General features: G+C 42.2%; 3 protein-coding genes across 3 annotated transcripts; 2 read left to right on the forward strand and 1 right to left on the reverse strand.

Annotated features, from left to right (window-relative positions):
• Positions 1 to 8,086: 8,086 nt before the first annotated feature.
• Positions 8,087 to 53,353, reverse strand: WIF1 (WNT inhibitory factor 1; the record flags this gene model as incomplete). Its single annotated transcript, XM_082492715.1, has 10 exons — positions 8,087 to 8,704; positions 10,935 to 11,030; positions 11,649 to 11,744; positions 15,830 to 15,925; positions 17,349 to 17,444; positions 19,219 to 19,314; positions 23,192 to 23,332; positions 29,216 to 29,324; positions 52,939 to 53,078; positions 53,221 to 53,353. The coding sequence occupies 10 exons, from the start codon at positions 53,351 to 53,353 to the stop codon at positions 8,583 to 8,585; spliced, it is 1,125 nt and encodes a 374-aa protein (XP_082348841.1). The 3' UTR covers positions 8,087 to 8,582.
• Positions 53,354 to 73,962: 20,609 nt separating this feature from the next.
• Positions 73,963 to 127,681, forward strand: LEMD3 (LEM domain containing 3). Its single transcript, XM_082498503.1, has 13 exons — positions 73,963 to 75,518; positions 96,664 to 96,701; positions 99,111 to 99,177; positions 107,884 to 107,951; positions 109,775 to 109,854; positions 109,935 to 110,083; positions 111,847 to 111,948; positions 112,960 to 113,062; positions 113,294 to 113,472; positions 120,859 to 120,940; positions 125,366 to 125,471; positions 125,629 to 125,707; positions 125,948 to 127,681. The coding sequence occupies exons 1-13, from the start codon at positions 73,964 to 73,966 to the stop codon at positions 126,109 to 126,111; spliced, it is 2,772 nt and encodes a 923-aa protein (XP_082354629.1). The 5' UTR covers position 73,963; the 3' UTR covers positions 126,112 to 127,681.
• Positions 127,682 to 129,204: 1,523 nt separating this feature from the next.
• MSRB3 (methionine sulfoxide reductase B3) lies at positions 129,205 to 216,704 on the forward strand (the record flags this gene model as incomplete). Its single annotated transcript, XM_082498687.1, is given in 9 exon segments — positions 129,205 to 129,300; positions 129,302 to 129,349; positions 129,351 to 129,422; positions 149,058 to 149,184; positions 162,642 to 162,750; positions 164,521 to 164,598; positions 175,870 to 175,898; positions 208,841 to 208,938; positions 213,971 to 216,704. Coding segments are annotated over 9 exon segments (822 nt in total). The 3' UTR covers positions 214,136 to 216,704.
• Between the last annotated feature and the right edge of the window lie 71,654 nt (positions 216,705 to 288,358).

Consider the following 288,358-nt stretch of genomic DNA (forward strand, 5'->3'; position numbering starts at 1 on the left):
AAAGATGTCCCTGCCCTTGGCAGGGGGTTGGACTAGATGATCTTTAAAGGTTCCTTCCAACCCGAACCATTCTATGATTCTGTGATTCTACATTACTAAATCATACATTATGAAGACCTTCAGGAACATCTGTAGATCCCCACAGGGCTTATGGCAATCCCAGTTTCAGCTCCTTTGTGACAAGAATGACGCGTTTTCTTCCCAGAGGGTCAGTGCATCCACCTCACCTGGGGTTGCTGCCCTTACCCCAACATCAACTGGCTGGGCTTCTCTGGGCTTGGGGAAGCTTCTACACCACTACTCAAAGGTACACAGAAATGAATAAAACCCCCAAACCCACCTCTCCCAGGAAAACCCTCGCACCTCATTGTTGATGTGGATCGGTGTAACTTGTGACATCTGAAACGCTCAGGAGCTCTGGTAATTTTTGAGGTGGGAGGAAGTGTCAAACTAGGTCAGCATTTCAGCTGCATTTCAAACACAGTTGATTCCTTTCAAGAATAAGCCTTGGAGGTGGAACTACTGCCACTGAATCACTGTCTTATACGTGATAAATAAAGTGAAACAGTACAGTTTCTGGTTCAGAAAACACCTTCATTATTGTGGCTGTAACTGTAAAAGGGGAGAAATCTTTACTGCTTTACATAATAAAGTGGTTTAAAAATTGACTTGGATTGTGCTGAGCATTTGCTTAACTTTTTTAATAGTGGAACCATCTGGGAGATGTATAGGTGGGACAGTCATCCTCCAGATAGACCAGGGGAGAGGTGATACACGCAGCGGCCACCCTCTTGTTGAAGGGTGGAATTGTGCATTCTGAAAATAGCCAGGACTTTAGTTGAGAGCTCTGACTTCCAGCTGGATTAGCCTAATTTGAAGCAAGCCAGAGTCCAGCAAACAAGGAGTTCGCATAGTAGCCAAGTTTGTCTAACAAAGTCCGGTAATCAGTAGTATGAGGACTGGGGAAAATGCCAGGCCAGGGTCATGGCGGGCTTCATTTGGGCAAGGCTCCTGTGAGCTGGGTGAGATGGATAACACAGAAATGCTGAAACATGATGCATGAGGTATAAACAGTGTGGGATGGCCTTTCCAAATACTGCCTACTGGAGATTTGATGGAGCCCTGCTGGTCCTCGCCTACATGTGAGACTCGCCAAGGTCGCTGGGCCGGCAGGAAGCAGCACAACTGGAACGCGCTAGTTAAGGGGTGTATATGGCTCAGAAACAGTGGACCAGGCACTTCATATGTGATGAGCAAGTTTTGGACTTTTATTGGAACTGCTGGTAGGAAGAGTTGGCAAGTGTAATGGAATGGAAACTAGAAAATATGAAGTGAAAGGAAGAAACTGGGTGTGCTATCGCAACAATGAGAAATTCGTCACTCAGCAATGTCCTTAATTTTTTCCTAGACCCTTATCAGTTTAATGAGATGATTCTTATGAAACTGATGAGGAATATGGGAAGTGATAAAGAATATCTTTCCATTTGTCCTAGGGTGGTGGTGAACATGCCAGGGGAGCAGAGAGAAAATTGTGGGCACACACCGGGAAGCCTGGGGAACCTGCATGCAGAAGACCACGGAAAGACCTGAGGAGCTGGTCTGTCACCATGTGCAAGGGCAGAGGCTGGCAGCCTGCAGGGACACAGGGGTCCTCATGTAGTATGGACACCACTGGGGCATATACCTGCCTGCTGAGGGGAGCTGCATAGGGTTTACAGAGCCAGCTGGCTCTGACTGCTCTCAGTGTTTGACTTTACAACGCAAATTATGTTCTTTCAGTGCAAGGTTTTATGCATAATATAAGTGAGGAAATGCATAAATGCATGTAAAGTTGTAACACAGGGTACAGGACAATTAAATACGGGTAGAAGTACTGTGAAAGTGGGGGTTCTGCATGTGTAGAGTGGGCATAGCTAGAGGGAGCCCCGGGGAAGAGTGGTGCCTGGGTGCAGCGACTCTGGATATGTATCTTTAAACCTGCAGATGCAATGGTTGGGGTGTATTAGGAAACTCTCACTCGAGGACTGTGCTGCAGATGCTGCAGGGATCGTTTCTGGAAGCGCAGGCTGATAGGATGCCACACTGGGCAGAGCGGGAGGAGGCAAAGATGGGATTGAGACTCAAATCAAATATACCCTTTGCATAACCCAGCGGTACAAGAAACATTGACCTGTGGTTTGATTTTGCAGCCGTTTAGCCCTTCAGTACAGGTGGCCAGTGTGCTACTCCCCTGTCATGTCCATTACACGCAGATCTGCATAAGCAGGGACCCAGAAGGAAAGTATTTGAAATATCATCACTGTGCTGAGTGGGTTTACAGGGTGGTGTACTCACTGGAGCTGATGTTTGCGTGACACACTGATTTGTGTTCTGCTTTTCAGGCCCAGTGGGGCATGTTAAGCCAACAGACGGTGTGAATGGTGTCACTGCAAGTTCAAGCTAACATCTTGTTCACCCAATAAAATCTACTTGGATTTCAAATAGCCAAAACATATTTTGGAAGCACTGCTGGTCTTGAGCACAGACATTTTTTCTTCTTCTGGAACATTTAGGCTTTTGATTTGGGGATGTTGGTTGATGAGAAGCTCAACATGAGCTGGCAATGTGCGCTTGCAAACCAGAAAGCCAGCTGCATCCTGGGCTGCATCAAAAGAAGCGTGGCCAGCAGGTCAAGGGAGGTGATGCTGCTCCACTGCTCTGCTCTGGTGAGACCTCACCTGGAGTACTGTGTCCAGCTTTGGAGTCCCCAACATAAGAAGGACATGGACCTGTTGGAGCAGGTCCAGAGGAAGACCACGAAGATGATCAGAGGGCTGGAGCACGTCTCCTATGAGGACAGGCGAGAGAGTTGGAGTTGTTCAGCCTGGAGAAGAGAACACTCCTGGGACACCTGATAGCAGCCTTCCAGTACCTAAAGGGGTCCTACAGAAAAGGTGTGGAGAGACTCTTTATCAGGGATTGTAGTGAAAGGACAACGGATAACTATTTTAAACTGGAAGAAGGTAGATTTAGATTAGATATGAGGAAGACATTCTTTACTCTGAGGGTGGTGAGACACTGGAACAGGTTGCCCAGGGAAGTTGTGGATGCCCCGTCCCTGGAGGTGTTCAAGGCCAGGTTGGATGGGGCTTTGAGCAACCTGGTCTAGTGGGAGGTGTCCCTGCCCATGGCAGGGGGGGTTGGAACTAGATGACCTTTAAGGTCCCTTCCAACCTAAACCATTCTATGATTCTATGATTTAGACATCCTGACAAATATTTAAATGGTTCTAAAGAAAAGCAAGTTTTTAAAGAGGTGTTTCTCTTTGGTTTCTCTTTTTAGTTACTGCAGGGTCCTGTTCGCTGCTGGCTATGGACAGCCTCACCTCCTCCGCTGTCCAAGCTGTCCCAGCTAGCACCAGCAAGGCCAGGTACTGAAGCCAGTGCCACATTTCATAGTTTCTCTGTCATTTTTGGGCACATGTGCTGAGAAGCAGCTGGTCACCAAGTATGCCTGACATTTGAGCTTCTCCCTGTAGATCAGGTTGGAGGACAGAGGTCCCTTCCGCAAAATATGTGCTTAAAGCACAGGCTGACCTCTCCTCCCTCCCCATCCATCACATCCTCCACGGATACACCAGGAAAGAAAGCGTTAGAAAGGAGTTGTCAGGATGTCCCTTGTAAGCATCTGAACTGCTTATGAGCTTTGGCTTGGCCAGACAGGGTATGTGTGCTAAACCCCCTGAAAAATTCACATTTCCATGGAAAGATTTGTGCAACAAGAGTGTTCTGTCCTCTGACGGGTAATGTGGAAAGGGATTCAAATGTAATTTCTGTAACTATTATAAATAACAGAATGTGTTGTTCTAAGCCAGTCTGCCCCCGATGCAGTGCCATAGACACCGGAGAAACCCTGGCGTAACTTCAGGTCATTTCAGGCAGCTCCCAATCTGCCAGATCTCCACTTAGGATCTGCAAGTAGGAATTTTTTCCACAGTGGGCAAACTCAGTAGAACAGGTGATGTAGAGAAGTGAGCGGGAGGAAAAGGCATCAAATCTGGAACAAAGCTGCAGTGTTTGAACTCATAGCGCTAGCTCTGGCCAAAGCTTTGAGCCTGGCGTTTGGAGTTTGAACCTTACAGGCAGCGAGTCATCTGGAACAGCTTTGAATTTTTTTCTTTATCTTTTTTTTTTTACCTTAATACTCCTTGAAATTTGGCTGAAGCTGGAAGAAGAATAACTGGACCATGCATTCGCACCACATGGGGAACTGGTGCTGGGTCCTAGCAGCCAGTGCTGCCACCCGGTCAGAGACACCCTGTGAGCATCACCCGATGTGCACAGCAGTGCCGGTCCCTGCTACCCCAGCGGCACGGCTGCAGGGCTTGCTTTGCAGGCAGTAACGAAGTAATGCTGCTAATTCATCCATGGCGCAAACAAGAAAAGGCCCAAATTCTCTCCAGTTCCCAAAAAGTCATATGAAGAGGCATTAAAAGTGATATATTTTAAATCAAGCAGCATAGCTGGAGTTAAGGGGATACTAACCTAAATTGTAAATTACCAAAAAAAACAAAGCACGTGCATCGGTTTGCTAATGGCAGCAGCACAAAAAAAAAAGCAGTTTGCCCTCAGGGCTTCCATCTCTGCTTTCTTTCTGTGCCTTATGTATTTGTCCTTTGAACTGTTGTGCACACCTGGACTTAGCATGATGCTAATATTAAATATCCAAATTATCAAACACTATTAGAAGCACTTTATAAAGCTATAATTTTGTCAGTTGCTTAAATTGGGATTTTTGGGCAAGAGCTATAGTGATTTAACATTTTATATTCTTTTACCAGTTTTGATTATCTCGTAGATACTGCTCACAAATGCAATATTTGGCATCTCTCTCTGTCTAACCGCAAACTTTCCAAATGTTAAAAAGGCAGTTTCTGTCTGACCTATTGTAATAGATTGGTATTTTGACTTTTCTTGTTACTTTAACTGATTTTCATCTATGGCACACACATGCGCTTTTCCCATACATACGCCCTGCCTAGTAAGAGGGTGTGATAAATTCTGTAGTTTATTTTTTAATGGCAAAATTGCTTCCAACTTTCTACTGGACTTTTCCTGAGCAATTAATATCTTGTTTTAACATTGTCAGATTTCACAGACTTTGACTTAAAACTTCTCTGACATGGGGGACTGCGTCTACCCAGGAAAATTTGTGCTCACGCTGGCACTAAAGGCAAAGTGATGGAAAATTTGTACATAGGAAATTGATGTTATTTAAGAAAGAGTTGCGTTGCGGTGTGCACTTCGAGGAATACTTTTTTTCCTTTTATATCCCTTCCGACTATATTCTGCTCATGATTAATGATCTTTCCCAAAGTCAGTGGGGAAACTCAGAAAACAAAGCAGCAGCATTTAGTGTCTTTGGAACAAGTAGTAAAATAAATTACTCCATATAAAAGAATACACTTGTTATTTTTAAGGAAGCACTTTCTAAGTAATTGACAGGAGCAGAAAAAGTTCAGCCAAAATATCTGAGGAATTTTAAGTAAGAAACTTCTGTGCTTTTTACTGTGGCGTGTGACCAATAGCTTCAGCCAATCTTTGTTACAGAAAGAGCAGAAAGCTAGCAAATGTGACATCCATGTTTATAAACAGCTCCCGAGGCATCCCTAGAGATACAGAGCATTTAACCTCAGCCTAATATTAATCTCCTTCTTTCATCGCTTTTAAGGAAAATCTCAAAAAAATGCTTCCATCCTCAGCACCTCTCCTGGGTTTTCATCACCCAAGTGCCTTCTCCTGTGCCTCAGGCTCCCTGTTTTCCATCCTCTTTTGACTTGAAGAGGGTGCTTTTGGGAGTGCAGTGACAGGGCAAAGGCTGAGCTCCTTTCCTGCCCCATGGCCGCTTTTGCTGGCCCCGGTGGAGGGAAAAAGCCCAGCTCACACCAGCAGCTGGTATTTTGCCTTCTTGCCTGCAGATACAGCAGGTTATCCTTCTTAAAGAAAAGCTGATTTCACCACAATCAACAGCAGCCTTGGTGTGAGGGAGAGATCCACAGGCTGCCAGGACATAGGTAAGAGTATGGGCTGCGATGGGGACTGAAGTTTGCTCCAAAATCCTCCTGTAGCACAGTGATGCGGCACGCACAGGGGCACCTGCGGGTCACGTCCTGCCCTGCATTGCCACCCAAGGGCCCCGTGCCCCAGGCTCCCCCCAGTACCCTAAGAGGTTGGGGAGCTGCTGGGGGTCCCACGGGAGGTGTGAACCTGAGGGCTGGGGGACCACCACTTTGGAGCCTACCAGCCATAGCCATTACACGCATCCACGCTTAGAAAGCTCCTTCAGCAAACCTGAGCTGTTTTACTGCCATCCCGGGGAAGGATATCAGGCAAGTGGCCAAACTACCTTGTCTGGGCTGTTTCTCATTATGGCCTGGGGTGTAACGAGGGGCCGGCCTGGCCCTGCTCCTCCTTCCCCAGCCTGGTTTCTCCCTGCGCCAGACGTGGAGGGCTGCAGCCATGCATGGCGATGGGGGTTGCTCTCCTGTTGGATCAGACTTGCTGGGCAGCATCTACAGTCCCACCGCACAAAGAACAGCATAAAAAAGGATCCTTGGAGAGCTGTCCTGCCTCTCTCTGGCCGAAGCAAGTCTTTTTACTTGGCTTATGGGTCCATTGACTAAATAAGACCAGCAAGGTCAGGTTAATAAACTAAACTTCTTCCTTTGTAACTCAAAACCTCTCACTCATTATGATTAATTTTATGCCTAAAATTATGTGTTATTTATTTATCTTTTTATTTTTCACCCATATAATGAGGTTCCCAGAACTCCAACATGGCCAGGGTCTGTAATCGTTGGGTGAACTATTGTTCTTCAGTGTAGACAGAAACCATTTTCATTGCTTCCTAGCCACAACACATTACAAACTGTGTGGCCCTTGACTGTCACGAGAGGCAGCACCCAAACCTTGTACAGTCTGAACACAATATGACATGGGAGCATCACCCTTCAACAGGAAACATCACCAGGGCTGGGCTATCACCTGCTTGAACAGAGGCTCTGAGGAGAAGATCCTGGATACTGGAGGTACCAGGAACAGGACAGACCAGCTTGGCATGGCTGGCTGGCAGTGCAGGAAGGGATGGAGGACGTGGTGGAGGGCAAATATAGGGAGAGAAACACCTGCCCTCTGGTGCTATTCTCTCCTTTGCAAAGGCACAAGAAGAAGTTGCTCTTCTGAAATATTTTTAAGAGCTGTGGGACTAAAAGCAGAGACAAGGAAACCAATACTACAAGAAAGAAGAAAGAAACCCTCACTACAAGAAAGACATTGAGGTGCTGGAGTGTGTCCAAAGGAGGGCAACAAAGCTGGTGGGGGCTCTAGAGCACAAGTCTTATGAGGAGCGGCTGAAGGGAACTGGGGTTATTTAGCCTGGAGAAAAGGAGGCTGAGGGGAGACCGTATCACCCTCTACAACTACCTGAAAGGATGTTGTAGCGAGGTGGGGGTCGGTCTCTTCTCCCAAGTAACAAGCTATACGACAAGAGGAAAAGGCCTCAAGTTGTACCAAAGGAGGTTTAGATTGGTTATTCAGAAAAATTAGTTCCATGAAAGGGTTATCAAGCATTGGAACAGGCTGCCCAGGGAAGTGGTGGATTCCTCATCCCTGGAGGTATTTAAAAGACTTGTAGACGTGGTGCTTAGGGACATGGTTTAGTGGTGGTTTTGACAGTGTTAGGCTAATGGTTGTACTTGATGATCTTAAAGGTCACTTCCAACCTGGACGCTTCTATACAACTCTGCTACTCTTTTATGAGGGTGCTCTAGAGAAGCCATCATCCCGACCCAGCGCTGATAAGTCCAGAGCAGGCCACACAGAGCAGTACTCGAAAAACTAAAGCAGCTTCTTTATTTTGTACATAACTGTCAGTATAAAAAGTTTATTACAGAAGAGCTGTTTTGTTTACAATATATTATATTGCTTCAAGCGATGCAGAAAGTTCATACATTATAGTTCTACTTTGTTTACAATATATTATGTTGCTTAAATGGCACCACCGCAGTGTATTTTTAATACACAGTACTTTGCAAAAATGTAAGGCCAAAACCAACATTGACTTGAGCTATTCGGTTTTTAAATTAGGTAAGTTATTTACTTTATTTATTTTTCTTAGGGAAAAGTCTAAATGCACAATAGCAAAAATGTAAAAGGCACCTTTCTTTTGTCTCAGGCAAATTAAATATGTAGTCATTGAAATGATTCAGGTTAGTATCTATGAGGTTTTTCTGCTTGAATATTGTTACTTAACTTTTGGAAAAAAATTGCAGCTACATAATCAAAAAAGGAAGTTTAAACATAACTGAAGTATAGTACAAAACACCATCCAAAGCACTGAAAGAAGACGCTTATATAATCATGCTATAGAAGTATTTATAAAACTTAAAAGGAATAGTAAATATCAGCTCAGTGGTTTATAACGAAGCTAATAAAATTCCAGCCAGTAATTTTAACTGTAATGAACAGCGTTTTAACATTCAATCCATGAGAGGTTAATGAAGGCTATGAACTTTGTGTAACATGAACCGTTTCAGATGTCGGAGTTCACCAGATATAATTGGATTCGGGTGGAACATGCCTCTCCTCGGCCTTTTTTGGCGAAGGCGTGTGCTGCCTGTGCTTGCTGCCTGCTGGCCTCAGGGCGCTCAGACCGCTGGCTCCGTACCCTGGAAAATTATCCAGTTCAAGAGAAAAGAAACCACAGAAGCGGGCTTGAGATCCACTGCTAATATTTCAAGTGGAAACAGGATTTCCCCCCCCCCCCCAGTTTGAACAAAGAATTTTGCTATGCCTTACGCAAGTGCTTGCCCCTCTCTGTGCCCCCCGGGATGGACCGGGTGCTGCCAGAGGGAAAGATGCTCTTGCCTTGCCAGGGAGCCCAGGGGACCATCAGCGCGCCCAGGCTGTCACTCAGCCCTGGGTTCACACGTGCACAGCCCACACTGGTGGGTGAGGGTCACGCCGGTTGACGGGCTCTAAAGAGGGATGTAAGCATGCCCCCGAGGACAATCTGCGCTAGCTACCTGAGCTTGGCTTTGCTTTATGGCTGAATGCAAAGAGAAAGAACAGCACGGACAATAAACACCTGGGGCAGGGGGGAAAGCAGTCTGAAACAGGCTTAGCAGAGCTGCTCTGTTGAGGAAAATGAAAACGAACAATAAAAATGGAATTCAAAGTATTATGTTGCAATTATTTACAGTTTCGTTTACCCATCTCATTACTTAAAAGTTCATGCAAATGACTTTGAAAACCTGAGTCCCATGTTCAGTTTTTTTAACCGCTTCTTTTTAATCAAACAGCTTTACTGACGAGTGGTTCATTTGATGGAGTTTGGAGCAAGTCTCTCAAATTAACTATAAATCTCCTCTAAAGATCAGGAGTTGTACGGTTTTAGTTGAAAAGAGTGAATTGCAGTGCATGCAGACTTGTATGTGCAACTTAAGCCCTGTACGAGTACTTAAAATGGGGGCGAATTTTATCGAAATGGCCGATTCTCAGTTTCTTTGCTGAATACAAAAAGACTTTTGCAGTGTTAAACACAGCAGGACTGTACCCAAACATCAAGTAATTAAGGATGGAAAACCTGACATTAAGTGTGGCTATTGACTCCTCATAATATGTCCGTTATGAGATTTGGTTTTGTTGTACAGGTAGTTACTTCTTTGGGGATGTTCATCCATAGTACATATTGTTTTCACTTGCTATCTCAGTTCTTTATAAGAAGAGTATTGCAAGAAGATCCATTTTTTCTATCCATAACTTATATTAATGGTATTTATCCATCAGGAAATGACATAAATACCAAATACTTAAATACAGGTCCACTAGCCGACAGCAGAAAAGTGGACTCCCCAAGCCTGATTTTCACAGTGTAATCCATTTTAGTTATACAATATTAATTTTTTAATGAAACAACTATATTTATTCTAATACATGTTAATGTGATACAAATGACAGGTATCAACAGCATTTAATAAAAACAGTTATTCAGTTGATGCTGCAATGTAAGATTCATATTTCTTATGGTTAATTTCTGGATTTTATAGCTGCAAATATTTTTAACTTTTTTTTTATTATTGACACTTAAAACATTAAATGCGAATCCTTAACGGTGTTTAAGGTAACCATTAACACTTCATAGGAGAACGGACAGAGTATCTCTTGAAGGTCTGCTGTTACAGCAGTATTGCACATGAAATACAAAATTAAATCTGAAATTCTTACTGGATATAACCAATTGCCTTTCAAATAATTTTACAGTACTATTTTAAATCCAATTAAATGATCAGTTGCCTCACTAAGTGTCAAATGGGTCACAACAGAAATTCATTTTAAGGACTTGAACTTTGCTTTGGGACAATATCTTTTGTGGTCTGTGGAGGATGGGTGGGGAAGGGAAACGTTGAAGTAGGTGAGCATAGATCTTGCATAACTCTTCACGTTTTCCCCAAAGTTTCTAAAGGACATTTCATTTTTTTTCTAAGTTTTAATCAGCTTTAAAACCTGACAGAGTTTATTTCTAAAAATGCCTACCCAACAATTTAAAGCCAGCTGACATTACCAAGGAGCACTGAAGGGCTTTAGATTCCTCCCATATCATGGGTGGAAGACACATGGGGTCATCTAGGAATCTGGTTGATATCAGATTCTGGAAATTTTAATACAAGGGTGATCTTGGTAAAACACTTTTAAACGATTCTGAGGTTTTTTAAGTAGTTAAAATTACAGATTATTGAAAATTTCCATTTTATTGTTTGTATTAAAGATTAGAAAAAACGGATTGTGGATTGTGGCATCATTAATGATGCTGGAAAGGCTCTTGAAGAAGTCATTTCCGCATGGCATCAGATGCGTAAGACCCCCGATACAGGCTCTCAGGGTTTGTTTCTCACTTACTTTTATTGCAGTGTCTCCCGTGCCAGCCTTCTTTGCACTGGCACTTGTTGGGCTCAGCACAGGTGCCGTACGGGCCACAGCTGGGTTCGCAGACAGCTGTAAGAAAGCGAGAGCATGTACCTGACCTCTTGACATTTCATCCAGAGGCAGAGTTGCATATTTGCTTTCCCTACCGTAACTCAAGATGGGTTGGTCCTGGCACGGGCTGGGGCTCTCACAGTAAATCTGTGACTTTGCACTGAGTGTGTGCAAAGCCCCAAAACATTTCACCCCCCCAATTCCCCTGCAAGGTCTGGCTCAGTCTCTGGCAGAGAGAAGTGGATGGAACAGCAGAGCTGAGCCTACGCCGGAACCAGCAGGAGAAAGAGGGTAGCCCCCAGCATCCCTCTCACAAAGTGCTCCCGTTGGATTTTAATGTTTCAATGTATTGACATTTTATTAAGCATTTCTCTATTACTAAAGTGGTATTACTCAGTGAAACAGTGGTGCTGTTTCATAGAAATTCAGAGAACAGAAGAGGCTGTGGGGAGACTTTTGTGAAAAAACATTTCTGGTTTCATAATTCCCTTAAGTCCAGCACATGATGTATGTTGAGAAAGTAAATTAACCTGAAATACTTCAACAACAATTAGTGCTGACATTATGTAAAAAGATACTGTACAGCCAACTTGATGCTCTTTCAACAAGGACTGATGGAGTGGCTTTGGTACTTACGCTTGGAACACAGGTCTCCCTGGTAGCCTTTGGAGCACTTGCATTTATTCTTACCAGTACATTTGCCTCCATTTCGACAGGGTTGATGACATTTACCTAGAAATTGAAAACACGAAAACAATGGTCTCAGTCCCCTGCGCCTGCTGGAGGCAAGTGTCTGAGAAGCCTGCCTTGTGCCCAAAAACCTCATTGGATGCTGGTGTAAGAGTGTGCACTATGGATCCATCAAGAAGACTCTGCTGCAAGACTGCTTCCAGTTTATATGTGTTCTTCTGCTTTGAAAATATGACAATAATTTGGCATAGCCAAATCCCATGTGTCCATGCAGCTCTTGCCCAGATTTGTGCCACTCGGGGTCCACAGAGTCCCCTGTGCCACTGGCCTCCCGCTCTCCTCACCCTTCATGGGGGAGGTAGCAGCGTCCAGACTTCGTGTTTGCAAAGAGTGGCATTCATATCCAGCAGGCACAAGCAGAATAAAACCTGGTGGCATCTGAGAGAGATTTTAAGCAATAGGATGCTCAGGAACTGGCAGGTGCGGCGGCTACTGGTAGAGAATAAAGAGATCGGCTGGGCCTGTCAACTTGTGCCTGTGGAGCACCACGATGCTGTGGGTGGTGCAATGAGGGCTGTTCCACACCACAGCTCAGAAACCAAAGGCGCATTAAAAAAGCATGCCCTTCTTCCCTGTTAGCGAAGAACCGAGCATCTTTGGTAACTGTGATTAGAACTGGCAGACATTTTTCAAGGCTTTTGGTCCGGAAACTGCTTTCCCTGACATTCATGCTTTGCCAAAGGAAGAGGCTGGGTCTGACGGCGCTGTTTGGCTCTGGTTCGCCTGGGAGGGAGGAGGTCCACATTGGTGGAGGAGGTCCCACACTCAAGTTTCTGCTGGGCCTGACTCACACCGAGGGCCTTCCTCAAACTTGACGTCAAGCCTCCCACCACCAGACTGACAATCCCTTCTTAGAATCTGTCTGCATTATCGAACTAATTAAATCTTCACTTGTCTCTAGGAAGGGTGAGCACAGCACCCACAAACTGGGTCACCCCCAAGCCAAGGGATGCTCACTGCCACGTCCCTGGGCACTCTGGGGCCGTCTGGGACTAGACCGTCAGCCTGTTGCCTCCTCATTAGCCATATGTATCAGTGCATCTTTTCTCACAGCCATCCAAAACCTTTTTTCATCTTTTCTAATCCCACAACACTTTCTGTATTCTTCAGAAAAGAGAAAACCAAGCCCTTCCCAGATTTACCACTAATATTTACTTGAATCTGTGAGCAAACAAAAACTAGAACCTGGGGCAGCAAACTGCTTCCTTTCCTGTCCTTTTTTTTAAAAAAAACTATGTCAACTGAGGCCTGTACATGATAATTTAAACATCAACACTGGCTTGCTGTGCTGAAAACCTCAGCAATTGTACTCATCTCATGATCGCAGCCTGCTCCCTCGGGAGCTCAATACCCCACGTAGCGCTTGCTCAGCTCTCGCTGCTGGCAGACTTCTGTGATGCATGGGTGTATTGTCAATATAAAAGAAACATTTGTTCCTAATGCGCTTAATTATTTTAATAGCCCCGAAACAAGCTTCATAATCAGCTGATGCAACAAATATGCTAAGGAGAGTTTCCGCAAAAGCACAATTTCCCCACAGGAACCTCTGGAGAGGGAACCTTTAGGTATTCTAATTTGCAAGCATTTGGAACCCAAATAACTAATGACCCAAAGGAGCAATGCTAAGGAAATCCGAGAATTTTCCTAGTTCTTGAAGTAAATCTGGAGAATATGGGTCAAAGGGTGTGATACCAACTTCCACTGAGTTGCATTAGGCAAGCATTTGGCTCAGCACAGCTCAATTATCTTTGGACTAAGATATTTTCATAGAATGAAGGAAAGAGTAATAACTCTCTTTGGGGTTGACTAAGAAATGGAAAAAGCAACAAAACAGTTGGTGAAAAATGGGGGAGGAATCCAAAACAAAATAAAACTCTCCGGACTCAATCTGAAACACTAATTAGAGACAATGCGTAACTATAGCTAGAAAAAATCTGGAAGACTGAATGCTTGTTAGTATAGTAGACTGGGTCCAGTACATTTCCCAGAAGTCTTAGACAGTGATCCAACTATTAGACAAGCACTCAAAATCTTTAAGCAATATTAAAACCAAAACAAAACAAGAACTTTGCAGCTTTCAGAAGATGGCTTTCTGCCTGTCGAAAGGTCTTCTCCCCTTGTTATTTCAAGACCCCCATGACTGAATGTAGCTGGCCCTGGATCTAAGAAAAGAGACTGAGTTGTGTTTCTCCTCTGGTGTCTCTAAGCCTCACCTAGCATTTCTTGCAGTCTTCCACTGTTGTGCTGGTACTGGTGCACTGCCCAGAGGTGGTAGCAGCCATCAATCATGGTCTAACAATTGCTGTCCCAGCTTTAGAAAAGCCAAGGCAAGTGCATAGCTTTCCTCCTTCTCATCAACATGATCTCAGTTTAGCTCTTAGTATACTCTGATCCTGACTTTTTTTCCTTTCTTTTGTACAGAAACTAGTTTACTGCCTGTATTTTAATTAATTTAATTTGAGTTGCACAGGTAAGCCTGTGGAAGAAGCCAAAGTCAGTTGTACCCATCCCAAGTAGCAGTAGACAACAATAAACTTGAGAGCCCCTCAGACAGGCCAGTTAAGTGCACCACCCTTAATTATACGTGCTGTAATACCAGTTCTAAGAATTTTCCTCAAAAAAAACACCACTGACATAAAATACATGTTTCTCAAACTTTGAACCAAAGTGTCTCATCGGAGAAGTGTCAGCAGTTGACTTCTCGGGGACTGAAGAAAGAAATGAGATTCTGGCAGAGTGTCAAATCTGAACTATGTAAGCAAAGGTAAATTCAGTGGAAACCCACACTGTTCTCGCTGACATCTGATGTGAATTTATATCAAAGGGCAATCTCTATTAATTTAATAACAATAAATCTTTACTGCTTCTGTTTGGCTCCAGTTTTGATTAGGTAAAAAGGAGTTGCAAAATGCCTTGTAATGTATAGAGATATGGTGAAACATTTACATACATCTACTGTTTATCTGCACATAAATACTGAGCAAAACCCAGGTCTTACAGTATCTATGTTCTTCCTTTGCACAGTAATTCATTTATTATTCTGTACTGGCTGACACCACATTGGAGTTTATTTCCACGTGTTTCCAAAATATTTGATGATACAAATTTCAAAACTATGAGAAGAGCCTGTCTCTAGTGACGCATATTAAGAAATCAGCTCTTACATATTCCAGACTAAATTATGCTCTCCACGCTCCTGTGAAGGCACTGGGGAATGTCAGTGAGATTATTTACAACAGGGGAAGCTCCTCGCACAGCGCCCTGTTAGAAGCTTTAAGCCCAGAAAGAACGACCTGGGTGTACATTCTCAAAACTGGAATGCTCATACTCTGTTCAAGTGTGGGGAACTGTAGAATTAATCCCATTTAACACAGCTGTGAGAAAACTCTTCTTTTAGTGAGATCAAATACTTGACAGCTGACCTCCCAGGTCTGTTCCAGCCTGGCCGTATCTCCACCCCCAGCTTTACACAGCACACTTAGATCAACCTTGAGCTAAAATATTTTCAATTGCTTTGATGCTAAACTTCTGAAAATGGCAAGTCTTTTGATGTTTGCGACATGGATTTTCAAGTCGCCATGTGAATGCAACTTAATACACGAAGTGAAAGCTCTCAGCTCTTACAGTTCAGTCTTCCCTTTGCCCCAAACCCTTCCATTCCCAGCTTATAGTAGCCCTTTCAAAGATGCGGGCTCAAACCTAATCTGCTGCGCCCACGTGCGAATTGCCGTAACATTTGAAAATAGTTGCTCCACAAGAGCTTGGTACAGCAGCACATCTGTCTGCCACAGAGTACTGCTTGCATACTCATGGCTTGAGGGTTGCACTAAGTCCAGTTTCCAGAAAAAACAAAACTAGACAGGGGACAAGATGGTCTAGCAATGCGTCAAAGTTATGAATAAGAAATGCATATGGAGTAAATGAGGCATCTGACTCTGAGGGTCCCAACCTGCCGTGCGAGACCCTTGCTGTCAGCCCAGCAGAGGCAGGTAGCACTTCATCATTCAGACATTGACACGAGAACAAGTTGATGTAAGTGAAAGCAAGCACACAGAGATGCTACTCACTAATTTCACACTGGTCTCCTTCATAGCCCGAAGGACAAATGCATTTTCCCAGATAGAAACACGTTCCTCCATTGAAACAGGTTGTTGTGCAGTTTGCTGAAACAAATAAACCAGGAATGAACGAAGTGACTAATACGAACTCAGTCTGACTTGGCCTTAATGTTTTCTGCTGCTCATCACACATAAACATTGAGTAGGTTTAAAAAAGTTGCATTAACATCTTTTCGTCTGGTTAACAAAGGAAGACTGAAACATGTTTTTTTCCGACGGAATACTTTACACGGGCACGCACACAAGTCAATATAAAAAGAGACAAGTGAACAATACAGCAATGAGATCCCCAAGAACAGACTGTGTTACATCTTTATCAAACCTCACATGTAAAGCTCGTTGAAGGATCAGTGCGCTAATGCTATTGAAACTGCCGGTGTCTGGTAAACGGAGCTCAAGCTAGGACTGGGAGTGACTTCTACAAGCGGATACTTCACTACAGTTCTTAATTAATGCCTTGGGAGATTTGAGGTTTAACTAGAAAGAAACCTTTATAAATTTTTGCTGTGTGGTGACATAGATGCAAATGCCGTGTCTTTCACCTGCCAAATTACTCACATTGTATTAGACGGGACTTTTCACCAAACAGCTGGGATTCACATTAACCTTACAGTTCAATATCCTTCAAGACATGGAGCATTTCATGACACTGCACTTTGGAAACATTTTTTAAATACAGTAAAGGTCCCATCAATGACTAGATACAAATCAGAAGGACCTCGACTACAACAGTCTGTGCAGGCATCCCTACAGGCTGAGGAAGGTTCCCATTATTTTGCTGGAAAGTCTGCAAGGACCTTTTGCATTTAGCCATTACTTCACGCAGTTCTGTAACAATAAATGCAATGTGATGTCCTGTAATCTTCTCTGCCATGAGCAGGTCAGTGGTATTTCTGCAGGAAACTTGTTTTTTAATATGTGGTGGCTTGAACTGTTGCAAATTACTGTTCTAAACAACTGATTGTTCTTTTTTATCCTTCCTGAGCCACAATGCAGCAACACAAACGAATAGACCACTTATTTCTTCATGTGTCCAGATGCAGCAAATTAATGGACTAACTAATTAGTAAAATTAATTTTACTGCAGGAAACTAGAGTTCAAATAGCGATCTTTTTTTTTTTTTCCTAGGTCAGAAATATAAATGAATTTTGTGGAAGGTCCTACAGCTTTCAGTGGATCAACTAAAAAGATTATCTAAATTACCCTTCACTGAGCTAGTGTATATGGATGCTGGCACATCCAGCTGTGAAAGCACTTCCAGCAGCTCCCAGGTCGTGCTGAAACATTTATTTGAAGAATCACAAAATGACATCTTTTAAAACTTATGTAATTCATCACTTGCCTGACTTTCCAAAATCTACTCCTAGAGAGAAACTAACACAGGGGAATAAAGAGACGTTGATAGATATGGAGCCCTTGGGGGGTGGGGGGGCTGGAGGTGGGGGGTGGGTGTTAGATGGCAGTTACCTTTGTCGCAGTTGATGCCGTAGAACCCCGGGGGGCAGATGCAGAGGCCGGGTGTAATGCAGAGCCCACCGTTCATGCAGCGAGGAGCACACAGTGCTGAGGAGCAGGAAGAACAGAAAAAGCATCGCTGGTGTGATAACAACTGTCTATTTGAATACACAGCACATTGTCTCCTTAAGCTATTTTTCCTTCTGCTGAATGTAACAAGTCACCTTTGTAAAGCATCTTTTTAAGTGGGTTAAATCAATTACACCTCTTTTTTTTTTGTATCTGGCAATTTGTATACAGCGTTACTAAAAAAAGTGAAGATTAAATTATGTTCAGATCTGGTTCCGTATGTCCGCAGAAATTGCCTCTTGTACAGTTTAATTCCAAACTGGGGAGAGCAAAGTGCCCACCTACACCCTCTGGATATTTGTTGTCCCCTCCCTCTCTATAACCGGACTCTGGTGCTGCAGCTGGTGCCTCAGCTCTGCAGACCAGACTGTCTCTTTAGGGGCTGCGCTCAGAGGTGCCACCATTTCAGCGGGGTTCCCAGGCAGGCTTTACATTGAACGGCCCCTTCTCCCCCTGCATACCTGAGCGTAACCATGGATACCTAATTTAGGCTAGGGGAGCCTGTCACATGGCCTGGTTTGGCGGCCAAATTGTCCTGCATGCTCCCCATCAACATTCTCCAGGGCCCCTGTGCTCTCCCACACCTTCTCTGCAGTTGGGGCCATCCCATAAGGCTCTTCAGGTGTTAATGCTTCATTTCATGGTTGCTCACAATTGGTACATTGGAATGAGGCTGGGTCCATACTAGTGAGTTAAACAGCACCCAGGCATGGGGTCAAGTGGGGGCACAGGATCATGCATCCTGTGAAATAGTTGGTGCCATTCCTGGCATAGAATCATAGAATCATCATAGAATCATCATAGAATCATAGAATCATAGGGTTGGAAGGGACCTCTGGAGATCATCTAGTCCAACCCCCCTGCCAGAGCAGGGACACCTTAGAGCAGGTTGCACAGGAACACATGGCTTTGTCCCTGGCCAACTGGCACACCTTCACGGGCACAGCCCCAGGGTGAGCAGCGGCCATGGGCTCCACCCAGCAGGGAGTTTGGAGGGTGGGTTTTTTTGGAGGGTAAGAGAGTTTATTAAACATACGCATGCAAACTGCACCATCCCAGTTGGCCTGCAGGCCAGATAACTCATTCTTTGTACTTAATATTTTGGATGTAGACAGAGGGTCTGGGAGCTCAGTGAAGGATGCCATTGGAATAGGATGGCCATGCAGATGGTTTGCACCATCTCAAGTCACCCTGGGGAGGGTCTGCCACTGGGGGAGGTGAAGGAAGAGAGAAGAAGAAGAGCTCATTCCCTTGCCAAGTCACTCAATTTCTTGGTCCCTCACTCCTGGAAATGTCATTTGGGGCTATTAATCACTAATGGAAAGGAAAAGGACACTCTTTTCTTCATCTTCCCGTCTTCATTGTCAGTCTGCCTTCAAGTTAGATCTTATTTCCAAATTAGATATTATCTCCAATAAACAAATGCTGAACAACAAAAGTCCTGTGCTTTGTTTCCCAGCTAATCCTCATTAGCAGAAGAATTTTATGTAATCTTTTTGCCAGATGGATTCCCTGTCATTAAGGATCACAACTATTTTGCCAGTTTTTGTTAAAAACAACCTCTTAGAGAGAAAACTTCTTTCTTGTAAGCAATTAACGTTTCCGTTAGACCACGGATGATGATAGTAATTCTCTGACATGTGTGGACTTGAACTATAGGAAATCTTCAGAATAGGCCATTCTTTTAGGAGAGGCTACAGTGCAGTAGCTACAGTTTTGTTGAAATTATGGTAAAGACAACCGTTGAAATTACCTTTCTCACAGTGAGGCCCATAAAATCCATCTGGACATTCACAGACATGTCTTTCATTGCAAAATCCTCCGTTTCTGCATCCTCCTGGACACTCCGCTTCATAAAATATAACGACAATCTTAATTGGATATTACATACTTCAGCTGTCAGCCAACTTTTGGTAGGACCAATATATTTTTTTGACACAACGGTAAAAATATTTGCTGACAGACAGGCAAATGCTGACAGAAATGGAAGTTCAGCTAAGACCTCCTCAAGAGAAATTAGTTACTTTTTTGTTAGTCTACAAATAGAGGTTTCATCACACATTCAGACAAACGCACGATGTGCTTGTTGACAGACTGTGCATTTCCATTGCTCTGCTGTTCTGTAAGTGCATGAGCAATGTGGATGCTCTGCACAATCCAACACTTTCTCATCCGTGCAGAAATGAGCAGGCACCCAATGCCGGACTTGCATCGCTGGTTAGACCTGCCCTTAGAATGCAGGACCAGTTTCAATTTCTGCAGCCTCAATTAGACTGCACTGCAACTTGCATTGAATTAATTACTACAGCTGTTACTTCTGAGGTGACAAAGTGATGAAATCTGTATTCAAATGCCAGAGTCAGCTTCAAGGCTAGATGAAAGAAGGTCAGAAAGGAAGATGAAAGCACTCCTGCACAGTGGTCCTCTATCGTCATCCAACTCATTCACATCTCAACTATTGATCAAACACCGCTTAAAGCATTTGGCAACACTGGCTGCGTTATGCAAGGGTGGTACCTCTGGGCACCATCACCATCCTCAAAACACTGGAGTCCATCGAACAAGAGGCAAAACAAATTGAATCCTATGTATGGAACCCCGTGAAAACATGACTGCTGGGTAGAAAAACAATGGCTCAAGAATACCTTCCTAGATCCCTCACAGAGAAGGCAGCAGGCAGGAGAGGCTGCCTACTCCCATGAGAAAAAGTGAACATCACTTGTGATCAGTGGTACCAGGGCCACAGGGCATCTTTAGCAGAGTAGGCATCACCTTCTCATCTTGATGCTATGCTGGATGACACTCCAAGTGACAAGGTTCAAAAACTCTGAGGTAGACCGATATGTCCCAACCCAAACTCAAAGGCCATCTATTAGACAGCAATTGGCTGCAATGTTGGCCTCACGTCTTTATTCTTTTTTCCTTTAGTGTTACAGTGCTGTAAACATATGTGACTGACAACACCTGCCAACAGCATCCTTACCTCTTTTCCATTGCCTCATCAGAAAGTGCTGGCATCTACCATCCCTAGGCTGTAAAGATGTACCATGGATTCACACCGGTTCCCAACTGAATAATACCTGAGTTCAAACTGAAGCAGCTATAGCCTTTAAGGTGCACTCGTTTAAAGTGGTTGAGGAGTAGCAGGATGTCTATAAATTCAAGAGGGTCAGGTTGCCTGAGACGTTTTTGCTATCCACAGAGATTCTTTACTCTGACTCCTATTAATACAGAGGAAAACATAATCCTGGACTTAAAACAATCAAATGATTCTCTCTTCTTCTAACATTTGAGTCAAGTGATATATCTGTTAGACTCATACACAAATAAACTTTTTGGTTTTGAAAATTTATCTAATAGCTGATTAGAGCCACAGGAAATGATTGCTGCTATAAATACGAGCAGTATTCTGCTGCACTCATGTGATTGATAGCTCTCTATTCAGTGGGACACAAAGGGTAACTCCGAGACTAAACAAAAGGAAAGAAAATCTGATGTACTTGGTCAGGTGGCTGGATATTGTGTACAACTGCCAAACAAACAGGAAAGAGAGAGGAAGAAAGATCTAATTTTAAAATGCTCTTCTATCCAAGGCCATAGATACATGAAGCAAAAAGCGTTGCTTTGAAAGTAAAGCTGTTTGCAGCAGTAGTAATAGCAGTACAGGCTTTTTGGTGTTACTGTGTTCCAACGCTGTACTCTAGGACTCTTTCTGGAAATGTTTCTCTCTTTGTACACAAATGCAGAGCTGCTATTCATCACAGAAAATGCATGCTTAAATACATACTATTTCAAACAGAAAAATAGGAAAACATAATTTTTTGTGTGGCCACCTCTTAGCCACAAGAAAACCTCTCCTCTCCCACAAAATTGCTCCCTCTCTCCCTTCACTTCCTCTGGTGGGGGCCTTTCTGGATGGCCAAGAATGACTGGAAACAGTGACCAGGGCCCCAGCAGGAGGAATCAGAGCTCCTTGTCACAATGATGTCTTTCAGAGGAAGGAAACTCACCCTTACACTAATACCAGCTGGTAAGGACATTCTCATCCTTCTCAGCATCTGTCCCAAAACACTGAGGTGTCCACCTGACTGGGTAGAGGGCAGGAGTGGGAGTTAACCCAGTACGTGCTGGAAGAGACGAGGTGAGAAAACTGCTCCCCTGTCCACCTCTAGAGTTTGGGCAATTGTCCTTGCCTCTCTCAGCTGGGGCCGGGAGCAAAGGACTGGGACAATAATCACCCTCAGCTTTCCTGAGGCCATATGATGCGATACTGCTAAATTGTTAAATATTACATCTCATATCAAAATAGTAACAACAACAACAACTAAGAGTACAGAAACGATAACTTGGATGAGTGCTACTACTAAACTCAGTTTGGAGTTCTCTCTGTTTAAGCCACATTTTTCCACAATACAGACCTGTAACTCTGCTTTCTCTATTAGATTACCCCAACACTATTTCCAAAGTTTATTAAGTTCGGTAACTTTGAACTGAACTAAAAATACAAGGATAGCAAATGTTTTGTGTTGTATTTACATCAGACACCCAACTTTGTACATGAGCCGATTGATTTTACTTCCATTAAGCTCCCATGCTCCTTCCTGTTTCTCTGCCCACTTCTTCTCCCCCTCCTCCACTTTCTCTGGGCTAATTGGCAGCAGCAAGGTTTCAAAGGAGACAAGCAGCTTTGCTATTTAGGTGTAGCGAGGTTTCAAAGAATAAACAGCTCCTGCTCCTGCTGCTTGCTCTTTGAAGCCACACTACCGCCAATTAGCTCAGAGAAAAGAGCAGAGAGAAGAAAGTGCGGGACTGGGAATGGAGGTTTAATAGGAGAAGAATAAAAATCTTACTCTTTGTAACCCAGCCCTGTCATCGGTTAATTGATACAATTGCACACGACATGGGATAACTGCCTTATCTGAGATACTGATTTTTCAATTTCCACAGCCTCAGTTCAAAGTGATAATTATAGTTGTTGGTAGTGTATCAAATTAATCCAGAAAGTCTTATTACATAGTGTTTATGGTTCATAGACTGGTTGATTAAACAGGTTCCCTTCTTTCCAAGTAAACGTTGCGATAACTTCATGCTGCTCTTCTTTTACCAGCGCATCCTGTGTGTGTTTACTGCTTTATGACTGCAAGCATTGAGGTCCAGCTTCCACCACCTTACCTGTATCCAAAACCAAGAGGTTGCCGTCTGAGATCCAGAGAAGGTAAAATTTTATGCAAAAAATGTTCTGTTTTAGGATTTTTGCATTTGGTTTGGATGTGCAAGTTGAGATTTGAACTGTTGAACCAAGGCACCGAACAGTATTAATTGAAGCCAGCATCTCCCTTGAGGTTCATTTCTCCAAATTATGTGCCACTTCTGGAAATGTTAGCCTCGGCTTGTTTTCCCAGGACTATCTCTCCTCCAAGCACCTCAAATCATTTGCTAACAGGTGGTTCTCATACAATACATTTCTATTGGCATCCTTGACGTGATGAGCTATGAAAAGGAGGAGAAATGCCTCCAACCCAGTCTGCTAAGGGAGACAGAGCTGACAGTAAGTATAAGGTTAGTAAACATCTGGTAAATATACAGCAAATCCACAGACAGAGCCATAACAGCCTGGCATTCACCATCATGGCTACACATTTCCATCTTCTTTAGTCACTACACTGAATAAAACATCAGAAAGTTAGGTGACCGGTTATTTCAGCATGTCCTCTCTTTAGCATTACCTTGCTGACAGGTTTTAAAGAAGATGGCGTTCTGGGGGGTCTGGAGTATAATATTGCCTTCTGAATTCATTATGATCACATTCACCTCAAATGCAGCGACCCCATCTTGTTTCCCAAGGCAAGGAAATCCAACCTGAACAACTTAAAGGAGAATAATAACAATAATATTGATATTTACGTGCCTAGATATCTACACACATATAAAAGCATGCATTGAAATAAAAAAAAAAATGTAGATAATATTTATATTTAAGATTTAGAGTAATGCCATTGATGAAAACCTTTAACACAGAGATACACAGATCACCTTATTCATAGGCGGCTCCAGGACTGGAAGTACAGCAGCACAGGAGATGAGCCTGTGCTCATTTACTGACATAACCCCAAGAGCCTGCAGCACACACAGCGATCTTAACACAAGCATACTTTTGCTTATAGACGAGGCAATTATGTGGAGGTATCTAAGGATACACCAAAACAAGCTGGAAGCCTATATTTAATTTTCTAAGCTGATCTGATCACTTCTGAGCCTAAGTTATGCAGGCTCTCACATGACTTCTGCAAAAACATCTTACACATTTTGGAAAGAAAAGTTACTTTAGGTATGTTTGGCTGGTTTGGATATTGTAATTAATAGTTAAATAAGATACTGATTTAATCAAGACTTACTCCATAAAGTGCTGGCAAGATGGTACACTTGATAAATAAGATCATGGGTGCAAATATTTAAAAAGAAGACAGAGACGCATCACTCTGATAGAACTTGTGAAGTGTAGCAATATTTTGAGATTATTTTTCCAGGAAGAGTATTCAAACACTTTTGAACTACAAAGAGTTCAAGTAAATAATTAAGTCCAGCAAATCTGGAGTATTTCAATGAGGAAGCAAGCCTGATACCTCAGAGCTATGGAATGCTCCTCTGTGATTGTCACAAGTGATCTTAAATAATCTTCAGATTAAATGATTTTATCTCGTTTCTTCAAAATTGGCTCCTTCTAGCTGCTTTATAAGTTAGATCCAGCTAATAGAAATTGTTTATTCATTTCTTCTGAAGCTGGCCTGAGATTTCAGAATGAAATATTGAGCTAACAGCCCTACATTTGGTTTGTTTTAAATTGCTTGTTATGAAATATGCAAGTCATAATTGGGCCATTTTTGTTATTTGTTGCCTTGCTATAATACAGAATAATTTATTGCTGAAACACGTTCTGCTTCTCATAAGTCCCACAGACTGAAAGGTCTGTTGCAGCTTTCATTATAAAGCGATTTCATTGCTGAAGCACTTTTACACCAATCTTTTAAAAGACAGTTGCAAAAAGCATCTAACTGTGTGGTGAGAAGGAAACCCTTACAGCGGATTAAATACAGTTTAAATGCAGTTTAAACCTTCTTAGACCACAAGTGCAGGAAATCAGTGCTCGTATTCAGATGTGTGTCACTTTGCTGAGCAAACTGCTACAGGGAGGAAGACATGGCACATGTTTAACGATGGGACTGTAGTCATATCTAGACTTCGCTGAATCAGTAGCAAACCCCTCATCTCCCCTGAGATCTGTCTGTGGGTTTGAATGCCTAAGGCAAAGTAAAGGCATGCATCTCTTAGGGCTAAAATCCGAGGGGACAGGTCAGAAACCCCTTATTCCAGCACTCCCCACCCCAGAAGCATGTGAATTTTTGAACTTGCCACACGTCCGAACTTCTAGGCACACAGAAATGCAGTAAAGGACACTCCTACGAGCAATGAGCACCCGGATCCTGGCTGAGCTCTGTGGTGGTTCAGAGCTGAAATCAAGTCCCTAAACTCTGCCCAAATCCCTGCTTTTTTATGCCTGTTTGAATAACGCTAAGCACGCAGCGACAGCACTACAGTCAAAACAAAGCACAAAGCAAATGTCCTTTGCGTCCGGAACCATGGCTGTGAGCTCCCGTGGACCACAGAAGCGCTGAGCAGGGCTGCGGCAGGGCAAACCTCAGGTCTGGACCCTGCTTCCCAAATTCAGGATGCAGTTTACGTTTCCCCATCACTGGCTAAAAACAAGGAGAGGGAAGCACAGTTCAGGGCTTTATGCTTCTAGCCATCATCTCATCAGCCACAGAATTGCCTCTCTTGCATGTTTATACTGCTGCATCCTCTGGAGTGGCTGCACCGAGGGCTGCAGAGCAGAGGGCTCTAACTGGAGCGAGGAAAATTTAACTAGTATGAAAAAGAACCTAAGGAAACCTGACAATTTATATCTAATTTAATTTTAGCTGGCAATTGGAGCGTGTTCCTGGGATGTGGAGGATGCAGGTCTGATCCCTTTGGCCTGAGAGATAATGCCTTTTCCTTCTGCTCAGGAAAACAAGGTTCCCTGAATTGTCACCAGCCAAGGCAGGTTGAGAGCAGCTCCCGTGCATTTGTGTAGGTCTTCAAGTTTGCAGGCTATTGCTTTACCCACTCGGCTAACGTGCAAAAGCCACCCTCAAAAGCCACCTATGGTCTCAGGGGTGGGATTGCTTCAGGGACATCTCTGAATTACCAGTCCCAGTAGATGTGGCCATGCAAGGTCTGCAGAGGAGTGGAAGTCCAGGCACAGCCCTGCAGCCCACTGTCCCTCTCTGTCAGTGTGGCAGAGTGAGCGCGGATGCTGCTGCACATGGAGAAGGCGCCCGTTTCTCCCACTGAGCCTGAAGAGAGTTTCAGCACCTTTGGTTGCTCAGCATGTACGTTTTGATGTGTCAACACCAGAAGTGGGCAGGGAGAAGAGGTGTCCTGAGCCTGGCCAGTGGGCTGGGGGACTGCGTGACCCACATGAGGCAGCGCTGTGTTGACAGCCCAGGCATGCCAGCTTGCACCGGTGGCACCGGCGTGGCACTGCACTGGCTGGTGCAGGCAGGGACAGGAAGGGCCAGCTCAGGTCACTTATGGGGCCAGCTCCTTCTCAGTCACAGGCCACTGCATTTCTTCTGGGCACTGACCAATGGTTGGTTTTACTTTCCTCAATCTGGTATTCAAGACGTTAATCGCTGTCACTACCAACAATGCCCGACCTCGTTTTGCACTTGCTGACCTCAGTTTGAACCACCAGATCTCCATAGGCTTTCCCCTGTGAAATGAGCAGCCAGGCTCTTCCCATTGGACAGGTACCCACACTCCTCTGAAACATCTTCTTTTGGACAAGCTGAGTAGTCTTAGCTCTTTAAGGTCTCACTGAAAGGCGTCTTCTCCAGCCTTCTTAACATCTTACCATCTGTCTAGGTGTAACAATACCCGTGTTGCGAGCACTGAATCAGGTAGCAATCCTGGGATTTGGCGATGGGATTCTCAAATGAGTCTAATGAACCTAAGTGGTTTAAATCTAATTTAAATTCAAGGAGAATTTGATACCTCATCTCATTAAGATTTCTCATTAAGGTATTTCTCTAATCCATATACTGGATTAGAGAAAGTTGACAACAATGCTGCATCCAATGAGGACTAATTGAGTAGGTTGCGACTTTTCAACCTGGCAAAGACAAAAATTAGGAGAGACATAACAGACACCTATAAAATCATGACTGGCATGGATAGGACCAACAGCATGGACTGACTGCTGTCAAGGACTAGTACCCATCAGATGAAGCTCTCGCAGTCAGACTAGAAACAACAGGAGGGGTATCTTCATGCAATGGGAGGCAGTGAACTCCTTGCCAAAATGACTGGAGATACCAGAACATAATATGGACTCAAGGAGAGCCTGGATAAATACTGGAAAGAGATATTTGTAATCCATGTGGGGTTATAAAAAAGATAAATCTCCTAAAACTCAGAAAATCCTCCAAGATGAAGCTAGTGAGAGCTGAGAGGGTAAACAGAGGTATCACATATGGTTGCTCTCCTTTTGCTCATCCACAGGTCTTCTTATGGCCACCGTTGGCCATAAGACAAAATACAGTCCAGGCAAGCCCCAAAGCACTAAAGCCATCCTTAGGCTTTATTGGTCGTAGGCAAATATCCTCAAAGAAGTTTTAAAAGCCCACTGATTTTGACAAGACCACTGGGTTCAACTACCTTTGAGTAAGATATCTATCTGTTAATTCTCATTCTTGTTTCCCACTCTCATGTTTAATACAGCTGTCTTTCCTCCTTTATTCCTCCTTAATTGTCTTTAGTGTAATCTTTTGGGCTAAAATGCTTTCTCAAGAAATAATTTGCTAGTGTTGCTTTGTTACTAAATACAAGCTGGTGATTGAATTTCTTCTGACATGCCTATATGTAAAAAAAATGATTTGGCAATGCATCAGATCCAGGCAAACTAGACTAGATTTCTCAGAACAGTTTTGCGAACATGTAAATTATAGAAATAACTACAAAGTAGCAAACATACACTACTTTTATAGCATGTTTTTATAGCTACTTAGTTAATTTTGGCCAGCTAGCAGGCAGTGTAAAAAACCCGTCATACTAGTGGCTCACTGTTAAATAGTGTACATGCTTCAAATACTCTATGTGTACTCATTATCAATTGCTGTTAAACACCGGACTCACTATAATGCCAAACAGGACTCAAATACACCTCATATATACTAAGCGCGGTGGGGCACTGCAGATGATTCACGTAAGAAAACATCATGGACATGCCCGTATTAGTCCTGGAATTGAGGCACCAGTGCTGCCAACAGGGTAAGGCCTTTTTGGCTTTAATCAGACCTCCCATCATGATGGTTAACAGACCTTCTGCTGGAACAATGAGATCTCATCTCCAGCCTCCCCGCACTTGTAGATTATGTTTTCCTAGACAGAGTCTTTTTGGTCTAGCCTTTCTGGATAATTAAAAATTAAAGGAGAAACTAGTTATATTAAAGGATGCTGAATGCAGAGCTCCCCACGTCTCACCTGCTTTATATGGAAATGGAAATAATGCTTCACAAGAACTTTGCTTTTGTGACTTTTTTAGTTACTTTTAAATGTCTCTATCTGCCAATTTATCAGGCTTGCAACCAACTAAACTGGAGCAACTATGGCACTCTTCACCCAAATCCATTTTCAATACCATTCATTCAATCCACACTGAATGGAGAGACCGATCGTTCATGTTAAATTCCAGGTGTCACAGCAAAAAGCTGTGCTGCAACATTACTTCAACACCATTCTTCTACAAGCCGAAAATGGAAGATATCAAACACAAACTTTCAGAATTTGAAAAAGAGAAGAGAAAGAAAGACTGGTCATACATGTAAACCTGTGTATCAGTGCTCCACTTGGAGTCCCATCCTCCTGTTCCATTTCTCATTTCTTTCCCATTTTATCCCACGTGGTCTTAGGTTGGCGAAGGCTGATCATGAAACCATGACACCAAGACACTACTGTCACCCAGATGTACCTTTCTGCCTTTCTGCAAGAAACTACCACGTATTAGCTCTGGAACGGATCACGTGGGCTGTTATTCATCCACTTCAGAGCAAAGTGGATTCGACAGCCTCTCATGGAAAGCTTTTTTACTCCCGCCGGCGCACGGTGCACCGCGGTGCTTCTGGAGCACTCACATTGGCTTGGGCTCAGCCTCTGCGGCGGAGCTATTAGCTCCAGTGAAGGACTAGGAATGCACAACTAAGGGAAAAGTGGTAAATGATAATACCCTAAACCAGAACTTGTGTCTTTGAGCTGAATGCTTGATGACAACAGCTGACCCCAACTGGAAGTAGAACGTCCACAAACTGCAACCTCTGAGAAACAGAATAATTGGATAACTATTCCTTGCAGTGATTTTGTTTTCCAAAAGTTGCACACCTTAAGTAATTATATTCATGCACATGAATTTTATGCAAGAATTTTGCACAAGTTTCTGCTGATTTCTCTGCACGTAAAAGCTTTGTGTGACTTGGCTCAGACATATGCTGCTGGAATCAGGCAAGGCGCTCGCAAACTGTTTTGTGTCAAGTGCTGTGGCAAGCATTTCTTTAGCAATAAACTTCAGAACTGCAATTCATAATAAAATATTTAGACTTTACTGGCTGAGGAATATTTTTTAAATAAACACAATTTATAATATCAACAGCACAAACCTGATGCTTTATGAGGAACTGTTCCAAGCAGAGGGATATTTATAGTTGGATCAGCCATTATGCCTTTATCCAAAGAGCGCAATGATAGGAACTCGTAGAAATACTCAGCCTATGACAAAATAAATGAAAAAATGATATGTATTTATTTTAATTGCATTTACAGAAGCAAGCTATTTAGCATATAAACTACAGCAGAAAAATACGACACATTTCATTATGCCATTCACTAGATTTCTTTCTATTATTTCCCTGAGTGCTTCTTCACCTAAGCATAATTTTCAGATAATTTCCTCTTATTTCAGAGATTGCAAGTGACCATACAGTAACCAGGACGCAGCATAACGGCAAGGAAAATGATATGCATACAGTGAACAAATGTTACATAGAGAAGACATTTTTTACAACCCACACCTTTTATCTGGCAGACCACAAAAAAAAAATGTATGAACAGTAAGCTAATTCTTCAAGCTGTTTTTTGGGCAGAATCCTCCTGGAACTGGCTGGTGAGCCTGGATGACCTGCCTGCAACACGAGTGTAGCTTAAAGGACATACATGCATGATACCAACTGTGGCATGAGAATACCTGAGCTCGCTCTTGGTTGATCTGCACAGCACGGCACATTGCCTTGGGGAAACAGTGCCGGGCAATGAACACCCACGTTACTGGAGTGCCACGCTAGGACACACGTCTTGCTTACAGCTCTGATTCTGCCTTGTTCAACCTCGGCTCATTAAATGGTGGCAAGGGTGGAGCTGAGAGCTTTCCTACAGAGTTGGCTGCACGCCACTCATTATTAATCGCAGCATAAATGATTTGTTTCGGCAATCCCCAAAAGGTGTCGGCACGATTTAAAAACTACTTTCCACTACCTCCATCCTACTCCCAATACGCACCTGCATTGCAGCACAGATAGATTGTAGGCTTTGGTACTTTCTTCCATGGGACCCTGGCCTCTCTGTTAATACATCTGGTCAATATTTCTTCTTATTTGATGCAAAGTGACGTCACGCGTCTGTAGCATAGCTGTACACACCACGTACACCTGAGACGTGTGCATCTTAGCAAGTCACTGGAGACCTCCACTGCTGTCAATGGCACGGCTGCAGGCGTGCAGGGCAAGTGGAAATGAACCTTTTCCCTAAAGTCTGGCTTCTCATTTACCCTGAAGCATATGAGGGATCACAAGTAATTGTACCTGCTGCTCTCAGAAAAGCACATGAGACCTTAGCATGGGCACTGGCAAAAATGTGTCTTCATCCAGCAACTCGCTGATAGTAGACAGTATTGTTATGTCTCCTTTGTAGTTAAATAGTGAAACAAAGAGACATTAAAGCCAAAATTTTATGAGAACTTTGGGGTGAATAATGGTAGTTAATTTATGTCTACAAGATGGCAGTCAATGTCCTTAGCCAGCAGGCTGCCCCTTTTCTCCTGTAATATCCTGGCTCCCTAGTACAAGGAAGATGTGGACTTACTGGAGTGACCAGTGAAGGGCCACAAAGATGATCAAGTGACTACAGCGTCTGACATACAGGGAGAGGCTGAGAGAGCTGGGAGCATTCAGCCTGGAGAAGGCTGAGGGACTGTCTAATCGATGTGTATAAATAGCTGATAAAGGATGTAAAGAAGATGAAGCCAGGCTCTGGTTCGGCAGTGCCTGGTGACAGGCCAGGAGGCAATGGGCACAACACACAAAACTCTGTCTGAACCTGAGAAAACACCTTTTTACTGAGTGGGTGACTGAGCACTGGCACAGATTGCTCAGAGAGGTTGTGGAGCTTCCATCTGTGAAGATATTCAAAACCCAACTCAACACAGTCCCGGGCAAGCAGATTATCCTGCTTGAGCAGAGAGGTGGACTAGATCATCTCGAGATCAGACTGTCTGGTCTCAGATCAGCCTCAGCCCTTCTGTGATGCTGTGCTCTGCTAACTTGAGCAGAAGCCCCGGCAGTGTGTGAGAGACCATCTCCCTTCAGCTCCTGGTGACACCAGCAAAGCACTCATGAGCTGGGTAGAAAGGTCATTATGAAATTCCTCATCAGCCCTGGCAGCACATCCACTCGCTCTGGGGGGACAGCAAAGAGACCCCAAACAGTGTGCAGAGACTACACTCTGCACGGACAGTCTTCAGAGGGTGTCGTCTAGGTATGGAGACCTCAGAGAAGGACTCTCAAAACAATAGGGAAGGACGCGATGAAAGTTTTTAAGGGTGGGTTAAACACGCGGAGTATATGTGGGAGGGAGAGAGGACATGGAGAGAAGCAGTAAAACAGGAGATGAAAATTGAAGTCTGGGGTAATGTTCAGAAGGCTGCTTTTAATTAAAGACCTTTTTTTCCAATACAATATACCATGCCAAAATATGAAAACAAGCCATAAAGTCAGATTGTGAACATTTTTGTTTTCAAATAAAACTTTGGTTCAGAAAAATAATTATATGTCTCCACACATCTATAGAATAGTATAGTGAGTGAGTCAATGCTGTACTATCTGTTTCTCATTGGTTAGCTTTGATGTTTGGTTATATCTAAACCAGGTCATAATGGGTTGGGATATTAAAACATTATGTTCTTGCTCTTCTAGTAAACAACAACTGGTAACTAGACCAAATAGCTCCACTCCCATATTTCCATTCCAGCCACTCTGTTGTAGCAGGTCAGCTCGTGAGCCAGAGCCCTGATTTGTAGGAAAAGAACTGGAATCCCATTTTCTAGAGTCAAAACGATGCCTAAGGACAAAGACAAAAAGAAAGTTCAGTGTGGGAAAGGGGATCGATTGCTGCAGAAGCCACAATCCTCACCACCTTCCAAGGAAGGAATTCCTCTAACCAGAGTAGAGGCGTAGCAGTTGATTAGTGCCTGAGGCAGGAGGACATTCTGCTCACACGTTAAAAAGATGGGAAGAGACACTGCACACGCAACAGGCTGCTCAGGAGGAAAGGCACACATTGCACTGAGGGGAGATACCTGCTCTCACCATTTCTGTGCAAAGGTTTGTACATCCACTGAGTTGACAAAAACTGAGCTTCTTGAAATTATAGTGTCTAAGAAGACCTGAAGCAGCTGAAGTAGATCCAGCTAGGATGACTTTGAAGTTATGAAGCTATGTACCGCAAAGTATGTTTGAAAATCATGTGTGCTGGACTGAGTTGGTTAAATTTTGATATAAAAATTAGATAGAAAAATCACAGTCTAGGGAGGCTGCACAGTGGAGCAGAGTAGTTTAACTCCTCAAACCGGTGAATATGAAACAAGATTTGGCTGCCATAAATCCTATCTATTTGGAAAAAATCTGTCTTGACACAATCCCTACATCCAGTCTCCAGTATTGTCCTGCTGTAATTTGAGTTGATCGCCAATTATCTCGCATTAATCATCATGACGGAAAAGCAAACAACACGCTCTCAGCAAATATTTACCATGCTCCAGCCTAGCATGAAATTTAGTCATGACGCTTAATTGAAGAGATAGGTCTGTGCAATTAAAATATTGTCTAGTGACTACCGTAATTTGTGCTGTAAGTGGTCATTGTGAGTGACCTGGTGGTGAAAACAAAATTTCCATGGATATTGTTGAGAGATAAAGGGGAAAACGCCATAACTTTTAATCCCTTTTCCATTATAGAAACATTCTTGTGACTTTTTTTTTTTTTAAAGCCAGCCTATGAACTGTCTGGTATGTGAGCGGTGAAATTTGGTACTGAAGCTAAATCTTAGAGGCCCCGTGTTATCAGAGGTGATGGAGGAAACAGGGTTTGAGATAAATCATTGATTTTTCACAACTGCACACTCTGCACGCATGGAAGACTCTTCGATTTTGGCTTGACTTCAGGAAGCACCCAAGGAAGAATATGCCTTACTTTTGTGTAGAGACTGTGTTTGAGACCCTCAGAAACTGAGGCGGGGGCCCCTGCAGATCTTGTGTGAACAGTCTGGGGACTCAGTGCCTTCAGGCAGCAGGTAGCCCTGCGCAGCTGCCCTTTAACTGTTCCCCATGTGGGCAAAGCCCTCAGCAAAGGGAGGAAATTTCGTTTCAGGCAAATAATTCCATGGTTGGGATTAACTTTTATGGACTTTAAATGGCCTTTTTCTATAAATCAGAGGAATTTAAAAGGTTATAAAAGTAACGAAGCCCTCTAACAAGTATTGTAGCAAACATCTGTCGGCAGTTTGGTTTTAAATTATATACTCTTAAAATTCCTACAGAACTCCACTCCTCAGTACAAGATCTACTGAGTTACAGTTTTCTTATCACTCAGATGCCATGTTGTCCCTACCTCGGTTTTGTTTCATATGTAATCAAAGCATTCACAGGAATGGGCTTTATGTTTTCTTCATTTTACGTGAAAGACGTAGGATTAGAAGCAATGGTAGTACCTGAAGTGAAGCAGAGTAGCTTAAACTGTTGTATGTCACAGCTCAACGACCTAATGAAATCTGCAGCCTTTTTAACAAAGAAAAGAGAATGTGTGTTAGCTTTGCAAGTAGATGTAAGAAATAAACTGTATTTTCTTCTCAGTATTTTAAAGAGATCAGTGCTGAATGCTTTATTCTGTTATCAATTAAATGACAAATATACCCTAATGCCAATTTTCTACACTTAAAGAAAGAAACTAATGAAAAAAGTCCCTTTTTATCCCAGGTCCACGGATATTTCTGGCTATGCACACACTAGAAGATTCTAGCATGCATTACCCACAGCAGATGCTCACAGCTGCATATGTCACAAATAAAATCACAAAGCGAGGCAACGTATGTGTTTGTTAGGTGTTTACAGCATGGACCATTGCTTCTCCAAGATATTAACTGCATTAGGTCAGAGAAGTTGGTCCGTCTATGTTCCAAGATGAAGCATGAAGCAAAATGAGATGAATTTCAACAGAGGGGAGGCCGTAGCCATACTGCACGTACCGGGCTATTGAAGGAGTCTGGCCAGAGTAGGAGTCTGTATATCAGCAGCACGTTTTGTTACTGCGGTGCAGTCTAGACAGTGCTGTAATGAACAACATAATGACGCCTCCTTAGACAAGCAGATAATAAACCGTCTGCCTACAAAGTTTTCTTCTTCTTTTAGGGAAAGCAGCTTTGCCTTACCTGTTGATTGGTCCCGTCACAGAGTGGGTAAACCATTTTTTGCACCTCAGTGTGACGCTCGAAGAGACTTGCCATCAGCCTCACCGGGTAGTCCCAAAGTGGGAGGTGTGCTTAATGATGTGAAGTGATACAGAAACACACTCTGAGAAAACCAATGTACACAGAAGACAGGATAACCTGCCCGCTTTCCAGTACCGGCTGCTAAGGGTATGGGAATGAACCAAAGCAGCAGGATTAACAAAAGTAGAGATGCACACAAAAGGAGAGAGATTTTGGTGTTTCTAAAAATGGAGGACCGAAATTAGAATTTGGCAAAATGGGCCGTTTCAAAGAACAATGTATTAGGTGACAGTGTTAATCACACAATGCTGTGGTGAAACGCACACAACTCTGCAGAGCCCGTTTCATGCCTGCTTTCTCCATGTTAAGGAAACTGTGTCAGACTGAGCAAAACCCATGCACGAGGAGGAAGACTTTTTTAACAACGGCGTGAATCCCTGCATGCAACTTTCAATAATAACCACTCGTGGGTTTAATAGTTTTAGAAGAAGAATGCTACTGAAACTCTCTGATTTTGCCAATGGAAGATTACTAACTGGTGCTTAATGTTTCCTGTGGCATATGACTGGGGATGGCAGATCAGATCCTCCAACAGAATGATTTAGAAAGTTGGACAACAGAGATTTCTTGGTTGCTACCAAAAGGAGCCCCGGATTTTGACAGGTGACACCGCAGGCTTCCAAGAATGCTTTGCCTAGGAGAGATGGACAGAAATCTTTGCAGAACACATTAGCCTTTCCTCCAGGTAATAAGAAAAGAATTTCTGTAAAGAGAAGTAATCCAAAGAAATCAATGTCAAGAAGCTTGGTGAGGCGACAAAGTCATAGATTTAGATTACATTTAGCAACTGAGTTTCTGGCAGTTGTCTGCTCTTCGGGAGCCATGGGAAACAGGGCGGCTACTTGGTCATTTTGAGACCGTATTTTCTATCACTAGACTTCGAGCTCTGGAAGCGCTCTAGCATTTGAAGAGGCCATTTGAAACCAATTCAAGACTGGAAGCTGAAGGGCTTGGCAGAAAGAGTAGGGTCTGAGGGGGACACCAGTGAAAAAGAAAAATCCAAGTACACCAGCAGAGCGTTAACTTTGAAACCCATCCTCAGGCGCAGGAAAAGCAGGCTACCTGAAAGAGAGGGCCAAATAAATGCCTGTCGCACATTCCTGTGAAAATATGATTTTGGTTTAGATCAGAGCCAATCCCTCGATGCAGTAGGTATCTGCACGGTGGGGTCGTTCCACATAGCTAAAGCCTTGGAAAGCAGCGTAGGGGCAAACAGATCCACAGGAATTTCCAGGTAAGTACAAGTACACGGATACAAAGGCATGTGGCATGCAGGGTTTCTTTAAAACAGTCACAACAAATTTACAGCTCCTCGCTGAGGAAAGTCTTGGAGTTTCTTACTCCTTCTGTACCTTCCTTTACTTGGAAATAAAAGAGAAAGCAAGAAAGCACAACTCCCCGTGTTTAGACGCTTTCTTGTTTGACAGATTTTCCGTAAAGTATTTTATTACTGCTTCGCTATAGTTACTTTTGATAAAATTAAGCTAAAAAGAGACAAAATCATTAGGGTTTTGATAAATATGCACAGTTAATTACATCTTGAGAATCTCTAGCAAGGAATGATATTTCTCAGCGTGAACCAGGCTGGAATGTATACGTGGTGCACAGGTTTCCTTTAAGGTGTTTCCTCCTCTGTCTCACAGATGAAAATTATATAACTCCGCTTTGGGGAAGGGGAGAGAAGCAAGCAATACACCAAAAAGAGAAATAGCAGTAAGAGTTCAGATTAAAAAAAGTAAAAGATACACAAACCTTCATTATCTTCAAATATTTAATGAAACACATTGTTTTGGTACCCTGAGAACTGGTAAAAGGTCCTGCAAAGTTATTTCTGGTTTCAGCACAGCAAGGGCTAATTCATTCTTTTGTCACTCAGCAAAAGATCAGTGCTCTCTCCAGCGGAGATTTCATCATCAGGGATGTTCAAAATGCCAATTTCCTAATGCTAATAAAAAACGGGGGAAATTATTACTGCTCTTTGAAAAAAAACCTAAAAAACTGTCTCATCAGTTTAGTTCCTAACAAAACAATGCTGTACAGGTCTACTACCAGTACCTGCAACACATCTACACGGCTCTATCTACATTGAGAATAAACCACAAGGTTATTTTCTTCCCCCCACAGCTTGAAAAATAAGTTAAAACCTTGGCTGGCTGACCCTGGGCGTGCATCTTTACATAGATTACAGACTGCAGTTTCAGGCTCTGGGTAGATTTATTTACAACTAATAAATTAACCCGAAAATTCTTTTCAGAGAATGTCAAATAATTTCAATAAAACCTTTACAATTAGGGAAATGATTGCACTAACAAGCATTTAGACTAGTTATGATGGAGATGTGAGCAGACACTACATTTAATTAAGCAGAATACTTTTAAAAGCACAAATGTAAACCTTAGAGATAGTGGCTCATCTGACGTGACAAGAGAAAGTTCACAGCTGAAGAATAAGCTAATCCACCTCTTGCATGGTGGTAAACATGGATAATGCACACAGATTCATTTTGGCCGTGCTTCAAACTTCCAACCCTTTGTTCTTAAGCTTCACAGGACAGCTTTGAAGTTGAGGATAAAGCTCCTCTAGCACACCATTACCAAAGAACAACCTTCTGATTATGATCTCATGAAAGTGTAATCAATAACTTACACAAGTTAAAAGCGTGGCAAACAGCAAAGGTCACGTAATTGGGCCTTTATTGAGTCCATGTGTTTCACTCTTGGCTTTAACTGGCACTCCCGTATAATGAATATCTCTCCCCAAAACGTAAGCAATGAACTTTCTCAAAAGTTACGAAACCTCACAGCAGCTTCTGTCAGACTGGAGTCCTTCTAGGGTCTCAAAGGGGGATGCTTCCACTTTCGTAGAGCCAAGTGACAGAAAGTTTGCAGCACCTGTGAGTGAGAGGTTCTTTATTTGCTGCTCAGTAGATAACGGTCTTCAGCCTCGTATTCCAAGCAAATGAGTGTTTAAAAGTTATGTTGACAAGGTTTTGGAAAAAAAAAAAAAAATCATTTTTTTCCCGACTAGTTGTTAGAAAGACTTCCTGAACATTGCTCTCTTTTTAACATCTGCTGCATGGATTTTTAAAATGCCTTTTATTTGTGCATATCCAGAGTAATTTTGTTCTTGTTTTACAGGCTGCCATTGACCAAAGCAAATTCTAGATACTACCATGAAAGAAGAACTACTTTTGTTATTTAAATAGAATGTTTGATCAGTGCACCTGAAAAGGAACTTGTGTGTTTGTTGTCGTACCTGAAATCACACTGATTTGTCTACTGAGGCAAGACCCCGGTATGTGGCCAAATATTACTGTAATATTTCCATGTACCACATGTAGTTATCTCCTCTATAACTATACTTAAAATTCTTCAAAGCAAGATGGATTTATCTTCATGGTGAAGCATGGAAGTATTACTTCATCCCCAGTTTCTGATGAGAAACTGAGCAGTTTCTACAGGCAACTTTTCTGTCTTTCAGGCTGTTTCCACAGGCAGGGTCTGCACAGCTTCATCCCTGGGTTACAGTACCAGTATCACGGGGTCCAGAATGGTCCAATGTATTTCCCAGCATTTAAATGAAGCCAACTTATCCATGGTTTCCTGTACACTCAGAGGAGAGAGACCAGCACTTGCAGAAGAAAATTCAGCCCAGCCAGAGTCTGATTCACCTGCTGTCTTGAACTGCCTTTCTTTCTCTCCCTGGGCGCAGACGGAGTCTATGCGCAGCGTAGGCATCTTCACGTGGCCCGGACTCTGCTGACTTTCTCTGCGCTGGTTTGGTTTGCTAGCAAAGTCACACCCCAGGGACGCGGCGAGTCCTGAATTTCACTGCGGCACATGGGCTGCACTGCAGAACACAGAGAGTTCTCTGCACATGCTATCATTTCACTGAGTTTTAGCAACAGTTATTTGGAGAAAGCCTCTCATCAAAAACGTCTTCGTTCTGCCCCTCGCCACTGCTAGTGTAACAATCCCTTCCGCCTCTTCAAGGCTTGTCCTTTTTGCCTTCCCCTTTTTTTTCTCACAGTCCTTCTTTAGAGGGAATTCCGATGATGAACATGGTAAACAGCCATGCTGGTTTTCCTTTTTTTCCCCTTCTGCTATGGTCCCTTTCTTCAATGGGGTTAAGAAATGGTCCTGGCACTTTCTAGGTTAAAAGTTTTGTGCAGATGAACTCAGTGAAAGACAAAAGTAGTGTTCTGATACAGGCAGTGCTGCCATGACCAGGGCAATCCTCCATCTGAGGAAGATGAAAGAAATTAGGAAGAGTTATGACAGTCAGGGTCAGGTTGCGCTTCCAGATGAACCCTTTGCACACAGTTGTAGGAATAAGTCCTACTCAGAAAAGCATGAAGTTTATTTTGGGAAGGCTACATCCTTCTGGGTTTTTTTGTTTGGGTTATCTTTCCTCTGGATAATGTGACCTATCATCTGTCAGTATAAATCCTGACAGGGTGGGCCAGCAGCTGAAAGTTCCCCAGAAGAATGTTTTGCAGAGACCCTAATTTTTATTAAAGAAAATGCCAGTGGGACAGTTCAGCTTCAGACACGAATGCGTGGACCTCCCCAAGCCCAAACTTACCTCTGATGAAAAACCAGCAGGAGTCTGATGACAGCAGAAGTCTACACTCTGCTTTGAGATAACTGCCTCCTTTGGGATTAAAGAGTTATGTGAAGATCAGAGATGTAATTTATCCCTTGATGCACAGCTACGGTAAATCTCGTCTGCTCTTACAGACCGAGGCCAAATTGTCCTTTTTGTCACTCAATAGATCCCAGATGTGCTGAAAACCCCTAACCTGTGCTGGAGTCAAAGGCTGCTGGAGGTTCCCCAAATCCCCCAAACCAGCCTTTATTGACTAAATGGAGTAGCTCTGGGCTGAGTGCAGTCCACAGTACTTTCAGGAAGAAAGAAACACTGGAGCAGAACAATGTCCCGCACTGCAAACCTTGCTGAGCTGCCAGCTCTGCTCTCCGCATCACTACAGGGCGCAGAAACGCACTGCTCGGTGCAGCAGCCCGTGGGTCAAACCCTCCCTGCCACCTGCAGCGGGACTCGCTGTGATACCAGTCAGCTGAGTCAATTTTTTTTTCTTCTGCTTGAATTTCTGCCGGTTAGGAGATGCTTGGGGTTTGGGAGTCGTTTCTCTGTTTTGATTGGATTTGCCAGATTTTCTGTAGCTCTCAGTACTGGGACCGCACCAGGGCAGCTCAAGGCAGTCTGAGACTGTGCAATCGTGGTCCTACCCTCTTCAGACATGGCCATGTGATGAGCTAACCAAGACAGCAGATCAAGTTAAAAATTAATCACTTTTTTCTGCAGGGTTCATTTTCAGCCATAGCAGCTCCCTGAGCAGCTGCATCAGCACTGGCACAAGAAAGAGAATGGAAATGTGTGACCAGGGATGGGAAAGAAAATGGGACGGCGTCAGCTGCTGGCCTGGCTGAAGCTGTTGTGGAATGGCACTGGAAGCAAGGCATTGGCAGACGTCATATTTCATTATCCTGGTGTGGGGAAGCAGGTGAGCTGAGAATCATCATCGAGAAGATGGTTCCTCCAATGCACTGCTGAAACCAACAGAACCTGCACCCAGATAGGGCACACGCATTCCCAATGGCGCTGCCAGTGCCGTCATGTGAACACAAGCGAGGCTTTTTATCTCTGACAAAATGAAAAATCCAAACACATGATCCCACTCTTAGAAATATCTTGCTATTGTTCATTAAGGTTATACACGGGGAATAATTCAAGGACATCTGTTTTCAAATGTTTGTCTTGCCACATCTTAGGAAAATGTTGTACAGAGTCTTACCGAAGAGACCAGACAAGGATGCTGCGCCAGGAGGCTTTTGTGACCACACCAACCACGCACAGGGTTTGCCAGTGAGGAAATCCACTGGTCAGGGTACGACCTGTCTCAGCTAAGGACGATGCAGTCCTGGTGCAGAGGTGAGGCCCACGCTCTGCTGCTTTAGCGCATGAGGTGCTCAGGCAAACCAGAGTGGAACATGTGCACTCCCGAATCAAGTGAGCCTGACACGCCGCCAACAGCCTTTGCGGCTACGGTGGTGCACACAGCATATGGGCTCCCTCCTGTGGATCTCCTAAGAGGTACCAGAGAAGGACCATGCAAGTACAGCTCGGGAGCAAGCAGAGCTGAGGAAGATGCCACACAACCTGCTCTCTTCAGCTCTGCTCGGAAGAGGGACTGTCCCACACCCTGCCCAGTGTGCGGGGAAGGAGATCCCGTCTCTGCTCCGCTCAGCGTGAAGAGACACGCTGATGCCTAGACAATGGGACTGAGTATGCAACATGCAAACTATTTTCAAACTTTTAAATCTCCGAGGAACAAAGGGGTTTTTCCTAATCCTTTCTACCTTTCAATCTTTTTTTTTTTTTTTTCTTAAGGAAACAGAGGAAATGCTATACAAACCCCACTTGTGTTAACAAAAAAAAAGTTTCAAGAAGTCTCATGATATCCAGTTAAACAGTCAAAAATCAGGAAATACCAGTGAATAATGCTGTACGTACAGACTTCACTGTCTCTGTTTTTACAGGACATCATTAATACCTGGTGAAGAACATGAGCCCATACTAATTCTCATCTATGAGACGTAACATCATTCAGCTGTTTCTGTAACTGTGAATCTTACACAAGCAAAGAACTGGTGCTGAAGTCCTGCAGGTTTCCTCAGAGTCAATGGCTGTCACACATGCTGAGTAGCCTTTGAAAACCTGGCCCATTAAGTCAACTGGACACGTTAATACGCAAATGCACAGTAAACCTCACGGCTGCAAGCTGTGCAGTACGAGACATGCAGAGGTCTAGGGAAAATATGCTGGCACATGAAGGCCAACTACCTTAACGTAATAGTTTGTTGCTGTAACCTTTCAATTGTATTTAATAAACTGAGATGCGTATGAATTAGGGGTGGCAGAAACTGGAATGCCACAACTTGCCTGACCACAAGATTCATTAGAAATGTTTTTTTGGGGCAATGTACATGGAAAAAACTCTCAAGCCCAAACCGTGCTGGTCACATGCAAATATCCACATATGTTTTCAAATGCAAATTTTTTAAGTAGTAGAAATGTGTTTCAGAAAAATTATGATTTATCTGTCGGCTATTAACATACTCCTGAAGGACAACAGGTGAACAACGCAACTCATTTAGAAGCTTCATTTTCCATGATATACTGAAAGGTATGTTTAGTTTATGGTTGAGTTTTCAACATGCAGGTTGTACAAATTTTAATCCAAGGCTTTTTGCTTTTTCAAAGAAATATCTTCAAATATTTTCTATGCATTGAGAGTCGTCAGTAGCTCATCTTGCGCTTGCCAGAAATATAACTTAGACTTTACCACAGGAACTAAGTTCAGTGTACCATTAGTAAACCTGGGTTATGTGGAAGTCTATAATCAGAGATAAAAAGAACGCTTCACCTAAATATCTCTACTGCTCGATTATTGTCAGAGTAGGTGCCTATGCATTTAAAGTAAACTGTGCTGCGAATGTGGCTGGGGTAGCAAAACCAGATTTGTTGTTGAGGCGTAATAATAATGTGTGAAACGCCGTTGCAAACTCTCATAATTGAATATCAGTTCAAGAAATTCTGCTCAGGTTATAAGAAAAGCCCTCCTTTCTCTGTCTCACCACGCTTAGGGAAACCGCTGTGGACTGGCTGCTTCCTCCACCTTCCCCTCTCATGGGTGGAATATCCAGACACAGCCCAAGCAGGAGACTGGCACAGCTCTCCTCAGAGCAGAGAGGGGTAGTTTGGGGATCCTCTTCTGTTTTGATGGGGGGTGGTTATAAAGGGATCAGAGAGGGAAGAATCTCACAATACCACTTTCACAGAAGGGCAATGGACGTCCCTTTCTTTCCGTCTCTCACAAAACTGGCTTTCTGCTTCCCACTCCTCATAAGACCTCTGGCCTGGGGAAGGGAAGAAATCCTGAAGAACCTGCTCCATCACCTGCTCTACACCAAGGAGGGAGGAAAGACCTTACTGCAGTTACCTCAATCTTTGCAGACAGGGCCAAGGAACATATATTAACCTAGAAACAGAAGTTTCTGTTGGAGTTGCTGGGGTTGGGAAGAGGTGGAAAAACAGATTTCACAAGAACTTGCAGAGGATGCGATCTCTATACCTCCAGGTAACCATTCCTCCTGCCAGCAAACTTTCAGATTCCTCATCCTTTTAAATCTTTCCCCATTAATTTAATTGAATGAACTTACACTGTTTGATTGTGTTTTACAGGATGAGAAAACCTTATTTTTGGATGAATAAAGGTCTTACATAAATAAGTTAAATACGTAGGAATGTTTTAAATCTTGTAATTCTACTGTTAGGTTTCAATTAATTGCTGTCTGAACAAATCATAGTAACTGGCATCATGGCACCAACTGCATAAATTATGAAGTCTACTTGACTGCAAATGTTTGGCAGGGCAATTACAAAAGGTCCATTAACTAAACAGGATATTCACACTGATAGAATTCAAATGTGAACTCCATTAGTAGGCAGGATAAGGAACAGACTTTGTCCGCCCATCAAAGGAAAGCTACTGTCATGTCAAGTAAAAATGTGAAACCCAAGTGATGTGATGGAGGCCTCCAATTTCTGTCTGTAAGGGACAGCATAAGTTTCTCCACCCTCTGCCTAATACCAACATGTCATAGCTCTGACTGGAGGGGAGCAACACGTTGACTCATAAGCTTTCGGCTGCGCTCCTTTGCCAATACAGAAACTTGGTCATGCCTACGCAATCTGAACAGATGTTCATGTGCAAAACTGGAAGGAAGGAGATAATAAATAAATAAATAAATCAGCCAAGGTAATGGTCAACATGCCCTGCTAGCAAATTATTTCCCGACTCTTAATATGGCAACGCATTTCATCTGTTCCTTGTGATAGCAGACTTGGGCAACTGCATTTTGCCTCTGCTCCCTCTCTGGCAGATGCTGGTGTGCTCTGCCATGCAACCTGCCTGTTCTCCCTGAAGGACCCTGTGTGGAATACTGCAGGCACATAGCTGCTTGCCGCTATCCTTCACAAGTAAAAAATAAATTTGTTTTAACTTGGTCACTCAAATGGACTCTGTTTCAACAGTTCAATTTATTTCCCAGAACCTCTGCAAGAAAGAGAACTGGCTAAGGCCCAAATGTGGAAAAATGAAAGCAGTGTTTACTGCAGTTTAAAAGGAGCAGGCTGAAGTTGGTACTTGTACTCCTTACTGAAGGTGTTCAGTGGACTTGATTATTTGCCTATGGAGTTTTTAGTCTCAGATTCCCGTTGACTATATCAATATTCACCCATTTGCAAGTTGAGAGCAAGTAGAAAACATTGCAGGGAGTCCACCTTCTCCAGCTCATCAACAACTTGTGATCTCTCCATATCTTCCTTTTGTTCCCAGAAAAAAAAAAAAAAAAAAAGGTTCATAATTGTCATGCTGAAAGCTCTGAACTCATTCTCTGATGGTCAGGATGGTCCAAGAGCCTGCCCTCTCCTCCACTGGCCACCCATCGCTGCCAAGCCTGGCTCTGCTGCTCTTGCTATTGGTTTCTGTGCTTCAGTGCTCGGAGCTGGTGACAGGTCTTCTCATCAGTGGGCTGCTGTTTGGGGAGTTTGTTTTCCCTGGTGATGGGCCAAAACCTGAGGCTGGGAGATTGCCAGGTTTGATGTCAGGCATATTTATTTCCTTTAGGATCGGTTGGGTTTAGCTAGCTGTTTATCCAGGCTAAGGGGCAACTTCAGAGGATTTGTGGGACCAGCTCTGAAAGCGGTGTTTGGTCTCTAAGTTATTTATTGAAGTATTTGGCCGTGATGGCAGCAAGTGCTGAAGCAGCTGGATTCCACCAGTTGGTTGCAAAACAAAGCAAACTTTCATACTAGATGCAAAATATCCAGGGGTTTTCCTGTTGTGAGGCTGAAAAAAAAATCCACCCCAAATCTTTGTAAGCCTTTACTAAGGCATTTCTATTCTGCAAATGCCTCTTCTCCAAAACAGACAGACTTGTCAGGTAACTCCTCCTCAGCATTTTTGTGCAGCTAAGTGGTCTTCTGTGAATGGACTATGAATCCACATACTATGGTAGATTTCAGCTATCGTAGCCGGATAAAGTCTTCTCAGTGCCTCTGTACAACAGTATCACTGTCTTTGCTTTATTTATATTACTTTTTCTGAGGCAGATTTCAGTTTGCTGCTTGGCTGTGATTGTACAAGCCAGTCTCAGTTTTCTGTTCCTGCCTGGCCCATTTTGTGTTAATGGCTGGCTTGGGGGTGAGAGGAGAGCGGTGGACTTTGTTTACCTTGACTTCATTAAGGCTTTCAGCACTGTCTCCCATAACATCCCCACAGAAGTGAGGAAGTGGAATTCACATAAGTGAGGTGGACTGCCGCACTGCCAGGCTCAGTGGGTTATGAGCAGCAGCATGAAGTCCAGCTGCAGGCCAGTCACTAGTGGTGTACCTCAGGGGTTGGTATTAGGTCTCATCCTGTTTAACATCTTCATTAATGACCTAGATGTTGTGATAGAGTGCACCCTCAGCAAGTTGACAGATGACACAAGACTGGGAGGAGTGGCAGATATACCAGAAGGTCATGCTGCACTCCAGAGGGACCTCAACAGGGTAGAGGAATGGGGCTGACAGGAACTTCATGAAGTTCAATAAGGGGAATTGCAAAGTCCTGCACCTGGGGAGGAACAACCCCAGACACCAGTACATGTTGGGGGCCAAGCAGCTGCAAAACAGCTTAGCAGAAAAGTAGCTGAGGGTCCTGGTGGACACCAAGTTGACCACGAGGCAGCAATGTGCACCTGTGGCAAAGACGACCAACAGCCTCCTGGGCTACATCAGGCAGAGCACTGCCAACAGGTCAAGGGACGCGATCCTTCCCCTCTGCTCAGCCCTGGTGAGACACACCTGGAGTGCTGGGTCCAGTCCTGGGCTCCCCAGTGCAACACAGACACGGACATACTGGAGTGACTCCAGGGAAGTGAACTCACTCACTGGAGTGAGTCCAGGACACAAAGTGATGGGAACATTCCTCACAGAAGTTTGAGGATATGCCTGGTTTTCCCTATTTAGCTCTTTCTTCTGTGAAATAAGCGTAAGGAAAGAGATAAATCTTCTGCGGGTTCTTCTACAGGTCTCATTAGAGATTGGGAGGACCAGTGATGCAGGCAGAGGCCCTGTAGGACTGTCAGCTCACACGCATCATCTGCTAGAGTGCCACCCAAGGGGAAAACACATCTGACCTCGATGCATGCGTACTCATGGAGCAGGACTTCTGTTACTTCATACAATTAGCTCAGCTCAAAGTGTAACAGATAGCCCAGCTGCTTTTTGTACATGGTTTTTAACTTTATTTTATATAAGAAGAGCCAGTCTTTCATTACATTATTACTTACATGATTACATATATTTTATTACAATCACAGTTTATTACAACTAAGATTTCGAACCAAACAGAAGGGAAAAAATGCAAAGTTAACTGTGCATTCAACCACCTATCCAAAATGTGATTGATTTTGTGTTTCTTCCATTTACAATTTTAAAAAAAGCCATTTAGGTAACAGAAAATACCAATAAAGCCATCTTCTGCTTTTACTGAAACGTACACCTGCAGCACATCTACTACATTTTATACATATAATTCACCGCAAAGAACACTATGTCTTTTGTTATGGAAAGACTAAGTATTGCAATGCAACCGTCTGTTCTTTGCTGTGCATTTTGGGTGACTGCACTTTCCACCACGTCTGGGCTACAGTCTGATGCAGTGGAGAGTTTGGCCACAAATAAACAGCTAAAAAGCAAACAAACAAACAAACAAACAAACCCCAGCAAAACAAAAAAAAATCCAACACAGTTGAACAGCAGAATAAAAGAGACTAGTAGAAGTAAAATAGCATCTTTCAAAAGGTGGAATTTGTACACAAAAGGAAAAGAAAGAAGAACAAACCCTGGCAAGCCAAGTGTAAAGCCACAGGAAGGTGAAACAAAGGAGGTTTTGAGATGCATTTTCTTGAAAGCTTTAAAAATACTGATCAGGAACTCATTGCTCTGGGCTAAGGTATATAATACTTAAAATTCTATTCAACGTAATGCAAGTACCTAATACGGATCAGTTTTGAAAGCTCTGGGTCACACCATATTCCTTACACACGTGCATTCCCTGGGAAGAGTGTGGTTTCTTACATTTATATGTACATAATTCACCTGGTTAGAAACAAGTCATTAATACTTGTAGCTATCCAACAAAACCTCCTTGAAAAGTATGATACTGACAGAAGTAGTTAAATACATTAAAAATTCTTTCAGTGAGTTCTCCTTATGGTTAGTTCTTACTTTTTACTCCATGGCATTACTTGTAATGGCATTAACTTTAGACCACTAAGAAGATACTTGGGAAACTGCCTGTGGAAAAGAGGTGATGTTGACAGAAAACATTTTCACTTCCACAAAGAAGAGGAAAGCAACACAGCCTGGATTTTGTATTTCAGAAGTAACATGGGGAGAGAAATCTGTATGTTTTCATAAAATATAGTCGTGAAGCTTGGGGTGTCCTGTTAGTTCCAGTACTTTTCAGCAGTTATGTTGTACAACACAGCTACTACCGTAAGAGCAGTGAAAATATTTTATTACTTAAGCTTTTTTTTTTGCTCAAAATGGATTAGAATATTTATAGAAAGGACAAACAATGAAAATTTTGAAGAACCCTTTATTTAACGCAGCTTTACACTGCTGTGTAAAAAGAATAATTGTGTAGTTTACACATATACCATGTAAATTACTATGGAAACCAGATGTAGCTTACACTACAAGGTGCCTTGTAACTCATCTCTGCTGGGCAATAAATCCCCCCCTTTTCTTCTTGGCAAAACTTTGAGAAACTTTACTGCTGTTTTCTATCAGCAGATACAACAGATGGCTGGCACATGCCTGCTTTACTAAGAAAGTGGGATCTCTACAGCATTACTTTGATCCCTGGTGGCATGTCTACAACACTGAGACGCAAAATACCACAGCTGAGCAGAATCTAAATATTAAAGGTTTGGAGCTGTGCTCTCGATATGAGAACCTCTTGTCTAAAAATCATGCTCACAGTATGTAAACATCTCCACATTCCACGTGGAAATTTTGGTACAGAGGTCAGAAAACAAATTATTTCCTCTGTTTGGTGACATGAAACTGCAGTGAAGGTACTACTGTAAATCCCAAGAGTGTGAGTTTATGCGATTGCCTTGACCAAACTTCCAGAACAGCCATACTTTTATTGGGGAAAAAATTGAATCGTGCATATGAGACATTCTTCAAGCTGAAAAGCATCACTGTAATCACTAGGTATGAATAGGATATTTACAAAAAGTTCAGCAGTTTCTTTGAAGAAAAGTTTCATTTGAAGAATTACATGTTTTAAAACTCACTGGTTTTTGTTTTCTTTCAGTTTATCAGGGAAATAATGATGTTTGAGTGGAGCACCCCATTGCATCCACACTGCCTTAAAATTGGCAGTCTGTTAGCCTTCCTCTGATTAAAGAAACAAAACTTCTCCTGGCATAGCTGGACATTCCATTTTATCTTCACAGTCAGGCTATGTTTCAGCAATATAAGGTAATTTCAGAGAAGTCAATTGAGCTATTCAAGGTTGACGGTCACATTGCTGAGATGAGAATGAGCCTCCAGGAGCTGTAATCATATACTGTTCCTAAGCTCCACTTTACAATATAGAAATTATGCTAGAAAATGCACTGACGACATATAATGCCTGTTTTTAAGAGGTGGGCATCTTTTTGCTTTACTCCAAGTTTTCAATAACTCTTTGATCAGAAGTAACCCAGCCTTTCCAGTAGGGATGGGTCCAATTGCCTCTTTTAAGGGCCCCAAGGACTACATCCTGGGATGTAGTCTTGTCTCCTGACACTTGCGCTCCTGTGACCAGAAGCACTCCCAGACCAAAGCCCTTTCCCCAGCACCCGATCCCCTTGTGCACACACGTACATCTGTCATAGGGCAGGATCACCACTGCCATATCACATGGATCCAGCAGCACAAGGCTGGATATCTCTTTAGCACATAATATACATGCGATATCCATGCACCGTGAAATATATACATACATCCTCCAGTCACGTGGGTCAAATCCCACTCATGTACCAGCACAGGACCGAGTGTTCAGATGTCACATCATGGGCATGCATTCAACCGTGCAACAGGAGAGGCGCCATGGGGTACTCATGACAGCTGGAGTAGGAAGCAAGCTGCTACAATAATTCATCTCACCCCAAATACTTCCCCCACATGCGAAAGGAAGAAAGCAGCCTGGGCAGGTTGTGGCCCAGACTGATTATTTTTGTGGATCAAACCAGAGACTGCTCCGGAACAAAAATTCCAACTTGCTTTTTGGTTGCTTTTGTCATCTCCCATCTGCTAAATCAACCTGGCTGCTGCTCTGACAGTGAGCACTTGCTTCCTCTGCACTGGTCAACCATTTATTTTTTTTATATGGTCCTCTCCCACCAATACTCACTCACATGTGAACTTAATTTTATTGCTGTCAGAAGTCCCACTAAAAGTTAAGCATACATATATGGGTGCTTGTGGATTTGGAGCTTAAATACCTGTCATAAGTTCCTAAACGCTGTATGATGTTACCACTGCAATCTTTGGTACCCTCCGCTGGTGGACATAGTGAAACATGCTGCAGCATTAGTGAGCATAATAGGGTCTATTCCTCTCTCACTGGGAAGTCTTTCAGAAAAATCTTCCCCAGAGGACAAGACCTCCAAAAGTCATTATTTTTTCTTTTGAAAAAAAAACATAAAGAATAAGAGCAAGGAGCGCACCAGTGAGTTCTAATGGTTACACAGATGCCTATTGTATACTATATATTGCCACTGATTTTTGCTTTATTAAACCTTGCAAAGCAAGGAGCAATCTTTCTAACTAGCAGTTTACCCAGATTACCTTTTTTTCTAAAGAGAACATCTGTAATCTTATGTTTAAATTCATAGGTAAAAACATAAGGTGCACAAAAACATAACAATCCTGTTCTGCATTCCACCGGCCTTCTCGTAACCCCTGGCTCTTCTTGACTTCACCAGAAAAAGCAAGTATTCAGCACCCTCAGACCCTTAAATTTTGGGTTTCCTCTAATATTTCCTAATAATTAATTAGGACTAATGGACTAAGGGCTAAAAGTAACTAATGCTTTTATTTAGTTAATGTTTTCTAGTGAAAATGGCTTAAATTGTTTACTGTACACAATCTTTTCCACATAAAATGTATCCGGGGCACAAAGGCCACTGTATTAAAAACATAACATCTAAATGTAGTGGGCTTTTACCACTTCAGTTTACACAGAATACAGGTATAAGCTAGTCCTTAAAATGTTCCTTTCAACGGACATTCTTGAACTAGAATATGGACAGACGCAGCAGTGCAAGACTGAGAAGTATTGCCACTCCCTGGGTTGGATTATTTACTCACCAACTTGGATCACTATTTACCCCAGGAGCAGGTAGATGGAATCTACCCACAGAGTATTTATATTCACTTTCCACAGGTGTAAACACGGCAGGAGAGACTTAGCTCTACCCTGCCGGAGATCCCAGGTGTGGTGGGTTGACCTTGGCCGGCTGTCAGATGCCCACCCAGCTGCTCTCTCATTCCCCTATATTGTAGATATCAGAGCTAGGAACCATGTAACGACATAGACAGGATCTCCTGTATCTGCTCAGGAGAAGTTCTTCTATCTATAGACCCAAAAGGAGTCTAGCTACTGCTGAAGGCTGTGGCATGTACTACTGAGAGCCCCCCGAAACTGGAGCCTGAGAGAAACATCTTCAGCTCTCAGGTGGGATACAAGGATAAGAAGTCTATAAGGCACAAGATACAAGATGCACAGAGGAAAATATTTCCATTTTACCAAACAGGAGACAACTAGTTAACAGCTGTTTTACAGAAAGCAGTCTAGTACTTCAATATCTTGAATGCCTTTATTCTTTCAAAGAGTACTAGTGGGTTTTCCTTTTCCTTCTTCCTTTCTTGCCTCTCTTCTCCCCTTTCCTCGTCTCCCCATTTTTCCCCTTTCCCTTCCCCTTCTCCCCTTCCCCTTCTCACTTCTTCTTCCCTGACTCGGGAAATTCCCAGACAAAAGTATTCTGCCAGACTAAAGGTAGCAAGTATGTAGTACTTTCCTGGACTTGTCAGTGGAAACTTCTAAGAACCTGTATACTTAAAAACAAAACAGAACACTGAAAAAAAAAACACGTTAAAATTTACTCATTTCTTCCCCTCATGAAATATTGGAAATTCTGTGAAAAAGAAACTGCTCTTTTGCTGCAAATAACTTTTATCCTACTCTATTTGCAACACTATTGTGGGTATTGTTCAATTAAGATCAATATAAAGGTATTCTGATGATGTTGAAAGATTCCAATTCCAATATTCCAATACCAATTCCAAGAAAAAAGGTATTCCAATTATGTTGTTGCCCTACGGGCTACAGAAGAAATACTCATTTTTTTCCTGTCCCTTCTTATCAGAAGAAGGGCTGGGTGGCACAGGGACAGTAAGTGACCCGGTTTCCGCAGAGGATGACAAGAACTGTGGGTAACAGGCAGCTGTACTCCAACACCTCTAAGGGATACAAAAAACAAGAGGATTGTTTGTGCGACCAAAAAGTAGACATTTTGTCTAGGATGTTAAGTATGTCCATTTTTTCCCCCAAATCCTAAAACACCAGAGGGTTGAAACTCCTTCCTTAGCTCAGGCTGCTGGCAGAAATCCTGCTCTTCATCTGCAGACCTGTGTAAGTATTTAAATATCCACAGCCATAAGACTGGAGCACCAATGTTTATATTGACTGTACACACATGCGAACTTGTAAGGAGTAGCTAGATGGGATTATAAAATCTCCAAATGCAGAGTCTCTCATTTTTAACACTTGTTTGACCCCTAATGATCTGAAAATTAACACACTGTTCTAGGAATACAGTACGCAAGGGTGTTACTTTAAGCATTCGAGTTACTTACTAATTATGTTTTGTCTAACAGGAATTCAGCAATGAGGAGAAGGAATAATGGGTTAAGCAGCTTTGCCGCTGCTCAGAAGGGATTTTGTCCTGCAAGTTGCAAGGGGAACACTCGCCTGTGCTGTCTGTAAGCCTGCGACTCTTCTCGTTGAATTCGGTGCTACAATCACCTTTCCCTAATGAGCTACCTGTAGGCAGCAAAGGAGGGAGAAGACAGCACAAGCAAGAAGGACAAGAGAAGAGGGACAGGGTTCAGCCTAACATCTCATCCTCCTTTCCAAAAAGAGGACAGCAACTGAAGCTGGCAGAGAAATGGAGCAGGAAATATAGTCCCAAACCACACTAATTATTTCTAGGTATTTAAATGCCAAGTCTTGACGTACAAAGTTGTTTTCTCTGTAAAGCTGGACTGGAACACCAAAGACCTTGAGCAAGTCACTTAGCCTTTGTGAGTAAGTTTTGTCTCTCCATGTTCCCCTCCCTCTCTAAAAGAGGAGGTAAAGTGTTTCCTAAACTTAAAGGCTAAGTGAGGAAAGAAAAAATTACAAGGGCCTGAGACAACACCTCAAAGCCAAACGAGTCCTGTAGTTATAAAGAGTATTTTAAAACAACCAAAACCACAACCGAATTTGTGAAGCTGCAATTAGCTGAATTATACAACCAATTTTCACTGACTATTTGAAAGTAAATATTGTTTCATCTTTACCAAGCTCTTTATTGTACAAAGTCAATGTTCTGCATTGTAAAAATTGACTCATTTTATCCATCGGTTTTATGTTGTAGTGATTTGTTTCTATACCCCTGATAACGTATGCTAACGTGTTTCAGCTTTATGCAAATTCAACATATGTTGTCAGTGTGTCAAATCATACATATGTTTCTTCATGAAAATATGTCACGCATTCTTATCTTTTTGACAAAAGAATCCGAGCGATTCAATACACCGCAGATTTACGTGGGTTTGCAATCCAACTTGGTAAAATTAAGCCTAAAGAGGAGAATTATTATTTACCAGCACTGTGCATTAGGCGTACACGTTTAGTAAATAGAGATCGACGGATAACCTGTAGTATATGTCCATAAGCTGAAGAAAGTTGAAGGAAAATTGCGTAACTGCTGCCAGGTAAAATGTTATTAAAAGTAAAGGCAAACGGTGCCTTCCCGGTGATCTCTGGCTGGCTGCTCACGCCTCACCGGTGCCCGAGCCGCCCGGTTCCCCCACGTACTCCACAACCCCACCTTCAAGCACACTCTCCCGGCGATGCGGCCGCGCTTCTCGCTGCCCCCCGCCGCCCTCCCTCCCTCCCTCCTTCCCCGCCGCCCGCGCCCCGGGGCTCCGGCGAGCGGCACGACGGCAGGCGGCCCACACCCGCCGCGCCTCCGTGAGGCTTTCCTCAGCTATTTCAACACAAAACCACCTGCCCGGGGCTGAAGAGCCGCGGTCCCGTCTCGGCACCTACCCGTCCCGTCGCCTGCCAGGTGAAGTTCATGGCGTGGATGCTGACGGGGATGGCGGGCATCCTCTGCTGGGCTTTCCTGAAGTCGTGAGTGAACGGGGCCATCTTCCCTTCGGACACGATCAGAATGTCCTCCTCGAAGCCTGCGAAAGGCAAAGGAGTCGGGGGGGTGGGGAGGTGGGGGGGGTGATGAGCCGTAGCCCCGCCGGACCGGGCTCCGCTCGGCGCAGGGCGCCCGCCCGCCGCGGCGGCGGCAGCCGGCCGGGGGTAAGCGTCGGCGCTTACCGATGAGGACGCGGGCTTGCTGGGCGTCGATCCACATGTAGAGGGTGTCGGGCTGGCGCGGCGCGGCCCGCAGGCTGCAGAGGCTGAGGGCGCCGCAGAGCAGCGCGGCGCACAGCCGCCCCGCCGGGGCCATGCTCCCCCGCACCGCCCGCACCGGCTGCCGCTGCCGCTGCCGCTCCGGCCGCGCCTGCCCTCTGCCGCTGCGCCCCCGCAGGCGCGGGGCGGCCCCGACGGCGGCGGCGGGAGGGGGGCGCGGGGCGGGGCGGGCGGCTCACTGCTTCCCGCGGGTCCCGAGCAGTTCAGGGCTCGGCAGCCCCTCGGGCAGCGCTCCGTTCCGCCTCCAGCCCTCCGCACCCCCACCCCGGGGGAAGGGGGCCTCCATGTGGCCGCCCGCTCCCCGCAGAGGCGCAGCCGAGCGGCGCGACCCCGCTCCTCCGCTGTCAGCGGAGGGGTGACACGGGGGTGGCCGTGCCCGGCATGTGCTGCGCACAAGGTGACGCGTGTCCCCAGCCCCTCGCCCGGTGGTCACTCCGCATCCGCACTCCGGGGCCACCAAGATGCCACCGCCACAAAAGCATCATTGCAGAGATTCACATCTGCGTGAAGAAATGAAGTCTCTGCGTAGCGGTCGCCTGGTATAGGCGGCGTTTGGGTTAGGGGACCATCACCAAAATGGCATGTGGGTGCAGCTGGGCAGGGGCTGCTGGTGGCATCCAGAGGTTAGGGGTGGTTGGAAGGACTCCTTTACTTTGATGGTGGCAGAGCACTGGCACAGGCTGCCCAGAGAGGTGGTGGAGTCTCCCACTCTGGAGACATTCGAAACCCACCTGGACACCATCCTGTGCAACCTGCTGTAGGTGAACCTGCAGGGGCTTGGCAGGGGGGTTGGACTAGATGATCTCCAGAGATCCCTTCCAACCCTGAGCATTCTGTGATTCTGTGACTCTGTGACCATCACCAAAATGGCACGTGGGTGCAGCTGGGCAGGGGCTGCTGGTGGCATCCAGTGAAGCTGGGTAGGTCAGGCCGCAGAGCAAGCCATCAGCCGGAAGGTGCAGCAGGGATGGCTCTTCCCAGCCCCAGGGAACTGCAGGGTCAACGGGACAGCGCGCCAAAGAGAGACCAGGCTTTCACCTTGCGTTTGCCCGAAGGTCTCAAGAACAGTGGAGGCTGCGAAAAACACTGAAATGTTGCCATTTACACAGAAATTAGAACTGACTCAATATAGAAACTTAGTAAAGCTGAAAGAATTTTCTATTCAAAAAGTTATTTAAACAGAATCATGCCTTTTAAAGGAAAAAAGTAGTTTCTCAATTTGCTGGTTTCTTTCATAAGAAAAAACCAAACAAACAAAACTGACCAAACAAGCCTCTTTTTTTAAAAAAAAAAGCTAAAACTAGCCAGGATACAAAAAGTTTGAGTATAACCCCCAGGTTTCTGTCTGTAATGTTCTGGAAGGAGTGGGAGGGCGTTTTCTGCCTCTAGATGTTTCCCTGGATGCTGCTGTGCTCCGTTCCCTCCTGTTAGTGTGACAGCAAAAGTCACCTCTGGATTAACTGCCTGAGACTGAATTCTTCAGGTCATGGGAAACAACATGAAGTTGGTCTTACTTTTCCAGATGGATGTATTTGGGCAGAGTGTGCCATGTCAGCTCATACACCTGGAAAAGGTACCAAGCTGTGTCATTACTTTTCGTTTTCGTGTGGGAAGAGCAGAGCCAAATTGGTAAGAGTCACTCTTTTTAAGCAAAAAGTTTAGGGTTCAACAGATGAAATAACTTTGCCCTCCCACTGATGTGCTGTACTATGTGTTTTCCTGCGTCTCCTTCTGAGGAACCTTCTGCCCCCGTCAATGGATGGATCGCCTCACTAATCCTGTATAGCTGTTCCCATCCTGGAGCAGGTACCTCTCCCTCATTTCTGTCGTTCTGCCCGCTCAGGATTTTATTGTCAAATTTCCCAGAACAGCACATGTGCGTACCAGAGAGAAACACCCATGCTTACGTATTGTGTGTATGTGTATATATATGTATACATTCATAAACAACCTGTAATTATCAGGCAGAACATTACAACAACATCTCCAAATTTTCTGTGTATAGGCACTTGTGCATCTTCCAACACTTTCCAACACTTTTCCTCCCGGCTTCACTGCATTTTACAGGTGGGTGAGGAGCTGGGACACGAGGAGGGAGCGACTTGCGCAAATTTACCTGAGGAACACTTTTGTAGGCAAACGTAGGCTGGAACACAGTTCTCCTAATCCTCAGGTGGTTCCCTAGGAACTCGCCCAGCGGGAAAAATTTAGGCTCCAAAACTTGGAGTCAGCGTGTGCCCTCTAACAGAAATGCCCCACCTCTAGATGCTTATTAGATAAGGGTGATTATTTACTGGTTTTTATTACTTGTTATTATTTATTTTGTGTAAAATGCGGTTTATCATACACGCTCACCTCTGCTTACCCCTAACTGGCTACATACGGTTCGGAGGATAACCCAGGCTGAGGTTGACGCTTCCCGCCTGCTGAAAGCCCTTCGCCGATGCTTTCGCCTCGCCCTGCCGGCTCCGGGAAAGCGGCTCCCCGGGAAAAACTCCCCCGGGAAAGCGGCTCCCCCGGGAAAGCGACTCCCCCTGGAAAGGCTCCGCCGGGAAAGCGGCTCCCCCGGGAAATCGTGTCCCCGGGCAGGCGGCTGCCCGGCGGCGGGCGGGGGGGCCCCGGGAGACTGCCGGTGCGAGGGCGCCCTCTGCCGGCCGCAGCCGCCCCCCGCAAGCGCCGGGGGTCGCTGGGGGGGGGGACGGGGGGGGAGGAGGCTGTGCACTGCGCTGTCTGTAAAGGACCTTCCTGAATAATCTGACACCCAGGTAGAGAGGTTAGCTTTCAACACGGTGTTCAAAGAAAGCCCCAATGCCAAATAAAGTTACATGACGGGTAGATTTGAGTTTCTCTGTAAGAGAACAGCTATTAATTATTTCCGAAATTTACGACTGATGGATTTGATTTTAGAAAGTAGAAAAACATTTTGGTTCTAAGAATTAAATATGATTAATCTTTCTCAGCTTCAAAATATACGGGAAATTTTAAGTTTGCCACTAAAGAGAAATGGAGGGAGGAAAAATAATATCTGAACTATAAAGTTTTTAGAAAGAGGTTAAAATGGGACCTTAGTATAGGTAAGAATTTTGTATAGTCTAATACAACAATTTACATCATTATTTATCACTTAAAGGGATTTTCTTAATACCTAGCAAAGGAAGGGAACTTAGTAGCCAAGTAATAACCCTGGAACGTCGTTTTGAAACTGTGATGGTAAACACTCCTGACTAAAAAAGGCAGTAGCAATCAGCTTACTTTCTGCAGAAATTAAGTAGTAAGTAGCGACTGAAATACTGCTCAGTGGGTATGTATTTGTATGTGCAGACTACCGTAGCCCACATACATCTCTGTATGCGTTTGCACGCAGTGTGTCTCTTCTCCAGCTACATCTGCCGAGGCTTAGGTGAGCCCCGTGTCAGTGCTGCTCTCCCAGGTTTCTCTCTGCTGTAGTACTCTACCACGAGGAGAATCATTGAGGACAGGGTTTGCAAAGCTGCCTGCTTGCGCTGAACCTGAAGATGTAGGTAAAACTGTTATAATTCTTCTCAATCCCATATTTAAATGTCTCCTCCTAATTTACACGACATATTTCCTTGAATAATAGTCACTTTTTAACTGAGATGAAAGCACTCGGGAGGGTGAATCGGAATATACTTGGAAAAGCGAACATTTTGTGGTTCTTTGTTTAATGAAATGGAAAACATACATGAAAACAGATCTGCATTTTCAATGTGGCTTCAAGATCCACTGACTTTCATAGGAATGCATCTATAGTGGATTTGTGGCCTGCTCTGACATTCATTGCAACTGACAGCATCCCCCCGCTGACAGCCTTGGAACGAATGGATGAATGGATGGTTTGAATGATGATATATCTTAGGGAGGGATAGAGAAGTCAGTGCCTGGTGCCCTTTGATCATCAGTTATGAGTAATATAAGAAGATGGAGAAACAGGCATAAATCATAACAGCAGTGGGCATAAATCTGGCCTCAAGTGATAATTTTAAACCCAAAGGTTCTGCGTGCTGCTTCCTCCCAGTTGTACAGAAATAGTAAATATGTATTTTACTTATTTGTTTCTTTGTGGTGAACATTGGTGGATAATAACTAACACCTGCACAATTTAAAAAAGGAAAAAGATGCCAAATTGCAGCAGGATTTTCAGAAGTACTCAGTTGTCACCGGGTATACTGCACTAAAGTAAATCACAAAGTTGCTGCCAATTTCAGCAGAAACAAAGTTTATTTGGTGGGAATTAGATCCCCTTAGATTCTTGCTGGTTAGGCCCAAACAACTGGCATTAAGAGCTGGCAGGAAAAAAAAATATTATAGAACTATTCCTATTAGAAAAATCAAATTTGCTGGAATTGGAATACGTTGAAGTTTCTGAAATTTCAAATAGGAAATAAAGACTCCACCTCCAATTCTTCTGAATATAACATTCCAATTATTTATTTTAGAACATATTCTATATTGTAGTATTACAAACTACGTTAAAGCAACACTCTGAAGGTTGTAATGTCTTACACACGCTGGAGGCAGGAGAGGTCTCCTATTTTATATCGCTTATGATACAGTTCATTATCTGTTCTGTTTCTTTTCCTACGATATTGCCGGCTCATCCATTGGAGAGCATGGAATTAATCTGGCTTTGAACCAGGCTGGGTACTGAAGAAGGCAATCATTTTTAGAGCCGTTGCCTCATTTGTTGCTGAAGTTGAGAATTGTATAGCAAATGAGACAGAAGTTTGCAGAAGTAAAAATGATCACATCACGAAAGAAGTCAGAGAGGTGTCCTTGTCCGTGTTTCTGTCACATTCCTATGTGGCAATAGGCGAGCTACTTCATTCGTTTTCCCAGGTGGTCACCAACCTGTGTTCTTCTTTTCTGGGTGCCTGAGATCAGATCTTTAGTCTTGTTTGCAGAATCCCAGGATCCAGGGAGGTTATCCCAGAGGTGATGCAAAAATGTATAGTTCTGTCTTTAAAAAGGGCGGTATAGCAGAGAAGATCAAGGTCAGATGATGAAGAGTTTGGAGGAAATTAAGTATCAAGTAGGCATTATTTGGTTTTTGCAACTGTATTATTAGATACCACCTTATGTGGTAGAGTGTGTTACATGCACACTCTTAATTCTGGGAGTTTTAAAAGTTTTTGAATCACTGAATTTGCAATCTTTTACATGACGGGGGTGGGGGGCTTTATAACTTGTGTGCCATTTCTCAGCTTTTAAAAAAGCAGATCCAACCTTCTTTTAAACTGCAGTACCAAATCACACGGCTTTAACTCATTTTTATTGTAATTTTAATTATTTTAATAGGTTGTAGTAGATTTAGACTTTAATGATTTGATTTTCAAAAGAAACAGTGTACACTAATTATTTTATCAATTAATCCCAAAATCGATCATTGCTATTAGCCTGAAGGCATCCGTTCCCAGCTCTTTCTACTGGTGACGTGACTTTTAACTTTGCTTCAAATTGCGAGTTCCATTTCTGAAACCGATTTTGTGTTTGACTGAGAGATGTGAATACTCGTTTCCAAACTATCAGACCAAAGCAATTTTAAACAAATTAGACCTTTATTGTTATTGCATTTTTATAAATAATTTCCATGCAAGTATGTTTTATAGTGTTTCAGTTTTCTCAAATCTTGATTACCAAATTTTTCATTGAAAAAAAAATATATAATGACAATTCTATACCTTTAAAACAACTGAAAAACATACTAAACTAAATAATTAGGTTAGTATTAATATAATTCATTGTACCTTTACTATTTATAAGATTAGCAATTGGACTTAAAAATTAAATTAATTTATACCAGTTGCATTGAAGCATTTAGTTGTGAAACTACTGCATTTATGAAACTTTTGTAGTACTTTTTAGTGAATAAGGAGAACATTACCACTTCACCAAGGTATTTTGTCCTGTGCTGTTTGAGAGACGATGGAACATTGCCTAGAAATGGCAGCCTTAGCTTCGGCGGGTGGTCCAGGGTCTGGTGGCCCACACTGTTTCTTCTGCAGAAGAAGCAAAGATCCTGTTTAATTGAGTCATTCTGTTTACCAGGGTGGATTTCTGGGGTGACACAAAGGGCAGCTGTTTGCCCTGCTTTCATGGGAACAAAGCTCTCCCAGGGGATGATCGGGCTCAGGACTCGAGCTCAGCAGCCCACGGCCAGGCAGCACTGGGTGGAGTACCCCGACACGGACCCACAGCACCGACCGGGTCACCAAGAGGTCTCACCTTTGGGAAGCGCTGGAGGCTGCCAGGAGGCTGCCCGGCTGTTTCGGTCACTGGTTTTAGCCTGTTCTCAGGCACAATGAATTCCAGAGTCTAACCAGCTGTTCTGGGGGTGAATGGAAATCTCCCAGTTCTGAGTTGCCTTCTTTTTCATAAGCGTTCCCTTGTTTTGCAGACTAAGGAAAACAAACATCCCTTATCCTTCTGCTCTTCACAACTTAAGGCTCTAAATATTATCATGGCTCGAGTTGCACGTCCCTTCCCTACAGTGCGCACCCTTGTTTTCTCTTTATATCAGATCTCTTCCATGATCTTGGTCATTCTTTTTCCCCTGCGCTGGTTACTCGCTGCCTTTGCAATACTCCGTTCACAGACACACTGGCAAGTGCTGTTGGCGGGATTCCATTGATTTTTCTTGAGAGCGTTGTTTTATTTTTTAGCTTGGTTTCCTAATGGAAACAACATCTATGCGATTACAATGTCCGTGCACTTATTGGTTGATTTCTACCAATTTTGACAGGTAAGTATAGGTTTCAAAGCGTATTTAATATCTTATTGCAGTAGTTAGCAGTGGAGCAGAAAAAAGAGACATCCTCTAAATGTCCTGTCTGTGACAAGAGTGCAGTCTGTCCTTATGCGTTATTACATATAAAAGAATGACATTGAAAAGAGACCTTTTCCTCAGATGTTCCCAAATGCAGGGGAAACTTTAGTTGAAGATTACACCTTCTGACAGAGAAAATCAATCAGTCGCAAGATGCAAACTGCAGTAATCCAGTCTATGTAAGATTCAGGATCCTCTGAGATTGACGGTGTTGTTCATTAACCCATTTCTGCATAAACTAACTCCCTCTTAGCTCTTTTTCAACAGCCTCAGGTACTTGTGTCTGTTTGGGACAAATCTTCTTAGATCTTATGAAGAGGTACTGGGATTTATTTTGTCCATTATAGTGGACACTGTTTTACACTAAGCAATACTGAATTTAGTGCGGTTTTAGAAAGTAAGCTAGAATATCTTAGCAAAGTAAAAAAATAAAAGGGAAGAAGGAGAGAAGAGTGGATGCAATTAAGTTTCTACTTTAGAAACGACACAGAACATGAATAACAGCTGACAGAAATTCATCCTTTACAAAATTATTCTTGTATTGTACGAAGGGAAGGAATCTCTTATGAAAGTTATTTACCTGCAACATCAGCTTCAGAGGGTTTTACATCTATATCTATTGGAATAGATAACAGGCAGACTTGACAAATATTGCTCACTGAAAAGGAATGAAATGTATGACAGCTGTATGATTTGTTGCTGAATGTGGCTGCCCACAAAGCCTTTGATGAGTATGTCATACACAGGAGATTAAAAGCTTAAATTCTGCGACTATGGGATCATGCAAGCTTCTTTGATAACTGATCAAGTAGTCTGTGACTTGCCTAGCAAGAAAGCTTTAAGTGCTTACAGAATCAAAGTTAAAACTAAAGATATCATTACAGTTTCTGAGGGAAATAATCAAAAAGCAGAGAAAAATATTTTAGGAACATCCTTGGAAAACTAGACCCAACATCGGAAAAGACCATCAGAATGACGCACTGCCTTAGAAAGACAAAATGTATATTGTCCACCCTTTGGTAGGGAGGAATAGACATGGGAGGGATTATAGATGCCATAGCATGAAATAATGCCTCGCATATGGTAAAGAATATGTGAATTGTAAAGTGGAAAAAAAATCACTTTGGGCCATATGTTCCCCTCTGGCATCAAACTGCATGGGAGAACAAAATAATGCAAAAATCATGTGATTTTTGAAGCGCAGCCATTCAACTTTGTTCTCCTGCTGCCTTTGTATACTACACAGAGCGGGATCCAGACATGCTATATGCGAAGCTACACAACACTGTGAACAGCGCTAAAGAAAGGGGAGCGTGGCCCCATTCATCTCCTGCTTCAAACCTTCTCCGAGATGGAACTGGCAAGGGAAGAGAAGAGCAGGGGTGGGCAGGGCAGGGATCCCGACACTCAGCTCAGAGTTTCAGTACAATATGAGTCAGGCACACGGGATGCCACCCTAGCCTAAATAAAGGCAGCGACAAAACTGCCGTTGACCTAACAGGGCCAGAATTTTTCTGTCTCATTATATATCTTTGATGCCCCCCTCTTCTTGGAACGACTGCGCAGCTGCTGCTGAGGCATCGCCCCATCTCCCCCCTCCCTCCCCCCAGTGCCATCATCCCCCACAGCTCTCCTGACAGCATCTGGAGATTCGACAGGACATCGAGTGCTTCATCTTTGGAGCGGGACCGCCTGGACCCTGCATTTCACGTGTGTGGATTTTAGGTGGCGTCAGAAGTAGGATGCTGTGGGGAGCTACTCATTTGTCAGGTCTTTCCTTCCTGTCATGACTTTTTTTTTTTTTTAACGCAGTCCATTGGCCATGTTTTTACAGAAGAGGGAATACAGTTACTTTTCTCCTTGGAGCAAACCCCCTTGAATTCCTTAGTTTCGCTGCTCTCCTTACTTTGCAGCCAGAGGGATGGGAGCATACACATGCGAAAACTGGAAGGAGTGCTTTGTAGGAGCTCCATTCAAAATCCACGTGTTCACAGAAGATAGGACATGTGGCAGTTCTGCTCACATGGGGAGTAGGCAAAGGTATAACGACACATCCCAGTATGAGGGAAGGCATGTAACACAACATCATTTAGAAATATGTATATTGAACTATAAATAAAGCTAGATAGAGGAAAAAAATAACACACTTGAGGTGACCTGAAACAACAGAAGACTACACCATGAAAATAATGAACTTATAATTAGAGCCTCTTACATTCTCTAATTGTGGAATATTCCTTCCCCAGCAAATTATTTTCTACTGCAGAAGTTTTAATTTCTCTGTTCCCAGGACATTCACATTTCACTTTTTGTTTTCTAACTGATAATGTGTCTTTCACTTGGTAAGCTTAATTTCTTGCATATGAGGGAATAAAATCTTTGTCGAGTTTCAGCTGCCTCAGCTTGGGGCAGACTAAGAGGTTGGTTTTGTGTGGGAGTGAGTACCAAGAATCAAAACATCTGGACTGAGGGCAAAGGCTTTTCAGTCCCTTTGGCAATGAAGGCTAAAGGAGCTGAGGAACTGAACGCCAAAGGCTGTAATCCTCGACATGCAGGGAAGAAAGCTGAGAGAAGAAATGCAGTAACAGATGTAGAAGGGCAGGGTGATGGCATATTCAAAAACTATGAAAGGATCCAATCAGCAAGAGAATATGACATGCCTGTCATTAAACACAATAATTACAAACCTGTTAAATTGCATTAAAGTTCTTCCATATTTATTCAATGACATGTCTGAAAATTATCTAATTCAAATAGGGTATTCTGAGAAAATAGGAGACTTCTCAATCTCTGCAGAAGACTGGTGCTGCTTTTTTACTGAAAGCAGTAGGCATTCCAGAGGACTTCTGGGTTTGTGTCTATGGCAAGTAGTGACAGTGAGTGCCTGAGAGACGTGCAAAAGGACTATACTGCTTAGACAGCTCAACACAGGGATTTCTCTTCATCATATTAATTCCTGGAGATGGGTGTTTGATTAATAGCCAGGACCCAGAAATATTTTCACACAAGTGGCAGATTGTAGAGAACAAGCACCTTTTTGGTTCCAAACTAGACAGGCAGCACCTGAAGCAGGGTGAGAACAGCAACCTCGTAGCATGTTTGTTAATAGGTTAATGTTCTCCTTTACACACAGCATGTTCTTGAATCCCATCGTTCCTGTAGTACTGAGTACCTCACAGTGAGTACCAAACAGGCGAACCAGAGTGGGTATGCTGAGACAAATAAATCCAATACAGAAACCCACAGAAGGAAGAGATTCAGTGAAGGGAGTGACAGAGTATCTGGAATTTGTATGTATCCTCAGCGATCCATTCATTACATAAGTTGCAGTACTACAGCATTACCAGATGTCAAAAGGAGAAGAAATAATGTGAGATTGTGGAAAAGTTGGAAGTAAAACATGAGTTCTGAGAGCAACAGATGGATAATGAGAGTGTTAAAATGTATACATTATCTACAACGTGTATTTAGAGACTTTTGTCTGGCATGAGTTATTCTGAAAATCCTAATGACAACTGCAGATAGATTTAAAAGGGCCCAGACTTCCACAGTATAACAGAATGAATGAGGGAACTTGTACATCCTACACAATGTCAATATGAATGATGTAAAACGATGTAAAAAATGCTGAACTGTGCATAGTAACACGTTTCCTAGGGAAGGAGTAAGGAGTAATAGGTCCTAAAGCACGGCTTCAGTAAATGATAATTTAAATAGGAAATGCTCCAGAAAAGCAGTAAAAAAGCTAGGGAAAGCGAAGATATGTTATAAAAGAAAGCTAAAACCAAATTACAAGGCAGTGGTACAAAATAAATGTCCCAGCATTGTGCAAAATATATGGAAGCAATTGAAGCAACTACTGTTTTCATGGAATAATTCAGCTTCTTATATATATTTATATTCTTTCAGGCAATCAGAATAGGACCAGGTGTATCTAAGAATGGGCATGGAGTTGTCCTTGAGCTCAAGATCCATAAAGGAGCATGGAAAACTTGCCTGGGTAAAAGCAAAATGAAAATTATGCTTAAGACTTATTGGATGTTTTTCACAGAGACTGCACAATATTCTCAATGCCAGAGGGTTTAAAACATTTTAAATTTAAATTCAAACATAATTTCTAAATTATGTATGTTCGGGTGCATATGTAAAATATAGATTTCAGCATTAACTTGAAGGTACCATCTTGGTCAATATAAAATACAGCTGGCTGTTTGTAGATTTTCATATGGTTATAAAAAATAACAGGTGTACACTAGGTTGAAAATGTGCATGTATGATATTGAAAACTTTCATTCAAGTAATTAATAATGGCTCTTATAGGGTTTTTTAGCTGGAAAAGTTTCCCTCCTATATTTTTCTAGATGGTTTTCCAATTAATTTCATCTAGATTTGTGAATGATTAATATTTCCAAAAATTGGTCTTATGTACATCTGAACTTGGACACTTGGGAGATAAAGAAGACATTACAAAAGGCTCATTTGAAACCTTTGGTTTGCGTATCTTCCCCATTTCACTTCTTGAAGCTCGTAGCAGAGTTAATTCAGTTTCCCTGGGTACCAACCCACAAAGTAAGGCCCGTACTCCTTTTTGTCCCCTCATAGTGCCTTACCTCAACTGCTATATATTTTCTTGCTTCTGCTGTAAACAACATTGTTGACTTTAAAATTATAATCTTCCTTTTATGATCTGAAACATTCTCATTCAGTTCTATCTGTGCCTGTTTCAATACACCTCTAAGAGTCTAATAATATATGCCCAACCTATTTCTGCTTACTTTATGACAACTTTTTAAATTACTTAGTCACACACTGCTTTTTTTCTCCAGAGTGGGTAGCGAACTGGCATTTCATTTTTTGCCTGACTAACTCTGCAGCACAGATAATTCTCTTTTAGCACATCTTCTGGTTGTTTATAGCATATAGTAGAAGTCATCCAGCATTTAATTCATTAACATGCTCTTGCTATGTAATTTTCAGGTTTATTACCTCTAACAAAATGCCATTCACAGTAACAAAGACATCATTCTGCAAAAAATCCAGCAAAAAGAGGACAAAGGATGGGCTGGGGATAGCACTGGAATGGAATGCTTACTTTGCTGTTCTATAACATTTTCCATCTTCATTCTTAAAGGACTTTTACAAAGATGAATCATTATTTCCATTTGCCTATGGGAGAAACTGAGTCACCTGAAGAGGAAGTGATTTGCCACACAGCAAGTCAGTGGCAGAGCCAAGAGCAAAGAACTCAAAGGCTCTTCATTTCCTGCCTGGTGCCCTCATGACATTAACTCAAGTTTACAGCTCTGCCACAGCCTTCTTTATGACCTCAGGTTAGTCATTTGGGTTCTTTATTCTACTAACACTGAAGTGCATGTTTCATTTAAGCATTTTTTTTAAGATCACAACTGGCTGAAAACCCTCCACTAATACAGAGGCCATATACGTTCATTCTTCCTCACAAGTTCGTTGCAGTGGACAATTTTTTGTTCAGTGCACTGTTATAGTAGGTAATATTCTATTTTTCCTGCTATGTTTATTTTTTCCCAGAAAGTTTTCACAAGGACTAATTTTAGCCACGGGAAACCTGTGTCCACAGACACAGGTCCACTAACATAGTAAGTTAGAGGAGCCTCTGTTGCTTGGAGGGTAGGTAACCTGTGTGCTGTGGGCCCCCAATTCTTCAGCTTTGCAAATGCTATTTTCCTTTTCCATAGACATCTGGAGCACAACTGTCTGCACTCCAGATGAAGTCATGGTGTGGATGAGAGGAGAGTTCACTCCTCCATCTACTGCTCCCTACGCAGCATGGGTGAATAGCTGAAAAAAACACCTCCTTTCCCCTGCCCAACCTCATCCCATATGCCCATAAAGCTCTTCCAAACATTTCCTCTACCATTCCTTGTAAGAACACCTCTGCACTGTCCTACAGAGCCTCATGTGGGACAAAGCAGTCATTTCAGTATTTGCCTCTAAATTTGTTGTGTATTTTGCTATTACTACTTTCTGCCGTTCCTTTTGCTTTCTTCTATTCCTTTTACTTTCCTTACTTCTTTTTGATACTCTTTCTCCTGTTTCTACTGTGTCTTCTCCTTTTTTTTCATTTCTGTGTGGCTTTTTTTCCTTTTTATGCTTCTTTTCCACAAGAAAATTGAGGTGTTCCACTCTAGCCCAACCTGACTCATAGAGGCATGGACAGGTAAGCTGGAGAGCTGGCAGAAAGCATTGCTATGCCGAGAGAGGAGTAGGGTGTTGCTGCTGTGAGGATTTCCCAGAAGTGATATTGGAGCTGGTCCAACAGTTTACAGTAAAAGGACTGCAGTTCTAATGCACATTCAGCAAGGTGAAGGCCATTTTTTTTCAGGTCAGGTACAATAACCAAGAGTGGCTTGTCAGATGTATCTCTGGCCTGAGAAATTAAACATCATCTTTGGACAGGATGCTACATGGTACCTCCTGGACTTGAAGGATCCAGCTTTCATGTGAAGTCTGACATAGAAGAAGAGAGGCAGATCTCTGGTCTGTAATGAGCATGCAGAGTGAAGAACAAAGGCTCCATAACTGGAGGACATTACTATGGGGCAAAGGCATCAGCTTCTTGACATCCATAGCTCCCTTCTCCAACCAAGATGCTCATCAGTGTTGACAAAGGAGCCTGGCTCTGAAGAACACTTTGCTTGCATCTGGGTCAACCTAAGAGGAACAGCAGGGGGAGAATGTGTATTGGGGTTACAGACACCTTTTCCTGAGCAGAGGACAGACACCTTAGATGCCTTTCAAAGTGGTGAATCCTGGGCGTCTCTGCCATGCACTGCCCAAACAGTAGGAACAGCAGTTCCCCGCTGAATGATCAAGCATATTGAGTTCAGCACCTCTGAAGGATGAAAGCAGCCCACTGTTGGGCTTGCTGCCATGTCATGCCTCACAGAGTGGAAGCTGAAGCAGTGGGGCAGAAGCCATTAGCAGTTTGGGGAGGACATCTAGGCAGTGGTGAAGGAAAACTTTCAGTGCATCATTCTCACAGAGGAAACTGAGTACAACATGTTATCTACATGTGGCAGACAACTGGAGTGTGTGGCACAGGCTAGACACTTTCATGATCATAGAATCATAGAATCGTTTAGGTTGGAAAAGATCTTTAAGGTCTTAGAGTCCAAATGTAAACCTAGCACTGCCAAGTCCACCACTAAACCATGTCCCTAAGCACAACATCTACCCATCTTTTAAATACCTCTAGGGATGGGGACTCAACCACTTCCCTGGGCAGCCTGTTCCAATGCTTGAAAACCCTTTCAGGAAAGAAATATTTCCTAATATCCAATCTAAACCTCCCCCAGCACAGCTTGAGGCTCTTGTCCTATCACTTGTTACTTTGGAGAAGAGACTGACCCCCACCTCACTACAACCTCCTTTCAGGTAGTTGTAGAGAGCAATAAGGTCTCCCCTCAGCCTCCTTTTCTCCAGGCTAAACAACCCCAGTTCCCTCAGCTGCTCCTCCTAAGACTTGTGCTCTAGACCCTTCATCAGCTTCGTTGCCCTTCTCTGGACACGCTCCAGGCACCTCAGTGTGTTTCTTGTAGTGAGAGGCCCACAACTGAACACAGTATTCGAGGTGCAGCCTCACCAGTGCCAAGTACAAGGGGATGATGTGTGACATAGAAGCTTTGGTTTGGGTAGGACCAAGCTGCCCTTAGATGGAGACGTGGATAACTTATCTGTAGGCCAAAAATTAGTTATGAACACTCCCTAAATGTACTCAATTTTTACAAGGGAAAACAAAGTTCCAGAAATGCAGCATGTACTTTGAGTAGGAAATGGTAGTTTTCAGGGCCAGTGGGACTTTGTTCCCATTGTCTGCGAGTGGTTCTTATGGAAGTTCTTCCTTCCTCTATGGCAGAAATTTTCTATGTGAGTGGAGTTATTGACAGTGGAAATTGCACAGCTTAAGGAAATCTTTTAAATACACCAGGCCATACCACTGAGCACTCACAACAAAAGGATCGATGCAATACTCAATAAGAAGCTGAGAGCAGGAGAGACTGAGATGCTCGTGGCCGTCTGCACTGCTGAGATGTACACGTGCTTTCTGTGGGAACATGAGATTTTCTAAGGGCTTCAGGCTTCCTGCTTATGCATCTTGCCTGCAGTTCAGGTGGGAGGTAATGGAGGCGAGTGTGTACTCAAGAGACAGGGAACATCTTCTCTTGTGTTTGCACAGTGCCAGGTACCAGAGAGCAATGAAAATGGGTCAGGTCTCTAAGTGCTGAAGAAGCATAGATAGTAATACCAATAATTGTTTGGAACACACTGAATTTAGTGCTTTGAAGCAGCCAAATGACATAGATGGAACGCAGAACGGTGAGCCTGTTCTGAACTTCCGTGATTTGATTATTTTTGTCTATTGTATGTATTTATACTCTGCTTATTCATTGAGTAAACTGATATTAGAGTTTTGTGGCACAAGAAATGCATTACACAATTAGCCTTAAATGAAAGTGTAAAATGTAAACTTAATTTTTTCTGTTCCATGAATGATGGCTCGTCTGTTAAACATTATTAAATGAATGAAGTAAACTTAAGTTTTCAAGACATTATCCTTGGATCAAAGTCAGGGATGTAATTGCCAACAGTGAGCTCTTTGTGGCTACGTCTACACTGCTCTTCGTGTTACCGCCAAACACTATCAAGGTCCCAGGCTAGAGTGCTGTGCCTACACCCATATTAAAGGTCATTTAGGACATCACAGAAAATTCTCATCAGGTATATTTAACATGTCTGCATCCTGCATGGTGCTCACAGGTATTTCCTTAAATAAGAAAGGTACAGGAATGCAGAAAATCAGGCATCTCCAGGTTTTCAGGCTTCTGTTGATTTCAGACGGACAGGATCCCTTCCCAGTATTCTGCTGCAGTTAAGGATGCATCTCTAGTTTTTATCATTCCTTAGACCTTGAAAATATTTGCAAATAATATTTAATATTAGGTAAGTAGACACTCAAAAGCCAGAATAGTGTATTGACACAACTTTTGGCTACACCTGTGCTGGGAGGGCATTATATATACGTAGAAGTACCTCCACCAATTCAGGGTCGCAAATATTTGTTTTACCTAGCCAGAGTTTCTGTATGTTAATATTAGTGAACCAATATGAAAAATACCCTGCCTGGCCACCAAGCTCAGCTTCGCTTTTCCCTTTTCAAATTTAAACAAAATACTCTGGATGTAATCTACTGCAAGGCTTTAGAGAATGAATTACACAACTGATTTGTCACCCACTTAGAATTGTCTATTACAGCATGCATCGGTCTTTTAGCAACAATAACTCTATGACACAACAGGGCGAGAAGGTTTAAGGGACCAACAGCTGAGTGACATTCTGATACTGTCCTACTTATGAGATTTATCCATTCTTTCTGAATAACTTCAGGATGGGCCTCTCAACCATAATACACATCAGCTTTTAGCCACTATTACTATTTCTTTGTTTCATTCCTAAAGCCTTTGTCTCTATTGTTGCTTGTTTTTCTATTAGATTTTTTTCCTTATTATTTGTTGTCACACTTTGTCGTGAAATCTCTTGTCTTCCAATATCTGGAATTCTTCTTTAAGCTCAGTTGCTGGGGATTTGGACAGCTTGGGTTCAGGTTTTAAAATAAATATACCTAGGCATTCTGGTTCCTGGGAAAGAATTGAACACATAAAGCAAATTTTAGTGAAAGGCTCACGTGTAAACAAACTCTCCTTTTTAAATAAATACAGTTTTTTAAACCAGTCTTAAGGATTTTGAGTTCTGCTTTTCGGATTTTTTTTTTCAACACACAGAGTCATCAGTAATGTCTCCTGTAGTCCCATTAAAATGGCCAGTGCCCGGGAATAAGGACATAAAGTGAGTCAGGAATTATATGACCTGATCAGGGATGAACATCCAAACTGAGAACATGCTATTCTATAGATTGGTATAGGTTATTTAAAAGGCAAAGTATTAACTGCAGGAGGGGATTCTGTTGCCTTATGAAGTCTCAGACTTATGAACTAAGATTGTTCACTTTTAGTGACAAGAACTGCGCAGTCACAGCAGCTCATCACACACTTTGTGGGAGTGGAACCACTGTGGGACACTTAGGCAAGAACTGTAATCTGGAAACACATGGCCTTTTTGCGGGACCTAGGTTATCTAGCACGCTGTGCTCATGCTGTTGTAATATGCAAACAGTCCAGCAGCACGTGGGAAGTGCGAGCATTAGATGCTTTGCGGGTGCCCCCATCTTAGCCACAAATAAGCTGCAGTGCAAAGGCAAGAGGCGGCATAAGCCTTTTGAACATTAATAGGATGCCCTCAGGAAAGAAAAGCATATCAGCAAAAGATGTATCAGCAAAACACACAGGCTCACGTGCAGAATGGTAGGGTCAATACATAAACAAATGTTACATATTAGTACTGTTAGACCACTGTTAACTTTGACAAAGATGGATTCACTCTCATTACGAAAATTCACCCGGAAGTTGTAGGGAGGAGAAATAAGAACTTAAGAGAGGGACGTGCAAGTGAGTCTATTCACACAGAGCTAGCATGGTGGTAGCAACTGTAATATTTAAAAATTAGTTTTCTTTGTAAAAAGCCCATTCAGTTTTATAAACAGAAAGTTATTTCATGTTCATTGTGTAGTACTTGAAACAACTAGATAAACCAGACTAAATATGTTTAAAATTAGATTAATTCAATTTGTTTTCATAGTGAAGAGCAATTTCTTCCTAAGCATACTGTCTTAAGAGCAACTGTACTAGTTCCTGGAGTCCTGTGATTGTGTGATAATCTCCATTTTTATTAAAAAAGAAAGGATAAGCACATTCCTACTGTTCACTAACATTCACATTAACATCACATTCCTAAGAGAAGCTGAATGTGATTTGAGCATACCTTAAAGCTCAAAAATTAAAAGGTAAATAGAAAGATGCCGGCATTCGCAATATTGCGAATTTTACAAGAGGATCCTATTTCTTTTAGATGGGACTCATGATTTCTAAATGCTTCATTGAGTTGTATAGAGACTGGGTTGCATTAGTTGGTAGAGGAAGTTGCAGTAAGAGACGTGATAACCCTAGAAAGGCAACAGCTGTTCATAGATTCTAAGAACTTACAAAAATGCATAAACATCACACAACCTTGCAATCAGGAAAAGTAGGTAAAAGAGGTATTAAGGTACAATTTCAAATCCCAGTCCAATGAGGTCAACAGAGGTATGGTTGCTAACTTTCAGAAGAACACCTTTTCACTCAGTGGAAGAATTGACAGTTTCCTGAGAACATCAGTCTATAAGGATGAGAGGGAAAATATACATCAAAATGCCTTATTCAAAAAACAACCATCAGTTTTTTCCTGATGAAGAACAGTCTCCACACTCCCTGCAGTCAACATTTACCTTTTAAAAATTATTTACTTTCAGTAGCTACTTAAACATTTACTATGTGGATGATACTCATTAGGCATTGATATTATTGATACTAATGTGTACTATTAAAGAAATGTGGTGATTTTGGATTGGTAGTGGAAGTATCCTTACTTCAGTATCAACCAGAAGACATATTTTTGAAACATTTCAAAATATTTTGGCATACAGATTTTAAAGCATGACTTGGAATATGCAGACTTTTCAGTCAGCTGTTCTGTGTATCTACATGGTATAGTTTGGCAATTGTTAAGAATTTATAGTATTTACTGCCCTCCAGCTGCTAAGTAAACAGTTTTATAAAGTTACTCATGCCCTTGCTGTAATAGACAGAACATGAGTTTCATTGGTAAGATCAGAGGATCTTCAACTCTTGTAGGACAGCATACATTCTTCTCATACAAGGAAGGTGTCCAAGCGGGCATTAGCCAGAAGTGCGCTTGTCAGAATATCTGGTCTAGGACCGACTGCTCTTGGTTTGGCCAGTGCCACAGGCAGCCAGAGGTAAGGACTGAGCGTGGGGGAAGCATATTCAAAGACGTATCCCAGATAGCTGGTGGAAGGTGTGGGTTGCTTCTCACTGAGGAGGAGTGCAACGCCAGAAGCATTTCTCATGGCATTTGGGGTATCAATTAGCTACTGGAGATCAGGAGATAGGTCAGAGCAGGTGCATTTACATTAACAGTTTAACGTGTAACGGAGTTCATGCCAAGTGTAATCTTCCTTACAGCTGGAGTTCTGTGCACACACAATACCACTGTATGTGAAATGGCTCCTGTGCCAGGGAAACAAGGAACACCCTGTGCAAAGTTGTGCCATGTAGAGCACACTGGTAATACAGACCCTTGTCGAGTGCTTCTCAGCCTCAGAAGAGTTGTGTTAAAGGAGGCTCAGGTGAGCAATAGGACAGGTTCTGCGTTCCCAGTTGTGGCTGGTCAGAAATGGAGGGTGGGGTAGAGAAGTTAGTCATCACTATTCATCAGCATCATGAAAGATGGCTTCAAGCCACTTTTGTAGCTCTGTAGACTGGCTTCATCTTCAGCACATAGCTGCCTCACAGCTACCTTAAGTCCTGCTCTGCAAATGTTCCTCAATAACAAGATTAGCAACTTCAGTTTTGACATTAGCAGGGCACATCCACACTATCCTCACTGCAGAAGACTGTGAGAGGGAAAGGCACAACTGTTCCTGCAGTTGGATTTTGTTTCCAGACCACTTCTGCACATGGTGTGTTATAAGGCCAGTCAGAGTTATGTTAAAATGGAAACTCAGCATCCTGCTTTTGTGATGTGATAAGCAGCAGGTAAGCCCAGGGGTTTGTCATTTGGGGTGGATAGGTAGAGACACACAGGTCAGGAGACTTTGAAGCCTCCACGAGGTTCTGTGGCCAAAGGGCCAATCCAGAAGGGCCAGCACACACCTCACGCTCCGAGAAATGCCAGTATGACAGCTCTTTATATTTGCATAATCATTTTGACAAGTACACATTTCTGTAGGTAGTTAGGCAGATAGTTTGAACTGTAATGTATTTGAAAGACTGTGTTTTTCCTTAAGCAAAGAGCAAAATACATCCAATGGCAACCTCAGTGAGGGTGGTGCTCAGCCACGGACACTGAGGATGCAGCTTCCCAAAGCATTCATGCCCTGACACTTCATCCCTCTCCTCACAGCCGTGACGTCCCGATCCCAGACTTCTGGAAGGAAAAAGTTCACCCAGCGCACCGCTGGCTGCCACCTTGGGGAAGGGCCCCAAGAACGGTGCGCGCCGGGGGCTCTCTGGATGTTTCCAGCCACTCTTAGGCTACATTTTGTCACCTGGAAGTGGCGTTAAAAGGGCGCGTGGTGCTCGGTCCGATTTGCGGGGTGCCGCCCGCTCGACGGTGCCCTCCTCGCCTCCCATCACCGCCTCACCACCCCGGCGGCGGAGGGGGACCCACCAGCCGCCCCCCGAACGCCTCAGAACCCCCACCCCAAGCAAGGCAGCGGAGGCGGACCCGCCAGACCCCGCCGCAGCCGCCTCAGAACCCCAGCCCCAGACCCGCCGGGCTCCCCCACCACCGCCGCCCCAAGCCCCGCGCGGAGGACGGGCGGGGCCGCCGCCTCTGGCAGGGGCGGCTCGAGGCGCCGCACCCGCGCCGCCGCCAGCCCCCCGCGTGCCCCCCTCCGCGCGCGCCAGCCGTTACTGGGCGGCGGGGTGGGGGGAGGGGCCGGGCCTGGCCCCGGCGCCGGCGGGCGGCGCCCGCGGGGTGACAGGCAGGTCTAGGCCACAGCCGAGTGCGCACGCGTCAGTTCCGGCGGGGAGCGCGGCGCGGCGCGGCGCGTGGGTAGGAAACGTCCGCGGCGGCGGGGGGAAGCGGAAAATGGCGACGGCCGCGCAGCTCACGGATGAGGAGCTGTTCTCGGAGCTGAGGCGCCTCGGCTTCTCCCCGGGGCCGGTCACCGAGAGCACCCGGCCCGTCTACCTGAAGAAGCTGAAGAAGCTGCGCGAGGATGAGCGGGCTGGGGCCCGCAGCGGCGCCAACAAGACCCGGAACAGCAACAACAATAACACGGGAGCCGGAGCGGCGGCGCCGGGCGGAGGCGGCGGCGGCCCCGGGCGGGCGGCCCAGGGCGTGGGGGCGCGGCTGGTGGGCGCCGAGCCCCCTTACCTCCCCGGGGCTGCCGCTGGGAGCGGCCGGGGCCGCGCAGCACCCTCTGCCGGGGGCGGCAAAGTGCTGCTGGGCTTCAGCTCGGACGAGTCGGATGTGGAAACCAGTCCCCGGAGCCAGGCCGGCGCCGGCGGCGGCAGCAGGAGGGAGCGGGCTTCACCCCTCTTCCGCGGCCTGAGGCTCGCCGCTCCCCACGGCGCCTGCGGCGTGAGTAACAGTTCTCCCCCGGAGGAGGCGGTGGCGGCGGCTCGGCGGAAGCCCAGCGCCTGGTGGGGGGGGGCGGCGGCGGCCAGGAGACCGGCGGCGGCTCAGGGTGTGAGGGAGCCCGGGGACGGCGCCGAGGGAGGAGAGGAGGAGGACGACGAAGAGGAGGAGGAGGAGGAAGAGAGCGAGCAGCAGCGGTGGAAGAACCGGACCGTGAACGGTAACCGGCTCCTCTCCTACGGCGGCGGCAGGGACAAGTACTCTGACTCGGAGGAGGAGGAGGCGGGGGCGAGGGCCAAGCAGCAGGTACCGAAGGAGGAGTCTGCAGTTCGCCGGCCCAGACGGAGCCTCAGCAAGTCTCCTGCTCCATTCATAACAAGCAAATGCGCTGCAGCCGGCGCTGGCGTGATGGAGACGGGCCAAGAAAGGGCTGGCGGAGGCTGTGGTGCTGGTGTAGTCGTAACGAATGACAGGGCGGCGGCGGAGGCGGCTGCTGCCGGGAGTCTAGACAGGGGCAGAAATCAGGAGGAGGAGGAGGAGGCGGCGGCGGGGGGAGGAGGAGGATGTGAAAATGTGGACTCTAGTCCTCCCAGCCCCAGATACCGCCTTGGCCTACCTAAGAAATCCCCTACAGTATTGTTGCTGCCACCGCCGCTCGCGGACAGCAGTAAAATCACTGACCCTCCAGGCACCATTAGGAAAGCGACCAATAATCATGTTCTCAGCGGTGCTGCTGGTAGCTATAATGTTGAATCCAGGATCTATTCAGCTACTAATAGCCTTCCCCCAGGTGGAACCACCTCCTCCCTTAGACTCAACCACTCCAATCATACGGGTTCAAATCATACCTACCTGAAAAACACCTACAAGAAGAATCTCTCAGAGCCCGAGGAGGAGCTTCTCCAACAGTTCAAAAGAGAGGAGGTATCCACCACTGGAGGCTTCAGTGCACATTACCTGTCCATGTTCCTCTTAACTGCTGCATGCTTGTTCTTTCTGATACTGGGATTCACATACCTGAGAATGAGAGGTTCTGGAGTAGCTGAGGATGTGGGAGCCAACAGTAAGTATTAGGTCAAGGGTAAGAGCAGTTTCTTTCTGCAACTGGATATGCAACTGTTAATTCACCTTTGCATTCCCAGACGTCCCGTACTGAGCACTTCTGGGTTCTGCCTTCATATAATCTTTCTATATAGGTTGAAGCACAGAGAAACTGACTTTCCTTAAGTACATACCTCTCAAGCTGGTATAATAAGCTTGCAAAACATTTGAGGATAAACTCAAATCCTGTCGTTACCTGCTGTAACCTGTTGATACCTTGTTTTCTAGTGTGTTTTCTTCACAGCAATTTTATGTGTTTTGTTCAGTGTAGCAGATGTATGGTTAATAGAGAATTGAAGAGGTAAGGCTTTATGCGAATCTCACAGAAGTAATGATGCACATTTAGATTCCTGGGATTCCTGCAGGGCTAAGATTCGACTGTAGTTGTTCGATAATAAAGCAGGTTGTATTCATTTATGTGTACTGAGGCTTGAAAAGGATGCTAGGTTGAGGTGACGTTACACACTACGACAAACTGTGCAGTGAGTGCTGGATCTATCGTGTACTGTTTTTCTAATAAGTACTTTAGTGCTAAATCTAGTTGAGGGTATGTTTATACATGAAATACTGTTGTGCTTTAGTTTGAATTTCAGAACATTCTTTTTTTTTAATCCTGAATTACTTGAGAGTTTCTTTAATATGTAAAAGTAACTTATTGGAATGGGTTTAAAAACTACCATTTTCTATTCACAAAGCATATGAAAGTGGAAATGTACCACCTAAGGGTGGTGATTCATGCTAATTGAATTCTTGGCCGCTCTGAAGTGGACAGTGGAGATTCTAACATCAGAAAGAAAAATCATGCCATTGCTGTCTTAATTTCTCATTGGAAGCAGTGAAAAATTAAGTAAAAAGCTAGTTTTGGTATGTGAGAGCATTAGAAGGTGCTTGGGGACTTGCATTTTTCTTGAAATGATTGAGGAAGGCATGTGGGGTGTATGCATGTGCATATATTTCTTTGTATAGATAGCAGAGGATTTATATACTTGTGTAGGCATGTATACAGTGCCTTGTAAGGAGTGATCCCGCTGTTAGATTGGGATCTGCTAGTTGTTACAGGGCAGAAATAGCAGTGTGGGCTGGTTTTTTTCTTTTTTTTTTTTTTTTTCCCCCCTTCCTTTCAAACGCTATTCATTACATTATGGCAGCAGAATAGTTCTTAATTCTGTTTTGCGCTCTTTGGTGGGAGGAGTAAAGGATTTAGTGTTTAGGAAGGACAGTAGCAGCAAGGACTTAAGCATTTGCAATGGTTTCATTGCTGTCCACGTGGCTCTTAACTACTGTTCAGTCTTGTTTTTTGAGAAGGTGGTGAACATATGCAGGTGGGCTAAAATTAGATACAGTATAGTGTGACAGTTAGGACTGCTTATATTCTGTGGTTAACTTCTGGCCATAACTGCTAGAGACATACATAAATTTTCTTAGGCACACTGATAAGATGTGTAATTCTACTAACAGGTATTAGATTCTTTTTTTCTGCGTAGTCTTGAAATATGATGATTTTAATAGGGGAGAAGGTCTGTCAGCCTACTGGGGTAAACGTTCTGGCTGGTTGAGTTAAAAATCGCCTGCCATGGTGATTGATAAAGCTGAATGTCTCAGCTATGCAGTTAGCAATGACACTGTGAAAAGAAATCCCCTCTGAACTTTTTATCTTGGAAAAAAACTTTGTTTTGAGTGTGTGAACTTTCCTATAGAGCATGTGGGATCACTGTGTTGAGTATATTGCTCTTAAAAAAGTTAACACAGCTGGAACTGATCTACAGGGAAAATTGTGCTCTTCTGCCCTTTTGCTTAGGTTAGGCTGCCCAGCCAAAAGTCTGGTAGGCCAGTGTTGCTTGGTCGTTCAATTAAGCCAGTTCTTGGCCTGTTCCTATTTGTTCTTTTTTCAGTGAAACTCTTGAAAGTGGCTTTCCTGAAGAATTGTTCTGGCAGTGGCACTCACATTTCATCTGTTCTTCTTCCTCACAGCCCCAGGCTTTGCAACATAACAAATGGGAACAGGGCCCACTGGAAGAAGCAAACAGCAGGTTTTCTGGCTAGCTCCTTTGATAGGAAGAGGAGCACGCTGTTGCTTTTAAGTAATGTGGGAATGAGCAGGGAGTTACCTTGCCCATATGCTCAGCACGTGCTCACTAAATTCTTACTTCTCAAATGGGCATATGCAATGAAAATATGGTAGGTCTGTAGAACAGGCAAGAACAGACAAGACAGGCCAATAAAGACTGATTGCTACTGGGAAGGGAAAGAAACCTGTCATCTATTAGATGCTTCCCTAAGCGTAAACATCATCCGAGTGAGTCCTTTGGCTCTTACGCTTGTGTGGGTTTATTGTCTGTTTTCTGTATAGAAGCAGAACTGATTCATACATTTTTATTAAAAAATAATAGTGTATCTCAAGAAACAACCTCAGTTAAGTGATTGGATATTGAGTTTTTTCTCTCTTTTGGGTGGCTGTAGGTAAGGTTCTGTTGGCTGAGAGTGATTTGATTGTGCAAAACTCAGTTATTTTCATCTTCAAATTATTATCATAAAAGGTTTTAGGATTCAGTGAGGTTGCACTATACCCATGTCCAAAATTATCATAGTTACTGTGAGAAAACAAAAAAGGCAGTTATTTGTATCTTTGGGTGGCTTCTTCTTTTAACCTTGCAGGGGATGATGCACAATGAGCTTAATGCTGGTTTTCTTAATTGTTCATTACCTAAAATGAAATTCAATCAAAATCAAGTGATATTACGTGTGTGACATTGAAAAGTATTTATCACCAAGTACACTCAATATCAGCACTTACAATATTTGTCAGGCTGTAATCTGAGAACAGAAGAGGTGTGTGTAATGGAGGAGACTTAAAACTAGGTGTTGGGGTTGAATTTAGGCCAGGTAAAATAATATAGATGAGAAGTGTTAAGTAGAAAACTTCAGAAGAGGATTGTCACTTAGACTATGCATAATGTTCAAATGATTTCTTATTCAGACCTCTACAATAGCTATGAAGTGCTTTAGTTTTTCTGCACACGTGGCATAAAATGTTCAAAGACAAATCAGAATTGGGCTAATTCTTTATCTAACCTACATATAATCACTTGAGGTAAGGCTTTTATGCATTTAGCTGTCTAAAATGCAGATAAATATCTATGGGACTTTTCCTAAAGCATCTTAAACCATTGAAATTAAACTACTTTTTAAGTTTACGTAAAAGACAAACTAATGCATAAGTGCATATTGTGCTGGCTCTCTCTCTGACAGTGTTGGATGTGAAAAGAAAAGATCAGGTTTGGGCTTGGTGCTAGTAACCTCATTCATGTGGGTTTTGCTATAAAGCATGTTTTGCTTGCTCCTGCTTTCAAAATAGCATGGAATTGTATCAACTTCTTGTCAAGCTGGCATAGTATTTTGTCAGGAAAATGGCAGGTTCGACTTTTGTCTACTTCCTAGGGTTCTTCAGACCCTGAAGAGTTGGGTATCTCTTCCAACTTCTTTGCTTTTGTTTTGTGATGTTACTATGAGCATCTCAAGTGGCTTCTCCTGGGAGTTAGTTCTAAAGTTATTTTTCATGGAAAGTTGATAACTATATCAGATCAGTAGGTGTTGCTTTCAGGTCTGGTTTCCTTTCTGAAAGATGAGGGCACTAGTACAAGTGCTGTTTAAGGTTGTTATCTGAAATAGGTTGCATTTAAATTACTCTTACTGTTTCTGCTGCAGTACTTTGCCTGGGGAGTGGTTGATGTAGTAAAACAACAACAAAAAATTAATCTTGAAAACTTTCAGGTAGATCTTGTTTAATATCTGTGTTCTTACTAGGAGAGGCTTTTGAAAGTGACATCTCTTGCAAGAAATTTTGGTCTTTCTGTGATACTTGTTACAAAACAACTCCTAGGAGGATAATCCTTACTATATTTGCTACAACTTGTGGTTTTTTTAAATGTTAATTGAGGGAGACTTAGCCATAGCGTATATTGCAAGTGGAAGCTTATGCAAATCACAATTCCAGGAGTTTAATTCTATTCCATTGCTGTTCCTTTGTTCTTGACTTCTAAATCTCTTGGGCGTTAAAACTTCTGTGAAATTTTATGCAGGGAATTTAATTGTTAAGAAGTTAGACTTGCTGTATAAAAGACAAGATGACTGTTAAGCTCACAGGCCTGCAAATTACTATTAAAGTGCTGTGGTATTTCACAGATAACTGTTACAAATCTACTTGCCTTCTAAGATCACCTTCTCAGAAGAATCTGTCGTCTTCACAGTATTGGCTTCAATGGAAGAAAACGACTTTAGGATAAAAAATATTTGTAGAATAGTGGATAGTAAAGGGAGGAAGCAAAATAAAAAGATTTTGAGAGTTCCTGTGTTGTGTGGCTATTAACATTGCTTGTGCTTTGCAAGTGATACTCTGACTTGTATTTGACAATATAACAACTTCTTTTGTTGACATATTAGCATATACAGCTCTGTTTCACTTTTTTTATATTGCTTTAAACTCTAGTTAGCAAGTATTTCTCTTCTAGGTGATACAAAAGAAAATCCTGATGTGCATCTTAAAGACTAATCTTCCTTGTAGCTGATCTTCTGTGGTTTGTTGAGTTTTGGATCAAGATCAGTAGATCAAAAAAAACCTAGGCTGCCTTCATAACATAAAGCCAGGCAGAATAGGTAAGTTTCTTTAGGATTCTCTACACTTTTAAACTCTAGTCTTCCTTATGATATATTAGAAATAACTCTTAAAAATGAGGAACAAATTTGGCCAAGATTTGTACCCAGGAAAGTCCAGATAATTGCACATAGTGCAAAATAGTTCATCTTAGCTGACAACTTAAAATCCTTCCTAAAAGATAATAAAGAGTCTGTTTACCTTTGCAGCAGATCTATACTATAAATATGAAAATTCCTTATCAGTATTTGAAACAAAAATGATGCAATTTGAGAATGTCTTTTTTTTAAGGAGATAGCGGTGTTTGATACTGTATTCAAAATATTTAGTTCTAACTTGGCATTCATACCTTAAATGTGCTGCTGTTTGCAGATGCACACAAAACTTTCCATATGCCATGACTTCAGATATTCTTACAATGACATTTTTTCAACATTACTGTTGAAGGCTATGCTTTTCTGTGAAGTTAGTCATGAGAAATCGGAACTAAAATTACTTGGCTGGGGAGCAGAGATGCAGAAAAGCTCTGGCAGCATCTATTTTCACTAGCTTTCAAAAACTAATCAAAAGCTTGCACTCCATTCCATAGTGCATGATAGTTTTCTCAAAAGAAAATTTGGTTTCTGATCTGAGAAAATTAAGGGTTATCTAGGATATGAAAGCGGATCTGGTTGCAACTTTTCCATGTTTACAAGGCATTGTAGACTAGAAAGGAGTGGGAAAGCAAAAAGCAAACTTGTGTTTGTTCTGTTAAGAAGCTCTGCCAACTCTAATAGTGTTCTTCAAATGCAGTGCTGATTTCTTTTGGCTTAGGACAGATGCATACAGCGATAATTGATGCAGTGGAAATATTTTTAAGGAAGAGCCTGCAATGCTCAAGGACTTAAATGTAGCATTGTAGGAGCCCCACTTTGCACTGTTTCATAATCTTGTATCCCAGTACAAGAGGAGAATCAATCCTCTGCAGTCTTTCTAGTCCTGGGGACCAATTGTGTTTCCAAAAAATCATGTTAAATATTCCTGTTGAAATTTGTGTTTCATCTGGGAGTAGTAGGTTGCAAAACTTTGGCTTGATTGCTTACCCAGCTAAGCTGGCAGGAGTGCTAGTCATACCAAACTGGTCCCTGTCATGCTTCTAGACTTGTGCTTCAGAAATAGTATGAACATGTGAACAAGTCAGAGCTGTTGTTGAGGAAGTTGTTTAGTCACTTAACAAAAAAGCTTTGGCAAGTAAATTAAGCAGGTACATCAGTTTTTGTTGATGTAAGTACTCTTCCAGTGCTGTGGAGAAGCACAGAATCCGTTGTAATCATGAGGCGTATATTCTTTATACCTTTAAAGTTCTCGTGGGTATTTGTATTCTCTGGTAAAATTAGTTGTTTGTTGTGATTTGTGATAGGTTGAGGGGAGTAAGTTGACTGTTTAAGGGAATGTGAAATCAAGGTATATTAAGAAGAAAAAGCGATTTTTTTCAGGGGACTGGCATGTTTGCTAAGGACTTCAGTAGTAGTATCTTTGTCCTTACTCTTCCTTTCTTGGTTCCTACTGTTGCTGCTGGTAGGTCTAGAGTTGCGGGAGAAGGTGGCATGCTGTGATTATAATACATTACGGTGTAACTGCCACTGATCAAAGTAACCTTGATGGCTTTTGTTCACTGAGGAATTCTGATTTAGAAAAACTTGGAAAAGGGGCAGTGTTACTGATGGAAAGAAGCATGCTGATGGATATAAGGATAGATCAAAGAACCACTGCACGACTTAAAGCTGATCTCGCATAACCTATATGTAGAAGGTGTGCTGCAGTTTATAACATCTGATGTTGAGTTCTGTTGTAAATATATATAAAAAAACTCATTAGCTTTTTAAATTAAACTGATGTTACATAGGCTTTGCAGTTGATGTCAGTGTGCTGTCCCTAGAAAATGGGGAATACCAAAACAAACTTGGTGCTTTGGCTCCATGCAGATATGGCGTCTTTGTACAGCTGACTGGTCTGATAAGACACTGCTTGAATGTTGTCTCAATATTTCTACAATTTCTTGATCCAGGCAAATCAAGGCTTTGGGTTCACACATCTTTAGTCTGAGATATTGCTAGCATTCTCTCCTAGAAACTTTAGGGATTCTGTAGAAGTCTGTCCATTCAGTAAGCTTCTCACTCCAGCTAGAGGAGTTGAAGACAAATGTAGGTAATGGAGATGGAAGATTGAATCAAGTATATTTAGATTATTTGAGCACACCATGGCATGAAAAAGAAATCTGTCTTTACCAAGAAGTACTGTTTGTAATTATGAAAAATAGTATGGCCCCAAACTGCTGTACTTTGGTCTTGGTGGCTCCTTTTCTCCAGTATCCTTATCATTCTTGCCTTTTCCCTGCTACTGTGGTGTACTTCCCACAATGCTATTCAGTGCTGTTTCTCTGTTCTGCTGCGTGTTTACAGTCTATGGTGGAGGGTGAGAGGGTAAGGAGCAAGTGAGTGTGGATGCATGCTAGAAGTGAAACAGGCAAATATAGTGGGCCTGTTGGGCCTAGTTTGTTGGAGGAGTCGTGCTGTTATGTCTGGTGTTTGCACATATGAATACTGCTTTTTGCAGAGGGAAGGATCAAATTTTCTGCTTTCTGAGGGTCATATTGTAACACAGGTATCTTGAATAAAGCTGCCTTTTTAGAGTTAATTTCCTTTAGCTGCTTTAAATGAGCTCTGAGTGATAGACTAAATTGATATAGAAGACTTTAATGTGGGGAGGAGAAAAGGTAAGGACTTAAAAAGAGAGGTCTAACATTAAATTAAATGGCATTAAAAATTACTAAGTAGTCTACAAAATCCATTGAATTCTAGCGATGCTGTGCTAGATAAGTAAGAAACAGGTCTGTTCATAAATGAAGGATTGTAGACCAATTCCTGGGCCAGATTTTCCTCTGTCTTAGAGAAGGCTGTTAACTTAAAAATTGGAAGATGTATATATTTTTATATACATACTAAGACTTCCTTCATACTGCCTTTATTCACTTATGTCTTAATACAGGTTTTTTATACAGGTCACATCACCTTAATCTTTTCTTTATGGAAGAAGTACAAGAAACTTTTATACTTGGATTCATGGCATCTTGGGTAAATGCAGCATCAGCCTGTCCTGGCTAGGCAGTTGACTGAACACAGCTTTATCATGAGGACTGCTGGGATGAGTTGGATAAGTGTAGTGTTATTCCAGACTAGATTTTAAGGCCACATCTAGATCTCAATTTTCCATTTCCCCACAGAAAAGTATGTCTTTGAGGGTCAGTTAAATAGAATAGAATCATAGGGTTGGAAGGGACCTCTGGAGATCATCTAGTCCAACCCCCCTGCCAGAGCAGGGCCACCTTAGAGCAGGTTGCACAGGAACACGTCCAGGCGGGTTTTGAATGTCTCCAGAGATGGAGACTCCACCACCTCCCCGGGCAGCCTGTTCCAGTGCTCTGCCACCCTCAAGGTAAAGAAGTTCCTCCTCATGTTTAGGTTGAACTTCCTATAGTCAAGTTTGTGCCCGTTCCCTCTTGTCCTGTCACTGGGGACCACTGAAAAGAGCCTGGCCCCATCCTCCTGGTGCCCACCCTTTAAGTATTTATAAGCAGTGGTCAGGTCCCCCCTCAACTGTCTCTTTTCCAGACTAAAGAGACCCAATTCCCTCAGTCTTTCTTCATAAGAGAGGTGTTCCAGTCCCCTAATCATCTTGGTAGCCCTATGCTGCACCCTCTCCAGCAGTTCCCTGTCCTTCTTGAGTTGGGGAGCCCAGAACTGGACGCAGTACTCCAGGTGCTGCCTCACCAAGGCAGAGTAGAGGGGGAGGATGACCTCCCTCAACCTGCTGGCCACACTTTAAATCTCAGGATTGCTTATTGGAGAAGCCTCAGACTGTCCACTGACTTTGTAACTGCTGACGTTAGCTTTTGGATATTTTCAATAGACTGCCTATCAAAGCCACTCACATTAACCATCTGTCCCCTCAATACTCATTGTCTCACTATGTAGTTATATAATAAAACATTCCTCAGCACACTCATTCAGTAATACTTATCCCAGTGTCTGCTTAGTATCATCAAGCTGCATGACACAAGTCCCTCATGTCCAGTATTCCCATATCTCGCAGCACAACTTCATCAAACAAATTTTTATCTGACTGCGTAGATATTATTGGTCATAGAGGACAGAAGTCTAGCTAGAACTAATGTGAAACCTGTCAATAGATATTGAGCAATGGAGCATTTATTGTGAATGAGGGGTTTCAAATATCAGAAGGCAGAAGTGTGACTTCTGTTTTTCTTGTTAGTGTTGCCTGAAACAGCTCTTGGTTGTGGTGTGTAGGGGTTTGGTTTTGGTTTGGTTTTTTTTAATTCCCAGGATGTTTTCTGGGAAATGGTAAAACATTCATCATGACGTTTTCTGTTAATCTCTGGCATTTGATGTATATGTAAATGTTTAGTGGGCTATTTGTTCTTTTTCAGGTGTTATGCTTCAGACAACCTAAGAGGGTATTTGTTAATTTTGTTGAGTGACAGATTGGGTGGTGCGTTTGTGACAAACCCCTGAAAGGCCTCTTTCAGGCTATGGAAATCCACAGTCAAACCAAATTATTGGGGAAGGGCCAGTCTGGTTGTCTTGCTTGTGCCGTTTCTCATTCTTGCAAATTCCTTGGAAAGAGTTTACTGTTACTTTGTGAATAAGAGAAAATGATTTATGAAATTCCTTGATGGGATCTTGAGAAGAAGAGTATGATGTCAGGTTCATCCTAGTCTGTTTCTGTATTGTTTTGCACCTGATGCATGATCCAGGGAAGCTGCTGGAGGTGAGAGGCATAGTGTTTTCAAGGAAGAAGCTGAAAAGGCGCTCTCTTTTTTTTTTTTTTTTTTTTGTCAAAGGGACTTTATGCTGTCCTGAGGAGACTTTGCCTAGGTAAGAGAATGAGGTTAGAGATGGTGATTTCCTTCTGGAGAAGGAACTAGTCTCCCTACTTATTTTTGGGTTTTGTTTCTCTTATCTGTAAGCACATGAAGTACTGCTTATCCAAAAGCAGCTTTAGATAAAGATGTTCCTAAATCACTGTGGGAAATGGGGAATCTGAGCTGTATCTGAAGGATATGTTCATGTTTGGGTACTTTATATTTTGTATATAATAGCAAACACATGGTCATTTTAATATAAACTCAGAAAAAAATAAAATGGAGTGTTGAGAAACATCTGAAAGTGCCATAGTGTTCGTACTGTGTCTTTTGAGTGAGTAGTCTTTTGTTTCTCATTGAAAACCAGAAATACCAGCCTTTAAGTACTCCTGAGAGCTCACTCATTCAGAATGGGCAGGTGTATATACACAGTCTGACTTGGTCATCCTAGGTGTATTATGACCAGTGTCTGTTATGTTTGACTTCCATCGAAGGTGGTACTCCCTGTAGAAACATTGTAGGCTTTTTTTTTTTAGCTTATTTACATTGAGCATTAATGTGTCTGTACTTTGGAATTGGACAATACAGTGGCTAATGTGTTTGTTTATAACTTTAAATACTGTTTATTTTTCTCTTGACCTTCATCTAAAGGTGCTGCTTATGAACTAAAACCAAAAATGTGCAGATTGAGTACAAGTGCACATGAAGTAGGGGGGGGAAAAAAACAACAATGGGATGTTAAATCCAGACATGTTATTCTGCTGTATAGGATACGTAGTATTAAAGTCATTCCTTTGGAGGGAGAGCAAACTGTGAAGGGAAGTCACATGCAGTAGCAGCCCTGGGAAGGAGCTGTCATGGTGATTTGAGGACCAAAGGCCAAGGAGGATCTGCCTATCCCTTCTGCAAGGGTATGAATTAGCATGTTTTGTTCTCTGCCATTCAGGAGATGGGAATGTACTGAGCTTCTTACACAAACCTTGGCATCAGACTACTAGTTATATGGTGAGCTATGCTTCTTTAAGCACAAGAAATGGTTTGAGGAAGGAGAGTTAAGATCTTGTTTTGTAAGCTTTGTTTTATAGTTTAAGCACCTAGCTTTGTACTACTATGTAGTGACTTACATATTATGGAGTCCTTGTGTATCCACAAATAGCCAATGGTGTGGTAAAGTTTTACTGTCTGCAGTGTTTGAGTGTTTGTAAGAGTCACTTCTTCCTTTCCGTTTTCTTTTTTTTTTTTTTCTGTTTCTGTATGGCAGATGAGTTTCTTGCCAAGATAGGGTCTTTCTCCTCTCTAGATTCACCTGGCTCAGAAGTGCACACAGTACTGCTGGAAGATTCATCAGCTGAATCCACGAGCTGATGATGTAACGCTTTAATAGGCGTAACCTGTTTAATAAACTATTATGATAACAATATTGGAAGTCTTAGTTCAAGCAGACTCTTCAGCTGAGTATAGGAGCCAGTGACAAGGTATATATATAAGGATAATGGTGATGTATGGCTGAGTGGTAGTCCAGTTGTTCCTTCGGATAATTTTTATTTGAACCAGTGAGTTTATGCTAGCAAACAAGTGCAGGTGGTGTGGTAGACAGCCTGGAAGGTTAGCCAACTCTTTAGTGTCTTAGTCCAGCTGAGTAAAAATGGAAGTTACTGAATATTGCCTACTTTTATTAGTTTCTAGTCAAGTGGTGCTATGTCTTGAATTACTGCTGAACTCATCCTGGCTTTGAGCTCTGCAAACTTCTGCTAAACATGGTGGGCAGTTTTCCTTCTTCTGTTTAGCTAATATGGATACTTGGTAAGCTGGCTGCTGATTCTTCTATGAAGGTTCATCTTTGTCATGACAGAAGACCTGCTAGCAGCTACCTGTATATGTCCTGCATAGAGTAAGCTGTTTTTTCTCACTAGGATACACTAGTGCACCTATTTTAAGAATTTTACTGCTGTGTTCAGGCTTTGTATAGATCATTGTTCAGCAGTTCTGCTGCTTTTATTGCAGCAAGTAGTGATAGACCAATGTGTGCTGAATGATTAAGAAGGCAGAGGCACAACACAACCCCAGTTGTAAACATGAAAAATACCTATGTGATCTTTATCTTGGCTTTGTTAATGTCTTTGCTCCCATGATTGAGTGTCTTTTAATAGTTCTCCTGTCAGTGCTCTCCATTGGAATATTATCTTTGGATGCTGTAAACTGTTCATGCTATTATAGTATATTACTAGTACTTTGTAATTGGAGTCTATCTGGAAGAAGAGGTTATAACTGGGTATTTTTACATTGGAAACTCTTCAAGACAGGAATCCTTCCTGCTTGTACAAGATCACGGGAGTGTTTATATCCAGATTGGGCCCTTTGGCAGAGTTACAGTAGATTTAATATGTAACTGCAGATTCCAGTTGATTCTTAAATCTTCTGTGGTTTGATAACACTTGCTTTATAAGTTTGCTTTCCATGTTGAACTTTGGAGTTTGAGGAAAGCAGACTACTTCCTAATTTAGCACTGAGCCGCTTGTGCTGCCATGTTTTCAAGATGGAGTTTTCCCTGCTTCTGAATATCTTTTTTTTTTTTTTTAATTTGTGTTCATTTATTGAAGTCGTGGGTGTTTTTTGAGCCTATAAAGTATAAGGAGCTAAAACATTTGGGAGGGAGCATAGAAGAAGGGAGAAGAGTTATTACAGAAGCCTATTCCAATTCTCTTGCAAGTGAAGATATTCTCTACCTATTATAAAATGCTGGTGGGTTTCTGAAGTCTAATGTTTCCCTGGTAATGTTTGCAACTGCTGATAAAAGCAGTCTTAGTGTGTGTGTTTGTTTTTTGTTTTGTTTTGTTTTCCTACATATAAACACTAGCCTATAATGGAGACTATGTGGGTGCAAAGAATGTAGTATTACTTAATTTTTACAATGCATAGCAAATGCACTTCTCCTGAGCCCTTTTTTCCTAATAGAATAGACAGCTTTTTCTTCATTTGAAATACAGCTTGTTTTGTAATATAATGTAAGAGCGTGTGCAAATTCTGTTGCTATAACATGTCCTTGCACTAGTAGAAATAAAACTGGAGAAAAGGATAATTTATTGTAAGAATCATTTTTCATTTTCTGTATTTGAGGAAAGCTAAAATGATTTTGTAAATAACCTAGCAGCTTAATGTGCTCTTGCTTAAGTCTGCTCTGGTACTGAGTATGCTCCGTTCAGATTAACGTAGGCGTAGAGGAGATAGAATTTAGGGTGATAGACCAGTTTCTGGGTGGGTGTAGCAGCTGAAAGTATTGTCTGGAGTGTTTGGTGACTGGCACTTACACTTCTGATGACACACCACACACTCCCACAACCCTCCTGAGTTAGGGGTATGAAACAGCCCTGTCTTTTCTGCCCAAATTTCTCATCTGTCTTTGGTATTGGGGACTTCAAATACAGTATTATTTTCTTACTGATGGTGATGTTCTAAAGTTCTGTTTCTTGGTGTGGCTGCATTGATTCTTGTTTGGACTCGCTTGTTTTTTCATCTGTTGCATACAGTTATTTTCACAGGGTCTTCTAGAAAAAGTGAACTTTCATGCTTTCTTCCTACACACAGGCAGGTTGCACATTCTTCCTTTTGAAACAAGCAGTGTCTGTACTATGGCTCTGTAGGTTTTGTTTTTTCTTCCCTGAGTCTTGCTATGGTTGATGGTGATGTTTAAGAAACAGGAGACCAGAAAGAAGGAAAGGCAATCTCTTTGTTAGTATTTGCAGGTGTTAGTCTGAGGTATCAGGTCTGTTTGAAACGGGCATTTCAGTACAGTAGATTCTAGCTGGCAGCAGTTTTCATGGCATGAATGCGGCAATAGTATAGTTAAAACTTCCTCTGAAGTCAGCTCTGATGTCTTGGGAACTGTTTCAGTTCTGGATTTATTTTAAAAGGCTTTTTGGTTAAAAAAGGTGATGTTCTTAAACAGCCAACTGTTCTATTTGTTTTGCGGTTCTTGGATATCTTGGAGGCACTACAGAGGTTAAAATATTTTTCTTTAATCTTTTAAGCACAAAACTTATGATTTCTAGGTTTTCAAACATTAATACAAATACTAGAGTGAAACTGGTATTTTAATTCTGGTGAAACTGATTAATCTGAGAAGCTCTCCCAAAACACTCGTCTCTTCTTAAATATGGACTGAATTGACATGACTCTGAAGAGCATCTTTCAACATTCAGGTCTATTCTAACCAGTATTTAAATGGTTAGGAGTAGATTTGAGCATTTCTAGAAAGGGTGATGTGGCTAAAATATGGAGAGGATTTTTTTAAGAAGCAGTGAAGAACTCCAAAGAGGAATTTTGATATTTCCTACCCTTTTACCTAAAATAACGAAGACTGCTATTCATGGCTAATAGACATTTCAGTTCAAACACATTTTCTATCACAAATATGATAGTTTTAATTCTTCTAGAGGATGGTTTTGTAAAAAGAAAAACATGATTATGAAATAGTTTGGTTATATCATCAACCGTTGTATCACCTATGCACAAACAGAATGAATTCAAATGATATTGGAGGAAAACTGTCAAAAAAAAAAAAAAAAGCTCTCTAAACTGAGGCAGTTGAAAAACTGACTTGATGTTAAGGAAAAAATCAGCTGCTTTTAGAATTCTTTAATCTTTGTGGCAGATTTTGCTGCCGCTTAAAATTGGCATGGTGAAGGACTATTCAAACTGTAATGGTGTACTGATTTGGAAATACAAAAATTTTTTCCAAAGCACACAAAGATGATCTGTAGTGAAGGAATGGCACAGCCTGATATATGACTTGGTGTCTTAATACCAAAGCGGAGAGATTTAGCCTACTGATTCAAAGTGGTTTCTACTGGAATTAGTACAATCTGGAGATGCAGGTCATGCAAAACTGCTCATTTGTTTTGAGCATTGAGTAATTGCAGAAAGGAAAATAAAGGCAGGATTACTGTATTTAAGCTGTTTGAAAGATGGAGCTCTGGAATAACTTATTTCCTGTAATAACTTGTTTGTTTGTTTTTTCAGGGATTTTAAGGTTTAGGAGCTTTCAGAGACAATGTTTTAGAATTGTTGTTGACACATACACAGTATGCCACTGGGTGGAATCAGTACTTGACCCCAAATTTACCAAAAAAAAAGTCCCAGATCTGTTAGTTGATGTTGAAAGTACTTGGATTGTAAAATTATTTAGAACTTGTTTCAAAGGTCGTGTAGAAAAGGGCTGGGCTGAAGGCCCATTTTGGATAGCAGTGCTTCCAGTGTTGTTGCTTCCTCTGTTAACAATACATTATCCAGCTAATGCGTGTGTCTGGGTTGTTTTTTTTTTTTTTTTGTAATGATGAAATAACTCTAATGTAAAGCATTAGGTTATCCACTTACTGAACACACCTTTACAGAACAAATTTTTGAAAAAATACTGCTTCTCTTTTGGGATTAGTCTGCTTGTGACATGGTGGGTGGAGAGGAGCAAAGCACTTTTGTTTGTAGGGAGGAACATTCTTGCTTCTGCAGAAGTTGCTAGCTTGGAAATGTGTGTTGCAGTGTACAGTCTGAATCCTTGTGTGGATGGCATTTGGCAGCTTTGGTGTCATTACATCAAGAAATGAAGTACTTACAGGTTAATTGGGATCATTCTTGTTTCTGCAGCTGTGGCTTTACATCTCCTTAAAGTTGCATTGGAAAGTTGCTTTTTTGTTTATAAAATCAACTTTTCTGTATGTTCAGAAATAGATTATGGCATTACAGTGATTCTGTTAAAAATGTTAGCTTAATATTTGGTAGTGGTCAAGAAGAAAACATAATGATAGGATTTTCTGTTTTTTAGGAAGGTAATTTGGAACAAAGTATATTTGAGAGATTAGTGCCATGCTGATTCTCAAATATAATAACCCATGGTGTCCCTCTGGTTTTGAATAGTGTCCAACTCTGGTCCCTAACCTCAGAAAGGACAGAGCAGAGCTGCAAAAGAATTCAGAGAGCGGTATGATCAAAAGCATAGTATGGCTTTCATAGCAAGGAGGAATAGGACTCTTGAGTGTGAAAGAGCAAGGACTGAGGAATGAAGTAAAGGCATGAGTATTATGGAGAGGGTGAATAGGGTCTGATTACTCACTGTCTCCTTTAACACAAGGAGTTTCTCAAGTTAACAAGTGGTGAGTTCAGAGTAAGCAGGGAAACTGTTTTTTTCACACATGCACATTTAAGTTGTGGAACTTTTTGACCGTGTGTTGCTGAAGCTAAAAGCTTGCTTGGGGTTAATGTGGTACTAGACAAATTGGTAGGGAAAAATACATTGGAGTTGATAATTTAGAAAAAAAAAAAAAAATAGTCTGCTACTTCTGTCTGTCTCAGGAAGCTTCTGAGGTGCAAATTTTTTTGACTGGGAGAATATTCTGTTGAAATATCAGCATATACTTTATATTCTTATGCTCTGACACCCGCTTTTGCCACTGTTCTGTTGATTTCCCCCCTCCAGTTAAGGACATGTGTCTCTGAAAAGAATAAAATTTCTGCTACTGCTGGAGACTGGGTTCTGGGGTAGTTGAATACTTGGTTTGTCCCAGTGTGACAGTTACTTCATACTTCAGTTTTGACGTTGTATGTTGAAGTGTACTGTATACTGAAACTGCAGGAATGGTAACACTGTTCAGGGCAAGGTTCCACAGCATCTGGGAGATAGCTGTAGTGAAAGTACTTTTCGGCATCCTAATTTGGTTACCGGAAAGTAGCAGTATCCCTTATTTTGATACCGTGTTAGTGATATGGTTCTAACTTATGTCCTAAGCAAAGGTATTTTTATTTGTGCATGTCTTCTTTCTAGGTATGAATGCCCATGAAGCTGTGTCAGTCTTTGGAACTTGTCCCATTAAGACTCTATAAAAGCTGACGTGTGTTCACGAATGTCTGCAGTTAGGCTGCAACTTGATGTCTGTTAAAGTGTGCTTTGAAAAAGACGAGAAATCCCACTTTGTGCTCCCTGTTTGTTTTACTGAAGGAAACTAAACCCTTGTAAAGACTGCGTCTGTCTGCAATTGTTACCAATGTATTAGGGAGGAAAGTGGGTGGTGGTGGTGAGTGGTTTTATTGTTACTCTAGAGATGAAAGCTTCTGTATTCTAGCAAAAATTAACCTTGTATATTGACACTTACTGCACTTGTATTCCTAAAATTGAGCATCTCTGTGAGATGGCTTGGAATGTGCATTTGTGTTGACAGCTTTGGCTGGAATGCTTTGGAGCTGTGCTGTGACCCTTGGCTTTGTATTGGTGGCTTTTTGTTATTGAGACTGACCCGTTCTGCCATTCTGAGGAATTCTAGTAGCCTGTAAGTCATCATTTACAGCTTGTCCCAACAGTAACATGTGTAAATTAATTACTTCTAAGGGTCATTAGTAGTCTTTGCAGTTAACCAGAACAATACTCATATGCTGCTTTGATTTCTTTCATAGGCTTTTTGGTAATCTTATTGTTGTCTTCTTGATTAACTAGCATCTAGATAAGATCCTTTCTTAAAACTGGAATTTAAATAGCATGTCTCTTCCTGTTCTGAAATCAAGTTTCATGTGAGGATGATGTCCTGTAGTGTGTTTACTTTTTGTTTCCTTCTGTGTCTGGCCAAAGAATCCTGTTGTTACATCTTGCCAGAAATAAAGCTCTTCTCCCAATGTATCAAACTTTGAAGCAGAATGTTTAGCTATTACAGTGTTTTGGGGAGTTGGTATGGTTCCTTTGTCAAGTTTTTGAGGCTTCTATGAAAATACTCTTGCTTTTTTTTTAATCCTGCAGCTAGTATTCACATGTGGCCAGGTAAGACTGCCATGCTTTTCACAGTTTTGTTTCTGTCTGGGGAGTACTGATGGATGATGAGATTACTATGTCCAGGTAGTTTGTTGCATCTCTTCTTTTTTGAGAACAGTGGATGTGGTGGTTGTTTGGCTAACCTGGAGAGAAGGCCCCCTGGGACCACAGTCAGGAGATTCTTGTTTTAGAAAATTATCTGTATGGCTTTTAGCTTTGTAATATAAGTAAATGAGAAGTTGTTTTTTGAAGCTCATAAAAATGTGAGCTCGGTAGACTAATTTCAGGGCTGGTAATGGTTGCTGTGTGGTAGGTAGAGGTCTTGAACGCTTTTTGAGGAGGAGCCTTGTAAGTATAAGATGTTCGCATAAGAAACTCTTCTGTTAGTAATTAGTTAGTAAATTAATGCTTAGTTTGGTAGAACAAGAACTTGTTACTCTTAAAACCATACTTGCATATTTTAAGAATTGTCAAGAAACATTTTGAACCAATGTTGATGCAATACATTGAAATACCTTAGACATGTTGGAGTAGATTAAAACTTTGTCTGTGGCTGGAGCAAGTGGGAGGATTTGGTAAGAGCTTAGATCCTTGACAAAAGAAAGAAGGGTGGATTCAGAACAGAGGAATTACTGAAGTACTTAAGGAGTGGCCTTACTAACTCAAGTTAATCAAGGCTATGTGGTAAATAGATGCAGATTGATTAACAGTTGTTAATTGCATTGCAGCTGATAAATTGCAGCAGTTGCATTTTAGCATACTTGCCTCTTAAAGCATCAGGCATCCTAAACTATAATCTTACATAAAACATATCTCACTGGTTGACTTGCCATAAAATCACTAACTTCAGAGGGATTTCATGAAAATCCTATAGTGTGAGTTAAAATGTATTACAAGAATAATTTTATTTTTGTGATAGATAATTTGAGAGTCCTTTTTTTGTCACTTTAACAACTGTATTTGTGAAGGAGAGGCTAACATTGACGTCTCATCTGGATTGTGTCATAAATTCAATGTTTTAATTTATCCAAATATAAAGTTGCTCATATGTGAGATTGACTTTACACTGGGATTGTGATGCTGGGATAGTCTAACACCACCATTACTTTCACTTAATTGCTGTACTGTCCTAGTGTATGTAGAATTGCAGATGACAATTTTCAGTTTGCATCTTTGCAGGCACAGAAATATTGCATTTGTATTTGTTCCATGGCTTTCATCAGTGCTAAAATACATGTTTGTCAGGTATGCGGAAATCCATGCACTGCTGTGTCTCGTGCCCCGTCCCCCACCCCCTTCACTGCCTCCTCCAATCTAAAACCATATAATCAAAATCTCATGTATGCTCAATACGATTGACCTTGGGAAGAGACCATAATTACATAATTATCTTGTCTGGATAACTAACGATCAAACTGGGAGGTTGGCAGTCATCTTGAGCCTTGGCTGTGTTTCTCTAATCCTATTTTAGGCTATTTAGATTAAAAGTTTAATGTACTGGGAATGTTCTGCTGAGGTAATGAATGAAATACACAGAAGCTTTGTAAAGTTGGTAGCTTGATAATCTAGTAGGCAATGTCTGAGAACTTGCACCTATAGAATGAAATAATGAAGTGGAATAGGGTTTGGTTTACAAGAGCCCTTGAGCATCTGCTTCTATCAGTGGTAATTAATCTGGTATCTGAATCAAGTATTCAGATGTCTGTGAAAACCAGTCCCTGTGTTTGGGTGGTTTGGTTTGGGTGGTGGTGGGGCTTTTTGTTGTGGGTTTTTTTGTTTTTTATTTTCCACTTGCTGTGTCAGAAGAAGCTGAAGTGCTTATTGTTGTTAGGTAGTGAGCATGCTTAGTTTTCTTCTGAGTTCAGGCAAACCATTGTTTGCAAAATTTCAGAGAGTCAAGTTTTCTTCTTCACTCAGAAAGCCTTTTCATTGGCTCACTGTTTTATACATTATTTGTTGGCTGTAATTATAGAAATGTGTTCCTTACCATTGCTACATGTAGGAGCAATGAAATTGTAATCATTCCCACTTCAGACTTGCCTTTCAAAAATAAGGTAAAGTGAGTCAGTATCTCGCTGCTGCCCACAGTACTGTGGAAGTTTGTGCAGGTAATAAAAATTATTGTTTTACAAGTTGTCTATTGTTTTACAAATAATTATCTTTTTTTTTGTTACTTATTCAGATGCTATTACACTTGGCAAAGGTTAGGGGACCCCTGGCTTACAAGTTGGTCCTTAGTTTCTTTTGTATCCTCCATTTCTCCTAAATGAGAAATCTTGCCATGAATTTCATCTAGTGTGTCCACCTTTATTTCTCCTGGTTTTCTCATTTATAACTATATTAACTGAGCAGTTTGCTAATCATGGTTATGGTTCAGGAATCAAGGTATTGCCAATCAGCTGACTGTCAGGGAGGCAACTCTTCATGTTTTGCTAATATCTTTACTCATGGGAGTGCCTTATAAGAAGTCAAATTGGTTAGCTCTATCAGAGGCTGTTGCTGAGTTACCTTCAGATGCAAGCAGAAATGCTGTGTAAACAGCTGCAATATCTGGGGGTAGGTGTAATTGCACCATGTGTATGGAATTACTTATTTTGGACGTCATTTAAAACACCACTTGTCTTTTACTATGCCTTGGTATAGAAAGTTGAACTGCAGGATTTCAAAATGCACAAAATTCTTCCCAGACTGAGATTTCTTCGAGGTTCTCTTTGCAAATGCATCAGACCTAGAAGTAGTGGAAAGTACTCTTTTTCATTGGGAAGAACTCTACTTATGGTAGAACTGTATATGGAGCAGTGTGCCCCTTCAAATGCTGCCTGTTCTTAATATGCTTTCAACATCAATGCAATGACATTCACAACCTAGACCTTCAATTTTGTGTCAGGTTTTCCAGGATACCTTTTTTACTTTTGTGTTTGTGCTTGGTGAACTATGGTCAGTAGAAGCTTCATTTTCTGTATGAATAGCATGTAGAAGGGCTATTTTCTCTACAGGCTCAAACTGTGGGTGAAACGAGTTTGTGTCTTAGAAAGGCAAGACAATATGCTTTAATAGTGATTGCTTCCTGCCTTGGGAACTTTTTAGTTACCAGCTGGTTGGTCTTAATTGGAAACATAGTGCAAATTACTTATCTGACTTTAGCTTCTCTTCCTTGAAAAATACATTTTTTTAATTTTTTTTTTTTTTTTTTTTGCCAAGAGGAATATAGTAGATACACTTAACATTTTTAGGAGCTGTGGAAACTTCCATTTAGAAAGGAAGGAATGGTCATTTAGTAACATTGTACTTTTCACCTGAGCTCTGAATATGTCATCTCTTGTCAAAATAGAAAATGCTGATGAGTTGTACAACTTTGTGTTGTATGGATTATTGCTTAGTAAAAAAAAATAGTTTAATTTTTTTAAACTGGACACTAGAAAGTTCAAATTATGATTTCAATGCAATTGAGTCATTAAAGTAAGAATTTTGCAAATGGCAAGCACAGTTTTGTTTGCACGGAAAGAGCTGTGAAATTTGCAGGTATACAAGATTCTGGTTTAATGTAAATGCTAGTATAGTGCAGTACCAAATGCAGAGTTAAGTGAAAGGTTAATAGCTGCCTAATTGTTATTTGTCATATTAGGGAGTTGCTTGTTTTTATTTAAAGATTGCAGTGTTGTCCTAAAGCTACAGTGTTGGTATACATTTTAGTATTTTCAGACTCTAGAACGATTGATTATTTTTTTTTTCTCTCTTTTTGACAGTCAAGAATTCCTTCAGTGAAGAACTTAAAAAAATAACAGTAAGTAAAACCACTTAATATTTTTTTTTTAATCTGTCAAATGATTATATAAAAACAACATAGATCTGTGAAGAAGGATGCAGTTTCAGAATGTTTTGCTTGAGATGAATGCACTTCTTACAACTTTAATGTTTTAATTTCTTTGTTTTTATCTCTGGCAATATAACTAGGATTACAACATTTGGTGGGGGCATGCTGGTTGCTTTATATACTAAGAAAATGTTACATAATTTGTGTTGTAGAGCTCTGAGGAAAAAATATGTTGTTTTAAGTTTCAATGCTTAATTTATCAGTTTATCTCTTACTGTTGCCATTTGGCTTGTCAGCCTTGAAAGGACAGCTAGTAAGAGATGATTGACTTGAAACTCCAGCATCTTATTTAGTGCCGTAGAAGAGCAAGGGTTAGCCTCCTTCAGAAAATGGATTAAAAAGTTTCTTTTTCACCTTGATTCTATTCTGTTACTTGTTCCTATATTCACTCTTTCAACTGGAATATTGGGATTCCTTTAATGGTGATGTCTCAAAAATTGTTTTCTATATTATCTGTAGTTCTTCAGCATGTGTTTTGGTGGTTCTCTCTTCTGGCCTTCAGTCTTTCTGCCTGGACTGTAAACATAGTGATCTGCTTTTGCTAGGCATATATAAGCAAGTATTACCAGATAATTGTGTAGTGGGTTTTGTTGTGGTTTTTTTTTTCTCTTTTTTTTTGGTTGGTTGGTTTTTGTTTTGTTTGGGTTTTTTTTTGTCTAGGATTGAGCTCTGAAAAAGTGAATAACTGTATTTTAGGTAGGTGGCCTTGGCTAGTTACTTGGGAAGAAAATGTATCTTTTGAATAAATTGAATTTTGTGGAGTAAATTCTGAGGTTTCTTTCAGAATTACTTTAGTAGTGCAGAGAGAATGCATCTTGTGCTCTGAACTTGACAGCTTGAGAACCTGTTTATGTTACTTTCTCCTGTGTTTCTTCTGTATTGTTCCATAGTAATCCTACTCCATGCTTGATTGTCCATTAGCTATGAAGGTCATATTGTTCAGTTCCTTCCTTTATGTGGTCTGACCATTAATGTAAGAAAAAATAATTTTGACACAAAAATATTTCACATGTGTGTGTCTCAGTGTAGCTATTAGTGAAGTCATGTGTGTGCGTGTAGTAGAGGACTGATTTTCCTTTTCTGCCATGCCCAGTATTTTCCAGCCAGGAAATGAGTTAATAAGGTTGGTTAATTTCCTGAGAAGTATCAACTATATCAATTTAATCTCGATGATTTTTGTAGGACCAGAATAAGGAGAGGTGATGCTGGTTGATACCGTCTATGGGAATTGATTTGTCAAATGTTTGATCAATGAAAGTAGCGTTCTGTTATTTGGTAGTAGTTTTCTTATGGAAAAAAATTGGAGCATTTAGATTTTAAAATTGTCACACAATGCTGGTGCATCAGGGAATGAAACTTAAAATATGTTTAATCTTTTTCAATGTGAGTATAACCAGCAGATGCACAAACTGGAAAATTACTTTCCTTGCATATTTTCTGAATAAAGGCTCTAGTCTTATCTCAGCATTTGATTCTGCTCCAGGAGTCAGAGCCAACTTAAAAAACAAACAAAAACATGGTTTAGAATGGCCTTTAGTACTCATTGTATGTAATTGCAGGTTCCTTATCCTTGTATTTTGAATAATTCATTCTAATATAAAATGTTTCTGGATATATTTCAATGAAATTGCTCAATATCTTGGTAAAAAAGTTTTACTCCACTGTAAGTAATTATATGGCATTTCATATTCATGCTTGTTTTGGGAATTAGGCCTTTTTATACTAGTGGCATACGTAGGAACTATCAACAAGATTGTATTGTCTGCAGCTCTTTTTTTGTTGTTGCTGTTTTGTTTTTTAATTACGTTACTGTAGTTTGAAGACAGACAGCAAAAATCTTTGCTCTGAATTTTATGTGGGAATATGAGTAGCCGGTGCTTCAGTGTGGCTTGTCACTGCACATTTATTAAGAATAAAACTTTTATTTTCACATGGCAGATATATAAAAAAAAAAAAAACCACCCCCCCAAAACCAAACAAAAAAACCAACCAACCTACCAAACTTCTTTTGGGTCATTGCACTATTCTCTCAGTAGTATTAAAATAACCTTTTGAGTTGTCACTTTTAACTGGCAGATTCATCGGAGTCCAGGCTGCAATCTAGTTTAGTTTCAGTCAGGATCTGAAAAATCAATATTATGAACACTTTGATTCAAAATATACTACTTGCATCATTGTTGATGTGTGAAACACTACAGCTTTCCACCTGTATGTGTAAAACCTCCCCCCCCCCGATATATAAAGATTTTGGGGCTAAATGGAAGAAAATACATCTCTATGAATGTTTGTTTTAACATTAATGTGTTTTTCTAATTCTAGGAAGATGACATAAGTCTCATGATGAACAGCTTATATGCACTTCATGATAAATTGGCACAAGTAGCAGGTAACACTTTAAAAATATTGTGACTAAGTGTTATGGCAACAGCTACAAAGAAGTCTATGCTCAGATAGTGATTTGCAACAACGGATATATGCTGGGTCCCTGAGCCAGTTAAAGTTCCATTTTTGGGAAACTGGAAATCCCATTTCTAGTTCAATTACACTGCCTTTTTCACCAGTATAGCACCTTTTATTGCAGCATTTTTTAGTTAACGGGATAGGCTGTTGAATATTGTGATCCTGTATAGTTTTTGATCTAATGTCTTAACCCTTTATTAATCTGTTCTCATTAAAAGGTTTAAATATGCTATATGTGGAGAGGAATATGTATTTCTTTTAAAAGTGGTTATTTCACTATAGTGAAAAAATGTCTGAAGACCAAAATATTTCACAACAATCAGACAGTGCTTACTAATACAGTGAACAGTAGTGGTTGAACAAGATTGCCTTGTTAGACAACATAGTCCAACTTAACCATACTAATTATATAGTATTGAAAAGTACTGTACATAGTAATGTGTCAGAGTTGGTGTTTAGGATTAGTATTAATTATTGAATATTCACAGTAAAAATACAGTTCTGTTGCCTGGAGTCATAATTAACACAGCTTTAAACTGCAGAGATATATACACATCACAATCAGGAAATAATAGAGTTAAGACTGTTTATTATTTTGGCATCTGGTGAGTGTGAGTTACAGCAGAATCCATTTCATGACTATTAAGCCATTTGTTTATCACCCTTGCTTATTTAATCCATAATATGTTTAGGAGGCAGTGGTTCAGTTTTTGTTTTTTAAGCCTTACTGTTCTTTGTGCCAACTATTTGTTTCACAACAGCAAGGTTCACCAAGAAGTCTTTCCCACTATTATCAGATGCTATAGACACTTCTTAAACATTAAAAAAAAAAAAAAATGTGGAAACAACTCTGTGTCAGATATGAAGCTAACAATTTAGTATGTCAGGGCTATATAGAAAATCTGTGAGAAATTTGAGCAGCTCTGTAATACTTTTTAAATTGCATGAGTAACCTTAGAATCCTAGAATCATTTCGGTTGGAAGAGACCTTTAAGATCATCAAGTACAACCATCAGCCTAACACTGACAGAACCACCACTAAACCATGTCCCTAAGCACCATGTCTACATGTCTTTTGAATACCTTCAGGGATGAGGTATCCACCACTTCCCTGGGCAGCCTGTCCCAATGTTTGATAACCCTTTCAGGGAAGAAATATTTCCTAATATCCAACCTAAACCTCCCCTGGTGCAACTTGATGCCGTTTCTTCTTGTCCTGTCACTTGTTAGGTGGGAGAAGAGACCGACCCCTACCTCACTACAACCTCCTTTCAGGTAGTCATACAGAGCAATAAGGTCTTCCCTGAGCCTCCTTTTCTCCAGGCTAAACAACCCCAGTTCACTCAGCTGCTCCTCATAAGACTTGTGCTCTAGACCCCTCGCCAGCTTCATTGCCCTTCTGTGGACACACTCCAGCATCTCAGTGTCTTTCTTGTAGTGAGGGTCCAGAACTGAACACAGTATTCGAGGTGCGGCCTCACCAGTGCTGAGTACAGGGGGACAATCGCTTCCCCAGTCCTGCTGGCCATGCTCTTTCTCATACAGGCTAGGATGTTATTGCCTTCTTGGCCACCTGGGCACACTGCTGGCTCATATTCAGATGGCTGTTGACTACCACCCTTGGGTCCTTTTCTGATGACAGCTTTCCAGCCACTTGGCCTTGTTTAACATCATACTGTTGGCCTCCGCCCATCGATCCAGCCTGTCCAGATGCCTCTGTAGAGCCTTCCTACCTTCAAGCAGATCAATGTTCCTGCCCAACTTGGTGTTGTCTGCAAACTTACTGAGGGTGCACTCGATCCCCTAGTCCAGATTGTTGATAAAGATACTAAACAGAACTGGTCCCAGTATTGTGCCCTAGGGAACACAACTGGTGACTGGCCACCAACTGGCTATAACCCCATTCAGCACAACTCTTTGGGCCTGGCCATCCAGTCAGTTTTTTACCCAGTGAAGCATACACCCATCGAAACCATGAGCAGCCAGTTTTTCTAGGAGAATGCTGTGGCAAATAGTGTCAAAGGCTTTATTAAAATCCAGGTAAGTAACATCCACAGCCTTTCCTTTGCCCACTAAATGGGTTACCTTGTCGTAGAAGCAGATCAGGTTAGTCAAGCAGGACCTGCCTTTCATAAATGCATGGTGACTGGACCTGATCACCTGTTTGTCCTGTACGTGCCATGTGATAGCTCTTACGATGATCTGCTCCATAACCTTCCCTGGCACTGAGGTAAGACTGACAGGCTTGTAGTTCCCTGGGTCCTCATTCCAGCCCTTCTTGTAGATGGGTGTCACACTTGCTATCTTCTAGTCAACTGGGATGTCCCTGGTTAGCCAGGACTGCTGATAAATGATGGGAAGTGGCTTGGTGAGCGCTTCCGCCAGCTCCCTCGGTACCCTTGGGTGGATCCCATCCAGCCCCCTAGACTTGTGTGTGTCTAAGTGGTGTAGCAGGTCACTAACCATTTCGTCTTGGATCACATGGGCTTGATTCTGCTCCCTTTCCTAAAAGCTTTCTGCAGAAGCTTTTTGTTTCCAGAACATTTACAATATTTGCAGTGAATAAAATAGTTACTTGAACAGAACCCACAAATTTCTTCTTGTTTACTTTATTCTTTAACCCAAGAAATAATGAAAGAATGATGGTTAACCTGAGTGCATGCAAAATAGTAGTTGCTTTAGTCTTCGTTTTGTTTCTTTCTGACTGTGAATACCTTGCAGTGTTGCTCTTTCACACGTCAATTACATCTTGATACATTTTTGTTTCAAACTGTTTCATACTTAATAGATGGTAGTAGATAATTCTGTACTATAAATCATTTGGGCCAAAAGATTTTTTTTTTTCCCATGTGGGGTAGCCAACCTGTGGTGCATAGGAATGTCTTACAAGACCCACAGCTGTGTGCAGTAGAGCCTTGACTTGTGTGAAGAGGAAGTAATGGGTTATGCTACTTCCCTCCTTCTTTTGAAAAGAAAACGTAACAGCTTGCTGTTCTCAGTGTCATCTGGTCCTCCAGTGGCCATACAGTAAGCAGTGTACTTCCCCGGACAAAAAGGTTTGGCACCTCATTTCTATGTGAAAGAAAGGGAGTTTTCTTCATTAGCTGGGACTTACTTATGTGCATGTACAGTTACAAAAATGTTTACCTGTCTGCCTTATGAGAGGAATGTATATGCTTCAAGATGACTGCTTTCTTTCCCAGGTCTCAAAGGTGCTTTAATCTCTTAGTCTATTCCTGGCCAGGAGACTCTTCAGTACTTACTTTCAAAAAAAGTACAGCTATACTTTCTGGTTAGACGATCCCCAAAACTGAAGCTGTATCATGAGATTACCTGGTTGCTCAGCAGAGTAGCTTTCATACAGCCTGAAGAATGACCTAATTCAACTGTATTTAGACAGAAGTTATCCTCAATGCCAAGTTTCTTAAGGTATGCGAGGAAGAAGTCTGCCATCCACTTTTGAATACCATATTGATGTAGACCTGGCACAATATCTGGAAGCTGTTTAAAAGTTATAGAACAGGGGAAGCTGTTAAAGATGCACAGTTTAAAAGTGTTGATCTTGTACGCAGTGCATCACTTCAAAAGAGAGAAGTAAAGGAATATAGTTTTACTAAAAGTGATGCTTTTCAGGTCTCTCTGTCACATACTTGGAAAAGTTTCTCTCATTTCATACTTGGCTATGAATCATTTGTTCATGTTATAACTATTAATGTTAAAAAGGCAGGCTGGAAACTTGCAATAGTCTGTTCTGTTAAGCTTTATTCAACATCTTGACTACCATAAAGATGGTCAATGCAGAATTTGTTTTCGAGCCCACGTTGTTTTACTAGACATTTTCTACTTTTACTGAGATAATTTCTTGCCTTGTCAACTTCAATTGGGGAGCAAGTGATGGAGCTTTTATTTTTAGAAGGTAAAACTCTGAAAGTCAGGGTAACATTTCGTTAATTTTATGAGTTAATATACTATGTTCCAACTGTAGATGCCTATTCTGTACTGTGGTGCTCTGATATGATGTAAAATGATTTAATTATCCTATATAAAAATAGATTGCCTTTAATGCATCACTGTTCTCAGAATTACTAGTCTGCCAAACCTGTGGTGAGTAATGCCTACCTCACAAGAAACTAGAGGCAGAAGCAGTATCTACTCATCCTGTTTTGAGTTGAAGTTTGTGTTCCTGTCTAATGGTTCAGCCTTTCTTCAAAGCAGCAACTTTTTTATAGACATATATATTTCAGTGCCTAACATTTTATCCTAAACCAAAACATGTGCTTTATTTAAATTAGACTTCCTTCAGACATATGTTAATTACTGGATGTTTTGGTCTTTCATGGAGAGACTTCAATAGATCATGTCTATTTTCAGTCAGGCTTGCAAAATGAATAAACCTAACCCCTATATCCACAAGAAGTAGCCAGCTCCCCACAGGTATGACCCTACTTTCTTGTACAGATTTTTTTTTTTTCTAGTTAGATGTTTCTTTTGCTTGGCATTCTCCCCAGAGTGATGATCTATCAGATTTAGATGGTTTCCTTCTGAGCTAATGGACAACACGGGTCCTTGAGATGCGGGGGGGGGAGGGGATTAGACTTCCATATGTAATAAAGCTTACTGATTAATCCATGGCTGGAAGAAAATCCTGGCAAAACACTAGATATTACTTAATATTAATTTCAAATGCCAGCTATGGGCTCTCTGTTCTGTCATTCTCCTTAATCTTTAGTTCTTCAGGTAACTGATACTGTGCTGTTTCTGACCAGTGATTTAAAGACTATTTAGCAAGTTTTGGTTTTCAACAGTGTTACTAAACTGTTGAATTTGCCTTGGGGAGATTAGGCATTCTTACTTGCTCTCACAACACTTGTTCTGCGCTTGCTTTTCTTCAGCTACCCGCTTTAGTGTCCTGCTGCAAGTAACCTGTAAGCATGAGACCTGCTAAACAAATGTTTTATACACTGTTTGCTTTTTATATTGGTTGACTATGTCACATCACAATATAAGCTAGAGATCTGTGCTAAATCCATGTCTTCCTTAAAGTATTAGATTTCCAGTGGGTTTTGGTTCTGGTACTTTAAGAGAATGATGTACATTGTAAAGCAAATATTTTAAATTTTTGAATATTTCTGTTAAGTGTATATCCTGCAGCTCATAAATTAAACTAAATGCCCAAATGAAAGTCAGTTTCAAATATTCTAGCCTGCCTGGAAAAGCAGATCTGACTTATTTTCTGTATTGAAAGCAATTGTGAGAACATACTTAAATGTTTGGTTTTTTTTAAACTGAGGCTTTAGTTGCATTTTGTTAGTATTTCTAGAAGAACTCAACTTCTTATGTGGCTTGCCCAAGTACAATAACATAAAGGTAATTTTGTGATCCTTGCTGGGATGTGTTACCTATTGCCTCCCTACAAAGGCAAGTAGAATGGTTCTCTGATTGCACTTGAAATCCAAGTGATCTGTGCCCAAGAAAAGTTTGAGCACAAAGATCCATGCTTTCTGTAAGCTCGCAATAGACGTTTTAACAGAGGGGCAGTTTTTACCAAGAGCTTAGACTTATCTTGCAGCAGACCTGTGTAAAGTTTTTTTCCCTCTGCTTCAGTTTTATTCCTGGATATAGGGCCTCACATGGAACAGTTGGGAAACATTTTTGGCTCAGACTATGGAAAGTGGGTTTTCATGCCAAGTGGTTAATGATTGCACCAAAGTTATTCAAAGTAAGCCTTCATTTGCAGAACTATTAGCTAAAGCAGTGACTGAAATGGCATATAGGAATATCCTGCTGTTTGCAGTAAAACAGAAGGTTGTCTGACTTGTGAATTGCCTAACTTTCTGGAGGCTTTCAAATTCATGAGTTTCTCAGAAGAAAGCTGTTAAATGGTTCTTAGCAATAGATGGGTTAGAATGAGAAACTGCATCTCCAACAGCTTTTTGTACAGGACTGAAACTCTAACTCTGATTAGCTTACTCATTTAAAGAGTGGGAGGCAAGATGAAAGTGACTTTTTTTCTCCCCCCAGCATTGCATGAGGGTAATTTGAACTGATGGGGCTCAGACATTGTCAGAGCCTAGACAGCAAAGGCATTTTTAACTGTTAAACTTGTTCAGACAGAATATAGTCTGAAAAAGAAAAAATCAGAAGCAGGACTGCAAAGAAGCTGTCTACTGGTTTTTGAAGATGAGACCAGAAGCTGTGAAATCAGTGTGGTGGCTGCATGCTGCATACTGCATAAAAGTAATTCCTGGAAGAAGACAAAAAAGATTAGAATTTAAAACTACTAAAGTAATCCACTAGTCTCCCATCTAAGGGAGCTTTTTATTGTCTTATGAGAATACAATATTATCTCTTACAAGATTGAAAATCCAAAACGAATTCTGAAACTTATTTTTAAGAATTCATTTTTCACAGTCTGGTCTCCTGCTTGTGTGTTTTGTTTGTTTTCTTTTCTGTGTATTAACCTTGCCCGTTATATCCTTTCATATTTCATATATGAACTTTCCTGCTTACCTAGATAATTAAAAAACAAAAAACCCAAACAAAAGCTCCTAAGCAGAAGGGTCTCATCCCTCTGCTCTCACAAGCTGTTTTGTTCGGTCAAATTATGACTGGCTTGCTTTTTCTGTATTACAAGGACCCCAGGAAGACTTCAGGTCTTACCAAACAATGAAAAAAAGCTTAAATGGATGAATATTTATCAGATTTGCTCATGTCACACAACTTAATACCCAATTGAGACTGTACATATGTCTTCTACAGAGTTACATTTTGGGTTTGTTGTATTTATTCCATCAGTTCTAGATTTAAAACAATGTTTACACTAGAGATGGTATGAGTATGATATATAGTTATCCTAAGTCTGCTAATCTTGAAACACGAAATCACTGATGATTACACCTGTAAATTTACAGGTTGTAGAGTTTATGCTGCACAAAAAGAATGTCTGCCTAAATAACATACAGGAATAGGCCACAACTCTGGTTCTGGTGCTGACTTCTAAATTCAGACTGTTTTTGGGGAAGGGTGGTATCACTTTTCACCAGTGATCTTTGTAGTTTTGCTATTACAGTGGACTTGGGCACTTTGAAAGTCTAAGATGTTGCATGTTAATTATCAGGTCCCTGAATTTCTAAAGTTATATCTTTTTTGCTCAGTGCTTGATTGAAAATACATGCATGCACACAGGCTTAGTTCCAGCAGTGCTTCTAGACAGGATAGCATATGAGCACTCTTAAAAACAGTGTTCCTATTTCTCTATAACCCAACAGTAAGAGAAGAACGTCCCTGTTATGATGTGCTTGCAAGGCCAAATTCACTTAAATCTGTTGAAGTGCATTGAACAAAACTTTTCTTTAGCAGTCTGAGGAGGACTTTTGCTTCATAGAAACACTTCTTTGGAACTCCCTACTGTGAATGGGACATGAAGATGCTTCTCCATAACTTGCTAGTGTTTCCTGATTTTTTGCTCAGATTGCCTCAAATGTTCTTGTTTGTATAGGGAATTAATACTTGAAGTTGCTTCATATAAAGGATGTTTCAGTGTGGAGTAATTCCAACTTTAAATACTTTGTAAGAGTTATAAGGAAAGGTTTGTATTTTGTATATACATGAATATCTTAAACTTTTGTAGCCTTGCTGTGGCTTTGGGAATAATACAGCTTGGCATAAGTTCAGGAAGGTAAGACAGGCGTAACCCTCAGCCAGTGAAAGACTGGATTTGTTGTTTCTTATTTTATTGTTTTGGCACAGTAAAAGCATAGTTAGAGATACGAAGTTGTTTGTGGTGTTTTTTATTTTTTAAAGAAAGATTGGGGAAAAAGAGTTATTTGCTACTCCCTGACAGTTCTTCAGAAATGATGGCCTAGTGATAGATAAAACTGGTGTTAGACCATTTCCTTTTCTGTGTGACTTTGTGTTGGCATGACTGTCGCTACATCCTTTTGCATGAATTGGGTACCTTCAGTTTAGCAAAGAAAATCAGGAAGATAGTAGGACATGGCTGTGAGGACTGACTGTGCATATAACACCTTATTTCCTGACTACTTCTGCATACTTTCCAAAAGAATTAGGAGGATGGCAAAACCAGCAGTTTCAGGCAATATTGGGATTTTTGTGCATGTTCAGGAAGGTGATGAGTTATTGTGATAACTTTAACTAATCTGGAATGTAGTAACTTCATAGTGCCTGAAATAATATTATGGATATGTTGCAACTGGAACTAACTTGGTCTGTATAGAAGATAATACATGTTTCAGAGTAAATGGAAATTACTTGGAAGAGGTTGAGTCAGGGTACAGCAACTGTTTTATGGTAATGTCCTCTTTGATAGTTCTTCATACTACATTTTGTTCTACTTTCAGTGTAAATACCAAAATAAGCTTTCTGAGCAGTACATGAAGTTGTATTGATGTGATTTGTACATACTATTAGCTGTGACAATTGTCAGTGTTAACTTTTTTGGAGGAGAAATTTGTCCAGGGATTATTCCATACTCTTAGTGGAACTTGTGAGAATTGTTGAGCTACTGCTATTTGTGCAGATTGTGTTAACCATAACCTTGTGTTTAGGTGATTTTATTTTATATAATACAGTAATAAGCAGACCAAAATAAACAAAAGTTTAATTTTACCAGGGGAACATGAATGTGGCAGCTCTATTCAAAGAAATCTTACCGTCCAGGAGGCAGCTGCATATTTAAAAGTAAGCAAACGAGGTATTTTTCATTGGTTCTATATAAGATTTGTGTAACTTATAATTTGTAAGGCCTGGTTTCATATCTAGTGTATTGACTAAAATTTACTTTAGTATTGAATATTATTTGGAAATGTTTGGAATTGATGTCTTTAATGTATGCTGATTAATATTTTTATTTGGGCGTGTAGCGAGGTTTTAAGGGAGAGGAAAGGTGAAAGAAACTGGCTTAATTGCAATGACAGTGTAGATAGTAGTGCTTCAATGGCATGCGGGTTTTTTTCCCCTTTAGTTAAAACATGAGGGCATAATTTGAATTGATGGAGATTGTTGACCAACATGAAAATTGTAAATTTATAAAATTCAAATCTCTAGAAGCTTCTCCAGAAATCTGCGTACTATGTTTTGAGACATAGTAGAAAAGGATACTGTCTTACTTTCTTTGGGAGGAGAGGTTGATGTGTGGATCTGTGCAGCAGGCCTGACAGCAGCAGCTGTACAGAGACACCGTTCATTGATACTTTAAATAGTATAAATGGTCAAAAAAGGCCTTTTTGTTAATTTGATGGGTGTGCAGTATTATGAAATCCCACTCTCTGCTGTCATTCTCTTGCCTCGCTCCCCAAATAAAAGATGACTCTTGCCTTGTCTTGACAGCTGTAGGGTTTATTTTAGCCCATGTCGGTATACCCTTCAGTGGAAAACTACTTGAAGCTTTTAAAAGGCTGAGAGTATAAGATTTCTTTGATTGAACGGGGGCGGCAGTTAAGCTGATGTGACTTTTCATATACAATGTATAGAAATTTTACATTTTGGCAAATGTTTACGTACTAGACAAAGGGGCAATGTTAAGAGCATCCTGAAGAAGTTGCTAACACAGGTTTACGGTTTGGCTATGATATTCTATATCTCTTAAAACCAGTGAGTTGTGGGAATACACTGGAAAAAATTTAGTTGATGCCAAATAACTGATGGTCTTACCTCTCTGTTGTGCTGAAAGAATCACAGTTGTTATCATAAGGACTGTTTTAGCTCTGATAAGAAGCTCAAATTTCACATGAATATTGTGACTTTGTACAAAATCTCATTTCACCCTACAGTTCCTCATTTTGGGAGTATAATATCACTCCGTTGCAGAATTTGTATTCAGTTATAAAACTTTATATTTTACTTTCAAAGTGAAAATAAAACAGTTACTGTTTTTTCTTAAGTGCTTATCCTTTAATTCTAGGCCAGTTACAGTATGTGAAGTTCAAAAAAGATGGAGATAAATCTTTCTGGAAATTATAATTTCAAATACCATAGTAACTTCCATTTTTGCTTTTCTTTTTCTGCAGAAGAACATGCAAGGTGAACTATGGAGACAGCCTTAGCTCAGATAGCAGTGAATGTTCTCCTATGATAGCTGATATAAACTAATTTTTAAACAAAAAATCAACTTCTATATAGTAATATCAATTCTTGAACCACAAACACAGGACTATTTGCAAAACAGCAGTTAAAATTTATTTACTACTGAAGTAGATTTTCAACGGGCACCACCTAGTGGCTGAATAATTTTTTTCTTGCTGTAGGTTAGAATTGTTAATAAAACAGTGAATGTGGCTTGAATTTTCAAACAGTCCTTAACTTGAGGAGTGCTAGTAAGTCTGATAGCCGCTCATAGCTTGTATAGATTAACTTTGTGCAGTGGACATTTATGCAAAATTTGAAGAATCAAGAACAAAACCACATAGGTTTGGCTACTATTCTGTGCAGTATCTGAATTTTATTGTGGCAAGATAACTTTCTGTTTATTTACAAATTACTCATTAATATTTGTCTTTTGACAGAATTTAGATCCAGAATACGAAAGTGTACTTAACACAGCATTACAATGGATCTTGAATAGTGGGGAAGACGTTGGTATAAAGTAAGTGGCCTTTATTTCTTAACTTAATTTCTTCTAACAGAATGTGTCCTTTTTCATAAATACTGTATATTTTTGAATAGGTGTCTCGGCAATGACCCTAATGAGATGCATGTCAGTAATGTGACAGATGTGAAGTATCTGGAATCCACTAGTCCAAAGATGTCTTTCAGGTGTCGTTTTCGCCGTGCATTTATTAATGTAACTCACAGATTATCAATATTGTTTTTGGGTAAGTTAATTAAAAAAAAAAAATCTTTTTTTCTGTTATAACTTGTGTTTATGTAAGTGCACAGGGAAAAGTAAACAGCATGTTTAGAGAAAGTTTTTGTTCAACCATAAAACTTGGAGTTCCTATCAGTACCTTGGTTACAATGCAGTTTCCTTCCCACTTCTGTTGCACCACTGTATTTTCACATTGGTTGCTATCCACTGCTGCTGTAGTCAGCTGAACATATTAATTCTTTAGGAACTCTGTTTTTCTACCTGCCAAAGCAACACCTTCTAGCTTTCAAAAATTCCACATTGAACTAATTTGAAAAAGCAAAATGCTCAGTAAAAAGATGCAACAGCCTTAATTTTGGTGATATTTCACTGTTGTTCAGGGAACTTTGGAAACATAACTACAGAAAAGATGGTTTTCCCAGTTTTAGGAAAAGTTGGATACCCAACATGGTTGTCACCAAAAAAGTCTTACATTTTACAACATAGTCTTAGAGGTATCTAGTCCTTTTGTAAGACTAATTAATTTAGTCTTTGATAGTTCTCTAGTTAAATAAACTTGAAATAATTTGAAACTTAATTCTTAACCATACTGAAAACTATGCAGTATAAAAATATGGTACAGCTGAGTGCAGACACTTCACTCCTTTCCATGTGGCTGGCTAGAAATATTGAAGATGGCAGAGTTCATCTCATGCACCTATTGAGTATTTAACATCTAAGTATCCTAGTACCCCTTAAGTATCCCAAGCTTATGAGCAGAAGACTTGAGACCTCTTCAGCAGCTTTTTGACAAGCCAAAAGAATCAGAAGCAAACTGTCATCTTTCTGGTAATAGGAGGGTTGAATTGGGATGCGGAGATGAAACTCAGTATCCATGTCAACTGCTGGTCTTGTCCATCATGCTGAGCAAATTGCTCTGTGTCTCAACTTTCTCATCTGTAATTAAGGTTAATATGAAGCACCTTTTCAAAAATAAACCACTGTTAGATGTATTGTCATTAAGTGACACACATTTTGGTCTAAAATGGTGTCCCTCAGTCTCCTTGATGTATCGGTTAACATTTCCTTGCCATCACTGGTATGAGAAACAAACTATGTAGCTATAATTTGTGTATGTGCGGTTTGCTTTTTTTTTTCCTCTATTGTTATGTGATCATGGGTATAGTGGTGCCCTCAGCCCGAGATAGGAGAAGGAGTAAGATTTTTATTTTCTACTTATGCTGCTGGCCTTCCTAACTAGATGGTCCTTTTGGGGAATAATCTTTAAGTAATAGAAAAAGACAGTGCAGTACTTCTTTACAGAGATACAAATCTGTAGCTGAACTAAAGCAGTCCAAGTTAATTAGTTTTGACCAGTATATCTAAAGCATGTGACATGTCTGTGAATTAGTGAATATTGTGCATTTTTAAATCTTAGTATGTTCTGAATTGTCAGTTGATATGACTCAATATGACTTTGAATTTTTTCAAATAGAATTGTTTTACTGTTTTTCTTCACAAATGGTAAAATTACAAATTATGGTCATGGGATATGAGGCTATTGTTAAAACAATTAAATGTTTTTCTAAAGGTAACTGCTTTTCAAAGTGTTAAGTATGTGTTAGTAAAATGCAAAATATTGACAGTGAGTACAGTGTATTTCACTAGCCTTGAAGTTTGAAGTATTTAAAAATGTTAGCTAGATCAACCAATTTCTGAAGTATGTGCTGTAAATTTTAAGTAACAAATGTTCTAATACTGTTTAAAAGAGTATTATCCATGTTAATGCAGGTATAGCAATGGTTTGGGGAGTCTTGCACTACATGAAATACCGTTGGGCAAAAGAGGAAGAAGAAACGAAGCAGATGTATGATATGGTGGTAAAAATCATAGGTATGGCTTCTGGAGTCACATGTGATGTATCTGTATCAGCTCTGTATAAGCTTCCAAAGTACTGGCATTAATTCAGTTATGTTTTCTGCCTGCATAGTTGTCAGTCATCAGTCATGCTGTTAGAATTTTTGGTGAAATGTGTGGTTCATGTGTTTCAGTTTTGTTTTTTTTTTTTTAATCATCTTTTAAACCTAATCAAATCTTTTGGTATGAAGATTGTAATTTGTGAATTACATCAACATGGCTATAATAAATTCCCATTGACTTGGTGGTATTTTATCTTACTATTGAAAACAAATATAAATGTGATGCTTGACTAAAAGTATGGTGACGTGTTGCTTTCTGTATCTATTTTTTCAGCTATCTTTGGCTAAAATATCCACTCCTAAAATGTGTGTTAGCTCTCAATTGCATCCTTAATGGCTTTTCATAGAAAAAGAAGCTGTTTAATTAGCCATTTTGAGCAGAGATTGTTACTAAAATAGAATGCATAATTGAGTTCTGAAATTCTGCCTTTCTACTTGAAGCCACGTTTTCAGTAGTTTGTGTTTGTAGTTTTTAAGCTCTGATTTGGGCTGCATTTTTACTTAAATTGTCTTAGTACTTTCATCTATGGCAATCATCTTAAATACAGAGATGGTAGACAAATCAGACCTGTTTCCCTGTTTTTACCATCTTCTTACCTTTTTTGTTTGCAAATCAATTTTGTTGGGGTGGGGGAAGGCACTTTATTTTGAAAGGTGGCTGTCTTTGCTAACAGTTAAAAGTATCAAGCAAGAGTAACTGCAAGAACTATTTTCCTTTATTCCAAAGTTATTTGGGGTACTTAGGCACTGTGTGTGCTTAGTTTTCTTGATTTGCCTTCAGCATGGTTAGGAGGAAAAATGTTTCAAAATGTCAAAAACACCTGAAGTTGAACAACTGAAATTTAGAGGGGTCTTCAGAGTAGCTGTTTATTGCCAGAATTTGCATGAACTACATAGTTACCCATTTTTCTTATGGTATCCTCAGATGTTCTAAGAAGTCACAGTGAGGCGTGTTCTGAAAATAAAGACTTGCAGCCTTACATGCCTATTTTACATGTGCGTGATTCTCTAATACCACCTCAGGACAGGTATGTTCTCACTACAGGTACTGAATTTCCTTGTGTGTAAGTAAGAAAAAATAGTAAAAATAAATTGGTCAATTAACTAAGTTAATTGCAGTAGGTTGCGTAGTGTAATATTTTGGAGATTCTTACTGACACAGATTGGGGAAAAAAACGTTGGATTTCTCTTACATGCTGGATGTCAGCTATGCAGGTTGTTATAAAGCTAACTTTGTAATTCTTGCTTCAATTTTTAAGGAGGAAAATGAGGAAAGTCTGGAGTAGAGCAGTTGACTTTCTTGCAGCCAATGAATCTAGAGTTCGCACAGAGACACGAAGAATAGGTGGTGCCGAGTTCTTGGTTTGGAAATGGATGCAACCTTCTGCAGCATGTGACAAAATTTTAGTAATACCATCGAAAGTGTGGCAAGGCCAAGGTATTGAAGTTCAGTTATATTTTGCAAATGTAATTGTTCTAATTTCTGCATCTAACTTCTAAATGGTATTTTGTTGCTTGAACATGAAAGACTTGTTTTCTCTCACACCTTTCATAACGATACTTAATGGTCAGTGCTGTTTCTCTGTCATCTTGTTCAACATATGTACTTTTTCTGTGCATTTAGTGTCTGCCTTTTTTTCAAGCAAAATGAGCTTGTCTGTTATAGCTACTGTAGAAATACAGCAGAGGGCATGTAGCCAAAATGCGTTGCTAAATACTCTTCAGTTGGTCAAGATCTCACATGCCTTATACTTACTGGAAGTAATGTAAATTGGTTGTATCTGAGCAAAGGTAAATTGGATCTTGTTGACTTGAGTTTCCTACTGTTAAAATTTAAGTCGGGTACCTAAAGACAGAATTTGGAGGAAGAGATGTTTATTTTGAAAGGGAAATTGCTGGGACAAAAGACTCCTTAATCAGCAGAAGATAGGTTTTAAGCATCTTCCTTTCTGTCATAAACGTTTTTCTACACTGTGCATTTGTATTTCAAGCTCTGTGGTGCAGCAAAGCATTTGCTTTAATAGAGGAGGCTGTTGTCATGCATGGATTTTGCAGTGGTCTGTCACTTTTCAGCTTTATCATAGAGCCAAGTGGCAAGAATTCAGTGGGTTTGCAGTTGTCTGTCTGCAGTGGTCATCTTTTCCTAGTTCTTCTTGTTTCTGCCTATCTTCATGTTAAGCTTCAGTTTTTGGGGTGTTTTTTTTTTTATTTTTTGGTCAATGAAAAATTGAAGCTGTAAGACTTGAATTCTGAGCTACAATAAAAAACAATGGTGACTTCTGAGTGTGAAGGTGAATGTTTAAAGTGAAATCTTAATTGCCGGTTGTTTAAATGTTGTGACTCTCTTGAAGAGTCTGTCTTGTCTTATGTTCTGTAATGCTGTGTTCTCTCTCCACTGGGACTGAAATAAATGCTGTGCAGAATCCTAGTTTATAAACTCATTGGCTTATTTTGATGGTGAGGGAGGAGGGATTGGTTGCTTCTCCAGTTTTTAGCTCAACTTTTTATACTGGATGTTATCAAGGTGTATCATGCATGACTTCTATGGCATTGAACCAGAAGCTGAAAAAAGCCTAGTTAAAAACCAAACAGACTTTCTGCCCTTCCTAGTCCCACTTAGACAACAAAAAAATTCCCACTGGCAAGCAACTGCCCTCTCATCTATGTTCTTCTTGAATATGCTAATTTTGGTCTTAGTTTAACTAATGCAAGTAGTAATAGGCTTCCTTCTTTTGCTTTTTACTGGTATACATTTTTATTTGTAAGAAAAAATGTTTTTATTGTTTCTTATAAAAGAGGGTACAGTTTAAAGTAGCTCCTTCCAATATGATTATTTCCTTTCCAAAGACAGACAGAAAGAACTTCTTTGTGGCCTGGAACATTTATGCCGTAGCAAGCTTGGTTGCCTGAGTGAAAGTACTGCTAACATTCTGGTTTTGTCCCAGACCGTTTGCATGTTTTCATAAGTTCTATGTATGCCTTCAGCCCTCAGGTCTTAACTTTTGCTGTTCTCTAAGTTCAAAGCAAAACCGAACAATTCTTTGTCAACTTGAAAAGCCAAATATTTTGAGACATTTGCAGATACTTGGCATGTTATCTGATGAGGGTCTTAATAGTCTTGGGACCCATTTCTTGTTTGTCTATGCAAAATATAAAGTTGGGATATCATAGACTTCTCAAAGTTATGCTACAAGTTTTAGCATTGTTTCTCATTTTTAAATCATTCTTTGGAAATCAGGGCTACTTTTTTAAAATACCTTGTGACTACTACTGCAGGCTTGAGGTTATGCAGTCATTGTGTTGCAGTAGTAGCGACGTGGCATTCTGCTGTGACAACTGTATTACATGATTTCAGTTTCTCAAAATTTTAGATGTGAATAGTAACATTATTACAAGAGTTGCAGAGCCTTTTCTTTCTAGGACATTGTTCATTAGTGATGTGCAAGTGCTTTAGGTGCAGTGCAGAAATGGTGGGTTTCATCAACAGCTGTCTCTGTTCCATCTCTCTAATACTGTTATGATCGGTTTTCAAACGCCTGAATTGAACATAGCTTCCGGAAGCTATGTACATTGTAAAGCTGAATCTTGTATGTAGTTTATTGTTCAATACAGGCTGTGAAACAGTAAAGTCCGCTTCTCATTTACTACTCATTTGCTCTCAGTTCTTCTTGTCCTGTTTGATTGCAGTATAAATCACTCCACAATGTTCTGTCCTGCATTAGAAATTGGACTGGGTTTTTCTTCATCTGGAAGACTTCTCAGTGTGTGATCGTTCAGGTGCTGATTTGCTACATGGAATATACATTCAAGACTCTCAACAGAACAGTAGTTTCCAAAACTTCCTAGAAAGACAGCTACTGTAGTAGCTGCTGTTAGGTACCATCTGAATTTGAGCATCTGATACCTACTTTAGCATATTGTGAATGTGGACAAAATAATTTTATCTTTTAGCTGTATGTCACCTAGAGTATGTACTTAAGACTCTCTGCTTTCTATTGAATAGGATATATTAACAGCTATCCCGTTTCAGTTCTTTTAATAGTAGTTTTCTTGTTATGTTTGTAGTTCAGCAAAGATCTTTGAAGCACTGAAATTGCATACTTTGGCTCTAACAGAAGGGCATGGAAATAGGAGTGGCTGGAATGACATAGGTCGCTTGGGCTCTGTATATCTTGATAGTCAGCAGGCAAAGGCAATCTTGTGTTCCTCATTTTCATATGACTTGGAAATAGTTCCATTACAGAAGTCTCATACTTCTTGCACAGTTGTTTCTTTCCCAATGTTAGGAATTCTCTGTGTGTCACTTTCTTAATTTTTGGAAGTATAAGTCAACTGGAATTAAGTTAATCCTCCAGTTGTGGTGTTTGAATGTAGAAGTTCATAAACCTAAATACTCTTCAAGACTGCTAGGTTCTGAACAAAGTCAGTACATATAAAATCAGAATGAATTCTTGGGTTTGAATCTTGTGAATAGATTTCAAGATCACAGTTGTTTTAACCTTCTGAGATCTGTTAGTGCTGTGTAATAGAGCCCAATAGTATGTGCAATTGAAGAAGAAAGCCTCTTGACCTGTCAGTATGTACCAGGATGTTGGTGGATGATAGCATGCATTCTAAATACAGGACCTGTAGCATGCCTGAAGATCTAGGCTGTACTGGCATCTAGAGTTCAAAGCGTCACTGTGGTATTTTGTCCAGTCCTTCAGGATGCAGCCTGTGTTTTGACTGGCAGTTTAGGATTTTTTTTCTTTAACTGAACAAGGATAAAGTATGGTGTACTTTATTTGAAATATTATCTACAGTATCTAGTAGTTAAATCTGTCAAAAAAAAAAAGGTAGGTAAGCTCAGTGTAGGATGAAGGACAAACATAAGTGATGTTTCAAAAACAGTTGACGAGAATGGTCGATTGAAAAACAATCTTGATCATGCCAAAGTGTAATTTAATTAAATCAAGCCGTGGGGGGAGGGGAATATTTCTAGTGTGTTCGGTTTGCTGTTGAAAGAACAGATACTGTTGTCCTGTCATGCCTTTGATAACTGGAGCTCTAAAGAAAAATTGGTAGGCAGAGCTCCAGTGTAGCTAAGCTAACAGCAATAGCTACAGTGCCTTGACAGCTCTGGAGACAAGAGGTTCTCTGAAGTGCCACATCTAGGGTGATATTTCATCCTGCAGCATGGAAGATAACCTGTTACCTTGTGTGAATGACACCCGTCCTCCCCGGCTTGTGAGAATATAATCCTTTCTCCAAGTTAAAAAACCACAACCAAACAAACCCCCTTCTGTTCTTAAGTATTTCAAGAAAAGTGTGGATTTTATGCTTGTTGTAAAATGTTGTATCCATCCCATGCTGGTCTTCTATAGCTGAACTTAACTGTATTAAACCCCAAGTCAACCACACTCTCCTCTCTTAAAAGCATTCAGTAGTGTTTTGATTTCAGCATCTTTCCTGTTTACCGAAGAATGTCATGTTGTATGAAAGTGCATAACTTCAACATTTTCAACTAAATGTTTTATCTTTTTGTTCTTGCCTTTGATAAGAAGGATTAGTACTTACTAAATTACAGTGATTTGTGGCTGAACATGAATAAATCTCTTCTTCAGAAACATGGCTATCTGTATTTGACGTAAGAGTTCAACCTTATCAGGTGCATCAAATCCACATCTAAAGATCTGTTGGGCTGTCATATAATCCATGGTGGTGATGATACTGGGGAATCCCTTTAGCAATAATACAGTAGTAATTCAAGAGGTATAGAAAGCTGTATTATGATTTCTTAGATGTTCATTTTGAAGTCTGTACAATAGCCACTTCTTCCGTCATAGACATTTCCCAGTCACAGTGATAAAGAGGTGGTTGAAAGCACATGCTTTTAGCTGCTGCTGTTCTTTGAATCTGGAATGATAGTCATATTCAGTTTAAGGTAATAAAACAAAGTACACTGTGATTGAAATACAAAGTGGCTTCCTTTTCTTGAAGGTGCTCAAGGAGAATTTATGACAGCCCTAAAAATTTTCTTGTCAGTGACTTACTGCACAAAGTTGTGCTTCTGCTTTCCTATTTTATCTCCACCTTTTTACCCTCATCTTGTAAGTCTTAGTGTTGAGACCTATTTAGGAAAAGGAATGACACGTGAGGTGCTTAGTTAATTAGGTGTAGGTTGCTGTTGTCCTGCAAGAATTTCTGTTTATGCTCTTAATTGGGAGAATATTTTGTACGCACCACACCAGTGTAAATTTTCAAATAATCAGTACTGTAATCTGAATAGGTTTGTCACTTAAACTTATTCTTTTGGGGAGAGGGGGAAAATTAATTGTTATAGATGGGTAATAAATTTGGAGACATCTGTTAACTACGCTACTTTGAATTTTGCTGTGTAGATACAGCATTATTTTTAACTTGCCACTGTCTTCCCTAGCCTCCCCTTTTGGTCCTGTTTCTGGTGTACATTTTGATGGTTGTTACTGTGCTAGCCTTAATTTTGTACCTCACTGATTTCTGTGGCCATTTTTTTTCTTACACATAAACTCCATCTAAGTTGCAAAACTTTCTTTTAATTTACCATGGCTTTGAAACATCTTTGAGAAAAAGCAGAATTCATCTTTATTTTCATATGCTGCACTGTCCTGGGCACATTTGCCCTGCTAGTATGATGTTACATTAAGTTTTGTGCTGGTGGTGTGCTCTGGCTGAAGTAATCTCTGCAAGCACTGGAGATCTTTCAATCAAAAGGGCATCAAGATTACTAGAAATTGGAACAGGCAAAGCTTTTTTTTTTTTTCTATAGGTATCTACACTAAAGCATGAATTCCCTATTTAGCTAGTTTTGCATAGCTTAATGGTGTAGCGGCTGCCTTAAAGAACAATATTGGCTTTTTTTTTTAGTTCATAAACAGCTTTGCAGAAATGTTGATCATCTGGGCCTAGGGTCTCTGCAAATAACCTCACTATTCTTTATCCTTGGATTAAAACCATGTGCTGAATAAACCTAGCTATTAACAATCAGCACATAACTTCCTCAACCCCACACCTTTTCAGGTCCAGGTCCATGACTAGGCCACCCCAGATCACGTTCTCCAGTATGGTGTGGTGCCCCAGTGTACAATATGCTGGTGACATTTCACTCCCCCCTCCCCTTGATCTGCTGGAGCCAACCTACATGAGTAAGGTAAGTCCATTTATTTTTCAATGTTGCTTAGTTCTGTAAAGTTTTTCTTGTATACCCTATGTATAATTTTTAATCAAGGGCAAAAAACTTTACAAAACCATGTGCTATTGAAAAAGGACTTGTCCTTAAACTATAGGCAGCTCAGAGATAGATGCAGTGTCACCAGCATATTTAGAAATCTATTCCTGAGACAAAACAATGTTACAGGTGTTGGTGACTTGGACTTTGTGTGTGTATATATTCTAAAAAGAACACTTTTAGTTATTTGGGGAACTTGTGGTAGGTTCCATATTAGATTTGGAGGCCACCTTTTCTAATTTCTAGTAGGTAATTTATTTTTTCCCTCAAATTTATGTAAGGAACAAGTTTGTCTACGACTTATCTGCAGGCAGTGAATTTTCTCTTGGTTAGTGCTTGTATTTCACATGAATTGTCTGCCACATGTCGGAATTTCTTCTGCGTGACACGGGTTTTGTTTTGGTGGCATACAGAAGAGCAGCAGTGTTCATGTATTTTGGATATACTTGCAAGATTTTATTTTAAAAGGTCAGCAGTAAGGAGCACAGACCTATAGTGTCATCTGCCCAAAACTGAGACTTCTAACACTTGGAATGTAGCATCTTGAACCTGTCAAACTTTTTCAAAGTAGGGATTGCAAAAGGAGAATAATTAGCATCAGTTTGGAACACCATTTTGTCTTGTTGAGATTTTTAATCTTATGTTTAAACTCTTGAATCTACTCATCTCAAGTCTTCAAAGCAAAACTTACTTCAAGCCTTGGAAGTTGTTTTACCAGGTTATCCCCTTCCATTTCTGTTGCTGCTTTGTTGGCTCTTCTCAAGGCATGGAACTACCTTCTCTGAATCTTTATTCCTTTTCTTGTGGTGCAGTCTTCTGTTGCGACTCCCACAAGTAGAACTTCTGAACTTTAGAGAAGTTAATATTTATTTTAGAGCTTCAGAATTTATTTCATGGGATTGTTCAGTTTTGAAAGAGTTACTCCACTATTTTTAATTTCCATTTTTCTTCTTACATCTGTGTTATCCTCAGGTGTGTTTCGCTTCAGGTTTTTGCAAGCTTCTGGTCATGTGTGTAGAGCGTTTAGGGTTAAAAAAGCTCCATCCTTGTAGAGTGCTCCCTGACAGTTGTTAATGCAATACAGATGCAATACAACATGCATCTGTTTCCCAATTTCTTAGTCAGATGGGCAGTAAATTGCCACAAAAATGGAAGAAATTAAAATTCATCAGGCAGTTAAAATGGAATGGTTAACCTGCAGCTCCAAAAACTTGGTCCAGATGTTAAGAATATCTGTCTTTTCGTGGTGATGTAATGCAAATCCTTTATCTTCAACTATATGGTATTTTCTAAAATATCCTGAATTCCTCCCATGTACTGTGGTCTGGATGTAAGAGGGTGCATTATCTTTTTTAATGGAGATGTTGTAAATCTAAGAAATTCAGTTAAGTGTGGTACACTTTCTTCAGTGCAGTAGAAAACTGTGGGGAACCTAATTTCCTTGAATCTTTTTCATATATGAAGGAAAGTATTCTTTTGAGTAAAACCAGAGAGGCATTAATGTACAAAGTTGACCCTTGTTAACTAGATAGTATTTATTGACAAGCATAATACCATTAAATTTATTTTTCTTTGTAGCATTTCATCTAGACAGAAGAAATTCACCACCGAATAGCTTGACACCATGTCTAAAGATTCGCAATATGTTTGATCCAGTTATGTAAGTAAAACTACTTACCTGTCTCTTTCTTTTTTTTTTTTTTTTTTTTTTTTTTTTAAGGGTCCATTTCTTTCCTCTGACAGGGGTTTGGCAGAAATGAGTAAACATGAATACCTTAAAAGAAACAAATGGGTTTTACCAAAAAAAAAAAAAATCTTCCTCTTATCTTCCTCTTAACATCTATGAGAAGACATAAATAATCTTGCTGTCAGCCTTCTGTCCTTCATTGTCTTGCTTTGTATCTTTGGGTCATGTCTTGAAGAGTGTGGCATTTAGTTCAACTACTTGGAGCAATGACTGATCTTTCTCCATTCATTAATTTTGTAAATGTTCGATTATATCAGCTGACAGGGGAGACTCGTGACCTAACAACAGACTGTAAGTTTCTGAAGTATAGTTAAGTATTCTGGAGTATTTAGATTGTTCTAGAGCTTGCACAGTTTGCATTTAAAAGGCTGAATTTAAATAATTTATTACTTTGTGGCAGTGTGACAGCCTAGTTTTGAAGTAAATGGATTTTTGTAGTGGGAAGGTTTTAAACAAATCAGTGCAACGTACTGGCTTCTAATGCTCAAATATAATTCTAAAGTATGTACCGCGTATGAATAAGTAACAAGCCTTGTTTCACATGCCAAGAGTTAAGGAAGAATAATTAATTTTTTGGTAGTCTTTTAAAGCTTTATCCACTATCCTGTTAGTATCGCCACTGGCTGCGGACTAGATCATGTTAGGAGTTGGGGATTAACACATAGGTTATTGCCAGCTAATCCTTTCTAATTTTTGAAGCTGAGTTTCTCGAGTGCAGAGATACAGGAACTCCTATAACTCCTCTGAAGTAATTTATTCCTTGATGTGATTATATAAAGGAAAAATGGAGATGCTGTGCTGTCTTACAGAGTAAAAGTGGTATGCTGATTGGGACTGAAGAATACGAGAAGTTCAGTGGAAAATAAAAGCTATTGATTAGAATAGGGAATAGCAGGAAGTAGGAGGACACTGGAGCACTGACACAAGTGATTGCAAAGTTTGGATGTATTTCTTCAGCTCTTTCACTTCTGTTTCTAGCCACACTTAAATAATTTTAGTTCTTTGCCTTAATTCTAAAGCTGTTAGCTAATTTAGCTGAGAACAGTGTTACCCATAGCATAGAGAAGTACTCGTTTTTCTCAGTGGCTTTAAGATTTAATGACCATCATGGGCAGAGACCCCAACTATGGCTTCTTTCATAACTTCCAGGTTGTAGTAGGGTGAGCAAGACTGAAATTTTAGGCATTGTTCTTGAGGCGAATTGATCTTCCTGTAGGAGGTTGACATAAAAGATGAGATTTACTGAGAATTTTAGGCAAGATCATCCTTATTGTCATGTCCTTATTGTCTGTGCTACAAAGGAGACTTCATGAACTATATTGGTTAGTCTGAGTAGTACTGAAATAAATCCATTCCTGAAGCCTCACCGTAATATTTATTGGTATACTGTATTGGTTACTTTCTTGTTTCAAAATGTTAGCTGTTCAAAATGTCTGTTGTTAATGGAACCTAGTAACTGAGATGTTATCTCCCTCTAATAGGCTATATCTCTGCTGTAAACTTCAGTGTTTTTCAGTACTGACCCAGTCTGTGCCCAGCAAGTGCATTAAAAAAAAATAGTAAAATTTATAGACTAGGAGTTGTTCTCTTTAGGCACTTCTCTTTAGTGTCTATGTCCAGTCAGCTATTTGAACAGTACAACTTCCAGTACATTCGATTTTTTTTTTTTTTTTTTTTAGACCTTTTCTTTTGGAAGTTGCCCAAACTCCATTACTGGACTGCTGGATTATAGTCCTAGTGGGATACTTCATCCAGTTGTGTACTGCACACCCTGGCCCATTACTCTTCCATGAGCTGTCTTGCAGAGGACTGCTGCTTAAGGATGTACTTTTTATCACATATTTGGAGTAATCTTTAAAAAAAAAAAACAACCCCCAAACCTAAAACTCCAAAACCCTCAGTGCAAGACAAACTACTTTATTCAACTGCTTGTGTCAAAAGAGGAAGGATGTTTATGTTCTGAAAGGAATGAATGCTTTCACTGACCTCCTGAAACACAGACTACCAGTGTATGTGATCAGAGTGGCACATAATGTTTTGACATTTGCTTTGGGCGCAAGGTATATTTAACAAAATTAAATTTTAGCTGCTCTTTAAGTCAAACTATTGTACACTAACAAATGACTAAGTACTTTTCAATGATATGCCAGTAGCTGGTAAAAGCAGCCATCCGTAATAGAGGTCTTTTCTCTTGACCTGAGAATCATCTGGGGAATATACCACTTATTTCATAGTTATCAATGCTAACAGAGTAAATAATTTTCTTTCTACTGCCCAAAGTCAGAAAACTTACCTGGACATTGTGAACCCTCAGACCACGCAGTAGGCTTAAACTTGGGTGTATGTTCTAGGTGTTTACTATGCCATACACAAATCTGGTTTTTAAAATACCAGTCTAGGCATTATTTGGGTAAGCCTGTTTTAATGTTTCTGCATCTACCACAAAGTCAGTAAAAAGAATGGTTCACAAAGCACAGGTAGCGTTTCCTGCAGGACTCACATTGACAGCTAATGGAATATACATGTGCAGGATTAGGGATGGGCAAGTCATTCCTGCTGGGAGCCTGTTTCATTATGGGAAATCCAAGTTAGTTGATAACTCATGGTGTTTCATGTCCCAGGTCTGCAAAACATAAAAAGCAGACTAGACTGAGGACGCACTTCTCCTTGATTTGCAAACAGGAAATGAGCACTTGGGAGTAATGCAGTGACTTCAGTATTTGGGAAGAATACACAGCAGAAAAGATGGTTGCATTCTTTTAACAATAAGATCTCTTCTTATGGTAGCTGGCTTTCTGCTGATGATGCCGTGCTTCTCAAGAAGATCTGGACGTGAGTCCTGGGCTGGGAGGGAACACACCAAAGTCAAGATTTCATAGAATAGTTTGGGTTGGAGGGGACCTTTAAAGGTCCTGGCTTTTGCAACTTGGAATTAATTTATTTGCCTAATATTCTGAGCACAGCATTTTACTTGGAAAATACTGTTGTTTACACTGTTAGAGATGGGGAAGGAGACTTGTATATTCCCTTCATTTTGATCTATCTAGTAAAAAGAAAACACTTTTTCTTCCAACATGAATAGGGTCCATCTTCTAACTTTTGCAAGGTTTTAGATTTTAGGTGTTTTCCTGGAAAGTCTCTCTCTGTCCCAGTAGGACCTTCATTTGGATCTTCTTTGCACCCTTGTGTCCCTCTCCCACTTTTGTTTGCTTGTTTACATATGATCTGCCTGTGTAAGGGTCTTCAACTGGAAAGTGTGATCCTCTAACCAATCAAGGTCAACCGACAGAAGCAAGTCTGACATTCCATGTTGCCAGATGTCCCTCAAGTGCTGTATTAGTGTTAGATTAACTTCCCTATGTACAGTCCATCCCCCACTACATTTTTTTCCACGAGTAAGGAGGAAGGTAGATCAGATATTTCAAGAATTTTGGCCTTACGTAAAGAAAATTCTTTAAAACTACCCAAAGCTCTTGATAGTATTATTGAAAGAGTAAGTTCATTGTTTTTTGTGTAAAGACTATTCAGGCAGGCTTAAGGGTGTATTAAGGCTGTTGAAATTGTTTTCCCCTCTGCTTAGACTTATTTTATTAGGACCAGATAGTTCTTGCAGTACCTTCACAAAAATACATAGACTTCTGTCTTCTCTAATGATGTACCTAAAGATTGATTAATCTTTTCACAAAAAATATTTTATTGTAAAGCCCCAAAATGGGAATCTGTTTTTGTTAACTTCTGTTTCTGGATCTAGATTGGCATGTTCTATCAGTACCCTATGGGACGAATGCAATTTGATGCTTTGTTTGGGATAGTGAATAGCTATTTCAGTGATCAACAGTGTCTGAATAGCCAAAAAGCTCCTTCAGCCTGCTAAAGCCCTTCATGTAATGTTGCTTCTGTGACTGCTGGTAGAGGTGATACAGTAGAGGGGCAGAGGCCTTTATGCTGTTGTCTTCCCCTGGTCATCTTCCTCTGCAGTAGGAACAGCCTAGGAGCAGCCTTCTCCTTGGGACAGCAGCCGGGCCCCCCAAACAGGTGTGGGAAGATGAGTTTATGACTGCTTGCATTTTCAGACAAGAAGGCGATGGCAGGTTGCTGGGAGGACAAACTCCCCCCCGGAATACAGATTATGCCTTTTGGTTCTTAGGGTTGAATTTTCTAAAGTGGACTGTAGGACCCAATTTACTGAATATTCAATAGGTAAAGTAGTAAATCAGTCCTGAAGGCATTTAACAGAAAATGATGTCAAGTTACAGAGGAACCAAAGTCGGTGGGGAAGGATGAGATTGTTGTGAATGTTTAAAAAATGATGTGCTTAATTTTTCCTTGTTTGCATAGGGAAATAGGTGATCATTGGCATCTAGCAATTCAAGAAGCAATCTTGGAGAAATGCAGTGATAATGATGGTATTGTTCATATTGCTGTTGACAAAAATTCACGTGAGGTGAGTGCCTTTCCCATAACATCTTAACGCTTTGTTTATCTGTGTCTGTTAGACTTTAAAAAACAAAACAAAACAAAAAAAAACAACCAAAAAAAAAAACCCACCAAAAAAATCCCCAACAAACCACCAACCCAAACCGCTCTCTTTCCTAATGCAGGGTTGTGTATACGTCAAGTGTCTCTCTCCAGAGTATGCTGGAAAGGCTTTCAAGGCATTACATGGCTCTTGGTTTGATGGTAAGGAATGGGGCTTTACAACAAAGCATGGGTAGAAATGACAGAAGATGGGTGCAGTTGGAGTTCTTTTAAATGGTGAAATGTGTTGTAGAGCTGTAACAAAAACTGGATCTTTTTAGTTGTCATCACCTGGTAAACTAATTTCAGTGTAATATCATGTTTGCATGTATTACGTCCTGAAGCAAAAGGTAATAATACTGAACTAGAAGGTTTCTCTTCTCCTATTTCTTTGCCTTATAGGAAAGCTGGTAACAGTAAAATACCTGCGACTAGATCGGTATCATCATCGTTTTCCCCAGGCTCTTACTTGTAACACTCCACTGAAGCCATCAAACAAACACATGAACTCTATGTCACATCTGCGTCTTCGGACAGGCACAACTAATTCTCAGGGAAGTTCCTGAGAAGACTTTCTACAACTGCTAGGACTGTTACTTGCAACAGGAATTTTCCTGTTTGGCTGCCGTCTTCCTTTTTTAGTGCTTTTTGTATGTAATACTTTAATGAATTAAATAAAAGTTTGAACGTTCCAGAAATCTTGTTTCCAAAGGGACTTAGCAATGAGGCAGTAATACTGAGCTGACAAAAAAAAAGAAAGAAAATTGCTTCAGGAAGTTTTCCGGGGCTGTAGTAAACCAATGCATTTAAGTTTTGCATGAGAAATACACAATTCATTATACATTTGCAGATGTGGTGACTGTATTTTTGCACCAAGAAGTGTTTTTGGTAATACAAAAGCATGGAGAAAAGACGACTTCCTGTATTTCCATAGTTTCCTGTGAAATAATCTTGTGGGTATTTTGTAACAAACAACCTACAGTTCCTGATGGTGAATAAGTTAAAAAAAACAATCTTTTCAGTTAATATTAGGGTTTTTTGTTGCTGTATAAGAATCTTTTTCTGCAGCTAGGGTATGGGGAAAGTTAATCTGGCATTAGTGGTTTCATGTAAGTGTGAGGGGAAAACGAACAGAATGCGGATGTACTAGGTTTTGTATATAAATGTAAATGCTGGTGGTGGCAAAAATGATTGTGTTCTGTGAGGATGTCTGCATTGAAGCAGTGAATAAGCTTCCTATTTTATTCAAAACCTAATGTTTTATATGGTTTTGGCTGTTCCAGGACAAGAAGCCAAATACCTTAAAGTATTAGATACAGGTTAAATATCTTTTATAAGTTTTGTATTAAAATACCTGACTATGATTTTATGTGAAAGGTCTGATACCAATTGTAATGAATTCAAATTTGTGAGCAATAAAGAAGCAATTGGCAGATACTGGAAAAATATTTTGTGAAAAGCTGTATTTATTATTACAATTGCCAGGGCTGTGACAAAATACCATTGGGATTAAGGGACTTTCCCAATACATTATAACTTGTTTAATGAACCAGTTACCCATTAAAATTGTAAAAGGTACATACTTCCTTGCAACAATTTTGGCTGATGTGAACTAGAAGTGCAACGGACAGTAAATTTTGTGATTCCAAGCTTGTAAATTTACTAATCTTTACTTAGAAGTACAAAATTGTTGCTGAGAAGCTTAGTTGCAAATCTAAGATTATTGGCTTTACTAATCCCCACTCCTACAACAATTTTATCTAATTATCCAGCTAAATATCCTGTAGGAGGTGAGACTGGAAGCACACCAGTCCCGCAAATTTTACTCAAACTCACTTTACTTTGTAGATATGATGGATTTGCAGCATGAACTTGCACAAATAATGCACGTTTTTCTTATGGTTAAGTAAACATGATGCACACTATTCTGCAACAGAAAATCCTATTGTGCCTTACCTTTGTGCTTTTGTGGGCACCATGTTTATTATTGGAGAGTTTGTTAACGGAAAAATTTTAAATCCTCAGTTTTATGTCTCAGATGCTAATGAATGAGTATATATAATATATAATCAGCCATGCAGAATTCTACTTACCAAGGACAAGTACATATTTTTGATGGGTAAGTAGATTGTGCCAGGTCTGGTAGATTTTGATGAGTTTTACTATATACATATATGTATATGTATAATATACATGTATATGTATTATATATGTATATAAACTAATTTTGTTGTATTTGATGTGCATCATAGTGATTTGTTAACCTGACCTTAGTGACCCCATCTTGTGACCTGTTGCAAGAGTGAATGTAAAAATAGTTGTGGCATTTTAAAAGGTCGCCTCGATGCAAATGCATCTATCTTGCTTCTAAAATATATTTCTTGTAAACACTGTACATTCTATTATTGTAATATGTACTATTATGCAGCTTATTTTACCTTAAACTGTTAAGTTGACCAATATCCCTTCCTGCAAGACAGATGGGAATGTGTATAATACCTGAACATTTGAGAAAAATCAGATGTTTGTTGTAATTTGTCACTCTGTCCTGTAAAAAAACAAACAAAAAAAACCAAACCAAACTCGAATTAAAGGTTTATTAGGGGTTTTTATATGTGTCTCACCTTCTAGATCTTTGGATGTCTCTCTGACTTGAATACTCTTCATCTGGGGGGTAAGGGGGGAGATTAAAGGTTAGGTGACTATGATGAATTAATGTTTGTTGGGATTTGAAGCTGAACAGGTGCTGCTGTGAGCTGAATCACCTCAGTGTGTTTGTCAGCTTAAACTTTGTCCGCAATTTGTACACAGGGAGTGCAGAGGCATTACCTTCATTTCTGAGTCTGGGGCATCTGTTAAACGACGGAGGTGAAGAGCCTTAGCCTCATGTTTTAAGGTTATTTCTTGTATTTTGATAGGCTGACAGAAAACAGAAGCTTTTTTTTGGTTGTTACATTTTTATTATGCTATTTTATTTTATTCTAAAATTGTTTAGGTGACAGTTTGCAGGGAAGGGCTGTAGGTAGGAGGACCAAAAGCAGGCTCTGTGAGCCTGCTATTTACATGCATTTACCCGGCTCGATTTTAGCTCTTTCCTGTGGAAGAGGGAGAATTTCGCTCTAATTTCTAATTCCATTTCTCCCCCCACCCCTTCCCCCGTGTTTGGGTTGTTTGTTTTTTGTTTGGTGGTTTTGGTTTTTTTTTTTTTAAGATAATGCCCACCTTGCATAAGAGCTGTCTTAATTTCGCTGCTTGTGATCAAGTTCGGTCAGTGGCTGGGCTCCTGGCCGGCAGCGGGAGCCCTGGGCCGCAGCCACCGCGCTCCGCAGAGCGGCGGCTGCCGCCAGGTTCACCCCTCGCACCACCCCACCCCCCACCCCCGCCGGCGGGCGCCGCGCAGGTAGGTCAGGGCCGCTCGGGAGCGGCAGCCCCGGGGCTGCGCCCCCTCCTCTCTCCCCTTTCAAGAAAACTATTTTTTAAAAAGGCGAGAAAGCTGCTCCCTATAAATTAAAGGGCTGCGGGGAGGCGATGGGACGGGGGCCCGGCCCTCCCCCCGCCGCCAGCCTGGGCGCAGGCCGCCCGCCTGCAGCGGCGCCCGGGGACGGCCGCCTCCCCGCTCCGCTGTGCCGTGCCTGGCGGGCGGGTGTCTCCCCGGCCCTATGTTCATATTTGGCGTTGGCCGCCGGTGCCCAGGAATTTCCCGTCATGCTCCCGGGGCGGCGGGCCCGTCACTGCGATCCCGGGGGGCGGGCGGCGGGGGGGGGGGGGAAGCCGCGGCCGCCCGCTCGCTCCCTCGGGCCTTTCCTCATGCGCGCTGCGCCGCCGCCGCTCCTCTCCGCGCTCTGCCTGGCGCTGGCGGCCGCCGCAGGAGCCGCAGGTAGGAACCGCGCCGGGCAGCCGGTCCTCCGCCTCCACGCCGGCCCCCTGCCGCCGAGCTGCGGGGAGGGCGCGCCGGGGGCTGCGGCGGGGGCGAGGGGAGGAGCGGCGCCGGGGCGGGGGGGCTGTGGCGCACCTGCCGGGGCTGTGGCGGAGGGGAGCGAGGAGCCGGGCCCCCGCTGAGGGATGCCCCCCCATTCCCCCGGGCCCTGCCGGCGGCGGGGGGCTGGGGTGGGTGGTCGGGTTAATCGCCCTTTCAGGGAGCGAGCCCCTGACAGGGTTTTCCCGCCCTTCCTCCCTCCCTTCCTTCATGCCGGCCGCCGCAGCGCCTGAACCCCGCGGCCGCGCAGAGCCCGGGCTCCGGCATGTCCCTTCGCCGTCGCTGCCGCTTCTGACTCAGAAACGAGGTAAATAGTTTCTGGGATGTACCGCGAAAGAGTTGGTTTGGGCAGACAGCGCTCGGCCGCGCTGCTGCCGCCGTCGCCGGCTCGGGAAAGGGTGCTTCGTTGGTCAAAAAAGGAGCCCAAAACTTCACGTCCGCGTTGAGAATTCGGTCGCGTTTTTTTTTTTTTTTTCTGAGGGAGCTCAGGGTACGCGCTGGCGGCGTTTGCATTGCGCTGCCGACAAACACAGACGCAAAGGGTATAATTTATTTCTTACTGTCCCGTTTCCAGGTTAGTCTAGCTGTACCTGGTGCACCTTAATGATCCTGGAAATAGAAATGAGACTCAATTAAGCTTCCTGTAGCGTTTGACCAATTTGCTACAAATGTTGGCTTTTCTGCTTGAGCTGAAATTCCAGTCATCGTCCCCGTAGCGTAACGACTGTCCTGAAGGCGCAGTGATCTTAAATAGGGGCAACTGTGTATTAAAAATACCAAATCTAACGATGGATAGCTACAGATAAGGCTAAATGCCTCTGGTTATCCAGCGATAAACACCAGGTCTCTGTAAGAGTTCTAACCTTAAACACAGCTTTTAAGAAAGTATAGAGCCTTAGATTATGTATGTCATGCTTTTAGTTCTTTCTGTTTTGAGCTTCCTATTGTTACTATTAAAATGGTTCTGAAACCGTGCTCTCTTGAAAGGTAGATGTCAGAACGAGATACCTGCGATAGGCAGATACTTTGCCTTACCGATACGGCTTGTTTATGGCAAGCAGTCTGTAAATGGAAGAGTCAGCTCCACTCCCACTGTGGCACTGTGCCATCCATCTCAATCCAGCGTTTAATGCTCAGAATTTGTCCTGTTTGTGTTTTTGCCCTCGCTGAATTGACACAAGTGCTTGCCGTGTTATTTGCTGATGATTCCCAACTTTTTATTGCGCTGCTGCGTGCCTTTGCAGTTCGTCATGATTCCTTGTCTGCCAAATTTGGTTGGTAACAGTGCCCTTTAAGTCTGATTCTGGAAGTAGTTTCCATGTGGCTTGTCATCTTAATCAGACGTTTGCTCATAGTTTCTAAAAGAATTGCCTGCCTTGCTGTAGACGTGGCTTATTTTAGAACAGTATTTCTTAATTGTCTTTTAAAATTTATGTAGGGAATTAAACATGGTAAATAGCTTAACCAGAGTTAGTAAATAATCCTAGAATTATGGGATGAAAGAAGGTTTTTTTGTTTTTAAACAAAGTTCTGCATTGATTTCTCAAACCCACTAAAGTTAGTGGAGTTAAGCCATATATAGTTCAGTCCAGAATGTGGTTGGTTGGTCCTTTTCCTGTTTGAAGTTCCTTGGATCTTTGTAATACACATTTGAAAAGACCTTTAAGGAGGAAAAAAAGAATTCTGTTTCTCCCCCAAAAGCACAGTCTTTAAAAATAGTGCCTTCGTATATGGGGTAATGTTTCTATATTCGGTAGTAAAGCTATATAAAGCAGTTGATCCTCGACAAAAATAAAATCTTTTGACTCAATGACCTTGCTTATTTTTCCAAGTGGTGGTGGTTATATGCTCTCACAGGGATTTGGTTAATGCAGATTTTTATGTTTGTACATAATATAAGAATTACTTATAGCTGTTCAGTAAGGGAAACTTGCACACGAGGAAGAAAATTCGTCCTTTGCCCTGATATTTATGAAGGTAGGGAAGGATCTTGTTTACCTACTCACGTTTTGTCAGCTTTGTAAGATGATACTTGTTTCGATATCGTTGGAGGTCCAGCCTATTTATTACTTTAGAAGTGCGAGAAAATGAAGTTCTGCTTTTAGGTGGATTGTTAAAGGTCCTTTTGTTATTTCTTTTAAAAGATGGGGGAATAGGAGGGAGAAGGGGGAGAGAAGAGATCACTCTGTTAAGGATTTAATCTTCTCAGCCAGAAGGTTAAGAAGTGTGCTTGTCTGCATCTGACTGGCATCACTACAAGCCAGCGATGCAGTAAAGCCATCCAATTTTGAGATAGCTCTGTTGAGCTGCATAATTCAAGCGAGTGTGTCTTTGTTACAGAGCAACTCTTAAGATACATGCAACATTATATTAGTCATAGGTAGGGAATCTGACCCTCTTTTCCCCTTTCTATTATTTTTCTTTTTTTATTAAAAGCTGAAGTTTCGGCAGCACCCGGGCTATGAACTTAAGCTGTGGAGGCTTTAGCTGATGGGAAGGTGGGATAAACTATCAGCCTAATTATAGCTTGGTCTGACCCTGATTTGTTTAAAGGTTCCTTTAGCCAAAAGACCCCCACAAAAATGGATCCTAGAATTCCTGGTGTATTTATGATGGTGTGTTTAGGAATTACTGTAGAATAAAGTCAGGTAGGGATTTGTCTTTCCCTGAGTAACTCTAAAGTTGGTGTGCTTATTTTGGAACAGACTCCAAGGCTAGATGGAAATACGGTGTTTCTTGCTCTGGAATAATCGAGCCCATACATGGAGTTATTTAGAGGCCACTTTCTATACACAAACCAGAGGTCTTTAAAACATAGCGTAAAAAACCTGCCATCTTTTGGGACTTTTTTTTGTAGTGTCTCATAGAGTAAGAAGTGGCTACAGGTTAACTTTCCCGTCTCTCACTCGTGTCGCTTCTGTAGGATTGTATTATTATCATCTTTTCAGATACTTCATTTGCCTCAGAAGGATCTTAGGTTCTCAGTAAACTATTAATATGTACTAGCTAAAAAAAAAAAAAAAAAAAAGCACAAAACTAAAGATTTAAGTCCTTCTCTGTGGAAATTTGTGAATGTATAACCAACTAGCAGTGTTTTAAAAGTAATTTCCAACCAACCACTTAAGGAAAGGAAAGGAGCACTTATTGCATCATTACCTTCTAGCAGAAGATGAAGAATGTCATTCTGGGTTTTGACAGGGATTTTTGTGTCCTTAATCTGTGAAGATGGTGATCCTTATGTTTTGTCTGAAAATAGTGTAGAAGAACCCCATTTATGGTGAGGTAATTGGAAATTATAATTTATCTGCCTAGCTCCAGCCTTCTGGTTCTCATTTAGCAACCTCAATTCCAATAGCATTATCCGAAAACCACACAATCCAGCAACTGGTACTGGGAATAAAGAGGCTTTTTTCAGTAAGGACTTTAAGACCTAAGGAATTGAATGATACTAGTCCGAAACAGGCAAGAACAGTGCTTAAACTTATAAGGTGCTAACACGGTTTTGCGGTCTTCACAGACTTAAGTTATAGTTTAGCATTGTTTTGTAATATGATTAATAACATAAGTACTTCTTTATTTAGGCTGAGCAGTGGAAATGATCTTTCCAGTAAGTTTTGCATTTAAACACGATTCAGCTTTTGAGTGTGGCACAAAGTCTAAGGACAGGACTTCTGCAGAGCTCCCCAGTTTGCTCTTTCCTTTCAGTATCATCTGAATGTCGGGATTAATGATTTCTTTGAAATGTGAGCAGCAGTTTAGCAAAACGTACATAGTGTTCTAACACATTGTTTTGTTGGGAAGTGTTACCACATCCAAGAAATCTTAAGAGTAATGTCGTGCATGGCATTTGGAAGTATTTCCCCAGGGGTCTCTTTAACACCGTGTTTTTCCAAACAGGGACAACGCCTTTGCGTTTCACCTGATGGAAAACAAATCCCTACTACCAGGGAATAACAATAGGGCTGATGGAAAGTAGCTGCCAAATGCCACCACTTTCACTCCGACTGCACAATGAAAATGGGGGGGGGGGCGGAGGGGAAATCAACACAAGGAGCCTTAGCAACTTCCTGGGGAAGTGATCTGTGCCAGCCGTCGCCAAAAAGAAAACAGCGCAAAAAGTGTTCGGTCTGGCTGAGGGATTGCCCTGTTCTTGTTCCTCTCAGTTCCCCGGTGGGTGGTCACACACAGAGAGCGTAGGTGATTTTAATGACTTCGAGGACCTGTGCGGTGGGTTGGCTGGGGTGAGCGCCGCATGGATGTCCCTTTCAGTTCACACGCAGGTGTTTGGTAGTGTGGTGAGTCTGGCCTTGGGTTTCCTGCAGCTGGTTCAAGAGCAAGCATGGGTTTGATGTGAAGTTACTGTATGTGCTTGAATCAGCTAAGAAAAATAGTTAACTTTGTACAGCAGGCTTTGCTGCCTGGGTCAGATTGTCACCATCCTGGTGCTGGGAAGAAGCTTGATATTAAACATAAAACCAATGCAGATCCCTCCTTACATGTCCTGATGATGAGCAGCCACAGCTTATACCCAGTTCAAGTCGAATTTGTACTAGGGAGTGATCCGGCAGTGCACTGATCCAGTCTTACGATGCTGAAACCAAGGCTCGCAGATCAGATTGGTTAGGCTTCTGCTCCTTCATGCCAACGGCACTGTCAGTAGCCATAGCACTGGCTTGAGGGAGAGAAGGGAGTAGGACAGATGCGTAGGCTGACAGCTCGGGGACAGGCGGAAAGGTTGAGGTGGATCAGCCAACTATGTGAAGTTAAAGCCCTGAGATGAAAATTCAGAAACTTCATAAATAAATGATTTGGGTTTTCTATAGCTTTATCATCTGTGCTTTCAAACAACTACAGAAAATCATCCTTGTTGGTCAAAGCCTTAGTATTTAATGGCTTCCTGTGGGAACTGTACTTTTAGACCGTATCCTCATTTTTTCATTTTTTTTTTCAGGATTAAAATCAGTGTTTCATTAGGTCTTTTTTATATACAGTGGAAAAATACTCTGTGCTGACAGCACACCTTTTAACATCTCTTCTCATAAGAGAAACCAAGCTGTCTGTGTACACACTTGTACACTTGTTCTGTGTGCTCTTGCTTTTACTTAAAAGCAAGCACACTAAGGGGCAAGATCCCCACTGACTTGTGCAGCAAATTAGTGGCTCACTTGAGAAGGGACCCACTGGACGCTGCTGGTTTCTAATCTTCTACAGAACGCGGCGTCCCTCATCCAAAACCGCAAGGCAGCTTTGCTATTTGCCTCTGAACTTCAGAGAGGTGCTGGATTGTATCGTTGTATCGGTTGTTGAACCACGCTGGGGAGGAATACAACAGATACCTTGTAAGACCCTAAGACTGTGCTCATGAAGTGCTTTAAAATGTGAAATGCAGTAGCTGTCTGGCGGAAAAGGAGCCTTTTTTTGTTGCTCTGTTACATATGAACTACAGAGTAGTACATTTTTATCTAATGACAGTCAAGTAATAGCTATGACAGTAATATAGGCAAGTGTTTAATAGCTGAGTGATGTAATGCTGTTTAAGACAAGATGCAGGTTTTCAGAGCGTTATCCCATCTCCACAGTCACTTTTGTAGACTAAACAAACCAAGTTCTTAAAACATTTTTGCAAGGATTTTTTTTTCTGAACTACTCTTTTTATTTGTTCTCTGGACCTTCCTCAGTTGTCTCTGTCCTGTGCCCCAAACCAGCAGGGTATTCCAGCTGATACCTCACTGCTGCTGAGGAGTGCGGATTCCAGCCCCAGCTATTATGCATTATGCTTCTCTTTTTAATAAACTCCAGATTGTCATTTGTCTTTTTTTTTTTTTTTTTAATACTTTGACACTGTTGGCTAAATTTATTGTCACTGTAACCTTGACATCCTTTTCTGCAGTACTGCTGCTGGTCTGGTATTCTTCCATTTGGTTTTGTGCATTTGAGGATTTCTTTTACAGTCCAAATGTGGTTCTTTGTACTTGGCTATATTGAATTTCATCTTACTGTTTTATGACCATTTCTTCAATTTCTTAAGACCATCTTGACTTCTGCTCAGCTCTTTAGAGTGCTTCACACTCCTTGCAGGTTGGTGTCACTGCAGTTTGAGTAAGACTGCTTGCTGGGTTTTGACCCTAGTCAGTAGGAGAAGCGCTAAACAAGTGTGTTTTTTAAAGCAGCTCTGCACCCATGTTATCCTTGATCCAGAAGGAAGGTACTTTTCCAGTTTGCTCTGTCAAAAGGTATTTTATATTTGAGATCTATTGGATTTACTGCTTTCCTCCTGCCTGTAGAATAGAAGGAAAGTATGTTGGTTGATGGGGTTAGTTTTTTGTCAAGTCAATCTTGGTGGCTTATTGCTTTCTAATTTTCAGTTGCCTGTTTATGGATTTTTTAGTAATTTGTTTCAAAAGCTTTCTGGATGTTGAAGGTAGGCTTATGGCCATGTAGTTCACCAATTGCTCTTTTCTCCCTCTTTAAAAATGGACATTGTCAGCTTACTCCTGAGCTTTTGAAAAGGCAAAAGCCTTTCAAAAGTCCTCCAAGGTCCTCCAATCGCTCCTTTCTGAACGATTGCCCCAGCTTGTTTCCCAAACACTGTAGGATAAATTTCCTAATCTTTCAGAGGAGGAAGAGCAAGCAAGACAAAGGTTGCAGACACACAAGTTAGCTCCACCATCTGGGAATATAGTGATTCAACACCAGTGTCCCTAATTTCTGATAGTCAGTCTCATATTTATCCAGGTAAAGCACCTGAAGTGGGTTCCTAAGAGTGAGGAGAAAAGCTTGATAGATTTTGATAAAGCTCGCACTCAAAAAAAAAAAAAAAAAAAAGCCACTCCAGCAGCTTCATTGACAAGATATTTCATTACAGATCCAAGGGACTGTTGTGCTCCACCAACAATTTGGGTGCAGAGGAAGGTCTGTGCAACAGATTTCAAAGATTTGAAAGTAGTCACTGCAACTACCTCATATGATTATCTTTGTTGTTTCTTAAAAAAATCCCTCAAATATACTGCCATGGAAGGTCATCTGGGCAGTCAACTTATTTCCAACCTTATAATCTGTCGTGTGTGTTGCTTTATTAGTATGGGGCTACAAATAGCGAGATTTGCAGATGGCCTTAACTGATCATAGCTTATGGCTTATTAATTTTCTTATTAGTTTTGCCTAGCAACTACATAAAATTTCCAAACGTCTAGATAAGTTATGTCTTTGAATATCTAAGTACACATATAAATGTAAGAGAATGAGAATCTTTCTGTACAAATATACCAATGATATTAAATTAACATACTGAACAAATATATCAGAATTCTGACCAGTAAGTGTTCTTTCAAAAAACCTTAAGGTGGACGTAGAGCTGATACGTCCTTTGTCATTTTATTTTTGATAAGGGGTGCTGAAGGCTTGCATACTCAGCACTGAGATGTGGTGAAGTGAACCATGGGAGGGGAACGGGGCTGTGCTGGGGATGGAGGATGCCATGGGGGCATGGCTGAGTCGCTGAGGAACTACTAATGTGTCAGTGAGAGTAGTGTGAAATGTCAGGACCGAGAGGGTAAAGAAGGACTCCCAATGTTTTAAGTGAAGGATTTCCTTTTTTGGAGCGCGAGTCCAAGTAGGACAGAAACAAACTGTATTTTGGGGCAAGGCTTAATGAAGTTCCTGACAGCAGGCTTCAGCAGGAGGGGGCTGCCTGCGGGTGCTGTGCTCTGCCTCTGCTGAAGGAAGTGGAACAGATGTCACTTTTAAGAACAGATTATGCAAAGAAAATATCCAAATTTGTCTTAGAATATTGAACCAGATGGGAAGCTGAACTACGAAGCCTTGAGACTAACAAAAGGCTGAGGGAAGAGGAGAACAAACTTGGCAGCTGCGTTGATTCCCCCGTAACCCTCCAAACGAGAGGAGCTGAACTGAGCGGTGTGCCTACCCTGTGAGCCAGCTGTGTGGGCATGGGCAGCCCTGGCGTGTGCATTTGGGGGGGCTCTGGCAGGCCTGCAGGGCTGCTGCCAGCCCTGGCGTGTGCATTTGGGGGGGCTCCGGCAGGATTGCTGGGCTGCTGCCAGCCCTGGCGTGTGCATTTGGGGGGGCTCCGGCAGGATTGCTGGGCTGCTGCCAGCCCTGGCGTGTGCATTTTGGGGGACTCCGGCAGGATTGCCAGGCTGCTGCCAGCGCTGGTATATGCACATGGGGGGGCTTGGGCAGAACTGTGGGGCTGCTGCCAGCCCTGGAGTGGGCATGTGCATTTGTGGGGCTCCACACAGGACTGCAGGGCTGCTGCCAGCCCTGGCGTGCGCGTCTCGGGGGGCTCCACATACGACTGTGGGGATGTTGCCAGCACTAGCATCAGCAGGCAGGCGACATCGCCCCTGCCTGCAGGTGGTTGAGGGCTGAGGCAGTGGGAGCTCATCCTGGAGATAACTCCAAGATCACCCCTCACTCTAACAGAGCAGGAGAAAGTATTTATGTTTTTTTTTCCAAAGGTAAGTACTTCTTGCTGCACAGAAATGTTTTGCATGGTTACTGTTGGCTATAAGTCCAGCTGGCAGGTGTAGGATGAGTATTGTTGTCTTTTGAATGCATTCAGGGTTGGGAAATGGGAATTGAAAAGCTGTAAGACTTAATATTTTCAGGCAATTAAAAGAGGTGGAAGAGATACCTTCACATTCTGGACATTTGAGAGAGAATTCAAGAGAAGGGAAATAATCAAAGCAGGTTTTAAACTAATGTATTTAGCTAGAATTAATACTTCTTTTTTTCATTAATTGAAAAATAGCTTTTGGATGCCTAGAGGTGTGGATACTTGTGCCGCACATGCAATGTAAATATATTTAGCTAATTAAAAAAACCAAAGTGCTATATTTGTGCGTTTTTAAACTGCACTGGAATGAAAATCAGAATTCAGCTACACAGACTCCAAGTAACATTTTTCATTGAAAAAAGTTTGTCTTTGGACATTTTCTCTTGTAAGAAGGAAGAAGAGTCCTGAATAAATGTTTTTATCCCTGTACTTATCTAAACACAGGTAGATGCACATATAATCCTAGATGTACATATAATCCTAGTTATTAAATAGTGGCTGAAAATTTTCTGTAAAGTTATATATTTTTTGCTAATCAACATACTTAATGATAGCCTAACCAAGTGAAGATTTGTTTTAAGAAAATAGTGTTACAGAAATAAAAAAAAAAAAGCTAAATTAATCTACCTCGGGTAGTTGTTTAAAATCAATCTTTATATTTGAATGAAATTTATTGCTGTTAGGACAGAAATAGTTTTCTTTGCTCTCTCACTTTTCAGTCATTGACATTCAGTATTAACTCATCTGATCGTGCTGCAAGTTCAAAGAAGATTTAAAGATAAATACTCTTTCCTTATTTGCTTTAGTGTCTTCTCATGGCTATTCATAAAAATACATCTCTGACGAGGCAAGGCTTACGAGTTTCTGTTTTACTTGATGAAATTTTTTTTTGGTATGGATTAGATGTATTTTTTTTCAACTGCATAAAGGTTCTTTGGTTTTAGGATGGTTATTGTTACCAATACAGTGAGCCATTCTTTTATTATTTTTTTTTGTGCAGTATCAGAATTTCTTCATGCTGTATTTTTTTAAAACTATTTTTAGATAAAAGGCTGAGGTTTTCTTGTATATTCATAAGGCTGCTCTGCATACCATCATGACACAATCTGTGTGATCAAAGGTACATTTTTAAAGAGTGCGTTTATTCTGTTGACATTTGCATAGACTTTTGCGTGCTGAGGATGTTATTTGAAGGATGTTGCTTGAAGGATAACTCATGAGACTGTGTAATACCTAATTATATGAAAGGGAGATGGCTCCTCTCTGTGGTGATGAGCGGTATTGTTTTTTAGAGAAAGCCACGTAGAAAATTTCCATGTAAGGGAGACTGCTGGGGAGAGATTGGCAGCTATGATGTCTTTAACTTGAAATGCTTTTCTAGTAGCTGAGATGATAAAAAAAGAAACAACCAACCTGAATTGGTCTGAAATGCAGTCATGCTAGCTATCAGAGAGATCATAACTAAATTTTATAAATTCCATGCTTTACTTACAAGCTTTTTACAAAATATGAGATGATACTCAGGTCTCATTCACAGTCTGACCTAAAAAAATTATTTTCTCATGTAGAAAATTATAAAAACGCAGGGAGATAATTCAGCCTTTGAATGGTTTGTGCCGAAGAACTGAATGCTGAGTGAAATGACGCAGGCTGATGTCTGGGTAGGATGTGGGTCTGTATGTGTCTTTTGCACTAGAAGTTTATTTTTCTAGTAGTTTAGATGCGCATTATGTGTATATAAATGTAGATAGATATTAGCACCAACCACTTTTTCAATTAAAAGAATTTTAAATATCTTAAAAATCTGCTGGCCATAGACTTACTGATTATAGTGGGAGGTGTCCCTGCCCGTGGCAGCGGGGTTGGAACTAGGTGATCTTCAAGGTCCCTTCCAACCCAAACCATTCTATGATTTGTTGGTAATTTCCTATATACACTGTAATAACCCCATGGCGTGTGATCGTGCACTGAGGATACTTTAGTTTGCTGCTGTGGCAGGGATTGTTGTTTCTTTGGGTTTTTTTATTACCCGATACAGATTTTACTCTGAGAGCTCATTAAATCGGAGGCCAAAACCACAGCTGAAATCACAACTGTTTTTAGCTCTGATGTGTTCAGGGACCTTGTCTCTTTCAGTGGACTAGTAAGTGTTGTTTCTACATTTCCTTGCAGTGCCTCATAAAACAGGGTCATCAAATGTAAACTCATCTGCGATGTTTCAGAATTCAGCTTCTCTGTGCAGCAGAAGTGGCAGCTTCCTTCACACCTCCCGCACCGCAGCCTGTCTGTACTGTGGGGACAGGAGTGCATGCTCAGCGAACTGCTGCAGGGCTGCTTTTCAGTTGTCTCATTTTAGGAACCAGTGAGACAATGCTCTTTTCAAAAGAGTGTACTTTTTAAGTTTAAGGTTGGAAGTCCTGTTAAGTCACACCAGTTCTCAGCTGGAGGCTTTCTCTTTGCTTCATTTTTATGAGATATTCTACCTAAGAGAAATGGCTCGTATCACATATCTATTGTGTATCGTTACCCAGGCAAATAAGCTTTGTAAGCCGAGGAAGAAGTCCACTGAGTTGCAGAGCACTGTGTAACACAATTTAAAAGAACTCAAATTCCAAATGATGTATTTGTTTAGTCTTCAAAATTAGTCTTTTTTTCTTTGAGAAGTGAAAACTAGTACAAAGTTGTTTCAGAAAAGCAGAATAGAAATTCCTGTTGAAGGGCTTCTGTTCACTGCTAAAAAAGAAAGTTGTTTCCCCTTCTGATAAATGATGTATGAGATTTGTCCTGAATTAAAAATTAAGAGAAGAGAAAGCTTGCTAGCTCTTCTGTGTTGGTAAGCTTGACAAGGAAAATATTGGTGGAGAGGGAGAGCATACCTACTGAAATCAACCTGATGGTAAATACAGGTCTCATGTCTTCAGTGCTGGGTACCTCTTGGGTAGCTCCATCCACAGCAGTAACACAGAAGTTTTTAAACTTTGTTTTCTCTTTTAGTACTGAAAATGATTCCTTTATTGGTGAGCAGCGCAAAAAGCTTTTAGGCTTGCCAGTAGGAATTGTTAAATTAAAAGGTTATTTCCAGAACACTTGTATCTCATCATCTGAGCACCAGAAGCAATTAGATCTTTTCCACTGCACTGGAGAGGACTGCCTGGAATGGAAAAGATTAGATATTTTTCAAGATGTTGAAAGGATTGTGATTCTCAGAAAAGACCCATTTAAGAATAGTTTATGACTGTTGCAGTTATAAACTCACTGCCGTAAAAGGAATTGGCTGTATGTTGGCAGGCTACCAACTCGGGGAAAATGAAAGGGCAGCTCCGTGCTATTTTAGTGCATCAGATCTGGGAGGAGCAGGAATGGGCAGAGGGAAAATCCCAGTTGACCTATATTTACTCTCCTTTGGGAAGTATTGCCAGTCATAACTATTGGGAAACAATCTGCAAATGACACAGATGTGTGAGCGCCTGCAAGGCTCACAGACTCGCTGGTTTCTGCCCTTAGCCAAGGATCCTCTTTTGTCCCAGGCTTGGGGACTCCTGACTTGTCTAGTCTCTTCCTCTCCTTGTTGGTCTCTCCACTTTTTCTTGTCTCTCTGCAGTTCCACTTTTCCCATTTCATCCCTTGCCCAGAAGGCTTGTAGTGTCTCATCTGTACACTAATGAAATCTCCTTCCATTTTACACCCCTCCTTAAAGACCAAGCCAGGGTCCCTTGTGCGCAGACTCTCCTAACTTTTGTGTTACTAAAAAGGAGAATTAATTAACTCCCTCCTCCCCTTGTACTCAGTGTAGCGTGGATGTCCTCCTCATCCCCACTGTAGGAAGCCATGTCCTTTGGCTGTTCAGAGGGGGACAGTACCACTGCCCTGCTGTGTGCAAACGTTATGTAGTAAAATAAGGAGAATTCCGCCTCTCAGTTCTCTCCTTCATGGGAGCAGTTGGAGAACAGGGAGGCATTAATGCGCTTTTCCCTTCTTGCTTTTCAGGAGGGTACAGCCTTCAAAAACGCCTTTGTTTTCATTATCCTCTGGTGTCTCAGGCCTTTTTAATTTGGCCCCTGGACACACCTCTGGGCTTTAGTTACACCGGCACACCAGCCACTTTGTTGCCAAACTGGTTTTTCGCTAGCTGGAGAGGGGAGCAATGCACTGGCTGGTTCAGCGTACAAAAAGCGGTGTTCCTCTAAGGGATTGTGACCTTCCCATCTTTGGCAGCTGATGCCAGAGAGGATGTTAGCTCAATTCAGTAATTAAATGAAAATTAATTATAGCTCTTTGTTTTCTGCTCAGATGTAGTGTTTTTCTTTTATAAGTATAAATAATATTTTCTATTCTGGTTAACCATTCTAATATAAAGGCGAACTCACAGACATACGGAGCTCTACCTCCTTATATAGCATATTTTTTTCTCAACAATTGAAGTCAGTGAAATTATCCTGAATTGTGTGCAAAGGTTTCAGAATCTGGTTTATTTTCCAAGATTTTAATGGTTATTTTATTGGAAAGATAATCACTTTAGTCTGCACGATAATCTAAAATCTATTATCGGAATCTCATCTCTCTTAAATGGAGGAGCAAAGTCTGGGTAATAAAGCTCAGACTAGAGGTTGCACTCCTAAAAACATTTCTGATTCACCTCAGTGGGAAACTTACGTGCAACCTAAGGATGGAATATGGAGGGTGGTTTAGTCCCTAGGGCTTTGCTTTTCACTGTGTGTCATAGCGTGGGACTTCGGTGAAGAGTAAGTGTTCCCACAGTAGGGTGAGCAGTGCTTCCATGCTGTCTGATCCTTCCTCATCTTCTTTTTGTGCTTTCTTCTATTTCTTTATCTGATCTCAACCTTAACACTTTTCTTCTTCCTCCCCTACTCCAGCTGTTAAAGTGATGAATATAGAAGATACTGCTACTGAAGCTTCCCAGCTAGAATACGAAAAAGATACATCAATATCATTAATAGACTGGGCCATATTACCCCATTTCGTGTGATAAAGAGGGCTGGCCTCTGGGTACCCTGAGGAAGCTATGGGACCTGGGGAGGGCCTCCTGCGCCCCTCCAGCTTGAGCAGCTATGGTCCACGCTGTACTTGGTGTGCCTGGGGAGGTGTGCACTCACTGCAGCCCTGCTTGCTCTGCAACTGCAGGAACAACTGCTCTAGTTCATGTTGTGAGACAGTGAACGGACTCTGTTAAGCGCTTTTCTGTTTCCTCTGCAAATGATTGTTTCTGTAAGTAAGGGCCGTTAAAACATCTGTAGCTGGATGTGACAGTATCCTAAAGCATGTGTTAGCCAAACTGATATTTGAAAATCTCTTATGTGTTAGATTGTGTGTTGTGTATTGCAGAAAGGTGTATATTTTAGGTTTGAATTTCTAGGATAAATACACACAGTTGCTATGGGAAGGGTTTGAAAACAAAATCCAGCATAAGAGAGTATGTAAAATTCAAGAAAGCAAAAAGGTTGGAACTTCACTGTTTAGACTCCTTTCTAATGATAGTACTAACTTCAAGTTTAAAGCTTGACGTTTCCTGGTTTTCCACTTAAATATTATGAGGTATGGCAGTAATTACCTCTTTTATTAGGGCACAATGTAAACTTCCTAAAAGTAGACTGGATTGCCATTCAGTTTGCACATTCCAGCACAAACAGCTATGGAGAACATGCTTTAATTGAGAGTGTTAAAAGTGAAGTGGGAATTCAGGTCTAATACTTCTGATTTCTGTGGCTGTAACTGAGAAGCTAGTATTGTATAAGGGGGAGAAAAAAGAAAAAAAGTGTAAAAGTATATGCAGAGAAGCATGCAAGTTAAATACTACAGTTCTTTTGTGGACCTGTAAGGCTAACACAATTAGTTTTTATTAAAATGTTTTATGACTCTTTGATAAGCCTTTGAGAAGCTTATATTCATAATTATCTTTATGTTTTGCTGCATGTTGTCAACTGTTAATGACTAAAGTATTTTACTCTCATCAGATAGTGAGCTTTTGCAAGGTATTTTAATAGCGAATCATGAACTTGTGAAGACACCTTGTTTCCATTATCAGTGGATGTACAAGCACAGGAAAATCCAGAGCCTGAAATCTCTCTTTAAAGGTGAATTTCCAGAGGTTTTGTCAATTACCTTTACAATTTTGTGGCAAATGCTTCAAATACAGTACAATGCATTGAAGCATGCAGTTGTCTGTAAGAATAATTAGAAAGCACAAATGAGTATTCACAGGGTGTATGGTTTTTAAGGGCTAAAGGCTGCTGCCTCATTCTAGCAGGCTGTTGGGAGGCCAGGACAGAAGGGATGGTTACCCCAGGCATGCAGGTAAATGTGTTTGAGGAGAACGCTTTATGTGCTGCAATGGGTGCTAGTTTCAGGATCAGAGATATTCTTGAATTGGAATGGGCAACTGGAACTCTTCCCTTCTCCTTTCTCCAGTAAATAACTGGCAGTCCTCATCCCCTTGCTGAGAAGTTTTCCTGTGCTCCAATCTCCTTCCACAGCTGGCAGCTCAGCGATGGTTATTGGATCAGACCCCATTAAACATCTCCTTATATGTTAATAAACATTGCCTTTCCCCACCCCACCCCCTAGCACACACCATGACAAACCTAAGACATTTACCACAAACAGTAAAGTCCCTAAAAACTATCCAATGCAATGCAGGGAGCAGGAGAGACCCAGGGCTTTGGTATCAGCAGAGAATGTGTTAAGGGAAAATGACTAGTAAATAACAGTTTAGGCACAGAAATCCATGATATACTGAAATACTTGCTCGTGTGGTTCTCCCTAGGCTGCACTTTTTGTTCTGCAGTGCCCAGTCATTACTCTGTTCCATCTGCTGACTCTGGTTGGCCGCGACTTTAGGTGAGCAAAAGACAAATAGATTAAAAAAAAAAAAATCCCAATGCTAAGGCTGGAATAAATGTATACATTAAATATTCAACTAAACTTCATCAGTGAAACATTTGGTTATAGTTTGATTTATGTAAAAATAATTAAATAAATAAAACCTTTGCAAAACAACGGTTTGAGCTTATTGCTGGACTGGAGAAACTTAACAAAACAAATAGTAATTCAAATTAAACTGTTAATGTAACACTTGAGTATAGAAGACCCACAAGCCTTTACTGTCTTCTAACTTCTGGTTGTTTGGGTTTCTCCACTGTGGCAGTATTTTTGCTCTTTCGCTTTGTCCAGTGACATAGAAATTCCTGACATAAGAGCCTGGCTCTCTGGCTAGTGTGTACCTATCTCTAATTGTTTCCCCCCCTCAAAATGGGGGGAGGGAAATTGGGGAAAAAAAAGTAGAAGCTTCACACTATTAAGGTCTCATTATTGGGGCAAGAAAAAACCCGATTGTTCCCTTAAGAATTTGCGTTATTTTTAAATTTACTTGTAAAGGTCTGAAACTTCACGTTTTTCTTGCGAGAGCTGGGATTCTCTTGTAATTTTACGAATTCTGGACCTGAGTTGTCAGGAAAAACACTGAATATGGAAAAACTTAAACCAGTAGTGTTATCAGCTCCCAAGACCCTTGATGTTTGTTTTACGGCTCTTAAAATCAAGATGTGATAATATCAGAATTTAGTGTCCCAAGTTGTCCCCCCCCAAAGAAATTTCTCTAGTTGCAGGCAGAGGTTGAGAAAACATAATCTGAGAAGGTACAAAGTTCTTAATTTCCAAAGGACAAATTTGACAGACCCTCTACGTTACTTTTTAACAAATCGTGTTTATTTTGGGGATGAACTTGTGATTTCTGAACATTTGCAATTGACAATATAGAAGCTCTTAAAAGCTGGCAGTACTTTAACATACATCAACATGAGGATATCAACATCCTAAAAGGAAGGCTTTCCTGGAGTTACAATGTGTATCCTCCAAGCAAAAGGCTCCTGAAGGCCACCTAATGACATAGTTAGTGCTGTATTTATATGGTCTATATTTAGAAGAGTTACAAGTTACCTCTGAGCTTAGTGTCCATTTTATGAGACCCAGAGAGATGGGAGATCCACGCTGGCCCATGTTGTGCTAGACTAAAGAGTGAAGTGTGGTGAAGGGGCTCCAAGAGGTCTGGTGAAACCGGGGGACAACTGTGGAGGAGCCAGCAGTGTCCTGGGTGTTGAAAGCAGTGCAGCAAGAAGCATGTGTTTTAAAAAAAAACAAACAAACCAAAACAACCAACCCACCCAACAGCCAGTGATGTATAAAAGCAGCAATGATGTATAAAAGCAGCATTCCCTGGACTGTGAGTTTTACTCTGACCTCTTCTTGGAGCATCTGTCCCACCAGAAAAGTGTCACATTGTAGTGCTGTAATAAAGATGTGGGGGGTGACAAGTCTGAGTTGAAACCACCCGCAATGATATTTCCAGGATGGTGTTTTCTTCTCATGTTTCTTGTCGTGCTTTGGCTGTTCCCGTTTAATAAGTCTGAGATGCAGACCCAGTTCCTGAACCCGATGAAGGCTATGGCCGAGCTTGCGTCTGCTGCAGAAAGAGCAGAGGAAAGATCTTCACCTGTCACAAGAACGCTGGCGTTGTTCTCTGTCAGCCTGTTCTCTGTGCCCGTGCAATCGGCAGATGGGGGTGTGAAGCACCTCCAAACCGAATGCATTAATTGCAGGGAGATTGACGTCTCTTTACTGATTCTTTATAAGCAGTTCTTAACGCTGGTCTGTACAGTGCCCGCAGCAAGGCTGGTGTTTGGGTGCCTGCAGTACCTAGCACCAGGAGGTCCCCTCCCACTTCAAACTACTGGGCATTGCTGTAACCTACAGAGTAAATAAATAAAAATAGCGATAACCTACAGAGTAAATATAAATAGCAATCAAAACGTCAGCAATAGAAGAATAAAATGTTAACTGCAATAAAATACTTTCATGAACGCTCAGTTATATTTTATTGGGCTTTCAGGACTTATATATCCTCTGAGTCTTTATGAATACTTGAGACTAAATAACAACATTTTGGTGAATGCTGAAATACTTGACGTTTTCAAGAGGTCGGGATCTATTTTATAATCCTCGGGAATTTCAAATAATTTCCTTTAAACTGTTTACACTTGAGGGAGTTACAGTCCTGACAGAGGAGAGCGGGGACGCGGTGCTGGTGTGGGAGGTAACTCCGGGACCGCGGAGGACGTGTCTGTGGGCCGAGGGACGCACGAGGGGACAGTGACACTGTGCGGACCTCCAGAACGCTGTCGCGACACCCGGTCTGAAACAACCGCCCCGGAAAGCCATGCAGCTGAGAGTTTCGGCGGAGCCAGCCTCTCACGAAGCCCTGTGGGTGGGCACCCCCTATGGCCGGCCGCAGCGGGGGCCGAGCGGTGGCGGGCCGCGGCCGCCAGGCGGCGCCGCCGTGCGCGAGCCGGGGCCGGGCCGCCGGCGGAGAGCGCCCGGTGCCGCCACTGGCGGAGCGCGGCTTCGTGCTGCGGCCGGCGGGGCGCCGAGAGCGGCGGGCGGCTGCTCGCGGGGCATCGCCGCCCGCCCGCGGGGAAGGGGCACTTGTGGCGGGGCTACGTGCGAACCTCCGGTCGGTCTTTCATGAGCCGGTGCTCCGCTCGGGAAGGTTTTTTTGTTTTGTTTTGTTTTGTTGTTGTTGTTTTTGTTTTGTTTTGTTTTGTTTTATTAAGTAGCTCTGCAGTCACTTGTGACAATGACATGTTTATTTCTGAGAAATGGCTCTCTCGGGCTGTCCGCCGTCCAGCGCCCCCCCCCCGTCCCCGTTTGGCGCCGTTCAGCAGCACAGAGGTGTTTGGGTTTCGCAGCGAGTTTAGTTCGGGGAAGTCAGAGTTGAGGCGTGTTAACGCAAGCAGGTTTCCGTCAGATACGCTCCGGAGTGGTTTGGTAATACGCGTGGCTGGGCGCTATGTGCTTGTTCTTCAGGATGAGATCGTGGTCAGTTTCTCCCCGGTTGGGGGGGGAGTGTCTGGGACAGACCCCTGCTCCGGGCCCTGGCATCCTGCAGCTCTTCTGCTGTGACACTCAAAAAAGGAGGGCACCCGGGAGGAGGCTGGGAGCCCTGCCCTGCTGCTTATTAGCCACTTGGGGCCTAATCCTGCTTCCACCAGCGTCCATGAGAGCTTCATTATTGACTTTGGTGGGGGTTGGCTCTGGTCCCCGATGCCACATAATTTTCTGAAGCGAGCTGCAGCTATGAATGGCTGGGCTTTAAGGCAGCTGCGTTTCCTCTTTCCTATCGTGGGTAAATGAAACAATTAGTATTCATGCATTAAATCCTTCTAAAATAAAATCTTGTGACTGCCATCTCTCTGTTTGCTATATTTAAACTGGCCGGAAGATTGTTTAAATATATCTCATGGACAGTTTACAATGAGAATTATTTCCTGCCTTTAAAAAAAAAAGAAGTCGTGATTTTAAGATATCTGGCAAGTTTATTACAATGAAATGTCACGTTCCTCAAACAAGTCATCAAAAGAACAATTTTTAGCAATGACTGGTTTCCAGCATTCACCATTCAGAAATGTTGTGGAGTGTGATTTTGCTTTAAATAAAATAAATAGAAAAGACTGCACGCTTGATCTCTCTGGCATTCCTGAGTGTTCAAAGCAGGATTCCCGCTATCTAGCTGAGGTCCTGTGGTTTCTCCTGTAGAACCTCTGCACTTGTGACCATGTAGGTTGCTATCCTGAGTCGCTCCAAGTTAGCTATCTAAAGGAGCTGCTGTGAATGCTTCCTATAAAAATTACCTCTCCCTCTCACTTAGTAGCATAGAAAGTTGTTTCATTGAATACTATGTAATATATATCAAAATATTAGGAGCGTGTGTGTCAGAAATGGGCTAAACTTACTAAGAAAAGTGCATTTAGAATTGTACTTCCATGTGGTGGTCTCATAAAATTGTAAGCATTGTTTCTTCTGTGAATGTATCTTAACATTTTTGATGTTTTAATTTGTTCTCATCTTTTTTTTTTCTTTTTTTTTTTTTCTTTTTCTTCCCTACTCAGCTCTTGCCCCTGTTCTTTGCCTCTGGTTTTGTTGGTGAGGATATCACAGTGATGTCTGCATTCAACCTGCTGCATTTGGTGACAAAGAGCCAGCCAGTGGCCCTGCGAGCCTGTGGGCTTCCCTCAGGTTGAATGGGTGCTGCTTGTTGTGTCATGCGTAACGAAGGCCCTTTTAGGGATGGGTGTCTCTGCTGCAGGAAACAGCGTGCTATGGGTTGCTCTGGTTTGTTTAAGTTTTCCTTTGAACCAGAAGTTTGTTTTCTTTATTTTGGTAAAAGTCACTGGCTTGTGTGAGGGTTTTCATGTCCTATATTTGAGGATGCTTGGAAATGCTCTCCAATTTCCTTGTCCAACATATTTTCTCTCAAATTTGACATTATTTTCCTCATTCTTTGCACAATGGAATGAAATTGAAAATCAATTGTGTTCAATGATATTTATGATTTGTTTTAAAGATGCATAACAGAATTTAGCATATGAATTGCTGTGAAATCATAGGACTTAAAAATATTTTCCAAAATCTTTAGCAGTGTACTATAGTTACACTCCATGTGTTCCTTTTTACATTTTTATTATTAAAAAAATATGTTGCACCAAAAATGATGTACAAAATGTGCCCAGAATTTAAAATGTAATTCTTTCATTCCTCTGACAGCATATTCTTTAGTTACGTGACACTTCTCTAAAGAAATAAATGGAAACATGCAATTTAATGCCCAGATGCAGCTGCACATTTCATATAAAGTTCAGTTTCTGCCATTAGCTCTGTGAAGGGTGCCATAAGATGTCATCTCCATTAATTGGTTATATCATGAAAACCTTGAACCTAAGAAGTATTTTGTGCTTCACTTCAACAGCAACAATATGTGTAATGTCTGCATAGTAATGTCAGCGTGCATGGTTATGTAGGAGAAAATAAAAGCTGCACTGAGTTAATGGTGAACGTTACTAGGAATTTTCTCGACACCCAAATAAAAAAGATACAATCCTGGCTGAATCATCAAAAAAGAACCAGCGTGGGTGTTTGTACTGCACTCACAACTGGTTCATAAGGGTGCAAAATGTTACGAGTACTTTTTCCCAGAGCTGGACTTAACAAGCATATGGAGGTGATGTTTTAAAGATTTTTTTCAGTGATAAGACATCAGTTTTCAAGCTGATGGATTTTTCTAAAGCTGATTACACTTTATTTGAACTAAATCTGAGCCCAATTTTTGCAACATTTGTGTTCTGTTTCCCCCCACATATGCACAAAATTCCCATTAACCTGATAGGAGCCGCAAACACATATTGAGGAAGAGAGAGAATAGCCCACATTGTGTCAGCCTGACCTTGGTTTCCTGTTATATTTGCTGCTGAGCCAGAATTAAAATCCTAAAAATATAGGGTAAGCAAATTTCCTTAGCTCTCATTATGCACCTTTTGATGCATGCTCGTATGGCTGATGTCTACCGTAAAATGGGGGCACTCAATCTTCTGGCCATTTTGTTCCTGCTCTGAAAAGGAGATCTCAAATTTGGTCAGCTAGAAGCACAGCCCATGGGAGGTTTTTTCTATCACATACCTGTTTGCGAAGCATTAGGTTAGCTAGTGTGTCAAGTTGTTTTTCAGGCACAATCCAGTAGTCACATTTTGGAATAAAAACCTCATAACACTACTTTTTATTCCTGTCCCTTTGATCCATAACTGTGCAAAACATTAATAGATTGAGTTCCACTGACTGGCTACTTAAAATATATATACATATTTATATATAATAAACCCAAATTCATCTGCTAACAGTGGAATAATATACAATCACATATCTCACATATTTTAAGAGTAATCTAAATTCCCCAGATGCTTATAAATTAACGTAGGCTTGCTTTGCTTTTGGTTTCTTTTTTTTGTGTGGTGTATTGAGGGGGTTGCAAGTAAGTGGTATAGCATGTATCAAATTAAACATGGGAATGAGATCTAGAGGCAACATCTGCTTAAATGCCACAATGCACTGTGACTTTAACTTTTGAATATACAGAAAACGCCCTGAGTTCTCATGACTTTTTTATAACATAATGCTTTAAGTTAGTACTTTTCCCACCACCCAGCTCTATGTGAGTTGCAGCCCTGCAACCATACTGCCATGCTGTGTGCCCGCTGAGACTGGAATGGTGTGAAGTTTGGCCTTTTTCTGGTTGAAAGGCAAATTCCATATGGAAGGAAATTGTCTAATCTTCTGGTACCCCTTACCCGCTCAGCCTAAGGGAGCAAAGTGCTGGCAGAGCTGTAAATTGGGCTTTAAAACACAGTTTTAAACTCCGTGCAGTTAAATATTTGCAGGATAAGGACTTGAATTAAAGTATCATTTCAATTTCTGTGCTTGGAATGGTACCTCTGTCCTTCCTGTAAGAAACAAATTACTACAATGCAATATTTACTTTATATGTAATATAAAGTTATGGTTGTAGGTCAGAAATAAGTGATTTTTTTTTCTCCAAAAGTTCAATGAATGAAATAACGTTACGAGGTATCTTAGAACAGGGATGACCTGTCTGTTCTTTGAAACACTATTTTGTAAGCACATGCTAGTTACACTGGATCAGCTGTGCTAGTGAAGTGTTTTTACTTGCTCTTTTTCTATTTGTATATTAGTGCCTGGAGTGCGGATCTATTCTTCCAAATTGTATTTTAAAAAATATTTTTTTTTGTCTGAAGTTAGGACTAAACGTTTCAATGTGTGCAAACCTAGTGCACGGTTTGCCCGTAACAGTTTTTATAGCTGACATGGTTAAGTCAGAGTACGGACAGGCACTCCCAGTAGATGGCACTAAGCATACACTGTTTTGCACGCCTAGCACTATATGAAAAGCTTCCCATTTAGGAGTCATTCATACATAAAGTACAGCCTGAGACCTTATGAACAATTTACAAGTATTTTAAGAAAAGCATGAGCATTGAGAAAAATCATGTCAATCTGTGCTCGCACGCAAACTACCTTCACATTGGTTCAAGGTTTCTTCATTTCCAGTAATGGTTACAGCTCCGGTGTGTCTGTTGTGTGGTGTAGAAGTGTCACTCCTTTAGCCCACTTTTATTAAATTGAATGCTCTAAATTTCTTTGGAAATGTAGGATGCACTCAGCACCTGCCACGATTTTGTTCACAGAAATCAAATCTTTAAAAAAAAAAAACACCCAAAACCACAACACCACCTCCAAAAAATTTAATGCAAAAACTACTTCAGCTGCTTTAGTGCATACCAGCAAGTAACTGATACAAGTAATGATTATACAGATTCCATGTACATATGTTTTCTGTAGCAGACCACCAAGCTATAAAGTAAAAAGTTAGCTTACTTTGCTTTGCTGTGTCTTTTAATTATTATGGGTTCTCATTTCTTAAAAAAATCCTTTATTTCTTTAACACTTTGAATGTTGTGCTGCTTACATCACATTTTTTGCATGAGATAATTTGGCTTTTCCTCTCTGGTAGATCAAAGAAAATTATGGTGCTTGTAAAATTAAGTAAAAGTAATGATGAAGAAATTACAGGAGTAGACTTAGTATTTTTTTCTGTATGAAATAATAAAGTCCAAGACAATATTAAATTGTTGTGAAGTGTTTAATTACTAAAATAACTACTAGTAGAAAACCATACTTTTCTAGGATTAGATTAAATTACAATACATCTGTATGAAGATGGTGCTGGGCATATGGTGTAAGTCTTTATTAAGTAAATGTCTATAGTGTAGTTTCTCATAACTTGTTTTATTCTTTGTTAATTCCAAATTTCAGTGTAATGTCTTTCCATAAAATTGAAATAAATAGTGGACAAAATTACTGATGCTCAAAATTGGATTTTTAGTCGTAATCTCATAAAGGATTACTTTTGGGAGTGGATCTTGCAAACAGTTACATGAGTTGTTCATATGGATTTGTCCCTCTGAACTCTCAAACTGCGCATGTCAGAGAAATTATCTGTGTGCGTAGTGTTTGCCAGATCTGGCTTTAACAATGAAAAGTCTAGAAAAGACTCGTGTGTTCAAAGTATGGTAGGTACTGTCAAACTTTGTGTAACTTAAGGATGTCTAAATGTTTCATATTGTATGTTTATATGTTCATTTCCATAATGTATGTTACAACTTTCCCATAGCTTTCCATAATGTATATCACCGAAGATGTACTATTACAGATGTCTCTTCACATGGTCTGAAAGAAAATAAAAGTAAGACTGATATGTTGTATAGCAAAACCCACCGGTATGGCTGTGGTTAAATGCCTGTCAATGCTTTCATTATAAATCCCTATTTTCTGGGGTTTATATCTTGAATGTAAAAATTTGCTTTGGGTTTAAATATGTCATACAAGGTCTCAGCTGGATGTATGTGTTCCTCAGAACTGGTTGGGGAGCAAAAATTAAAACTCATTTCTATGAAGCTAAATTAAAAAAAGAAGCAAATACCAATTTGGAAAAAAAATAGATTTTAAAACTTAAAATATGGTCTTACAAATTACATAGTTTACTACCTCCCAGCAGTTATGAGGAATTGGATAAATGCTTGAAAAGAGTCTTGAAAACAAGTAGTATATGAGCACAATAGTAAATAGCATGTGAAGCTGTTCATGTGTCATTATTATATAAATGTCTGTGTGTACGTCTGCCTCCTAATAAATAGATGATAGTAAAATGCTGCATTATCATAATAGAGCATAACATTATAATATTTTTGGAATGGCTTGAAAATGGGTTTTAAAAATCACCTTTGTATAGTTGTCTTAACAGGAATACATTCAATGCTGCATTTACTTAAAAAATTATCCTGTATTGACAAATGTTTATTTTCTACAATAGTACTCAGTCTAGAATATCTTATTTAATACAGTTTAGTGTGAAATGTATTTGTAGATACCTTATTGGCAGTAACACTGTTATTGTGCCTGATGCTCGCAAAACTTGGGATCATAAAGAAAACCAGAAACCCTTGGTTAATGTACCCTTTTTGTTTGCACCCTAGAGTTTGTATCCTATTTTGTCCCCCTTTTTAACTCCTTGTTCTGGCAGAGTTTTGCACTCTTCCTCATCTGCTCCATAGACAGAAGGTGCTGGTCCCTGCCTTGCCTGGGTGGAGGCTCCGCAGTGGCACAGAGTATACCACAGGGGTGATGAGAAGTTTTCTTGTGCTCCCAGCACCATGCACAGAGCCAGTTACTTAATGTGTTCCCTGACAGATCTCTTAAGGTCATTTGCTTTCCCTTCCTACTCCCATAAAGGACCCACCACAAGCCATTTCTACCTTTCTTGCAGGAATGTTTTAATTCTGGGAGCTCATAAATTTCCTGCGTTCCATTCCTGTGCCCTCTGCTGCTCAGGCTTAACTGCATTTTCTGCTGATGTTGAGTATGGAAAAGATGAAGTTTCAGCACTAACTGTGTTTCTGTGTTTTAAGGGCTCCCATTAAAAGCTACTCTCTTATATTAGACTCTCTGTGTATAACAGGAGGTTTGAGAAGTCCTTTCAGGACTGCCTTCGCTTTTTTTCCTTCAATTAAAAGCACCCCCTGGCTTTGTCCTTAGTCTGATGGGTACATGATGAAGGTTGCAGAGAATAATGTGATATAATGGAGGGATGGCAGCACACAAAAAAGAAGATTTTTGAAAGATATTGCTAAGCTGACAGAGGGCAAGCAAGAAAAGGTGCAGGATGGAAATGTGAACCCTAAAGTCAAAGCATGTTTGGAAGTGATAGAGGAGATGATCCAGGGGGGTCACTTAGGGGATGTGCAAGTGTGGAATTTGATGGTACATTGAATAGGTCTAGAGAGTTTGGAATGGGAGTCAGTCACCAGAGACACGGACATTACCGTAATTTAGCTCTTAGGTTAACCACAGGTCGCTACAGCACAGATTGTGATTTGGGAAGAAACAAGGAGTGGAGAGAAATTGTGTCCCAGAGATGGCTAAGAAGCAGAAAATGTTTGTTCTTAGTTAGAAGCTAAACAGGTGTCTCATCTCGTGATTTCCTTCAAAATAAGTTGTGTTGGGAAAGGGCACCTGGCTGGGTGCCCCCTGCTCCAGCTGGAGGACAGGTTCTCGAAGGATGGTAGCTGCTGGCAGCCCAGGTCCTGCGCTGGCAGCTTTGTGCAACGCAGGTAAGAGCTCCCTGCTCAACTCCCTGGCCTGGGTCAAGGAGTCCCAAGGAAAGCAGAGCAGGGGAAGGGTTCAACTGAGTCCTCTTGAAGCTGTTTTATAGGGCTTGACCCCATCTTCCTGCCCCATAAAGCATGGCTGAATTTTACAGAAGCATGGGGAAGGATGGGAGGCCCACAAGGGAAAGAAGTTGGCAGCCACTAACCTTTTTGGCTGTTTCTCTACCTTTAGTCCTGAAGCAGGTTGAGGGATGCTACAGTGTTTTCCACGGTGGCCATAGCAGAGCAATAGCTGGACCACAGCATGTTCCAGCTTTTCCTGTCCTCATGCTGGGTACAATCCTTAGTGCTTGGAGATGTGGGATGAAAGGCCATAGAGCAGGCTGTGCCTGCTTGTGTCTTCGCTAAATGGGTTCCTGCACAGTTGGAGACAAACTGAGTTTTGCAGGGGGTTAGATCTGGGCTGATGTGGGGAATTGGAGAAGAGAGACCTCCCCCAACTCGGCTCCTTTCCTCCACCCCCATCCTGAGTATAGATTGCGGCACCTTGATTCTTGAAATGCAGTGCTCATTTCACAGGCCACACATCACTATTGTGGAGGAAGCAGCAGGAGGATTTAGCAACAGCCTGAATGCCACAATAAGCTACACACCACTGCGGTAACCGCTGGCAAATGCTGACTTTTTAATTGTTTCCGCTGCAGGGTTAAACCTTTATTAAAGCCGTGTGAATAAACTTATTTTGATGGCTTACTGAAATATTTTAAATGCAAAAGGTAGCATAAAACACTCTTATTATTCAGATTAATTCTGCTGTTATTGAAATGCCTTTCTATATGTTGTGCACCCTTTTATTGATTCTGACAGAAATCTACTGACCAGATACAGAGTGCTCAGTGTCTCTGCCTTTCTTGGGTTTGATTTAAACAAATGTAGTGCCTATGAAAGGTGCTAGGATCATATTGGCAAAACAAAAGTCTCTTTATCTGTTAGGGGAGAGAGGAAGAGAAATCCATCATTATAAATATTCCCTCCTCCGCTGCTGTACCAATAGATCTTGATCTTGTCTTGCCTGGTTTGCATCCAAGAGTAAGGCAAATAGGTCAGCTGCCCTGTGCACTCTGTCTGTGGCCATCTCAGCAGAAAGGCTAACAGAAGTGGCAGTTTATAATGTAATGAGCTTTTGCCTTACTTAATTGAAGGTGCTGCTATTCACCAACCTGTGCTGAGCAGACACATGCTCCCATCGCTATAGTACCGGTGAAGATGACAGCTTGAAAAGCCCCGGCCACTGCAGGGTGAAGTTGGAGTCCTCAGTGGTTATAATTTGGAAAGACCAAGATTGCGGCTGGTAGTGACATTCATTTCATTAATGTGAGATAAGGAAATAAAGTAGACATCCCCAGAGAGGACAAACAGAGCTGCTTTTCTTTCCCCCCTCCCCACTACACAAAACAGTTAAATCTTTTTGTTAAACGTTTTTTACATGTGCAGGGAGGAGAGACAGCTTCAGGTTTCTTTTCCAGGGAATGTCTCTTTGGCTTGCGTGGCTACCTTGGCCACGTAACCTGCCCACAAAGATGCTTGCGAACCTGAGGAAAAACAAGGCAGCTTCCGTTCCCACAGGTGCTGCCTGTTCTGGAACCACTGGGGTTCCAGTACCACTTTCTTTGGAAAGAAAATGAGTGCACAGAGGAGATGCATTAGCTGGGAGATGGGGGTGGGTTTTTTTTTTTAGTGCTTCAGAAGATTAAAAAAATAAATGTGACAGCTATGTTATTTGATTGTATGGGAAGCTTGCGTATTTGCAATGAAGGGGCTTGCCCTTCCCTTGCAGCCATGTGACCCTCCTAGGTGTTAAGTAAATAATTTTTTTTAAAGACAGTTAATTTTTGGGTGGCATTCTTTCAAGATAGAACCTGGCATTTGACCCAAAATTGTAACTGTTTTCCTGGTACCCAGCTTTTGGATTTTCAACGCACTATATAGTGGAAATGGTCTTCGCCCCATTACTCCTAATGCTTGCATGAAACTGCAAATGGTAGTTCAACAGCAGGTGGGAGTTAGCTACCTACAGCAAGAAAGCAAAGGAGCCATCCCTCAGAGAAGAAACACAGATCTATTTTTCAATGTGTAAAACATTTACAGGGTTTTTTTAATGATGAAGTTTGGATTTTATTTAAACTTGACCTCTCAGCTTTTCAGAGTTCTTTTGCAGCATCTGTCCTAGTCAGCAGCAAGCTTAGGCAATTTAAAATGGCTTGTGATGGGATTATAAAAAGATCTATCATGTCAAATACAGGTTTTGTAAAAGAGTGTTTTCCAACTTACAAGCCAATATAATTGTTTGCATCGATTTGCATTTTCAAGAATTGGGTTTTTTTAACTAGATGAGCAGTTCCTGGCTTGTTTGCAGGGAGAGGACGATGCAGCATTCTCCCAAGGCTGCAGACTAGAGGCTGCAGAGAACGGACTAAACAGAAGTGAAATAGAGAGTTGTGCGTTTGCCTTTTCCTAAGGACAGAGAGAGACATAACTGTAAACAAGAGGAATAAACTGTGTAAATGAAATTTGAAATAATAAAAATGAGAGATTCCACTTTTAGTAATACTGAATGTTAGCAATAGCGTATGTAAGGATATTTATTTAAAGAAAAGTATGCAAATATTTTTTAACCTTGCAGGATTCCTCTTAAGGTCAGTTTGAGATAATTTACCATCGATGACTAAGGTGTTACCCAGTTGTGAGGGGACAGGCTTTGAGGAGAGCTGCATACTTAGAGCCAGATCCTGTCATGTGATTTACATTTGTAGACCCTTATGTAGTTGTTGGAGCTATGTGTATTCTCAAGGGTCTGCCCACACAGGTCACATTGCAGGATTGGGGCTGGGGTGGTATATGAATAATAAAATGTGCTGGAAGGCCCCTAAAAAACTGCTTGGGTATATTAAAAGAAGTAGTACTGAAAACTAGAAGCCCAATTTATTATATGGCTGTGCTCTGCTGGAACATTTGATCTTGCTGTATTTAATTCAGGAAGTCTTAATGGTATGTGCTCAGTGCATGACTGTAATGTCCATTAATGCTAGTGGAACATACGCTTACGTAGAAGGGGGGAAATGTATGCTGTGTCTTCCATGCAGCTGAAATGTTGAGTTAATTTCAGTGATAGGAAGCAACAAAATATAAGAGAAAATAATTAGAACGGTTCAAAAGACTGAAGAAGGAAAGCCATCAGGCAAAATGCCACCATATTTCAGGGCATGTCAGACACTAATCGCCACCCTCCAGCGCGCTGGAGCAGGTAAAGGGCTGAGTGGTAAGGAGTAATGGTCTGCTAACTTGTGTCTGTCTGTCTGGACGTATCTTGTTGCTAGTTTTCTTGTGATTGCTTATAGGGAAGGAAATGGCACACGCCTGTGTTATGAACCACAGGTTTCAAAAGGTCAATTGAAATTGGAATTTATATGTGAGGTGAGATGCTTAATGTCTTCATTATCAGGTCAACACCCAGAAAATTCTTTCTGTTCACTTCATTTGTACAGAGGAGGACTCAAAGAGCCGAACTTTGAAATACCCGTAGTCTGTGTGTGAATAGTAAATGGCAGTGTGCTTTGCGTTGCTTTTCCGAAAAGCCATTCCTAAGCACAGGAACGCCATGAAGGCTCCGACAGGGTTTCTCTTGGTGTTTGTTTCACCCTCCTCAGCTTTTTTGTATGTTTATGCACTACAATTTGTGAGCCTGGCGCCTTTTCTTCACGAAGCCTTCCATCCTGCTCCAGGATCTTAACAGCTTTTGGGACTGCTATAACTGTTGGCAAAAGGCTGAAGGCAGGTGGCCTCAAGTGGAAATGCTGGTGCATGTTTGTGGAACAGTTGTGTGTGCACTGCTCTTCTAATGAGCGCTGACCCCAATGAAGGCACCGAGGTCTGCCGATCAGAGGGATTTAATTTGGCCTCTGATCCTGCAGTGGAATCTAAAGGGAATTTTGTCTTCCCTCTCCTAAGAGCAGTATCTAACTGGAGTTAGGAACATAGCTGTCTCAGGTTCTTCTAAAAGTCATTGCTGAGACCATCACCTGCAAAGAACAAGTGAGATCCAATCCAGAGTCCTAATATAGATCTAATGTATCCAGACTCCGTTATTCTCACAGTGTATTTAATTTACTCTCACCTTAAATGTAATCACAGTGATGTCATGCTATTTGTAAAACCGATGACCTTTTTTCTCTTCTGCCTTGAACTGTATAATTTGCAAATGAACTGTGAGCCTGCCTTAATGCCTGAGTTGCTGAAGAAGTTTTTTGCCTGTATGAGAACCCTTTCCACAGCCCATACCCGGTCCCTTTTATGGGGAACCAGGCTGAGGAAGGTGACCAGCCTGCACCTTTATTCTCTGCTTTAGTAACGAGTTGATAACAGCTGCATTACTAGTGGCAGTTTCTCTCATATTGGGTATATACTTGCATAGCTTTGTGTTGTCCCCTCCCACGATACAGACAGTTGGCTTGAATGTGGCAGACATCTCGTATGTGCTGTAAAGGAACAGTTGAAAAAACCAGAAGCATCCGCTCTTGTACTGCAAGTTGAGCACTTTTATCCCTCTTGCATGTTATTTTTTTTGTAACTGAAGGACTGTACTGCTAGAATCTCATCCCATAATTTTTAGGATTCATTGCATTTTATCAAGGCTGGTAGGCTAGCCCTGTTTCGGTTAACATATCCTTACATCCTCTGCAGTCAGGGGTGAGTCTTGCTTTACCTTCCTGGCTCTTTGGCAATATGGAAATAGTGCAATCAATTTATTGAGCTGTTTTTTTTGGTGCTAGCAGTTAAATAATAAGTGCAATTAATTGAATAGGGCTGTTCTTGAATGCTGAGGGCTGGACCAAGAGATTTCTTTTATGAATTATAGTGCAACTATAGTTTTTTGCTGATATATACTCCATTGAATTACAAACCCAGAGAGCCCTTTGTTGGGGTAGGTTGCAGTTTACCCCAGTGCAGCTTGGCAAAATTTCCCTGTAGACATAAATACTTGTCTGTATTGTAAAACACCCAGTTAATTACTAAAAACAATGGGGGAAAAAATCTTTTACAACGCACTCCCTACTTCTGATGTATATTGTGGATCAAGTGGCATATAGAAATTTTCTTGTGCATATAGTGAGACCATTGATTGAAAAAACTAAATTTCTAAAATAGATGAAAAAAAAAATTAGAGGGAATAGTGACCATTCTTTAAAACATTCAATATTTTCTCTGACTTTTTCCAAAGTGAAGTCATACTTAGTTTGCTTTTTTTTTGCAACATCTAAAGAACAAATAGAATTAAAAAAAATAATTGGAAGATATTTTTAAAAGTGAAGTGATGTTTGTTTGTAAGATTCTTTGCTGCTCTCTAGACTACTTTTTAGTACTGAAATATTAGGTGAAAGACTGTCTCTCAAACAGTTTCTTTCTGAGCTGCGTAATGCAACACAACAATAGCTATTTATATAATGCACATGCTTCCTTTCCCTGTTAGCTATACTTTGAAAGACTTATTAGTCCTTGAGCCCAGCACGTTCGGAGAATAAAAACCTCCAAAGTTTGACATCTTTAAATAAGCAACCAAATGTTATAAAGAACAAACCTCACTTACAGTTAGGAAACAATATTTACATTTAAGGTTGAAAAGCCAGGATGTAGGAAAATTTTGCTAATTTGGAAGGTGACCTTTAAGTGCACCAAAACCAAATAATTTGTAAGCTATGGCACAGGGCACATTCCTGCAAAATTTGTGTGAATACTGCTTTAGTGGTTCTTGAAAGACAAACAAAGAGACCTGGAATGAAATCTTTATCCCTCTCCCAAATAAGATTGAAGCTAACAAAGGCATACAGCGGCGCTCTTTCAAAGCTTGCCATTAAAACGAAGGCTCTGCAGCACAGCTAATGAGATGGCTCAGAGTGGAAAACAATCTGTTTTTAAGAATGTTTAGATCAAAAGTAATTTCTAATCTATGAAATAAAGTCGCTTTTCAATACCTTTCTTTCACTAGTAAAGCTTTTTATGTTTGCACTATTTACTTCAATCAGATGTTTTCAATTTTACTTTTTTCTTCCTGAAAATACTTCCTAGGGTTAGTTGGTAGTGACCAACAGCATTATTCTTTTTCTCTCTCCCCTATTCACCCACCCCCACACATTAAAAAAATGAAAAAAGAAGAGGGGGAGGAAGAAAGAAACATCTTTTCTTAAATGATTTGCAAGCATCTGTGCTTTAAGCTACTTTTTATGAACACTCCTTAGTAATGACTCAAGGTAAAAAAGCAGAAAAGCATCCAATGTTAGGAAATTGCAATCCAATACCATGTAATTTAAACCTGCCATTGCCTCTCCTGTACTAAATGACATACAGATGGGTAGGTCTGTTCCCTCTACGTTGGGAACACAATTGGTCTTTTTATGAGTGTATATACATTACTAGCAAAAAATATTTTTGTCAGGAGTGTTTATTTCTAATTGTACCATATTTTAATTACTGTCACAATTAGAGTGCTTTTTCCCTGCCGTATTTTGTCAGCTAATTTTTGCAAGCTATTATCAAAGTTATTTGAATATTTGGCAATTTCTGTTACTACATTAAAAAATGTAGTTTTCATTCTCAAAAGCAACCTTAGTGTTATTTTTTCTTTCCTGATGTGATGTGAATTTCTGCACTATGCAAATGTTTTTTTACAGTAATCCTTATGTACTCCTTGGATTTTCTGTGTGAACTAAGCAAAACATAAGACAAGATTTTTGAAGGAGGGTAATTTCAATAGCAACCCTAATTTTTATGACAAGTTTATTGTTGAATGTTTTACAGCTTTGTGCATAAAGAAATTACTTGCTCCTCAGGGCTGCTATTCTAGGGCTTCAACATGAAAAAATACAATGGTTAATGTTATAAAGTAAAAGGATGAGGATGTGACTAGAAGCTAAATCAACCTTATTGGAATTGTAAAGATTTAGAATTGTTTTTCGGCTACTTTAAAGGGTAATGAAATTGTTGGATGTTGTGGCTGAACATCATATGCCCATTACCGTAAGTCTCAAATATAGATGTCTTGTAAAGAATGTTTCAGCTGTAGTTGGGATTTTTTTGCAGATTTTTTTTTAACAGTTGGAAAAATGTTACTTTCTTGTGAATGATTGTGTGCGCGACAGTTTTAGTGTATAACACACCAAAGGGCTTTGGCTGTAGCACATTGTCACTGCTCCAGTGGAATCACCTGGCTCTCAAGCACAATTCTTTTTTAAACTTGGATTGGAAGAAATAATCAGCTGCAGTTCAGCTGAGCCATTCTTCGTGCATTAGGGACCAGTCTGGTCATTGACAAGTGAATGCAGAAGCTATGCTGTGGCCGTCTGCCAAAGCAATTATTCAGGATTTAAGCTAAAAAGGCTCCTTCTCCCATATCCTCTCCCTTCGCAGGGTCATGTAGGGATAAAAAGGACTGTAAGGTGGTCTTTTCCCAGGAGGAGCTGAGGAAGCGGCTGACGCCCTTGCAATACCATGTCACTCAGGAGAAGGGGACTGAAAGGTAAGGCAGGATGAAGGAAACGCAGTCCTCGACACACAGGCGTCTTTCTTTTCTCCCCCTCCTCTTACCGGTGCTTCCTCACCTTCCCCACAAAGTTGCTCCCCCCCCCCCAGGATTTCTGCACTTGTTTACTAACCCCTACAAATTAACACCACTGCAAAGACAAGCATCTGCAGCACGGGGCCGAGGCCAGGGGTCTTGTGCGACTTTTTCTTTTAATGAACACTGCATGTCTTATAAAGTCACCGGGCTCATGTTTAGAGTCTGTTTTTAGTTTACTACAAAATGTGTGGAAGTAATAGCGGTTTAGGTACACTTTTTTTGGAAGACATCACAGTAAGCAGAACCACGAGGAAAATGGCCCCGTGCCAGGAGGCTGGAGTTTTGAAGGTGGCCATTGTAAGTATAGACGTTTTGGCTGCAGAAAGAAGGTAGCATAATTTAGTTCTTTTCCACCCCACTCCAATTTCTTTTTGAAGCACATGTGGAGAAGGTATTTATTGGCTCATTTGTGGTTGGAATGTCAAAAATTTTCAATAACTGCCCTCACATGGCTTTAGTCGCTGGAAGCCAGCCCCGAGTCCTGGAGGAAAAAAAAAAAAAAAAAAAAGGACTCTCTTCCAAGACTGTTTTTAGTGAATAAAGTCTCTCTCTCAGCTGATTCCAGCATGAAGGTAACTTGCCAAAGCTGAGCCATTTTTTGTTGTCTAATTTATACCATTGAGCTTGGCATGAGGCCCTGGCTTTACCTCTGCTCCGAATGTCCTAATGATGTAACTGCGTGTTTTCATTCATGGCCTGAGCGGGCTCGCCACTGCACGTGGGGTCCTGGTTAATGGGCAGCACCCCTCCTGACAGTGCCTACCGGTGGCCCCGTTTGCCAGGGGTCCCCCTCTCCCTCCACCCTGGCCCCCTTCGTCCTCCTGCAGCCCCGGCAGGGCCGGGGGACGCTGGCCTCTGCCGGCAGGCCTACCTTCCCCCCCGGCCCTCCCTCCCTCTTGTGTACGGGACCAACAACGTGATTTAATGCACACAAACAATTGGAGATTAGGTCATTCTTAAAAATCCTGTTTATAAAAAAAAAATTGGACCTCATAAAAAGGGTGAAAGGATAATAAAAACAAGCTGCCGAGCACATAGGCTTTTTGTTGGGCGAGCGCAGCTGATTCGTATTAGATGAATGACCTCCTAGCCTTTTAGATTGTTAACTTAGAAAAATATTCCCTTAAAGCTGTAATATTGCTTTTCAGCTAAAAATATAAGGCGCACACAACTTGAAATCGTGGACCAATTATTTCATTTTCAGCTACTACGCCACTATCGCTCTGGCCGGCTGTGGCGGCCTGACCCAGCGCCACGGCGCTGGACGGCCGGTGCTGCACACCGCTGCCCCACCGCCTGCATGCTGCCAACCACAGGCCTCCAGAAGGGCCTCGGGTTGGGCTACGTATCAGGCGGTCCTTAGGTTTCACTTGCCAACTAGGGGAAGATTCCCGTTTTTCCCCTTTTTTGTTGTTGTTCTGTCCTTTGAACTGTGGGACAATTCGCTTCCCCTCGCATGATACGTAACACCTGAGGCACACTAAGAGGACGTCCCCCTTTTCCTGTGCCTGCCGTATCTGCTGCCTTTAATAAAAAACAACTACCAGCTTCTACATCATGGGGTTTTTCTGTAACATTTTTCTAAAGTCTTAGCTAATTTAATAATTTTTTAAAGAACCAACAAAATGCCTTTATTTATTTTAAAATGTAGTGTTGTTGTTTTCCCAGTGCCTTTGAGGGGGAGTACACACATCATAAAGCTCAAGGAATATACAAATGTGTTGTTTGTGGGACTCCTTTATTCAAGTGAGTATGCGAAATATAGTTTTGAGATTTTTCTTTTAGTTTATGTGCTGTGTTCCTGTGTAATCTTGTGTGTATTCCAGTACTTACATAATCGCATAAGATCATTTAAGTCATTCGAATCGATAAGGGATACAAGAGAAACAATGTAAATAATAATGCTATAGTAAAATTAGTCTTATAGTAAACATTAAAAAATCCAGTAAATAAATAAGATAATAAGACAACTTCAAGGTAAAATAGGTAATCTGACAGAAAAAAAGTAATTTTTTTTCCCCATATGCAGCCGCGCCAAGTAATTGTAACACAGTCTTTCACTGTGCCAATAGATACTGAGTTTTGGATGTTAGCATTACTCACAGGTAGCTTTAAGATTTGGATCCCAGGTAGCGATGCTGTGTCCATGTTACAGCTTTGTATCTTATAATGGAGAAAAAAGTAGATGCTTTTTTAGAATTCAAGCAGTTAAGAAAACAAAACCCAGGAAAATCACATTACTTATTGAGTTTTCATGCATCCCAATTAGCACACGTGGAGGCCTGGGTTAGGAACCAAAGCAAGAATTAAGAAAGAAATAATAACTTTCGTGTCTTGCATGAAAAATACTCTATAGAAGTACTGTGGGAATTACGGCCCTAAATTTGGTGCTAGAAGCAGCGCTGATTGAATTCTCTCAATCACTGCACTGTTCTGCATGGATTCAGTTGTTGCTTATGTGTTTTTTCTTATTTCTGGCTGCTTGTGTTTGTTCTGATGAAGAATTTCATTTTTTTGCTTGTTTTTTTCCCTCAGTTCACACTGACTCAGTCTCTCTCACTTGGAGAGGTACCTTTACAGCAGCATGAAGCAGGATAGTCAGGATAGCACTAATAATAGAGAAAATTGGGTCAGTAATAGGTTACAAAGGAAAATAAAATTGATGTAGCTCCGGAATCACCAGATGTGGCAGTGATAGTTGTTCTCAAGAGACTGTCTGTAAAGATGAAAGAAGCACTTCATCTCTGCTACATTTGATTCCTCTGTTAGGTGGATTACCTGCAGAAACTTCAGTAACAACGTGAATCTTTTGAGTTGGAAAACTGATCGTTACGAACTCAGCCAAGGCAATATTCTCATGTCATGTGTTACTGTGGTACTTGGCTTGGGAGTACAAAGTGGGATCTAAAGTCTCCATAACCTGGTTTTCTACTCTGCCATTTAGACATTCCCCTGCTTACTATAGCTAAGTCTTTATGGGGGAAATCCTGGCTCTGTTGAAGTCAATTCAGATTTGGCAAATGAATACAATGGAGCCAGGATTTCACCTTCTGCCTTCAAGACTGGCTTCCTTTCTGTTGTCTGCTGGAGAAAGAGTAGGGTTTTTTGTGGGGTGAGATTTGGAGAGCAGTAGTTCACATAAACGAACGTGAACTAGTTTCCAGTTGCTTTCACAATCCACTTAATATGGGAAAAAACTGCAATATGAGACTTGCCTATGATTATCTCAAGTGTGCAGTATGCTTTGGCGTAGTCTTGACTTTTTTGAGTTAACGAGTTGCATTTCTCTATGTGAAATGAGCTATATGGTAATGTCCCTGTTTTCAGATTCTCTTTGAGACTCCCCGTGGATTTTATGGGAGGAGAGAGAGGGAAAGAGGGAAGTTGGTTTTTATTTTTAATAAATCCCAGGCCACTGCACACCTGAAAAAAACCCCACCTTGCTGATGGTGTCCCAAGGCTGGGCTGGCCTTAGCCCAGTCTCCCCAAAGTCTTCGTGTTGCTTTGTGAGCTTTTGCCATCTCTGGTCTACATTAAATTCATCCAGTTGTTCTGAAGTGGCTGGCAAGGGTGGGAACAAATGGAGAGGGTGATAGAGGTCCATCTTCTTTTTTTACAGATCCCAAAATATCAGTATATAATGTCTTCATCAACTAGGGAAGATGCTTCAGCCCAGACAGCTAAAAAAGTGAGAAGGAAACATGGATAAGAGAATGCAAAATATATGCTATTTACTAAATTTTCCCCACAGTGTGTAAGTCACCAAAGTATTTTCTTAGGAGTAAGGTGGTAGTACAATACAAAGAAAGTCCATTACCCCATTTAAAATACATGCAAGTGGTTTTTGTGGTGTTCTGTTGTGGGTTTGTTTTTTTTTTTTTTATTTCTAGATAGTCATCTGAAACTTGCATTTCCATTTGTTTCTCATTGGGTGTCCATTAATTTTTTTTTCTTTGTGTGGCTGTAATCTGTAAATATATATATTTGGACTATGGATCTGTCAGTTTAACTGGGAAAGAGATTGGAGCTTCAGCAGTAATATTAACAAACTTCAACTTTTAACATTTCTGATTTACGTTGTTTCATTACCATGTGACACACGAGGTCAGGGAACACATGAATTTTACACTCCAGATGAAAGACCTGGTTTTTGGTACGTCTTTAAAACAGAACTCTGTCTCTATCACAGGAAAGATAAAAGAAACAATTAGGAATTTAACATCTCTTCATCTACCTACTTCTACTAGTGTTATGAGAAACCTCCCAAGCTTTATGGAGAACATGCTTTAACTTTTTCCACAATCAAAGGCGCCTCACACATAAAATCCATAATCATGCCGTTGAATCTAATTATTCCATCTCTGAACTTTCACACCAGACAGTCTCCTACATCCCAGTACAGCTGCCTAAGGAAAGCAATAAATGAGAGAGACAATAAACTAATCTCGAGGACCTTCTTTTTCTGCAAGCCAGCCCTTATGTGGTTTTGTGTTACATTTACTCCAATCTAGCTGCAGGCTTATGCTAAAGGAAGCAGCCCTGCTCGCCCCACCTTTCGCTAGGGTGTTTTTTCAGGGCTCCCCTTTGCTGGACCTCACCCGGTGTGGGTGGAGCATGCCTTGATGCACCACATTGATCCAACAGAAAAATAATCTACTAACAAAAAATATCTCATGCTTATCAACTATACTTGCTCGTGTTATTTTTTTGTGAGCCATGTTTATCATGGCTGGGCAACCTCAGCAGCAAGGTTGTGCATTTCTGTGTCAGTTCAGAGAGACCCACCTGCATGACTCAGATACTCAGTTTATTCTAAGGGCTAAGTGTATTTGCAAGATCGCACCTACCTTAATTTTTCAAGGCATTTTCTTATACGCTATGCAAAAATACCATTCTGTCCACAGCCATGGCAAAAGGAGGTTAGAATGGACCTGAGTGAAATCCATAACTCAGAGGAGCTATTCCATATTTAATAAACCATGGTCATGTCCTTTACCATATGCAGGACTGTGTGAGAAAGGTGTGGCATAGATTGGAACTGGGAAGCCTAGGAGAATGATTTCCTTTTAAAAAAAGAAATGTTATTGTTGTGTCAGTTTCCAATTTTTAGGGCCAAGGAATGAATTGCCAAGTCTTCATAAATCACCCACTGCTGCCTTTATTGCTTCCTGGAACGAATTCTTGGTAATGGTGTTGGCTCTTCTGAACATGCGCTAGGAGAAATAGCAACACCCTGATTCATGTCATGCTTTCATTTGATTTTTGTTGAACTGTGTCAGGTCTTCTCAACATCTCTCAGACATCCAAAAGCAAATAATGAGAAAAGCAAAGCGTGGCTGGGCAATATTGCAGTGCCATTGTACCACTCTTGTCTTCACAACACAAGGGAGGATTTCAGTCACCGGCCTAGATCTATACATGGAATTTCCTTGCCCTGGTGCTGAGTGCTTAATTAATGGTCTTTAAGCTTTCTTAATAATCTTTATATCCTTTGAGCAGGCCAAATGACAAATCAGCACTAGCTGTCTGGCTAGGAGAGCCCATATGAAGTAACTGCTGTCACGTCTCTAGTAAGATCTAATAGAACTACTTGAACAACTTAATCTACCCTGACTGACTCTTCGTTTCTTCACAAAACTTTGTCAAAACCAGCAACTTCTGTTTAATAACATTTGTTTGGAGTAAGCTGGCTCTAACCAGTGTAGGAATTGGTCAGCAGGCAGTATTACCAAACAGTTCTCATCCAAACACAGGTTTTTTACTAGGTCTTGTGTAGCTCCAAGAAACTTGAGGATCTTAAAACTTGCAAGAGTTTCTGCAATTTTTTGTGGCTGTTCTCTAGAAAAGGCTGATGGATTTAAAAATGAGTAAAGTTGTTATCATCAAACATTGGTTTCTTCTTGCTTCATCATATTTTGGTTGAAACCAGCCATTGTTTTGAGTCTGCTGGATGACAAATTGTTACGCAGTCCTAATCACAGAATCGTAGAATCACAGAATCATATACTCACAGAATCGTCTAGGTTGGAAGGCACCTTTAAGATCATCAAGTCCAACCATAAATTTAACACTGCCAAACCCACCACTAAACCATGTCCCAAAGTACCACGTCTATCCATCTTTTAAATACCTCTAGAGGTGGCGATTCCACCACTTCCCTGGGCAGCCTGTCCCAATGTTTGATAACCCTTTCAGGGAAGAAATTTTCCTGATATCCATCCTAAACCTCCCCTGGCGCAACTTGAGGCTGTTTCCTCTTGTCCTATCACTTGTTACTTGGGAGAAGAGACCAATTGTCTCACCAAAAATCAAGACAGCTGAGTGCTCATCTTCCTCAGAGACATTTAGAATCTGGAGGTTTAATCCACCTCTGAGGATGACCATCAATACAAATGTTGCGTTTACTGCAGTCCCTGCAGTAAAGTTGCTTTGTGAATACAGCCCATGGCATCTTCCACGTCTGAATGCACCTGAATGCTGAATCCACATCTAATCCTACCTGAGTGCTGAAAATGTCCCAAGCTGTGTACAGCTTATCACAGCTGCAGCACAGGGCTGTTGCTGAAGCTTGATGTGGCGTTTACTAATTTCTGTCGTGGTTTGGAACAGGACTTCTTCCTCCTGGCCCTCAAGACCCCCCTGGAGCAAGAACGATACAATTCTGCCCTCGGGTGTAGCTGCTGGGCGACTCTCAGGGAAAGGCTTCTTTCACTTGGCAAGTGTGGCGTATAGAAGCTGTGATCATTATAGCAAATGATTCTGCACTCCTAATCAGCTCATGGGTAGTTTTTAATATCCTCTAACTGGCAGCTTCTTGGCTGGTGCCAAATGTTCATTTCGCTAACCTAATCTAAGCAATGAAGTCTGGAAAGATTTTTATGTTAAGGATTAGGAGAGGGAGAGCAAGTTTGGAAAACAAAAAACACTTCATCTCATTTTTTTTTTCCTTGATCCACAAGCCACCTGGTCTTGTTTTTTTCAGTAGATCAGCTCTATTGTACGGGGCTGGTTACTGCCCACAGATGTAGTAAGGCACTGTCTGAATTACTGCAGGCCAAGGTCACTGGCTGCGCAAGGAGCAGGTCGGGTGAGACTGCCAGCTACAAGCCAATACAACAGCAAACCTGAGATTCCCTTTTGCTTGTGTTCTCCGAGTAAGACTATCTCCAGCAGTGAAAACAAGCACAGGAATATGGGTAATCTCACAGTTTGCTAGGCAGAGCACACTTCAGCAAGTATCCTTTCCAAAAGGCAAAAGATTGATGTAGGTTTCCTAGGAGATATGCATTAGAATTCAAAAAAGAAGGAAAAGGGGACTTGAAATGTAACATTTTAAATATTTCAAGGTCTCATTGAGACAAGCCTGTGAAATTGTTTTGATTTACTTATTGCTGAGCATTGCTGAACTGCAAATCCTTGTTGAATGTACTTAGAAATAAGAGGAAATAAATGCAAAGATTTCCATGATCCTAGAGATATGTACAGACAACTTCCACCGATTTTACTAAGAATTTCAACGATATTTAATGTATTCTTTGTAAACTCTTAGGTCTGATATGTAATATCCCCTTTCTGAAATTCACACTGATTTGTATTGACTATTCATCCGTCACTCTGATTGGAAAAGCTAATTTTCAGCTAGTCTTAATATACCTTATGCTTTACTATGTGTATGTATGTGTCTGAAGTAAATTATCAGGTAGGGTGGATTGTGGATCTACAGAAACTGTATATTGCTATATTTATCTCTTTATAACTCTTACATTAAAAAAACCCTGGACAGAACTCACACAGAGACTGCTCATCAATTAACATGATGTCAAAACACTCGTTTTGAATTTGGCTTTTCATCAATATGCAGAATAGAAATTCTCACAGCATCCATCAACAGTGAATCAATCTGTTTTCTGTAGTCTAGGAAAGTAAGATTAAAAATGCATCTTTGACCAGGCTTCCTAAGGAAGTAAGTTCATGATTGTGCTGTCTGTGTGTAAATCCTTTCCTAATAATAAAACTATCATGTAATCTACTTGCCAATTTCAGCCAAATTTGACAGGGGAGTAGCTATTAAACCTCAAAGATATTAAGTTTTTAAAACTTTAATGAAATCAGGAGAGAGATCACATTCAAGCCCTCTCTGAGGAGAGACCTGAACAAGAGTTCAACTATATTATTAGATTATACCAGATAATATTATTGTAAATAATATATATATATTAATGTATTATAACAGAGAATCCACATGAGGGTGTAAGAGAGAGAGAGGCGTTATGAAAGTCCAGCTCTGGGAAGTACCTATGAGAAGTTTCACCTTATTAGCACAGGGTCTTTCCCCTGGCCACAACGCAGCAGCAAGCCCAGCTTTGCTCCTTCTGCTGCCCGAGGAACTACTTGGTTCTTAATGCTCGGGGGCTTCTCAAATTCCCTGATGGTGGGGGTCTCGTAAATTCCTATATAGTCACATCAGGTATTAATTTTTACATTGGAATACTTCTGCATTTTTCTTTCTGGAAGCTTGCCTTGTTATTTGGAGCTTGGGCTCATGAGTAAGATCAGTCACCATTTCCAATTAATGGTTTGCATTTTCAGAAAAGAAGAGCTATGTCCATACTTGTAAGTAACATGGACAAAACACCTCTTCTCTGGCCTTAAAGGCAAGTGACAAGACATGGCGTATGTATGTTAGTCTAAATTCCTCTCCTCCAAAGAAGTGGCCTGGTTCATCCTGCTTGTGAGGAGTGGTCCCTGGCTTGAGCCTCCCCTGCACCTTGCCTAGGTCCTGTCCAGGAGAGTGTTAGTTTGTATGGGTATGACATGGGCCAACTCAGTGTCCAGGGACACGTTTACAACTGAGCGTTTCTGTCCTGGCCTTCTTTAGCTTGCTAGCAATGCTGTAGCCAAGAACGCTGACACTCCAACTTGGTATTTTCTGTACTACTAGGGGCAAACAGGAAAGAAAGAGAAATGATTTTATTCTGCTCAGTCACCTGGGCCAGGACACTGGTTGGCTTGGATTGCATCAGGAGCCTGCTAAATCCTTGTCTTTTCAGCAAACTGCCCATGCCAGTATGGAATGAAGTTCTTTGAAATGAGGATGTACCAAAGCTGTACCTATCATCTTTACAAATGCAACAGATCTTAATTCAATCAAAGTCCTTTGCTTAGGGGAGTAGTATTTTGAATGTCTGCCCCTACCAATGTTGAGTTTAGCATCCTTGAAGCAAAACCTTGCCAAGGAAAAACCTGGTCTAAACTGCTTATGCAAGTTTAGCCAAGAGGAGCCAAGAGGAGTCAATGACTCCTTCAGTGTTAAAACAAAAGGATCAGAACTGCAGAGGTTTCATCAGGTGCTTTCTGAGAGAGCTGTGGGGCTTTCAAAGGCTGTTCCCAATGTTGAGGTTCAACAAAACCTGAATAAACCTCATAAAGACTTCATTAAGAAGGGTGAAAGAAAAAGGCCTTTGTAACGCAACAGTAGAGGTTCTGCAGTAAGTCCTCTTTGTCCTCTCCTTGCCAAAAGCCCACGTCACTGGCAAATAGCAGATCTGTGCTAGCTTCAGCTGTAGTGTGTCGGGTCATGCCGTAGTATGTGGCACTGAACAATGGCACTTCAGTCATGCTTTGGGTAGTTGAAAATTCACACTATAGGAACACATGGTCATTATCATTACTGCGTTTCTGTCTCTCAGTACTTGGCAGTCTGAGCATCTGGTTTACGGTGCCTTTTAAAAGGATCAGGTTGAAATCCTGTGCCTCTTTGCAGTACAGATAAAGTGACCATCATATATTTTATTGTTTGTGTTTGATTTAATTATTTCTGGGATCTTTAAAACTATTGTGGCACCTTGTCCTTAGCTAAACCTTTCTAGTAGCTCACTCCTTGCATACTATGTGTTGGTTGAGCTACCTGGCATTTGTATTGCCATGTGTTGTGGGTGTTTGAGTGATATTCCAGTTGGAAATGGAAAGCACTGTATAAATATCCTCTTGCTCTCTTTATTCATATAGATTCCTTTCCAAAGATATTTATGAATGATTCCCTGACTTTCAGAGTACTCCTATGGGGCAAAAGTAGAAAAAATATGCACAAAGCTGTTCTTTGTTTGCATGGGGTTTGCCCCCCTTTGGTGTAATAAATGATGAAGGACAGTTTGTAAAGTTAGTGCCTGGCTCTGTAAGGTGCATCTTGTCTGGTAGGATGCTTAGGTTGGATATCAGAGTGTGTACAGTGATAACAAACAATGTACAGAGAAGTTCTTCCTTCTAGTTAAAGTAGTTTTAAAAGTAAAAAGGAATCAGAGTGAATATTTTAGTGTGTAGCAGAACATGCTTTTCAGCATTTTATTTATTCTATTGGGCATTTTTTAGTTGCATATTTTTAACACCTATGTGCAACTAGTTTCTGATACCTTTATCTAGCATGCTGTCAAGAAAAAGATGAAAACACTGGAAGATCTAGGGGAGAAGTGCTTGTTCCATTGAAATTGCTGGAAGCTTTGTCATTCCTTCAGGTAGTCAAGACGACTTCGTGTTCTTGCAGAGTGCTCCTCTCTCTGCTAGTTTTTGCTTGTTTGCAATGCCAAAACCACTTCATTATTTTCCTCCCTTTTTTCTGTGCCTTGCTAAGATCTCTTAACAATTTCTGTAATACTATGTCCTAAATATTGCATTGTTTTCCCAAGGTGACATGGTGACCATAACATAGGTGACCCTTCTCCCCTCGATGGCTCCTTGTGCTACCTCCCATGTTGTGTTTTCTTTCATAGCTATTCTGCTGTTGCCAGACAAAGTTCTATTCATTTATCACCCCATATCGGTTTCCTGATTTGTTGTCCAGTAATTTATGACTGTTTGGAGCTTTGGTACTCATTACAGTGTCCAGTGACCCTTGTGACCCTCCTCCCCACGTACTCTATGCCGTCATGGCTCCTGGGCCAGTTTGTTGATGCCACAAGTTGCAGTGCATATGTCCATGCCAAGCCACACAAGCTGAGAACCAGGGTCTTTGACCAACTAATACCAAGTATCTAGAATTTAGGCAGCGAGAAGTTGATTATGCAGATAAGCAGATGCTGAGGGAAAGATTTGTATGTTGTCTCTGACTATGTAGGTCGATATGTTGCTGATACAGGGATAAGCAAGAGAAAACAGTCCAGACAGATGCACTGCAGCTAGAGGAGAATATTGTAAATAAAATACTGAGCAAGTGGCTTTACCTGGAACTCAGTGGAATTGCCCCCAGTTACCAGCACGCACTTTTTGCAAGGTGGGGACTTTATCCTGCTGGGGATCCAGCTGAAATACAGTGCCACGGCGGAGCATGGGCTGGTGGCCTGGCCAGTTATTGGTGGTGGTATTCATGAAGGCACGTCAGCATCATGCTTTCTTTGTTCAGTGCTTTTGGTGGTACTTTATAAGTACCAATTAGGAAGATAAGTTATGTTTTTGCCCTTCCATCTTTTCACCACCTGAGAGTTATATTTAAGACGTAAAAGACTGTGAGCACTGGGGGAAGGTGGAGAATGAGCAGGAAGGGAGAAGGGACTGTTCCCCTTCTGACAGCTTTAACTGTAACTAATAGTGTGAACTTGTTCATTTTTTAAATTATGATTGTTTTGATATTTGTTTGCTGTAACATAGTTCTTTGGTACAGGATTATAATGCCAATTATATAAAATATATAGAGTACGTGTAAAATATATCTACACGTACCTGCATTACCAGCTTATAAAATAGAAGAAGAAAATCTGCAATTAGTTCTTGAGCTTCGGTCATTAATTTTTGAAAAAAGAAGGACTGTAACTTCCCAAAATACATTCCCTCCTTGATGCAACGTAAAAGGATCCAACATTGTACTTCCTCCTTAGAATTTCTGGGGAAATGCATTTTGCTGCCAACGTAACATCCTTTAACAGGTCTCCTGCTGGTCAGATCTTGTGTCCTGCTGTGACAGCCATGACCATGTGTACAACTGATTGTTAGTGGGCAATATAAATCTGATTGGAACATGCCCGTTAATTGGTTTGAGAGCTCGATATAGACAATGCTGTCTTACAGCAGATTGTGTAGATAGGCCTAGTCATAGGGTTAATTCTGCTTGACAGCACATCAGCAGCATCTTGAGAGTAATTACCCAACTTAAGTTTTCCCACAGTTGAACTGAGATCTTCAAAGGCTTCTACATTTACAAGTATTATTAACCTATATCTGAAACATGATGTTCCCACAAGGGCTAATTTTTTCTTCCTTTTATTAAATATACAGGTTATAGGGTTCATTTGCTAAGTGCTAAGCCCTTAGAAGAAAACACTACTTGTTAGAGAGAGAAAAATCTGCAGTGCACGACCAAAGCTAATGGTGCATAATGCACACATCATTGTCTTTTTGCAAAGACTTTAAAACAAGTTAAAATTTGGGTCTGGCTCCCTTCCTCTCTGCCTCTCTCCCACCCCCCACTTTCCACTTTTAAGAAAATCAAACCATTTATTCCTATGTGCAGAGTGAGTAAATTGAAGACACACACAAACAAAACCCTCCTAGGATGTTGTACAATTAAGTACAGATCATTGGATACAATACATATGACATTAATGAAACGGTATCTGCTTCAAAAATAGATTGGAAACATTCATGAATAAATTAAATCCTCTTAATGACTTTTCAAAAATGAAAATGAATGAAAGCAATATTTATTTCATAGGAACAACTGTGTGCCATGATTCACAGCATATAATTTAATCCTGTTTTAAATTTATATTCTATTTTCTGCATTCATTTTGTGATTTGTCTTTTAAAATATCTTCTTTGTAACTCTACATTGTAAAAAAAAACCCCAAATATTATGATAATAGTTATTATTTGGGTTCAAATGCCCTTGAATGCATTAAATATTAACATGCAGAGATAGATAGTCTTGTTGAAGACAATATATTTGCTGGGGGGTGATCAGTCTGACAAATGGCTTTTATGGCATAAAGCAGTTCTTGTAACTTATGTTCTTTTTATTTTCTTTTGCAGGTCAGAAACAAAGTTTGACTCCAATTCAGGTATGTTTAGATTTACAGTGTTTTGTTGAATGTACACTATTCAGGTTAATCTCAAAAGAGTAGTTTATCAGTTCAAGTTCAGTTTAGTTTTAAACAAACTGGGGTAGGTCAGTCTTAAAAAGGATCTTCATTTCTCACCCTCTGAAAACAGCATTATTACTGTGAAACATTTGCTTTCATTCCTTTCATTAGCTCCTTTCTCTTTACATTTTCCCAAAAGATGATCAGGAAGATGTATCTTGCGGCAGGCATTAATTGATCCAGAAAAATTATAGTACAAATAAATGATAATGCAAACTAAAGCAAATGGAGGATTGAAGTGAAGGTTGAGAATGATCACTGCTTTAAAGGAGAATGTTTTTCTTCCTGGTGGACAAAGACATTTCATGGGAATTTGAAGTCAGTGCAGCCTATCTGTCAGGAAACAGATGATTTGTCATCAAATTTTCGTGACAGATGCATGTACACAACGCATGCCAGACCAGTCTGTAGAGCTTGCTTTAGGAGGTTTACCAAAAGGCAGTCTCTCTCAAGTTGTCTTTTTAAAGAATTTTAATGTGTTGTAGGGATTGGGAGGGAAGTGAAGGTCAGTCTAACAGGTTAATGTGTATCTAACCAGACAAAAAACACAGGACAGCAAACAGGGGAACAGTTGGGGAAAAAACAGAGGTCCTAATACCAGACTGTTATTTATTCAGTTAACTATTCCTGGGTCTTCCTTAAAGCTAAACAATAGTAAATTAAGAATAGACTGTTGTCCTAAAACTAGCTGAAATGTCCATTGCCTGAAAAAGTAATTCAAAATACATTTTTTGTTAAGATGAAAAAGACTGTTTTAAGCAGAAAACCTGATATTACTATGACAACTTTGTGTTTAGGCCAATGTTATCTTCTATATGGTTTGCTTAATACAGTGGTTATAATTGCTTACAATGATATGAATTTTACAATATATGTTAAACAGAGTATTTATGAAATAGCATGTTTCCTTTTATCCCAGTTACAACATGATTTGGGTTTGAAATGTGAGGCATTACGTTGCTTTTTCTTTCCACATTAGATTTTATCTTTGGAACTGTATGGGAGTGAAATGTACAGCAGGAAGCATTTATATAGCCTATTCCTACATCTTGTATACTTAAGTCATCTTGCTTCTATTAGGATTTTAGTCTGTGAGTTTGAGGTTACTTGCTTTAAATATTGCTTGAATGAACTCTGTGCTAAGATTGCTTCTTGGATCTTGACAAAACAGTTTCACATGGAGGGACAGCTTCATACATTGTCTGCCATCAGCCCCTTTCTTTTAGTAAAGTCACCAAAACTATGGTGTGGAGCAAAATGTCAAATGTCTGACTTTTCTGTTGAGGGGAGAATGTTCTCTGCAGAACTTTGATTTGTTTGGTGGATTGGGCTACAAACAGTTTTCTGACCTTCTCTTTTGAAGCAGCTCTCCTGTTAGGTGTACCATTTTGTGTGCTGCTCCCCTTGACAGTGAAGGCGGGGGTGTGGTATTTCCTAGGGAGCACAGAGTATCCATAAAAGTTTGGCACCATTGCAGCTATGGCGAACGCCTGCTCAGGAGGTGTCATCAGGACTCTGTGATGGGACTCTGTAGGGTGAGCATGAGTTCTTAAATGTCTGCTCTTCATCTGTGCAGGATCCACAGTCTTGCTTTCCTTGAGCTTGGTTTCATGTTCTGGGCAGAGTTTGTCTCCCGTTTCTCACACAGGGGTGTTGGAAAGCCTGGTTGCCCAAAGACCAGAGGACTAGAGTTGCTCTCCCTGCCCTGCTCTTCTCAAGGCACTCCTTAGGCACTATTCTTAGAAGGCAAGAGCTCTGGCCTTGTGAATGCCTGATGTGGTTCTGTCTCCCCAAGAGCACAGAGCACTCAGAGGTTGCCAAAGGATTTGGAAGTAAAGACCATTTATAGGAGACCACACAAAAAATACATAAATGTAAATGAGCAGTAAAAGACCCAAGATCTTCTGCATCTCCACTTTCTTTTGCTGCACCTAAATATTCTTTGGATATGCACCAGAGTTCTCTGCAGCAGGTGATTAATGTTATTACGCTGAGTGTCAACAGCAGGTACCATGAACGTCGGAGTACTTTGTATACCATCAGGGATACAGTATGAGAATGTCTGGGGCTGAGGAATTTCATAGATTTATTCATTGTTTTTCTGCAGAGCCTTACTTTCATCTTCTGCTTGCGATCCCTTTCCTCTAAATCCCTGGGAAAGTCTTTGCTTGGAATAGTTTCAGGCTTTCCTGTCATGGGATCCTGGCCACCCCCAAGGTGTTGAATATTCCTCACCTGGTGTTCCATTGTGGATCACCAATGTGTGTGGCTGGCCAGGCCAGCGTGGACTTCTGGTCTCATTTTATTCTTTGCCCCAAATGCTGTGCTTGGAACTGAGAATTACTGAGGTTTAATGCCTCGGTCATGGCCATATCAGTGCTGCCTCTTTCAGCAAAGGTTTCAGGTAGCAACGAGGATAGATGTTAAAAGAAAGTAGAAAAAAACAGATTAAGCATACAATTTAAATGGCATTTTAAGAAAAAAGAAATCACTGAAACTCCATAACCTCAAACTGTGTTTCATGGCCAGCAACACCAAGGATGAAAAAAACCTTATTTTTGTGAAAAGTACAGGAGCCTTCCCTTTATAGGGACAGTACTCAGTTCTTCCACCAAGAAGCTTTTCTTGATAGTCAGATAGTGCAAACACTTAGAGTTTATCTTTTGTTCCCCATATGTGAGAGCAGAGGAGAAGTGGAGATACTGAGATCAAGTCAACATCTATCACCCAGATAAAACATTACTCTTTTTGTTTCCCCACCAAAGGGTTTGCTATCCCTTGCCAAAACCAGACAATAAGCCCAGACCTCCTGCTGCCTCTGAGTGAACAGGAGGGTATAGGTAGGGTGTGGAAGGATGTGTTGGTAATGCGTTGGAGGCATCTTTGTAAAAAATTCTTTCTCTGGTATTGGGGGTGGTGCAGTATCCTATGTAGCACCATGTTCTGCAGAACACAGGCCTTTGAAGTGTGTAAATGTAGCGTTGGTTTTAAAAGGGCTGCTGCCATTTGAAATGAATGACTCTATATTTATGCAACCTTGAGTTCCTTGGAGACACCTTAAGGTATTTTCATATCCCTCAATTCGTTTTGGATTCCCCAGACTGTGATTCCTGAGAAAACCAATGATCCTGCAAACTGGAACAAACATGTTTTGTTCTCGTTTATCTCATGTTACTCAAAACAGTCAAGTGTTGAACGTGAGAATTATGTAATTTTATTCTAGAATGAGTATTTTCTTCCAGGGAGTTGGTCTACAACCTATTGCATGCTCTAAATTAACCCTAATGTTAATTCCAGTTAACTTGCAAGTCTATATGTGCCCTTGTTAAGCATTTATCAATTCTTATTGTACTCGCATTTCCTAGAAATATGTGTGAAGTAATGAAGAATTAAAAGAAGTCTTTCTGAAGCAAGTACAAAGTCTGGAATACGGCTTTAAAAGTGCCCAGTAGGCTCACTGTAAATGTAACCCTGGAAATGTTGTTCAACACTGAAATATTAGGCAAACATTGTCAAAAGAAGATTAATTTGAAATCCAGCATTAACTTAAAAGAAGGCTGTAAAATTCCTATAGTGATGATCGGGATTTATCATATAAATAGCTATAACATCTGTAGGGGACACACATTCTTCATATCATGACTAACAGTTCCATCTGAGAAACTTCTTTTTCTCTGCTGATTCTTTTTAAGTCTATAGCTGGCAGAATTTCTGTCTCGGAGACCATGGGGTTAGCGTCATGCTGTTAGAAGATCTTACGAAATGAAACAATTTTGCTTTCCTGTCATAATATGATGAATTTCACTGGTGCTGAAAATAGATTTTTTCTAAAAAAGTACTTGAAAGCGAAAAAGGTTGTAGGAAAAATATTTTTTTTTTCTCAAAATTTGTTAGGGAACAAAGTAAACCACAAAAACCACAGCTGAAACAATTTTGTACTGATTATTAATATTTTTGTAGTGTCTAAGATGCTTGTTGTGTTATGTGCTTGGTTAGCAAATTTTAGAATTTAAGAATGCAAGAATTACATTAGAATAATAAGTTAATGAACGATTTTTTTTAATTTAGAGAAAAATAGATCTTCATGATGCTGTTCCATAACAGGAAGAATGTATAGGTCTCAAAAGCTGTCACTGAACACTGTTAATCCCATTTTAGTAATAGAAAAATAAGCATAGAAAATGCAGCATGCCCACTGGTCACCAGGGAATGGTAATGGTGAGTTTTCTACTGCAGACTGGGAGGGCTGGAGTTTTCTTGGGACATGTCCTCTAATATTTGGTGTATCCTGCATGTCACTGTGGAGGTGAGATGTGATATTCAAGTGATAGTCTTGGCAGTGAAGTTGTGAAGGGGAAGAAATTTAAGTTTTGTTCTGTGTTGAAAATAAAGGACAAATCCCTGTATAATACACTTGGCCTCTAGTGGAGTGCCTTTTATATATATGTCACTCAGATGGTGGAATGGAGGAAGTCAGATAGTGCAGGGTGCAATAAAGTGACAGTCATGGAAACACCATGCTGCAGAAACGCATCTGTGCACTGGCAAAATAGAGAGGAGTGCCCAAGGGCACACCGTGCTTTCAGCTGTGTTCTTCATCATTCAAGGTACTAGCTTTCCGCTTCTCTCAAAAAGAGAGACGTGTCTCCAAAACCTGTTCTTCTGTCTCCCTGCTTGAATGCACTGTGCATCTATACAGATTAAATTAAATGCAGAGATTACCTGTGTGATTTTATATTGCTGTTTGTGTCAATACCTTGGAAATATTCCAATTAGTATCAGGAATTAAGTTGTAATAGCTTCCTATGCAGCCAGAGGCTGTCCTGAGGGACAGCTTCATACAAGCTTTTGTTGGATTCCTTCTGCCCCAGCAGTCAAATACAAAGCAAGTCAAGGAGCCCCCAACAGTTCCTGGAATTTCCTTCACCTGCCTTGTCTGGACTTACAGTGTCAGCCAGTAACTCCACAGGTTGTTTCTCCTCTCTGCACATCACTTTTTCCACCAGAATGAGCGTATCCCCATGTCTTCAGCACCGCACAATGCTGCCACCCCTCTATCCCCATCAAAGTTCCCATCCTTTCCTTTCTCACCTCTTATATTTACTGCTATCGTTCCCTTAATGTGGCCCCTACGATGTACTAACTTGCTAGGCTACATGATTCAGCACAGGTGCTAGAGAACAGTCAAAGAAAATTATAAGGTTGGGGGTGGTCAGATGTTTTCCTCTCATAAATTCTTCTTGGCTACACTTCCAGATGTTCAGCAAAGTCCTCAGTATTAAGAGCACAAGGAACTCTTTGCCTGAGTAAGAAAGAAATGAAAACCAAAAGGCATCTTGTAAGTGAGCATCTCTTACTGACACTTGCTATTAGGGAAACCAAAAAGAAATTTCACTTGCCTGAAAACTTAGGTCCCTGAAGCAGCAGGGCACTTAGTAATATCATCCATCAATCAATTGGATCATAGATCTAAGTAGAGATTAACAAATAAATTCCTAAATTTTATTGGTGTCAGCTTCTTCACGCAGGTTTTGATACAGCGGTTCTTAATTTCTTCTTAGCAAGGCTGAGTAGTTTCAGGAACAAGGAAAAGACATTTGGTGTTCATAACAAAATCATATCGACAAGTTCATCAGCCACCCTACAAACAGAGTATTTGATTAAAAAACATAAAAAGATTACTTGCAGAGTCTGTAACAGGGAAAAGCAGCAAAATCAACTAAGATACTGAAGAACAGGGATGCTCCACAGGTTTCTGGGTGAGACAAATGACCTCTCCAGACTTTCTTTCAACTATGAGGAATTAATTCTTTCTCTCTGGCCACCACCAGCGCATGGATTCTTGAAAGAGTGCATGAGCTGGCACAGAGAGACAGTGGGAGACAGCAACTACATAAACACAACAGCAGCTCAGATTATCTTACTTGTCATTACTCATCAGTGCTATTTTGCTCTTGGCATTAACAACTCTACAAGCAGATTGTTTGGGATGCAGTGGCTGGAGAGCATGGTCTATTATATTTGTTCAGCAGTGAATTGAGCCTTTAGATCCAGATGCAAGATGAACCACGTGCTGAATGTTTTTGGGGCCATTCTGCTACATGATTTGGAATGTAGATGGCTGGGACATCTCACTGGGACATCCCAGTGAACTATGTGCTTGTAAGAACGCTAATCTATGGTAATTGATCATTGCCCTGCTCTTATATCTCTTGTAAAGAATGGCAAAAATTGGTCAAATTATTTCAACGTATGGAATAATGTTTTATTTGTGGAGGGCTAAATAAAAATGTTGTAAGCGTGCAGGCGAGCTTGCTCATCTAATATGTTTAAAGAAGGCGGTCAGGTGCCAGGACTCCAAATGTATAACTTTCCAAATTCTAATACTGGCTTTGCAGTTGCAGATGTCTTTGTCTGAGCTGGGCTATTCCTTGCTATTATTGGCATGATTCTTCTCAGTTGTCAAATTATTTCAATAGGAAGCCCGTTCAGTAGATCTGTGGATCTACCAATGGAGGCCAGCAGCCTTGATCAGACTCACAACAGCCCTAAATCATTCTGTATGAAAAATTTGTGTAATTTCTATTTTGTGGGGTTTTTTGGATAATATATTCCTCCCTCAAAAAAATACTGTTTGTGTTCGTGTTAATAGGGTAGCTACTTAAAGATGCTCTGCCTTTATGAGCTAGCACACATGCTCACTGTGCCACTCCTGCATGAGGCACTGCCTGTCGGCATGTGGTAAGAACTGTGCGTTAAAAAGCCTTGCTCGTGGAGCCAGGAATATAATATCAACAAAGACCATTTTCTATTTTTGTCTTGCATATACTTTAGTAATCATTGCTGCTTCTTTCTTGCCTTGCTCTGAGGATCTTGCTGAGAAGGATTTTGCAATGTGTTTAAATCGGTCCTGTAATGAAAATATTTAGATTTAGGTTTTCCATTTTATTATCATTAATGTAAGCAAGTTAATCAGATTTATTTAGGAGAAATTTTTACCCTTCTTTCTAAGTACTAAAGATAATCTTTTCTATTTTTTTAAAATTGTAAATAGCTAAAAAAGTCTGTCTTTAAGAAACAATTTGGGAAAAAGTAGTCTAAGAAGATGTGAACAATATATAAATCATGGTTTTATTACATGGAATTGGAAACTGGTACTCAGTTAAATTATAAACTATAAAGTAGACTGGCTGAGGATTTTTTATTCGTCCTAAGTATAGCCGCTTCTGATAGGTTTGATCTATCGGGGAGTTAGCCTATTGTTAGTCAGCAAATTGCTCTTTCAAGTAAGCAACATTCAGCAGCATAACATCTTTACTGTTCTGGAGGGCTGGATTTCTTAAATACAAAAATGTTGTGGTTCTTGCTTAGAACTGTTAATCATTGTGCAGTTTTTTACTGAACAAGGCTACCTAATTACTTTTCAAGAGCTACTTGCATTGCAGTCTTGATCAGTGGACAAAGTAGAAGATTTTTGGTGATACTCTTGAATTATCCTACACTTATAAACTTCATAAAGAGGTTTTCTGTTCCTTTTAAATGAAAATTCATTCAGTCAAATTAACCCTATTACAGACTAACTGTGATAATTAACTTTGCCATAGTCCCATTTAATTAGCAAAAAATGGAGTACGTGCAAGAGAAGCCACAAGAATGGACAAGCAGGGAGGTTTCTGGTCACAGCTGTGGCTCATTGAGATGGTTATATAGCTCAAATGCAACTTACCCACACCATGTACAGCTCAAGTCAGTTGTATTGTTTCATTGCTTTATTAGTGCTCTATTGATTTAAACCATGAAATGGGGGGAAAAAATTGCCTGTCTGCTTTGTAATTTGGAAGCTGAACTATATAGTTCATTTGTAAGTGGAGTGTTACGGCATTGTGCATCATGTACATCTGCAGAGGTTTGGAAGAATGGCAACACGGGATACTGTTTAGCTCACTGCGTGGTGCCCAGAAACAAGAATTCTGCAGGATCCAAGAACACTTCACATCTCTCCTATCTTCTGGTGCAGAAGCTATCATCATCCATCTGGGTGTATATAGGTAGCTGGGATGTGCAGGTTTGGACATAATTTGGATGGCTGCTTTTTATTTTTAATGTTTTATGGGCATCTGCTGATTCTGTACCCTGTTCCAGCATGTCTGACAGCTCTGTGACCTTGGGCAAAGTACTTTTTCCCTATGCCATTGCCTGTCTAGTTTGTTTACATTGCAAGGCTCTTCAGGGAAAGAGCTGTCTCTTGCCATTGAGCATGTCCAAGACCTAGTGCACTTTCTCAGTTGAGATCATCTCTTAGGTCCACCATAAATCAAATTATGGGTGGCCTTTACAGTGTGTCTCCATTTAGACTAAGCAAATGAAGTTCTGTTAGAAAGAGTCTCTGGAAAGCAATATAAAAGGCAGCATGGTAAATGTATTCAACTGAATTAGAGTTTTTCACTCTGCTTACACAATCACCTGTACCACAAAATTTGTGTCAAGGGGCTCTCAGTTCTGTGCAGAAGAAATACAATTCATTCAAATAGTCTTACCAGGTCCAGAATCTCTCACCTAATTGAACTGCAGCTGAATGCTCAACTGTGGCTATAGATAAAAGCCTGAATTTGTTTGTTAAAGTCTAATATGTAATAATAGTGGAGTTTAAACGACATGTAAATATGATCTGAGGGCTCCTATCAGTGATATGGGTATAAGAAAGCAGGTTTTTACCTGTTTATCATAGGATCATTCACCCATGCATTAATTTAAAAAAAAAACAAAACAAAACAAAACAAAACACAACACTTGTATTAGCAAATGTGAATGATACTTAATGTAGTGGGGCCTGGAGGATGTGAAATGTTCTGGTCAATGTCAGTTCATGGAATCAGCTTGAAACTTGCAAGATTCTGAGCAGTCTGATCTCTTCTGTGGGTCATGAGAACTGAAGATGCTCCACACCTCTCAGGGATCAGTTCTATGGTGTTTTCCATTATGGTGGAAATAATACCAATTTTGAAGGAAAAAGGAGGTGAAATGAGAAAGACAGTGCCTTGCAAATAGAGATCCTAATAAGATGTTTGTTAATATATACTGTATTGGGTACAATCTCATGCATTCTGAAGACAAATTGTTTTTCCCTCCTGAAAAAGTAGTCTCTTTTTAAGCTATATGTCACTCCCAATATGCCTGAATTTACTCTGAATCTGTAAATTCCTTGCTTATTCTAGAAGTCCACGTTGAGTCTCCACTGCAGGTCTCCACTCCACCCTTCAAGAAAGTTCACAGAAAGATCTTAAGTACTTCCATTCCCTTTTCATTCATTCCCACTCACCTGAAAATTCCTTTTGCTCTCTTTTCTGGTGACTAACAAAAATTTTCATCTTTTATTTGCTGGAGGCCAAGCAGCTGAGGAGTTTGGGTTGGGGCCCTTTCTTGATTTAGGCAGTGATTAAGGCTGTGCTGGGAAATCAAATGCTGACTCATTAGTTCCTAGACCCTTCTTTGGGTGGACCACTGCATCGATTGTCCTATGAAAAGGCATCCCTTGTTCCTCACAGTGCATTTTATTCTGCCTCTCAGACAAAGTCAAAGGAGAAGGGAGCAGAGTGCAAGGTGGCAAGATTAGTGGCCTCTGCAAGATACTGAAATCCAGTTCCTGGTTGGTTTCTTGTGGAGGAGGGAAGCTCATGTGATACCCTGCTAAATCAGAGGCAGATGATGCAAAATGTGGTTCCTCAGCTAAGGAGTGTTCCCACTTTTTCATCCACAGAGTCTAGCAGCTGCTTGATGTTGGCTTTCCAGTTTCACAGCAAAACCAAATCAAACCAAACTAAACCAAACCTAACCTAACCCAACTGCCTGTTTTTGGCTGAGGGAGAAAAACTGCTTAGGATGCTTTCCTTCAGACACCCTGGCTCTCCCTTCCCACTCTGGGAGGAGCCTGCAGCTTCAATAAGGTCAGCAACAACTCAAGACAGCAATAGCATCATTTCAGTTGTGACAGTCTGGAGGTGCTTGGCACTGCTGTGACCTGAACTGAGCCCAGAGGAAATCTAGAGCTGTGTGATTGGGACAAGCACCACGCCGCCAGCCTCATCAGCCTCTGGGACAGAGGAGAGGGCAAGACTCTGGCATTCAGTGGGTGCCCCACCTCATCCCCTGAGCACTACATGTCAGGTGGCTCCTTTGACCTCAATGGCTTATCTATGGGGCAGTCTGCAGCCAAACACCAGGCAAAGAGGACTGCTGAGGTGGTTTTTGCCTGTGTGCCTTGATGAATTTAACAGGACAGGATAGCTATGGTCAACGTGTCCACTCTTTTTTTCATTATTTTCTCACTAACATAAAATGCATTTTCCCGCAATTTTAGGCAATGTCTCATTAAGCATAGTGTCTTTTGTGGCTGAGTTCACATTGTCCAAAATTGCACATCTTCTGTTTTGATTAGCATGGTTTATGGAAATTTGAATAAGAAAGAGGTGCAAGGTGGTTTAGTTTCTTCCCTCTGGATTTGTCAAAGAGAAAAAAAAAAACCTTCACATCTTTTCTGCACAAGATGATGAGAATATCATACAGTATTAGTTGAAACTGGAGGAAAAATTACCTGTTTCATGTCATTAGACTGTACAAAGTAGCCAAGTGATAATTATTAATGACAGAAGATTCAATAAAGATGAAAATATTTCATGTAGTGCTGTAAATTTACGACCAGTAAGAAACCATACAAAAGATCTGTCAGCTTTTACTATTTCACATTTTAGTCTCTTATCAAAACTGATTTCAGGTTTTGTAGTACTAAAAGTATAAGGGAAAAAAGCAAGCTGCTTTTAATCAAACTGGAATGTTCAGTGATCACCATCAAAATCTTTACAGTGTTGATCTGAGTATGAAGCAAAGAACATTAATTTGTCTTTTGTTGACTTAATTTAGTGGCAACCACAGCCTTTAAGATGTAATGGTAGACAAGTTTGTGTCATACCACTGCAACTGCCATTGTACATGTGAACACCCATCTGCTTAGGATTAAGTCCTAAGTCAAAACACCAATGAGGTCTAATGCTGCCAGTTTAAGTCAGACACGATTTGCACTGAGTTTTATGTGGACAGCACGATCAGGTCTTAAGCCAGATGACAGTGAATTAAGTTACAAGGGCTGAAAGTATTTCAGCAAGGAAAGAATTGCATCCCTATGTGATCTGATCAGGAGTCTTAGCAACCTTGTTTTCCATCAGGGCTGAATTACCATTCTCTGTTTTTTGGTATACCATTGTCATGCCCGCCTGTTGTTTTTACAGAGTAAGTGGTCCCAGCCTTTTCATCAGCCATGGTCCAGGTGTCTGAACAATCTTAGATCTGTATGTCCTTCTCCAAACACCATGCCTATCAAAATCACAAAGTCCATATTCTCAGTGTTTAGTTGTTCTGAATAAACCCTGGAGCATCTAATTTAGCACTAGTATTTGCTCTTCTTTACTAGCTGTAGCAAAGGAGGTGCTTTGATTATTTGCATAATATCCTTTTCAGGTTATCTCTGTGTCTAGCTTTCACACAATCCCTGTGTGTCTGTGGAGAAACGATAGCATTTCATTTGGAGGGATATTTTATACAAGCTATTACTATATCAGGGGTGTGGGATCATCTTATCTAACTGTAGCTATCTACCTTAACATTGCCCTCTGAGCTTCATCCAGAGTCAGTTGGAAGAGATAAACATCCTCAGAGGTGTTCATCCCTCTGGATGAAGAAGTTGCTGGAGAAGTCTGGCACTGAAAAACCCTTTTGAACGCCCATCGACTTCAGAGTTAAGTGTGTGACTTTGATTGTTAAAGTTAGGTGGGATTATCTCCATCTGGAATGGATGTGCAGAGAGCTGGGGATGAGTGGGTGTGATCCCCAAGTCACTTTCCACAGCCGCTGCTGTGGAGGCGTAGTGGAAAAAATTCATAAATTTAAGAGGAGAGCTACACAATTGCTCTCAAGTTCTGCTGAGTGTCAGTACACCTGTACACAGGGCTCGGATGCAGCGCATTTATGGGAAGGACAAGTTTACCTGCGATTATTTTCATTCCGTTTCTCCTTGTATGTGTTTTCATTTCCCTTTTCTTTTCTTTTCTTTTCTTTTCTTTTCTTTTCTTTTCTTTTCTTTTCTTTTCTTTTCTTTTCTTTTCTTTTCTTTTCTTTTCTTTTCTTTTCTTTTCTTTTCTTTTCTTTTCTTTTCTTTTCTTTTCTTTTCTTTTCTTTTCTTTTCTTTTCTTTTCTTTTCTTTTCTTTTCTTCTTTTCCTTTATTTCTTAAAAAACCCCAAACCTACTTATGTGCCTCCAGTTATCATTACCCCAGAGAATTGCAGCAATTTTTATTCCTTTCTCTTGAATTAGGAGTAAGAATTCTCAGATGTGAAAAAACTGACAAAATGTGTTTTGTAAATAGATCAGTCACCACTGTTCATCTGTTCACGGGCAGGAAGAGAAATATGTAACTGAAAGAGAGATGGCCTAAAGGTAATGAGAGTGAATCAAAAATGTTGTAAACATATTAAATTTAGCTTCAGTCAGGGCCCAAATATTAAGCTGGTCTTTGGCATGTTTCAGAAAGCATGTGAAATTTTCCAAAAGCTTAGTAGGCAGAGATTTTGCTGATTTTATGTCACTATTCTTAAGCTTTCAGAAAGTCAAAGTCTTTCAGTTTGTGTTAACCATTCTAACCAAGTTAAGGACACCTGCCACAATAAATACAGATGCAAAAACTGAAAGGTGTATTTTTAAAACATTAAAACTTAGAAACAGAAGGGTTCTGTTTCTGCCTCTTACTCTTCGAGGAGGTGGTCACGAGAACAGAATTCCCCTGTTTATATTCTCAGTTAAAAAGTGTTTACCCATAAAATTTATGTTTTTTTGAAAGTGCTCATATACTCACTTCCACCCTATTGTCTCCCATTGTGTCAGTGATTTTTTTTCCCCTGCCACACAGTCTATACTTAAAATATTTAAAAGGAGTCCCAGGAATATGGATTTGCAGAGTGATGGGATTAGGGTGGTCAATCATCAGCGCTGATAGAATATCTGGAAAATGATTAAGACATATTTAGGTTGAAGAGTGGTGGAAAAAATGTGCTTGCAAATAAAAACTAATCTGCATAAAATACTGTGTTGAGGGTATTAGGGCTCTGGAAACAAGTTTAAAAGGCAAGAGGGGAAGATACAGCATTTCACTGAAATTTCACCCCTCCCTGCTTTCAAGGATAGTAAGAAATCCCTGATTGAAAGATTATTGTCAGAGCTGGTCATGAGTTAGTATTAGTGTTAGACTGTGGCAAAATGAAGTTACGTTGACCATCACTTACCTGATTAACTGGCTTTGCTGGAGAAGAGAACTACAGCAGCTCTCTTTTTAATCATTCTATTTTCTTTACTATCTGCATGTCTGAGACTCTTCCCTTGCCCCACAGTGATGGCAGATCTCGGGCATACCTGGATCTGTGTCATTGTGACTGTATGATTAAACAGGGCTGCATTTTTGCTGTTGAAGAACAGCATGATGTTGAAACTTGTGCCAGCAGCTGCTTTCACTCCTTTGATTCCAGGCATCACAGTATAGATCCTATACAAAGTAAGTCCCACTCCTAAAAAAACAGAGAAATATACATAGCAGAACTCTAATTTTGACTTCCTTGCTCTAGTCTCTGTAAAAGTAATTTATTTAATGATATATTAACATAAGTTTTCATGTTCCCCTTTGCTTTCTCACACAAGGAAGGTCTGTGCCCAAAGGACCTACTCCGGGCCAGGACTTGTAACATACCAGTGAGACTCCCCAGTGGGACATGCCCCCTCCTGGGCTTCTGTTTCTGTGGAGGAGGGATTGAGTACCTGACCACCTCCCCATCTCCTGTGAAGACTATGCACAAATCCAAGTTTGAGACCCATGCTGTCACTCACCTAGGGTGCCTGCTAGTATGGCACCCAGAATGGCAAGGCAATTTGACTGTATCTGCGTGGCAGTGAGGACCTAGACCTTCATCCAAGGTCTTGTCCTTATGCCTTGACCTTAAGGTGATCTGATCTTCCTTCATCAGATCAAGAAAGGAGTGGACCATACAGACTCTGTCCACCTCCCCACCCCCCTCATTCCCACAGCGAAGGGGGTTATTGGGAAACTTCGGAAGCTGAAACTCATGAGATTTCCACTGGCACTTTGCCTCTGAGAATGTTTTTACTTATCCAGAAATGATTGAGCTTTAATGAGTTTCTCATCATTTGTACGAGCAGTAACAGTATATTTCTTCCGCTCCTCTGCCAATAGCTTTTGCATATTTTTTGAAATTTTCATAAACTGTATTGGCCAGTGCCAGGCTTAAACCTTGCACAGATGGGGTTGGACAATAACATTAAAATGCCTAAGTAATCAAATGTATTATAGCCTGCAGTTCTGCTTTAACATTTGGATAGGAGTGTGTTACTTCCTCTTTAAAAACATAAAGGTGGTTTGTTAAAGAAGCTGAAAGAATAAGGCAGAGTGTTCTTCGCATTCTTAAAGATTAATAAATGAAGGGCATTCAGTGTCATCTTCAGTGCAATGTAAAGAATAATATTATCTAAGTTATGCAGACAGTCTACCTTTAATTCAGGCTGTGTTTACAGGTACTTCCCACCCATATCCCATTAGTTCAACGTTATGGTTTATTTGTGCAAGTCTGTTTTAAAACTCATGAATGATGGGGAATTAGAGAGTTACAGCAGTGATAGCAGGTATTTAAAAAAAGATTCAAAGCAAGAGTGAAGAATGCCACGCTCTCAGGAAACAAACTGATACTTACTGAAGCCCATGCAAATATTTAAATGATCTAATAAAGGTCCATGAAGAAAAAAATAAGAAAAATAGTCTTGTGGGATGGGCATAGGAAAGTAGATTGTTAAACACAGGGACAACAGAAAGACACGCTAGTACAAAGCTGCAAATGAAATTATTGTTTGCCTTGCTTACCCAGTTTACATATTTGGACGAATGTATACAGACTTTGCTATACATCCTTACTGTAGAAAGAAGTAAAATGTTCAAATAGAGGAGGCTAAAGTTAGTCCTAGAGGCTGGGGTAGCCACAGCTAGAGGTGTGAGAACAATAGGATTTTTTATTTGGGGACCAAACCTGTATATGGAAACAAGGTTGGGGACTTGTGTGTCCAGGAAAGTTTGCTTTAAGTTGGCAAGCAGAAATAAAAGATTTTAGTTTTTTCAATGTATTAAACTGGGGCAGGGTGTATACCCCTCAGATTTTCCAACATAGATTGATATTGGAAAGTAAACATTTCAAACAAAGGCTTGAGCTGTATACTTTCAAAATGAAGAGTGGAAAACAGTTGAGCTCTTTGAATTTTATACAAATTCTCCAATCAAAAATTTTTACAAAGTTTGAGAATTTTTCAGAAAGTTTTCTAGACCCCTAAAGATTGTAGCTTAAGGCAATTTTATTATTTAGAAAGAAATTAAAAACAAATTCCCAGACCTGCCCTCAACTCAAAACTCAGGCCCCATTTAATTGGATGCTTAATTACTGGCACCCACAGGTTGGTTTCCTAGATTGCCCAATCAGCCAGCTGTGACGGCCTTTCTTTTCGGTGCTGCCCTGGTACAATGCAGCTGAAACCCCTCTGTGACCCCTGGGAATGCCAACAATAGAGATGATCAGTCATTGCACACACAGCTCTCCAAAGGATGATCACTTTGTTTCAGGTCTTTCTAGAAAACAAGTCATGGTTTTGCAAGTATTTTAGACTTAACATTTCTTAGGGTGTAGATTAAAAATGTGTTAGTTGGAGTAACTTTGAAACAAATATTACACCTGGTGACAGCAATGCTGGACACTGAAGTATCAAGAATTGATTTGAAAGTATTGAGAATTGATTGAAAGTTTTGCTACGGAGGCTGCTTTGAATACAACAGAGTAGGAATTCTTCCTCTTCCCCACTTCACCTCCCCCCTGAAAAATACACCAAATCAATGGGATGATGCCTTGTGCATCATCATGTTTCATGTCAAAATGTACAACCGTTTTAATCTGGTTGAAGGTGAGACCCTGAAGCTGATGTCAGTTATGGCTGTGACGCTGATGTCAGATATGGCCTGTACTGAAAATCTGCAGGTCATTAAGCCGCCTGCAAAGGAGGGAAGTATGTTTTTAAGGTCCATTTTGGAATGTGGGTCTGTGGTCCTCAGGTCCTCAAGTTTTTGCTCTAAAGCCAGAAGCTGCAAGGCTTGGTTGGGTTTTCTGTGAGATGCTTTATGGACTGTTGCTTGTGGCATAGGAACCAAGTCATTTTTCAGAAACTGATTGTGCTGTTGGCTCCGTGCTTTTCCTGCAGAGATTTGGACTGTATTTTACCTCTTTAGTGGTTTTATAGGAAGGAATCCTATTGAGAACACCTGGAGTGATACAATTACAACATGAGCATTTAAAACCATGGGTATGCCTCAGCTTCCAGGGGAGCTGGGAAGAAGTCAGGGAGCACATGAAGATTTTTTGGGCTGACTGCAAACTGTTCAGGGTACTAGATGCCCTTTGAAATTCAGTGGAGGTTTGAGCTTAGAACAGTCCCCTTTAGGCAACCAAAAGCAGACCTCTTCTGCTAAGGCTAAGATTGCTCTGCAATGTGTGTTGTTTTGGTTGCAAGCTGATGAACATGTGAAGGGTAGAGAGGGATAACCCAGCAACCTCCAGCATTCCAGTCCTTCCCTGTCCTCGCAACTTCCATTGTTGTGATGCTGTTAAATCCGCTTTGCCCGCTCAGAACTTAAGTAAACAGACATTGTACTTGTGGAGAGTTGTGTAGCATTTTAAAAAAGGTCTGAGCTTGTTGAATAGAGTTGGATCAGTACTGGGGTAGCTTGGTGTCAAAGGTTAGATTTTGTTATATCCAAGATAGGGTTGGGAACTGACATACTGTAGCTCTTCTTGAGTGATCTGGTATTTTTTAAGTGCTCACAGCATGCTTAGGGACTGAAAAGTACAGTATGTTTCTGTCCTCTTGCTGGAAAGTGCATCCTCTGCTACCTGCTCTCTGACAAAAAGATTTAATCTAGATAATAACCCAGGTAATTTATTTTAAGTTCTAAATGCGCATACTTTGCCTTTTGTAATGCTGAGACTGAGGAGACAGAGGAGATCTTTGGAACAGAGGGATTACAGGCTTATTTGAATTATAAAGGCACTGACCTCAAGCAGCCTTTTAGTCAAATCTGTCGTTCATGTGGTCATCTTATAATCATGTTTCTGTAATATTAGTGCAGAGTCATAGTGTCAACGCTGAGTTCAAAGGTTTACCTTATTCTAGCAGTTTCTATCAGTCAGGGATATCACAGTGAGTCATCCTTACAGCCCTTGCCTTGTATTCTCACCTTCTGCCTTTCATTGCCTCCAGTAGTTGTTTAACCTCTCAGTTAACTGGTTCAGCTTGCCAGCCCAGTAAAAAAAGCTGAATAATTTTCTGCTAGTGTAGTGAATTGAACTTTCTCCCCACAAATGGACAAGCACCAGAGCTGGTGAATGGTGAGGAAGCAGCAGGACCACAACAACTGAGAACGGGGGCAGGAGAAGGGCAGGAAGCTCGTGGATTGCTTCAGCCATCTTGTGACACCTTCCCCTAAGTCTGCCTTGCTAAAGCTTCTCCAATTTGCATACAAAATATTAGAAGTTGATTAGAACAGAAGCCTCCCATGCATCTCCCATGGGACCTCCTGACTAGCAGGTTACTGGCTGTTCTGGGTTGAGTGGGTCTTTGGTGAAATGAAGCCATCCCTATGAAAACGTTTGTTTCCAGCATGTCATGTTTCTTTTATTTAAAAACCTGTTTTTATAGAAGATTTCCTACTGAGCCCTTATCAGGATTTTGTATTTTGCCTTCTCTAGTGAAAGTCTCTGTAAGACTTTCCTTTTAAAATGAACTGCAAACTTGTCTTTCAAACCTAAACAAAACCTCTGTACAGCTCCTTCCCAAATCTAGTCTAACCAAGGCTACAGTTCCTTGACTTCACACTCTCAAGCACACACTGCCTGGGAGGAAGCTCAGACACCCAGTTTGCTGCCTTTTTGAGTGAAAAAGAAAAGAAAGACATATTTCCAGCAGTGTAAGAAAAAACTAATGAAAAGAAGAAAGAAATTGGAAAGGCTGAAAATGAGAGGTTGGGCACATAGGGTGTAAAAAGCATTAAACCAAATTAAAATCTCTACCTGCAGCTACTTTTCAACTTATCTGTTCTTGCTTACTGTTGTTTGATGTGGACTATGTTTCTGCTGGTTAACTTCTGTTTTGTTAACAATTCTTCTTCCAGTCAAGCCTGACCTACCTGTATCTCCTCACTTGCTTCATCCCAGGGCTCTCTTGGCAGAAGTTTTGTCAGTAAGAAACCAAATAAGCAATTGTGTGTATGGGGTGTGAATCAACTTTGCTTCAGTAAGTTCAGAATACCTTGCAAACCCGTTCAGCGCTATTCATGCAAGGTGTCAGCAGAGTTTACTTTTGAAGTAAATATTAAAGTGAAATGAGGTACAGCACTGTCTTTGAATGCATAGCGTTATTTTACACCTCGTTAGGTCTATTTTTCCTACTAATACAGCAGTGGCAATTGGACAAGTAAAAGACTGATGGGATAAACAAAAGCGGTGTTCCTTTCCTGAGTGTGCCAAATCCATTCTGAAAATGTGGCATTAAAAAAACAAAAGACACCAAACCGCATGGCAGAAGTCAGGCCTCCCGAGGAAAACCTGCACTACAGCAGTTTGCACAAGCTTGTGCATCTCTTTATTTTATGTTTCAGATCCTTCTCTCCCTTGACATTAGAAGGATCTGTGTGCAGCTAATTTGCTGTTTTACTTAGAAGATTTCCTCAAGGAAATATGCAAAATGGTATTACTGTGGTTGTATTTTTTTTCTGCTTTTGAAAATTTGAGGGTTTTAGAAATGTTGAAAAAAATTGGTCTTGTTACTTAGCAAGGCCTTTATTAATCTCTCTTAAGTAACAACACTTGCACTTGTTTTGGGCCCACTGGTCCCAGCACAAGCTTATGCTGCTGCAATTATCATGGCGGAACTGTCCCGAGCGTGTGTCTGAGATGCCCTGTAAGAATAAATTGTGTAGGGGAGGAAACTTATCCTTACTCACAACTCCACACAAGCTGCTGACCCCACGTCCAAAAGATTTAAGAGTATTACAATAACTGATAGTATCAAGGTTGCTCTTTTTAGGGTTATTGTACAGTGAATGGTTCAAGTGATATCTCCCATCAGTACCTGAATTATGTTTCTGGCATCAGCTAAGTGTGAGTGAACCAGCACAAGAAAGGAGCCACGGCGTATGAGCTGTTCCACACAAAAATGTGCACAGCTTTCAAGGATGCATCAATACTGTTGTGGATTTAGTGATGCTCTATTTTGACCTAATAATGATAATGCTATTGCTTTTGAATACCCCTTCTTCTTTTTTCCTGTAGAAGAAACTTTGCAGTGTTACCCTTTCATACTCTGTTTTTCTTGCCTGCAAGAGTAAGATTTAGCTGCTGATACAAGATTCTAAAAGGCTTGGGGGCAACTGAGTGAATTAAACATTCCTCTTCCAGCTGCTGCTGTTCACAACACTTTTGACAGTTATAATACATCACACATTCTCTTGTCTGTTTAATATAAACAATTAGTATTTTAAGTGGAGTCCAGAATCAACCCCAAATAGGAGGATTTCAGACAGGCAGTTCAGATAGGAAACTAAGCAGTGTCCTAAATTTATATAAAAGTAGTTTGCCGTCAGTTCAACCTATGTTGTCTACTGCAGCACAGTAGACTGTGGAGGCTGAGAGACGAGTGGCTTGTCTTGTGGGGATGCAGGCTTCATTTTTAATCTCAAAATTATTTTAGCACAACTTTTTATCTGAAATTTTTAGTATGAAATATAAAATGAAGGGGAAAAAAATCAAAATTAGAATAAAGTACTTTTGTTGTCATATAATGCTTTTTTTTTGTATAGTGAAACTTTTTAGTTAACCCAAGACTAGTTTTGAAGGAAAGCTTGTTTAAAGAGAATTCTCCCTTTTCTTTTTTCTGTTCTGGAATGAAGACATTTGAAATCACAAAACTCATTAAAACAAACAAAAAAATCTGGCTTCTCTATCGGTGTACTTCCTTTGACCTGAAGTAACAGAAGGGGTTTAATGCAAACTTAATTTTAGTATAGAAGCAACATTGTAAGAATAGTAGCAATCTTTGTAGTTTTAGGAATTCTAACATCTCTACAAAGAGCAATTTGCTAAAAATTATTTCTTAAATGAGAGAATTTTTAATAAAAAGGTTATAAACTGAAAAAGCTTCTCACTCTTTACGAAAGGCATCCAGGACAAGATACTATACATATGTAAACACGTTCTTTCTTGAGTCTAGACAATGCATGACTTCATAACAGAGAGGAGGTAACATTCTGTATAATATTGCTTCACACAAGTGGTCTTGAAATTATCTGTACTTAAAATCAAGGCCTATGTGGGCATGAGGATCTCTGGAAACCTGACAACTTTTCTATGTTGACAGCTAAGCACGCACCTCAATGTGAAGCTGGACCAGGACTAGCTATCATTTAGGATTGAACCTTCTAGCTACTATCATGGGTAAAATATCTAATAGGAAGCATTCAGTCTCACTTCTGCTTGCCAGGGAGGAAGCTAAATTTTAGCATATAAACTTTACATCATTGACTTTCCCTGCATTCCTTTGCAGTGGTTAGTGGCTTGATTGCACTGGGCCCTGTAGGGTCTACAATAGTGCAAATAATGAGTCATAAATAAACAACTTCCCAACTTTGTGAAAGGAAGCCAGGCAATTAATTTCTTTTAAATGGAGACTTCATCTAAAACGAAATAGTCCCCTCAGACCCCACAGCAGCTTCTGCAGCCATCAACTCAGTTTGCACCTTTAAAGAAAAAAAGGAGCAGGGCAGAAGGAGTAAAAATGAAAACAGCTTCAGGTTGTTCAATTTCCTGTTTGTTTAAATTTGTCCTTCCTGACATGCAGATTCATCACACTCCTTTCCTGGTGACTACTTCATTAGATTAGTTTAGTTAGGTATTCAGAGGGATTTTTATCTTCTGACTCATAAAATTCTTGTATTCCCCTAAGAATTTCCTGTGTCTGACTGGAATTTTATGTCTTTGTAGTTTTAGCTGGATTCCTTGAAGAAGTTGCTTTCTAAATGACTCTGCTTTTGAGGTCTCCAAATAGCATCTGAGGAGCCAGCTCAGAGCCTGATTCCTGCTTTTCAGGAAAACTGATCCGTGCCACCACTTCACCTCTTCAAATTTTAATCTGAAATTTTTATTTACCTCTTTAAACTCTTCCTTTCCCGACAGTATTTCCCCCTTGCTGCCCATGCCCTTTCCAGGTGTCCACTTCAGAATATTTTTGTCCAGTTCTGAAAATACACCCCGGTGGCTCAGAGTGCAGCCTGCAAGCTGCCCATCAGGTTTTCATCACTCACTTGCTATAAAGCAGAGAGCTAAGGTTACGAGTATATTGGACCATTTAGCAGCTGATGAGAAATGCCTTTGTGTATATCCCTTCCCTGTCTTTTTTTAGTCCTTTCCAAGGAGGGTGAGAGCCAGGTTAGGCTGGAGCCCTGGTGTGTGCTTCTTTGAAGGGTTCAGTGAATTGAAGGTGATGCTTTTTGACATGTGAGCTCCAGAAATGCTATCGAGTGACCGTAGTGCCAGCTCGCCTGCCTACGCGCAAGAGCTTCCCTGGCCTTGGCTCCCCTCCCTGCGCAGAGCGACGGCCTTTCAGCTGCCCTTGGTCATCAGAGCTCGGTGGGACCTTTGAATGTCTTTGAACAGGAGGAAATGAGATGGCAGAATGGCACCGCACTTGTTTTCCAAAAGTCTGGGTGAAAAAGCTGAAAAAATTCTGAAAAAAAAACCCTGGTGACCCATTCCAGTTTTAGCGTCGTTTCTCCCCTCCCAGGTCACGGTGTTTGGCTGTGGCTGGAGTCCGCCGACAGGCACCCCGAAACACAGCTTTAAAACAACCGGCATGTGTATTTATTCGTGAGGTTATTTTCCCCGAGTATATTTGCTTATGAAATCAGCAGGTGGAGACAAGAACAAGGCTATGCGCTGCCGCCGCTCCCGCCCGTCCCGCCGGGCCCTGCCGGCCTAACCCCCCCCCCGCCCTCAGGCGGCAGCCGGCGCTGAGGAACCCCCGGGCGGGCCGGGGAGGGCCGGGCTTCCCCCACCGGCCGGGCCGCTGCCTGCGGCCGGAGCTCCTTCCTCCACCCCCGCCCGGTGCCTTTCCTGACCCTCGGCCCAAACAGCCCTTCCCCAGGCGGTGGGGAAGGGGAGAACGTCCCTCAAACGCCATGGCCAGCGGGCACTTCACAGAATAGCAGGAGTTGGAAGGGACCTGGTCCAACCCCCCTGCCAAAGCAGGTTCACCTAGACAGGTTGGATGGGAATGCATCCAGGCAGGTTTTGAACACTTCCAGGGAAAAGGAGACTCTCCAACCTCTCTGGGCAGCCTGTTCCAGTGCTCTGTCACCGTCAAAGTAAAGAATTTTATCTTCATGTTCAGATGGAATTTTCTGTGTTCCAGTTTGTGCCCGTTGCCTCTTGTCCTGTTGCTGGGCACCCCTGAAAAGAGTCTGGCCCCATCATCTTAACACCCGCTCTGTAGATATTTATAAGCATTGATGAGATCCCCTCTTAGTCTTCTATTCTCCAGGATAAACAGAGCCAGGTCTCTCAGCCTTTCCTCATAAGAGAGATGCTCCAGTCCCTTGATCATCCTTGTAGCCCTCCGCTGTAGTCTCTCCAGTAGTTCCCTATCCTTCTTGAATTAGGAAGTCCAGAACTGGACACAGTACCCCAGATGTGGACTCACCAGGGCAGAGTAGAGGGGGAGGATAACCTTCCTTGCTCTTCTTCCTCTCCCTCCTCCCTCCAAGGTTTTCATTCGGGAGGTATACCCACTTTTGATGTTCAGAGGGTTCGAGCAGCCAGCATGCCCAGCCGCTGGCCTGCACGTCAGGCTTGCTGTGCAAAGGCAGCACCCAGGCTGCTGGGGCCATGCTGAGCACGGGCACTGCACCCTGGCTTGTGCCCCAGCAGTGGAGTCGGGATGCCTGTTCCACCTGGGCTGTGGGACAGCTGAATGGCCCAGAGGAGGAAGCTCAGGGAAACATGAATACAAAGCAGCCCTCTCTCAGTGTTAGAGGAGAGAGTATCCAAAGAGTGTCTGTATCTGATGATGTGAACTGCTGCTACGGTTGACCCAGTGCTGTGGGGGGCACTGTGTGATGGAGACAAACCCCCACGAGTAGGGAGAGTTTTCCTTGAGATGCCTGACAGCATCTATTAGAGGACTGCATGCCCACTCCTAGCATCTTCCCTCTCTCCAGTTCTGTCCTGCAGATTGGCCCATTTCCTTTTGCCAAGTCTCTCTAAATCTTCTCTTATTTCTCCTCTTTCTTATTGTATCAGGTTTCTTTTCCAAGCCAATTACTCCTTTTTATGTATTTCTATACCTAGAATAGCGTAAAAGAAAACAAGACCCTGAAGTGAGTTGGATGTTTATAAACCAATATTATTTGTCTGCGAAAACATGTAGTGAGTATAATTGACTTCCACTGTGACCATTCGTACTGTGCCTAATTGCAAATGCTCTTAGCTGAGGTTGAAAATGACTTCCATGTCTTGAGCAGTTTCTGTACGGTACATTTGTTTTGTTTAAATTATTTATTCAAGTAAAAAATATAATGGAAGGCTAATCCAGAAGAAAAAGACGAAATCAAAGACATGGTCATGTAAGGAATAGCACGGGCACTGGAACAAATAAAAGACCTGTGGGGAGCTGATGTGTACAGCAGCAATGTTAGTGCTTGGTCAGTCTTTGGGTGATTCCAGCGACAAGCTGGGCTTCCCCAGCAGAGCATTAAAGGAGAACAGCTTCTCATGAGATCATCTTTAAGTAATTGGTTATTTCTTTCCTTGGACTGTGTCACCGGCTACATAGCATGGCTGTGAAAAGTTTTCCTTTGAAATCTTTCTTAAAAAAAAATATGGGGTTTAGCAGAAAGGGCATGCTTTGCTTTAGAAACCGTAACAGAAAGCAAAACAGAAGGTGAACATTATAATCTGAAATATGAACTTTTCTATTTCAATAGTTTCAGTTTTCAGAAGTTTTCAAAGCACAGCTGAACAGAAATCTTAAAGGAAAAGGAGTGTGTGGGAGTGTGTGTGCACATGTATATTGTTTTTGTCAGGCTTTTCTGTGAAGAAAGGTCTTCTAGTCAGCATTATTACCTACCTCCTTTTGTTTGCATAAGAGGTTGTTAAAAAGATTTAACCCCCCCTCCCCCAACCAACACTAACTCCAAACAGTCTAACCCCGCAAATCATTCCTTTTTTCTTCTTTCAGGATTTTCTGCAGTGCCTATAGCTGTTGCATCCTTTTGTGCATGACGGCACAGTGTTCAACTGAGTGTTGTAGAGACAAAGTCTTAGGCAGAGGGCAATGTAAAGTTACTCTGGGTACCAGGTCCAGGGTGGCAGAAGTACCTCAAAAGTGTTCGCATGAAGCTTCAGTGATCAGCTTCTGCACTTCCCAGGTGAAGGAAGGCTTCGTGGCAAGGTTTCTGCAAGGGCTTGACGAGCCTCTAGCTCATGACAAGATGTTCCTACACCAGGATGAAAATCTTACTCTGGAAATGTATCTATTTTAAGGACTAGCTTAGTGGATAAGCTGTAATATTAGGCAAAAAGAGGAGGGGTTTGCTCTCCACTGCTTCATGGTGGCATCAGAAGGAGCCATCCCCCACCTTCCTGCAGAGTCTTGTCCTGTGGCCAAGAGGCCCTTACAGCAGACCTGGTGGTTTGTGGCTCTGTCTTCACCCTGCTGTTCAGTACTCTGTTCTGTCAACCTTTGGCAGACATTGCCATCTGCTAACTGCCCCTGTCTTGGCCCAAATCCTGACAAAAGCTTTCCTTGATGGGCAAGAATATGATGTCCCTTAGTTATTTGTGACCAAATTCCCTCACCAAGACATCTCATTCAATATCTAAAGTAAACAGAAGAGAAGGGGCCTTTGCCTTTTTTTGGTTTTAATCAGTGTAATAACTCTTTCCCTCATTTCAGAACTTTACAACTGCAAATGAGAGCCTGTTTGTCCAGCTGTAATGAGGAGGGTGCTTGTCTACTAGAGCACTCAGTGCTGGAGGCACTGTAGAAGGAGGCTCGGCCAAAGGAATATAACTGCAAAAGGAAGACAGGGCAGGCTACGCTTTTTTGAATTAAAAATAATTCTGTCAGAATTCAACGTCTGTAGTTTCAGTTTTAGCGTGTGTAACTGAGTTCTGGCTGCTCTTTACAAACTTTATTTCCAAGACATGCGTAACAATACTACAGGAAAATATTTCAACAAACAAATTGTGTATGTTCATTACTTGAAACACCCCATGACAAATTTTTCAAATATGTACTTCATCTGTGACTGCTGTTCATTTCAGTGCCAGATGCTGATTATTACAAGGTTGCATTTTTTTTTTTACTTTCTCTGTGAACACACTGCATTAGGATTCCAATTTTGTCAAATCACTTCCATTGTAAGCCCTGCCAGCTTTACTGCTCATCCTAATATGAAAGCTTTAGTTATTTTAGTGAAATGCACAGATAACTCATAGGTATACTGATTGCAAGATATTTTGCAATATAAAAATTTGGTTTACCAATACTGCTTTTGGAAGGAAAGCAAAAACATTTATTCGAAGTTGAATGCTTTGGACTGAGGTGACTAGGTCAACAGTAAATTCTAAAAACTATTTGAAACATTTCTTGATGGCATTTTAAAATTATAGCTTAAGGTTACACTGCTTCACACGATTCTGTTTGGTTCCTTTGATGCTGAAGATCTACAGCTGACTTATGTGTAAGATATATTTTTAAAAACATTAGCCATGATTTAAAGTAACAAGAGACACTGTTCAGAAGAGGGGAGAAACCCATCCTTTGGGAGGAAGTGAGTTAGGTTCAGTAGTTTTGTTGAACCTGAACCAAGAAAGAAACCATTAGTAACTCAATCTTTGTAAGAAGGCTTGAGGAAGATCTCACCTCCTGCCCACCTGTTGATTTTAGCAGCAGCCCAGACATTGGAGGTGTCAGGATTGTTATAGAGGAAAGCTCTAAAACAGCCAGCTTGTATTTAGCAGTATTTTAGAGCACAGCGAAAGGACTAAGGAAGCAGCTAGGGCAATAGCGGTATTGTGATTCAGTTATTAATTACTAAAGAGAGCAGACTCCATGCTTTCATTGCTCAAGAGACATCAGGGGCAGTCTTGTTCTGAAAAATTCAGATATCAAATGAAATTGTAGATGTGAAGTTTCAGATCTCCCTTTACAATCAATTTAAACAAATATAAACTTCTCTCACTAACAAAGAAATAAATCTGGATTGCATATGCTGTTTCACAGTAAGTTGTTTTGATGCTCAGAGTGCTGTCGTGAAAGAAAACAAATACCACCTTTATTTATGGCTTTCACTTTTTTATTTCCCAAGTGAGAAACATAAAGAAAAAAACAGATGACGGTTGTCTCATAAAAGCTGCTAATTAAGTTCAATTGTTTTGTAAAGTTCCCTTCCCACACTGTTCTGTCAGAGTGCTATTTGCCTGCTGCCGTAGCCCAACTTTGCTGGTAGTGTATTAGGGATAAGCCCTCTCTTTACTTTTCCTTCCAAAATTGTTTCATTTTGTCTTTGTCTCCCCCAACCTAGCTACCACTCCGACACTCTGCATGTTCTGCTGAAAAACACTACCATGTCGTCCTTCTTATATCTGGATGGTGCTGGACTCACTGTTTTCTTTCCAGTGGAATACATATCTAGTGTTAAGTCGTTTGCTGGTGAACACGAATGTTTCTGTGCCTGATTCTGTTTCTAGCTACATTTGGGTAAATTAGATGAACCTCCACGCAAAGTTGTGTTACCTGATGGTAAAATATTTTTGAGTAAGAATATTTATTGTGCATTCATCATCATGGAGATATTATGAAAAATATCCCAGGATGTTAGGCAAAAAAAGCCCTATATTTGCACAGGCATTCTACATAATAGCAGTATGTCACTTTGTAGTTCTACATTAAACTTGTATGTGAGAAGTTACAGCTGTGGATGCCTGTGTCTTTCAGATTCTGTTTCAATAAACCTGTGAGAAAGAAAAAAGTGAAGGCCCTTCAGCTTTACAGCAGTTTCAAAGCAGAAGCTTTATTACCTTTTTTTTTAATCCTATACGCTTTAGGTTTTTACACAGACATAGCTTCTCAGTGAAGATAAATGATGAGACTCTACCTTAAAAAGCCTTTGGGTTTTCATTAATCCACATTAGGTTAAAAGGGAATCAGAATTCTAAAAATACAGCAGATCAGAGAAACAAGGTATTTTTCAGGTCAAGGTCCTCTTTTCCATCTGGTGCCATTTGGTGGTTCTAACATCTTCCATCTCCCCCTACTTCTCCATCTGTAAATAACTCACTGAAGTAAATGCTTGGAATAATTACAGCAAAGAATGATAAAATGCAGGTTGAACTTAATCTCTTTGGGATCTAAAATGAAAAACATAACTACAGACATCACAGTTATTGAAAAACTGTGGAGGTCTTCAGTTGGCAGGTGTATGAAATGGGAATAATGTCAGAGCATTAGATGCTTTGGGATTGCAATTGTGCAGTTCAAAAAAATGTCAAAAGGAATATTAGTTCAGGATAGGGGAAAAAATAGCCTAGCAGGGCTGATTTTCAAAAGCAACCTACCATTTTGCCTCTGCAAATAATTATAGACTCATATTTTAACAGTTAGATGTCCAAGTGCTTGCATCCATTTATAAGGAAGTTGGAGATCTGTCTACCACAAAATGTGTGCAAACTTGCAAAACTGGAAGGAGGTTCGAGATGCTTCTAAAATTGATCAATCAATCAACAGCTGGGCTGCTTTCCAAAAGTTTATGGGAACAAAATGCCTTTCTTTTTTTGCATGAGGTCAGCATTGCCCCAAGAAAGAGTCCTGGAGTAGCCCATGAGATAAGGTGCTGTAGAAGTTCCTGGGTTAACGTGAAAGAAACAATCTACTTCTGTTGGGGTTTCCTATCTCTACCAGGAATGCATGAAGGGGCATAGACTGTAGGCATACTGTTTGCTGTTGCTGCCTCACTCAGACATTACAACTGCTTTGGCATCTCAACTTAAGAAGGATACAAACCGTTGAGTTTGCCAGCTGTCTGGGACTGCTGCATACTGGCTGCCTGTGTTGTTGTGATACCCACCTTGTGCCAGCTGCCGCGTAGGTGCCCACCTTAGGTGGCTTGTTAGTAATATGGACTTAATCAGAGACCTAGAATAGGAGGTCTGAAAGTGAGAAAGAAGAAGCCTCTTTTGAATGATTTGAAACCATGTGCCCAGGGCTGCAAAAGCAGCATCCAGCATAGGTTACCAAAGCCAACTTTGCCCTTCCTCCCTGTTCTTCACTGTTGCTGCCCAGGACAATACCAGGCTGTCTCTGCTCTCAAGAAAGCATTCTTTGATGAAGAGGCATGAACCGCTGCCTCCTCTTTGCCAAAATAAGGGACCATTAGGAAAAACAAAAGATTTGGTTTTGGTGAGGGGTGAATTTTAGAACTGCTGTGCAGCTTTTACAAAATATTTGGGGGATGTCCCAGAATCCCAGGGAGAATGGGACATGACTCAGTATGTGTGACACCCAGCAGCATGAGATCCTTTCTATTACTCATGCAGGTTGGAGCGGAAAAGATCTGTCAGTAATGTTCGGTTTACACATGGTTTTCACTTAAGTACTTGACAGAAGAAATTTTCATTCCTTTATTTAGTGTATTTTAGATCCAAGAAAGGATACTTGCTGTATATCTGAAAAACTATTCATCACCGTGACTGGCTTATTAACGTACCAGAAATGGGGTCTTAGGACATAGCAGCCTGACTCCCATGTACAGGGTCATCAGAGTGAGCACAAACACAACATACTCTTATTTTAACACCCTTTTATATTGCCAGTGTGATGCAAAGTGATTGTGAAAATAAGAATGAGCTCACTGTAAATGTCTATAACGTGATAAAAATTGCTGACCGTTTCTGTGTTTTACTGTCCCGCAAACTAAACTTTACATTCAAGGATAAAAGAATTCACAAATCTTAGCAGTTCTTCACACACACACATGCACAAAAAAGTGCAAATGTCATTTGAAGTTGTTCGCTCATCTGGGAGACTCCTCCCACCCCCATCTTGTCTCCTGCAATTACCCTTTGCCCCTTCCCTCCAGCAGCTGTGTCTTCCTAGCTGTTACGTGTTACCGTCCATCAAAGGACAGCAGCCCCACTCCTGCTGCCTATCAGACGTGGTGAGCTGGACGTGACAGAGCCATCACCTGGCGAGGGCTGAGTCTCGGCACCAGCATTTGCACAGGGTTTCCTCCAGCACTCAGTCTCTGCCACCCTAAAGGGTTACTGTTTCTCTCTCTCAGCTCAGCAGAAGCAGAAGAGACCCAAAATGGGCTTCTTCCCCACCATTCCTGCAGAAGCATGCCCTTCCCAAGTAGCCAGATAGGATTCAAAGGCAGGCTGAAGCTTTAATGCACAGCTAAGAGTATGCTAAAATGTGGAGGGAGTCAGCCATTTTGCAGCCTGACATCAGGAAAGAGGCAGGTGCCCTGGAGGGCAGGAGTGGAGGAGCCTGGGGACACCAGGAGAAGGAGCCTGGGGCTTGTAAAGTGGAGGCCGCTGCTGGGTCATTCACCACTTGTGAAGACAGAAGGATCATATGAAGAGTCCACAGGGGTCTGGTTGGCCGTCTGCATCACTGGGAGTTGCCTGATGTGCAGGCAAGCAGACTGCTTCTACAGCTTGTTCCTGGTGGTTTTTGAAGTAGAGAAAATGGCCAGAGGCGGCTTAGCAAATATCAAATGGGCTTTCCCCTTCAGCTCAAGAGAGGGGAAACGAGACAGCAGAGGGGGATTGAATGTCCTGGTGAGTTTGGCTCATCAACTCAATGAGCAGTTCACTTGTCTTCCTCTCAAGGTCAGCAGGATGACAGTGTGTCTCACTGTGCCCTTCAGGACCTTTTGTGTTGCAGGGTTTGCTCAGTTTTCAGTCACCCTCATGGAGTTACTGGTTCGTCACAGTAATGCTGGTGCCTGGCCTGTCATGTTACTCAAGAAAAGATGGCTTGACTGAGAGTTAAAAGTCCACAGTGTGGAGGCACAGTCTGTTTCCTAGTTCCTGTCTTAGGGACCATATGTGGCAGTGGTGGAGCCTTTGGAACATGTGTCACATGTAGCATGAACTGACAGCCTAAACTGAAGTCACTCCAGTTGGGTACAAAGGCTACTTTAGGAGGAGTTTGCCTATTTATATAGGTTTCAGATGCCTTCATTTTTCAAAAGTGCATGGAGTGCATCCAAAGCAAATAATTTTTCTGTGGTGAATGGGAAGACCAAAAGGAAAAGTCTGGAGAAAGGAGGATGGATGGTCTTTCTTTAATGTCAAAGCTGACATAAACACGTCTCCTCCAAACCCTTCTCACAAGATAATTTTCTCAGCAAGACACAGATTGCTTCAATCTCTGTGTAGCAGCCTTTGAAGCTTCCCCCTTATTGCTGTTTTGGAGGAATCAGGGTTGTCTTTGAGAATTTCTGCAACTCTGAAGTGTTCCTCCTCCAAAGGCTTTCACTCAATTAGATACTTGGTTGGTCCAAACAGATCCCTCTTTGGAACTGCTCTGCCATCACACAAGGGCAAACTGGTAAGTTGGTTTTGCAAAATTATTAAATTAAAAAAAAAAAAAAGCTTCATTAAAAATATTCTCACCAGCTCTATGTAAGGCCTCAATTTTCATTAGACAGAGGCCCTGCTAAGAAGATGACGAATGGTGTTGGAAAGGAGCCACCAATTAGGAGACATCAATTTTTCTGTCAACGGGATAACTCCTTTTGCAAAACTTGTCATATGTTTATTCCTTTTCTGTTTGTGAAGGTATTTGTTTGGCAGGGATATTTTGCATGAAAGGAAGAATTTATAAATTGTTTTTTTACGGTTGTCATTGATGCACTGTTTTGAGTTCCTGTCTTCTGGGATATTTTCCCTGTTCAGAGTTCTTGCTCCTCAGGCTGTCTCCTGTCTGTAACTATTCTATTTGCAATATTTCTGGGGGAAAAAAAAAATTACTCTACTTACTTCTGCAGTGAGTTCTGGGGTGGAAACATTTGTGATGGTAGTAGGCACCTTGGAAGCATAGGACTTGGGGCTTGCAATGCCTTCAGGTTCCAGGCTTAGGAATGCTACTATATGGCTGTTCCCAAAAAGAAGATAAATGTATTTCTTTCTTAAAAATGTATGCCTGTTGTGCTTGCATCCTAATAAGTGTTCTTCCATATTTAATGGTTTAAGATACAACTGAAGGCATACAGATATTTTTCCAGTTTATACACTTCCATTACACACATTCAGAAAACTCAATAGCTTCCACACCTCCTTTTATTGTATAGGAAATTTTACTCACTTTACTTATGGGAAGCTGTATACATCCTTTATTCATCTGCATGCAGTGATTCGCAGCTGCTGCTATGTTTCTTAATAGCTTATTGCATGTCATTTTATGAAATCATCGGTAGCAAATGCTTAACAGATATTAGAAGAAGAAACAGGGAAGGTCTATATACGTGGGCATGTGTGTAGTACACAGACAGCAAGAGCTGCCTGTGCATGTTATATTTGGCAAGAGACTGAATGAGGAGGACAGATAGCTGGTGGGATTTCAGATGGGCACTGGTAGATGTTGATGTGACCTTAAAGCCTATTGGGTTCTTATGTGGGAACCCAGCTTCAGGAAACGGAGCATATGATGACAGGTTTTTGAGGCGTGGCTGAAAAGTTACAGCTGTGTAGTGGGTATCTACTGGGACATTGAATAGACCTGCATTGTTTTTTTACCTGTGTTGTGGAGTGGGGGAGACTCAGCATGGAATAGTTAAAAGAGTGGAAAGTCATTATTTAGATAATAAGTGGCCATTACTGGTAGATCAGGTGTACACCTCATCATCATCTGGTGTCAGGTCATGCTGCTTAGTGCTCAGCTAGCAGCTGTGTTGAACATAGATGTTAATAAGTGCAATTGTTTTGTCCTGGTTGCAGACTGCATGCAGACCACTGACTAGTATCTAATATAGGCAAAGGTATGACTCCACCTGTCCATGGCTGACCTGAAGCAGTCATTACTCTTTTGAAATTAGACACAATAGTAGTCATCTCACTGCCTCTAATATGTGATGGGTCAGTGTCTAAGCACATCCTTCTGGGCGTGACCGTGCCTTGGTGAAGGCAAAGGTTAAGGCAGGTTTTAGGGCTCTAAACTGCAACGTACCAATTCTTTTTTAAAATACTTTTACACTGCAAAAGCAAAACCACTTGTGTTCCATAAAGTCTCGCTGTTTGTCTTCAGGGTGGAATTTATGTTTTTTTAAACTGATGGTGAGGCTGAATCTGGCTTACCTGAGCAACCACCTTTGTGCCTGAGCTAAACTGCTATGACTGACCACAGTGGAGTGCAGGAATCTCTGTTGAGATGGAAGATGGACAGCTATTGGCAGCTTAGTCCTTGCCTGTAAACAACTTCATATTTCGGGTGGAAATTTTCCAAAGTACCTAAGTGATTTAGGATCCAAAATCTCAATTTCAGTTGTTTCCAGGCTCTGGAGTGAAATAAAAAATTTTCAAAGTGTGATCCTGTCTTGCTTTTTTACATGCCATCTGCCACCAAGATGCCCTCCTTTCTTATTTATCTTGTTCCTCTTTTCCAGGTTGGCCTTCCTTCTATGATGTGATCAGTCCTGATGTAGTTACTTTCAATGATGATTTCTCCTATGGGATGCATCGGATTGAAATATCCTGCAGTCAGGTTAGTTTAGAGTGCACACAGACCATTCCGATGGCAAAGGCTGCAAAAATCATTACAGCGTCCTGTACTTTCCCTGAGATTTGCAAACCTTTCAGTTCCATTAAACAGTAATCATTGTGAGAGCGCACAATGGGTTGTAGGTATAACAGCTGGGTGGAACGAGCTGAAGGCACAAAGGGCTCATTGGAATGCACATTGTTGTCTCGTGTGAGATTTAACAGAGCAGATGTAAATGGTTGGACTCGGTGCTGAGTCTACAAAAATTATCTTCCTGAAGAGGGTCCCTTCAAAGGAGCTCCTGAGCCTGAGCCTTGCCGACTGGCTCCACACGTGAGCAGTTGAGAGGGAAGTCAAAAGCAGTGGAGCGACTGTCTGTGTGCTGATTCCATCACTGTGCATTACTGTGCAGCCATGCTAACTCATTCCCAACACTCATTCCCAGCACAGTTCTAATGGCTGCCTCAAACAATCCCATCTGCCGTAATAATGAAGTCAGTAGTCATTCAAAACGTGCCCAAATTTTCCGTTATCTGTCTTGTTCTACTTTCTCTCATCCTTTGTGCTGCCCTCCTCTCTGCAAAGGGAATGGCATAATCATTACCTAGCAAAGGGAGAAGCTGCTGCATTGGCGTTCGGCAGATGTACCCAGCAACTTGCAGTCCTCTAGCTCCACACTCTCAAATTCCTCCTGAGAGAAGCAGGAGCTTCATTTGGGCAGGGATAATTTGCTGTTCTCTTTCCAGACAGTATTGGTGGAGGAATAATTGATTTCATCCCTGACAATATCCATCCTTACTAGTCAGTCAGTCCTCATACATAAATACTCAGAGTGAGTTAAGAAACTTCTCAAAAGGAGGCAAGATTGTCTTTGTTGAGAATCCATTAACTTCAGTCTGGGTAGAGGGTTTGGCCCAACATGTTAATGGTCAAATCAGCATGTCTGCTAGTATGTCATGTGTATTACATAATTCTGTAGTTTTTATATTGATGATATGCTCTAGAAGATCCAATTAACACTTTTTGGGAACATCCATTTCTGTAAATTCCCTAGCAAGGTAGCAATGGGACTGCAGACTGGGAATCTCATGCTTCACCTTTGATTACTGGCATAATCAAAAATGCAGCCCACTCTTCAGCTCTGCTTAGTAGGCCTGAATATTGCTAAAATGAGCATACTGCCAACCTGCTGAGCCTGTATCTGCTGACATCCTTCAAGAGAGGGCCAGGACTCCTGATTTCACCTGAGAGAAGCCCAGTGCAGCCTGTGGTCAGGCCAAGGAATCTGGGAATGTCGTTTACCTGTTGCCAAACAAAATAGCGTTAGCAGACCTGAGAGCAGCAGTATTAGCAGCAGTCACACACAGACACTATTAAAGCAAAACCAAAAACTGAACTTAAAGCATTAAGAAAAAAATGCGACCAAGGTTGCTATATAATCCAATGGCAACTTCCTACCAGCTACTCCAACTTCCTAGGGCAATAACCCCACAGATGATCAAGTCACGCAGGAAAATAGCTTGAGGAGTGGTGAGCATCTTTGCAGCCACCGCTCAGCACAGTTAATACCGCCTCATTGTGTATCCATAACAAAACCATTTCCTCCTCTCCTCGGAGCCCTAGGAATGTGAATCACACATGCAGCTGCAAGAAAACGCAGTTTTACTGCAGCCTGGAAAGCAGTGGGATTGATATGGCAGGCCTTGGTAGAACTGGGAGGAAGTACCCTCTCCCACACCCAAAATCTTACTAACCTTTGCAGATGAAAAAGTAGTTGATTTTTCTTTAAAAGTCCTTCCACCTGTCTGAGAGAATAAAACCCCTCTCTTTTAAAGTTCTCTATTATAGAAAGCAAACACTGGGGGAAAATTGCTGTAATATTAATCAAAGTCATCTATGGGATTATCCTAGAAATAACTTTTACAGTTTTTTGGAAACACATTGCCCTGGATGTATTTAAAAGGCCAATGATTAGTGACAGGTAGAAGTTAATTACAAATGCATTTGAGGCATACTGTAGAACTGGCTGCATCTCTTTTTTCTCTTTCCTGCTCGAGAGTCCCTTCCCCAGAGGTCTCCCCAGCTATTATTTGTACCCGTTCAAATCAGTAAAGTTCTGTAGTCACAGAAGTACTGTTTGCACATTGGTAGCTCAGACTCGGCTACAGCAGCTGACTGCAAGCTGCTTTCCGTTCCTCCCAGCAGCGTATTAGAACCAGGAGGCTTGGGAGATCCAAGCATACTGACAGTTAGCAGTGACTCCCCCTTTCCTGCTCCCAAACACATATTTCAAATGCTTTACTCTAACCGTTTCACCATCCCAGTGCATTCTGCCCAATTTATTTATGTGCAAGGCCGCAACAGATGATCGTTTCTTTTTGGGAGGCTTTGCAGACATGTATATATGTCCTAGAAAAATGGTCAGCACCTATTATGTGTGGGGAGGACAGTAAAATCAATTCATCCTTTGTACTCTCAGCTGAGGGCCTGGTTTCTTATACTGTGAAACAAAGGATTGAATTACGTTTCTTTTCAGGGCAGATGAGTTATAGAGTCCTCTACAGAGAATCGCCACATAAATTTTTGGTGAGGGGTAATCTCAAAAGGTAACAAATTTTGCAGTAATCCAATCCTGGTGTGATTCTGCCGTCACAAGAAGGTGTAATGAGACTACCTTGGACTCTCACACAGCTTCTCAGGTTTTGTGAGGAAAACCTTTTTGACAGATTGTCTTTGTAGTCTGTATGTAAGTATATTACTCCTGCAGACCGTTTCTCTCTATGGTTTCTCTTGTTCTGTTTTTGTCCAGTGGAGAGGGAATGATTTATCTCTGGTTAAAACTTAATCTGGAAAAGACCTGTTTAACACTTCTAGCCAGGAGTTTTTGAAGCATTCTTAGTTGAGATGAGATGATTTAATTAGGATGCTGAGCATTTAGGAAAAGAGTCTCTCTGGGACACTTTAGGTTTTTTTTCCCCAAGGTATGGAAAAGCTTTTTAATCAGATGAAATGCCTCATTGTGAGAGACCCCACTCTGAGAACCAGCTCAGGTTTTCTGCCCAAACTGCCTTAAAAGGCCTTCAATCTAAAGGACAATGAAATAAAATAAGCAGTGGAGAATAGAGGAAAGGGTGGCAAGACAGCAATCTTTCAGGAGCAAGACTTGAAGCTTTGTCTTCTCTAGTTCCCATGCAAATTTTCTTTACCTTTTCTTTATTTGCCATGTTTTGTCTTCCTTCCTTACAAAGCTGAGCAGCTGCTGCTTAACCCAAAGTTATCCATGCCTTTTCCCATTGCCTCTGGGAGCTTGTCCTGCTGATACCATGGGCTAGAAGTGCCCTTGCTTGTTACTGGGGTCCTCGCTGGACTGCCATGGCTGTTTCAGCGACAATGGGAGCCTGCCTGGGATGTGGCTGCACAGGTGGGACCGATGTGCAGGAGCACTGAGGCTTCACACGCCTACCTGCCCTGCTCCTGGAGTCAGTGAGAAGTATTGTTTCAGCTGTCATTAAAAGAGAAGAGTTTCTGTCCCTCCTAGCTGGTGTGAGCACTTCCGCCAGCCTTTCAGTCTGTTGAGAGAGTTTAACCTGAAGCTGACGACTTTACCTGCTTCTACAGACACCCTTCCTTCTGCTTTGGTGAACTAAAGGCCGTAACAGCAGGAGAACATCAGCGACACATTAACTGCAGGGTAGAGATTTGCCATCACTAACTCATTCACAGTTCGGGATAATCAGTATTATCTCTATGTATTTGGGATACTATGAATTAATTACATGTTGAGAATCATTTGCAGTCTTTAATTTTTGCTGTCTGACTGTGAGCCCACGAGCAGCTCTGTGATCTCAGTTACATCATTCTGGCTCTCACTGAGATTAGCTATTGACTTGAAAGGCCAGGGCTCTTTGGTAAAGCAGCATGACTTTCCTGTTCAAGATAAATATTTCTCCAGTGCAAGGTTTTATTTTTTTATTTCTCGTGGCAGGCTGTAAAAATGAACTTGTGGAATTTAAGTGACTAATTACAAGAAGTTCTTATTATCCAGATAAGTTGTCAGTCATAATGTCCAGTGGTTCTAATTTTTGAATAAGGATCAACTGGCTCAGCTTCTTCAAAGTATTGTACTCTTGTGTAAAGCAAGGGACTGTTACCTTTCCTACAGAGAGCAGCAGTAGTGTTCACCCTGAATACCACTGTGAGTATTTGAGGCTGATTCATGCAGAACAGAAGTGTCAACAGACCATCTGTAGTTTCGTATTCCTTACAAAAAGAAAATTCAGCATCATTCCTGTTTATAATTGCTCCCAGCTAAAGCTTATTAATTCAGAAATATTTTACATATCTTCACTACAGATCTTTTTCAGTCACCTGTCCCTGTCTCCTATATAGTACAGAAAGAAGTATGAGATGAGTAATGGATTAGCTCCATCCCCTCCAGAGGCGGGGAGCAGAGGCATACCCAGAAGGACCCTGGTGCTCAGAAGAGTGCCAGGCTGTGGAACGAAAAAAAAAATTAGTATGAGGGCATACTCCAAAGAATATCTTCACTGCTTTAGGTCCTTGCTGGGATCACTAAGGGGTTTAGTGTTTTGTTACCGAGGGGTGTAGCAGATGGCTGCAGGCTGAGGAGAGCCCAGAGCTCAGGCTGCCCCTTTCTTACACAGCTGTCCTTACAGCAGTAGGTGAAACACGAGCAGTGCTGCCCTCACCACAGTGGTTTTATCTGAGCTCCTGCCATGAGGTCATTAGAGACACAGGTGGCTTCTCAGAAATAGCGGCCTAACCAAACATACAGTGGCACAATGGGAAACACCCAGCAAATTTGGGCTTGAAGTCTTAGGCGCCCATGGTATCTCAGAAGATCATCTTCCTGGATCAGTCTTGTAAATAAATGTAGGTTGTAAATCCCACTTGAAAGGATGATGTAGGCATTAATGTGCTTCCTTGGAAGCGGCTGCTAGTCATTGCTTAACACCACTGTGATGCCATCAAGCCGCACAGAGATGCAGTGATACGCTATTGTATTTTGTTTCAGTGTGGTGCTCACCTGGGGCATATTTTTGATGATGGACCTCGCCCAACTGGCAAACGGTACTGCACAAACTCTGCTTCGTTATCTTTCAAGCCAGCAGACAAGAACAACGCCGGAGAAGGCAGCAGTAACGCCAGTCCTGCCCAAACAGGCAAAGCTGAGCTGTAGGATGAAGCAAAGCCTGCAGAAAACTGCGCTGATCCCACACAGCTTACAAGGAATGTTTTCTAAGTTGCCTGCTCTCTTATACCCTAAGAATGTTTAAATGTATGAAAGCATTTTGCACCACCCTTCTTCCTCACATTTTCGGAACCGAGGCCTTGCCTGTCAGTGCATTTACTATATAATTGGATTGAAAAATGTGTTGACTGACTCCACAGGTTTTCTTTTCCTTTCTTTTCTTTGAGATTGCTTTGGGGAATCCTTAAATTGAGAGGCTTTGGCGTTAGTTTCTTTTTAGTGCTGTGTTTCTCTAGGTTTGAACACTATCCCTTTTTGTGTGGGAGATGGGACTTGTGTTTATCTCCAGTTTATAGGAAACTTCTGGGCATAAGAAAATCCTGAATTCCTAGCACATCTCTGCTTTGTTCTGACTTGCGAGGCATGCAGCCTTTGGTCGTATGTATTCAGCCATCTCCCAGCATCAGCCGCACCCTGCAAAAACTTGTGGTTATGGCTGTTCCTTCCCAACTGAGAGAGATGGATGAGATGTAAAGCCCATCCTTTGGCTAATTTACTGCCAGTATTTCAAGGGTGTGGTTGAAAGGACGTAGACATTGTCTCAGCATCTATTTTTCCCCTTTGTTTGGTATTTAAATCAAGGTTTTAAGAAGTAACACTCACTTTTATGGGCTACTAATGAGGCTTTGTCTTTTTGTGAGGCCTGTTCAACAACTGTGACTCAAATCTGAATTAAAGTTGAAATCTGCAGGGGGTAATTATATGGACAAGTGCAGAGATAAACTTGAGAAGTGAAGTAGATGAGGGATGACACCAGGCTCTTTATCTTGTCGGTTGCTACAAGAATTCAGAAACATCACAGGTTCTGCTAAAAGGGAGTTTAGGAATGAATGCATCAGAAAGAGAGAGATCCTCCTGAAGTCTCCAATTTTAAAGATTAGCTGGTCTGGATGCATACTGCCCTACAAGGCCACAGCCTTTAATTTGTGTAATTGCAGTGTAGGACATGAGTGAGAGGATTGGTTTAAGAAATTAATTTGAAAAAAGCGTGTCAGAGCTCCAGAAATTTTTATGTAGCAAAATTTGCTGTCCCATAATATGTTTTTCATAGCCGCTTTTAGCCTGTCTAGAATTGTGCATAATACTGTTCTTTAAGCTAACACCACTTTGCCGTTAAGCATTGAGAGACTTAATGAATATAGTGCTTACTTACTTTTATTAGCCAACTTTGTGACTAACATATTTGGATCTAATTTTATTTCTAGTAGGAGCAAAGCAACCACTGATTTTTATGGAAGCAGGATTGAGGTTTTTATGTCAGTGATAATAAACATATTATCTGAAGTACAAACATCCTTCAGTTAAAATATAGCTACCGTAAAAGCATACGGAATAGTCAGAATTGCCTTTTTTTAGCAAAATAAGAAAGACATGAAAAAAGCATACAATAAATTAACATCAAAGAGATGCAAATAAAGATGATAAATATTTAGAGCTAAAACACTTGGGCTCTGCTGTAACAAGCACCTACTTATGTGAATATTCTCCCAGATGTTATGCAAGGAATTGCTCTTTGGCTGCAGGAAAGGTTGTGCAGACTGACCTTTGGTGTTTCAAGGCAGTCGAGTTTCTTCTGGTCCCACTGTTTTTTAGCAATTTCGTCTAGAAGGACTGCTTTTATCCCTTGCTTTTATTTAAAGAAAAGTAGGTTTTCTCTACCATATTTTCTGACATAAACATAAAAAAGGCAGCATCTATAAAAATGTGGTACATAAATGTGGTTTAATTCCAGATTGCTGTTGGATTTAAGTGTTATCAAATTTCAGTATATTCCTGCCTTATGTTAAAGAAATATATTACTTAAACTTCAGTATGCAGTAATGTCTGCTGTCCTACAGGAGATTTATTTTTGCAGGATATGGAGTGCAATGAAATGAGTCAATATGGTGAGGTGTATGTGATCTCTGGGAGTTAGACTATTTAACATAGGAAATGCATTGTTCTCTCTTGTGCGCAAACTGTACCACAGCACAGTGCAAGGTAAGACGGATTTCCTTTCATTGCTCTTAGAAGATGCTAGTAAGGGCTAGTATTGAACCCTCCAAATTTGGTGGACTCTGGTTATGATCATGACAGAGGAAACTTGGGAGCTGAGCACAATGTATAGAATAATAGGAGAATATTTCTGTATGTTTAAATTTTGCACTGTCTAGATGCTTATGAAAACTGAATGCAAACTGTGTAGCAAACTATATTTTCTAATATCTCAATTGTTACTCAGATGTTTAAATAGCATACCTTAAAATATTATGTAAGTCACACATGTTATTTATATATACTATATATATATAAAACTGCACATGTTTTTTATATATATATATGTACACACGCATATATTATCCAAGTATAATTTTAGCCTTCAGTACCTTTTTAATAACTAAAACCTTTCCTTAAGAGGGTTCAATACTTTTAAGAAATCGAATATACATTTTTCAAATTAAATTTGTTTTCATATATTTGTTGTACACAAATATAAAATAAATTTCTTTATAAATAATTCTGCTCTCCTTCCTTATTTATCTGTTTTTATGTCAAGTTTTTGAGCCCCTAGCTGCAGCGTGCCGTAGGGAACTGCTTTTACTTTGCTTTCCCTTAACTTACTGTGAATATTACATATTCAGCACTTTATCTCCAGCAGGTTTCTGGCAGGGGCGCAGTGCTGCAGGGTACCAAGTGTCCTTACACTTACCTGCTTTTGAAAGAATATCACAAGCACCCAGGCCCAACAGAGAGGAGAAATGTTTAGAGAAAGGCTCAACTTTCACTTAGAAGAATGATGCGATGTGGGTTGTAGTGAATCGCAGGCGTGCCGTAGGAGCCCCGCAGTGCCCGGGCTCAGTCTGCAGTGGAGGAATTTGCCTAGAGAGTTGGTTTCTGTCAAGGTTTCATCTGCAAGGATGCAGGTTTGGAATGCCCCGTGGGCAGCAGGTTGAGGCCGCTCAGTAGATCAGCTCTGCAGTGGGTTTTTAAAGATAGGTGCAATGGAGGGGAAGGAGTTGCAGGCTGTTTTCAAACTAGCTTCCATGTTTGTGTTAGTGGGAACCAGAAAGTTACATCAAAATTAATTTACTTGCTAATTGTTCTCAAACATTGCAGAGCATCCTAGAACAGATGACACACTGAAGACTTGTTTTACAAGTGTAGTGTAATACCCGTTAGTCAAAAAATGAATCCCTTTTAGCCCTCTGCCTCCCACACGTCCACTGTAGTTCCCTCTCAGAACTGTAATAGTTTGATATTTCTGAAATGAGGGACTCACTGGTACACACTAAAATGAGATGCGAGGTGGTGGCTTTGCCCTGCGCTCCCAGTATAACCTGGCCAGCCCGACAGCACCCAGAGGTGCTCTGCTGCAGCAGATCTTCACAGGCGTGTGGTCCTCTTGCTGCTCCTGGCCTGGCAGCAGACGCGAGGGACAGCTCTGCGCTGCAGTCCAGCTGGAGGCAGGCTGTGTTTTGCAGTGCAGAGCCTGAAGTTGTGCCTGACGTGTACACCCCACTGCTTCAAAACCAGGGAAATTTCTAAGAGATGCTCTCCCTGCTGCTCCCTGGAGTGCCCTGGTTGCACGGTGGGAGAAGCAGTGGTGGCAGAATCAGCGACACGAGTCCAATTAACAAAATGCTTTGTGATTCTCTTATCATTGTAGCTATATGGCTTCCATATATGAAAGGCAACTTAACCATAAGCCTTTTTCACAAGCTATATTAGCTCTCATACACTAAAAAAAAATACAGTGCGTGTATGTGAACTGGTTGAAACTGAGGCCTTACCACAGTGGCTATAGCATGTATTCCCCCCATGGACATGGGCAGGCTGACATCCGGATGAGTGCAGCAAAGGCATCGCTCCAAGAAAGAGAGGGACCTTGTGCAGTAATGCATTGGCCTCTTACTTGTACTCACAGGTAAGTGGCATCTGAAGGTTCTGTCATCTCTCAGGGTAAAAGGCAAGATAAAAGTGAAGCACGCAGCCTGCCTCCAGTGGCCCAACACAAGGTAGTGACAATAATGACCCACTGGATAGGACCTGCCCGATGTACTAGTGTGAGGCATGAGACCATATTGCCCTTTCAACAGCCGACAAAAGTGGAAATTTCTATGGCACTAGCTAAACTCCATTGTATTTCCTCTTCTTCCGAACCCCAAAAATGGCTCAGTTAAATAACACAAGTCAGTGTTTCTGTTGGAGTGACACTGAAAAATGCATTATCACAAACATGATGCCAAGTGCGGATGTGTACGTTGGTCCCCTATTGATTGTACCGAAAGGTCTCAGTCTTAATTCACTTAGCCTTGTTTTGCAGTCCATTTACCCAACTGAATTTGGTATGCCATGAGGTTAGGCCTTCTCTAACAGAGTATGTGATTTTTCTTATTGTTCAGTATGTTACAACATGTCTGTGGTTAATGTCAGTGCATGGCCAGCAGTCCTCTGCTCCTTCACCCGTGGTCTGGGAGGGGATGTGGCTGATTTACTGGTTCCCACTCAGTTTCAAAATCGCACCCTCTCTCTTCCTATCCTTGAAGGAATTTAAGGATGAAAACAAAACAGATGTTCGCACTTTCAGAAATAAAATCAGTGTGCTCTGTACCTGCTTGTTTACAGAACAAATGGCAGAGTATTCAGTGACACTAAAAGCAAAGTCACTGGCTTCCAAATTCAGTAGAATAAGACAAAATGTTGCTTAGCTCGTTGGCAAACTGAACTAATAGTTCTTGGTTTATTGACTATTAAAATGAGGCCATCTACAGGTCCCACAATAAACCTGCAAAAATGTTTAATCCCGCTGATTTGAAGAGCTGCATTCCAGTCTGTCTTGCTCCCACTTTGTTATAAGGAGAAGTGATACACCACAGGGCCCGACTATGCTTTTCAGTTCAAAGCCATGACAGCGATCAGCAATTATATTATTTTCACTGTCACTTTTTTTAAAAAAAAAGTGAGATGATACTTCCAAACACACCCCAGTCAGTGAAATCACTGAAATAGTCAAACTCCGAGCAGTGTAGGCATGTGACGTTCTGAAATCCTTATACAGGCCACCGGTGTAATATTAAATGCACTAAGCAAAAAGGTCTCAGTTATGTCCACATGTTTTTGGGATCAGGATCCGCTCGAGCAGCCCAAATTAAGCAGGAATAGTACACTCGGAAACCTTCCCCAGAGACCTGCTGGGGCTTGTAGCCAGCCTTCTCAGACCTTTTGCTTAGCCAGCATAGGCCAGCAAAAAAAGAGAAGCGGTTCCAGAAAAGAAAAGAGAAAAGGCTTCCAGTTTCAAACTCCTGTTTTATTCACCTCTTGTTAGACAGCTTGCAAACACTGAAGACATTTCACTCTGCAAATGTCTTAGCCAGGGCATTCTCATTTTGTGCTCTTTATAGTTTCAGTACAGATGATACCTGCGGTCTAACTTCTTGTAGCCAGGAAATTTTACTGCCCTAATGCAACAGGTCTGTTTCCATCCCCTCCACTTTCAGTTGCTGCAAGGATTTTCTTCGATTTGTTTTTCAATAGCTGGCATTCCAGACAATGGTACTTTTTTTTTTTTTTTTCTTTCCACTGTAGCCTAAAAACTGTCTGAACTGGAGCTTCACCTTGTCTTAGACCCCATACTTCTCAATTCGTCTCTGCCCAGGTGGAAGGAAAATCTGTTCCCCAAAACACAAGCAGTCACCTATTGGCAATATAAGAACTGATACAAATCGTGTGTGCCCACTTGCTGGGAAAAGTAGCAGTTCTTTTGAAAAGCAAATAAAATAGGTCTTTATCATCCTATTAAAGTGGACAAGTTGATTTTGTGTGTGGGCTAGTTAATTTTCATGTTTTTCCAGGCCGCCCTAAAGCCCTTCTTCTTGCAGTCTGGGTATTGTCTCCACCGGTTTACAACTTTATTATTGTATGTTTCATACAAACGCGAACATCTGGAGAACATCCTCAGGTATAACTGCTGGGCAGCGCAGAAAATATCTGGCGTGATCTGAAACAGGTTTTTCTTCCCATGAAAGTACACCCCGGGGACTGGGAAACTTAGAAGGTCTGTAATGGCGTAGAGATCCTTTCACCTCCAGAACACCACTTCACATTTGGCCTGGGTCTGTAACAGCCAGCATCCCTGGTGATTTCTTAGCTGTTCACTGTTTTTTTGTGAAATTAGTTGGTGCTGGTACCAGTTCACGGAAATCACTGTGGCAGCATCCCCGAGAGCCTCGGTGATGCTCCAACTGGTGAGGAGATTGAATTCTTCGCTGTAAGAGCAGTCGGTTTCTGTCCAGAGAGCTGTCAGGAGGTGGAAGGGTGGGTGGAGGGTGGGGAAGGGGAAAGAGGAGTTTGCATTTTGCCCCTTGCTCTTTGCCTCTCCTGTTCATCTTAAATTACCTGGATTTCCACCATGGCACCGTGAGATCACACTTAGGACAATTAAAATAACATAGGCTTCTGAAACCCTGTAAAAATAGGTCCTAATTCTTAACTTCATTCCAGTATCTGTCTGACACCGCTGACTTCGGTGAAACAAAAGCTCCTATAAATCTGAGGGGATGGAAAGAGAAAGATTCCTCAACATACTTGAGATAAAATATTTTCAAGACTTGTTAAAATCTTTCGTAGGAATAGGATGCCTTTGGAAAAAACTACTCCTCCAAATAACTAGTAGAGAGAATAGGAATCCTAAAAAACATGGACCAAATTCTCAAAGGTCTGTACCAGCTGAAGCACAGCACTGCTGACCCCTCAGTGAGACAGTCCCCCGCTGCCTCTCTGCGTACATCGTTACTGCTCCGTTTTCACACCTTCCTTTATGTGCTGCAGAAGACACTTATAATCACAGTGTTTTCATACACCTTTGCTGCTTCAGCCCTGTTGTACAGGATTTTGAGAAAGGCTATCATTTTATCTTATTCCTAGTTTAAACAATTTCTAGGAAAAGAAAAATCCAAACAGGGTGTTTTGGTTTTTTTCCCGAAGCTGAGAAGATTCTAAGCAATCTCTAGAATTTGTGGTCTCCGTGTTGTCAACTTCAGCTTTGTGGGCTACCACCAGTCGCAGCGGTCACCAGCGGCCATGAATTCGGTATTCTCTGTTGATAAATTACAATTTTATCTTTGTTTGGCTAGGGCTTTTAGTAGCCTGCCAACTCAAAACCATTGCCTAATATATCATTAGAGGGCAAATATGTTCCCATGTATGTCTGTGGTGCGTAAGCAGCTCCTACCAAAGCCTGGGCATTCCAGTATCCTGCTGAGGAAGGAAAGCAGTGCCCCAAATCATTTAGACTGCAGATTTTTCTTTTCAAATAAAATATTTTGTGTGTTTCAAGGTCAGACGCTTGGGGCTGTTCAGGTCACAAGACGCCAGAGGCTGTTTATTTTGGAAAACAAGGACAGCCGTGGTGGGAGGTGCTTTTAGCAACACCCAAATCTGGCGTTTTAAACCAAACAGCAGTCTGGCCAAAGGGCAGCTTCGCTCATCCTTCCTGACACCACGACATAGAGGGAGAGCGTCCAAGAGCTGACTGACGTACATGCAACAGGAATAATATTTGGTATTCTCACTTACGAACTTAAATACCTCGAAGCATGTGGGAGATCCTCAGATGAGAGAAGTAAATATTTTGCATTGACTGCAGTCCATGTTTACAGTGGAAAGTGATTTCTTGAAAGGCTGAGACAGTGCCCAGTAGTGGGTTGCATCGAAAAGCGTTTTTAGTCATAGTGGAGCAGGCAGATGCCAGGTGGCATGGTAGGTTTTCCTCTTCTCTTTGGGTATTTTATTTCATCTTTCAGTTTGGTCAACTATTAAGGCTATGGAGATTTATCCAAGCCAGGTTTCCTTCGAGGTCATTAGTGGAAAGTCAGAAAAAATGAATCTTTGAGAAGTTGATACCGAGTGGCAAGAAAAAAAAGACACCAAACCAAAAACAGTGTGAAAGGTTCCTACGATTAGTACGAATGGAGGCACTTTTATATACCTTTTTGCTTCCTTTCTGAATTGCATTGCAGGGCTGAGGCTGATCGAGCAGGACGCACTGCTTTGCTTCTCCTTGCTAACTGGCCAAGCCCTCTCCTTCTAAGGGTACAGGACTTGTCGTAGCTGAGGACAGCTCGGCTGAAAAGGCACGGTCTCCCAGACCTTGTTGAATCCGCTCTGGAGAAACCGTGTGTCTCCAGCCTTTTCCATCCCTAGCTGGGTGGCCATGTGTGAGTTTATAACTCTGTTTAAAAATGTCCGTGACTTTCTGTGTGTGGATTTTTTTTTCATCCTAGCTTTTCCACCACAAACCAAAATTGCCATAGATAACTACTTTCCCTCTGTGAAGACATTTGTTTCCTGTTGACATTTAATTAGGAGATACCTTCTGTGTGTAAGGTTAGAGGGCAAAAAATAAAAGTCAATTTTAGATGATTCAGCCCATTCTTAACCAGCAAAATGTTAAACTGCAATAAAAATCCACATCTATGTGGACTCACCGAGCGTTTCACAACAGCAGTGAGGATAGGGCACAGAGCTTCCTATTTCAAATGTCTTCAAAACATCCCTTCAAAGAATCTCTATTAGGTGTTAGGAGTATAGAGCCTGTGGCATCCAGTTACACAGTTTTGACCATTTAAGAGAGGTGAATAAAATAGGGGTGGTTTCAGAAGTGTACTGTGAATGGATTACTGTTTTAGCCTTGAAAATACACATTTCTTCCAGCAGTGTAAAAGTGAGGGGAGCATTTATGCCACCAGTGTAGGAAACACACATCTCTTTTCTCCAGTGACTAAACTAGACTAATGAGAGCTATCAAACTTGCTAATGACCGAGGGAAAGCCTTTCAGTGCCTCACACTGGTAAAACCTAAGTGTTTGCTGTAGCGTTACTTCCGATTGACACCAATGTGAATAAGAGGCAAATAGGATGCCGCATCAATGTCATGCGATAGTCCAGGTGCTCTTAACGGCAGCGAGTGAATACGGAGAAGCAAGTCCAGCAACCCCAGGAGACAACCCCATAAATTGCCAAAGGCACGCTCCGTTACCTTGAGCCTGACCTAGCAGATACGTTTTTGAGTTAACTACATTTTAAACAACTGGTGCTCCAGAAAAAAAGGAATAGGAATTCTGCTGCTTTCTGTAAGGGAGGAAAAAAGGGCAAAATGACAGAGCTGAGCCACTGCTGCAGGGGACCATCCTCGAGCCGTGCCGGATCAGCAGGCAGGCACGAGGACAGACAGGCAGATCCCAAAGGTGAGTGGCCGACTTCTGCTTTCCAAATGCATGCGCCGCCCTGGGTAATCTCGATGTGTTTGCCATTATGCAAAGAAAAATCTGAACTCCATAACAGCTTGTCCTTATCAAGGTCCGTGGGCCGGGCAGTCAGCTGTAGGAGGCCTGTAAAAGAGTAACCCTGGGATTGTTTACAAGATGATACTTAGAGATGCCTTCGAATCAGCTGAGGCAACCACTGCTTTTAAAAGCCAGACGTTAGCTAAGAATATTGATATTTTGAGAGTAACAGGATGACTTGGGGCAAAATGCTCACCTCCAGCTCATGCCTGAGATTGTATTACAGTTCAGAAAATTCACGGCAAAGTCTCCAGGCTTGTTTGAAGACATGCATGAAGAATTATATGGTGAAACGTTTCATTCTGGCTGTGAAAAAAGTTAATTCAAAACAACTAAAACGTCAGCCATAAAGATGTACAACATTTTTCAGGAAGCCTTGTCCACCCTGAACAAATGTTTTCATAAAAAACAGCCTGCCCGTAATAATCACTGTTATTGAAAAGACATCCCAAGGTTGCTGTATGGAAATATGTTAAATACGTTCTGAAATTCAATCTAATATAATTTCAACATTAGAGCTCATTCATAATCCTGTATTAAAAGCCTATGCAATTTTCATGAAATATGTCTGTCTGTGTAATCATGAATGCTGAATATTGTCATGGCTTTCCAGGAATTTTCAACCTCAATGCAGAGGAAAGAAAACTCTTCCAACTGGACTTTTACACCACTGAGAAGAAATAACAATAACAGCTCTAAACTTAAAATAAACATTTCTGGAAAAATACTATCTTTTAAAAGAGGCTGTAGTCTGAATTTCACGCTACTAGTAATACGATGCAGAGGCTTCGAATGTGCCTATGGTTACAGCCCCATGCTCTGTGCAGTACTGGGGACAAACAGACCCAGTAGGAAGGAATCTGTTTACTCACGCCTAGGTTTAGAAAGCAATCCCTTCAGGTGGAGTTGGCCTAAACCCCATAAGTATTTCTGGTTTGAAACCCCAGATTTACAACTGGATGTAGCCGTTTCTCTGGTTATCAAGTCAAGTTTTGCCAATCCTTGCTAATTCTGTATTACAGCACAGCACCGCAAGTGCGCACAGCATCACGGGGGTGGAAGGGTAAAGAGAAAATCTTCAGCGTCGCCGTACATCTGATCTGCTTGTGTGAGTACACTAGCTGCTCATCATGAATTTCTTTGTGGTTGTAATTTTATAACAGAATCAAAGCCTATAAAGTAGTACTTGCAGACAGAAAAAGGTGAGGAGTGGGAAAATTCTGCTTCTCTCTCTAATGTTCCTATTCACTGATGGCTCTTTGATTTTTTTCATTTTTATGAGCAACCTTTTTTTATTAGTGGAATATTGCTGGTTCCGTGGCACGACTTTAAAATGATAGGAAAAATTATACAACTGGGATCTCAATTATTCAGCACAGCCATTTTAATCCTCCGTGTTATTTGATCCAGTACAAGGTAATATACGTCTTATTTCCAATTAGAATACAATTCTCACTATATTCATCATCTATCGATGTCTGCTTTTCCATTTGCCAGAGACATGAAAGTCTGTGATTCAAAGGGTGCCATTCAGACTACCCTACTTGTGGACAATTATATAGTGTCAGCAAGGCTGTGTGTAGGTTTGATGCCTGTAGCCCAGGGCAGCTGGGAGCTGCTGTGGACTTTTTCCTGCAGAGTTTCTCTCCAGCTGACAGCTCTCTGCAGAAATGGTTTCTCCGTGCCTCCGCAGCCCTGCGCCGTTGGTATGAGCAATGTTGCAGAGCACATTTGTTTGGGACTGCTCGGCTGCATGTGGCAAAAAGATCACTTCTCACGGCCGAAGGGCCTTATCCTGCAAACCCCCCCTTGCAGTGCTGTGTGGTCTGTGACCCTGTGTTTTCCTCTCCTTGCTGTCCTGGGGGTGAGGTGCATGATGCACCAGGGATGGCGAGGAGAGGAGAGGAGAGGAGAGGAGAGGAGAGGAGAGGAGAGGAGAGGAGAGGAGAGGAGAGGAGAGGAGAGGAGAGGAGAGGAGAGGAGAGGAGAGGAGAGGAGAGGAGAGGAGAGGAGAGGAGAGGAGGAATGGGAATGGGAATGGGAATGGGAATGGGAATGGGAATGGGAATGGGAATGGGAATGGGAATGGTGGGGGGTGAAACAAGAGCGTGGCTGTGGCCCATCACTGGCTGTCTTTTGCTGAGTGATGCTGGTCCTGTGCCCTTCCTTCTGCCCCCACCCTACCCTCCTTCCACTCGCTCCTGCTGGTGGTTTTATACTGCCATTGAGCTGGTTTCTCTTTCTGAAGCCACAGAAGACTAACCCAGCAAAATAAATGGTGCTTTCTAGGTTAGTGGGTTAACCTGAGTTAATTTGGACTGCTGTGGTGAACTGACTTACAGAGGGGTGAGATGAGCACTTGATCTGGTAGCCCGTTGCAGAGGAAAAAATGAGCAGGGACTGTGAGGACTGGAGGAGCAACGGTGGGAACAACATGTCACCCCCTAATGAGAGTGACAAGATGTTGTACTGTAGCATGTAACTTCACCTCTCTTGCTGCTCTTTCCCCATCTATATAAATAGCTAACAAACGCCTTCTAATGTTTGCAAAATATCTTGAAAGCCTCCAGTGAATGAAGAACTGAGGGTGACTGCAAAGCTGAGTGTCCCTTCCATGAGCTGGAGCAAGACACATGCACTCAAGACCTATCCCAGCTCTATAGTATCAGGTTAACATGATGTGAAAACTCTTCAATATTCTTCTCACTTCAGCCATTCATACCCAGATGGTGCTGCCTCGAGGGGGCCATGTCACAAAAGGACTCCCAAAAGCCATAACCAGGCAAAGATTTGCACTATCAACTCCCTGTTGTCTAGCCCACCCCTTGCATAGCCCATAGGTACTTATGAACCTGGGTAGGTGTCAGCATCCACCTTGTGAGCATTTGCCTCCATCCTGTGCTCACAGGAAAGACAGAGCCTGCTGTATACATGGGAAAACTCTTCAGAAATTTGTCCCTCTGAGTTAATAGATGTGTATCCAGCTTTCGTTAGCCAAGAAGCATGGAAGAGTCCTTTGCCCCATGAACTGTGACAACCAACTTGATGCACTTAGGAGATTTCAGGCAGACTATCTCTCAGATTTTAGGGTTTGAAAGTAGGTTTGTCCTTGGTCTTTTGGTAGTGTAAGTATGCTATGGAAAAAGATAAGAAAAGCCAAAGACTGGAACTCAGCAGCTGAGTACTCACAGCCACGTCCTGGGTTTGGAGAGGAGAGGCTCCATGCACAGAGCACCTGTGACCTTAGAGGTGAGGGCTGGAAGGCAGATGACTTCAGATGGTGGCAGGACTCCTGTGATGTCTCCCTGGAATTAGAAGTTGACACACTCTCATTCCTTTGTGTTTCTAATGTGCTGAACTCCAAGCACGATGCACGCAGATCTGAGCTGAGGGCAAAGCTCTAGTATTGAAATGGTGCTTTCTAGGTTAGTGGGTTAACCTGAGTTAAGGAAACTTCCCAAAAAGCTGCTCCAAAGCCCCTTAGACCTTGTGCAGTGGCGGCAAACAGTGGCCTTGGGGGGACCAGGCCTAAAATAAGAACTCGCACCCATGCCCACCTCTCTGTGTACAGCGGGCTTAGTTCTCACACTTCCAAATGAACATGCTGCTTCCTGCATATGTAGCTGGCAAAGTGAGATTTTAACTGTTTCCATCTCAAACCTTGCTTCTTTGCCTGTGTCCAAAGTGTCCTGGCAGATGACCAGGTTACTGTAAGATGATGTTGAGAAGATGGATACGGAACAGCGGTTCACTGTTTCTAATGGCACAAGAAGTAGAAGGGACTCAGTGAAATTTCCGGGGAGGAGGTTTTAGTGGAAGCAAGTGGCAGAACCTTTCTGTACAACACGGAGTTACTCTGGGACTCAGCGCTGCAGGATGTTATGGGATGCACAAACACATACGATTCCAAGGGATTAGGCAAAATTATGGATACACGGGTATATGCTATTTAAAACCAGTGATACAGGCACAAACATGAGCTCAGGGATATCCTAATCCATTTATTGCTGGAAGCTGGGAGTCTATAGCAGAAGTAGAATTATAACTTTCTTACAAATATTCTTTAAGAGGCCACCGCTAGCATTGATGGGAGAAAGGAGGCTAAGCGAGACAGCCCTGAGCAGCTGCTTGTCAAGCGCGAACACATGCAGCTCACCCAGACACCCCGTGTGTGTGTGCGCGTGTACACGTGCCAGCTCACCCTCGTTTGCCCTGCAGTAACTCTGCCTGTCCTAGACCCTCAATCTCACGTGTGTTTGCGAAGAGCCAGGGTGAGGGCATGGTTGCCGTGTCCGTTCCACTGCCTTTCACCCCAGGAGAGGAATGTAATTCTGCAAGATGCTGAGCACTGTTGGCTCAGGGCAAGCGCTCGTCAGGTCGGCGCAAGCCTTGCTTTTGTATTTTTATTCCAGGTGGTAGGTGTCTGAACTAACCCAAATGCGTGATGCTTTGCAAAGGTGTGGAAGGGCATAAGCCCACAGCTCTGAATTTCTGTAATGATTTTCCAGGGCCCTCTTCAAAAACTGTCCCCTTGCTAATCTCAATAGATAGTGAGCTCTGAGAGTCATGCTAACACTGGGAAAAAATTAATAGCTTTAGAGACACCTTCTTGCAGGGACTTTTACAAGTAGATCAAAAAGCAGTTCTATATATTTTCACATATATATTTGAAAAGCATTTTGGTGAAAATACTCTTTTTTTACTCTAGTGGTAGGGTAAAGGGCCTTAATAGCTGTGACATTACATAGCATTGGCATCCTGCACATGGTGATTACGGGACAGAGAAACTCCAGACTTTGTCACCATAGAGCTTTTCTGGGTGCAGCTCCACATTTACACAGAGAACACCTGAGGTTTAACTTACGGTTGTACTGACCAGGAACAAGAAAATCCCCTACAATGATGTAGCCAGGCTACCTGCAGCTTATTTACGGCTGCAGAAAGCAGACACATCTTTTCAAAGGTAAATGAACACAGCTCTTAAAATTGCAAATCCTCCCGAAAGCCTCTGCCCAGCAGAAGTTGAAGGCAGTGAGCTGCCACGTGCTGCTGTTTCTGCAGGACAAGTGATCGCTGCTGCTCAAGACATCCTTTGGGAAGACTGCCCAGGAACAGACATCCTGGGAAGGGGTACTAACAAGCACTGTATTTGTAAAGGTGTTCAACATTTTGCTTTTTGCAGAGAGTTGGGAGGCTGCTCCAAGGATAAGCATTTCGTAGCGAGGACTGAAGGGATTCCCTGGGTTAGATGGGCAACGGGAATGAGCAGCGGTTGTGAGAGGGCAGTGATCTCCTACAGCATTTGGTACTTAACTTATGGGTCTGGACCTGGTGCTCGGATCTCACACCTCTATGAGATACAGTGCATTGAGAAGCAGAAAGACTTCAAAACATGTTTCAAATTATTTCATCTCAAAACATTAGCAAATGTGGATGCTCTTGGGCATCGAGCTGAATCTGTAAGATTGGGGAGGAACACAGGGAGAAAAGAAGAAAATTAAAAACCATGGGAACAGATAGGCCCATACCGTTTATGTAGGAGGAAAGTGAGGCACAAAAGCAGTTATGAACCATCTGAGGTCAGTCAGACAGTAATGCTGAGAGCGGGGAATCTTTAACTCACCGTCCTTGCTTTGCTGCATGCAGGAGAGCCCCTCCGCTCCCGGCTGTGGACACTGGCCTTGCTTGCCCTCTACTCAAGGTTGAACAAGCGGGTGCAGCCTGAGCTTAGAGGAAGAGTGAAGAGGGAGATTGCAGGTGGGGCTGGAAGTGTGTGTCACCGGTGACAGCACTGGTGGGCAGTGGGGTGGCTTTGCGTTTTTAAGGTGAGTACATCTATGCTGGGCAGCAGAAGTTACTGGAGGGTAACTATTCCAGAGGGGACTGTCAAACTGCTGCCAACATGGGCTGTGACTTGATAGCAATAAGGGTTTTACTTCTCACCCAGTAGCCCCAAGTAGGCATCCAAGGGGTTGAAAAAGAGCAATATCTGGACTGCTCCGTGTGCTCCAATGCTTTCCACCTCTGCATTCGTGACCTTTCCCAGCCAGGCAGGCGTCCCTCTGCCTGTCGACTGCATTTGTGCTCGGACATTAGCAGGCTGTATTGGCTGGTCCGGGGTCACCAAGCTGCAAAGAAACACGCTGTGTCGGGTCCGGAGCTATGTGCTTGCTTTCATCACATGGATATGCGTCAATGTGTCACTTTAAAGTAGTTCAACTAAGAGAGATGGGGAAACAGATGAGGAGGAGGGAGGCAGGAAATATGTCATAAATCCACAGTGAGGGGGACTCTGAAGTAAGAGAATTAAAGACTCTGGAAAACACATAAAAATCTGCCATAGAAAGGGCACTGTCAATGCATCCTGTCAGTGCAGTTTGCTTTTTATTTCCTAGTGTGCAATATGATATAAAAAACGTTCACCTTTACTAGATGATCCATGAAAGCCCGTATTTCACATGAGATTTATTTTTCATATGAATAGACTTGGCGTTTCCAGACACTGGTGGATATCAGTTGCCATCCTATAAAATGAGGCCACCAGCACCTGTGGTCTCCCAGGAACTGTCTCTTCCAAGTGCTGTTCCTCACACAAGGGCTGCTTCGTTGTTTCTACTTTTTGTTTAAGTAGAGCCGAACAGAGGAATGTAGAGTTAAGTAAAAAATAATGGAGAAAGATCAAACTGAAATAATTTCCCCCCCAAAAAAATCCCACTCATGCAATCATCAGATATGTGAGGCTTTGCACTTTCTCATGTTGCTATTGTAAAAAGAGAGAGAAAATTTGAATCCACTCAAGTATTACAGAGAGCCTCAAACACTGCAAAGAGTTTCTGCAGACGTATGTCCCACTGCAGGGATCTGAAATTCCCTCAACACCCAGAATATTATGCAATCCGGGGCTTGTACTTTTAGATCAAGATTTGAGAGAAGGGAACATCCTGGCTTGCCTAAAAATGACTGGTGAAAGGAAAAATTGCCAACGTGGCAACCACCAGCCTCTCTGGCAGCCAACTGTATTCTCGTTCAGCCATCCCTGCCACTTTCATGGGACTTAACATGTTCAACGTGAGGAAAAGGTCTCCAGGGTCTGTCTGAAAGACTCAGTGATGCGACTGAACAACGTGGAAGAGGATTTACACTGTGCAACCAGCTTTAAGCACGATGAAAAATAATTTCTCTACAAAAGTGTATGAGCTGGAACATCCCAGCCTGAGAGGGGGAATTCCACCTGACAGCCAGCATCTGTCACTGCTCCTCCTCGTCTTACTCCTTGGCCACACTGCAAGGTAGCGAGGACACGTACCAGTAATTTTGGCGGCAGTTGATTGCGCTAGGGTTGAATCTTCATGGCTTTAATCCACTGCATCTGCAGGTTATTCTCACAGACCTAAGTGCTATGCCATGGGGACATAAAGAAGGAAGAGCCTGTCGCACTTGGGCTTCCCTGTGGGGACCCACCAAGCAGAGAAGCACACCGTTCCCCTCCCTCAGCCACCCATCTTACCTTACTCTTCTCCTCCTAGCACAGTTTGCGAGCTATTAGTGCTGAGACTGCAATTTCATTTCTTCGGTTTCATTGCTAGTCTACGCGTAACGTATTAGTGGTGTGAAATGGGGAGGAAGGAAATAGAGGGCAAGCACAAGGAGCAAAGTAAACATCTTCAGGGAGGTAGAGACCGCACAGAGAAATGCTCACTCACCCTTTTGAACCAGGAATTTAACATCCTTCTGCTTTGTATGACAGTCCCACATGCAGCACTGCCCTTTCGGGCTTTGCCAGGAGCCAAGGAAGTTGCAGAGCCCCGTGATCAGGCTCCCAGGCACCTGTCCTTCATTGCACCCGGCTGCTTTGGACCCACGTTCAGCTCTGAGGTATTTGAAAAGCACAGACACATTTCTCTCCAGATGAGCAGGCTGCTACGTATCGGGACCTCGGATGTGTTTTCCCCAGTGATGGGATGGCAGGAGGAGCTGTTTTCTGCATGCGATGGCTCCGATCCTGCCAGGAGTCAGAGTAGATGAGACAGCTTTGGCTTACGGCCTTCTGGGCACCCAGGTGATGTCCATCCCGCAAAATCCCACAAAAATGCTGGGAGAGCAGAGCAGGCATGATGTAACAGCCCCCGTTGTTATATGCCAGACCAGCGGAGTCACAGCGTCTGCATGTGCAGAAGGACCCACAGGGTCTCCAGCCACTGTCACAGCAAAGGGCAAGGTCCCAGCTGAAGTTTCGTTTGGGACAGCCGGCAGCCCCACAAGCCCCCAGCTTGGCTGAGATGGGGTGTACACCTCTGGGAGCACATGGCACAACTACACCACAGCTTTCGTGTCCCTGCCCCAGCGTCTTGTCTGCGGAGGGCTGCTCATGCAGCAAGCCTGTGGTCTTCTGCTGGGAGAGCCACTGAGGGCGCAGCTTGAGAGGATGTGGTTGTGTGTGAATGTGAAGAGGCCAGGGGTACCTAGTGCATGCCTTTGAGGTCCTCCCGGCTTCTTCTCACCCCATCCACCCACACCAGGCAACAGAAATCTTTCAGGACCGTTGCACAAACACAACCATGGCCAGTAAAAGGAGCTGAACAATAAAAAACCCCACAGGGCTCCACATCACCAACCAGAAACACAGCCCGACTGCTTTCTAGGTTGGATGGAACCCTGGGTCTCCAAATGTGAAAGAGCTGTGAGGAGCCCGAGGTGGCTCAGGGCTGAAAGTGCCTGGAGCCTAAAGTCAGCTCTGCTCCCCTGGGACTGGACCCAGATCTGCTGTAGGAACCACAGGGCCTAAGGCTGCACGGCTGCTGTGTGACAACTGATGTAGAAGAAAGAAGCCACGTGATATCATTTATTTGCCTGTTAATCAAGAAAGTGGGTAGCTTCAGTGACCATCAGCAGAGTAACCAGGTACAGTGTGGTTCACTGTTATTGGGGCTGCATGTCCATGGCTTTACCCAGGTTCATTCTGCTTTTCCTTCTCCTTTGTGTAGTTTCCTTTTCTCAACACAGAGCTGTGCTTGCAGGGACATGCCGGAGCCTGCAAGGGTACAGAACCATCACTGCCACTTTTGGTGGGGGCTTAAAGCTGCATACTCCTTTGCCAAAGCTGGAACTGTCCTAAAGGTGCTGTGCCGAACCCTCCTGCCTGCCGGCAATGCTCGGCAGGAGCGCCACGATGTTGAGAAGACCCCATTTTTGCTGCATCCCAGCTGGAGGCCAGACAAGCATCAGCAACACTTCTAAAAATCATCTTTGCCTTCAGCTGGAGGCATAGGCCATCATTTGCCTGCTTTCCGGTTCCTTTAACCTCTATTTTTGCAATGGCCAGAAGTGCATCTGCTTCAGTGTTTTCTGGGCAAGCTGTGCTCCCTCTACGGGAGAGAAACGGGAGATGTGGTGTGCAGCCAGCCTCTTTCCAGCATCTTAAAAGCTGCTTAGCCAAAATTTCTCCTGGATTTTGTTTCTTCAGCTTTGGCCATCTGATTGTCACAGTAGCAGTACGTTGCTGCTGCGCCTGTGCTTCAGAGAGGAGCACCCGCCAAGTCTAGTGTATGGAGGCCATGGGGCTGCGATGGGCACAAGCAGCACCACCAGTGACTTGACCTGGGCAGCCTCTGACCAGGGTAGCCTGGTGCTGCTGGCTGCGGTCCAGGAGGGCAGAAATCAGCCCCGGGCCCTGTGGCGCGAGCAGGCTGTGGGGCTGCGGATGCGGAGACGGGGGACAGATAGCGGGGGTGGAAAGCACAGCCTCTGAGGATGCACATGGCTGAAAGATGAGGGTGTCCGCCCAGCGAAACAGCCATGAGAGTCACACGCAGAAAGAGAGGATGGTCTGGTGCCGAGGCTGCAGTGCAGACCCTCTGGGGACACGGTGGCAGCGGCCACCCTGGGGCCCCCCCAGCTCAGTGGGCAGCCACAGCAAGTCCCTTGTGCTGCCGCTGGTCAGGGAGGTTGGTGGACATGAACCACATAGGAAGAAAAGGGTTTCTTGGAAACAAGTGCAGAAACATGTGCCTTCATCACTGGCCTCACCTCCTAGTCCAGCTACCCCAAGGCACCACGCAGTTTTTTGGTTATAATGTACACGAAACAACATATGTGGATGTCCTTACATATGCGGGCCTGGTCCATGGCTCCAGTGCAAGAGGGTCCGTGGGCAGAAAGGGAGGGGTTAAGCTGTGTAGCTCCAACCGTGCTGTGTCCTCAGGGACGGGCTGCCAGGGGGGCAGGAGGAGTTTGGGGGGGGGGGGGGGCTGTTCCCATGTGGGGCTGGAGCAGCTGTGGCCGAGGGTCCCGCCAAGGGTCCCGTAGGGCTGGGGGTGGTGGGGGGGGGTGTTTGCCGACTCCAGCCCCCAGCCCCTTGGCATGCAGCCCAGTTCCAAGAAATATAAACCAAAGAAGCATAAACAGATGATCACATGAAAAATATATCATGATTAGCCAGATAGATCCCAAATGTTTGTTCTGTAAACTGCAGCAGGCAGCACAAGTGTTCACTGCAGCTGTAGTTTCTCATCTTATTTGTGTAAGTGTGCCATTAAGCTTAGACATGGGCAAAATAATCTTTCCTCGATTCTCACTTAAGAAGCTGCTTTAAAGATATATTATACCAATGTTTGATTCGACCCTTTTGCAACTGGTATTATACCGTAAACTGATTCTCACTTAATAGAAAATCTTTGCGCATTTTTTCTCCTGGGTTACTTCCTTTTCCCGCTGAAGCCAGTAAAGTGGTTTGTTTTGTGAATGAAAGCTGGATGCCTTTAGCAAGATGGCATTAACACTGACCTCTGCTCATGCATTGAATTCCTGCCCAGCGGGAGGCGAGGTTGGAGGAAAGGGTTAGTTCATTGATGGTCAGAACCTGCTGAGCGAAGGGCTGTTAACCTGCCTGGAAAGGGAACCGCTCAGAGGGCTTTTCCCTTTCTTGGATTAGCCCAATGAAGCCATCCTTCTCTCCCTTCGTTTTTAACCATCTGCTGGAAAGATGGCTCTGATTCATCTCAGCTTGGTAGAGGCTTTTTTTAATATATAAAATGGCAATAAATTGGGGGGAGGGATACACTTTAATTTTCCTATTGCTACTGCCTGTATCAGAGAAGACTATCTGAATTTCACAGCATGAAACATTTAGCAAAGACAATGCAAAGAAATCAAAACCAAACTCCTCCAGCCATTTCCCAAGAAATTCAGTATGTTTTATGCTCTTTGGATCCTAAAACGCATCCTGGAAGAGGGATAATCTGGAAAAGAAAAATTTTGTGAAGCTGATTGCCAACAGCATCTTCCGACAGCTTGTGCACGAGAGCTGTTCTGAGGGAGATGGGTCTGTAATTTACAATGCTACTGGACTCTGAAAAGGTATTGTGTAAAAATAGCAACTTTTCATTTGATAGTTTTATCTGCTGAATATGGTGATAAAACTTGTGGTCTGCTTTTTTAGAGCTGGACAGGACCCAGAGTGCAAGTCAAACCCAGAAGGTTCACACAGCACGACTGGAAAACACACTGTAGGTTTCTCCCCTTTTTATCTTCTCAGTCCTTCAGAGCCAAGGCAGCATTTGAAAAATCAGCTGCGCCTGCACTCATTTTTACACCGTCGACAGATTCGTTAACTAATCCTCCTTCTCCTCCTCATTTTTCCCCAGCCACTTTGGCTACCAGGTTGCTTCAGCTGCAGGTGGAGACGCGACTGTACTGAAAGCAGAGCAAGATGTCCATAGTTGAAGCTGAGCTGTAGCCATAACAATTAGAAACACAGAAACTTATTTTAGGTCTCACATCAGTGTCAATCAAGAAGAAATCCATTGAAGTATCAAGAAGAAATCCATTAAAGTCAGTGGAACTGCACCAGCCCAAGGTTGGTTTCATTGAGCTTAGGCTCTAACTTTGGTGTCTGTTTTATTTGTAAATTGAGCAGATAGAAGCCACTGGGAGATCATTAAATCGGAAGTCAGCAATTTTCATTTCCAGTTGGTTTTTTGAGTAAAACCATGCTTTGTTATCCTTGCCAGAGTCTACAAGAACTAGTTTGAACTACTCTCACCAGCTAAGACAACACTTCTTCTCTACAAGGTGAGCGTGTTGAACAAAGCTTATCGATGTAGTTGTTTCTTTTTCTTTTAATTCACCTCCTGACCTTTTAAAATTACTTTACTCAACAAAGGACAATAGGGCCAATCCAACTCCCATTAAAGTCAGCAGGAGTCTTTTCATTGACTTCAGCTGAAGTTGGGCTGGGCCCAATAAGACTAACTTTAAGAGTTAAAAATAGCAACTCAAATAGAGCTTTTTCTTGCCCCCTGTGGCTTGATAACTGACCTCCCATCATGTTCACTGGGACAGGATCGGGCCCATTTACAAAAAAAAAAAGCCAAGTAAAACTATTACAGGCCCAATCCCTAACCAAAAGCTTATAAAGTATTTGCATTTCCTTTTTTTAATCACACAGGAATATTTGAGAAGTATTTGTGACTTTATGAACAACGAACTGCTTCCAGCTGAACAGATTGGATTAATCTTTGGGTTGCTTTGTGCCCCAGAGTTTTCCCTTTTTAAAACAGGAAGATGACAGGGGTAAGGGGCTCGAAGATGACAGGGGTAAGGGTCTCAAAGATGACCTCATACACCTCTTTCAATCTTCAGCTTTCTTGCTCCGTCTTCCCACACAAACACCATCCTGCTCCTTTGCCAGTACCTTGCCAGGTCACCTCAGCTCCCATCCTCTGCACCGTTTGCTCTCCCTGCTTGTCCTAAAGTGAGCAGGGCAGCATCTGGAGAGGTTCAGCTGGGGCAGGGTGGTGGTGTGGCTGCCTGTTGGTCTGATGGGAGGAGGAATACTGGATTTTGCTCTTTGTTACACTTTCGGCCCGAGACACTCAACTTGTGTTTTCTAAATAATGCTTAAAATACACCCTAACATGAGGAAAGTTCCACCAACTACACAAACTCTCAGTTTGTTTTATGATGTAGATTTTCCAATGGCTCTGGGTGTGACACAAAGCTGATGTTTTTCTCTTTATTGGTTTTTCATGATGCTCTTTTTCCCTTTCTTTCTAATTACCTTACAACAAATCTGCATGGAAGACTCCATCTCTAGCACACTGGACTGTTTCACCACCAAGAGAAGAAAGGTCATCTGGCAGCTCTTTGAATTGCTGTTAAAATTACCACCTACTGTAGGTACTTGTATGTTTTATTCCGGAGACCCTAGATCACAAATTTTCTTTAGGTTAAAAATAAATCCACTCACTGGCATCTGCAGAGAACATTTTCCAATGTCAGAAAACTACCCCGCCGTCAGAATAATTTGTAGCAGCCACCCAGGGAAAGGTGGGCTCGACGCCGCAGCCACGCTGCGAGACAGGACGCAGCGCCACTGCAAAGCGGCAGATGCTGTTCTTCGCTCACCCTGATGTCATGAACCCTTCTCCTTTTTCAGCAGAATCTAAATTTACCCAGGCCCTTAAATATATATATACAGTACATTAGAAAGGGCTCTCATATCCTCGGCATCTCCCTGCGCGAGGAGGAAGAGCCCCCCTGACTCCTGACACCGTCAGCCGTGGTATTCTCTGCGCTCACACAAATGCGCTGCAGCATCAACATCAGTCACTTCAAAGAGCTCTTTCATGTACCACATATTTTTTTATCCAGAAGGCCCAAGCGAAAGGCAGATCTGGCTGAAACTGGCTTTATTCAGCTTGCCACTTGTGTGGCCCCTTGGAAAAGGTCTCAGAAGAATGAACAAACTTTCTGTGTGCTTTCAGCGAGCAGGTGTAAGATATAAAGCTTTTACTGTCACCTGTTGTTAGCAGTGCAAGGTAATTAATGGCTTTGTGTTGCTCTCGGGTGTGTAGGTCCTACTGAGTGTAGGATTCCTTCCCCGCCTGCACTACAGGGAAGTCCTGTTCCTCGGGTGGGACAGTGTGTGGACATGGGCAGCTTCCGTTCCTCTCTGCCGAGGCTCCTGCTCGTGTCTCAGGAGGGAGCCTGCCGACCATATCAGAGTAGAGCATACCATGGTGGGATGGGAAACACGGCTGGCTTCACAGCTGCTCACCCTGGCCACTGCAGGCTGCCCCTCACGGTGCCCACCTCTCTTCAAGCCGCTGGGACTGTGCCCAGATTCATCATACGAGGGATGCTCTGAGGAGCTGCCTGTGGAGGGGTCAGCTCTCCTGGGAGCAACATTTTGATAAGGACAACCTGACCCCGTTTCAGGAGCCTGCATGGAGGGAAGCCTGGGGAGATATGCATACCTGTCCCATCGGCTCACCCCTGGCAGCCAGGCGGGTGCTTGTGCAGTGAGGGATGCCCCTGTCCATCCCTTCCAAGCCCCTATGCAATGGCAGGAGGAGCCAGCCCAGCGGTGCCCCTTTTTGGGAAAACCGATTCTGTGTGGCCCAGACACAAGTGATGGAGCAGGCTCACAGGAACCTGCCTACACTGCACAGCAAAATCCTCTGCTTGTGCTATCAGATCCTTACTGTTGCCACACATTCAACACTGTAGGTCTTTTCTGCCCAGCTCTTACTAACTTCAGGCAACACGCACCTAATTCAAGACCCTAATCACTGTAAGCTCCTTCTGTCATCTGCTAAGACAGAGGGAGTCCACTAGAAATAGGCATCTGATTTGGGCAGTTAAGTGCCTAAAGTCAGCTGGGATAAACCCAGGCTACATCCTCAAAAATCACTAATCGAACCTTTACCCAACTCCTTGGTCTCCTGAAAAGAGGAGATCTGGTTAAAAATAATAGCTCACTTTTTTGGGGAGTCTTCTGATAAAAGTCATGAGAGCTGATGACATTGCTTAGCATCTGAATGCCACCTAAAGCAACATTTGTTCTTAATGATTTATGTAGACGCAAATATTCTGGCAAATTCTGTGCTCTTGGATCTCTGCGGGGAGAGGCAAGCCAAATACTGCACTCTGCTGTTAACCAGAAGCCAGAAGAGAAGGGGAGGCACATACCAAATTTACTGCATATACCTTCGTTGGCCAAACAAGGCAGGCAGCCAACAGCCTGTTCCATGCAGCAACCATGGCTTCATCTTGCTTTTGCAGCCAAATCAGAATGGTGAGGCATATGGCAGGAGGATATATGTTGCACACTCGACTCCTGTTACGAGGCTCAAAGTTTTTTGTTTACATGCTCAAAAAGCAGAGGCCAAGTCTCTTCATGCTCATTATTGTGTGGGTACAACTAGCAAGAAAGTTTGTTTTTCTCATCTAGAAGGCATTTGTCTGTAGCCAGTCACTTATAAAAGACTTTTGAGATAGATTTTTTCCATTTCTCTGTTCTTTGAATATTAAGTGGCAAGTAGAAACTGATCCCCTAGAGGATACAATACTTTCTGCTGCCATGGACTGTCATGTACTTACCAAAAACATTGATTTCCTTTGGACCCAAAGATATTGCTGTTTTTCTGATTGATTGAATATGGCTGCATATTTCCAAAATACACGAAGGTGGGACAACCACAAATGTATAACTAATGAATTGTTCTGGCCGTATTTACTACAGAAGTTACCTGAGCCTTGGCTGGAAAACATATCCATTCTGGTCTGGGCCAAGTGCATGCCAACATGTAGTATATTTTCATTAAGTTACATGATATGAATGTTTTTAAGAATCACTTGTATTCTTCCAGTCTGCCTGCCAGAAGTGTTGCCCAAATCCATTCCCTATTTAATCGTGAAGGAATGCTGTTCAAAAGATTTGGGGTCAGAAGTGCTCAATAAATCAATCCAGATACACTCCTAATGAGCGGTGAATTAAACAGCATTTGTTTTAAGATCAGAGGTCCTCTTGGGAGATTATTTTTTATTGCAAGCAGAGTTGCTCACTTGCAGGTATCAAGAAGCTGGGAGTTCAGGCCTGTTAGGAAGGTCCACAAAAGAATCTGAATCTTCTTTACTGAAAGCATGTGATTATGTCCAGACAACAATGATAAATAGGTGAGACTCATGTCCTCCACTGCAATACCCAGTTTCCTGAAATAAGGAGAATGAAAAATTTTGTAGCTTCAGCTGGGATGAAGTTATTCTGCATTTATGTATCCAGATTCTTATCTGTACAGACCACAACACAGGGATTCAGAACGAGGAGTGTGGAGAATATAGCTGAGGTGGAAAGGAGACGTTTGGAGTCCACTCCGGCCAGTGGGAATGGGAGCTCACTGACCTCTGGGTCCCCGTGGAGGAGGTTGTCCTCTGCAGGGCCAGGTTCCTTCCTCTCCCGGGGAAGGAGGGCAGGAGATCCCAGGGCTTTTTGCCATCTTGAAGGACAACATGCAAAATTTCAGGCAAAATGTTTGAAAGGGAAAGGATTTTGCTTGCTTGCAATGTCTTGTTTATTTCTAGCCCTCTGTGTTTTTGAGAATTGGTGATTTTTCAGGGCATTAGAAAATAATAATTCCAGCTTTCTGGCCACTTTCTATCTTCCCACCGGCCACCCTTCTCCGAGCAGGCCAGCAGGCTTACTTGCGCATGGAGGTAGCAAGTGGATATAACATGTCTCTATGCAGCCCAGGTAGCATCGTGTGGCTGCTTTACACAGGAGCAAGTGAGAGCTCCTGAGCAAGCAGGAGAGGCTCAGGTCCCACACCGATAGCTAGGGAGCCACACTTCACGCTAGGTGAAATTAAGAAACCCATGCGTACAAAAGGACCTGACCATACATCGTCCTTCTATATTATCAGGAAAAGTGTAGCCAATTCCATCTGGTGTCCGGAGAAATACAGTTAGGTCCTTTCTGTTTTCACATTATTATGTTTTTGTCACACATTACTCATTACAATTTCATTTAATTACAGTTTAAACAGATAGGCTGACATTCCCTTTCCTGTCATAGTTCCACAGTTGGACAGAAATACCCCACAACACACAATCATGGGGCGACACACAGATGAGATGACTTCCAGGTGAAGGATGTGAGTGCAGAAATTTGAACTATCCTTATAAGCAACAAGGGCTTTGAAGCTACAGTTTCCACAGAGTATTTAGCTGTTGATGCTCTGGGGCTGAATTATTAAATCAAAAAAATATTTTTTTTAAAAAGTGACTTATGGCCCAGTGTGGGTCAAAACTTGGCATTTTCCTTCTGTGGGAAATCTTGACATTTCCAGACAGTTTTCATTCTGGATTGGAACAAAGCATAAAAAAGTTTTACCTTTCCTGTGGAAATGGAATTCTGAAAATGTTTTGTTCTGGGAAACTCAGAACATCATTGTTTTTCACTTTTTCTGAAACCAAGTGTAGCAGACATATGCTCACTGTAGGGGAGTTGTCTTCTCAGATGGCTACCGAGTCTGAAGTGTAGTGGTGTCAGAGGCGACCCCGCAGCATCCCCTGGACTGCTCCTGCGATGTGTGGTGCATAGAAAACCCCCAGTCCCACTCTTTTTTGGGCCTCCAGACCTTCCACATGCCCAGCTGTTCAGCAGAACCTGGGAGCTGTGGCTTTTGACCCAGAGCCATGCTGCCCGTCAGGTCCTGCCAGGGGACACCAAGGCTGCAAGACTTCCAAGAAAGCTTCAGTCTGAGGACAGCAAAAGTTTCCAAAATCAAAAATGTTTTCATTAAACATATTGGTTTTGACCTATCACCATTAATCAATTACCAATTCCTGCCTAGTTAGGAAACATGTTGGTTTGGTGGGCAGTGAAGCACGTTATGGGTCTTGGACACTTCTCATGCCAGTCACCAGTGGGAGAAGGGAGATATATCAAAGAGACCAACCTGTGCAGGAAGTAAGAATGAACTTCAAAATCTCTGAGGTAATCTGATGGATATATACGAGCCCAGGGAATGTCACTGATGGAAGTATGAATGTGCAGCTCATGTGGCACAGGAGAAGGGCTGAAGATCTAAAACATGGTCTGGGGCAGCCACATTAGTGTTTAGGTTATTTGTGTTGGTTAGGCACCGACATCTTTTCACTATTCTAGACCTCACCTCCTTTTGAAAATGGGATTTGGGCTCATAAGTTATCTGGGCACTTTTAATAGTTTTATTTCAAATTAGTCACTCTTCCAGGAGTAACTTCAGTATTTGCACATTCCCTGTTTTACAGTGGATATTATTTATCCCCACATATGTCAGTTCACAAGGACAGACCACTCAGAAAAAGACATGGCTTATTACATAGCAGTGATGGATGGTTTCTTTATAGAAACCACTTGCATGTGAGGGAACAACTGTTGTGTATTAAATACATTCCCTGTATTGTGCATAGAGTTCATACCTGTTGTTGAAGTAAAAATCCAAAGAGAGAGGGAAAGAGCAAGCAAGCTTATGAAATTACATGAGATATCCACATAAATACCAAGGAATACATAATGATTTTTGTTAGGACAATGAGCACCTATGGAAATCATGATGATGTGATGCTTGAGAAACTTGGCAAATGGGTTGGTGTGCCTGGGACATTTTGTTCCTGTACTGAAGAAGAAGGATGAAAACTCTGCATATTGAGGAGTTAGTTACTCATAAAGCATTAATAGCTGGAGAGGTGCCAAATCATTATTGTTTTTTCTGGAAAGGGTATTAGGTATTATTCAACAAGATAAGATTTTCTTTCCATGTGTCCATACCAGCTCAATATTGGAAGATGAAACACATACCTAGGGGATTACAGGCCCAGAAAACACCTTTTCCAGGAAAACGAGCTGAGTGAATCACTTCAGACAAAAATGTGTTGAAATGTTAAACAAGTGCTCTCTTGATTTAATGTTCTTGTTAATTATTAAAAAAGCTCTATGAAAATGGAGACAAGTTAAGACTTATATTGTTTTATAGAAATAGTATTTTTAAGGGAAGCAATGAAAGTGGGCACATGACGTCAAACTGTTCTGGAAAAGGGTTACAAAACATACTAGGAAAAAATTGGTCCTGTATTATTTTCCAGTGACTGAACATTCAGAATTGTCATAGCCTCGTGGTTTCTGCTACGGGCCAGCTAACAAAGATACAGCTTAGTAGACCTCCGGCTAGAAGAGTTGTTTTCAAACTTGGGGCCAGCCAGGGTTTCTTGGAGGTCTTGAACCTCAGACATGGCACAGCTTGGCCATACATTCAAAATGAGACTCATCCCAATGTGGAGATCCCTCAGAGACCCTCCATGGCACGGGAGCCTTTAGTTTACAATGCAAGTGACCGTAGACCATCACACAGGCTCTGTGCAGTGTCCCTCATTTAGCCTTTTAAGATTATTATTAGGGTCCTTCACACGATGATTCTGTTTCCTGAACTCAGTGCACCCATGAGGTAGGGGGGAGTGGGAGGAACACCTCCCTGGGGGTGTTCAAGGCCAGGCTGGACGTGGCCTTGGGCAACCTGGTCTAGTGGGAGGTGTCCCTGCCTATGGCAGGGGGGTTGGAACTCGATGATCTTGAAGGTCCTTTCCAACCTAAACCATTCCATGATTTCATGATTCTCCATTTCCTTCCCTTCTCCCAGGGGCTCCCTGCGTGCATACGTGTGTGTGTGTATGTGTGTGTGTATTTTCACATGCACATGCACGGAGTGGGGGGCTGGGAACCTTAAAAGGGCAAGAGCTCAACGCTGGTGGCTATTGACAGGACAGGGAGAAGAATAGCTGAGCCAGGAGAGCTCCAGACAGAGCCCTGCCAGTGCTGGAGGAGCACGAGGAGCCGACTGCACCAGCTGGAATTTCTTTGCCAGTTACACCCAAATCTGGGAATTTGTTTTGTAAAAAAAAAATCTTTGCATTTGAAAATTAAGAGAAATTGAGTGCTTTTGTACCAGAAGCTCCAGGAGCCAGCAGAGATAAGAAGAAAAGCAAGATTTGGGCTCAGTGAGTGTGAGGAAAAGGGGGAGAGTTTCTGGGAAGGAATATCTGACCATCCGGGTATGTGTCTAAGAGACATTGTCGTATTTCTGCTCCTTATTTAAAAGAACTGGAGTGCTTCGGGGCTTTTTTTGGACAATGAGGGAATGGTGGAGAAAAAGTAGTGGAGAAGAAGACGACTGATGGCAGCAAGTATCTGGCAAGATACTGTTAGGCTGAATCTAATAAAAGTCGCAGCATAGATGTCTCAGGCCTTTCTGCCAAGCCATAAGGGTGTGATTACTTTGCTTGGAATATGCTGTAATCTTCTCTGAATCCACACATATTTCAGGTGCAGGAGAGCAACTTTCTCCATAGTTTTCTCTGAGTCTGGGCAGATTCACCAGATTTTCCAAGCCGATGCTTTATTGTGTTTCCCTTCTCTGTTTCAGCTCTTCTTGTAAAACTCTTTTATTTAAGCCCTGGTAAATTCTGTTAAGTAGAGAGGTTAGTCCTTCCTGCTCCTTGACACAGGGCATTTAGTTTTCCGAGTGTCTGGATGGCAAGTTTAAGTTGGTGACACAAAATTTTGCCATCAGGAAATCAATCCCAGTCCATCAGACTGCCATTAAATAATTGCCGAAGGATTGCATGAATATTCAAGCATATATGGGCATCTTTAGCATGTAGTCCTTTAATCCAGGGAAATAAGCCAACACTACCACAAGTATACTACATAAAGGAGTATGTTTTGGTCTACATAGACTTATAGGGTATGTACAGGCATGTATTTAGAGAGGGAGAGAGACAGGGAGAGGGCAAGAGTAAACTCATCTGTGGAAAGCCAAATAAGGCAAGATAAGAAAAGCAAAAGTGCCATTACACAGGCTTGTGCTGGCTGGTGGCACAGCAATTACATCCCAGCTGAGGCTGCCGGGGGCTGGCAGGCAGCTTCAGCAGCGGGATCGACCTGTTGACTTTCTGTGAAAACTCACCCCCCCAAAAAGGCACAGGCACGTAATGAAATCATTGCGACCAGCAGAAAACACCCTTCCCGTGGCGGAGATGCAGGGCACTGCTGTGGCAAGGCACCTTCCCAAGTAGCCGCAGATGGTGGCCTGCCCTTTCCAGCCCTCCTTCCCTTGCTTCACCTCCCCTGGGGAACGCCTCTGCTGCCACTCGGCTGCAGGCAAACTCAGGCAGCCCAGACCTCAGCCGCTCGCTTGGCCCCACATGGCTCTGATTTCCAATTCTGCACAAGCAACAGCCACCAGCCCTGGAAGCCAATTAGAAAGTCTGTAAAATGCCGCCAGTTACAAGGCAGTTTTCTGCTGAGTGCACGGCCTGGTACTGATCACCATGGGCTCTAAGCCCAGGCTTTTCTTCTTTCGCTTCAATTATAGGGCCTTCAAAGCGTCTCGTGTTTTCAGTTGCGATTGTCATCACACTTCAATGCAGTATGTGCCATGGCACGTGCGCGAGCACAGCTGGGTTTCTATACAAAACCAAAGATATTTGCTTTACAGGCCTGTACATACAGTCCCCACAATCTGCCAACAGCCAAATGTGTTGGGCTACCAATTCTAGTGGAGGATCAAAGAGTATATTTAAATGCTTCTAATTCAACATCCGAGTAACTACAGACAGTCACAGGCAATGGGGGCGGCAAGGGAGTTGGCGAGAGGAAAGGAGGTATTAAAAGAGCATGTTTGCTGGGTGTACACGTGCAGATTTGGCTGGCTGTGGAAGCCTGCTGGGTGGGACATGTGCTTTTCTGGGTGCTGCGCCCAGGAGGATGTTCCCACTGCCCAGGCTAAACCCCTTTTCCTGCTGCAAGATGCCCCGTGCTGGGTGCAGGAGAGCCCATGCCACGTGGCTCCTGGGAAAGGGCAATTGAGCACACCGTCCCCAAAGCCCACTCGTGGTGCTCAGATGCATGCAGGCAGGGTGGGCAACCCCTGGACCTGCTGCACCTCCTCCTGCCCTGACACAGGCCAGGGCAGCTTTGTCCATGCGGTGAAAACCTGGCTTCCCATTCCTGCCCTACCTGGAGACTGGTTTGGGCCTTGGCAGTGAAAACGGAGGACACTCCTGGTCATCTGGCGGGAGTCACCTTTCCTTCTTGCGCCATGGTTCCTCTCCAGGCAATGAGAAAGGTTTGGCAGAAGCCAGGAATACCCAAGGCACTCAAACAAGCAGCTACTGAGGTGAGAGAGGCTGGAAGCTTTTGTCTACTCACCTTGCAGTCTTTCCTCTTTATGGCTTTGCGGCAGGAGAGGGAAAATCTGCTTCCCGCGCAGTAAACCACAACAAAACAAAGCACCTGACAATGATGACTGGAGCAGATAAAAAAAAAAGCGTTACTTGGAACCGCCTGGAAACAGCTCCATCTCCTCCCCTGCCCCAGCAACAAGGTCACACAGGGAGGTAATCATGCTGAAAATGACCTATTTGTTGCGTTCTTTTAGTGTCATCCTTTCACTTCTATAAAATAAAGCATGTGTAATGGCTTTCACCTTGACTGACTTGTTTTATTTTTTGTAATACAACAAATGGTGTATAAATATAAGTGCATATTATAGTGAAATCTACAGTATGTGTTTACTGGTATAATTTATCTAAAAGTTAAAAAATTAATCAAACTCCCCAAATTTTAGTGTATCAGAGTGGCATGTTTCAGCGGTCCTGATCCAGTGCTGGGAAAGCTGCACAGACCCCGGCTCCAGCTGCAGCTGTGTCCTCCAGGAGGGGACTCTGGTTCCTGAGTTATGGAGACATCTCGGTATGGGTGCTGAGCTGGCATCTTCATGGCACAAAACTGCTGCACGATGGGACCCACCACCGCAGCTGGGGCAGGTGATACAGTGATGGGACACCCGCAGCAGTGCCAGAGCTGGAGCTCTCTGAGCCATGGCTGGGGTTACCGCTGTTGGTTGCTATCAGCCCGTGGTGGATGTGACTGCTCCCCAGCAGAGCTATACAGAGCAGCTCAGCTCTGGTGTTCTTGAAAAGATTTAATGTGCTATCCCTGGTTTAGCTGAGCACACAGCACCTGCCTTAACTTTGATTTTTCTTGGTTTTACTTGGTTCATGCTATGCCTGTGATGTTCTTTAAAAAGTCTTTTTCTTTCTCGATGAATGTGTACAGTAGCAATTTACCAGATCAGAAGGGATTTACTTTCTTCTTTCTTTAATGTATTTTAAAAACAAAATGTATCTCTTTTCTTTTCTAGGGTTAACGTAAGAGACCCGATCTTGTAATAACCCTGTTTCCTGGTAATGATGCAGAACAATGGACAGAGGTATGGAATAATTCTTTCCATACAGGAGTTATAGGCTGATTTCATTGCTGGTAGAAAATACAGGACTGTAGCAATTATCATAGCTTTAACCACTTCTCCACGGTTTTTGGATTTTCCTCTGATCTAGGATACTGTACGCATAGCTGGCAAGTTGCAGCCAGCTACAGTACCTGTCAGTTTGAATTCCAACAAACAAGTAGTACCAGATTCATGGTGTCCTGATAAATGACTCCTTTTACAGAATATCTGTGTTCATAAAATAGGGTATAATATCAGTCAAAAGTCCAAATTCACCCTATTTGTCCAGGGAATAGGACTTATCCAGAAGCTAGAAAGAGAGTGAGAAGGTGGTCAGTCACCTAAATATTGGAGCTTTCTCTCTTTAGCATGCCATCAACTTACGGGATATCTTTTCATGTACTGTTCATTCTGACTCACTAAAAATTTGCATTAAATAGTCAGAAATACATCAAATTAACACCATAGAGTTGAGGGCTGTCTGCAAGTATCAGTGAGCAGCTGGCTGGTTTGAAAGTAGTGTATTTGTGACGGTGATACACCCTCCTTTCTCCGGGCTGTAGGTACACCCAGAGTCTCCAGCCAAGCCTGCGGTCCTGTGCTGCTTGCACAGGTGGAGGACATCCTGTCCCACAGTGCTACAACACAGAAAATCAGGAGAATATCTTCTAGCCAGGACAGGATGAACCAAAACTCCTTCGGATAGTTGGCTGCTTAACTGCACTGAAGCCAGCGTCAATTAAAATAGAACCAAAACATCTTTGGCGATCTGGGCTTGAGGATCTGGGCTCCTTCAGAAGTACCTTCATTCCTCTGCCCAGAGATGTCCAGGCTGTGTAGGCAGCCTCTCTTCCCTGCTGCAGATGGACATTTGGGATTGAAAGCATAAAATTTAATAAAAATGGTACCAGGTGGTGCCCTGCTGCACCCATGGGCTCAAAGGGCCATTGGTGAAGGTGATGCTGCCCCAGGCTGGATGCGGGGGTTCTCCTTCTGCTTTTGTTTCCCCACCCACTGGTGATGGGCAACTGCTCAACAATCAGTCTAGTTTCTTGATTTGTTCTGTTGTGACTGGTAAAGCGACAGTAAAATGAGCTAAAATTTTATCTTAGTGGCAGGGAGAGAGAAAGCTAGCCATGCTTCGTTAGCAAAGTTTGATTGATTAGGAGAAATTAATTAGTTTTCTGTGTCCTGCTGCACTGTTTCCTGACATGCCAAAGAGAAGACTTGCAGGAGACAAAGGTCCTTCATTCCACTGTCAGGTTTTTCTCCTGGTGCTGTTGAAGAAAGGCCTGAGAGCACACCAGGAAGGAGGTTGGGGACAGATGTGCAAGTGTGAGCATGTGACATGTGTGTGTGAGATGAGAGCATGCAAGGTGTGTGTGTGAGGGTGCAAGGTGTGTACACGTAAGAACAGGAGATGCACTTGCCTGCGGCGGGGGCAGCTGTGGGGCAGGCGGCCGCAGCCAGGGGCAGGGTGCAGGGCTGGGCTTGGGGGTGCGGGGTGGCTGAGCTGCCCCTTGGTGTGGAAGAAGTGTCTTCTGAGGCAGAGCACTGGCACTTATGCCCTCTTCTGCACCTCCCACGGCTCCTCACGGCTGATTTTCATCTCACATTGTGCAGCTGGACTCCTGGGAGTCACCTTTTTAGAGGCAAGTGATGAATCAGCTGTAAATTAAGCACCCTGTTAGGATATGATCGTAGGGATTAAACAAATGACTTCTCAGTCAGTCCTCTGCAAGTAAATTAGTTAGTTAACTTAGGATATTTTAAAACAAATCCTTATTGGTTAATAACCAGATTTGGTTTGCTCCAGTCATCACCAATTGCTGGAATAGAAAAAAAACCTTTAAAGATATGAGTCATGAGAAGAGCTGGGATATATCACTAACACATAGTTGACAATATTTCCTGCGTCGGTTCACAAACCGCCAGGATGTCCCTGGTGAACTATACACAGTCCATCGCGCTCTCGGGGGGAATACGTGTGCTGTCAGTCATTGGCAGCATAGCAGGGAAACCAACAATGAAATAAAAGCCTCGGCGCACCCAACGGAGGTTACGGGATGCTAGAAAACTCCATGAGCAGCTGAAATGTTGCCGCCGAGCAGATGATCCAGAAACTGAATAAGGCGCTGGGACGCAGAAGGCTGGCTTGTTTGTGTGAAATCCTGTGCTAGCCCCTGGAAACACCCCCTGCGCCCTAGGGAAGGGCACGTTTGCTAAGAGAAGAAACTGCGGGTTCATGTCAGCATTTGAGATTTATAAACAGAGATTTGGGAGAGAAACATTCAGACTCCGCTTAAATGCATTGAACTAGAACAGATTTCTGGAGAGAGAGAGAGAAAGAATAAGGGGGAAAGTTGAATTCTTTAATAGAGCTACAATAACTTTGTAGTGAACTTCTTGTCTCCACTTTTTTTAAAAACACTATTAGCAAGGATAAGTTTGTTTTCCTACAGTGACACACAGTGAACGTACAATATTTCAAAGGTTACCTACTGACTGATAAAAAGTGGAAGTTATGTGCCATTGGAAATTACATACTTTTACATTTTTTTAGGTTCTTTCAGCAGAACACAAAATGTGATGAGGAAAGTTTGACTCAATTTGTGACAAACCACTTACTAGTCTAATAACATTAGCCTTTATGTACCCCCGCTGCTTTGCAAGAGGTTTTATCCCTTGGTCTCCAGAATGAACCGTGGTTGGACTCCTTGGCCCAGCCACCTTCCAGGATGCCCTTGGATCCTGGGGCAATGAACGGCTGTGCCGCACCACTGGAGCTAACCCCACTAAGGAGACTAAGTACAAAGCAGATCCTTTTTTGTGGTACTCTTTCTGTTTGGAAAAGCAGGATGGCATCTCCCATGTAACACAAAGATATATTTGGTGGAAAGTTCCACGTTTTTTCTCCTAGCATATACAATAGATGAAATGAGTTAATAAGATTAAAAAATATTCATAAGTTATCCCACATGGTTTCTTCAAGTTCCTTCAGTACTGCACATTAATAACAAGACAGAACACAGGTTTGTTTTCTTATTTGGTATATATTGTGTAGTTCCTCTCCAAGACTCTCGTCCTTCTCTTCAGTAAGGTACCGACATGTCTTTGCTGATGGAGAGCTTAAAACACTTGATTCTCAACCTAAGCCTTTATAACCCAGAGAATGAACATCAGTACCAACTGTGCCCCACATGAAAGCCCACAATTGTTTGACTCCGTTGCAAACAAAATCTTATTCACAGGAATGTTCATGGGAAAGTGAACAGGAAGGTTCACTCAGCTCCACCTTTTAAATGAAGACTGACAGCAGATATGAAAATGGCTTTTGTTTTCAATTTCATTCCATATGGTTATGGAGTGGCTGCAGGATCAAGCTATTTGTATCTGAAAGGGAACATTCTTTCTCTAGATATGAAACATCCAACTATTTGCAAAACTTAAATTTTAAGAGAAGTGAATAATTCTGTTTTTACTACCTTTTCAGCTGTCCTGGAAATATAGACCATCCTGCACTAATGAGTTCCATTTCAGGAGTCTTTTTTGTTTTGAAAAGCAGATGCAGAAGTTCAAGCTATAGCCTTTCCAGATAAGAGAAGGAAGCATGCTTTTATGCACACAAATACAACATTCTGTCAATAATTTACATATGGATGCTTTGTGTGCATACTTACATACCTGTGTCATCACTGGTGTATTCTGATGTTGGATATTCAATACTTAGTTACCACCCAAGTGCATTTATCTTTGCACTGTATCATTATTTTCAAGCTAATCCTAATTGGAATCCTATAAATATGATTGTTAAAAAATGTATTTTATTAAACAAACTGCTGTAATCTAGAGGAAAATACAGTTGGCTCTGGGATAAGACACTTGGTTCTGCAGAGATAATGAAAAATGTCTTATCTAAATTCAATTGGATTAAGATACAGATATGTCAGTTAATTGAATGCAACATCCAAGAATGGATCTCTGACAAGAAAATTTATGCAATTTTATGAAGTTTGCTATTTAATGTAAAGGAAAAGCTATTTGCAATTTAGCATGAAGGGGGAAGAGCCCTTTACCTGAGTCACCCTCTGCCCAGACCATGCTCCCAACCTCCAGATACTCCCACCACTTCATCTTCTCCCCCTCCCCTGCCCACCTTTCCCTCTTCCCCCACTGTCTCTCCACCTGGGGGTCAGAGGGAGCTTCCAGACTCTCCTGTCGCCCCTGAAAGTTGGTCTTGAGGCTTTTTGTGATGGGGGCAGGAGAGGGAGAAATGTGGGTGGTGAAGGGTGATGGGGAGCTGTCAACCATGAGCATGATGCTGAGGGCCTTGGGCATCCCGGGGGCAGCAGGATGAGGAGGAGTGCACCCAGGGCTGCAAGATGCTGTGAAGCTGCTCCCTGTCCTTGGGGACACATAGAGAGGCTGTGTGGGCCTGCTGGAGGTGAGACATGGGGAGGGGAAGGCTGGGGTGTTCCTGGGTTATCCCCTGAATTGGTGCATCTCTTTCCGCACAGAGAAGCAAGGAAGAAGTGAGGAACATGCAAGATGATGACCGTCAACGTGATGAAAGGAGGGATGTTGGGAGGCATGCTACCGTGCCAGGACCCAGGATGAGTAGCCAGACTGGGAGTACATATCAGATAGTGACTTTCATGGCAGAAATGTCGGCTGTTAGGAACTGGCTGCAGCACAACATCGCACTGATAGAGCCAGCACTGAGTGGTGCAGAAGGGAGACCGAGGCAGTGCCGAGGTCGGTGCCAGCTCCAGAAGGACCTTTCTGTTCTCACCCTCAGGCAGTCAGGACTAACTACACCATGTGAAAACGTGGAAGAACGGTATCTGTTCATCTGTCATGCGGCCAGGATCCAGCCCAGACAGACTTCTGGGTGGCTGCAAGTGGCAGGCCGGCCAGGCAGATATCCCTGTCTGTTTCTGAGCCCAAATCCACGCCAGCCTCATTCCCCCAGCTCAGCGCAGACCTCCGAGGTATTCTGTGCAGCTTTCCCTGGAGAAGGTCTGTCAGCCGGTCCCAGCACTTGGCTGGAGCAGATAATGGTGTCTGGAAAGTCCGTCGTTATCTCTTGTGCCGTCTGGAGGCTGGGGCTCCCTTCCTGTCTGGACTCCCAACCACGCTCAGTACTGTCCGCTCACAGCCACTGACGCCACCAGCAGGGCCGGAGCTCATCTCCTGCCTTGCAAATCCCTCACTCAAAACTACCCCCATGTCTGCTTTCTTCGCTTTTTTCTCTTCCTTTAAAAAGCAAGATGACATAAATTCACTCTCGTAATATGCGTCAGGTGAAGACCATCTGCATTACTACTCAGTCCCTTTACGGGAGGGATGGAAATAGCTTTGACGAGGTAAAATGATACCCATGGGAGAGGGAGATCCGCGTCCCCCTCCTGGCTCCCTGCTCTTCCCACAAAAGCACTGGCAGGCTCCAGAGCTGAGGGCTGGCCCATGTGGACCCTGCATACTTGTGCTCTGAGGACAGCAAGAGGACATGTTTACTGGTGCGCAGGCACACATGTGCCATGTCCAAAAATAGCTTCCATAGGTGTGGTGCGTACAATCCTGAGTGAAGGGTCTGGCGGCCCAGGCCCTGCCTGCCTCTGTCCTTCCCTCCCAGTGAAGGTGGTACAGGGCCTTTCTCCTCTCTTGTTGCTGACACCGTATAGCCTTTTGAGAACATATGCCTTAGAGGTGTCTTGCAAGGGCTGATATCGTCTCCACCTGAGGAAAGTCTTGTCAGCTCTCAGTTTCTCAAATATTTGGTCTCCTGGCCTTTTTGCATTGCCTGAGGCAGGCTGCAACGCTGTCCCAGCTCCAGGTGGTATTCAGGCAGCCAGACCTCCTCTTCCAAGGGCTGCCGGAGCATGGCTCCCTTGACTGACTGCAGCCATGACACCTACACTGGGAGCCTCCAGCAAACAGCCTGAGCACAAAACCTCGGGGGATTTTTTTTTTTGTATAAAAGTAGGTGCCTGGCCAGCTCCAAGTCGCCCAAGCTCCCTGTACAAACACTGCTGAGAAAAAAAAGCAGTTGGAGAGGTGCACAGCAATCTGCAGACTCCTTTTGCTGCCTCTCACCCAGGACCTCAACAAGCTCCAGGCTATGATGTAATCCCGACTGTGACTGAAGTCAATAGGTTAGCAATGAGCTTCAGCGGGACCAGGATTCCACCAAAGCAGTGGATGTGGCTTCTCATGGTGCATATTGCTCATGGCACACGTGAGAAGAATGGCAAAGAATGTGCAGATTTGAGTCGTGCACGCTAAAATACTCACCACCGAATACAAGTGTCTGCTCAGAGGGTATTGTCATCTGCACAGTTTGCTAATGCTCACAGCCACTGTCAGCACCCCTTCCTTTCCGTTATTACTTACTATGTTGCTTTATTCTTGTAACGCTGCTCCATACAGAAATCTCCCTAATCCGTTTCAGGCAGGCAATGGGTACCAGCACCCTCTCTCATCGCTCGGTTGTGCTAGTTCCTGAGGATTACAAATGAGGGCCATCTGTAGTCCCTACTATTTGTGGAGATGAAAAGGAGCTTAACTTAATGTACTTTGGCAGAGTAATAGGGAAACATCAATCACAGGGTGACATGTTAGTTCATATGCACCAATAGGCTCATGTTTGTAGCTGGACACATTAAGTGGATCTGTTTCTTTAAAGACGAGTCCATCACTTACAGACAGGCATTCGGAGCTCCAGCATACAGGACACTTTTAAGAGATACTTGATAAAGAGCTTGAAAATGCGAGCAGTGACACGAAGCTAAACTCTGGCTCATTTTCTTCAGATTCCCTATTAATATGAGCCTCATAAAGTTGAAATTGGGGTCACTTGGACAGTTATTTTAGCTAAAACAGATGGAGTTGTGGTGGCTGCTCCTTAAGAAGCAACTTTTACCATAACTTACCACACACTGTCTCTGGGATAAATATATTTTCCTGTACGAACACTGATTTTTTAATGGAAATCATGCTAATAATTTCCATTAAAAAACTATTCTGAGATAGTTCACAGCAGCGAAGAAAAGAAAAAGTATTTTCCTTGCAAATTTCAGAATCAAAGAGTTTCTTAATTTATGACAGGAGCATAAAAACTGAGCATCCTCTGAATTACTATTTTCCGCATGTAACAAAATATTCTGCATGAAGAGGGATTATTAGACCCCCTGAACTTCCCTTGTAAGTAGAGCACAGCTGTGCGAACAATTCACAATGAATAATTTATTGGATGAAGTTCAGCACTTTTTTGACTTGTGAACTCTTCAGGAGTGGTTCAGGACTTCCTTGTTGTTGATTGTTATGCAAAAGTTTTTACAAATTTATTCAGTAATGCCATCATCATATGGTTCGTGAAAAATTCATTCCCATTACTTAAATTCGGAATTCATTTTGCATCATGTCATCAGCGCAACTCAGGTGAGGCAACTTCTGTTCCTTGAACTGGCGACACATAAAATTATAGATTAATTCCCATTTTCCGCTACTGGACATGCAATCTCTAAAGGAACAAAATACTTGACATATGCAGGAACTAATTAGCTGAGGAGAAAAATTGCTACTTGTTACCACTACTTTTAGTCACGTTTATTAGCTACGGAGCAACCAGGACTGGGGGCCCCCTCCAGCAGATGCAAAAAGGAGGCGGTGGGAAGTCCATTTCCCAAAGAGCTTATGGCTTCAACCAGGACCACAGGTGAGGAGGTGAGGAGGGAATGATAGCAGGAAACATCATGTTAAGCTATTAATGTTTTGAAAGTTGGTAACATAAGAGAGGGATAAGTTATAAAGAGAGAAAAACGAAGAGAAGAAAAGGTGTATAAGACGGAGAGGCATGGAGTAAGAGGACCAGATGTGGAGTGAAGATAAGGTAAAGAGGTCACGATGAAAAGGGAAGGATGATTTCTCTTCCCACCTAAGCATCAGCCATTACTTGCCAAAATCAAGCATGCAATGGGAACGGCCTCTTTAAAAGTTGTTTTCATCTGGGGATCAGGAAAGGGAAAACCCAACAGCTCCCAGCACTGCCAGGAACAGCCCAGGCAGGTGCTGCGGGAAGTGCCCCACAGCTTCGCTAATGCATCTCAGGCATGATTCAAAAAGCCCCGGCCTTCATTACTCTTGCAGTTCCTCAAGCAAGGCATGCTATTTGTACTGAATAGTGCCAAGTTCTGCAATGAGAAAAAGATGTACATTAGCCCAGAGAATTCAAGCTCGCTTTGGTTTAAAGCCGAAATGAAAGGAGCCACATTTGTGATTGAAACCCAGTCAGCTCTTGATCACCTGGGAGCAGCGCATCCAGGTTGTGGATTAGCTGTGCCCTGATAAAAATATTCCCAGTCATCTTCCTCCCGGCCCTGCGCACCCGCCCCTTGATGTTCATTCTTCATCATAACTTCATTTTTCAAAGCTAAATATACTAAATATGTTCTTACAGTCCAATTTACATATGTTCTGTATTAGTCTATTGAGAAAAAAAATTGAGAGTGGACTGGACATGGAAAAAAATGCAGATGACTTCGGTGGACAGTACCTGTGACTTTTTCTTCAGTGCATATGGAAGCAACGGCTAGATATAAACCGCAACTGATTTCTATTAGCTGGCTGAAAAGCAGTCCGAGCACTTGTTAGTCTTCCGCATGCCCAACTGTCAGCTAAGAAATCACTTTTCATTGAGGCAGGCTCACAACACTGTGAATTCCGAGCCCACCATAGGAGGATGACGGGATGCACTTACAGTTCATTTCTCTGTGGTTTTCTTCCAAAAGTCCTGTTGCGATGGGCGCATAGTACAAAGCAGGCAACCGCTAACCTGCATCTGGTAGACCCCAGGGAGGTGGTGGTGGTGCTCTTTGAAGCTACCAAAGGCAAATAACCACCGGGCGAACCTCGCCAGCTGGGTGAGTGACAGTGATAGCAGTCGTCACGTTGCTCTCACCACGATGCTGACTCAGGACAAAGGGAACAGCAGGAATCAAAAAGACATAACCAGGTCCCTGTCCTCACATCCACACTCATGTGGAGCTCTGGTAAGGGCTCAGGGTGGGTGGCGTGGGGTGGCCTACCATGGGCCAGCCTAGCAGTCAGCATCAGAAACCCAGCTAAAAAAAGCAGGCTGTGAAAGGAATTGGAAAAAGAGGCACATCTCTAACTGAAGGCCTGTTTTCAAGGCAAACCCAAACTGTTTCAAGTCAGCTGAATCACAATATTTAACAGAGAGTGAATGTAGATCTTAATAAGACACCAGATACGTAGCAAGGATACGTTTTCCAGGTGCAGTAATGTGAGGTCAATCAGAAATCTATCAAAAATGTCAAACCTGATAAAAGGAAGAAGCTGCTATAGGTCTCAGTAACACAGGCAGATGGTAAAATTGTAGCAATAGAACGTGTCTTTTAATGGCCCATCAAAACACCAGCAGTCCTAGCTTTTTAAAAGCAATGTTTTGCGGTTTCTGGAGAAGATCTGGAAGCCCTCTCTGAGTTGGGCTGAGATTTAATAACAGAGTTAGCGCTGCGTGTTTGGGCTGTCACAGGGCCGAAATGTCAGAAATGAAGTGAGTCTGCTCCTCTGTTGGGTTCCCTACGCTGCACTGGGCGTCCTTTGAGCACAGTCCAGCCACTGTGGTGAAAAGCTGCTGGTTATAAAAGGAGAAGGTCATCTGACTGCTACATGGAACCAGCACCATGCACAATGAACTTTCCAACTAGTTTATAAATATATGGAAAAAAAAATTGCCCTGTTCTGTCCCATCACCACCTGTCCTTCATTAGCATTACAGGAATTAATAATAAGATTAATATGATTTGGCCTCCCAAGTAATGCTATGAAGAAGCAATGAAGAAACCCACTTTCCGCTGCCCCCTCCCTCCTGCTCATCCTTGTGCGCTCAGGTCTCCGGCCAGGGCTGGTAAGGGATGATGCTGTGACCCACGGCAGCTGCCGTTCCCACTCCCCTGCTTTCCCTCTCCTCTGACTGTGAGAGCAAGTGATCAGTGCTGGGCTGACACCCTCACCCTTGTTGTTATGCCAGTCCCTGTACTGGCCCCAGGAGCTATGTTATAAGGTAGGAGTTCATTAATTCTGATCAGTACTGCAATGAAGAAACCCAGAAAATGGAGTAAGATTTACAGAAGCTGGGATATCTGCTGTATTTTGTTCCACACCAGGTCTAAGCAACACAACTGAATGACCACGCTTATGGTCCTAACATGTCTCAAATATTAGTCTTAATCCCTTCTGCTGAGTTTTGAAATGATATGATGTACCTGACATGTGCCACAAGCTAAGGTCAGTTACCTGCAGTTCAGCTGATGTATCCAATTCACGTCCCTCCTGATGTATCCAACCTCTCAGTTACCAAGTCTTTCAGCCCAGGGGAACAGATTTGGTGCCTGGTCCAGTGACATTTTTTCTCGACAATCTGTCATGGGCGAGATAAGACTTTGAGAAGGAGAGAACAGAAAAGAGAAAGGAAGGAGAATGGTAAAAGGTGAAAGATGGCATAAGAAGGAAAGGAAACATTACAGGAAACAAGTCAAAGGAAAATCAGAACAGCAGAGAGATGAAGTTCTGAATAGTCTTTTGTAGGAATAACAGGAGCAAATAACCTATCTTTTTTTTTACGAGGGAGTTGTTTTTTTAAGAGGCAGAGGGTTTTAAGAGGGAGTTTATGAAAGGGTTTTAGTGCAACTGCCTATGATACTGGGAGACTGGACTAGTGATACAGGAGTCCCTTTTCAGGAGTCTGATGCTTTATGAATGGTGCTTAATGGTAGGAAGGAAATGAGAGAAAGGGTCGTAAGTAAGTAGTGGATATTGTTCTCTCAAACAGAAAGAAACAACATTTGGGCCTATTGAGGGTTATTTTGTGTTTAAAACACAATGACTAAAACTGTTAAGGATCGATTTCTGTTCTCTTTTCAAATGTATATTTCTTTACCTGTGAAAGGTGCAGCCACCTTTGCTTTCGGGCAGTAAATTATGCGTTCCCAGTACAGCCTGTGTTAACAGTCTGGTTCAGAAATGAAGGGGATCCAGCAGTAATCTTCACTCTGGACAGAAACCTACAGATACAGGGATTTCTTATTGCTAATCCCAGATCAATCCCAGATTGTTTCAGAATGTGAATTTATCATGGGATGTGTTTATTGCCATGACTTTGAGCTGATCTTGTAATTCACAAGAGGCAGAAACTTCTTTGCTTCTTTGATGTTCTTTTATTTACTCTTTCCTACCAATGACAGTGGTGAAAACTTTTTTCTTTGGGCGTTTTGCTGCTTCACAAGACCAGGCGCAATGGCAGGTGCAAGTCCATCCCGCATGGTTATGCCTTTGTTCCTTTCGCCGGGGCAGCTCTCCCACTGCATTGGGGCCACCTCTGTCATAGAATCATAGAATGGTTTAGGTTGGAAAGGACCTTGAAGATCATCGAGTTCCAACCCCCCTGCCATAGGCAGGGACACCTGTCACTAGACGGGGTTGCCCAAGGCCATGTCCAGCCTGGCCTTGAACACCTTCAGGGATGGGGCATCAACAACCTCTCTGGGCAACATGTTCCAGTGCCTTACCACCCTCAAAGTGAAAAATTTCTTCCTAATATTTAATCTGAACCTGCCCTCTTCCAGTTTAAAGCCATTCCCCCTTGTCCTATCGTTACATGCCCTAGTAAAAAGTCTTTCTCCAGCTCTCCTCTAGGCCCACTTTAGGTACTGGAAGGCTGCAAGAAGATCTCCCCAGAGCCTTCTCTTCTCCAGGCTGAACAGCCCCAATTCTTTCAGCCTCTCCTCATAGGAGAGGAGCTCCAGCCCTCGGATCGTCCTCGTGGCTCTCCTCTGGACACGCTCCAGCAGTCCTTCTTATGTTGGGGACTCGAGAGCTGGATGCAGTACTCCAGGTGGGGTCTCACGAGAGTGGAGTAGAGGGGCAGAATCACCTCCTTTGACCTGCTGGCCACACTTCTGTTGCAGCCCAGGATACAGTTGGCCTTCTGGGCTGCGATCACACATGTTGACTCATGTTGAGTCCCTGGAGGACAGTGAGAATGAAGCTTGCCCCTGAAGAAAAGGGCGATTTGGAGAGATTTGGAGGGAGAAATGGAGAGATTACAGTGAAGTCCACCCACAAAAAAGGCCAAACCCAGACCTGAGAGTGGCAGGGTACGGTAAGCCTATGCCAGGCTCCCTGGGGCACTGCAGGTTAGGCTGGGCAGAGGAGGTCCTGATGTAGGGTGCTGCCTCCCACCTCACTGTGGTCGGTCTGCCCCTCACTGCTGGTTCCAGCTGCAGTCAGAGGTTACTGGCTATGGCCAGCAAATGTCCACCAAGAGCAAGGGATGGGCTACGGCACTTTCTGGCAAATAAATGTCATTGACACAGATGCAGTCACTCTCAAAGGTGTGTGGGGAGAAGCTTGTGCCACCATGAAGCCAGATCACGCACTACATCATATGTGGCTGGCAATGCTGATGCCAGCAGAGGGGCTAATCTCCCACAACCCCCCTCCCCTATGTACTCACGCCTGAAGTCAAAGCCTAGTTTGGGGGGCAGCCTGCAAAGCCTTGTAAGTACATAAACACACCAAAGACTTTACCACAAAGCATGTCACATCCCAACAACTGTTCCCCAGTGGGGTCCGCGGGGAAGCACCATAGGCTGGTACGGATTCTGGTGTTGCTTGCCTGCAGGAGGAACTGGACATGAGTTTAATCCATGCAAATCTCAGACTTCATCAGCAATGTTTGCTATTAATTGGTTCTTGGCTTTTGAAATATACAATCCAATTACACAAAGTTGTCGTCTGTAACGTTGTGCCTCTCCATTCTCACCCTCATCTTCTTAGTATGCATCTCCTCTCTTGACAGCAAAAGCTGTGCTTAAAAATCTGAGGGAATAAGTGTCTCTAGGTGGGAGGCTGCTGAAATTACTTGAAATTTATTTCTCATCATTTTTTCTTAAGGGAAAAAAGAAGACGGCTTCCCCAGACACTGGGAGAAATCAGACTTGTCAGTTTGACTTCACTGAAGGGGAAAGACTCCGAAACTCCTTTAAGGAATCAAATAGGGAACACTTGGAAAAGCAGAGCTTGATTAAAGACAGCTAACATCAATTCAGGGAAAGGAGATCATGCCTAACTAATTTGTTGGAATTCTTTGAGGAAATTACTGCCCTGGTAAGGAAGGGGAAAGGATATTATAGACTCCGTTTTTCAGAAAGCATTTGACAACATTCTCCGCTGTTGGTTAAAATGTCTAAGGTCTGAAGTCATGGAATAGAAGGACAATGAACATATTGGACTGAAAACTGGCAAAAGAGGAGGAAAGAAAGGGTAACTATGAATGGGAGCCTTTCATTTTAAAGAGGGGGTTGTAAGAAGGATCAGGGAAAAAAACACATTTTGAGTTTGAAAACAAGATTTCCCAAGGTTACTGAAGACACTCCTGAACCTTGGGAAATACAATTAATAATGAGGAGCCGTGCAGACAGATGGAGAAAGGAATGGTTTGTGTTACCATAGTGTCTTGGAGAGCAGATAGAAAGGGGAAGACTTTCTTGACTGCTCTGCTAAAACATATCTGTCACAGGTTGAGTGGTAATAATATGTGTTAAATTCCACAGACACAGGAAAAGACACAGAATTTCACACTGCAGAAACTAAAGGTGGCCCACCTTTCCCTTCTTCATGTTAGTGATTACTCCCATGCACTTAAGCTTTCTTTTTTTAAGAATGATCTTATCACATGCAATTGCACACAAATGTTATTACTTAGGGTCTTCTCGTAAGGCAACAATTTCACTTCAGGTTAGTCTTATCTCATTAAATTGCACAGGAAAAATAGTTCTGCTTTGAGTCTTTGCTTTGGGGGGAAAAAAGAAACCCTGCTGCTGTTTCGCACTGAGGGCTTGTCTATAATTCTGTGCACTGAAGCATGTGTTGAAACACATTTTAACCAGTAGATGCGATAACCCTGTCCCACATGGTGTAAGCTAAATCATAAAGAGCTGCTGTCATTCCTGAATTAGAGTACATGTCTATTCTGACCTTGAGGTACTGCACCAGGGAGCAGGCTTCAGCCTGGTGTGTTCACGTAGCTGCCTCTGGGCCATCAGCATCCACCAGCTCGCAGGCATCCACACTGGTTTTGCTCAGGCTGCCTACATACCCCATTTGCCCTTGTAGCCAGCAATGTCTCGGGGAGAGTCCTGCAGCCTTGAGACCGCTGCAAGACACTACCAGAAAGAGGTAGCCCTGCTTGGTGGATTACATGCCTGGCCCACAGCCGGCAGCCCTGTCTTTGTGCCTATGTACGGCGAACCACGGACACTAAGGCTTGCAGAGCAGCCTCCTTCACTAGGAGTTTATTCTAAAGTGGGCACACAGTCCCTGCTGCAGGTATGGTCTTCTTCAGGGGAGAGGGAAGGAAGCAGCACAAGAACTCCTACGTCTTAAGCCACTGTGCAGTTCACCAGGGGATGCCTGCCAGGTTCCTTAAACTCTCTATTCCTGCCTTTACAGCGCGGCTCACGCCATCTGATGCTCTGCCCGAAGAAAAAGCGAGCTGATACTTGTGTTTAGCTGTCAGGTATGGTCCCTTGAACACGTTTTCTGTAGGCCATTGGAAAGCCATTCTTTTGCTTAACACCACCTTTGCTGCTAGGATGTTATGGGCAGGAGCATTTCACTCTCCTGATTACACCATGCTTGGAGACGAAGCAATAAGTTAAGTGGTGTGATTACAAGACTGCTTCTGATGGGCTTCAATTTACATGGGAGAAGGTACCTTCTTCTATCACAGTGAGAGCGTTAAGCTAGTCATGCACGGAGAATTTATTTCAGTAATAGAGCCTTATAAGCCTCCATTCTTCTACACAAATTGATTTAGTGTGTGCCCTTGGAACCAGCATGTCTTTCTGTTTCCTTTCTTTCCACTTTGACGTACAAAAGACACTGGTGAATTTTGCTTTGTTTTGTTTGTTTTTACATACCTAACTGACCAGAAGGAAACAGGACAGGATATGCAGCAGTGGCATTATACCAGGAAAATGTGTATTTTCATCAGCGTGTCTTACTGCTTGTCTTCTTGGGTAGGTCTTCTTCCTTTTGTCTGCTGCTTTTTTTTGACTGTGTCTGTCTGGGGATATTTATATACCTCTAGGATGGAATTTGCCACCAAAAGAAGTATTTCCCTGCTCTTCCCCTCCCTCACTCACTCCATTTCTCACTTGTTTGAAGTACTGAACACCCTTGACTCCCAGTTCTCACTCTAGTGGCTGGTGGTGACTTCTAGTACATCTGTATTTTTTTCTCATTTACTCATTTTCATAAAAATTCCTTCCCTGCTCCCCTCTGATTTGAAGCATCATTAACTTCCACAAGCTTCAAGCTGGTCCTTCTGTCCTGCACACCAAAACAATTTTCGTCATCACTCAGAGCAGAAAGACATGACCCTTTTGGACACCAAAATACATCTTTCTTTGCAATACGGTGGACCTCTCATTGTCACTTTCCTTATAAGTCAAAAAATACATAATGTGGGAAATAAATTACTACATACAATTCAGTAATATCTGCAAGTAGAAATAGAAGATACATATTTTATTTTAACTCAGCACCTTTTGTTGCTAGGACAAAGGCTGGACTGGAGAAATTCTCAACGTTAAGCCTATAACCTTTGGAACACCATCTCGTCTCAGCCTTTCCTTTCAACACTCGTTTTCTTCCGGTGCTTTTTTGGCAGCCTTTGTAGTATTTTCCCCTGGACGATACTGCAATTTAAGCATCTTATGGGGAAACCTTTTCAAAGACAATGCTAATCCACTCTAAGCAGATCTCCCTAAACTATTCCTTATTAATTTCTGCTTTGTCAAAAGGTCTCTTCTCCATGCCCTTAGACTGATTATTAATAGACACGATAACAAATTTATAATCCCACTCTAATTATTTTTTCTGTTCAGGCAAGGGAAGGGGAGGGGGTTGTGTATTTTTGAACATTAACTGTTGTCCCTCCTCTTATCAGGTTAATTGGGCTGTGGTAATGTCTGACTGGATATCCTGCCCAGAGGTGATTTAAAAATGGCAAATGTCATGATTTTTTTTTTACTTAATGCTGGAATGTCAGCCTTCTCATATAAATTATGGCAGTTGCTCTTGTCTCAGTGACATAGGTATTTCTTTAACATGTATTCTTGGATAAATACCTACACAGCTATCAAGAACAAGGACTACGTGATTTCACAACAACAAAGAAAATAATCTTCTACCAGCCTTATCGCTCTGGCCCTGTAAAAACCCATTGGTAGCCGGCCAGGTTTAAAGATGTCACCATCATGCTTGCTACTTCCACTTAGCTCTGCAGAGCTCTGCCTGGCATCTTTTCAAAACAAATCTTGGAAAGCACACAGAAAAATGCTTTCTTGCTGGAGCCCTCTAGGTCCTCCTAACTACACAGTGGCTGCCAATTGCAGCTAACAGGGCTCTTCCTCTTTTTTCCCCCCGCTTTTCCCCCCCTGCTTTTTAAGTATCATTTGTGCCAGCCCAGAGGGCTTGCCTCTGCCCGTCCCAGCCCCAGCTGCAGGATGCAGCATGGGGAAGAGGTGGTTTTGGGATGGGGGCCAGCACAGGGTGGCAGCAAACGTGGTTCCCACGGCTCGGGGCGCTCTGCGAGGGTTAGCGCCTACGGTGTTGACAACCCGTAAAACTCAAAGTCCTTAAGCTGAACAAACTGATAAGCAGTGAACATGGCAAGACAAAATAAGAAAGAAGGAGTAGTGATTAAAGAGGTGGAGAGGCAGCTTTTGTAATGAAGGTGTCATGAGGAAGGAAAGAAGTTTCGGACTGGGAGAGGTCATTTCTCGGCCCTCTGGAGGGCAGATAGCAAAAGGACGGTCTGTTCTTTCAGGGCAGCAGCCTTGGAAGGGGTTCTGTACTGTGAGAACCCGACCGGCAGCGGGTAAGAGCAGGCACCTTCACAGACATTTAGGGGTGGCTGTTGGTCGAGCTCAGCAACGTGTCAGCTCTGCTGACACATGCTTTAGCATGATCTGGCGCTCACCGCATCTTGCAGCAGATGGACAGCTGACATGTAAACACTAATTGGGGTGGGAGTCTGAGCCACAGACCTCATTTTTCCTGTCAGAGGCCATTGCTAAATGATTTGACAGCTTTTAATTTCATAGCACCAAGAAGCATTTTGTACAATACTCAATTAAGTATCTTTCATGACACTTGAGTTTGTTTGTTTGCTGCTGACAAGTTACCTCTTCTTTGGCAAAGGAAGTCCATACTTCTTGTTTCAGGCTTGGCTATTTTGTCTATTTTGCATCAGAGGAGTTCAACCAGGAGAAAAATGTTGCAGTGACTTATAGGAGATCACACACGTAGATTTTGCTGGGAACGGAGAAGGTGGCTGCTTTGTGCTTGATTAAGCAGGACAGTTTTCAGCACTGCCAGAGTACCTTATGGTATCCCAGCTCTTGTGGATGTGGCCCTTTCACTATTTTGCCTGCCTTCAATAAACTTCTGTTAATATTGTCCAAATAAATTCAGGGAGCTTTGGATGCAACATAGTATTAGGTAGATATAGAGCATTCCCTTTTTCATCGGGGAATCTGAGAGCTCTTTGTTATGATTTCAGAGAATTAAAGCTTCACAGTATTTCCGAATTATACCTGGAGGAATTATTTCCCATAAGCTGAGGGAGCAGAAAGATGGATGTCCCTTCCTCATGCTAGGGTTGGGATAATGGATCCAGTGACTCGGCGGCTGGGGCTTCCACAAGAGTCTCCTTGTTCTCATGTCCACTGGCTCTCGGGTGGCGACCAGCTCTGGGTAGCAGCCACCTTCTGATGCGCCCTGAGACATGCCGAGTGTACTTGAGAACACCAGCCGAAGCCTGGAAAAGGGATCTGGAGAGAAATAGGGGAGACTTACAAAATGGTAGGAGCTGCTGTGTTTTGTGAGTTGTTTTAAATAAAGAATCCATTTTAATCCTACTGGCCTCTTGCCTGCTTGCTTCATTCAAAATAAAACACACTCTCCAGAAAATGGTTTTACATAGCCCAGCCAAGTTTCTGGTAGAGCGCAGACCCCAGACATCCATAATTCATGAGCAAGGAAGGGTGTGGATATTTTGTGGGAACTGGACCCTCCGTGAACAAGATCATTTTCATTTGCTGATTATGTCATGTAAACAATATGCTTTTAGGATTCAGAGGAACAGAACTGTGCATCTAGCAAAGTCAAACTGTTGATTCGTATGCTGGAAGGAAATTAAATTAACCTGAAGCCTTTGAGTCAACAATAAATATTAAAAGGAGGAGTACGTTGTCCTTCAAAGTTTACTTTACCAACTTTTAATTTCTGCTATATATCTTTTACCTGTTGAACAACCCAAATGCTGTTCAGCTTGCAAAATTTGCACTTTTCATTATTGTGGCTTAGATTTGCAATGCCGTGGCAAGGTTTGAGTGTTTGACAGAAAGTAAATTGAAACGTCTCGCCAATTTATGCTTGACAGAATGGTGTAGTGAAAAGGACACAGTGGACAGCCATTGTTTTTCCTCACGCTCATGTTTTTTGATTCCAGATGCTAAGACCTTATTCCTAAAATACATAAATGATACATAAAATCCATAGAATATGATAGATATTTTATTGTACATAGCTCATTCTCAACACCGTAACTAATTGCCAAGTATAGTTACCAAGTGTGCAGCGTTTGCACCTTCAAAGCTCTAGGTGTTGGATCCACAAAAGCGCTTGAATACGAAATTTTTAGCCTAACTCCAGTAGGCATTTAAATCTCAAACGGTCATTCCCAAAACTTATTTCTCAGCTGTCACCTAGACCTAAACATGGCAAGGTCTGTGACCACTGAAACTCTACCTTTCACTTTTTTCCTGATGTTCTGAGCAGATGCCTCTGACGCACATAACAGAAGGAGGGGATGTCTCCCTGCAACCTTTTTCCCGAGATGTGAGAAGCTGTATCCTGGCCACAGTGACTTGTCCTTGCAGAGCTCAGGTCTGGCCCCGGGCTACACAACCTGGAGGCTCAATCACCTCAGCAATACCAGTACCATGCAGATGACCCGGTGAACTTAGGTGCCTGTCGCTCCATGAATCAAAAGCTGACATAGCTGAGAGGCAGCAATCTCCTATGATGTTTCAGAGGCAGAATATTTGCACATCCTGTTTCCTTAATATCCATATCATGACCGATAAGAGATAACTATAGGAGCAGCTTCATTTTATACTTCAGGGTATCCTCTGTGCTTTTCCATATAGAGCCAGTTGGTTTTTTTTACAGTGACAATTGTATTAGGCATTGGGAAGACCCTTAGATCATTCTAGCTGTGTACCAAGTACATGGATTTACACTGATGCCTCACCTGAAAATGCCTTATTGAATGTGAATGTAAACCCCACGGGCTGGCTTACATCCACAGGCAGTATTTGGCTATAAACAAACAATCTACTTCTCGTACAAGAAACCCAGACAGACTGTTGGAATTGCCTATGAAGAGACTGTCAGAGCAGCGCTTAAACCCCGGCACGTGGCTTCATGGTCATTTTATGCCAGCCTAAGCTGCTGGGGTGCCCAGCCAGTGATGGCAGGTACTGGCAGAGAGGTGGTCCCAGGAGCAGGGACCCAGGGTGCAACTCCACCTCTGACAGCCGCATCGCTTTATGCTGATTTAAGGGCACTCTGAACTTCCATTCTTAGGACTCAATACTTTACTTTCCAGAAATTGTATCAGACAGAGAGAGAAATCGGCCACCCCACCTTATGGAAATGTATGAAAAGGAGCAACAAACTCAATGCATTCCTGGGTCTTGATAGAGACTAACCATGACAGAAGCCACAAATGTTTTGAGTGCCACCAGGTTTACTGTGAATCACCACGGTACATAGCTTACTGGGATGGAAAGACACCATGACAGGCTGTAAATTTTGTTGGACCTCTACATGTTTAGTTCCCTGGTAGCCATCCATCCTTGGGGATACCAGGGAACCAGGGATTTCAGCAGCACTCACTGAATGTTATCCTAAGAATCCTAAGGACAGCGGAAGAAGCAGGGACATGGGAGATGACATCTCCTGAGCTGCAGAGGCGGCTAGCATCAAACTGGGATCTCATGCTCCAGTCACTCCCTTGGCCAGTGCAGGGCATGTAGCAAGGCACACTCATGGCCACAGGGACCCCACTTCCTACATCAAGAGGTTTATTATTTCCCATGGCGTTGGAGGCCTCCCTTCCTCTTTGGTGGCAGGACATAGGGCGAGCAGTAAAAGCTACCTGAGCAAAGAGAACTAGAACGCTCAGAAAAACACATTTACAACGGCACCCTCCCAGGGTCAGCGTTTTTAGACATAAATATGCAGTAAAAGAATTAAACAAGGACAAACACAGCCACGTATGAAAGGTGGATTATTTATACAACAGGCATTAGGAGCGCTGTGGCTGGGAGTTAAGGAGATTACAACCACATGAGAAGGCTAACTTACTCCTGTAAGAGCCAACAGCCATTTATTCAAACAGAATAAGAAAATTAGCTTCAGCTCTCTCCAGTCTGAAGCCATTGTATTCACCAGCAAACTCCTGAGTGAGGCAGACGAATTGAAACAGAAAAGAGTGCAAGGGAAAAAAACCTCAACCTACACCTTACACAGACACGCACAGCGAGCAGGGGTAGAAGTGGCGATTTAAATCATGCTTGATGCCTGCGGTGCCTTATTACACGCCAGCTAATGGGGAAATGAGGACAGAGAGAGAAATAAGGTGCCCAATTCATTGCCCCAGCTGCAGGGAAAGGACTCCCCCCACCTGAGGGAAGAGGAAATTCATTTTCAAGACTGCATTGGGGATCATTCAGCTGGTTTTAACCCCAGTCCGTTGGGTATTTAAACTGCTCCTAGACTGGACATTAAACCTTATACGGAAAAGACAAATCTCAAATTTTCAGGCAGTAGACAAGAAGCGTCTGAATTTTCACAAGATAGGGATGTAGGTTGTACTTGGAAATATGTGTATGCTGGCACCAACACTAAATACGCCTGCACAAATGGGGGAATTGTATGGAGTGACCTATTCCGCATTCAGAAGTGTGAAATTTCCAGCTTGCCTCAATAAGTGTGTGCTCTGTAAGTGTATTGCAGAGGTTTGGGACCAAGAGCTGTGCACAGCATGGTGTACGGGGTCAGAAGTAGAAAGTTGGCTCTCAAACCTTGTGGCTTGGCCTGACCTAGAGCTGACTTGGCCCTCATGAAACTCAGGATGTTGTGAGCATCCCGGCCCCGTGGTCCCCCCACGGCACTTGATAATTTGCACTCTGTGCAGGGGGAGGTGTTGAGGCGGGGGGTGGAGGCTCAGCCAGAAGTACTTATAGGAGGGAGCCAGGATGCCTGGATCTGACCGCTTGCTTCAAAAATTTGCTTCATTCTCAGCTTCTCCAGCTCTCACTTTTATAGCTCAAATCCCCAAAGTCTCTGCTCCATATTTACTCCTTCCTTGGCAAAACCATGATCAAATTAGTGGAAGTTTTGACTGAGGAGAAGCAAATTTATACCCTGGTCCTTGGCAACCCGAGGATATATATGTGCTGGTGTGAGGAAGGGGAGGGGGAAATGGGGACAAAAGGATCATTCACAGTTACTCCCAGCCCTGGTCCCACAGTCCCGGCAGTACAAGGAGTAGTCCAGCCAGCAGCCTCCGCATCACTGCGACCGCAGACCCACAGGCTGCCCTGAGGCCAGCAACCTGGGTGGTTTGGCCAGGAGGATGGACACACACTTGGTGCCAAGGTCTATCCGTCTGGCACCAATCCCCTCCATCACCACACAAAGGCAGCCACCTTCCCAAAGCTGCTTCCCGACCTTCCCCTGCCTCGCAGCACCACATACATGTTCCAGCCTTCAAACAGCCAGGCTGGCACTGGTTTGTCCATGGCATCCCATGGCTAGTGGGGACAGATGGTCCAGCCACCCGGGGCAGCCCCAAGCCCCTCAGGTTAGACGGTCTTGGCTGTGCCTGCCGGCCATCTCTCATGCCCGAGCTGGCTCTGGTGGCACCAACCATCTGGGGGTAATCCCAGCTTAAAAACCCCACACCAGACTCTGTGGCACAGTGGGCATGTCCTCTGTCACCTGAAATTGGAAGGAGAAGCAAAGAAACTCACTTCTGTCTGAGCTTAAGTACAAGCCACGTTTCCTCAGGTTGAGCATGGACAGTGAAGCGAAGAGGAGCCTTTTAAAAGCTGAAATGCTGCATGCAACTGCAATCTGTGTTTTTTCAGCCTGGGAGCCAAGGGTTTCTAAGAAGTGTGTGAAAAGTGATGAAGCAAAGCAAGTTCATACGCGCTGCACAGCCATCTATGCATGTGACATTTCTAAAGGGGTTCGCACATCCGCTGGAAAATGTTTGGGGATCCGCAGGTTGCAATGAGCTAAATGAACTCTCAGCCTTCGTTAGCATGAGGCTGGGCTGCTCGGGGCCGGGTATAAGAAGTGCTTTGTGCATTGAGGCGTGCTTGGGCCAGTCGACAGATCTCAACATTTGCAGTATCGTGGCAACCAGTGTATCACTTGCATCAACCTGTACGGCACTCTGCTGGGTCCCAATACACAAACCTCACACAAATATTTCAACATGTTTGGAGCCAAACTCTAGTCAATATATGAAGTCATTTCACCACAGCTTTTAGCCAATAGGAAAAAATTCCCTACTAACTTTCGGAGGTTAAAAATAGCATTTGTGTGTGTGTGTGTGTGAGGTTAGTAAAAACAGAAATGAGAAAGACAGAAGTGAGGGTATATGGCGTTAGCATTTCTGAGCCACCTGGAGTTGGTCCCCAGCTGGGCGGCAGGGCTGCCTTGCCTTTTCTTTGGACAAGCACCCTTTGTTTGGTGAGACCAGATCAGGAATGGAGAGCAGAGGGCTTGTCCCGCCAGCCCCCCAGCTTCACCCCTCTTCTCTCCATGAGCACAGAGCACAAGCTCATGTTCCGCTTCACAGGGATGGCCCACCATGGAGACATAGAATCCTTAAAGAGAGGCCAAAGCAAGAAAAGGACTACCAGGGTGGTGGCACAGTGTCAGCGGGGTGTCCCCATGCACAGGGGTGCAGTTGCATGTGCTCCCTGTGGAAGGAGAAGCAAATGATTCTGCCTTTCCCCTGCCTGCTGCACCCGGGGGCAGCTGGGGCAGGCCCATGGCTCCACCAGCAGCAAACATCTTCATGTGGGAATAGCGCAGAGGCCTCCAGGCAATAAATTTCCTGAAGGAAGATTACACTTTTTGGCAGCCCACTTTTTGATGTTGCACCTCCCCTGCAGCACTCTGCTTTCACTTACTGTGTGCAGCGTGTGATGTGGATTTTCATATAGTGTTGGTGCACTCGGTCTTGGAGTTGTGCAGCGCCAGATGCTGCCCGTGGGCCCTCACATCTGGTGGAGGTATAGCGGTGAGGTCTGCTGGGGCTACTCTCCTGCAGATGCGCTCAAGCTCTCGCAGGGTGCGAAACCGCTCTTAAGGACAAGATTGTCTTATGAGCCACCTCTTGATCCCATCTGTAATCCCCCAGCCCTCAGTACGGCAACTGCTCTGTTCGCTCATGGCTAAAATAATACTGGGGTAATATTGCTGTGCTTATTCCTGCCTTTAATGTGATGGCTGTCTGCGCGTGTGATTGCAACCCAAAGCGTTTCTCTGATCTCAGGGGTCTGCAAATGTTTAAGTTAACAATGAAAATAAAATATTTTCCTTATCAAAAGCTTGCCTTTCTCATGAACTGTGCTGGTCTGTCAGAGGGAGACATGGAAATCCTTGCGTTCTCTGGTTTCTGTCTGGTCTTCACCCCACTGCTTCTGCCAGGCCCCCTTTCCCCTTCTCTCCCCCCCCCCCGGCTGTCTGTCCTCGCTTCAGCCTCTCGCCCTACTCCAGCCTTATGCTTCCTTCTCAGGGAAGGAGGGAGACATGAGGAAAAATATGTCGTGGCTCCTGCACTGAGCTGTTCCTCAGTCAGCCTCCACCGTACCACTACTGTTCTGGTCCTTCCACCCATGTACCACAGGTTTTCTCCAAACCTGTGGGCAGTGAGACTGCCAAACTTTGGCTACAGGGTAGGGGGTGGAGGGAAGGAGCAGCATCCCGGTGCTGTCCTCCACTGTCACCACCCAGGACAGTGGTGCTGACTCTGTGGGAAATATCTTTAATTCTGGGAAGGTAAGAGAAATTTAATGCTAAACTGTGGCTTTTCATTTGTCCTTCAAAGTCCACATTCTCCATGCCAAACAGTTATGCTACATAGAAAAATGAGAAGAAAGGACCTGTGCCCCCACCCAGAAGAAGACCTATTAGATGTGTTTAAATTTCTAGGCTACAGTTCGTGAGCAGTACGTCAGTTATCAGCGTGTATCCACAGTGTATTTCAGAAGAGGCAGAGTTACACGGCTGTACAAACGGTAAGTGCATTCATTCGTCCCATCATATGATAGGCAGAACTAACAGATTGCTGTTGGCTTTAATCAACAGTGGATAAATGTGGTGTTGAGATGCAGGTCTGTAATCTCTGACAAGAACTGCAGCACTAGTGGGAGAGCAAATTACTTATACTGAGTGTGATTCATGAAAAGGGACCACTGCATGAACAGTGGAACGATTTGCATCTCCCTGAAAGGGCTACCAGGTGTGTGAATTTTAATTTTGCAGATTAATTGCAGGGGAAAGTCATGGGGTTCTTTCTAGGCTAAAGTCAGGAGCACATGGGGACAATTCACTGCACCGCACAGGGTGATTTTCCACAGGAGCTGATGTGACACAGTTTTTCACTTCAGATCCTGCAAGAAGAGCTTTCACTGATCTCGCTTGCCCTGCTGGCCCATTGCTCCTAGGTTAAGCAAATCGGGAAGCAAAGTGAATGTTGCAAGGGCTGTTCTGTGCACGTCATCTTTGGTAACCATGCTTCCTCTTCTTCACATTGGAAACGAGAAGAACGTTGCCTTTGACCATGTTCTGTTCTAACCTACTGTGCCCTGGTTTGAGTGCTGCTTCTCTGTCTGGAAGCTGCTTGAAGCAATAAAGTGGAGAGGAGGTAAAAATGGCCATGACCTGCTTATGCTTGACTTTATTCAGTGAAAAGGTCCCCCAAGCTTGCCAAAACATTCTCATCTACCACAGCAGCAATAATCATGGCCCTCCAGAGCTCTTCATCATCCCACATGTACCCCCACCTTCTCCTCCTCTTGCCACAGTAGAAAGGGGCCTGCCCTGGTCAGACCTACTCCACAGGATGTCAAAATGTAATGGTATTTGCACTCCTGAGAAGTTTCTTCCTGTAGTCTGCCAACTCTGGGATCCTTGGGAAAGAAAAAATGAGTTTAAAATTTTAAATTATATACTAAATAAAACCTTTCCTAGGTCTTTTGTCCCAATAATATTTGAACAGAAAAATTTTACCAGCTACATCTCTTTAGCTCCACTCACACAAACGCACACTCCAACAACAACAAAAAAAAAAACGAAGCCAAAAAGTGACATTAAGTTTCCCAGCTGTTACCATAATTTTCCTTGTATCCAAAAGGCATAGCAAACAGGTGAGATCTGCTTACACTTTAAAGATCCAGAGGTGGGTAAACATTTGGAAAGTGTCTACATGAGGTAAAAGTTGAACTCCAGTTTTCCCAAGTGACTTAGGAGCTGAGTTCCTCTGATTTCCGGTGAAACTGGACACAGAGATGTGAACATCTTTGAGACTAAGACTGAGGGTTCAGCTGGTCTTATGCATACCTTGTATATCTCATACCTCAACAACAGCATGTTGAGCCAGACTGTCTCCGCAGTAACCAGAGCTGTGCTCGTGTGTTTCATCCACTGGCTCTGCTGGGCAGGTTGCAACCTCCTGCAGAGCAGCTGGAAGACATAGCTCAGGAGAGAAGACTCTGGAGAGCTTCTCCTTCTCCTTTCTCAGCTCCTTTATGATTCTGAGGAACCTCCAGACTAGGGCAAAGCTCCTCTTTCAACTAGAGAATAGTATGTTGATACGGAGCACCTCTGTGCAGACTGAGGGGCTGGGTTTTGTCTCTCTTCCTCCAGCCCTTGGCCATGCACTAACGTACTAACTTCCTTCCACATTTCTCCCCCGTGGATATTTTATGTGAGATTTACTATCTCTTTTTAGATATACACTGAGGTTCCCTTTTCCTGAGAAATTTCTGAGGAAATTTGAGGTAATATTGGTGAATTCCCTTAACACATTCTTCTCTTCCACATGGAAATTCTTGATGTCTCAGGCAGGTCAAGGTTTCTGAGGTTTGCTTGCTTCTAATGGTCTATTTCTGGCTTGTCAGAGAGCCTGAAGCTTCCTTCCCACCCTTACAATGGCAATCATGGGTATCTAATCTTTGGGGAAATACCTATCATACTTCTTTGGTTCCTTGTGCTGTTACGTTTGTTTAGTCTCTCTGGCAGCCAATACCAAAACCTTAGTCTTGCTGTTCAGTCCATCGAGATTGGAAGCATAGTGCTGCTACTCCTTTGCTGTCCCAGTATCTTTCAAATCCTCCCCAAATATCTCCTTTCTGCTGTAGGCTGTCAGTAGTAGAGGAAATCTCTAACTGCTTCTGGTCATCCAAATTTCTTGGAAGTCCATGAAAAGGCTGTGGTTGATTCTTTATAGGGTTGAAGCTTGGCCTTGAAGGCCTGCACATGCATGTCTCCTGTTTACTTCAGGGGAAAACAACTGACAGTAAAAAATATGAAGGGTATGGAAACAACTCTTCAGTAGCACAGAACAGTGAAGCTTCTGCATAGAGCCTTTTCCCCAAGAAGGCAAAACACTTCACAGGGTGGCAGCAAAATGCATGTCAGTGCATTGCTGTGTCCTTTTTGGGAAACACAATCATGGCAAGAGACCATTTGCAAACAGAACTCTTATGGGCAGGCAGGAAAAACAGAGCCAGAGCCTCATTTGGTGGAAACTGGCATTGCTCCACTGATGTCACCAAAGCTCTGTTGGTTTACATCACCCGAGAAAGACCAGATAGGTCCTGGAGAAACTGCATACATGCCTTCCAAAGGGGGAGGACCATGTCTTCTTGGGGTTTGGTTCGTGTCTGGAATTTCCCTAAATTCCACTCATATGAAACAAATAACTCAGAGCTCATTATTTCTTTAATAAGATACTAAAGTCCCTGTTTATTTAAAGCTCTGCAGAGATAATCAGAACTAATCATCACATGTAATACAAATAAAGGCATTCCTCTCGTAATAGTAGGAGCAGATCTAAGCCAGTTGTTCTCCAACTGAACTCAGCTGGATTAAGATGAGTTTTCTGCATTTGTAGTGATTGTTATTCTGTCACTAGAGGCATAATGAGAGGAGATTCTCTGTTTTACAAGGCAATAATTGGGTTTGAAAGGGTTTGCAAGGGGATAAACCATGAGGAAGAGGTCTGGGTCATTTCTCTCAGTGAGGGGAGTGGATTATTCCTGATGAAGATGAGGCATTCTTTCTGTTCTACAAGAAGGGAAAAATTTGTATTATCAATAAAAACTTTAGTCACTTGTTCCAATCAAGCTCTACCCTCAGATGCATCTCTCTTGGTATGACCTGTACATTCTTTAACAAAAATGAGGAATCTCTTCAGCAGCAATCCCACTTCTGTCCCCTCCACATGGTTGATTTTGCCCAACGTTGCATGGATAAACGTGATCTTTCCTTTCTTTTCCCTTTATGCGTGTAGCTGTCTAAACCCAAGCTGGGCTGTCAGCTTCAGTGCTGAGTGACCAGAGCACCCGTGACAGCCAGGAGAGCACTGAGTTGTTCAGGACTCCAGCTGACACCTAAAACTGGTGAAAAGCGTTACAGCTATTGGGGGAGGCAAGGGGAAGGTTAGATCAAATGGAGCCAACATTAGTATAAATAAACACAGGGGAAAAAAACCGACTATTTTGTTGCTTCAGAGATACACAGAGGAAAAACCCTGTTTACTGAAGTAAACCTAGAGAGGGAAATTCAAATGCCCATAGGGAATGCTGTCCTCTTCACAAATACTGCCGTTGCTCACGATGCTGCAGTATCATCATGGAAGTGGTGGCATTTCAGGTGTACCACTAGAAAAATTGAATATGTATTTCTTAATAGGTGGAAAAGTTTCCTGGCTTGGATGTGGATCAAAGGCAGAAAGGGCTTCAGTGTAAAATCTGAGTCTTTGTGTTGATAACCTTCGGAGCCTGACTTCCCAATGCTTTGTGTATGCATCATGAGCAGGGCATAGGGAATACTGCTATTGTCACTCAATGGAGCTAAAAGTACCTTCACTGACTTAAAAGACATAAAAGACTTAAAATATCTCAAGAGATTCAATACCTCAGAAGTAAAGACAGAGATATAGAGAATATAGAAAACTGCAAAATAAAAAGCTGCTGCAAACTTTTATGAAGAAAGTCAAACCTTCCATTGAAGAATTTATTTCAGTAGAATCAAATAATCGTGCCATTACCAGCAACATCTGAAAATGTTTGCAAGTAAAGGAGAAGTGCCGCCAGTGTGGTTCAGGTAATGCATGGGCAACGGGGACAGTGGAGAAATCGTTTCCTGTCTCTGCTGGATCTATGGAAGATGATCTGTATCACACTTCAGTACATATATTATCACAGCTCTCTTTTATGTAGATTGTAGTTGATGCCATGCACTTAGTTTTCACACACTGAGTTACATATTTGTCAAAGAGCCGTGAAGGAAATATACTGTAAATATACTGTAACTGCTTTGTTATTCCCTTTCTAGTACATTCACATACAGGAAAGGGAAGATAAATTGGAGGTAAGATGAAAGGCAGACAAAATGGTTATTCTAAATGCATTCTATATGAGAGGCAACTCAGCTACAGATGACCATAATGCCAGCAAACATGATTCTACAGCTATAAAAAGCTGCTGTGCTTTTTTTTAAAAGAACCTGCATGCATCTTCCAAAATTACAAAGCAGCACCCCTAAATTTCAGAGGCTGTAATGTAATGCATTTATTTATTCTTTAAATCTTTAAAATATAAAAGTGGCAAAAGACACCTACACAAACACTCTAGGCCTAGTATTCAGTTGTTGAACAAACGTTGACTCTTCTACGTTACCCATCCACAACTGAGCTTGTCAACTGGATTCCTTTTATGGTCAATGATGTGACAGAGACACTTCCACAGTATAATTTACCTCATCCTAAAGCACATATGAAACATAGGTCAAATAACTCATACCCTACCCATTTCTTTCCACTGACTGTAAATCGGATCTGAAGCTATGTCTCATGTGCCTGTATTCTTTGCATAGAGTACCAGTAGGTCACCACCCGAAGAAAGACAGATATCTTCTTCATGAAAGAGGTCTGTGGAGATTGCTCTGAGAGAGCGTGTGCTCCCAAGGTGCTGTTGGCTGCCTGAACCACCACAACTGCGCTGGCATAAGGGAGTCAGCCATTTGAAGAATACAGTAAGCTTCTCCTTTGCTTTCTGGACAATTAGAAGTGGGTGGATATACCTCTAACTTGAAATATCCTCAACACCCCCCCAAATATTTCGCAGGAAGCTGTTTGTTGGGGAGCACTGAGACAGCTGCAGATGGACGCTGTGGAGGAGTGCGGTGCAGGCAATGCTCCTGCCTGCCGAGGTGGGTCCCAGCAGGCAGCTCTCTGCCTTTTTAATCTCTCTTCCTTTAAATGCCAGACCTGAGGGCAGCCTGGTTTTCAGGAGTGCAGGTTTTTCAGGAGCGCAGTCGCCCACAGCACAAAGGCTCCCTGTTGCTTCAACAGGAGGAACACTTGTGAGGAAATGGGACATGTGGGGACCTCAGCAGATTTTCTTTCCTTCAGGACCTCCGCTTGCAGGATTTTTCCAGTGTCAGGGTACTGCCCATCTCTCTTGGTCACCTTCTGGAGAAAAGCCGAGCACCTGCTCTTTCCATTAACTTCAGAGGGAGTTGCAGGTACTCAACACCTCTCAGTGGCGACTCATGGACATCCATGGGTGCTGCAGGCACCAAGCACCTCACAGCTGGTGCATGGGGGATCAGGCCCTGGGAGAGGCTCCAGGAAAGTCCGTGACAAGCTGTAGGACACAGGTACTTCTGTGAAAGAAACTAAAACTGGGCTTTTCCAAAAAAATACACGTGCAACTGAGGCTCCAGGGATGCTGAAGTATTAAGGAGCTTGTAGTACTTTCTTGAAATTCACACCATTCTGTTGACGTAAAAAAGGTCTCCTGCGTACGAATTTTAAGAGACCTGACTGTGCTCTTCAGAAGGAGAAAACACACAATACCATAAGTAAACATATAAATCAGTTAGAGAACCTGGAGATTAAGGATTAGGTTCATAAAGCTTTATGTCCCATATATGGAAAGTGCCAAAAGTTGCTCTTAATGACTTTGGAAAAGGTATGCGCTTTTTCTGTAGTCCTCACTCTCTTTCCCCCTGTTAGCAAATGGTTTCATTCTCCACTTGAAAAACTCACAAGCCAAAAAAGGGGGAGAAAAAAGGTGAGTGGAATTTAACCAAAAAAATAGTAAAAGTCATTCGCGGTTCAAGTGCTCAGCCTAAGCTATATTTATTCAGTTGACATTTTTTCCAAAAAGACCAATGCGTAAATTAATGTGCACATGGGCAGCTCTGAATTATACCCTGGCCATTTATAGTATGCAAGGTTTTATGTGACTTTTTACTCTCTTGTTCAATAAAACAATAAGTAGTTATACAGCAGCCAGAGCAGCCAGTGATTCATTTACTTCCACGGGATGCCAAGAACCTTCTTAAGGAAATACACTCACCAATGTGTAATGAAAACCTTTTCTACTTTCTGTGGTGCTTCAAGGATTAATAGAATTTCCAAAGACAAGAGATGAATGAGATACAGTAGCAAGTGCTGCAGAGGCCAGCTTTGGCCCAGAGGTGACCGCATGCCTTCTCTGAAGCTTCACAGCAAACATGCTTTGCTCACACTGTGGTAAACAGAATCAAATGCCACTTGCCACCAGACGGTTCATCCTGCACAGGCTGTTTGATTCTGCTCCTTCAGCCGATTTTGTTAATATTGACGGAATTGTAAAGTAAAAGCCTGCAAATCAACTCTGATGTCTTTAATAAAGTGTGCTCTGCATGCTTGTCTTCCTTTCTGACGGACACAAAGTTTCCCATTGGGCGGTTTTAGTGAGCGGAGAAGAAGAAGCAGTTGTATTCTGGGCTGAAACCAAGTGCGCCTCGAGGCCACTAAATAGTAAGTTTTTCTGGATCTGCAAAGGAAACAAGGAATCAGCCTCAGGAGAACATGCAGACCTGTAAGAATTGCTTGAGAGGGAGTTGCGGAGAGCTGTGCCGCTGGATAAATCCACGCTGAATGCACTTGCAGGATAGTGCACCCATCTCAACAGCAGTGTGTGAGAAACAGGAACATTGCAAAGGAATGCAACATAAGCAGCCACGGAACAGCAAACATACCCAGAAAGACTGAGAGTCTTCAACTAGAAAAAAATGCAGCTGAAGGGACATAGCACACGCAAAAAAAAAAAAACAGCCCACCCCCAAAAAACAGGGGGATGGGAAATGTTTATTTGCTTCTCCCCACACACAAAACCCAGGAGGCCTTCAATGAACTAACTGGATATGAACAGTTATATATAATGGACAGAACAAGATTTAAACCAAATAAATCTCTTCACACAGTTGTGCAGCTTGCTGCTGTAAGGATGTTGTGGCGACTGAATGTATACATGGATTAAAAACAGGATTAGAAAAAAATCTGTGAAAGTCTATTGATGGCTACTCCACAATGACTGTCCAGACAGACATTCAACATCAGGTTGGATGGGGCCTTGAGCAACCTGGTCTAGTTGAAGATGTTCCTGCTCATTGCAGGGCGGTTGGACTAGATGACTTTTAAAGATCCCTTCCAATCCAAACCATTCTATGATTCTATAAAACATGCAGATAAACATGTCCCTCAGCCGCTGCCTGGAGCTGCAGAGATTTCATTTCACCATAGTGCCATGAATTACCCTTTGCTGGCCATTGCCAGGTAAGATGTTCAGCAGTGTGATGCACTGTAGCAGTTCTCCTACTCTTAAGCAACAAATGCAGGGCAGGGGTGGAAGGATTGTCACGGCTGAATATTCTGACTTTTCTGACTTCCAAAATATTTTCTCTAATTAATCATAGCTCTTGGCTGCAGCTGAGGACACTGAGGGAAGGCTGTACTGAAGAAACTTGCTGGCATTAGCATTATACCAAAGAAAATTTGAAATGTGTTTATTTCGGGAGGTTGAAGGGAAGATGAAAATGGAAGGTCCCAAAGAGTGGTGCTCAATGGATTTAAATCCAGCTGGTGGCCAGTCACAAGTGGTGTGCCTCAGGGCTCAGTGCTGGGACCATTTCTGTTCAACGTCTTTATTGATGATCTTGATAAGGACATAGGGTGTATCATCAGCAAGTTTGCAGATGACACCAAATTAAACAGGAGTGTTGATTCCCAGGAGGATAGGGAAGCTCTACAGAGAGACTTAGATAGATTGGATCATTGGGCCAACATCAACAGTATGAGTTTCAACAAGGACAAGTGCCAGGTCCTGCACCTGGGCCACAATAACCCCATGCAGCGCTACAGGCCTGGGGAGGTGTGGCTGGAAGGCTGCCTGGCAGAAAGAGACCTGGGGGTTCTAATTGACGAGCGGCTGAACATGAGCGGGCAGTGTGCCCAGGTGGCCAAGAAAGCCAACGGCATCCTGGCTTGTATTAGAAATAGCGTGGCCAGCAAAAGTAGGGAGGTGATTGTGCCCCTGTACTCAGCACTGGTGAGGCCACACCTCGAGTATTATGTCCAGTTTTGGGCACCTCAATACAAGAGAGATATCGAGGTGCTGGAGCGAGTGCAGAGGAGGGCAACGGAGCTGGTGAAGGGCCTAGCAGACAAATCATATGAAGAGCGGTTAAAGGAGCTGGGACTGTTTAGTTTGAGGAGGAGGAGGCTGAGGGGAGACCTCATCACTCTCTACAACTATTTGAAAGGACACTGTAGAGAGGCTGGTGCTGGTCTCTTCTCACAGGCAATTAATGACAGAACAAGAGGGAATGGTTTCAAGCTCCAACAGGGTAGATTTAGACTGAACATTAGAAAAGAATATTTCACAGAAAGAATAGTTGGGCATTGGAATAGACTGCCCAGGGAGGTGGTTGAGTCACCATCCCTGGATGTGTTTAAGAGACGTTTAGATGTGGTGTTGGGGGATATGGTGTAGGGGAGAACTTTGTAGAGTCGGGTAGATTGTTGGACTCGATGATCCCAAGGGTCTCTTCCAACCTAGACAATTCTATGATTCTATGAGTCTATGATTCTACAGCCTGCTCACCCTGAAGAGCAAGAAAAGCAACCACATTGCTGCCCATGGTTATCAGGAGTCGAAAAGGTCTCTACCCACTTACTCTCCTGGGTGCATATGTGGGCAACACTCATTTGTACGTGATGTGGCTTGTCCAAGACCACAAAGGTTCCTGGGTATGAGAACCAGAGCTGAGGGATTCCTGGCCCCTGGTCCTGCATGTGGGACAGGAAGGCTTTCCAGTCTCCTGCTTGCTTGCCTTCTTTCCTTTAGAAGTGCTTATTCCTGGTGGAATGAACCAAGACTTAGGAATTCTTTAATATTTTTGGACTCCACATATTTCCAAATGGACTTGGAAAAATAAAGCAGCCTTCAGGTGACAAATCAAAGATTAACTTGGGTAACAAACCAAGACCAGTCACCTCTGATCATATATACAAAGAGTAACTTATTACACATTAAATTCTAGACGTCAGAAAGTAACCGTCGCAATGCAAGCGGGCTGCAACTCCCTTGGAGAGCTCAGTAATAAATCTCTATCTTTTGCAAGAGATGAAGCATTATCATGCCCCAGAGATTGACTGGCTCTGCTCTCATGAAAGTCAAAGAGGGAGCCAGTGACCCTGGAAAAAGTCTCATACTGGTCATTAACAAACAGCCAGTAACATACCTGTAAGACTTGTTTAATGCTTACTGATAAATGCTAATATATATGGCTAGCAAATTCTCTGAAAGGAATCCAGCCCTTGAATGGACTGTTTCCTGCAGAGACAGTCTGACTGGGATTTTCATTCATAGACCTTTGAGGTTATTCCAATACGTCTGACAGTGCTATACACACCAGAGCTTCATTCTTCCCTCTCCTACACCATGTATATCAGAAGTAACTTCCAGACACAAAGAATTCTCACCAAGGAAGTGTTGATACGTTGGTATGAAAAAACGTTTTTTGTCAAAATTAAGTCCTTTTTTTCTGAGTTTTCACCTGTTTCATATTATTTTTAATGGAAAATGCATTTGTTTAAAAATGTTTCTGCTTTTCATGCTTATGGTAAAATATTTTAAAATTAGAATTTTGTCTATAAGCCAAAAAATTAAAGAAAAATCTGTTTAAGAAACTGAGCAATGTTCAGGATTCTTTCTCAAACTTTTGGCAAGCAATCTTGAAATCAACAAAAATATTAAATTATTTTCTTGTTTCAATTGACTTTTCAAATTCTCTCATTGTCTGCAAGCTTGCTGAAGTTAAAAAAAGATTTGATGGTATTATACAAATAGCATTTCAGTTCTCCCACATATTTTTGGATTTAGTCATGATTTGTCTCTCACTTCACAACATCATAGATGTTCCCATCGTCCCCATTGGTGATTTAGCAGTGTCACAGAAGATGGGAGACGCAAGTGGACTCACAGCATTAGAGGTTGCTGGCCTTCAAGGCAAGCATTTTTTGCTCTTTTTTTTTTTGTTTTTTTTTTTTGTGATGAGGTATAGACCAAAACTGACAGTTTTACTGTTGAAACAATTGCAAGATCCACTGGAAAAATCTTCAGATGATCCCAGGGAGGTGGTGGCATTGGTGTTGGAGTGTAGCCCTTGGGATATTTCAGCATAACTTGGATTCTTCTCTACATGTCAACTGGTGCCCTGTGGATTTAATGCAAGCCTTGTACCCATGTTATCTGAGAGCAGTTGTGGGGCTGCCCATCAGGCTTTGACCCATGGTATGGAGGCCATTGATTCTGAGATCTTCCCTGAAGTGCCACTTCATTCATGACAAGGCAAATATTCTTCCTTGCTTTTAATGATGTGGTCAAGGTCTTTCAGTATAGCCTTACAGAGTAACAGATCCATCTTATTTTAGTAACACTCATACTAAGTCACAGAATTGAATAATTCAGACGGGAAGGGACCACAACAGGTCACCTAGTCCAACCTCTCACTCAAACCTGGGTGAACGTTGAATTAAGACCAGACCGCTCAGGGCTTTGTCCCATTAGGTTTTGAAAACCTTCAACTACAGAGACCTTGCAGCTTCTCTGGACAACCTCTTCCAGTGCTTGACTCTACTGACAAATGGATTTAACTTATTCACGTAGCCAGGAAAGTGGCTCATCAATAACTGTGATCCACTCATAAGGGAAACTTTTGACTCGTGAACTCTATACCATACCCTGTTGCCTTTCATTTTCTGGGAAGCCATTGGTGTTTAAGTGGGATGTGGAGCATTTGGATTACAGCCTGGAGAGGAAACAGCTAAAGAGCACCTTGCAATTTGATCATTTGTTGGACTTTGCGGATATCTGGGGGGGAGAAGCAGAGGACATGATTGAAGTGGGGACATAAAAGCGGCCATGGCATTACGTGGGGTATCACCTTCTATAGCTACCTTCTGTAAAGCGCAATGAATACTTTGTTAATGTTCATTTTGGAAAAGGTCAGTTGGCTTTTAGCAAGTTTTCTCTTTTCCTTTTACTAGGAGCTTGGGTTTTCCATGGGCTGTTGCTGTATGTTTGGGTTCAGGACAGCTTCTGGTGGGGTCACTTCTAACATTCTTATACCCTGAGAACAACCACTTGTAATTCTGTCCTCTCTATCACAGCTACTTAAGGCAAGTGCAAAGGTACAGTCATTATTAACACATTATTTACTAAAGGTAAAACACTGGCTATTTTAAAACACATGGGCATTTCACTCAATCCTCAAGAAATCACCTCTTCTTGTTGAGAACTTGCCAGCTGCAGCCCATCTTAAAGCTCCTTTTTTTGAGAAAGGTAGTGATTCTTCCACCTCAAGGGACATTGGTTCAGATGCTGTTCCATCATTTGGTCTTTCTTTGGAGTCAATGTCATGCATGAGAAGCTGTAAATTGTTTCCTGCTTATGTAAGATCAAAATCTCCAAGGTACTTTGCTTGTGTTAGACCTCTTGGCAGCTAGTGATATATCTGATTGTGGACGGTTGCTTCAGCAGCCAGGGATATGGCTGTTTTAATTGAAGCTGCTCTGCAGTGGTTCCTGTCCTTTCAGAGTGCTGGAATACACTCCTGGTGATGGCTGCTTGGACTCGTCACGGAGGGCTCTGAAATATGGGTCAGCTTTGCTGTCTGTGTTCTTTAAAGTATGGCCAGCTGGGGAGATGATTATAAAATAGAAGGTAGAGTATATTGACAATACTCATCTTGGATTTCATGTGGACCCTGCAAGTTCAGTCTGAGCTGTGGAGGAATGTCTGAACGTTATTGCTTTTTGGCTGCATTAGGAGTGTCTTGTCCTCAGCTTTGGAAAGACAGAAATATTGTTGCTGGATATACTGTCTTCTTGGCTGGAAGGGACTTATCTGGAGACTGTGAATCAGGTTAATATTACTGGCATAATTTTTAATATCTCCTTGCACTTGGAAAGCCTTGAGTTGGCTATAGAGTTAAAACGTGATTTCCAGTTATGTGCTTTGCACAAGTAATTTCCCCATTTATCTCATGACAGCCTGGAGAACCGTGACCCTGAGACTGGATTTTTGTACCTCTTTATCTTGCTAGCTTATAACTTATTTACAGTACTCAGGGTCTTCCTGGCCTGTGACAATATTCAGTCTAATAGGGTCTTTTTTATATCGGGCACCTTTTAGGATACAGTGAAGCTTACGTGAGCCTTAATGCTGTGTAAATCTCCAGCCTAGAAGTAGCCCGGTTTTATTCAGGTTTGTGAATCAACTTGACCGCCATTTAGTAGGTTTTGCAGTCACAAGCTCTTTGGCATATCACTAATCTTCCAAGAGCCCAACAGTGTATGATTTCCTCTTTCTGAAATCTAGCTTGTTTTGCCTCCCTCTCACATCAAGGAAGGCTTAAAATGTGGGTTTTTTTTTTCTTTCTCGGTGATGAAATTGTTATGACAACTGTTGCTGTTTAATCATTTATTTCTATTGTTTTTATTTATACATCTGCTTTCGCATTTTTTTGAGATTGGAGTGTCCTTTAATTACAACAAAATTGGTGTGGGAACCATTACTTGAGTGCCCTCCTGGGTTTTGGAGGGGATAAGTTTGCAGCACTTTTTAATACTGTTACTTCAATGCTTTATTTGTTTAACATTCACTTATAAGTATTAAGTCTGGCTTTGTCTTGCACCTATTCGGGGCCGGGGGGGGAGGCTTTATATACCTCAGTGATTTCTCAGGGTATACTTATTCTTGCCTGACTGAACACATCTTTAAGGACCTTTTCATATAGTTGTACCTGTGAGTTTTACTACAGTGGTATTATTGCACCTTCTTTTCTCCCTTTCATGGAACTTTTTTTCTAGAGTGTTTTTCTTTTTTAAAAAAAATCATTCACTAACACCTGCATCATCTCCTGACAAAAGGCATATGCCCATTGTCACCTCTTCTCCAACCTGAGCAAAGTCTACCTGCTTTTTCCCTGGAGGTCATGGCCCCTGACCTTTTTATCAATTGTGTTGCTGGATTTCAGGCTGCCCGGGTTTATCACTAGCTCTTCTGAACCAAGGGGCCCAGAACAAAAGAGACTACATGAGTTATGCTCTTGGAGTCAGTGGGACTGCTGGTGTGACTAAGTGCTCACCAACATGAGCCAGGGTCTCATGCCTGAGTCCTGAGCTGTGAAAAGGGGAATGCTTTATGTCACTGATTTACTCAGGTTCCCTCAGAAGGTGTCCAAAAATAGCAATTTGCTTTTTTTTTTGCACAAAGCATCCTGTCATGCACTCATGATTAATTTATATACCGTCATTGCCTGGTCTCTTTGTTACTGCCTTCTGGCCGGGGTTCTCTCATCGGATACGGTATTTCTGCTGGTATTATTTCCCCTGTATATTATTCTATTTCCTCCTATAGCCTCCTGTCTACCAGATTAAAAACTACAAGTAAGTGATATCGCCCGTATTGGCAATCCTGAAAGAAAAGTCAGCTTTCGTTTTTCCCTCAGAACCCTTCTCCGCAGGCGGAGGTCAGCTTTATGCACTCAAACACATTTTATGGGGAAAGCAGTGGGGCTCAGCAGGGGGTGGAGGCAACAGGGGAACTGCTCCAGGTACTTGGGAAGCTGCACATCAACCCCTCTGCTGAGAATCACCCCCTGCACCACCAGTGTTTCACTCGGGCTCTGTCGTGATAACGCACAGGGTCACTGCCTGCAAAAGGAGCAGTGGTAGTTTTGTTGGTGACTTCAGTGGGAATGAGAGCGGGCCTTTCTCTACACAAATGGTTTTCTTCTCCAAGTGCCATATTCTCCCTACGCTATTTTGCTCTAAATATAACAAAACGCTCCCTGTTGCAGTGAGTAGCACCACTCTGAATGGAAAGTGCTGTTAGTCTTGTTTATTTTGGCTACACCGGTTGCGCTCCATTGTATTACTACTCTCCACGACTTGTGTATGTATTATTCCTTGACTCATTATGTGTAAGCACCAGGGGAGGTGCAGAGGCCAAATGTGATCCACAGATGTCCACGATTCCCCCAGCGGCTCCCCTCTGCTGCGCTGACAACCTGCGGAGCCAGCTGAAGAGAGCCACCCTGGGTCCCTTGGGCTGCCACCATCCCTCCCCACCGGCCGCACCGTTGTATGCAGATCAGAAGTGGCCATCAGACATCTGGCCGGTGGCCAACACCGTGCTCAGTTGAGTAATATTTGGGAGCTCTTGTGTGTTGTTTATTGCAATTACCGCTGGGCAAGCCCTGCAGAGTTTGGTTTGTTTGAGCTACTACAATCAAAGCTGCAGGGTTCAGTTTTCAGAGGTTAGCGCTTGAGCAACCTCTATATATTTACTTGGAGGTTCAAGATCTATTAAAAGGAGCCATTCTGCTCTTTTGTCTCCTGTAAGCTGTATCACATTTGGCAAGAATGAAAGTACAATGGTTTCTTTGTATGTAATATATTGCCTAAAAAAAGGTATGTGACTGGAAAGAGAGAGGTGCTGGCTGCAGTTACTGCCCGACTGGAGAGGGGTGTGTTTTCTCTGATGCAGAACAATTGTGCAAGCTGAAGAAATGGTACAAATCAATTGACTCACTGCACATGAAAGCAAATTTTGTACTCACAACTCTTTACTCACATGGCAGATAACATCCTGGTAAAAAGAAAGCGCTTTGCAAATCCAGTGCACATGCCATCATCTATTGTGGTTTTCTTTTTATCTTTATTTCCACCCCATCCCCCCACCCCCCAATTTCTTATTTTATTCTGGATAGTGAAAATCAAAATCAGCTTCACTTTTTACAAATAGCCTTGTGAAAAGTCCTAGTGCTTGGGGCTCACAAGATCATACCCTTTTGTTTCCAAATATTTTTTCAACTCACCTGTAAAACCAACAAACAGTTGATTTTAAGTTTAAAACATACTTTCTCGTGAAATGCACATTCAACAGCATCTCCCAATAATCTTGACTAAGAGGATCTGAATGAGGGCCATACAGATGTGGAAACATTTTTCATGTTGTATTTCCACACACAACTGTAGGACGCAGGATCCTGGGACTGGGATGACAGATTTAGTCTCTTCCTCAATATTTAGGGATTCTATTTACAAAGCATAGACGGAGTATGGGACAGAACAAGATTATCTCACTTTGTCAAAAACGAACCATTTACTCATGTTAAAAAACTGCCATTTGAAACATTACTCTTTTCAGTATTAATAAAAAACATGAGTTATAAATATAAAAAAGGTTCTAGCACATGATTGATTGTGTCATTTCTTGAAAACGATTCTCCTACAGCAGCTGTAAGCTGTAGGTCACCAGTTTTGTCCTGGTAGACTTATAAAATCATGTAGTAGTTGAGCCATGACAGTCCTACTCCAAACTGAAACCACCTTTTCCTTTCATGCTGAGCACTAGAATTGTCCTTTTCCGTGTGGGTCCCACCAAAATAATTTTTATCAACTGCACCGATTCAGAAAACAGATGGTATGCATTTTGGCTAAACATAGACCATATCTGTGTAAACCAAAGTTAAAATCAGTATGGAAAAATATTAAAATTGCATTAATTAGAGGTAGAGTCTCTTCTAAATAATGATGTTAATGCAGGGATTTAATGTAATCTGTGAATTAAGTTTTAACTTCTTATCTTTATTTCATCCAGATTCAGTCTCCTTGGAACTTAGTATCTCAAGGGCACAAACTCTGAACTGTATCTGTAATACCTCCATTAATCTTCTGAGAAATTTCTAGTCATTTTGCAAGAGGGGAAGCAAAAAAACCCAATTCATTTTGATTGAAATAAGAAACATATCTTGCTGAACACTTATTTCTTTTACAGTTTGAGTTATTTTGAGAAAGTCAACATTTTAAATAATGATGTGAACTTTATGGCCACATCTTGGTTGAATATTGATTACAATTCATTATTTCTGAGTTGATAATTCCGTAAAGTTTTTTTTTCCCAGTGTGGTTGTTTGGGTTCCTCTATCACTCCTGATATGTTCCTGGAAACTTTATTCACCTTTAAAATTCAACCAGTCGTTTCACTCCAACTTTCTCATGGATTTGTTCCTAGAATAATCTGCGTCTGATCTGGTGCATGGACTGAAGTAAAAAGTTATTTTCCAGGCTACAGAGCTTCTGTGACTGTAATATATGATCCATGCATTTTCTACTCAATATTTAAGACTTTCTAAATTCTGTCAGTATCAGTTCCTTTGCATTTTCCCATCTGAGTTGCCATATCAACCCTTGTTGAGCTCTAGTTTCACAACATTGCATTGCATACTTTACGGTTGGCAAGGTCATAGCTTGCCCATGGTAACATGCATTCATGCATTCTTTGTACTGATTTCAGATTGCTAAACAAAACCAGCATGGCGTGATCCATGATAGTCGTCAATATTCAGACTTGGAGATGACTCTAATTGCAGATATAATTATGCCTGCCTGTGTACAGGCTGTCTTACAGCAAACTCTTCACAAGCATTTGTGTCACTTATATACTGCAGATATAAATACAACTGCCCTTCATTGGATAAGTCAGATTTTTATTTACCACAGCAGCATGCCGCTTTCCTAGAAACTTCCTACAAATACCCTTTACTTGTCAAGCAGCACAACGGAATCTGTGAATTTGACTTGACTCTTTCTCAACCATTTAAAACTCCTGGGATCATATTCTGACTTCAGAAAAAACAGTTGAAAAAAGCTGCGGTCAAATTCTTCATATTTTCATCTTGTTCTAAATAATGGCTTCATAGGACAAGTTCTTGTTGGCAAGATAATATATTGTACTTAGCATTTTTATTAGAATCTTCCTGTTTTCTCCCTTCTTCTGAGAGTTCTGAAAATGAAGTATGTCACCACCATTCCTTGTGGTCTTTTGAAGAGTATCAACGGCTCCGTG

The sequence above is a fragment of the Vanellus vanellus genome (genome assembly GCF_965231255.1).
Source record: "Vanellus vanellus genome assembly, chromosome: 1".
NCBI classification, from domain to species: Eukaryota; Metazoa; Chordata; class Aves; order Charadriiformes; family Charadriidae; genus Vanellus; species Vanellus vanellus.

Excerpts from the sequence above, each read along its gene's own strand:
- LEMD3 (XM_082498503.1), top strand. The coding sequence starts at position 73,964 with ATGGCGACGGCCGCGCAGCTCACGGATGAGGAGCTGTTCTCGGAGCTG. Across the intron at positions 99,178-107,883 it reads TAAATTGGCACAAGTAGCAG|GGGAACATGAATGTGGCAGC; the intron begins GTAACACTTTAA and ends TAATTTTACCAG. Across the intron at positions 110,084-111,846 it reads ATTATCAATATTGTTTTTGG|GTATAGCAATGGTTTGGGGA; the intron begins GTAAGTTAATTA and ends ATGTTAATGCAG.